Source organism: Prionailurus bengalensis, chromosome D2 (assembly GCF_016509475.1).
Source record: "Prionailurus bengalensis isolate Pbe53 chromosome D2, Fcat_Pben_1.1_paternal_pri, whole genome shotgun sequence".
NCBI lineage: Eukaryota > Metazoa > Chordata > Mammalia > Carnivora > Felidae > Prionailurus > Prionailurus bengalensis.
Window position 1 is genome coordinate 67,833,259 of NC_057351.1, and position 288,358 is coordinate 68,121,616.

Below are 288,358 nucleotides of genomic sequence, written 5' to 3' on the forward strand. Positions count from 1 at the left end.
GAGGAAAGACTCAGAGACCAGCTGCCTGGGGTGCAAGTTTCAAGAAAGAAGTTATAGCGGAGTTTGAGAACCCCAGCCTTGCAGCGGGAATGCGGGAGTTTGAATCCCAGAGGCCTGACTAGTCATGATTAGCACAGGGACTTCAAAGAGGTTTTGAGTCTGTTTGTTTCCTCATCTGTGACATGGGAATGATTTCTATCTTCAAGGGATGAGAGCTTTCACGGAGATAAAATTCTTACTGTGCACAGTGGGAGCCAAGGAGTGTACAGGACCAGCGGGAGAAGCATCTGTAGAGATTAAGGGTATTCAACCGAGGAGCCTCTGCAAATGGAGGGCCCTCAGGAAGCCCAACATTCAGGCGAGATTGCTGACTAGCCTGTAAGAGGAAAGGGTGAGCGGGTCAAGACAGCCTCAGCCTAGTCCTCACCCCAAGGCACTGCCTTTTCGCCTACGCTTCCATCTGGCGGCGCCTCCCAACCTCCCGCCTCCAGCTTCCCGCCCGGCTCCCACTCCAGCCTGTCCCAGGAGTCAGGTGCGCATGCGCCCTCCGGCGCCCCAGCCCAGCTTTCCACGTTTCACTTCCCTCTCTTTTCCTCCTCTGCTCCCGCTCCACCGCCGCGATTGGCCAGCGGACCTCCTCGCTTTGACCAATAAACGCCGCTCTCTCGCCCCCGTGTTACTGGGTAGAACAAAACAAAAACAAACAGAGCGAGAGGGGGCAGAGACGCTCCGAGGCGGCGGCAGAGGCTGAGCAGCGGGGTTTGGGCCGGCGGACCGAGGACCTGGGCAAGCGGCGGCAGCGGCCCGAGGGGTCAGTACCAGCGGGGCGGCTCGCACTCCCGGGACGACTGCGTCCTCTCCCTCAGCTCCGTCTCCTCTTGAGGCAGCCGCACGTTGGGAGGGGGAGGGGGCGTGAGGTCGCGGCCGAGTCCCGGCCGGGTGGGCGAGGGTCCGGCCTCCTCTTCGGAGCCCCGCAAGTAGGGCCGCGGCCGCCCCAACGCCCGGGCGGCGGAGGGCGGGCCCCTGTTCCCTCCTTCTGGGCCCGGGCCCGGAGCGCGGTGGCGCGGGCCCGCCCCCTCTTGCATCCCCTCCCGCGTAGCGGGGTGCGCGGGGCGCTCGCCAGCGAGGGACTACTCCTCATCCTCGAGAAGGCCGAGTTTTCATTTTTATTTTGAGGGGAGGGCGTTGGGAGACGTCTTTCTGGCCTGACTGAAATCCTGTGAGGAAGGTTCGCGCCTTCCGCGCCCCCCCCCCCCCCGACGTCCCTTGGGGGGCCCCCCTGAAGACGCGGTCCCCCGCTCGGCGATCACCGACCCTGGCCCTCGGCCCGCAACCCGGAGCCCAGGCCCGCCCCGCTGCGGTCCAGCAGCCCCTGGGGCTTGCCTGGACTAGGGCCCGCGGGGTCCCGGCCTGCACCCGCGGCGGGGAGGAGGGCCAGCCGCTGCGGGAGGGGCCGCTGGGAGGCGGACACGTGCCCGCCTCCCCGGCCCTGCGCGGACTTGGGGCAAAGGGGCGCTTTTTTAGTTCAAGTGAAAATCTCCCAGGGAAAACAAAGACAGGAAGGGAGCCCTCTTTCTGTGAAGCGCAGGCCGAGTCTGCTGCATTTGTCAATTCGGTTCTGCAATGTACACGAGAAGGGGTCCCCCGCCCCCCCCCACTCCGCTGGAGCTTCAAAAACTAACTGCAGAAGTCAGTATCTCCTGTTCGTATGCCCTTGTGAGAACTGGTTATGGAACCAGCAACTGTGCAGGATCTGCAATGAGTAAAATGATCAAAAATGCGGCTTCGTGTGGAAGACAAAAAAAAAAAAAAAAAAAAGTCACCGCCTGTTTTGTATTTTTTCTGCTAAGTTTTACGATTTGGGCATTCTTACTAATGTGAGGCTTTTTAGAAACCTTCATATACTCTTTTAAAAAGGGAGCACTGCAGATGTGTTCTGAGTTTAATTATTCGTATTTGTGCCATTAACCTTCCTTCATTATAGGTTTCTTAAATTCCTTACAATCTCAGCAGGGATCTTTGAATTATATTTTAATTTTTTTTTTCTGTTGTAGTAATGAGAAAGGGAAAACAGTGTCTGGGAGTGCGAAAATACAGGACACTTTGATATTTTCTGCAGTGCTTGCTTTTGCATCATTGTGGTTGAATACTTTTAGCTGATTTTAAGTTGCTAATTAGCTGTGATTGTGGCCCTGGAATGAATACAAATAATTTTCTGGTTAGCATATGGCCTAAACTTGACTCCAGAAAATGTCAGAGTGGTTTGTGGGGTGTATTTCAGGGAACAGATTTGGGGGGGGGGGAGGCTTTGTCTTTTAGGGAATGTCTTGGCAATTGAATACTTCTGAGTATATGTTTCTGTAAAACTATTAAAGAAATGAAAATTGTTTAATGCTAGCCTTAGTTTTGCTCAACTTACATGTAGAGTTTTGTTTTTTTATTCCAGATTAATTTTATTGTTTAGTATGAAGGATGTGGCTTTTGGAGTTTTTGCTTTATATTTTTGTTAACTTTGGGGCAAAAATCTTAAGGATTGTTAAGTAAACTGGAAAAAAGCTCCACGAATTGAAGAGAGGAAAAACATGCAATGTATTTTTATCCTTCTCTAAATTCTTAAAATGTCTGTGTTGCTATCAAGTGTGACTGAGTTCTTGATTGCGTTACCATTGCCTAAAGACACAGATGGCACTTTTTTTGGGGTTAGGATTACTTAATAAAAACAAATATGGTAAGTTATAGATGATAGTCATTACCTAATAATTTTCTTTGACTAACTGAATGTCTTCTGTGTAATACTTTAAATAAATATTATTTTTAGTGCTTGGAAAGTAGTATTTAAAGTAGTATCTTTAAATACTGTGTTTTAATAAGCTTCAGTCTGTTAGCCCCAAAGACTTTAATAAGTCTGTGTTTTAATAAGCTTCTGTCTGTTAGCCCCTAAAAAAGAATCTTCTTGTGATATATTAAAATCTTATATTGAACTTGTGCAAGCAGTACTGGATTGAAAAGGTCTGGTTTCTAATTCTGGTTCTTCCATTGAGCAGCTGTCTCTATCTGGACAGATTAACTACCTTCTCTGAATTTGGTTGTGTGCAAAATGGAAACCTCAAAGTTGTTCTGAGAAGTACATGAAATGATGCATGTAAAATTCTCTGTGAATTATAAAAGGCTTTATAAATATTGGTTATAATAATTCCCTTTAGTAGCAAGGTTCTGCAGAAAGTGTCCTGTCAATGATCATACTTGCATCAAGTATGAAAAAGACTTTCTAATGTAATTCTATTTTAAAAAGCTCATACACACATCATAGGACATTTTCACTTTTCTGTATCATGTAGCCCATATACTGAAGTGAGATATGACAAATTTTAAGACACGGAGAACACTATATGCTTAGGTTTACAAACTATTTTTGTTCATATATTTATATGTATCTCTATATACATATCTTTAAGGTTCATTTTCCCCCTTAAATCCAGAGTTGTTGGAAATTATGATATTAGAAAGATCATTATGTAGAATCTGTTTATTCTGAATAAAATTAGAGAGTGATCGCCCCATTTTCTTCTGAAGCAATATAGCATCTTAGTAGCCTAAGGATTATGCCATATTCAGAAGTTTACCATTTTAGCATTAAGGTGTGTTTATTCTTGTTTTACAAAATAATACCCTTTTGAAAACTGGAGCAAAGGGGCTATAAACTTTTGAGATGTTAAAACGATATATTGAGGAATTTAAAAGTCAGGTGAGGGGTGCCTCACTGGCTCAGTTCAGTGCAGCATGCAACTCTTGATCTTGGAATCCTGAGTTTGAGCCCCATGTTGGGGGAAAAGTTCACTTAAAAAAAAGTTGAGTCCCAGGAGGCATCATATATTATTATCTTAAAATGAGATCTTATAGTAGGTTATTTGAGACTTTCCTTTAATTAGTTTATTAGTCTTTTTCATTAATTTGTGCATATCTTAAAGCACACTGCTCGTGAAATGATTATAAATGACTGGAAGGGCTTATATCTAACTTATATGATTTGAACAGATCAATGCTTAAGTACTATAAACCACTATTTGAAAAATAGTTACAGAGAGATTCTAAAATCATATTTGGTTATACCTTCTGGTAATAGTTTTCATGAAATATATTTTGCTAGTCTTTCATGTAACATTAGATTTATATCACTAAGTTAAAGGTAACTGGTTTCAACACCTTACAGCATTAATAATTTTTAAGTCATTTTGAAGCTAAGGTCTAAAATACTGAGTTGCTACTACCATGGTACTTCTTTTTTAAATAGTCAAGTTTTTTGTTTTTTTTTTAATTTTTTTTTTCAACGTTTATTTATTTTTGGGACAGAGAGAGACAGAGCATGAACGGGGGAGGGGCAGAGAGAGAGGGAGACACAGAATCGGAAACAGGCTCCAGGCTCTGAGCCATCAGCCCAGAGCCCGACGCGGGGCTCGAACTCCCAGACCGCGAGATCGTGACCTGGCTGAAGTCGGACGCTTAACCGACTGCGCCACCCAGGCGCCCCTAATAGTCAAGTTTTTTAAAACATTATTTTATTTATTCTTGAGAGATAGTGAGAGAATGTGTGTGAGCAGGGGAAGGGCAGAGAAAGGGAAAGAGAGAATCCCAAGCAGGCTCCACACCGTCAATGTGGAGCCCGGACATGGGGCTTAGACTCAAAAACTGTGGGATCATGACCTGAGCTGAAATCAAGAGCCTGATGCTTAAAAAAAAAAAAAAAAAAAAGAGCCTGAGCTTAAGCTGCTTAACTGACTGAGCCACCCAGGCGCCCCTAGGCACATTTTTTTTTTTTTTTTTTAAGAAGAATAGGAAGGGGTGCACCTGGCTGGCTCAGTAGAGCATGTGACTCTCTTTTTTTTTCTTTTACTTTTTTTTAAATATTTTTATTTATTTTTGAGACCGAGCATGAGCAAGGGAGGGACAGAGAGAGAGGGAGACACAGAATCTGAAGCAGGCTCCAGGCTCTGAGCTGTCAGCACAGAGCCCCACGCGGGGCTCGAACCCATGGACTGTGAGATCATGACTTGAGCTGAAGTCGGATGCCCAACCAACTGAGCCACAGGCACCCCTAGAGCATGTGACTCTTGATCTCAGGGTTGTAAGTTTGAGCCCCATTGGGTCTGTAGAGACTTCTTTAAAATCTTTAAAAATTTTTAAAAATAAGAATGGGGTTTTCAGATTATGAAAATACTCTTTTTTCTTTAAAATTTTTTTTAAAGGTTTATTCATTTTTCAGAGACAGAGACTGTGGGGGGGGGGGGAGGGGCAGAGAGAGAGGGAGACACAGAATCTGCAGCAGGCTCCAGGTTCAGAGCTGTCAGCACAGAGCCCGATGTAGGGCTCGAACTCATGGATGGTGAGATCATGACCGGAGCTGAAGTCAGACGCTTAACCAACTGATCCACCTAGGTGCCCTGATTATGAAAATACTCTTACTATAGAAAACACCATTAACAATTTCTCCCAAAGTCTTATAATGCTAATTATAGACACCTGGGTGATGAAATGTCAGCTGTATCTGCCTTCAGATGTGTTGTGGTGTGATAAAGAACAGAATCCTGTGATATGCTTGACTAACCAAAACTGTTGCTTGCGTTTTGTAGTAGTTCTCAATTCATTGGTAGTGAACTATACAATATTATGTACATCAGATTAATTATGAGGATGGGTAGTCCTGAAAAATTTGGAGTATGTATATGCTGCTTTAACTTGAAATAACCATGTATAGCAAATACATCTTTTACTTCAAGTTAGAGGGGTGCTCTGGCACATTCAGAAGTATGGAGGGTTATTTTGGACACAGATACACTTGTCAGGAAGATTGAAACCAAATGTTAATTGTGGTAAACTATTTTTCAAAGTAAAGAGAGCTCTTTTTTTAAAAATGAAATTAGGGGAGGGGCGCCTGGGTGGCTCGGTCGGTTAAGCATCCAACTTCGGCTCAGGTCATGATCTCACGGTCTGTGAGTTCGAGCCCCACGTCGGGCTCTGTGCTGACGGCTCAGAGCCTGGAGCCTGTTTCAGATTCTGTGTCTCCCTCTCTCTCTGCCCCTCCTCTGTTCACGCTCTGTCTCTCTCTGTCTCAAAAATAAATAAACGTTAAAAAAAATTAAAAAAAAATGAAATTAGGGGAGCCTGGGTGGCTTAGTTTGGCTCAGGTCATGATCTCATGGTTTGTGAGTTCGAGCCCCACATCAGGCTCTTTGCTGTCAATGTGACGTCTGCTTTGGATCCCCTGTTCCCCTGTCTCTCTTCCTCTCCCCTGCTCACTCACACACACATACACGCTCTCTCTCTCTCTCTCTCTCTCATAAATAAATGTTAAAAAAAAAATTATGTGCTGGGGCGCCTGGGTGGCTCAGTTGGTTAAGTGTCCAATCTCGGCTCAGGTCATGATGTGGTGGTTTGTGAGTTCAAGCCCTGTGTTGGGCTCTGTGCTGACAGGTCACAGCCTGAAGCCTGCTTCAGATTCTGTGTCTCCCTCTCTCCTCCTCCCTGACTAGTGCTATGTCTTTCTCTGTCTCTCAAAGATAAATTAAAACATCTAAAAAATTTAAAAAAAAATTATGTGCTGGTTTTATTTTTTTTTTTACAATGTGATTAAGTAAATTGAATTTACCTTAATTCTATCAGTTTGGAAGATGTTGAAGGTTTTTTTTTTCTTTTTAAGGAAATAGATCCCAAGGGAAGACTTCCATTAGTAATTCAATCAGTGCAAGTGACATTAAGGAACAATGGATGTAGAAAATGAGCAGATACTGAATGTAAACCCCACAGGTAAGTAAGAATATTTTGAACCTTGACTATATTGTGAGCAAGTTTGAGGTCATACCAAATTTTATGAAAACATAATACTAAAACCATCTTTACTTTAAAAGCCATCTTATTATGCTGCAAGTAAGTTGTATTATTTTATAAAATCAAGTTTGTGATTCTTATTTTTGTAGAAATTCTTCACATGTTCTTTTCTGCCCATCTTTTCACATTCCATACATTCTAACTTTCCACTGTTTATAATAAAGTATGTGCTACAGAATGGAGAAGAATAGTGAACTTCCTCATTAATATTTTCAAATGAACTAGTTGGTTTCTGCAATATAAACTGTTATTGATTTCTTTGATTTCTTTCCTAATTATTTATTATAAATTACCTATGGTATTTTCCTTATTTTCCATAAAAATGGTTTTGTAGAATATTTGTCCAAACGCTGAGTAACTTCAGACAGCTTAAAATATACTTATAGCTTTCAGACTAATCTTTGTAGAGTTAAGTAGGATTTTGAAATATTCTGAATGGTGAGATTTTTCATCTTTGAATTTTGGTTTTTTTAAAGTCAGATCAATAGTGGTTATGGAACCCTAAACCTAGGTAAGTATGAATAGTGAAATATAAATGAGTAATTGATAGAAACATGAGTTAAAAATTATAAGGTCTAATATATAAAATATACCTAGATATGTTCTGCTGCAGTCATACAAACATATTTGAAAGGATATTAAAATAGTTGAAAAGAAATCCAATTGTAGGAAATGATGTTTAAATTGAATACTTAGGACTCCAAGGGACAGTTTAAAGCAGTTTATTATAATTTGAGGTCCTTTATCTTCTGGATGAGTTTGGTGGTTTGCCTTAATTGTAGAATAATGAAAGCAATATGTTACAGGTAAATGTTTAATGTTTTCTTCAATTACCTGCTCTTACTTGAAATTCCATTTAACTTGTCTGATCTCTGGTCTTTTTTTTCTCCTTCCTCTTCTGCTTTTCTCTCTTATAATCACTCCCTTGTCCTGTGTCTTTAGCTGTCACTACTCTGCTGTACTCTAGCTCTGTATTTTCTACAGTTATAATCATCTGATATTTAAGCGTGGATTTGAATACTGGCCATAATCCTTTTTAGATATGTGACTTTTCTATGAAACATCTTCCATCTGTAAATTGAGGATAAACAGCTTTGTTATAGAGCTTTGTGAAGATTATAATCACGTATGTAGAGTGCCTACCATAGAACCTGGTATCTAGTGGTAACAATGGTGACGATAATGACAAAAGAAGTTGCACTACTGCTGTGACTATGACTGTTGCTAGTAGTTGTAGTATAGTAGTTCAGTTATGATGATGGTTATGATGATGTCTCACATTCACCCTCTAACTCTGACTTCCCATCTGAAAACTTCTAAGACTTCATTTCATGCTTCTTTATTCTGTTTAAAAGTCCTTTATTTTTCTTTAAGTGTCACTTTATTTAACCCAAAGTTACTACCCTTGCTCTTTTCAGTTAGTGAATGAATTATTGCAACATTTTCTTAGCTGGTCTCTCACTTTATACTTTCTCTTTTAACTTCTATATTCTGTATTCCTCTGCTAAACCAATCTCTCCATCACTGCATATGATATCAGTCTAAGCTCTGACCATTTGAATGTGGTAGTGGTCAGCAGTTATTCTGGTGACATAAGCAGGGGCAAGATTATGTAGGATGTTAAGTTACAAGATAATGAGTTTAAACTTTATTTTGAACTAGTGGGAAAACCTTCAAAGGGTTTTCAGTGGGGGCATGTTTTACAGAATCCATTTCCATGCAGTTTGGAGAATGGTTGGAAAGCACAGAGACTAATGATGGACTCTATTTAATGTTGTTGTTTGTTTTTGATTATCACAGTGTTCTTAACTTTCATACTTTTTTGTCAAGAATTATAAAGATTTTAACACATCTATGTTTTTTATAGGTTGACTTAAGAAATTTTCAGCTTCAACATATTAAGACATGTTAAAGTCTATACACATGGACTTGACACAGCCTAATTACATTTAGGAATGTTTAAAACCACTTGAGAGATTCAACTCTGACTTGACTTAGCCATAACAAACAAAACTCTGCCCCAAGGGTACCTAATTCAGTAGCTTTCTGAGTTTTTTAGAGCAAAGCTAGGTATCTCCATGGACATTTGAGTTGTTAATATGAAGGATACTCAGTTAGGTGCTGAGGGTACAAAGAAGTACAGGTAAAGGCATGGTTCCTCTTTTGAGGCTTATGACTTATTTGGAAAAGCAAGACTCCTGCTTAAATAGAAATAACAAAGTGGTTTCTGTAATGTGGTGAATGAATAGAGTGTGGGCATTAGTATTATTGTGGCTAGAATTGTTAGGAAAGTTATGTGAAGGAAATAAAACTTGAGTATATCCTAAAAGATTTTGATAAGTGAAAACAGCAATGAGGATGACATTCTAAATAGGACCATTGGGAACTCCAGATATGTTGCTGTCTTTCAGGGGATAATGTACAAATCTTACATAGGCTGGAAGATTTTCAGAAGACGGTAAGTAATATAAGTCAGGTTTGGAGAGGTGAATTAAAGCTTTAAAAGCAAGCTTTATCTTTCAGAGCAATGAAGCCTCAATGGTTCAGCTCAGTAATATTATGTGATCATTTATTTGCCAAGTATCTTTCAGGTTCTTTGGATTAGAATATTTCCTAAGTATCTGTAATTAATCAGGAGGTGTTTGGCAAGGTATTTAAACACTCTCAGTCTTAGTTTCCTTATCTGTAGTAATGATCCAGTATGTAATAAATAGTTCTCAAACTTGTGGGTAAATGACAGAACGCCCAGCACAGTGCCTGATAAATAATAGGCATTCTCTAAATATTAGTTTATCTCTCCTCTCAAGATTCTTAGTCTTTTCTTACTATCTCCAATTGCTTAACTCCCTTAGCTCACAGAAGTCTAAAGGATTTATTTGTGGTTGTATATTAACATAAAATTTATTTCTAAACATATGAGATAACATTAAACTTTGCTCATTAAAATTCACTGTCTTATTTTCTATGATAATGTGAAAAGTAATCCTGTTTAGTTGTCATTTATTAGATTGAATGATGTGAAATTTCCAATATGACCTAAAAAATGACTTGTTACTGACCTAAAAAATGTAATTTCATGTGATTCAACTTAAGGTAACTTATGACTATAACTGGTATGACAGTGAATGGTTAAAGTACTTACTTAGAATTTTCTTTCTTCATTTTCCTCTTTAAGATCCTGATAATTTAAGTGACTCTCTCTTTTCTGGTGATGAAGAAAATGCTGGGACTGAGGAAATAAAAAATGAGATAAATGGAAATTGGATTTCGGCATCCTCCATTAATGAAGCTAGAATTAATGCCAAGGCAAAAAGGCGCCTGAGGAAAAACTCATCCCGGGACTCTGGCAGAGGCGATTCAGTCAGTGATAATGGAAGTGAAGCCCTTAGAAGTGGAGTAACTGTACCAACCAGTCCAAAGGGAAGGTTGCTAGATAGGCGATCCAGATCTGGGAAAGGAAGGGGACTGCCAAAGAAAGGTTGGTGTGTTCCATTTCCACAGAAGCAAACGAAACAATATTACCTTATACTATGGTTTCCTTGTTCTAGGAATATGAGAAATTTAAACAATGATGGTGTAAGAGGCTATGATTTGTGTATGTTTTTACAAAGTAATAATCTGAGGACCATCCCACTTGTTTTTAAGTTGAGCCTTTTTTCTTGAGGAGATTCAGTTTCTTGAGCAGAACTTTCTTTTCAGCAAAATATACATGGATGTTTTGTACAGTTATGAATTGTGCATGTATTCTCTAACTTTGCTTAAAAGTAGGGTCAGAAATTCGTCATACCTGGGGTACCTGGCTGGCTCAGTCAGTGGAGTATGTGACACTTGATCTCAGGGTCATGAGTTTGAGCCCAATATTGGGGGCAGAGATTACTTAACTTTTAAAAGTTAAAAAAAAAAAAAAAAGAGATTCATTATACCAATTATCTAATGAATATAATTATGTCCTTTGTTAAGAATACATGATAGATATAAATTGGATTGCTAATATCTGGATCAGAATTTTTAAAAAATTTTTAAAATGTTTATTTTTGAGAGCGAGAGAGACACAATATGAGTGGGGGAGCAGCAGAGAGAGAGGGAAACACAGAATCCAAAGCAGGCTCCAGGCTCTGAGCTGTCACCACAGAGCATGATGTGGGGCTTGAACTCATGAACTGTGAGGCCATGACCTGAGCTGAAGTTGGAGGCTTAACTGAGCCACCCAGGTGCCCCCAGAATTTTTTTTTTTTTTTTCAAGTTTATTTTGAAAGCACATGCGCAAGCAGGGGAGGAGGAGAGAGAGAGAGGGAATCCCAATGCAGGGGCTCCAGCTCATGAACCAAGAATGGTGAGATCATGATCTGAACCGAGACCAAGAGTCAGTCACCTAACTTTAACTGAGCTACCTAGGCGCCCCTCTGGATCAGAATTTGAATAATTTTATAGATCTGGTTCTGAGTTCTCTTTGACTGATTGGTTGGTTGATTAAAAGATTTTATTTTGTAAGTAGTCTCTCACCCAACATAGGGCTCGAACTTACAGTTTGAGATCAAGAGTTAAGATGCTCTACCCACTGAGCCAGACTGGCACCACCCAAGTTGTGTTTTGCTCTCTTTTGGAAACTGAAGTGGATTGGTCTGTTTCATTGCTATTTCCAGGGCCTGGAGTAGTTGCATATATTTAAATATTTGTTGATAAGGGGTCTGTTAGTTTTGGTCTATGGTAGGATTTTGATGTAATTTGGAGATTTCACTAGTTTCTGAATGGTGGGAACTTCAATTTGTAGCCTAGGAATCTTGTAAAATCTTTTTGTGATCTGCCAAAAACTGTTATTCTTGTTGAATGGCTCTACAACCATTGGTTGGATAAAAATGAATCCTAGTAACCAGATTCTGTTTTGTTCTAGTGGCAGGGATTATACTCTTGGTATAAAAATACAACCTAAAAATAATTGGTGATACTGAAAAATTCTTTTAAAATAATGCAATATGTTGAGACTTACAAAAACATTTCAGTTTATGTAGAAAAACCACTTTGAAAGTTGGAATTGTTAAACTTCAACTGGTCAGTTTGCATATAGAAGTACAGAGAAATAAAGATAAGTGCAGTTAATGCTTAAATAGCTTAGTCATTTGTAACATTGCCAGTTGTCAAGTATAGTTTAACGTGTGCATTTATATTTAAAGAGTATTTGAGGGGTGCCTGAGTGGCTTAGTCTGTTAAGCCTCTGACTCTTGATTTCAGCTCAGGTCATGATCTCATTGTTTGTGGGATTGAGCACTTCAGGCTCTGCGCTGGCACTGCTGAGCCTGCTTGGGATTCTTTCTCTCTGCTCCTCCCCTGTGCACGCAGTCTGTCTGTCTGTCTCTGTCTCAAGATAATTAATTAAAAGAAAATAAATGGGCACTTGGGTGGCTCAGTTGGTTTAGTGTCCGACTTCGGCGCGTTTCATGATCTCACAGTTTGTGGGGTTGAGCCCTGCTTTGGGCTTTGCGCTGACAGTGTGGAGCCTGCTTCAGATTCTCTGTCTCCCTCTCTGCCACTCCCCCCTGCCCCCCAAATAAATAAACCTTAAAAAAAAGAGTATTTGACTTTGAAACACTTAACAGTGGAAACTGCTTTTTGTTAAATAATTTTTCCCTTGTTAAGTTTCCTATGCCACATCTTACTGGCTCAACATATTGTTGTTTTGGCCTTATGAAGAATCCAATAAAATTTAGAGCTCAGCTACATACAGTATCATGGCCCCTTGGGGTCCCTGATACAGCTATTTTTCTGTTCTTTTTTGGTTTAATTTTTGCTTTTATTTTAAAGCATCTGCCTTTTTAGTTTTAACTTTATAAGCTATTTCAACTTGATGTTTTGGGAATAGGTTATAAAATATATAATATCTAATCATTACTGAAAAAGTGATCTGAGTAAAAAATTTAAAGTATAACTCAACTGGAAAAAAATTAGCATAGAAATTAAAATTCAGTTTTTAACTGTTACTTAATATCTGAATATCTAGAATTATTTCAGATTTCAACTAAACTTTATGAACTATGAACTTTGTGTTCTTTTCTTTCTCAATTCTAAACTTTTTCAGGTGGAGCAGGAGGCAAAGGTGTCTGGGGTACACCTGGACAGGTATATGATGTAGAGGAGGTGGATGTGAAAGATCCTAACTATGATGATGACCAGGTATCAGTGTTTTACTTTCTTTTTAAAATCCATGTTTAAAATGCTTATAAATTTTTCACCTTCATGTTTGTAGTTTACTCATACATTTGTCAGGTCATACGTTCCATATCTATACTCTGTGCCTGTCAATCATATACATATGATTTGTATGTAGTGTGTGTGTATATATATAATGTGTGTGTATACATATGCGTAACACATACGTGTGTATACACACACATTACTATCTATATCTAAATCATACATATACTCAGTACTCTCAGACTGTTAGGTAAATTTTGGATTAGGAAACCAAATTAATTGATAGTGATAAATTTTCCCTTCATTTCTAAAGTGAGTCAAAAGTAGGTCTTTACAGATTCACTTAGGATTATCAAGCTGGTTATTTTTCAGTAAAGTCTGTTGAGTTAATATAATTTCTATAGTAATGAAAACCGAGAAAAATAGATATTATTTTGAATATCATAAAAGAGTTAATAGATATTAGGTTCCTTTTAAATGTTACTGTTTAGGATGATAACCTTATGGTAAATTTTATTTTGGGAACATAAATGTCTTTCTTCAATATGAGAATGTAAATTTTGTTTTTCTTCCTTATGCTGTGCCTTTTATTCCCATGACTTACTCATTCCATAACTGGAAGCATGTATTTCCCACTCCCCTTCGTCAATCTTGCCCCTCCTCTCTGGCAACTGTCAGTTTGTGTTTGCAGGTCTGATTTATTTTGTTTGTTTATTTATTTACTTTTTTAGATTACACATATGAGTGAAATCATATTTGTCTTTCTCAGTCTTATTTCACTTAGGTCCATTGATGAGAATGTAAGTTTTTAATAGATTTTATAATGAACATATACATATATTTTATTTTTATTTTTTTAAAAACTTAATTTCTAAGTAATCTCTACACCCAACATGGGGCTTAAACGTACAGCCCCCAAGATCAAGAGTTGCACACTCCATCGACTGAGCCAGCCAAGAGCTCCTATATATTTATATTTTTAATGGAAAATGTGTAGCTTACAAAAGTAGAATAGTATAATGAAACTGCTTGTACTCCTCTCCCAGCTTTACTGACTTCAATAATTAATAACTCATAGGCAGTCTTATTTTATACTGTACCTCTGTTTACTCTTCCTCTTGTATCCCTCCTGCATGCACCACTCCTACCCCCCCATGCTCTGGATTATTTTGAAACAGATCCCAGACGTTATGATATCTTTTCTAAAGAACTGTCTTTGCATGGTGATAAAAATTTTAGATAGGAAATTATCAGGGCATATGATAGATTGTTTTTATTGCATATTATTTGTATATACTTGTTTGTTTTAGCTAATTGTTGGACATGGAAATATTTTTTTTAAGTTTATTTATTTATTTTGAGAGAGAGAGGGAGAGTGACAGAGCTGTCAAGGCAGAGCCTGCAGTGGGGCTTGAACTCACGAACCGCGAGATAAGTAACGACTGAGCTGAAATCAAGTCAGATGCTTAACCAACTGAGCCACCCAGGTGCCCCTATATATCCTAATCTTAACATACAGTCTTTCAAGTGAGACTAAAACTAGTCACAAGTTGCACATAAACATTTCTGGCCTTTTTCCAGAGAAGAAGGGAGATAGAAAATTAATAGACATCAATTTCCTTGTTTTTTTAAATTTCTGTTGAATAATGCTTTTTCTTAGAGATTTTTTAGTCACTACAGCATTGATTCTTGTTACAGAGACTTTTATTATAATATTAATCATGAAATCTTTGGTTCCTTCATTTTTTTTTTAAAGTGAAGTTTTAATGAAAACAGTAGGTATGATAGGAAGTCATCTTAAGTTTCTTGGTCACTGAAGGACTGGTATTATGAGAGGTAAAAAAAAAATTAACAAGATATGGGGGGTTGGGAGCAAGTCATATTTGCTATGGTTAGTAGTTCTAAACTGTTAGTATTATTATTAAACTGTTAGTATTATTATTAAACTGTTTTATTCATAGATTTGTAAAAAAAAAAAAAAATGACATGGATTCTATTTTAGTATTAGTTTTCAAAGCATGTAGCACATCTTTTTCTTGTCCTGAATGAGGATGGAATATAAAATTCGTTGGGATATACAGTTAGAACATAAAAGTATTTATTTATAGTGTATATGTGAACAGAGGAAGGGCAGAGGGAGAGGGGGAGGGAGAGAGAGAGAAAGAGAGGGAGAGAGAGGGAGAGTCATAGGCAGGCTCCGTGCCCAGCACAGAGCCCGTTTTGTGGCTTGATCTCACCACCGTGAGGTCATGACCTGCGCCGAAATCAAGTTGGACACTTACCTGACTGAGCCACCCAGGGGCCCTGGAATATAAAATTATAAACCAAATTTCATTTTATTTAGCATTTTATTCATTAATTTGTAATTTTTTCTCCTTCTCTTCCTAGGAAAACTGTGTTTATGAAACTGTAGTTTTGCCTTTGGATGAAACAGCATTTGAGAAGACTTTAACACCAATCATACAGGAATATTTTGAGCATGGAGATACTAATGAAGTTGCGGTAGGTTTAAAATTGCATGTATAATTTACTTAACGTAGAAAAAACATTATTAAAAGCAAAACATTATATCCGAAATTATCCTTGATCACTGAATAAGTTTTAATAAGCATTTTCTTTTACGTAAATGAATTTCTTTTTTTAAATTTTTTTTTTTTTTCAACGTTTATTTATTTTTGGGACAGAGAGAGACAGAGCATGAACGGGGGAGGGGCAGAGAGAGAGGGAGACACAGAATCGGAAACAGGCTCCAGGCTCTGAGCCATCAGCCCAGAGCCTGACGCGGGGCTCAAACTCCCAGACCGTGAGATCGTGACCTGGCTGAAGTCGGACGCTTAACCGACTGCGCCACCCAGGCGCCCCTACGTAAATGAATTTCTAAGAAATGAAGTAAAATATCCTTAACTTAGTTCTTTCCTACTTGTGATGAAGGCTATATGCCATTCCCTACCTGAAAAACGGCACAACAATATTTTAACAATTTTTGTAATTATATATTTTTGTAATTGATAGTGTATAAAATATGATATAATTTCAGGCATCTATGAACCTTCTCAAACCTCTTCAGGAATCTCAGTTAAAAATGCCTGATTTAGGGGTACCTGGGTGGCTCAGTTGGTTGGGCATCCAACTTCGGCTCAGGTCATGATCTCGCGGTCCGTGAGTTCGAGCCCCTCATTGGGCTCTGAGCTGACAGCTCAGAGCCTGGAGCCTGTTTTGGATTCTGTGTCTCCCTCTCTCTCTGACCCTCCCCTGCTCATGCTCTGTCTCTCTGTCTCAAAAATAAATGTTAAAAAAAAAAATTTTTTTTAATGCCTGATGTTGTTCTATTTTTTTTTGCCATTCATTTCAATGCTCAGGATTAAGATAAAATTTATCTTTGTACTCTGTCCAAAAGAAAGAGAACACAAAGATCTGAAAAAGAATGTATACAGAAACTAAGAGAACAAATGTTTTTTTGAAATGTAATTTGTGTGGGAACATTTCCTGTGTTATGAATTGTTCATAAAATAAATCTAAAAGGGTAAAATAAAATTACCTAACTAGGATTACTGACTTAAAGTACTAAAATTGCAGCTCTTTAGGGGATCCTGGGTGGCTCAGTTGGCTGAGCAACCAGCTCTTGGTTTCAGCTCAGATCATGATCTCATGGGTTTGTGGGTTCAAGTGCCGTGTCTGGCTCTGCGCTGCTGGTGCGGACCTGCTTGGGATTCTCTGTCTCCGCCTCTCCCCCATTCATCATGCGTTCTCTCTCTCTCTCTCTCTCTTTTCTCTCAAAAATAAGTAAACTTTAAAATTGTAACTCCTTAAAAGGCTTTTTAATTTATACTCTTTTACTTCAGACTGAGCTTTCTTGGTTTGTCTAATACCATGAGGTCTGATATCCTTATATTTGTAGAATTTGAATATAAAATCAATATTTGTTCAGTGCATACCATGTGGAGGAATTTGTAATAGCTGATTCCTGCTCTTTTGAAGCGCAGTCAGGTGAGGAAAGAGATATATAAATAGATATTAAAATATCATGTGAAGCCTTGTATTGCAGAGAAAGAGTTTAAATCCTGTAAGGACAGGGACTATTGGAATCCTATGTACCAAGCCTGGGGACTAGTGGTCTACTACGTATTTATTAACTGAGTAGTATTATGAACAGAATGTTATGGAAGCATAAAATGAAGAGTGTTAGAGATGATTCTGAACTATGTAAGGATAATTAGAAGTTTGCCAGGGTAAGACGGTTGAAGAGACTTTTCCAGAAAGAAGTATCATGTTTAAAGGCAGTGAGTGAGTTGTTCAACCATAGTCCAGGAAGTTGAAATTGAGTGGAAGAGACTGCTAACAAGGACACCAGTTAGGTGGCTGTGAAAATAGTTCTGGCACCCTTTTAGCAGTATAACATGACTTAAACACTCTGAGAAAACTGTAAAAGGAAGGCACTTTAAATAACTGAGTTAGAATTTAGCCTCTAGGGTCATACTGCCTATATCCCACTTTCAACTTGGCCACTCCAGCTATATGTCCTCAGCAGATACTTAATTTTTCATTGCTTTGGGTATGATGGATATGATGATATCTCCCTGAAAAGGTTGTTTTGAGTCTTAAATAAGATAATAGAAACTAAAATGCCTGTTACAATGCTTGACACATTATATACAGTAGTATTAGCAGCTGCTATTATTATTTTTAATAGGAAATTTTAACTGAATCCCAGCATTTGAAGCAATAATTCCACTTAAAAATGATGGTTTAAGAACTTTTATGGATACCTGACTGGCTCAGTCGGAAGAGCATGTGACTCTTAATCACCAGGTCATGAGTCTGAGCTCCACGTTGGGTCTAGAGATTACTTAAATAAACAAACTTTAAAAAAAAAAAAGAGGGGGGACACCTGGATGGCTCAGTGGTTGAGTGTCTGAGTTTGGCTCAGGTCATGATCTCGTGGTTTATGAGTTGGAGCTCCATATCGGGCTCGCTGCTGTCAGCCCAGAGCCCGCTTCAGATCCTCTGTCCCCCTCTCTCTGCCCTCCCCTGCTTTCATGCGCCAAATGCTTTCTCTCAAAAATAAACATTAAAAAAAAAAAGATCTCCTTTAAACTTAATGTGAACAGTATAAACTTTGGTGCAAAGAGAAAACTTTGAAAAGTAGACTATAAACAGCTTATGATAATGTAAAATGAATCTCTCCACAAATATTCATAAAAGAATATTCCTAGAAATTAGGGGTGCCTGGCTTGCTCAGTTGGAAGGGTATGCGACTCTTGATCTTGGGTTCGCGAGTTTGAGTTCCACATTGGGTGTAGAGATTACTTAAATAAAAAGAAAATAAAAAAAATTATAAGGACAGGGTTAGTTAATTCCTAACACAAACTTAGCAATATATAGTTTCATACTGTTTTAGGTATGATTCACATTCTTGAGTTTAGTGATGTTTAGATAGTTAAAGCTTGACAAAGTGGATCAATATCTAATTAATATGCACAGAAAGATGAATTTATCCTTTCCTACAAAATTGACTGCTTTTCTGATTATTTCCAAAGGGGAAGAGGTAAGGATATATGGATAAAATCTTGATTTTTCAAAATTAAAATCATATTGAACTAAAGGTAGTGACATACTTTTTAACTTTTTTTTTTTTTTTTTTTTTTAATAGGAAATGCTAAGAGATTTAAATCTTGGTGAAATGAAAAGTGGAGTACCAGTGTTGGCAGTGTCCTTGGCATTGGAGGGAAAGGCTAGTCATAGAGAAATGACATCTAAGCTTCTTTCTGACCTGTGTGGGACAGTAATGAGCACAAATGATGTAGAAAAATCATTTGACAAATTATTGAAAGATCTACCTGAATTGGCATTGGATACTCCTAGAGCACCACAGGTTTGTATGATTCTTTTTATTCGTTCTCTCCCTCCCCCTTCCCCACTACACTTCCAATTATAGAAATAATACATGCTTCTAAGACTTTAGTAGATAAAATGGGACAAAATGACCCATATTTTTTACCATACAAAAATAGCCCTCTGACATTTTAGCATATTTTTGTCTAGCTGTTTTTCTTTTTCTTTTTTTTTTTTTCAACGTTTATTTATTTTTGGGACAGAGAGAGACAGAGCATGAACAGGGGAGGGGCAGAGAGAGAGGGAGACACAGAATCGGAAACAGGCTCCAGGCTCTGAGCCATCAGCCCAGAGCCTGAGGCGGGGCTCGAACTCACGGACCGCGAGGTCGTGACCTGGCTGAAGTCGGACGCTTAACCGACTGCGCCACCCAGGCGCCCCTGTTTTTCTTTTTCAAATATAGTTTTCATCATACTGTAATTTTATATCCTGCTCTTCCACCCATGCTCTGTATAGTTTGTAGGTCTTTTGTTTTTTGTTTTGTTTTTTTGCTGCTTGTATATTCTCTATTATATGTGGTTAAGCTGTTGTATGATCTAGGATTTAAAAAATATGTAGATTGTTATAATTGAAGATTGAATTGGCTTGACTGATGTTTATTATAAAAATAATCATAAATAAGTCTGTTCCCCTTTGTAGCTTTGTGGGAAAATTATTAGAAAATTTATGATTTATGTTTCTGTTTAGATTCTGATCTCAAAGCCTTATGTATTTATTAGATTCAATACATGCTGATAGTATAATGTGACTTTCTGATTTGAAATTAAAAATGTGTGAAATTGTTTCTGTTTACTTGACCAGAGTTTTAAGTCAAGGTAGGAGCACTTGGGGCACCTGGGTGGCTCAGTCCGTTATGCATCTGAATCTTGATATTGGCTGAAGTCATGATCTCACGGTTTGTGGGATTGAGCCTGCATCAGGCTCTGCACTGACAGCTTGGAGATGGCTTGGGATTCTCTATCTCCTTCTTCTCTGTCCTCCCCGCTCCCCCCCCCCCCCGCCAAAATAAATAAATAGACATTAAAATTTTTTAAAAAGGCAGGAGCACTTAAACATTAATTTACAAATATATGTATAAGTTAATTCCTAAATGCTGTTTCTTTTCTATGCCAGACAGTAGTCTGATAAGGTATTGAGCTATGATTCAAACGTGGACTTTTTTTTTCTTTTTATACCAGTACTACTCATATGTTAAAAAAAATGATTACATAAGTTCATATTATAGAATTTCTAAAAAATAAAGTCAAAATGAAGAAAAGCCAGCAGAAATAACCAGTGTTAACTGTTAAACATTTTGGTGTTAAATCTCTTTTACTTTCTGTGGATGTTTATCAGTGTATGGTTTTTGTATATCCTTGCATTTTTGTTTTAATAAGAAATGGAATTACACTGTATGTGCTGTTTTGTAAACTTGATTTTTCTTACACTATAAAAAGTAGTAAATGTATTTCCTAATGACCCCATAATGACCCCCATTGTATGTATCATGTAACCACACCTTTATTGTTGGACACTGAAGTTGTTTCCAGTTTTTATAAGAAATAATGTAAAAAAAAAAAAAAAGAACTTTATGCATAGGGTCGTCTGCCAAGCTTAGTCGGTGGAGCATGTGACACTTGGTCTGGGGGTCGTGGGTTTGAGCCCCACACTGGGTATGGAGCCTACTTTAAAAACAAAACAAAACAAAATAACACTATGAATATACTTTCAGATAGAAATTTCTACACAGTGTTTTCTCCATACAATAAATTCCTTTAATCAGACAGTTTTTGAGAAAACCTAGTCCCATTTTTTTTTTTTTATTTCCAGAAGAGAGTTTTCTCTTAAATTTAGGTCACTGGCTTAACAAGCGTTTTTGATTATGTACTGTGTTTCAGGCAGTGTGCAAGGTGTTGGGGGATTCAGTAGTGAGCAAAACTGATATGTGTCCTTCCCACCCCCCCATGGGTAGTTACCTTGGAGGTTAAGATGTGGGAATGTATGTCAAACATAACTAGCAGGTGCTAGATAGATGTTTGAGTGTTCCAACATGTCTTAGTTATTGATTCTGTAGTCCAGCCAGTCTTTATCATTTATGTATTAGAAATTGTGTCCTATAGAGTTTCATTTTAGATTTTTTTATATAGCTTTTTTTTTTTTTTTTTTTTTTTTTGTAGTTGGTTGGCCAGTTTATTGCTAGAGCTGTTGGAGATGGAATTTTATGTAATACCTATATTGATAGTTACAAAGGAACTGTAGACTGTGTACAGGCTAGGTAAGTAAATTAATTTTCCTACTTAGAATTTCAAAATTGGGGAAAATTCTACAGCATTTTATTGAAATGATATTTGAATTAATCAGACATTGTGGACATCTGTTTGTCATTTGTGTATATTCTCCACTGTTAAAAAAATTGAGAGATTTGACATGATGTAATAGGAAGAGGACAGTACTGTAATGTAGAAGTTTGGGATTTTAACTAAGCCATTAGCTACCTTTATGTCAAGCTGCTTTTCTCTGGGCCTCAGTTTCCTTACTTATAAAAATGAAGGGTTTGACTGAGAATGTTTCTTTAAGCTCTGTTCAGGTTTTCACATTCTGTAATTATTTAATATTCTAAGAAGATGGACAGTATTAACAAAGGAGCCCCATTTTCAATTTTATTTTATATTTATCTGCTACAGAAATATTAGGAAATAATGTTTTCACTCTTGTTCTTTGTTATAATTAATTTTAAGCTAAATGTGATATTTGGGAATCATGCTGTATGGTTTTTCGTAACTTCCTGGAAACTTAAATTTAGTCAGTGCCATGTCTTAGATTTGCTCAGGTGTAGATGTTAACTTAAATTGCTAAGGCTACTTCAGGTCAGAATGGAACGGTTGCCCTGGTGGGAAGGTGCAGAACTATGTAAAAGTTAAGTTTTATGTGACATGTTTCCACTCAGTGTAGATCAATTATTTTGTAATAAGGTTAGATTTTGAATTTTAGATTGATTTTAGGTTATGTGAAAGCTTTTAGGTCAACCTGAAGCATTTCTAAGTTGTCAAAATTATTATTGTTGTTATTATTTCTGGTAGAGCTGCTCTGGACAAGGCTACTGTGCTTCTGAGTATGTCTAAAGGTGGAAAGCGCAAAGACAGTGTGTGGGGCTCTGGAGGTGGGCAGCAGTCTGTTAACCACCTTGTTAAAGAGGTAACTACTGGGTATTGTCTTTAACTTAATATACATGTATTCCTCAGGGGAAGTAAACTATGCCCTCTAGCTGGTATTTTTGTGGATAAAAATTAAGTTCTGTCTTAAAGCTATAAATGGAAAATTGGATAATCTTTGTGTATTTGGCTTTATTCCCTGGTGCTATAAATTATACAATAATTATATAATTATTATTAAATTTTTATGGCTTCCCTGACTAAAAAAAAAAGACTGTGTTAAATTAAAAGAGCTCTCATAAGAATGCTGTATTTGAACCTGAGAGGAATGCCTGAAGTATTTTCTTGTAGTAGTTAAAATTTTTCAAATACTGTCAACATAAGACTTTCTATTTTGTAGTTATTCAATAAATACATTTAAAAAAATTTTATAGAGAAAGAGTATGAGACAGGGAGGAGGGCAGTGGGTCAGGGGGAGAGAAAGAATCTTAAGCAGGCTCTCTGCTCATCATAGAGCCCAATGCAGGGCTCGATCCATGACACTAGGATCACAGTCTGAGCCGAAATCAAGAGTCAGATGCTCATCCTACTGAGCCACCCAGGTACCCTAGTAACTACATTTTTATATGAGCAATTTGAAACTGGATACTCTTAGATCATAAGTTAGGAATTATGAACACTAGAGTAGATCAGAGTGGTCGATTTTTGTAACGAAGTTCACTACTTGTGTGCATGCTTTAAAGTAATTGATTTATTTCATTAAAGCGCCAGATTTATTCTCTATGGATTTTTTTTTTCTGGCAGTAATGTTCTATAACAAGAAACCAGAAAAAGTACTTAATATTACTTGCAGATTATTTTTTTTTTAATTTTTTTTTTTAACGTTTATTTATTCTTGAGACAGAGAGAGACAGAGCATGAACGGGGGAGGGGCAGAGAGAGAGGGAGACACAGAATCGGAAGCAGGCTCCAGGCTCTGAGCCATGAGTCCAGAGCCTGACGCAGGACTCGAACTCACAGACCGAGAGATCGTGACCCGGGCTGAAGTCGGACGCTCAACCGACTGAGCCACCCAGGCGCCCCATTACTTGCAGATTATTAAGAAAATTAGAAGTCTTACAGTTCATGTACTTCTGACTTTTGAGTATAATCTTTTCATGTGACTATAGTTTTGATACTTAATCTTTTAATGATATGTGTACCTAGTTTGAGTGTTAAGGAGCTTAAACTATAGATTTTTGATCAGTTTGCTTTTATATATCTTAGGATAGATAATGTCATGATTATAATATCTGCTTTCAAAAAAAATTTCATGTGGTTAGGAAGATTGAGGTATAAAAACAGTCAAGATAACGGCATTTTGGCAAGAAAATGATATAAAATGCATCTAGATGGGAAAGGAAGAAGTAAAACTATCTCTATTCCCAGATGACATGATCTGTATACAGAAAATCTTAATGAATCCACAAAAAACAAAAAAACCCCAAACTGTCAACTAATAAATGAATCCAGCAAGATTATAGGATATAAGATTAATATACAGTATTCAATTCTACTTCTGTACACTAGCAACGAATGATATGAAATTAGGAAAACAATTGCATTTACAATAGAATAAAAAATATCAAAATACTTAGGACTAAATTTAACAAAAGAAGCGCAACTCTTATACACCAAAACTGCAAAACATTGTTGAAATAAATTAAAACTTAAAATAGATATCCAGATATCCTATGTTTATGGATTGGAAGACTTAATATTAAGATGATAACACTTAGGGTGCTTGCCTGGCTCAGTTGGAGGAGCTGCAACTCTTGATCTCAGGGTCGTGAGTTTGAGCCCCAAGTTAGGTGTAGAGATTACTAAAAAAATAATAAACTTAAAAAAAATGATGGTAATATTCCCCCAAAATTATTTTTTTGAGAAAGTGCCAAACTGTTTTATGTGAATTATCTCAACGAAAAAATAGTCAAAGTAGAAATGGAAATAGAACTACGAATATGAGTTTCAGGTTGACATTATTTGGGTATTCATTTATTTTTACATGGAAGGATGAGTTGGACAAAGAGGACTTTTAGAAATGTATATGTATGTATTTATAATTTATCATTCTCAAAAAATGCATGGAGCCTGATGGGAAACATTGAAATACTTCAAGTTCTATAACAAAGTTAAAAAACTGTAAGTGATATAATTTAAATAATAAATTTATTAATTTACAATTATAAAGTAAAAACACTTTATTCAAATGCCATGCTTTAAATATGTACTTTTTTTTTAATGTTTATTTTATTTCTGAGAGACAGAGCACGAGGAGGGGAGGGGTAGAGAGAGAGGGAGACAGAGAATCTGAAGCAGTCTCCAGGTTCTGAGCTGTCAGCACAGAGCCCGATGCAGGGTTTGAACCCACGAACTGTGAGATCATGACCTGAGCAGGAGTCAATCGTTTAACTAACTGAGCCACCCAGGCACCCCTAAATATTTACTTTTCTAAAGCATGATAATAGATATTATTCAGTATGTATCAGTATCATCGGTATGTATTCTATTGATCAAATTTTACTTTACCCTTTATTAAATACATTGCAGAAGTTGGAAGTCAAAGATAACTTAAATGAGATTATTTAATTAAGTGAGCCAACATTCATTGAGTGTCCACTAGGTGCAAAGGTGATTTTAACAGGCCATGTATAGGGAAGAACATTCTTGTTTGAAGTTCTTGTGCTGGAAAACTTTCCTCCTTTTCTCTGGAGCCATAGATGTTACTGTATTTGAACAAGAAAGTCAAGACTTGCCTCTTTAGTTACAACTAGAAACTGAATTCCAGATGAACATCTTAGATAATAGGTTTCAAATCCTATTTGAAGAGAAAAGAGAAGCTGTATGGATATTTTTGCCCTGTCTAGTAAAGCTCTATTATCATCATTTTTTGGCTTCCAGTGACTATTAAGGTCATCTGATGGAAGTGAAAGTTTGTGACATTGTAAAAATATATTTTGAGACTTTCAGCCAGTGCCCTCTAGTGGTCTTTAAAATCCCTTGTTTTACAGTGAGCATTGAAGTATTATGGTCACAACTGAGGTTAAGTCTAGTCATAGATCTCAGTGATTATTAAGGCACACTGAAGCGCTGCATTTTCTTTATAATTATCAGCCCTGTAAAAATTGGGGATTTACTTTTTAATTATGAAAAAAATTTTGTTATGATAGTGTTGTGTCAAGTCTGTATGTTCTTACACAGCTGTTGGTGACCTGCTATTTGAGAGTAAGTAAATCCTATAGGCAGAAAGCACAGTTTAAAAAAAAAAAAAAAAATTAGGAATTCTAATACATCTAAATTTTTAAATTTAATAGATTGATATGCTGCTGAAAGAGTATTTACTCTCTGGAGATATATCTGAAGCTGAACATTGCCTTAAGGAACTGGAAGTACCTCATTTTCACCATGAGCTTGTATATGAAGTAAGATTACTTTGACATTCCAAAGAGAGTTACTATTAAGTATTCCTTTTTGCACCACAGTGACTTTATGGTTCTTTAATAGTGCACATCTATTTTTATTCTTTTAAAAAATTTTAATGTTAAGGGAGAAAGTTGTTTTTAAATTTTTATAATGATTATAATTACATACAAGACAAAAGGGATCTGATACATTTTAGGAGCAGTTTCTTATATCAATTTAAATGACCAAAAATTCATTCATTTATTCATTCATTCAATTTTTAGGCTATTGTAATGGTTTTAGAGTCAACTGGAGAAAGTGCATTTAAGATGATTTTGAATTTATTAAAATCTCTTTGGAAATCTTCTACCATTACTCTAGACCAAATGAAAAGAGTAAGTATAACATTATTTTGAACAATTTTTAGGCTTCTACCTTAAATGTATAATAATTGAATACATATTATGAATTGTCAATGAAATATTCTTTTAGGTATGTTAAATAGTATTGTGCCTATAGTTTTTTTTTTTTTTAATGGTTGTGATTATGTTTGATTTCTTGGAAAGTAACACTTCATTGAGTTTTTTTCCCTGTCTTTTTTAAAGATGTGATTGTTCTTCCTCAAGAGTTCTATTTTTAAGATATGATAGTTTTTATTTTGTATCTAGAGACAAACATGAACATGATCTTTTAACAGAAATTCTTTAAAGTATTTAATTTATTCCTATTTAAGATATCGGTGAGGTGCTTACTTGCCTTATATTTTAAAAAGTGTACTAAATGTATACAGATGAAGAAATGTGTCCAGTATCTGATGTCCGCCTGAACTCTTTTAAGAGAAAAATTTTAAAGAAAACATTCTATGACAAATATTGTCCATACTTTTCAAAGATCAGATCTGACTTCAGTCTAATTTTACGAATGTTTGGTCTTTAAATGTCGTTTGATGACAGTGATGGGTCATATGGCATTATGTACTTTATATGGGCTAACAATTCTGTATATAATTTCATTGTTTTAGGGTTATGAGAGAATTTACAATGAAATTCCAGACATTAATTTGGATGTCCCACATTCATACTCTGTGCTTGAACGATTTGTAGAAGAATGTTTTCAGGCTGGAATAATTTCCAAACAACTCAGAGATCTTTGTCCTTCAAGGTATTTTATTACTTTTTTCCGCATAAAATGTTGGCTGAGGTGCTTGGAAAGGCTAAGCTGATTTTCTGTCATTCCAGAAAAATTCTGGAATTCTGTCAGAAAAGTAATATCTCCCCTGAAGCCACTCAAGAGTGAAAATCATGAGTTTTGAGTTAATAGAAAAACTAGGGCAAAGCTTATTTTGCCCCCTTGTAAAATTTATACAGGGCTACTTCATGAAGCCCCTTTTCACTGGAAGGAAACTAATTTTGTGTAGTAGTTCTGTGTACCAGGCTCTGTTCTAAGTAGTTGAAATATTTCAGAGTAGATATTATCACCAATGAGATGAGAAAATTAAGGCTTAAGGAGATGTAATAGAAATTTTCTAAGTTCACACACAGTAGAGACTAAGGATGAATCCAGACCTTTTCTGGCTTCCAAGATATAGGCTATTCCTTACTCCATGTAGCTTCCTTTTATTCCTTCATAGAATGGAGAATTGAGGCTAATTGGGTCTTATCTCATTAGAAAGTATATGTGTGTGATTCTTTGGAGATACTGTATTTGTGCTACTAGGATCTAACTCTTTAGGAGTTGATGAATTTTTTTGTGGTTAAAATAAAGCTTATAATGTAAGTTTATAATAAATAGGTATAAATGTTAGTAATAGCTAAACTTGTGTATATCTGTTTTGTTTTTTTTTTAATGTTGTTTATTTTTGAGACAGCAGGGGAGGAATAGAGAGAGAGGGAGACGGAGAATCCCAGGCAGGTTCTATGTAGTCAGCACACAGCCCGACATGGAGCATGACCTCACAAACCATGAGATCCTGACCTGAGGCTACCTGGGTGGCCTGGGTGTGTCTGTTTTATGTAAATTTTAACTTTTTGTAATTTTTAAACTGAAAAAATTGCAAAGCTTTGTCTATTTTAAGTGCATTGTGAGAATTAAATCTCAGAAAAATAGTTCTTGGTAGTGTCTGTTGCTCTAGAAAGTTTAGAAGCTTTTGAGAGAAGAGGAGGAAGATACTGTTTAATGGCTTTGATAAAAATGTTTGCAAATATCCATCTCCAAAATCTCTCTCTGTGCTTGGTGATGGCATCATTTATGTGCCAAGTTGTATACATCAGTAAATACTGCCAATGTTGGCAAGGGTTCTTGCTACTTACTGCTTTGTTCTGCATCTCAGTCTCCTTATATTTACAGTCTGAAGCCTGTATGTGCCAGAAAAAGTAGCTGATTTCCACTTAGACTTCATGTGAAAAGGGGTCAACACCTTGGCACTGGCTTTTTAAGTTTTTCATCCTCTGTTCAGAAGTCTAAATGGTCATTTTTATTGTGGCTTTACCCTCAAGAATCAGTTGAGGGAGATACCTAAATTTTCACTGTATGCTATAGAACCTTGACTTTTTATCCTCTATCCATTAGCCTATTTGGGTGAAGTGCACACTTGTGTGTGGTGTTGAATGCTTGTGCATGTTGGTCTAGGGTCAGAAAATGAGGACTAATCCTGGACAACTCTGTTTTCCACTTACTGCTTTAGGCTGCTGGTCAAATATTTCTCCTGGGCTGTACATAGCTACTGTGTTTGGCTACATACAGCATAAGTGTGCTTACATTATAAAGCAAGACCTCTTGATTTTGAAATAGCAGGAATCCCGGGGCACCTGGGTGGCTCAGTCAGTGAAGCGTCTAACTCTTGAGTTTTGCTCAGGTCATGATCACACCGTTTGTGAGATTGAGCCCCATGTTGGGCTGTGTGCTGATAGCATGAATCCCATGCTTGGGATTCTCTTTCTCTCTCGAAATAAATAAATAAACATTAAAAAAAAAAAAAAAAAAGAAATAGCAGGAATCCCAAAATGGGGCATAGACAGGAATTAATTGGATTCTGATTTTTCCATGTTCAGGTTACGGCTTTTCTAGATTTGAGAAAAAGTTAAAACAAAATTTTTAACATGGATATTTTCATAGGTTCTGTAGCTTTAATTTGCATAATTCCAAATCATGTTGGTGTCTCTTTGTCTCACTGTTTAGCTTTCAAATAATACTCAGAGAAGTAAATATTGAAGTTCCAAAAAGCATGTTTGCCTTATATTTTAACTTTTCTTTTACATGACTCCATTTGACAATGAACTTATTCAATAATTAAGCTCTTATTTAACTAAAAACTGCTTGGATTAACATTAACAGTTCATTTGATTTGCTACCTCCTAGGATACATAGCAAGAAAAGAGTCTTTTTTTCTTTATTTATTTATTTATTTATTTTTATTTATTTTTTCAACGTTTATTTATTTTTGGGACAGAGAGAGACAGAGCATGAACGGGGGAGGGGCAGAGAGAGAGGGAGACACAGAATCGGAAACAGGCTCCAGGCTCTGAGCCATCAGCCCAGAGCCTGACGCGGGGCTCGAACTCACGGAACGCGAGATCGTGACCTGGCTGAAGTCAGATGCTTAACCGACTGCGCCACCCAGGCACCCCAAAGAGTCTTTTTTTCAAAAGGATTAGAGGCATGCTCACTTTTTTTTTTTAAACAGAACCCTTCAAAACCTAATGACTAACCAAAAGAACCCAAGATGTTTGTTTGTTTGTTTATAGATAGAATTGATCTCCATTTTCATGTTTGTGTTCTTTTCATTACAGGGGCAGAAAACGTTTTGTAAGTGAAGGAGATGGAGGTCGCCTTAAACCAGAGAGCTACTGAATATAAGAACTCTTACAGTCTTAGATGTTCTAAAATATATAAATATATCTGAATTGTAAGAGTTGTTAGCACAGGTTTTTTGTTTTGTTTTGTTTTTGAAGCACTTGTTTTGGGTACAAGGCATTTCTGAAATTTTATAAACTTACAATTTAAGGGGAATTTTTAAAGGAAGTGTTTTCTTTTTTCATTCTTTCGTATTTTTGTTTTTTTGAGGGTGTAAAGGAGGGACAGAAGAGTAACCACTTCTTAAGTGGAATATTCTCATAAGCTACCTTTTGTAAGTGCCATGTTTATGACCTAATCATTCCAAGTTTTGCATTGATGTCTGACTGCCACTCCTTTCTTTCAAAGACAGTGTTTTTGTAGTAAAATCACTGGTTTATACAAAGCTTTATTTAGGGGGTGAAGTTAAGCTGCTAAAACCCCATGTTGGCTGCTGCTGTTGGAATACTGTGCTTTGGGAGTAAAAAAAAAAAAAAAAAAAAAAAAAAAAAAAGTTATTTCTTTGTCTTAAAGAATTTTAAGAAAATGAGTTAGTCATAAGACTTATTCATTTTTCCAGGGAACATATTGATTGGTCTCAAAGACTAGACAGTTAAATAAATGGTGGCTGGAACATCTATTTTTCTACAAAACTGGAAAAATGAACCTGGTTCTAAAAGAATGTATGACAAAATAAAACATGTGAAGCAGTGTTGATTCTTCATTGGGAGTACATTTATTTTAGGTCTTTTTAAAAACTTTTATTTTACACAGCAAATTTTAAATCCTCTAAGGGAGCATATTTGAACCTAGTGAATTTAAACTTTGTTCTTTGCAAACTTTTAAATGAAAAGTACTTGGGGCACCTGGGTGGCTCAGTCTGTTAAGCATCCAACTTTGGCTCAGGTCATGATCTTATGGTTTGTGGGTTTGAGCCCCACATCAGGCTCTGTGCTGATAGTTCAGAGCCTGGAGCCTGCTTCAGATTCTGTGTCTCCCTCTCTCTCTCTCTGCTCCTCCCCTGCTCACGCTCTCTCTCAAAAAATAAACATTAAAAAAATTTTAAATCAAAAGTACAATCGTAAATAAATTCTTTTAATATTATATGTGGGAAATGCACGCATACTTATTTTCTGATCTTATCTAAAGCTCAATGAAATTTCTAAAATTTCATCATTCTTAAATTCTGTTACCAGCTAATGTTTGTGTTATAAAAAATTCTTCAGTGACTCAAAAAGTTTTACATTTATCCAGTGTTTGAGAAAATAGTAGCTACCAATAAATAGCAGTTATCTAAAGAACGATTACATTTCTAACCTCTTTTGTAGAGCCTGATTACTCAGCAAGGCCTCAAGGTCCATGGTAATTTAAATGGTCTATTATTGATTGTAGCAACCAGCCAAGAATTATATTCAGAATTTATAAAGGTATTAGGAATATGCCCATTGCAGGTTTAGAATTAAATCTTTTAGAATTAAAACTCCAAATTTAATGTTGATATTTATCCCATGGGCTCTTTCAAGTTTGTAGTTTTGTGTGTTTGATACCTGGATGATAAAGGTAGCCAGGTAATTCTTAGTCCTTAAAGTCAGTATAATTAAAAACTCGGGACTGGGGCACCTAGGTGGCTCACTGTTAGTTAAGTGTCTGACTCGATTTCTGCTCAGGTAACTCTTCATGTGGTTCGCGAGTTTGAGCCCTGCGTCAGGCTGCATGCTGACAGTCCGGTGCAGTGCAGAGCCTGCTTGGGATTCTCTCTCTCCCTCTCTGCTCCTCCCCTTTCTCACATTCTCTCTTAAAATAAATAAACTTCAAAACGTTTTATGAAAACAAAAAGCTCAGGGGACTACTGGATAAGTGAGGGTTTCAAATTTATTTAGTTTTGTCATTACTGGTAGAATCAGTTGGTTAGGCAAAATAGCCTTAAACATGAAACAAAATTTGTAAAAGAGTTTTAAAGTTAGGTAATGTAAAAGCCCCAAAACGCTTTGTACAAGATTAGAATGTATCGTCAAATTCAGTTTTTAATAAACATGTAAAGATTTTGTGAACATAAGAGTTGCATTTAGTCACTTGTGCCTAAGAATTTTACCCGTAAGACTGATAGGAATGGTGAACAATAATTTACAGTTCTAAAAACTTGGGTAAAAAAAAAAAAAAAACCATAAAATTTGGGTTCAAAGTTTTTTTAATTGCTTATGTTCAATACAAACCACAGTGTCTAAATTCACAATACAAGTTTCATTAGTCTTGGGTATTTTTATATTATTTATAAGCACTATCAGTTTTATTAACACACACTGTTCTCAGCATACAGGTGCAAATTATTTTCTAGCTATTGTTAATACTAAGGTAGGATATTCTGTAGAAGTGCTAAGTTATCATTCAGTGAGTTATTTGCTGTTGTTCCTTTTCTGCCATTTCTTGTTGGCGAATTGTATCCTGGGCTGCTTGCTGCATTTTCTCCAATTTTTCCAGAGTCAGAGATTTTAAGGGTAAAAGTTTGGGTTTACACAGCACCATTGTGGTTATATCTTCCACAGACAGCTGCCCTAAGTTTAAAAAGAAACAATTTGAGTGAGATGACCCAGTTGATTGGTAGTTTGGATTTGCAGCTAGAATGAAAGTCTAAAGACTTAATCCACTATCAATGAAAATCTTTTGTTTTCACAGTTACTTCAAATATATCAACATTTAATACTAGGGAGTTCACAAGGACGCCTTTTTGAACTTGGTACCTAAAATTCCAAGCTACCTATGAGACACAAGACTCATTTTGTGTCAAATGTTTAATGTGCAAAAAGATTCAGGAGAAATACATAGTGCATAAAAATGCTTAATATGTTAATACCATTCTTTTACTATATTAACTACTGAATGTTAAACTGTCAGCTTTTCTTAATGATTGCTTGACTTAGGTTTCTTTTTCCCCATTTCCAGACCATATTTAACATTATGGTGAATTACAGTACTAGTTTTTTCATTGAAAATTTCATATTGTAATTTGCAAATTTGAGTATAACAGGATTCCTAGGTTCATTTGTTATCCTTTTACTGGGGGGGGGGGAGCAGTGGAGGAGTTCTTTATACTTGTAAAAGAGTGGATGGTAAATGTGGCATACAAGACACAAAATAGTTACAGATGTTTAGCTACTTAGCCTATGTGCCTACTACTTTTTAGGTACCTGTAATATTCTGTGACCTAAGTATTTGTAATTTAGATACCTTGTTTTGGAAGAACTTCCCGGAACATTGACTTCACTTCCGCCATATCTGAATTGTTGGATACAGCTAAGTTTTTTCCTTCAATGAGAAATCAATTGTTAACATTCAAGAATGAATTTCCAAAGCATATTGCTTGAGATATTTCCATTATACTTTAAGAAGTAAAATCACAATTCCTACAGAAAATGAACTACCCTGCCCTTGCATAATTTTCCTATTAATTTCCTAGGAGTCTTTTCATTGAAACAAGATTGAGAGAGTTAATGTAAGGATCTGGAGTGTGTCAATGTTCTTTAATCAGTGGAGGTGTTAATTTGGAAGGCTACATGTTCTGTTTTTTTCCCTTGTAGTGAAAAATTGGTAGGGCTTCATTTATTTGGCATAATTACCTAATAGAGGCCAGCTGAGGAAAACCAAAAGCATTTTTGTGCAGCCATTTGGTTCACTGATAGCATCTCCCTGAAGGTGGATGGGGTAAAAAAAATGTTACCATTTGGGAAGTTGGGTAAGGCAGGTAGTTAGGAAAAAGAGGAGGTAGTAGGTAAATATTTCCTAACGTTCCCACTTCTCAACAGCTAACAGCTGGCTTCTACTTTAATCCCTTTGCTATCATGACAAAAAGCATCCTAAGGAACAGTTATTGGCTATACCGGTCCTGTTTGTAAGGAGGCAACACAAACAGGTGAAACTGGCTCTTGAAGAACAGAAGTGAGGTATGCTTTCAGTTTACTACTTTCCTTTAATACAGAGATACAACATGCTAAAGTGCCAGCAAATACCTTTATCTTGAGTATTTTGTTAAGAACATACCAGCATATATGCCATCTCTGGCTGATGGCATTTGTTTCCAGTGTTACATTCCAGATTACTGCCATGCTGTATATTCAAGGTGTTCCGGATTGTAATTTGTAGCATGATCCTTTTACAAACACAGATGCTTCTCTAGACAGACCCACCCATTTTGCGATATTTCACCATACTGATGCAACCTTACCATGTGCCTTTCACAACATTACCACAGAAGAAAGATTTATTATTTATAAAGTGGTGATGCTGGCGTCGTGCCTGCCTTTTACCGCCCACTGCAAATTAGTTATCAAGTGAAGCTGCTTCTGGTCTGTTATTCCCACTCTACTACTAACTTTGACATTTGTAAAGAAAGCTTCCTATTCCATCCAAGCCTCTCCTTTCTCATTCAGATTCCCATTCTGGAACATCTAAAGTTCCTAAGGAACCTCTATACTTTTTCCAGAACTTTGTCATCAAAGTTTAACCCCTACACTGCTCTGTTTGGGAGTGAAGATGAAATAGGGAATGGACCAGGAATGAAGTAGCAACTCCTCATTAAATGGAATCAGATAAATGCAATAGCAATTTCCTTAGAATGCACAACTTCTTCAGCCATATTCTTTTCTTGTTAGGCCTGCTGTCGTATCTAGTGATCATTTCCCTTTTTTCCCCTGGTTATGTTGAAAGCTAATAGCATTGCAGATCCCTGATTAGCCTGAATATGAACTATAAGCTATAATAAACAGCCTCTCCACTAAAATATCACAATGAACATGTTGAGTAAGCCCTTATTTGTTGCAAATCTGACATGATATGCTGCCAAAAGGGAGGATAAACGTTACAGATGTTGATAAATGTGAAAAGAAATAACAGTAGCCAAGAGTTTTTGTATCACCATTTTTTTTTTTTATCAGCAAAACAGTGGATGAATACTTACAATCTTCAATGTTTTATAGAGTAGCAACTTCAGCTACTCAGAACTCAATCACAATCCTTTGCTCTCTCTAGTCTGTCCCTCTTTCACATCCAAAATCTGGCTGGAGGAAAACAATGAAACTTGGTGCTCTACTAAACCTTAGTTCTGTTTCACTAAGCTGCCATTGTTACTGCAAAGGGTGTGGGGCCAAAAGCCTGGTAGGGAGTGGGTTGGGTCTGGTGTGGGGAATATCAGTGCTGGCAGTCACTTGCCTGGGTGGAGTGTTGGCTTTACTAGGGTTGGCTATTGTTCTAGGCGCCCACCCCCCCCCAGGCACTGGCAGGAGAGAAACAGGAAGGGAAGGGCTAAAATAAGCAAGGTGGTGGTTGGATGACCCTCACTGGCAAGGCTACAGTGTCTTGATAATCAACTGCCCAGGGAGTCCACAGTAGGAAGGAACATTTCTTTCCTTCACCTGCTAATGGCCAAACATGGGTGTTTTGTCTGGTGTAATGTGCCCTAAGGAGTTGTGGTTGCTTCTAAAGGTACTTTCTTATTATGATGAGGTAAGATGTGTGTACCACTAGGGACAAATGGGTCAAAGAAGAAACATATCAGCTATGACAGAAATTCACATGTATCATACAAGTGCCATGTAATTCAACTCAATAAATATGTGTCTATAACGTGCAAAGCACTATTCTTTAGTGAACAAAACAGACAAAACCTCAAACCTTTTGGACCTTACACTCTAGAGTAAGTAAATAATAGGATGCTATAAGGTAGTAAGTGCTATAGAAAATAAAGTTTAATGGGATGTAGGAGTGCTGAAGTGGGTACTGTAGTTGAAGTAGGAAAATGATCATGGATTCATGAAGCAAGTGAAAATCATGTGACACTTTGGTGTGTGTGTTAGATCTTTTGAAATTGCAAAAATAATCTAAAGCTGACAGTATCCAGAGTTAGAGAAGGTAGAGAGAAATGGGCATTCTCTGTTGGTGGGTGGGTTTCTTGGTACAGATTTTTTAGATATTTTGTAGTATCTATTAATATTTTGTATTATCTACTGAAGCTAAATATGCACATTTTCTTTGACCCAAGCATTCTAGAATGGGCCCTAAAGAAATAATGCACCGGTGTATAAAGACATAAGAATAAGAATGTTCATTAAAGCACTGCATTGAAGAGCAAAATGTTCAGCAATAGGTGAATCTAAATATTCAGCAATATATCAAAGGTTAAATAAATTCTGTAACAGCCATACAATGGACTACTATGCCAGATTTTAAAATGATACATTTGTCAAGGTATATTTTAAGAGAAAACACATTCAATTGCAGAAGTAAAATTCTTACACTAATGTAACCCAAACTTTTAATGCTTGGAGAATAGAATGTCAATAATTTTTTGAAGCTCTTGGTCTGGGTAATTGGAAAATAATCTACTTCCTTTCCCCCCGTAGTTTCTTTAGTTTGTAATTTGTCCCAGAGATAATGGTTTTGATGGATAGTACATTTCAAAGTCATAACAAAGTAAGCAAACCTGTCGTAGCCATTGAGCTGGATGCCTAAAATTAATGCAGAAGAACTTGGAGGGAAACCAAATCTGTCATGAAATACTTTACAAAGCTGTAGGCAGAGTTGAAAGACACTTAAGTCTAGGAAGGATTACTACTTTATATCAATCATACACGTGTTGATAATATAAGTTAATTTTACAACTTGGACAAGTTAATTTCTGGGGTGAGTTAATTTGATACTTGAACTAAACTGTGTATGGGACTGGACAAGAGCACTAAAATGTCCTGAACCCAGAGAATATATGTAAGTGGTCCTCAAATTTTATGCTTGCATTAACATGCAGAGATTTTTATTCCATTTACTCATTCATTCATTTATAGTTTATATATTGAGAGAGAGAGAGAGAGAGAGAGAGAGAGAGAGAAAGCACACAGACGGGAGGGGAAGAGAGGAAGAGAGAGAGAATCCTAGCAGGCACTCCGCCATCAGGGCAGAGCCCACCAAGGGGCTTGAACTCACCAACCGTGAGATCATGACTGAGTGGAAATCAAGAGTTGGATGATTTGCTAACTAAGCCACCCAGGTGCCCTCAGATTTTTAAAAACTAGGTAGAAAAACTAAATACCCCTTTACACGTTTCTAAATTGACAAATTTATTAAGTTCAAATAGTTCTAAAGACATAATTTCCAGCATATTTAAAAATAACTGTTATATCAGTCTTTTATTTTTTTGTTTTATTTTTTGAAGTTTATTTATTTTGAGAGAGAGAGAGAGAGAGAGAGAGAGAGAGAGAGAGAGAACGTGGGGAAGGGGCAGAGTGGGGGAGAGAGAATCCCAAGCAGGGCTCAAACTCACAAATCAAGACATCATGACCTGAGCTGAAACCAAGAGTTGGATGCTTAACCAACTGAGCAACCCAGGTGCTCCATATCAGTCTTTTAAAAATACATCCAACGTAATCTCAATATCATAAAAACTTGACAGCTATTATCCTCCATTAGTAAAAAGAATGAAGAACTTACTTTTAAGTCAGAAAGTTTACATCTTTTTTCTCCCTAGACCTCTATTACCATTCCACTTAATTTTACTGTAATATATTTTCATGCTTAACCATATTTTAATGATTGATTATCCTACCATATTTCTCTACAAAAATGTCTACAAATGAAAAACTAAAATATTCTGGATTGAGTTATTACCATTATTAGTGAAAAATTGATCAAAATAAGTTATACATGGACAAAATAATTACTGAAGATAAAAAATAAAGTTAATGGCTGTATATCTATTAATAAGGACAGAGCTTTAAAAGTAAACACTGGACAGTGAAGACTGGAGTAGAAAGGATGCTCTTTTCGGGACAAGGGAATTTACTCTTTCAGAATGAAAAACAAATGTAACAAAAGAGGAATTTGGGATCATATGTTCCTATCCAAACACATTTTTCCTTTCAACAAACATACCAATGTCTATAATGCCAGTCACAGCTAAATGAAGGAGCTACAGTGGATAAGAACCTTTTGGGGGTGCCTGGGTGGCTCAGTTGGTTAAGCGTCCGACCCTTGATTTTGGCTTGGGTCACAGTCTCACAGTTGTGAGACTGAGCCCCACGTCAGGCTCCATGCTGAGTGTGGAGCCTGCTTAAGATATTCTCTCTCTCTCTCTCTCTCTCTCTCTCTCTCCCGTCCCCCACTCATTTTCTTGTTGAAATAAACATTAAAACATAATAAAAAATACGATAAAGCAAATCTATTTCATAATATAATTCAAGGTTGAGCAAATGTGGGCAAGTTTTTAAGTTGGTGGCAAAGAGTAAAAACCTTTAAAATTATAGGGAATAGAAGCCCGGTGTACATAAGACTCTATCTTCAATTTTTGATGGAAGTGACAAATGGAAGTTGCCTAACCTAAGAAAATAAATGTACCTGAAATATGTTTAGAAAAACATTTCTAAAGTATTTTCAGATTCTGGCCTAACTGCCAATCCTGTTTTCATATAAGAAACATAGGTCACCAACTGGTGGCCCTTGGTCCTATCTGGTTAAATGTTTTGCTGGCTTGCTAAATATTTAAAAAGTATTTGAAACTATGTTTAAAAATCACAAGATCTTCACATAAAGTCCAAATTTCAGCTCCTCTTGGCAAATCTGGCAACACTTCCCACATGGCAAAATTTGGCTAGGGCTGGAAAGTAATGTCCCAGATGAATGTGGAGACTTGTCTAGTCCCCCACTTCTGCCTATTGTTCCCTTTCCCTTACCATCCTTATTGCTATAGGCACTCGATGTCACAACTTCAATAGAATACACAAGAACCACTATTACACATTATATTCCAAATTGTCCTATTTTACCATTAATAGGTATTAAGAAACAAGATATAATCTTAGAGAACTGAGGGAGGTACCAGAAGCAATTTGTTTCTGTAAAGGACAACAGAGGATATTGTTTGGTGAATCTTTATTAGTTTAGATCTTTTTAAGTAAATTCAATCTGCCTAGTACAGGTTGTGGATGGAGTGGCAGGAATTGCAGGAAAAATATGAAAGATCTTATTTGTTTTATTCAAGACTTATGATCGACTAACAGATGAATTTTCAAATGCATATTAGATTTCTGAATGTAAACTAACATGAAGGTGAAAGAGGGAGCCCCAAAAGAAGTGTTTTCTTTTTAGCAGACACAAAGTAGTAATGCTCATTCTCACTCGAGGGCTGCCCACATACTAGCAGAGTGCTTAGTTTGGATTGATAATGTTCATCTGGAGATGCCAAATAACATCATATGTCACGTATTTGGAAACTATAATAGTTCTACTGTGTTTGCTATCTGGCATCTGCTGGTAGGAAAATGTTGCAACATGTTCAATTTGGCTAATTAATTTAGACTCATGTGAATAAAATGTGCGGTGTTTAGCTTCTGAAATGTGCCTAGGCCTAAGAACAGGAACTGTTCTTCTTGGATGAACGTGGATGATGGTATACTTCACTAGCAGACACTACTATTAAGTTAATAGAAAATGACACATCCCACTCACACAAAATACCAGATGGCCAGCAGTTGCCTTGGTATCTGCTTTGATAACATCAAGATTCATCTGTATTTCAATTGCAGGGCCCACACATCTTTCATCAACAGTCCTCAGGGTGCCAGGAGTTGAAACTCATGAAACTATGCTGACATCAGTACACTGTTGCAGATTATGTTGCATCAGCTACAAGTGTAGGCAAAGTAGCAGCAATACTTTACTAAAGGTCGACAGCCGAGGACACTAGCACTTCCTCTCTACAGACAGGAGGATTGAATGCTAATTTCTTCTTTGTAGGACAGCATAGCAGGGTGAGTGTGCAGAGAAGTGGGATGCATTTAACTAGCCACTCATGCCACTGGTAGATGTAGTCACATTTGAGAAGACTTAATCATTAATCATGATTGGACGAGTATGAATACTGTGAAGTATTCTGGGGAAAAAATGTTAAATGGAATCTAATCAAGCCTCTAGATCAGTTTCTGATTTACAAGAAATAAGAAAAAAGGAGACATTCAAGAAGACCTCTGCTCTGGACTCTTTAAAATGCCAACGTTGGGGCGCCTGGGTGGCTCAGTTGGTTAAGCGTCCGACTTTGGCTCAGGGCATGATCTCACGGTCCGTGAGTTGGAGCCCCACGTTGGGCTCTGTGCTGACAGCTCAGAGCCTGAGCCTGTTTCACATTCTGTGTCTCCCTCTCTCTCTGCTCCTCCCCTATTCACGCTCTGTCTCTGTCTCAAAGGTGAATAAACGTTAAAAAAAATAGATAAATAAAATGCCAACATCACAGGAGAAAAAAAGATAGGGGAGTTGTTCTCAATTAAGGCTAAAAGTTACAATACCCAAGCACAATACATAAACCTTGACTGGATTCTGAATTTTGTTGGAGCAGGGGTAGAGATATACAAAATATTCTTAGGTCAAATGGGAGAATGTACATACAGACTAGATTTTAAATATTACAGAACAATTTCCTTTGTTGTGATAATGATACTGTGTTTTGCAGAACTTTATAATCCTTAGGGAAATACATTTTGGAAATTTTAGAGGTGCCTGCTTAACAATAGGTCGGTAACCTATTTCCAAATAGTTCAACAACAATGAAAAAAGTGTGAGAAGGAATGAAATAAATATAGCAGAATTTAACAACTGTTGGATCTAGGTAAAGGGTATATGAATATTTATTGTATTTCCTTCAACTTTTTAATGTATGATTTCTGTTTTTCGAGGGAAGAAATCATGTTGGAAGGAATTCAGAGGGGAAGACTAGGAAAAGGTTGAGTAACAGGAACCACACTGAATTTGATAAACTAAAGCTGGCAGTGTCTTAGGTCCCCAGGACACCAAAAATATTCAATCTTTTAGGAAGTACTTACCAAAATAATATCATGTGCAGGATAATATGATAGGCAGATGAATCTGATAAAAACCATTTTAGACATAAACACAGCAGTAAAGCTAAGAACGTAAGCAGCTGTTATATAAAATAGAGATTGTCCTAAAAGAAGTACAGAAAGTGCTAGGTAAGCGCAGAGGAAGTTGCTTCCTGTTGGAGAGAATCTGGAAACATCTCCAAGGGTAACTAGGACATTAATATACAGTCACAAAAGGTTAGTGCTTCAATGATTAACCTTGGAAGAAACCAGAGTAGTTCATTTTGGTTAAAGCGTGAGTAGTAAGGTAGTAGAAAGAGATTAAATAACGAAGGTGGGTCTGCACCCTTGTTGAGAAAGTTCTCCTGGTCTTTTCCCCCCGCCCCCCCCCCCCCCCGCAACTTTAGGCATCCAGCCCAGCATTACCAATCTGACTGACAGTTCTTGACTTAAGCCTACAGAAGGAACTACACGAGTTAAGATGTGACAACTTTTGGAAAGAACCATGTAAAAGTATTACGGTATTTTTAAGAATATTCACAAGCAGTAAGTTGTTTAATAAAATGCAGACATGGAGGATTAGGACGGTATACCTCTACCCAGAACCGCAGTTAATGCTTATAAACCCACAAAAGAGGAGAAACAAAGGAAAGGAAGAAAATTCAAAATGTGAAGACAAGAGGTGGGAAAATAAGTGTGGCCGCTGTGGTGGAGGACCACCTTTTTTCCTTTCTAGCCGGCAATGGAAAACGTTTTCCTCAAGCTCCACAATTCTCCGTCCTCCAAAGGTCGGGATGGAAGTACTCAATAGGAATTTAAGGGGGCGCGGTCAGGAGCTCCAGCGGCGGGAGTGAGGGGCTCCGCCCCGTAGCACGAGCCTAAGCCCCCGCCGGGCCCAGCTGGCTGCAGCTGGGTTAGAGAGGATGGTGGAGCGGCCTCGCCCGACAGGGAACCTCAGAGGGGCGGAGGTAGGGCGGGCCGCCGTCAGGCCAGCCCGGAAAGAAAACCTTCCTCCAGCGGAAGCGGCTGTGAGCTCCCCTCACCTCCTCGGCTCTCCGTCTCCCGCGGGACGTCTAGCTTGGGCCGTCTAACTTGGGCCGTCCTCACGGGACAGGGCAGATCGGATCCCCACCTCACTTGGCGGCTCCAGTGGAAATGGGCACTCCCTGGGGTGCCGGGGGCTATTCCCACCCTTCCGCCATGACCCCATTCAGAAGTGCCAAATGCAACTTCCGGGCGGGACAGGGATTTTCGGAACCCTAACCTTTTGTCCACCTAGGTAAGTGATTAGAGGTCCCAGCAAAATAAGGGCCAGGAAACCTGCTCCTTCCTCTCCCCCAACCCGGGCAGGCGGTTCCGAATATGAATTAAGTTGTCTAACCTGGGATGACTGGTCACCTTTAGTCCTTTTTCGGGCCTACTTACAGACGCCTCTCTTCCCAGACCGCCCGATTGTTGCCCAGGGCAACGGTGAGATTGGACGAAGGGAAAACTACGTCACACTGGAGACGCGAGGCCAGGAAACTCCCTTTGCCATTAGCAGTTATGGCTGCCTTAGCGTCAACAGTCACTTCCGTTTGCGAGTTGTCACTCTACCCAGCCGGAGGCTTACTCTGTGGCCCGGCTTGCCAGCGGCGCCCAGTGGGCGGGAGAGAGGGCCTAGAGCAGCTGAGGAAAGGAAAAGGGCGGAGCGAGGGAAGCTGGCGCCAATGCCTCACTCCGATTGGACAGCGTCGTTGGCGCCAGTGCCTCACTGTGATTGGGTAGTGTCGATTGCCCTGGCCCCGCCTGTTTTTCTCCCAGCGAGTGACGGGCCTGAGCCGGAGGGGTGGGGCGGGGCGGTAGGAGCGAGAGTGTGTGGAGGGGCAGGCGGGGCGGGGCGAGTGGGGGAGGGGCGGGCGGGGGGCGGCGGTTGGGCAGCGTCGCTTCTAAGGAGGAGGAGGAAGGAGGGCGAGCGAAGAGGATGGCGGAGTTGGGGCTCCTGACGGTAACCCGGGGCTGCTGAGGCGGGAGGGCGTTTGTCGGTCGGTTCTTCCTGCCTTCCTTCTTACCCGTCGGGCGGTCCGGTGGCTGTCGGTAGAGGGAGGCCCCGCGCGCCCTGAGGGGCTAGAGCCGGCGGGGCCGGGGCGAGGCCCGAGGGGCTGGGGCCCTGGGAGGCGCCGAGGCCGCCGCCGCTTTCCTGGGTGCTGTCGCAGGGAGGGCTGGGCCCTCGGAGCCGGCTCTTGTGCGGGGCCCCGCAGCTGGGCGCCGAGACCGAGCCGGTCGGCTCTGACAGCGGCCGGGGCTGGGCCTGCGGTGGTGGCGGGCGGCCGGGGCAGCGCCCGGGCGAGGGCGAGCCGGCGCGAGGGCGCGGGGCCGGGGGCGCCCGGTGGACGGCCCGGCTCCACTGTGCTCCCCGGGCACCTGGCCCAGGCTGCTTGGGCGCCCCGTGGGCGTCCGGGGGCTGTTAGTCGTTGGTGGGGGGCCCTGGCGCAGCGCTGGTGGTGCGGGGTGGGGTATTTCCTCGCCCCCTACTCAAAGCCCACCACTCTCTCCCCGTCTTCTTTCGGTGAAGAGTGGTGAGTTGGCTTTGGGTATGTTGCCTGGTGAGGCGAGTTGTAGGCATCCAAGACCGCCCTGTTGGACTTGCCTGGTGGCAACCTCTTTCCGCCGTAGCTTTTAGGGATAGAGGAAAAGTACTCTTATCTCCTCCTCTCTTCTCCACCCCCCCCCCCCCCCCCCCCCCGCGCTCTTAACGCCGAAGGCTTCTGGGCCAAAAGGTTTTTCCCCAGCCCCTCAGTATCCATTGTTTTGTACCTTCCCCCTCCCCCGCCCCATGCCTAGGTAGAAGAATGACTTCAAACCATTAATTGCCCCCTCCCCCCTTTTTTAAATCTGTAGAGGTTTTGTGTTATTGTGTTTGTATGGATTTACAAACAGGTGGAATGAATACCGATTCGGGAGTTGGAAAGATGCTTTTGTGTGAGTTTTTAAGCTTTCAGTACTTACAGTTGGTGGGTGATTTGATTCTGTCTGTTGCTGCTTTGTATCATAATGGGGGTGATGAGAATAAAAGAGGAAGCGATGTTTTGCAACCTACCCAAAGAAATGTTTAAGTCTCTGGGGATGCTGAAGCAAAATTGGGTTGCAGACGTGTACTGTATAGTATTCGCTTCCATCATGATAACTACCAACAGTCTCTCTCTAAGCTTTCACTTGTGCAATTTTGTACACTTCTTCATAAATGTCAGCTTCTAGTATCTACTCGGCGCGATTCCTGGATCTAAAATTTCTTGTTTGTCAGAATCCTAGGGCATACTTGTGTATCCAAGCATTTTTGTATTTGAATGCAGCATTAACAAATTGTCTTATTTAAAGACGTCAGTTTATTAGTGTACTAATTTCTACCCTCATCCTTCGATGCCATAGCCCTTATAACTGTTAACATTATTTGAAGAAACTTAGCTCTTGGGTACAATTTGTAACATTAAGTAAGCTTACATTTATACTTTGAGTTTACCAAATGTTGATGTTTTTCTGTGTGACAGTGACAAGAATTTTTAGGAATAACATGTATATGACCCTTCCCTACCTATGGCATTTCTGCTGAATAGGATAAATCTTTTAAGTATTTATTTGGACATAAGGTACACTACGAAACTTGTTATTTAATTATGAATATACATTTGAAAAATAGCTCTTAGACAAGTAAATAAAGGCTTTAAGATTTGTAACTTTCAAATGGCTTAAATATATAAAGCTAACAAACTATTTTTGAAATGCTAGTTTTGAGGGATGGATCTGGCCTATTTCTAAGATTACTACTGTAATCTTGTGTTTTAGTTTTTGAAGAAACAACTACGTTTATCGTAGGTTGGCATTTGTTTAGTGATCTCTCATTGTTAATACAGTTTTCAAGTGTTTTTCTCTTGTTTTAAATTGTTATGGATTAAAGAGTGATATTAAGAGATACATTAATAGCTTGCAGCTGGGTTTTTTAAAAGTTTTAAAATGATATTCAGAAAGTTGATTAGAGCTGTGTTGTGATAATTGTAGCCAGACTCATACAATTTGTGAACTTTGTGTCAGAGATTTGAAACATTTCACTTTTCAAAAGGAACACCAAAATTATACATTCTTGTGTTATATTTGCTGGAATTATGCCTTTTAAGTTTTACTATTTCTTTAGTGATTTGGGACAGGGCTTGTCCCATGTTTAGAGAAATATAAATTGGAATTCTATGTGGAATACTCCCAAAGATGCCTCCTGAATAGCTTCTGATATATACTATATATATATATATGTATTTTTTTTAAGTTTATTTTTTTAATAATCTTTACACCCAGCGTGGGGCTTGAACTCACAAACCCAGGATCAGGAATCATGCTTTTGTGACTGAGGCAACCAGGCACCCCTCTGTTGGTGCATTTTTTGACTTGCCTTACCCATGTGGGGAAAGGTAAATAAAATTGAATTTCTTTGTTATACAGCCAGTCATACTTGTTTTGAAAATATGCTGGATTATCAATATTTGTTGTGTAATTTAATATTTCTGTAAATTTGTGTTCTTTAAACAATTTATAGATTTTTTTTCTAGTAAGATATTTAAATATAAAAATAAACTGTTATGGTTTTGATGTAAAATATACCTGAACCTGTATTTTCAGATAAAATGATGAATATTTTTTGGAGGTTGAAAGAATATATCTTTAGAATTCAGTTTACTATATTCATGTATCATTTATGTACTATTCATGTATGAAAACATAAAATCTATGCTTATAACCAAAAAAACCAAAACAAGACCAGCTATTCCTCCCCCCCCCCCCCCACCAAAAACCAAACCAAAACAAAACAAAACAACACAGTAAAACCACCAAACAGGTTGACCTACAAATCCTTCAGTGAGTTCTGAGGTTTATATTTTGGCCTAGGTGGAAGTGTTCTTGAATTAGTTTATAAAGTATCAGGAGAGGAAATTTAGATATAGAATAAACACTTTGACTTTTCCTAATAAGACTAATAGGAAATTGATAAATATTTTATTGTAGATAAATTAGATAGAAATTAGCTGTAATTTAGCAGAAGGATACATTAAGTATTTTCACATGGTGCTTGAGAAATTAGTACTGCAAATATTAAATTAGTTTCTGTTTTTGCTTATTGTTTGACTTACACTTCATGCATTATATATTATGCATTGGCATATTATAATTTAAAGCTAAATCTTTCATAGACTAAATTATTAAAAATTGCTATCCCTGTCTTCTGAATTTTGTTTTATTTACTTGTTATACCACGTCAAAGTGATGCCATATAAATCTTTCTGAACATTTTTTCTCCGATAATATAACAGTTAAAATTTTGTAATTTTGTAGCTCTCTTGTTTACATGGACTTTTAAAATCTGAAAAATTTCTAAGTCACAAGGTGACCTATGGAATGCTTGAACTTTTTATAGAGTGTTCTGAAATGTAATTACAGTCAGTGCAGGTTGAAAGGAACACACATAAGTGGGAAAAGCTGATTTATGTTCTGAAATATGTAATTGCATTATTTTTGAGGTAAACAAACTTTCATTCTTTGGTATTTTCCCCTGGTTCCCAACTTTTTTAGTACAGGATCTTTAATTCTGCAAATCAAAGTTCTAACACATGAAAAGAATATTCTAATTACAAAGAGCTCTTTAGCTTTTGAAATGTTGGTAACATGTGCTTTCTCCGAAAGTATGAAGTTTCCATTATCAAGATTTAAAAGAACTAATTAGATTTCACATGATAAATCTCATTCCTCTTCTTTAAAGATCAGAACTGATTGCAAAAAGTAGTTCATGCTGTAAAAGGTAAGGGTTCTTTTATCGGAAAGAATGAACATACTGCTTGAAGTTAAAACATTAAAGGAGACCTCAAAAGTGAGTATAATTGGTCCCTATGTGAAGTGAACCTGAAAGACTTTTTATGAAGTATTTTGGCCTGTCTTCTAATGTTTATAGCATGGTGAGCGCTCACAGTTTAAGCACTTTATTTGCCTTCAAATACTCTTTGTAAATCCTACAATTTTAATTAATTAATTTCACAACTTACAAAGATAAATCTTTTTTTCTTTTGGTTTTTCAAATATTTTGGAGGTAAAGTGGAAACTACCTGTTTTGACACTGATGAAATTAACTCCAAATTCTAGATATTATCAGTTAAATTTGCACTTTCTGAGTTTCAGGTTTTGTGTTGTATAACACTCCTTCCTGCTTTCAGGGACTTTCACAGTTTTGTAAATAGTCTTTAACTTTAAAATTTTGTTCTATAAATATTTCTTACTATGAGCTTAATATTCATAATGTCATAGACTTTCTAATGAGTGCCATGTATGTCCCAGACTCTGAGGATACATAGTTAAATATACTATGTTTCCTGCTTTTAGTAAGTTCACAGTTTGTTGTATGAACTGTACAAGCCAGTAGTTAATTGCTTTACAATGTGACAAGTGCTTTGATAGCGGTATATGCTGGAGAACTGAGCTGAGTTAAGGCACAGAATGCATGTGTAACCAGCAATGCTTGCTGGAAGATAGGACTTGAACTTAACTCTTGAGGGCTAAGTAGGATAGGTAGTGGATAGAAAAGCGTAGATGTTAGACATGGTAAGGTCCATTTGGAGAATTGCAGGTGAATAGCAATTTGGATTCTATGTAAGACCTAGTATTTTAGGTGATCGAGTAGGCATTCATTAAAGCCTGTACTTTTAGAGATTGTTATTTCTTGTGTTCCTAATTTAGTTTGGGCCTTGGACTGTGGATCTGCATGAATGTTAGGGATCTGCTTCAAATTATGATTTAAAACTTTTAACGAAGTACTTTTCATTAATATTTTAATTAAATACAGGAAGAACATATCAGCCTGATGTGGAATAATCTCCCAGGTTTAGAACTTGAATAGTTGTGTTTCAGAATCACATTTAAGTATCTTTTCTCAGCATTTATGCATCATGTTAAAAGTAATATTTATGAGCCTTCTTAGAACTCATGGTAAGTTTCTACTGTGCATTTAAAGTTATTCTTCTGGGGGAGCCTGGCTGGCTCAGTTGGAAGAGCATATGAGTTTTGATCTCAGGGTTGTGAGTTCGAGCCCCACGTTGGGTACAGAGATTACAAAAGTAAATAAACTTAAAAAAATTAAATTGACTCTTCTGAAAACATTAAAAGTCATTTTCTTCCATACTTATTTCAAAGTGCCACTCTTTCCTTTAGGTAAGTCAGACTGTATAATCAGCAGTTATGTCCTGGTAGAAGTCTTTGTATGGCTTATTTGAATTAAAAATTCTCTGAACTTGAATATTAACAATTTTTCCTATAGTATGATTTAATACTCCTTTGAGGGCTTTTTTTTTTTTTTTTTTTTTTTTTTTGCCGTTCCAAACTCTGTTCCCTCCAGAGTGCCATAGTTTCTCATTTTAAAACATTCTCATACTGTTTTTTGTTGTTGCTTTTGATCCTTCCACTTGTGTTTTTTTTGTTTTGTCTTATTTATTTATTTATTTATTTATTTATTTATTTATTTATTTTCAACGTTTATTTATTTTTGGGACAGAGAGAGACAGAGCATGAACGGGGGCGGGGCAGAGAGAGAGGGAGACACAGAATCAGAAACAGGCTCCAGGCTCTGAGCCATCAGCCCAGAGCCTGACGCGGGGCTCGAACTCACGGACCGCGAGATCGTGACCTGGTTGAAGTCGGACGCTTAACCGACTGCGCCACCCAGGCGCCCCTTGTCTTATTTATTTTTAAGAGAGACAGAGAGCATGAGTTTGTGGGAATGGAGAGCAGAGAGAGAGACAGAATCTGAAGCAGGCTCCATGCTGTCACTGGAGAGCCTGATCTGGAACTTGAACTCACAAACCTTGAGATCTTGACCTGAGCCGAAGTCAGATGCTTAACCCAACTGAGCCACCCAGGAACCCCTCCAGTTATTTTCATTATTCAAACTTGAGAAATTCCTTTGTAAAATTTTCACATTTTAGCAATTACATTATAAATTTTATATCCTCACATTTATCTCAAGGTTATTTATTAGGAAACTAAAACTTTCTGGTATCATCTCCTTGGATACAACCCCAAACATTCTTTATCTGGTGAACCTAATCCCCCTTCTGGCCTCAATATCATGTCGTTTGGGAGGTCTTCTTTGATCCTTAGGTTCTGCTGTTCTAGGGTCCCTTAACACCTGCACTTCCTCTTTTTTTCTTTTAACATTTTGTGATGATGTGTGTAATATCTGTCTTTTTTGCAGACTGTAAGTTTCATGATAGCATCAGGTATGTCTGGCTTCTTTACTACCATTTCTGTAGTATATGTACAGTGTATAACTTTGTAGGCTCCTAATAAAAAAAAAATTACTGAAACTAAGTATTGAGCCCCAAAACAGACCACTAAAAAGGACAAAGAGATGTCATAGTCTTCTGTTCTTTAACATATTTTCTGCTCTTAGATTTCCTCAGGCCTTAATTGAAGGCTTTTTTACTCAATGTACAATTAAGAAAGTTTAGTAACCAAATGTAAATAGGACTGGGATATCTCCTAGAGGCCATAAGAGTTGAAAATAAGAGCAGAGGGGAAAACACTTAAAAATCAGATACAAGACAATTTTTTTTATATAACAGTTTAAGGCAACTTCATCTTGTGATAAACATATTTAGATCTTTCAAGACCCCATTTGTTTTATATGTGGAACAGTATAGCTGATAGAAGAAGAAATTAATTGCTGTTAGTAAATTTTGTTAAAACACAGGACAGGGGCGCCTGGGTGGCTCAGTCAGTTAAGCATCTGACTCTTGATTTCGGCTCAGGTCGTAATCTCATGGTTTGCGGGTTCAAGCGCCACATTGGGCTCTTCATTGACAGTGTGGAGCCATTCTCTCTCCCTCTTTCTCTGTCCCTCCCTTGCTTGTGCTCTCTCTCTCAAAATGAAAAAAAAAAAAAAAAATTACACAGGACCATGTGTTGTATTTGGGAAAAGTTTTATATCTAAAATGATGTAATTAAAAATTTCAGTGTCAAGCTTTTGTTGGAAATATTTGCTTAATGAGGGGAAAACATAGTAGGCACCATAAGTACTGAATAATAAGTTGAAACAAATAATTATCTGAAAATACTGAATCACTGCAGTATAGTATTGCCTTACAATTTGTAGATGTAGTTTTTATGCTGACCATGTTTCTTTGTTAGCTTAGCTATGAAATATGTAAAATTGGGTAACATGTTTTGTTAATTAGTTTTGAATAAAAACCTACCTTTGCAGTGGTGTGACAAAATGACATAAATATTTCTGCAACTTTTGTTAAAGAGAGTAAGCTCTATCTATCTATCTATCTATCTATTTATGTATTGTGTTTCTTGGCAACCTGGACTGGAAAAATTAGGTTGGGGGTTATAATTATTTCTTTGCTAGAAGTATGTGGAATCTAACAGATTGGGTGACCTGAAATAGATTGTATTTAATTCAGTTTTATTTTATATATCTTCTGGGATAAAGTATTCAAAATTTCACCTAAGGGCTTTAGTTCTTGTTCAGATATACTGCACTTTATCTTAATATTGTAATCTGTTGCATTCTAGGACTTTATAAGGATAGGTAGAAAAGCTAGTTATTTCTTGTTACTAAAACAAATGTTGGTTTATCTACCATGTGTTAATTACCATTTTAAACTCATAGAAATAGGATACTTATATACTAGGCAGCTGAAAATAGTAAGGTTTATGATTTAATCTTGAAGACATTTATTTCTGTATCTGGAAGTAGTGATTTGAAATTCTTAATACTAGAAATATGGCCTAGTTTCAGAACACCCACTAAGCAACTGTGAGAACTCAGCATGCTAAATGGCTTGTAGTGCTGCAGTATTTTTTAATTTTCCCCACCCCCTGTTATATAATGGCTTATAGTAGTACACACAGAACATGAGTATTTGGGACAAGAACAAATTGTATTGAAGTCTCCAAAACATGTGAGGCTGTCAGGTTTTTTGTTGAGTACTAAGGAGCTAACGATGATCAAATATAGTGCTAATTAGTGATTGAATGACATACATCAGGTGGTGATGTTTTATGCTGCAAAAAAGGCAGGAAAAGCAAGAATTGTTTTCAGGCTGGAGAAAAATGACTTTTTAAAAAATGGGGTCACTATTTTTAAAACAAAAGTTGAATTAAAATTTTTATTTAGGTTTGATAGCTCTGATTTAAACATTTCCATGATGCTTGTGTACAGGACTTAAAAATTTCAGTGGAAATAATCCTAAACATTTCCCCCAGAATGTTGTGCAGCGGAAACATTGCGGCATTATGTCAGCCTGTGAGAACCAGACACTGAAACCGATTAGCACCTGCCTGTAAAGAATGAAATCTACTAGTTCTTATTCATTGTTCAGGAAAATATGGTCCTAAAGGCGTTTGGTATAACATTTCTTTGCCATCTTATTTTGTTAAAGGGACTGAGTTGATCAGCAGGAATTGTAATATGCAGGTGTATATTAGAGTTAAAATGTTTCAGTTTTAAAGATTTTTATGATACAGAAAAGGAAAGAATAAGTTTCTTTTAAAGTCACCTATGTAATTCTTGCAGAGTTAGCTCTGTCAGTAATGCCTTAATGCATAACTAATTATATACAAAAATATAATGAACTTACTCGCTTCTCTCTACTGAAACTCCATTTTATCTGACATTCTCGCGCGTGTGTGTATTTGTGTGTGTGTGTGTGTGTGTGTGTGTGTGTGTGTAATAATTGATAATCATGATCCTGTGGCAAGATCTTGAAGATTTCTGTTTCATCAAAGAAAGTTGAAAAGGGGCGCCTGGGTGGCGCAGTCGGTTAAGCGTCCGACTTCAGCCAGGTCACGATCTCGCGGTCTGTGAGTTCGAGCCCCGCGTCGGGCTCTGGGCTGATGGCTCAGAGCCTGGAGCCTGTTTCCGATTCTGTGTCTCCCTCTCTCTCTGCCCCTCCCCCGTTCATGCTCTGTCTCTCTCTGTCCCCAAAATAAAAATAAAAAACGTTGAAAAAAATATTTAAAAAAAAAGAAGAAAGTTGAAAATAATAAAATTGAAGTTTTGCTATACTTTATTATGTTCAGATTCTTTGAAAATTGATAATCCACAAATGGTAGGTAGATTCATGTGCTAAAAATAATTTGTTAATTAGCTCCTCTCTTTCCTGATTATACCATTGTCCAGTTTTTATAATTAACAATTTGATAATAATTGCATTGCTTTCAAGGGTAATTAAAATTAACTATTGCCAAATAATGTTTTTTCTTTCTGGCATGATTTAAATATCCTGTCGCTACCTGCAAATTACTAAATGATTTACATCTTTGTGGTGTAAGAATTTTTAATGTCAAAACTTGTGTAAACTATGTGAGAATAATTTTGGGATTATAGTCACAAGATGGTAGATAGTACACACCAGCTGGGAATTGGTTGGGTTTAATGTGTTAACTTACAAAAATAATGTCCTTTTATGTATATTCAAAAATGTAAGCAAGGGCTGCCTTTGAATATTTTGGATGGTTCTGATGGGAGAAATTCTTTATTAACCTTAAGTTAAACTGGACTTGGCTGCTCAGTATATTTCTTTTGATCTTGTTTGACAAATCTTTTTGTTTTGGGATATTTTTGACAAATATAATACAGAGATAATGAGATTATATTTTTAAAGCCCAAAATGCATTCTGCAAATCCTATTTTAACTACCAGGACAGGTAGATAAATAAAATGGTTAGTTGAGCATCTGGTCTTCATCTAAATAGTCTCAAAAATGGACTGTATAAATGTGAGAAAGGATATTTGCTTTATAATGTTATTTATTTATTTTTTAAATGTTTGTTTAGTTTTTGAGAGAGAGCGCATGAAAGAGTGGGGTAGGGGAAGAGAGGGGGAAACAGAGTATCCGAAGCAGGCTCTGGTCTGACTGTAGAGAGCTCGATGTGGACCCATACTCACACACAAACTGTGAGATCATGAACCAAGCAGAAGTTGGATGCTTAAGTGACTGAGGCACCTAGGTGCCCCTATCATACATATTTTTTTAAGTAGGTTCCACACCCAGTGTGGGGCTTGACAAACTCATTGACCCTGAGATGGAGTCGAATGCCCTACCAACTAAGCCAGCCAGGCATCCCTAATAATGGCAACTTGACAAATACTGATTCTTAAATGTAAGATACCTACCTGGAGGCCACATAGCTTCTAACGTTGCTGTGTATAACATTATATTTGTTTACATGTTTTCTGACTGTTTCTGGTGAATAATTTATAGAATGAGTAATAGAAAGGATTTATAATCAGATAACAGTGAAGGAATACGTGGGTTTATACATATAAAAATGAAGCATTTAGATATAGTTAACTTAATTTTAGCTTACAGGTGCTGAAAAGCATTTGTTTTTTAAGTTGAAAATACTTTATTGAATATAATATTCATCTTAGTACATATAAACTAAGATAGCAGTTACATTTTTTCTTTGTTGTTTTACACTGATAATTAGGTAATCATCTTTTTCTTTATTGTCTGTTGGTGCATAGTAAATGAAAAGTAACATATTTTGGGAATACTTAGGTTTTGTGTGACATGTTTTGAGTTTCTTGGTAGAAAAAGCAGTTTAAGCAAACATTGACAGGTCAGTCTTTTGGGGAGAGTTGTTTGGGTGGCATAAGAATTTTCAGAGAATGATCAAGATATTTGATGTTTACCATTATATCTTACTTCCATTGAGACATTTAAATCCCTCCTGCCCCACCCCTGCCTTTTATTTTGAGGCTTTGTTGGAGGATCCTGCAGTTTTTCTATCTGGTGAGTGGAAGTGTTGTCCCAGAGAGCTGTAATTCCAATTATGGCTTATGTTGTGGGTTGGATAAATAGGAATTTTCAGTTCTTTGCTTAAAACTTTGCACAGAATCAGAATTTCATAATCTTAGGCTTTTCCATAAGAAAAAAAATGCAGATTTTCCTAAAAACTCTCACGTATTTATATAAATTAGCCCTATCTCACCCTGCCAGTCCAAACAGTTTTCATCTTGCCGCCTCAGCAAAAGGAAAAAAAGTTGAATGAATGAATTTGAAGGTGCTAGAAGTTCTGTAGTCTTGACATAATTCTAATTAGCATGGGCTAGAGTGTTGTATTTTGTCACAGACTTATTAGCCTCCGTGAAAACTACCTTTACCTCTGGTTCATTCATGCTACTTAATTTAATGTATTTTTTCCATTTCTGTCTGAACAATAACATTCCTTTGAGCATGTTAATTTTGGGTGCTTTTTCAGTTTTGGGTCTTTTAGTTTTCAAGATTCCTTTTTTACACTTTTGAACTACAAAAAATATATAGGTTTATGTGATTCGGAGGGGGAAACGTTTTATTTTTGTCCTTTAAACTACTTAAAAGAATAAAGAACATTTCAGAACAAGGGAAAATACAATTGAAATCTTGTCATTTTTAGGTATTCATATCAAAATCTGAGTGACTTAGAGTTAATTTTAAGTAAAGTATAGGGAAACTATGCATGGGACAAGGTTTTTGTCCTTATTGGTTGACTGTCTTTATTCAACAAGTGTTCACTGAGCACTTACTGTGTACTTAATAAAAAGTTCATGGTATCTTTGAGGTTATTGCTTTGTTGAGTAAAAATTGCTTCTTTGTGTAAGGTGCCTACTGTCTACTAGGGGAGATAAAGCTAAGTTAACAAATATTTATAATTATTTCAGTAAATATAACTGCTATGTATGGTAAGTATGGTTTCTAAGTACTGTACTAGGATATGACTGTGAAAAAGGCAAAGGTATCCCTATTTTTCTACTTTAAATGAGAGTCAAGACAACTAACCTGGCACTTATAAAGTGTGATAAATGTCCTGATGGGAAGTTTAAGTGGGAGCTTGGAGGGCGGTCTATTCAGAAAGGCTTTTGAGTGATCACAAAAGTCTTCCCTGACCTCTGAGCTGAAATCTGTAGACTACAGGAGACTTAGCTCAGTGAACTGTAAACCTGTGTTTCTGACAGGAGGAAATAATCGCTTGCGTACAAGTCCTGGGGACAGGAGGTAGCAGGACCTGATATGGGATCTGAAAGAAGTTCATGTGACCTGAAGGCAAGGTGGGAAATACTGGAGTTGTAGCAGGGGCCAGGTCTTGAAAGGCTTGGTAAGAATTTTGGATTTTATCCTGAAGGTTAGGTTTGTGGGGGTCATCCACTATTCCCCAAGTGTTTTAAGTTGGACAGTAACCTGATTAGATTTGAGTATTTGAAAGATGACTGTAATTACAGTGTAGTGATTTGGTTAGGAGCAGGATGGGGGTGGTGTGGATGTGGTGAGATCAGTTACAGAGATGTTAGAGGAGGGAATTTAGTATGCCCTGGAGCAGGGTAGTGGCAGTGAGAATGAAGAGAAGTTGAAGAGTCAGACATTTTACAATAGATAGATAGGAGTTGGTGATTGTTAGGATGTGAGTGAGAGTTGAGCTGAGAGGAGTCAGGGTGACTGCAAGATTCCTGGTCCCCTTCCACCCTTCTTAGTTGGTTTCTCCTTAGATGTTATCTGTTTAAGAAGCTTTTCCTTATGGGCGACTGGGTGGCTCAGTCGGACATGTACTAGGTTTCGACTCACGTCATGATATTACATTTGTGGGTTTGTGAGTTTGAGCCCCTCTCTTTGAGCTCTGCACTGACAGGATGGATCCTGCTTGGGATTGTCTTTCTCCCTTTCTCTCTGCCCCTACTCGTTTGTGCTCTCTCTCAAAAGAAATTAATTAAAAAAAAAAAAAAAAAGCCTTTCCTTATTTCTCTAAGCTCCAACACTGGTTTTTAAGTGCTTTCTCTTTGTGCTTCAGCACCTCTTACCACACTATGTTCTTGCCTTTTCCACTGGTTTGTAAGCTTATAGGCAAGTACCATGCCACCTTGTTGCATACTTAGCATCTTGCACAGTGCATGCTACTTAGTATGTATTAAATGTCTGAATGAAAATAAAGTTTTTGTATTTATAGTTGGAGGAAAAAAATTTTTTTCTGAAGCACCAGGTATCCAAAAACTTTGTTTATAATTTCAGTGTGAATCAGATCAGTCCATGGTCTTTTGACTAGCTTTTGTAAAAACAAATTGTAATTATAATTCAAATCTGAAGTGCTGGATATATTAGTTCTTCATAGGTGGGTTATCTTGGATTAAGATTTATGAGCTTTGATTATTATGGTGAGCTCCTCTTGTATTATACATTGTTTTTTTTAATAAGTAATTTTTTAATTAGCTTTATCCTTTGCCAGTTTAAAGTCAACATAACCAAACTATCACTGTTAGAATTTTTCTGTTTCAAAATGAAAATAGCTTTTTTGGGGGGGGGGGGTGGCTGCGTGGCTCAGTCAGGTAAGCTTCTGACTTCAGCTCAAGTCATGATCTCATGGTTCATGGGTTCAAGCCCTGCATCGGGCTCTGTGCTGACGGTGCAGAGCCTGCTTGGAATTCTCTGTCTCCTTATCTCTCTGCCCCCTCCCCTGCATTCACTCTCTCTCAAAAATGAATAAACATTAAGAAAAAAAAAAGGAAAATAGTTTTTTTTCCTTCCCTAATTATAAGAGGAATCAATGCTTATTTTATGCATTTAAAAAATAATACAGAGATTGAAAACCATCCTAACCCCCAAGGATAAATATTGTTGTCATTTGATGGGTGTTGTAGACTTTTAGGATTTTATATATATTTATGAATGCTGTGATTAAGTTAAAGGCTGTCCACAGAGAGGAAATAGTTATGACATAAATATGTAAGAAAAGGTATTAATATCCTTCATACAAAGAATCCTGATAACTAGTATATAACCAAATAACTGCGTAGAGATCGGGTCCTAAACTTAAATTCCTGCAGGAAACCAGGCAGGTAACATAAATTAGGGAACACAGTAGGGAGAATATATGAGGTGGTTGGGTTGGAGAGTACTTGGAGGGCATAGCTTCTACCCAACACTAGTTGATTTTTGACCCAGTGGTGGCAAATTTTTTTTATTTTTTAAATGAGAAGTAGAGGTCTGGATTGTAGTGGAGCTCCCAATTATTAAATAGTGGCAAATAAAAAAAAATTAAAACTGTAATGTGTGTTAAACATAATGTAGCCATGGTCTATATTTTGTTAAACCACAAATAGTGGAAGAATGGAAAAGTTTGTTTGCCCTCACTAATCAAGGAACTGTGGATTAAAATATATCGTTTTTCATATATCAGATTGATAGAAATGAAAATGATTAATAATTGGTAAGATTGGGAGAGTATAAATTGAGGTAGTCTCTTTGAAAGAGACCGATTGGAACTACCTATAAATATTTAAAATACGTATTAGGGACAAGAGGGGGAAAATGACCGCGTAGGAGGACTCTGGGCTCACTGCGTCCTGCGGATCACTTAGATTCCACCCACACCTGCCTAAATAACCTAGAAAACCGCCAGAAGACTAGCAGAATGGATTCTCCAGAGCCAAGCGTAGACGAGAGGCCCACAGAAGAGGGTAGGAAGGGTGGAGAGGCGGTGCGCGCTGCACGGACTGGCGGGAGGGAGCCAGGGCTGAGGGGCAGCCCGCCGGCCAAGCAGAGGCCCCGAGTCTGGCTTGCAAAAGCGGAGGGGCCGGACGGAGTGTGTTGGTTCAGCAAGCGGGACTTAACATCTGGAAGGTTATAAGTTAACAGCTCTGCTCGGAGAGCGGGAAGGCTGGAGGACAACGGGAGGGAGAGTTGTTGAGCCCCGGATAACAGAGTGCAGCTTGGCGGGGAACAAAGGCGCTCGCCAGCGCCATCTCCCTCACCCATCCCCCAGCCAAAATCCCAAAGCTAACCAATTCCTGTCAGAGAACTTGCTTGCACCACGGAAACACCAAAATGCTGTGCTTCTTCGGATCCATCCCTCCGGCGGGTCTGACTCCATCCCCATGCCGCAGGGCCCCTCCTGAAGTGGATCTCCAAAGGAAAAGCGAGCTGAGCCTGCCCCTCCCGCCCCTGTGCACCTTGCTGATCCACCCCAGCTAATACGCCAGATCCCCAGCATCACAAGCCTGGCAGTGTGCAAGTAGCCCAGATGGCCACGCCACCCCACAGTGAATCCCGCCCCTAGGAGAAGGGAAGAGAAGGCACACACCAGTCTGACTGTGGCCCCAGCGGTGGGCTGGGGGCAGACATCAGGTCTGACTGTGGCCCCGCCCACCAATGCAAGTTATTCAAGACAGCACAGGGGAAGTGCCCCGCAGTCCTGCACCACTCCAGGGACTATCCAAAATGACGAAACGGAAGAATTCCCCTCAGAAAAACGTCCAGGAAATAACAACAGCTAACGAACTGATCAAAAACGATTTAAACAATATAACAGAAAGTGAATTTAGAATAATAGTCATAAAATTAATCACTGGGCTTGAAAACAGTGTAAAGGACAGCAGAGAATCTATTGCTACAGAGATCAAGGGACTAAGAAACAGCCAGGAGGAGCTAAAAAATGCTATTAATGAACTGCAAAATAAAATGGAGACGACCACAGCTCAGATTGAAGAGGCAGAGGAGAGAATAGGTAAGTTACAAGATAAAATTATGGAAAAAGAAGAAGCTGAGAAAAAGATTAAAAAATCCAGGAGTATGAGGGGAAAATTAGAGAACTAAGTGATGCACTAAAGAGAAATAATCTACGCATAATTGGTATTCCAGAGGAGGATGAGAGAGGGAAAGGTGCTGAAGGTGTACTTGAATAAATAATAGCTGAGAACTTCCCTGATCTGGGGAAAGAAAAAGGCATTGAAATCCAAGAGGCACAGAGAACTCCCTTCAGATGTAACTTGAACCGATCTTCCGCATGACGTATCATAGTGAAACTGGCAAAATACAAGGATAAAGAGAAAATTCTGAAAGCAGCTAGGGATAAACGTGCTCTAACATATAAAGGGAGACCGATAAGACTAGTGACGGATCTCTGTACTGAAACTTGGCAGGCCAAAAAGGAATGGCAGGAAATCTTCAATGTGATGAACAGAAAAAATATGTAGCCGAGAATCCTCTATCCAGCAAATCTGTCATTTAGAATAGAAGGAAAGATAAAGGTCTTCCCAAACAAAAACTGAAGGAATTCATCACCACTAAACCAGCACTACAAGAGATCCTAAGGGGGATTCTGTGAGACAAAGTACCAGAGACATCGCTACAAGCATGAAACCTACAGACATCACAATGACTCAAACCCATATCTTTCTATAGTACAACTGAATGTAAATGGACTAAATGTGCCAACCAAAAGACATAGGGTATCAGAATGGATTAAAAAACCAAGACCCATCTATTTGCTGTCTACAAGAGACTCATTTTAGATCTGAAGACACTTTCAGATTGAAAGTGAGGGGATGGAGAACTATTTATCATGCTACTGGAAGTCAAAAGAAAGCTGGAGTAGCCATACTTATATCAGACAAACTAGACTTTAAGTTAAAGGCTGTAACAAGAGATGAAGAAGGGCATTATATAATAATTACAAGGTCTATCCATCAAGAAGAACTAACAATTATAAATGTCTATGTGCCGAATACAGGAGCCCCCAAATATATAAAACAATTACAAACATAAGTAACCTTATTGACAAGAATGTGGTAATTGCAGGGGACTTTAATACCCCACTTAACAACAATGGATAGATCATCTAGACACATGGTCAATCAAGAAACAAGGGCCCTGAATGATACATTGGATCAGATGGACTTGACAGATACATTTAGAACTCTGCATCCCAAAGCAACAGAATATACTTTCTTCTCGAGTGCACATGGAACATTCTCCAAGATAGATCACATACTGGGTCACAAAACAGCCCTTCATAAGTATACAAGAATTGAGATCATACCATGCGTACTTTCAGACCACAATGCTATGAAGCTTGAAATCAACCACAGGAAAAAGTCTGGAAAACCTCCAAAAGCATGGAGGTTAAAGAACACCCTACTAAAGAATGAATGGGTCAACCAGGCAATTAGAGAGGAAATAAAAAAATATATGGAAACAAACGAAAATGAAAATAAAACAATCCAAATGCTTTGGGATGCAGCGAAGGCAGTCCTGAGAGGAAAATACATTGCAATCCAGGCCTATCTCAAGAAACAAGAAAAATCCGAAATACAAAATCTAACAGCACGCCTAAAGGAAATAGAAGCAGAGCAGCAAAGACACCCCAAACCCAGCAGAAGAAGAGAAATAATAAAGATCAGAGTAGAAATAAACAATATAGAATCTAAAAAAACTGTAGAGCAGATCAATGAAACCAAGAGTTGGTTTTTTGAAAAAATAAACAAAATTGATAAACCTCTAGCCAGGCTTCTCAAAAAGAAAAGGGAGATGACCCAAATAGATAAAATCATGAATGAAAATGGAATTATTACAACCAATCCCTCAGAAATACAAGCAATTATCAGGGAGTACTATGAAAAATTATATGCCAACAAACTGGACAACCTGGAAGAAATGGACAAATTCCTAAACACCCACACACTTCAAAACTCAAAGTGGAGGAAATAGAAAGCTTGAACAGACCCATAACCAGCGAAGAAATTGAATCGGTTATCAAAAATCTCCCAACAAATAAGAGTCCAGGACCAGATGGCTTCCCTGGGGAATTCTCCCAGACATTTAAAGCAGAGATAATACCTATCCTTCTCAAGCTATTCAAAAAATAGAAAGGGAAGGAAAACTTCCAGACTCTCATTCTATGAAGCCAGTATTACTTTGATTCCTAAACCAGAGACCCAGTAAAAAGAACTTCAGGCTAATATCCCTGATGAATATGGATACAAAAATTCTCAATAAGATACTAGCAAATCGAATTCAACAGCTTATAAAAAGAATTATTAACCATGATCAAGTGGGATTCATTCCTGGGCTGCAGGGCTGGTTCAACATTTGCAAATCAATCAACATGATACATCACATTAATAAAAGAAAAGATAACCATATGATCCTGCCAATCGATGCAGAAAAAGCATTTGACAAAATTCAGCATCCTTTCTTAATAAAAACCCTCGAGAAAGTCGGGGTAGAAGGAACATACTTAAACATTATAAAAGCCATTTATAAAAAGCCCACAGCTAATATCATCCTCAATGGGGAAAAACTGAGAGCTTTCCCCCTGAGATCAGGAACACGACAGAGATGTCCACTCTCACCGCTGTTGTTTAACATAGTGTTGGAAGTGCTAGCATCAGCAATCAGACAACAAAAGGAAATCAAAGGCATCAAAATTGGCAAAGATGAAGTCAGGCTTTCACTTTTTGTGGATGACATGATATTATACATGGAAAATCTGATAGACTCCACCAAAAGTCTGCTAGAACTGCTACATGAATTCAGCAAAGTTGCAGGATACAAAATCAATGTAAGAAATCAATTGCATTCTTTTTTTGTTTTTTTTTTTGTTTTAAATTTTTGTTTAAAATTTTTTTTTTTCAACGTTTATTTATTTTTGGGACAGAGAGAGACAGAGCATGAACGGGGGAGGGGCAGAGAGAGAGGGAGACACAGAATCAGAAACAGGCTCCAGGCTCTGAGCCATCAGGCCAGAGCCCGACGCGGGGCTCGAACTCACGGACCGTGAGATCGTGACCTGGCTGAAGTCGGACGCTTAACCGACTGCGCCACCCAGGTGCCCCTGTTTTGCTTTTTTTTTTAATCAGTTGCATTCTTATACACTAACAGTGAAGCAACAGAAAGACAAATAAAGAAACTGATCCCATTCACAATTGCACCAAGAAGCATAAAATACCTAGGAATAAATCTAACCAAAGATGTAAAAGATCTGTATGCTGAAAATTATAGAAAGCTTATGAAGGAAATTGAAGAAGATACAAAGAAATGGAAAAACATTCCGTGCTCATGGGTTGGAAGAATAAATATTGTTAAAATATCACTACCCAAAGCTATCTACACATTCAATGCAATCCCAATAAAAATTGCACCACCATTCTTCTCGAAGCTAGAACAAGCAATCCTAAAATTCATATGGAACCACAAAAAGCCCTGAATAGCCAAAGTAATTTTGAAGAAGACCAAAGCAGGAGGCATCACAATCCCAGACTTTAGCCTCTACTACAAAGCTGTAATCATCAAGACAGCATGGTATTGGCACAAAAAACAGACACATAGACCAATGGAATAGAATAGAAACCCCAGAACTAAACCCAAAAAAGTATGGCCAACTAATCTTTGACAAAGCAGGAAAGAATATCCAGTGGAAAAAAGACAGTCTCTTTAACAAATGGTTTTGGGAGAACTGGACAGCAACATGCAGAAGAATGAAACAAGACCACTTTCTTACACCATTCACAAAAATAAACTCAAAATGGATAAAGGACCTGAATGTGAGACAGGAAACCATCAAAACCCTAGAGGAGAAAGCAGGAAAAGACCTCTCTGACCTCAGCCGCAGCAATTTCTTACTTGACACATCCCCAAAGGCAAGGGAATTAAAAGCAAAAATGAACTATTGGGACCTCATGAAGATAAAAAGCTTCTGCACTGCAAAGGAAACAATCAAAACTAAAAGGCAACCAACGGAATGGGAAAAGATATTTGCAAATGACATCGGACAAAGGGCTAGTATCCAAAATCTATAAAGAGCTTACCAAACTCCACACCCAGAAAACAAATAATCCAATGAAGAAATGGGCAGAAAACATGAATAGACACTTATCTAAAGAAGGCATCCAGATGGCCAACAGGCACATGAAAAGATGCTCAACATCGTTCCTCATCAGGTAAATACAAATCAAAACCACACTCAGATATCACCTCATGCCAGTCAGAGTGGCCAAAATGAACAAATCAGGAGACTATAGATGCTGGAGAGGATGTGGAGAAACGGGAACCCTCTTGCACTGTTGGTGGGAATGCAAATTGGTGCAGCCGCTCTGGAAAGCAGTGTGGAGGTTCCTCAAAAAATTAAAACTAGACCTACCCTATGACCCAGCAATAGCACTGCTAGGAATTTATCCAAGGGATACAGGAGTACTGATGCATAGGGGCACTTGTACCCCAATGTTTATAGCAGCACTCTCAACAATAGCCAAATTGTGGAAAGAGCCTAAATGTCCATCAACTGATGAATGGATAAAGAAATTGTGGTTCATATACACAATGGAGTACTACGTGGCAATGAGAAAGAATGAAATATGGCCCTTTGTAGCAACGTGGATGGAACTGGAGAGTGTGATACTATGTAAAATAAGCCATACAGAGAAAGACAGATACCATATGTTTTCACTTTTATGTGGATCCTGAGAAACTTAACAGAAACCCATGGGGGAGGGGAAGGAAAAAAAAAAAAAAAGAGGTTAGAGTGGGAGAGAGCCAAAGCATAAGAGACACTTAAAAATTGAGAACAAACTGAGGGTTGATGGGGGGGTGGGAGGGAGGGGAGAGTAGGTGATGGGTATTGAAGAGGGCATCTTTTGAGATGAGCACTGGGTGTTGTATGGAAACCAATTTGACAATAAATTTCATATGTTAAAAAAAGAAAAATAAAAAATAAAATGCGTATTAGTTTTGACCAAACAGTTCTGCTTTCAGGAATCTGCCTTGCAGAAATAATAGGTCCTGTTTGTGACTATTTATGCTCAAAAAGCACTATTTACTGCCCCCCCCCAAATATATATATTTGTATATATTTTGATGTTTATTATATCTTTGAGATAGCGCGAGCAGGGGAGGGACAGAGAGAGAGGGAGACGGGATTCAAATCAGGCTCTGCACTGACAGCAGAGAACCCAATGCTGGGTTCTAACTGACAAACCGTGAGATCATGACCTGAGCCAAAGTTGGACGCTTAATCAACCAAGCCACGCAGGGACCCCATATATATTTTTTTTAATGAAAAAAAAAAGTAAATGAAAAAAGGCAAATAGAAACAACCTAAATGTCAGTCGATAGGAGAATGATTATGTTATAGTTATACCACAAGTCATAGCAATGAAAAGAAATTAAGTATATTTGTATTCTTGTGTGGAAAGAGTCCATAACTTACTGCCTAATGCAAAAAATTATAATTTCATACATAAATTTGTATTATGCATATGCTATCATTTCAGGTATCTATATTATATTCCATTGTGTGCCACTATAATTTATGGAGACTACTGATGCCTGTGTTTCCAATGATTTGCTATATGCACATTGCTGTGAACATTTTTTTGTATATGTCTTTGAAGTGTTGTCTCCAAAGATAAGTTTCTTTTTATTTTTTAATTATTTTAATCTTTTTTTAATGTGTATTTTTGAGAGAGAGTGATGTGAGGCTCAAACTCACAAACCATGAGATCCGAGCCGAAATCAAGAGTTGGACACTTAACTGACTGAGCCACCCAGGCATCCCTAATTTTAATTTTTTTTTTTTTTTTGAGAACACGAGCAGGAGAGGGGGGTGGGGGTCCCTGGAGAAAGAGAATCTTAAGCAGGGTCTACGCTCTGTGTGCAGCCCGATGTAGGTAGGGCTCAATCCTATGAGCCTGGGATCATGACCTGAGAGTTCGAAGCTCAACCCACTGAGCCACCCAGGAGCCCTCTTTTGTATTTTATGTGGTAACATTAAATATCTGAACTCCTGTAGATGCTTTGGTGGAGAAAATACATTTGTCTCTGAGAGTGTTATTTGTGACCTGTGATCTGAGTAAATATACCTTAGGCATGGAAGTCAAAGAACTAACCAGAAAAGTAGCACTGTGTTCAGTCAACTTAAATTCTTTAAGGTTTTTTTTTTTTTTATGTTGATTTTTAAGAGAGAGAGAGAGAGAGAGAGCGCGCGCGCGCGCGCGCGCGCATGTGAGTGGGGGAGGGGCAGAGAGAGAGGGAGACACAGAATTCAAAGTGGGCTCCAGGCTCTGAGCTTTCAGCACAGAGCCTGACGCGGGGCCCGAACTCACAAACTGCAAGATCATGACCTGAGCCGAAGTCAGATGCTTAACCGAGTGAGCCACCCAGGCGCCCCAATTCTTTAAGGTTTTTAAATTTAAGTAGTAATTTTTAGCTAACCAATACATGCTTATGGTACAAAATCTAAAAGATACAGAAGTGTAAAGCAACTCTTGCTCTCACTCTGCAGCCTCTCTGCGTATTTTCCTTTCCTGGGAAACCACTACCAGTTTTGTGTGTTCTTCCACAGATATCTTATACATATATATGTATATATTTTTTTCATAAATGGTAACATGATGTTTTAAAGCTGAGTTTTCCTCACTTAACTATAATGAATCTAAAACTTCCACAGTGTTTTATATGTTGTAGGCCCTGTTCTATCAAGTGTTTGGATATTCATTGTTAATCTTCATCACAGCCTTGAGAGGCAGGTAGTATTATTATCCCCTTTATACAGAGAAGGAAACTGAGGCACAGAAACCTTAACATGCTAGTAAGTTGGGGAGTTGGAAGTTGTGGGACTCCCAAGAGTCTGGCTGCAGAGCCTTTAGCATTAGCTAGTATGCTTTACTGTCTGACTTGAAACAAGTGAGAAATGTACATAGTTGGTACAGCATACTTTTTAGTAAATATATAGTATTTCATTGAATAAACAATAGTTTATCTAACCATAACGGAGATAAACTCCCGTTGGACATGCGTTGTTGGACATATAGATTGTTTCGGTATGTTGCTGTTACAAATAATGCTGTAGTGAATATTTTTGTGCCTATATCTTTAGAATGCCTGTTTCATTTTGAACATAGTCTGCTTGTATTTCATTTTTGTCCTTTCACATTGGGGCAGGGGGAGTGTGGATCATTTATTCATACAGTTATGTTTTATGATCTACCTGAGACTTTCTTTTAATGAATCTATTTAGCTCATCTGTATTTATTACAGCATTATGCTTATTTCCTCATCTTTTAAGAAATAAATCGAGGTATAGCAATTGAAGTATACTCAAAGGTGTAAAGCAGTGCTGTATAAAGGTATAAGCATATCTCAGTCCTATTTCCTCTCCATTCTTGAGGATTGTAACATTTACATTATATTCTATAGCTATAAATATTTGTATCTTTTTTTTTTCAGGCCAGTAATTAAATGGACTTTATGCTCAAAACTTGCCCTTTTTTCATAATTTTTATTTTTATCCTTTGGATAGTTGAACTTTTGTCAACTAGTGTTTTCTTCAAAAGCAGTTCATAAGAACAGTATTCCTTGAATTCTTTCATATTCATTATTGTTTAACTGTTGCCATTTATACTAAACTGTATTCTTAGACTGGATATAAATTCTTGAGTCATACCTTTTTTAAACCCTTGGAGTTCTTAATAGGTATTGCTCTACTTTTTTTTTTTTTTTTTTTTAGCATTGAGTCCCTCCTTCCCTCCATTTTTGGGTAGTAATGATTTTGCCTAGGTTCTCAAAGAATTCTGTTTATTTATTTGTGGTTTTATTTTTATTTTTAAGTAATCTCTCTGCCCCGTGTGGGGCTTGAACTCATGACCTCAAGATCAAAAGTCGCATGCTCTTAAAGAGAAGAGAAAACAAAGAAAAGTTGCATGCTTTACTGACTGAGCCAGCTCGGTGTCTCATGAAGAATTCTCTTTAAATGCTCAAGTACAATAAAATTTTTCCTTAGGAAAAGATGTGCCCTTTTTCAACTGTATGATTTCTTGTTCAGTTCTGGCTCTCCTGTGTATCCAATAATGCTAGGTAAAGTCTTTGAAATCTTCAGATGTTCCAAACAAGGGGTTGTTGGGCTGCCCTTCTGGCTATGCCATGTACCTTAGTTAGAGAACTGAGCTGTGATAGTTTTGAGATGTGAAGCTGCAAACTTCTCCTTTGTTTGACCTCTTCCAGCATCCCTCTTTACCTTCACTACAAATGGCAGCCTTCTTATATATGTGGTTAGGGATGCCTCTTGGTTAGGGATGGAGATGTATTTTTTGTTTCTATTTCTCATACTACTAGTTGTTTTGAGATTTTCAGAGGAGAAAGGGGCCACACCATCTTAACATTGCCATTTTCAAACTGGAAATTGCAAGGGCTATAGTCCAGTTTTATCAGAATTAAGATCACTTACAAATGTAAGGAATAAAATAAGTGCTGATGTAGTTTTCTGAAAGGCAAAAACAATTCATTTCTTTTAGATCAAATACTTTTAGTTCTTTCAGATCAGATTTTTAAATTAAAAATCAAAATTTAACATTTGATTTTGATTATATCACTTTGTATTTATGAAGCCTTGTATTATGATGCTTGTATGCTACATAGCATCAAGAATGAGACTAGAGACTAATGACTCTAGTTAGAGGGCTCAATAATTCTTTAATTTTAGGTGTTGATTCCTTTTTCAGTTGGGTTTGAAAATCGAACTTTTTTTTTTTTTTAAGTAGGCGCCATGCCCAATGTGAGGCTTGAACTCACAGACCTGGAATCAAGAGTCTCATGCTCTTCCAACTGAGACAGCCAGGCGCCTCTAGAAATTGAACTTTCATGCTTTAGCTACTACCACTAATCTAGTATTCTGAATGGCATCTTGTTTTTCTTTTCAAAAAATTTTTTTAGATTTAAAATTTTTAAATTTTGAAAGAGAGGGCGGTGGGAGAGGAGCAGAGTGGGGGGTGGAGAGAGAATGAGAATCCCAAGCAGCTCCACGTTGTGTGTGCAGAGCCCGATGTGGGGCTTGAACTCAGGAAATGTGAGATCATGACCTGAACTGAAATCAAGAGTCAGATGCTTAACTGACTGAGCTACCCAGGTGCCCTGGCATCTTGTTTTTCAACAGAAATGTGAATTTATTTTCTTCACTTAATGACTCTATTAAAAGAAATATGGTTGAAAAATCTTAATAGCTGGTGGGCAAGCTTTCTTCTAGTCTCTGATTTGAACATAATCTTGTATTCATTTGACCTTGTTCTGTTTTACCTATCCATTAGCAAGAGCAGGATGACTGCTTGGAGAAACTAGGTATTTTTTTTTTTTTCATTCCGTTCCTTCTGTATGTTGGAATGTATTACTTTCTTAGCTTCAAATACAAATACATTCTAATAGCCTTATAGAAAATTTTAATGCCTGATTATTGGAGATTTCAGGGTTTAGTCTTTGTTATTCCAGTTACTCTGGTGTTTTTTAAATCTTAAATTTTTAATAATTTTGTAAAATTCTATCTGTTTTAATGCTGATCTAGGTTTACTAAATATTTGTAGTTTGAGCACTTGAAACGCTATGAGATGTTACAGATATTCCTTAGAAATGGTTTTTTGATCCAAATGTATTGGGAAATCTTGTATATTCTCTATCAGAGGGTACTTTTTTTTTTAAAATTTATTCATTTTTGAGTGAGAGACAGCATGAGCAGGGGAGAGGCAGAAAGAGAAGGGAGACACAATCTGAAGCAGGCTCCAGGCTCTGAGCTGTTAGCACAGAGCCCAACGTGGGGCTTGAACTCACAAATTGCGAGATCATGACCTGAGCTGAAGCCAGACCCCCAACCAACTGAGCCACCTAGGTGCCCCCACGGAGTACATTTTCATATCAAAAACAGATCATTTCTGCTGTAAGGACAACAGTATAATTATGTTTGAAACACATCTTATCCTAACTATAAGCCTGTTTGACCATGGAAGTAAATGTTGTAGAAATACATTTTGAGAAATACTAACAATATAAATACGTTGTTAGGGTATTCCAAAACGTCTGTTTGCATGATGATCATTACCTGTAGTCATGGGGACCTAATGAACTTTTTAATAGGGATAAATTGTAAGTACTGTCTCACCTTGTAAATCTACTCAACACAATTACAATAGTACCTTTACAATAATCTTCAGGGTTTGTTTTTTGACCTGGACATTATGTTAGAATTGGTCTTCCAGTCTGAAAGTACTTCTTGAGTACTACTATGTGTCGAACACCCAGTATTGGTCCTTGGAACTACTTCCTGCTGACTTAGCAGTAGGAGTTTTAGAGCCTTAAGGTACCTGTGAGATCATGTAGCCCCTAAACTCATTTTTCAGATGAAAAAACTGAGGCCTTTAAACGTAGCCATGCTCAGGTCAAACTGTAATTAATCAAGGGTTTTGGAGACCAAACCTTACAGCTCCAGATCTTTTGGTCTTTTTTTGACTACATCTTTTTTTCAATATATTACTTTTAATCACATTCCTTTTAAGATTGAGATTAGTAAGGAGATACATCCATTTAACATGAGAATTTGGGTTAGATTATAAGGTGGGTAAAATTTAATATAGATAGAACTTCCCAAGTAAGTCTCTGGACATCTAGGTCTCCCTTCACATATCTGAATTATTCTTTCTTTTAGTTAAGGGGAAAAAAAATAGTTTTAAAGTAAGCATGTACTGTTAGTATTATTACTAAGGACTAATTAGTGCTAGTTTTTAATAATTGGTGCCTAGGTCAAGGATGCATGAGTCAGGTTCTTTTCTAAATTGATCTGCATAATCACTTCCTAGTGGTCAGTTATGGAAACATTTATTTATATGTTCTATTAATGGAAAACTGGACCTAAATGACTGTAGAATTTAACATACTGAGTTTAAATTATAAAATATATTCTTTTTGTCATACTTTTCAGGAAGATACCACTCAGTAGAAAATGAACTCAAGGTAATGTGAATTATGCATTAAGACATATAATATATTATGGGGAGAAATTTCTCTTTTAAAAGTCAGTAAAGTACTAGTGTGGTCTATAGAATTAGGTGTTAGATGAGGGGAGAAATAATTTTTTTTAAGTTATTTAGATTTTCTGTATTTTGTTGGCTCTTTTTAGTCAACATTTCCTCAGACTATAGAAAGCAGTCCTATCTTTTCAAGTCTTGTTCTGTCAAAAATGTTCCTTGGTTCATGTTTATTTACATCATTATTTATACCTATTTAATGTATTCTGAAATGGTATAGACATGGGTTAAGACATGGGTTTTGGAATCAGAACTTTGTTAGTCTTATGACTTTGCTTTATGATCTGTGTGATCTTTAATAAGTAATTTGATTGTTCTTGAGCCTCATTTCTTTTTCTGTGAGTGGGGATTAATCTGCCTCAGAATTGTTGCAAGGATTGAGTGAGAAAACAGCTAAAAGCACCTAGTACAGTGCCTGGTATGTAGTAAGTACTCAGTAAATATTATCTCTTGTTGCTCATGATGTTATTGTCAGATTCACACCAGAGTGTGGCAAATAATTTAACTTCCATAAATCTTGGTTGACTCCTCTGTTAATGGGAAGAATACTTTGGGTGCTTACTTCACAGTTATTTTGGAAATTGAATGTGATTACGTGATAGCAGTTATAAACTCTCAACCTATCTGATCTAACAAATCTTATACCATTAGGACCAAACAGGTAAAAACAGGGAATGGAAATCTGCCTTTTGGGAAAGAGTTTAGCTGAGGTCTTCAAGACATACCTTATTCCCTTCTACTCCCTTCTTCCCTACCCACCTCCCACCCCTACATCACTCCCAGTTCCCATGTCTTTTCCAGATAGAGGGATAAGCACTTAAATGAACAGTGTGGGATATATATATATATATATATATATATATATATATATATATTTTAAATCTTCTTTGTTCTTAAACAGATGTGTAACTCTCACATAAATTACAAACTTTCTTCTAACAAAGACCCCCCCAAACTTATGTTAAGAAGCCATACTTTCTGAAAAGCTTTACTTGAATCATATGCCCACCAGCCATCCATTAGGTATTCATTTCTCTGTATCCTTACTGCAATGTTTTATATTTTCCTCAATTTGATATATTATTTCTTATTGTATTTGTTAAGATAAGTTTTTTATTTTATTTTTAATTTTTTTAAGTTTTTTTTTTTAAATATTTTTTTTTCCAACGTTTATTTATTTTTGGGACAGAGAGAGACAGAGCATGAACGGGGGAGGGGCAGAGAGAGAGGGAGACACAGAACTGGGAGCAGGCTCCAGGCTCTGAGCCATCAGCCCAGAGCCCGACGCGGGGCTCGAACTCACAGACCGCGAGATCGTGACCTGGCTGAAGTCGGACGCTTAACCGACTGCGCCACCCAGGCGCCCCTAAGTTTATTTATTTTTGACAAAGACAGTGCGAGCATGAGCTGGGGAGGGGCAGAGAGAGAGAGAGGGAGACACAGAATCCGAAGCAGGCTCCAGGCTCCAAGCTGTCAGCACCAGAGCCTGACACGGGGCTCGAACTCACGAGCTGTGAGATCATGACCTGGGCCAAAGTCAGACTCTTAACTGACTGAGCCATCCAGGTGCCCCTCTTATTGTATTTTTAAATGCATGTTCTTCTGATGACTAGTAAAGATAATTTTCTAGATCTTTCATATAGCCAAAGGTAGGACTCAGAATCCATTTACTTTTATTTTTATTTTTTATACTTCTTTAATTTTTTACCTTCTTAAATTTATATCCAAGTTAGTTCCATATAGTGCAGTAATGATTCCAGGAGTAGAATCCATTGATTGATCCCCCACATATAATACCCAGTGCTTATCCCAACAAGTGTCCTCCTTAATGTCCCGTGCCCATTTAGCCCACCCCCCCACCCACAGTCCCTCCAGCAAACCTCTGTTTGTTCTCTGTATTTAAGAGTCTCTTACGTTTTGTCCCTCTTCCTGTTTTTATATTATTTTTGCTTCCCTTCTCTTATGTTCATCTGTTTTGTATCTTAAATTCCACATCTGAGTGAAGTCATATATTTGTCTTTCTCTGACTAATTTCGCTTAGCATAATACACTGTAGATCCATCCACATTGTTGCAAATGGCAAGATTTCATTCTTTTTGATTGCCAAGTAGTATTACACTGTGTGTGCATGCGTGTGCGCGCACATACACACAACACATCTTTATTCATCAGTAAATGGGACACTTGGGCTCTTTCCATACTTTACCTATTATTGATAGTGCTGCTATAAACATTGGGGTGCATGTGCCCCTTCGAAACAGCACATCTGTATCCTTTGGATAATACCTAGTAGCGTAATTGCTGAGTCATAGGGTAGTTCTATTTTTAATGTTTTGAGGAAGCTCCATACTGTTTTCCAAAGTGGCTGTACCAGTTTGCATTCCTACCAGCAATGCAAAAGGGGTTCCTCTTTCTCCGCATCCTCGCCAACATCTGTTGTTCCTGAGTTGTTAATGTTAGCCATTCTGACTGGTTTGAGGTGGTATCTCATTGTGGTTTTGATTTGTATTTCCCTGATGATGAGTGAGGTTGGGGATCTTTTCATGTGTCTGTTAGCCATCTGGATGTCTTCTCTGGAAAAGTGTCTATTCATGTCTTTTGCCCATTTCTTCACTGGATTATTTGTTTTTTGGGTGTTGAGTTTGAGAAGTTCTTTATAGATTTTGGATACTAACCCTTTATCTGATATGTCATTTGCAAATATCTTCTCCCATTCCGTCGGTTGCCTTTTACTTTTGCTGATTGTTTCCTTCGCTGTACAGAAGCTTTTTATTTTGATGGGGTCCCAGTAGTTCATTTCTGCTTTTGTTTCCCTTGCCTCCGGAGACGTGTTGACTAAGAAGTTGCTGTGGCCAAGATCAAAGAGGTTTTTGCCTGCTTTCTCCTTGAGGATTTTGATGGTTTCCTGTCTTACATTGAGGTCTTTCATCCATTTTGAGTTTATTTTTGTGTATGGTGCAAGAAAGTGGTCCAGGTTCATTCTGCATGTCGCTGTCCAGTTTTCCCAGCACCATTTGCTGAAGAGACTGTCTTTTTTTGCATTGGATATTCTTTCCTGCTTTGTCAAAGATTACTTGGCCCTACATTTGTGGGTCCATTTCTGGGTTCTCTATTCTGTTGCATTGATCTGAGTGTCAGCTTTTGTGCCAGTCCTATACTGTCTTGTTGATTACAGCTTTGTAATACAGCTTGAAGTCTGGGATTGTGATGCCTCCTGCTTTGGTTTTCTTTTTCAAGATTGCTTTGGCTGTTTGGGGTCTTTTCTGGTTCCATGCAAATTTTAGGATAGTTTGTTCCAGCTCTGTGAACAATGCTGGTGTTATTTTGATAGGGATTGCATTGAATTCGTAGACTGCTTTGGGTAGTATTGACATTTTAACAATGTTTGCTCTTCCAATCCATGAGCCTGGAATATTTTTCCACTTTTTTGTGTGTGTGACGTCTTCAATTTCTTTCATAAGCTTTCTCTAGTTTTCAGTGTATAGATTTTTCACCTCTTTCATTAGATTTATTTCTAGGTATTTTATGGTTTTTGGTGCAATTGTAAATGGGATCGATCCCTTGATTTCTCTTTCTGTTGCTTCATTGTTGGTGAATAGGAATGCAACCGATTTCTGTGCATTGATTTTATATCCTGCAACTCTGCTGAATTCATGAATAAGTTCTAGCAGTTTTTTGGTGGAATCTTTTGGTTTTCCATAAAGAGTATCATGACATCTGAAAAGAGTGAAAGTTTGACCTCCTCCTGGCTGATATGGGTGCCTTTTATTTCTTTGTGTTGTCTGATTGTAGAGGCTAAGACTTCCAATACTATGTTGAATAACAGTGGCGAGAGTGGACATCCCTGTCGTGTTCCTGACCTTTGGGGGAAAGCCTCAGTTTTTCCCCATCGAGGATGATATTAATGTTGGGTTGTCATATATGGCTTTTATGACCTCGAAGTATGATCCTTCTATCCATACTTTCTTGAGGGTTTTTTATCAAGAAAGGATGCTGAATTTTGTCAAATGCTTTCTCTGCATCTATTGAAAGGATCATATTGTTCTTGTCCTTTCTTTTATTGATGTGATGAATCACATTAATTGTTTTGCGGATATTGAACCAGCCCTGCATCCCAGGTATAAATCCCACTTGGTTGGTTGTGGTGAATAATTCTTTTAATGTATTGTTGGATCCGGTTGGCTAATATCTTGTTGAGGGTTTTGCATCCATGTTCATCAGGGAAATTGGTCTATAATTCTGCTTTTTAGTAGGGTCTTTGTCTGGTTTTGGAATCAAGGTAATGCTGGCTTCATAGAAAGAGTTTGGAAGTTTTCCTTCCATTTCTATTTTTTGGAACAGCTTTAAGAGAATAGGTGTTAATTCTTCCTTAAATGTTTGGTAGAATTCCCCTGGAAAGCCATCTGGCCCCGGACTCTTGTGTTTTGGGAGATTTTTGATTAGTAATTCGGTTTATTTACTGGTTATGGGTCTGTTCAAATTTTCTATTTCTTCCTGTTTCACTTTTGGTAGTTTATTGTTTCTAGGAATTTGTCCATTTCTTCCAGATTGCCCATTTTATTGGCATGTAATTGTTCATAATATTCTCTTATTATTTCTGCTGTGTTGGTTGTGATCTCTCCTCTTTCATTCTTGGGTCCTTTTTGTTTTTGATCAAACTGATTAGTGGTTCACCCATTTTTTTTTTTAATATATGAAATTTATTGTCAAATTGGTTTCCATACAACACCCAGTGCTCATCCCAAAAGATGCCCTCTTCAATACCCATCACCCACCCTCTCCTCCCTCCCACCCCCCATGAATTTATCCATTTTGTTAATTCTTTCAGAGTACCAGCTTCCAGTTTCATTGATCTATTTTTTTTTATTGGTTTTGATGGCATTGATTTTTGCTCTAATATTTATGATTTCCTGTCTTCTGCTGTTTTTGGGTTTTATAGGCTGTTTTTTTTCCCCCCAGCTCTTTAAGGGGTAAGGTTAGGTTGTGTATCTGAGACCTTTCTTCCTTCTGTACATAGGCTTGGATTGCTATATACTTTCCTCTTATGACCGAAATGGCAGTAATTTCTTAAAGTTTAATGCAATGTAGATTTTAAAACTATTATCATTGAAGTTTCCCCCCTTTTTATTTAGAAGTGGTAAACTCATAGGAAGTTGCAAAAATAGTACTTCACTCAGCTTCCCCCATTGTTGGCATTTTATATAATTGTAGTGCATTGTCAAAATAGGAAGTTGACATTGATATATTATTTTTTACTAGATGATAGACCTTACTCATTTTTTTGCCATTTTTTTTAGGTATTCATTTGGGTGTGTCCATAATTCTGTGCTTTTAAATCCCATGTATAGAGTCCTACAAGCAGAGTCAAGATATAGACTGGTTTCATTATCACAAAGGAACTCCCTCTCCACCTTGTCCTATCCTGACAATTACTGTTCTGTTCTCTATTTGTATAGTTTTTCATTTGAAAAATCTTGTATACATGGAATTACAAAGTTTGTAACCTTTTGAAATTGACTTCTTCATTAAGCATAATATCCTTGAGATCCATTCAGGTTATTGAATGTATCAGTAGTTCATTCCTTTTTGTTGCTGAGCAGTGTTATTACACTGTGTTGAATATATCAGAGTTTGTTTAACCATTCACCCACTGAAGGAGATTTGGCTTGATTCTTCTTCTTTTTTTTTTTTTTTTTGCCATTACAAATAAATATTATGGGGCGCCTGAGTGACTCAGCTGGTTAAGCATCCCACTCTTGATTTTGGCTCAGGTCATGATCTTGCAATTTGTGGGACTGAGCCTTGCTTTGGGCTCTTGCACTGACAGCGCGGAGCCTAATTGGGATTCTTTTTTCCCCCTCTCTCTGCCCCTCTCCTGCTCATGTTCTCTGTCTCTCTCTCTCAAAATAAATAAAAATGAACATTAAAAAAATTCAAATATTATTGACATCTGGTGTGCAGTTTTTTGCATGTATGTGTGAACATAAATATGTTTCTGGGGTAAATGCCAGAGTGAAATTTCTGGGTCATATATGGTAAGTGTACAGTTAATTTTATAAGTAACTACTAAACTGTTTCTTCACATACCTGGTTTCTCTGCATCCTTGTTAGCATTTGGTATTACCACATTTTAAGGTACTGTGATAGGTGTGTAGTGATATTGGTTTTAATTTGCATTTGCCTAATGACCAATGATGTTGAACGTTTTATTTTTGCCATTTTACCATCTGTATTTCCTCTTTGGCCAAAGGTTTGTTATGTATCTTTGCTCATTTTTTAATTGGGTTTTTTTTTAATGTTGTTTTGAGAGTTCTTTATGTGTTTGGATTAAGTCAACAAATTCGACTGTGTGGTTTGCAAATATTTTCTCCCATAGTTTATCTTTACATCCTACTAACAGGGTTTTTGCGGTGTGAAATTTTTAAATTTTAATGAAGTGGGATTTATGAGTTTTTTCTTTTATAAATTGTGCTTTTTATGACTTACACCTGTCAAATCTAGGCCCCAAAGATTTTCTCATTTGTTTACCTCTCAAAGTTGTTAGGTTTATATTTTACTATCTGTGATTTTGAATTAACTTATTTAATTTACTTTCTAATTATTGAATTAAGTTTTTATCAGTGAGATTTAGTGTGAGGCTCTTTCTCCCTTTTTCACTTATCCTATGAATGTCTGAGTTCATCTAATGAACTTTTCATTCTGTTAAGATAAAATTCATTGATCTGTCTTGTACTTTCAACGGATCTTTTACATGTGTGGTTTTTAAGTAATCATACATTAAGTAATCATAAATGATTTTAAATAATCATACATTAAGTAATCATGCATGATTTTAAGTAATTATACATTAAGTAATTAACTGGAAGATACTGGTTTATTGAGTTATACAGATTTTCTAAATGTTGATACCTTTTATTCTCGAGTATTTTAAAAAATCCACATTTGTTAATAAGGTCACTTTTTTTTAAAGAAAAGTCTTTAAATTGAGAAATCGAGTAGCTTTTCAAATTCGTCGTAAAGGATACATATTTTCAGAGTTCTGATTTTTGTTTTAAGGTGTAATTTTATCATTGGGTACAAATATACTCGGTTTTCTGTGCAGTTGACAGACTTGATTTTCGAGAAAATCTTTGTCAGATACCCAGTCTAAACTCCAGATACACATTCCCCTTGGCCTGCTCAGTCTCTGACTTCCTTTGCCAGGGAATTGGATCCCCTCTCTTGTGATACTCTTCTCATCTGCTTGGGCTTCTAATTTCCCTTGTGTTTTTTTACTCTGACCCATAGATAATTTAGGAGGGTGATTTTTAATTTCTACATATATGTAAATGTTTCAAATGTTTCTGTTGATTTTTTATTTTATTCAGTTGTACTTGGACAGTGTACCTTCCTTTTTATTTATTGAGACTTTAATAATGTGATTTGTCCTGGAGGATATTTCATGTTCACTTGAACAGTCAATATTTTGCTGTTGTTGGGTGGAATGTTGATAAATTTCTCTTAGGACTAGTTGGCTTATAGTGGTGTTCAAGGCTTCTGTTTTCTTGCTTAGATCCTGTCTAGTTCTATTATTGAAAGAGTATTGAAGTCATTATTATTGTTAAATCATCTATTTCTTCAGTTCTGTCAGTTAATGTATCTTGGTGCTCTATTAGGTGCATATATGTTTATAATTGTTACATTTTTTTCATGGGTTTACCCTTTTTTTGGTTATAAAATGTTCTTTGTCTTTAGTAGTTTTTTAAAAATGTTTATTTTTGAGAGAGAGAGAGAGAGAGAAAGAGAGAGAGAGCAAGTGAGCATGGGTGAGGGGCAGACAGGGATATAGGGGACCTGAAGCAGTCTCCTCACTGACAACAGTGAGCTCGACATGGGGCTTGAACCCACGAACTATGAGATCATGACCTGAGCTGAAGTTGAATGCTCAAGTAATTGAGCCACCCAGGCATCCCTCTAGTAGTAATTTTTGTCTTAAAGTCTATTTTGTCTAATAATAGTGTAGCTGCTTCAACTCCTTTTTGGTTACTGTTGGCATGGTATACCATTTTTTGTCCTTTTACTGTTAATTTATATTTTTTAGTCTATAGTGTCTTATAGACAGCATATAGTTAGATCACTTTTTTTTCCATCTATTCTACCAACTTCTGCCTTTTAATTTGAGAGTTTATTCCATTCACAATTAATGTAATTATTGGTAAGGTATAATTTACATTTGCCACTTCACTGTTTGTTTTTTGTGTCTCATCTTTTTTCTCTATTTCTTCATTACTGACTTCTTTTGTGTTAACTAGATATTTTCTAAAGTACTGTTTTAATTTCTTTGTGATTCTTAGTGGTCGTCCTACAAAATTAATGCCTTAAATCATAAGAATCTAGTTCTGATTAATATCAAGTTAATTTCAATAGTGTACGAAAACTTTGTGTCTATATACCTCCACTCCCTCCTCCTTTTTGTTGTTTATTATCATAAATGTTATATCTTTATACACATTGTGTGCCCATCAACACAGATGTACAAGTATTGTGTATGAGGTTTTGTTTTTGTTTTTGTTTTTTTGGTGGAGCCAGAAGTAGAGCCACATGTGTTTATTTAGTTTTTATTTAAATTCCAGTTAGTTAACATAAAAGGTAGTATTCATTTCAGGTATATAATGTAGTGACTCAACGTTTCCATTCATCTTGTCTTAAATTTTGTCTTAAATTGGATAGGAGAAAAAAGCTACAAGCAAGAAATACATTTATGTGGTTCTTTATATTTATTTTTGTAGTTAATTTTACTGGTGACCTTTAGTTCTTCATTTGTATTTGAACTACTGTCTAGTGTTTTTTCATTTCAGCCTGAAGGAGTTACTTTAGTATTTCTTGTAGGACAGGGCAGCAACTAATGCTCTCAGTTTTGATTATCTGGGAATGTTTTAAGTTCATCTTCATTAAAGAATAATGCTAGATAAAGAACTCTTGATTGGTGGTTGTTTTTTATTTCTTTCAGAACTACCTTCTGACCTCCATATTTTTTTATGAGAAATCTGTTAATCTTATTATCTGTTACACATAATGAGTTATTTCTCTTGCTGCTTTCAAGATTTTGTCATTTTGTCATTTAGCAGTTTGGTAGTGGTGCCTATGTGTAGATTTCTTTGAGTTTATCATACTTGAAGTTTTTAAGCTTCTTGGAGGTATGGATTAATGTGTTTCTTCAAAATTGGAAAGGAACTTTTAGCCATTATTTCTTCTAATATTTCTATGACTTTCTCTTGTCTCTTTCTCCGTCTCTCAGTAAAAATGTGTTGGCTCACTTGATGGTGTTGGACAGATTTCTGATGCTCTGTTCATTTTTATTCATTTTTTTTTCCTCTTTCTGGCTGGATAATTCAACTGACCTATCTTGACATTCACTGTTTCTTCTGCCTTCTTATACCCGTTGTTGAACCTCTATAGTGACTTTTTCATTTCGGTTATTGTACTTTCAATATCAGATTATGTTTGATTTTTCCCCCCAAATAATTTTCATCTTTTTATTCATATTCTGTATTACGTGAGACATTTTGTTGAAAAATTACATTTGGACATTTTAAATAATAAATGAACATTTAAATTATATGAACTGTTTATTTTTTTTTTTTTTAATTTTTTTTTTCAACGTTTATTTATTTTTGGGACAAAGAGAGACAGAGCATGAACGGGGGAGGGGCAGAGAGAGAGGGAGACACAGAATCGGAAACAGGCTCCAGGCTCTGAGCCATCAGCCCAGAGCCCGACGCGGGGCTCGAACTCACGGACCGTGAGATCGTGACCTGGCTGAAGTCGGACGCTTAACCGACTGCGCCACCCAGGCGCCCCTATATGAACTGTTTAAATACAGAGGTTTAAATAACAAAACATGGCAACTATGGAGATTTTGTCTTTTCCCCAGGGTCTATTTTTGTTGCTGCTTGTTGTGGTGGTCGTTGGTTTAGTGACTTTCCTGAACTAAATCACTTGTGTGTGGCAACTGAAGTCTTTACTTGTTTAGCTTCGTGGTTAGCTAATGATTGAACAGATATGTCTTTAAATGCCTGGAACCAAAGAACTCTGTTGTTGGGGATGTACCTTTAGCACTCAGCCAGGCATTTGACCTCTCTGCCTTAGCCTTTACTTCCTGTTTGTGCCGGGCCCCTCAGTTAAAAGAGCTTGGGGCCTTCTCAGGTTTTTCCTGAGCTTATACACAACCTTGGACATGCACACTAACTTAAGCATGTACTTCTAGATTCCCTGGAATGTGTTGGAAGTTTTCCAAGTCCCCATGGTATCTCAATCCTAGTTTTTAAGAACTTTTGGATTAGTCTGGTGTTTGCCCCACATGTTAGCCACCACCTCAAGCAGCTGTGAGTATGAAACACTTGCCTATAAATGTTTTCAACAACACTTCTCTTGGGGAAAATGTCTTTTGCACTGGGCAAGCTGAATTAAGTCAAATATAGATAGCATTGCAAGTGGTATCTTTCTGGGAGCTACCAGACAGGCCTGATAGTAATAATTTGGGGAGAATGAAGCTTTCAGTGACCTCCAGCTTTGTTTTGCTCCCTCTGATGGCAGCTAGGCTGCACTGGGAATATGGGCTATAATTTTTCAAGGTTGCCATCTATTTAGAGAGCAGGGAATGGGACTAGGACAAGTTAAAATGTCACAAAACTTGTTCTTGCTGAGAGTCTGTCCTTCCTTCCTTCCTTCCTTCCTTCCTTCCTTCCTTCCTTCCCTCCTTCTTTCCTTCCTTCATTTCTAAAAGCACCCTGGGGCAAACTTTTGGTTGATTTTGAGAGTTCTGATAAAGTTGATTCCAAATGTTTTTGCCAGTTTCCCCATTGATTTTGTGGGGGATTGAATTTTTGGAGGTACTCACTGCTATTTTATTTTCTCTGATGTTACCTCCACTTGGGCTCTGACATCTTACACTGACAGGCCTCCATATTTAGATGTGGCCCCAACCCTCCAGATAATTTAAAGGTTATTGTCCTAAAAATTCAGGGATATGACAGAGTTATAAATGGTGGAAACATGCTCATTAAATATATAGGCAGCACAATACTTAGTAAGGTACTAAACTGTGGGTTTTGTAGAGTCACCTGTAAGAGCTTCATTTGCTGTCCAGTCCATATGTGCCTAATTGCCTAAAGTGACTTATCTGGATACAACAAATGTTTTACAATCCATTTCTTTAAGACCGCTCTGTCTTTTCAGATACAACTACTTGCAACTCTGCCTCTTGGCCTTGTGGCCTTTGACACTTTTGCTGGTTTTATATCTTTGTGTTTCACAAGGTACTCCTTGTCCTAAAGAATGTTGAAATTAAGGTATAAAAAATTACCTTTAAGATTCCTTACAGTTTGAAAAATTTTCTTACCTGTGTGAAAGATTATTTTTAATCTTGTATAAAATGAAGTTTTTAAGACTTAAATTTCCCTTCTTTGGTTAGGTTTAGATTATTTGCTTTTATTGCCTTATATTACCATTATTGTGATGACTTATGTTTAGGAAAAATAGAAGAAAAGATTTGGCTCTAGAAAATCTTTTAATAATAAAGTATTCTTTTTAATGAATACATATTATCAGTAAAATATATTATAAGTAGCTTACTTTTGTGAGATGTCAGATGTAATTGTAGCCTGTTTGTTAATTGAAAGAAAAGGTTTTAGTTGACCTGCAAAATTAGACATCTGGGTTGTCTTTTTAGGTGAGCTTGGAACTTTGTTCAGAGATTAAGAAAACAAGATACTCATTGGGTCCTTCTTTTCTTCATCCACCTATTCTTAAATGTTTATCTTCCCCAGAATACCAGTATTTTCTCATTTTTGAAAAAAAAATTTTTATGTTTATTTATTTTTGAGAGAGAGAGGCAGAGTGTGAGCAGGTGGGAGCCAGAGAGAGAGGGAGACACAGAATCTGAAGCAGGCTCCAGGCTCTGAGCTGTCAGCACAGAGCCCGACGCGGGGCTCAAACTCATGAACTGTGAGATCATGACCTGAGCTGAAGTCAGATACTTAACCGACTGAGCCACCCAGGCGCCCCAGTATTTTCTCATTTTATATGCCCTCTGTGGATTTTCTATTCTCAAACCTTCAGGTGCCATTATGCTATTGATACCAAAGCCATAAGCTTATTTTTAGCCTAGACCTTTCTGTTTTATTCTAAATCCTGTTTTCAGGTGTAGAGTAGATGTTTTCACGGGATCCTCAGTAGAAGTTTGTTCACAATTTTACAGGTTTTCCTTTCTGGTTCCCTAACTTGGATAATCACGCTACATGTATCTGGTTATTTAAGCCAGCAGTTTGATATTACTCTGGATCTCTTCCCATTCATGGGGAATGGGGAGGATTACTCCCATTCATCTCCAACTAGTTTCATTCATTCTGTCTCAAAAATGTCTCTTGAGTTATTCTCGTCATCTGCTATTACCTCTGGTTTTAGTTTAAATCAGTGGTTCTCAGGTGCCTCAGACCTGATGTCCCATTTATATAACAAATTATTTTGTAATATTTCCTTTACTATACTGAAACGGTGGTAACCTACATAATTAAAAAAAATCCGTGTAATTGATTAATTGAAGGGAGAAATAAAAGAAAATACACCTTTTGTTTGTCAATATGAAAATGCTCAGGCACAATACTAGAAAATAATGAACAAAAAGCTTGTACATTTAACAGTTGGAAACTTATTTGGGAGGGTTGTGTTGGTGACCCAAATGCGAAGGTCTGTATGGGTGTGTGATGGTCAGAAATAATAAAAAATGAAATTCTTGAAGTTCTAAGCTAAACACAGTAACTTTCCTTCTAGACTGTAGACATTGTTTTCATTCCTGAAAAGTGAAAAAATTTAGAGTTTATATGTAAAATGGTTAGGTTCTAGGGGTGCCTGGCTGGCTCAATTGGTAGAGCATGCAACTTTTGATCTTGGGGTCATGAATTCAAGTCCCACATTGGGCATAGAGATTACTTTAAAAAATGGAGTTAGTGGGGAGCCTGGGTGGCGCAGCCAGTTAAGCGTCCGACTTCAGCCAGGTCACGATCTCGCGGGGGTCCGTGAGTTCGAGCCCCGCGTCGGGCTCTGGGCTGATGGCTCAGAGCCTGGAGCCTGTTTCCGATTCTGTGTCTCCCTCTCTCTCTGACCCTCCCCCGTTCATGCTCTGTCTCTCTCTGTCCCAAAAATAAATAAACGTTGAAAAAAAATTTAAAAAAAAATGGAGTTAGGTTCTAAGCATTAAAAATTATAAATAAGTGTTTCACCTAGGTATGCACACCTGATGAGAATTTAAAGGTTGTGCAGCGTGCAGAGATGGTTCTTCATACCTCCACACCCTGGCCCGTAATGCCAGCCACACTTCCCTAAACAGTGAGACAATGAACCTATAAATTTCAAAATACTCTTATTAAAAGTTGTTGAATTTATCATTATGTTTGGCATGGCTTCATTGCATGGTTTCCAGATTTGGTCCTGCATTGGAATCACCTTGAAAACTCTTTCAGCATACAGATTGCTGTTTTCTACCTCAGATATTTATTTTGATAGCATTCTTGGATTAGGGCTTAGGATTTCTAAGCTCCCTAAATGATTCTCCTAAAACATATCTAGCACTGATTTGGGAGCATTTGAGATTCAATCATTAGATTTTGTAGTGGCCCTCTAACTAGTTTTTCTGTCTTCTTCTAAACCCCTGACCTTTCAAAATCATTCAGAAGAGTACCAGATAAATTTTTAAAAATAGGTCTGTGATCATGCCCTCTTCTTTTTCATGAGTCCTCTATTGGCTCTGCATATTTACTCTTGACAGCCCCTGAAAGTATTCTTCTAGAATATTAGGGTTTAGAGCGTAGAGTTTGAAAATTGTAGTGCTGCAGAATAAAGTCCAAATTACTAAGTTTGAATACTTAGCCTTTCAAGATTAGACAGTCTTGATTTCCAACCTTATTTTGGGGCCTAAACTCCAGTGTAGAAAAACTGCTTATGGTTCCCAGTCTGGATAATTTTCTCATGGCATTTCAAACTGCGCACACAATATCTGCCCATCCCCACAGAATGAATTTGTGAACCCCTCTTCAACTTTGAGGACTCAACTGTAGCCTCATCACAGTACTCCCCCCCCCCCACCCCTTCATCTTTGTGCTCTCATATTATCTTTCCTAAAGTTTTATAACTTGCTTGTTTCCCTCTCTTTGTGAGATCACTGAAGACAAAAATATTGGTTTTTGTTTGATTGGGTTTTTTTTAGCCCCAGATAGAGTATAGTACCTGACTCATAGGTGCTTGGTGACTGAGTGGGGGTTGTGAGGATGATGGGGTTGTACTAGATGATCTCACAGGTTTTTCTAGTTTTGGTATTGATGGTATAAATATGACTGATAATTCCTTTCCCAAGAAAGTGTGTGCATTGTTTACCTTTTAATTTTTAGATTTATGTACTATGTACCTTTTAACGTAAAGACATGAGTATTTTTTATCGTGGTGGCTGTGCAGGTGAACTATATTGCTGTAACACTGAGATAAATAACATTAGATATAATGGACCATGTGAATAATATTCACATGGCAGGTATTGAAGTGCATTGAGAGAATATAATCATAAGTACACTATGATAGTTTATTTCATAGGTCTCCTTTGACATTGGAAGAGTTTATTCGTGTTCATAGAATACCAAACTGTTTTCCAAATTGGGAAAACTTTTGCAATCCCAGTAGCAGAGTTAGGGTTCCAGTTTTTCCATATCCTTGTTAATACTTGTTATAATCAGGATACCATATTGTTTTGATTTTGCTTCCTAGCACTCTAGCCCATCCTTTGTCCCCAGGAAGGAACCTTCTCTACCTTATCTGTAAATTCTGTAGTTGTCTAGGGTCATGGTGTTTGTTACAGATGTCCTGAGTCTAGTCCTGAACTCCCCTTCCCCACTGCCCTGCTTTTGGCAGTGTTTATGGTCTTATAAACTAGCAATATGCTGATAACTCCCAAATTTGTTTTTGTCTCAAACCTCTTAGTTCCAGGATTCCCTTCTTCAGCCTCTCTGTCCATATAGAATATATTACTAAGTTTGTTAATTTTTCTTACTAAACATTTCTTGAATGTACCCACTTTCCATCTGTTGCATAATATTTTAATATAAGATCAAGTCCCACCTCGTTACTGCAGTGGTCTTCTAATTGGTCTCCTGCTTCTACTCTTTGCCTCAAAATCCATTCTCTATACAGTACTGTGAGAGATTAAAAACAGATCATGTTACTCTCTTAAAATCATTGAGTGGTTTAGAAGAAAATCTGTGCTCAATTATAGCTACAAAATCCTGCGTGATCTTGTGTTCTTAAGTACAGTCTGATCTCAGATAGTAAAACCTTAGCCTCCATTTAGTTCCTCTGCCTCATAATGTTCTTGCATATCTCAGCCATTACATCTTATTTTCTCTTTATGGAATGCTTTTTTGTGTCTTTTTTCTACTTGACTGTAAGCACTTTGAGGGCAGGAACCATGTCTGTTTTATTTATCACTTAGCATGATGCCTAGCACACAGAGGAGTGCAATAAATACTTTGTTAAATGCTTACATGATGTAATTATATTTCTTTTGCTTGAAGTCTTCCTTGGACTGTCAGTTAGAAACTGTTTATGTATGTCTTACTAGTATTCATCTTCTATACACATGTTATTTATAAAATGCCTGAGTAAATAAAATTTCTGTGCATTGCTTCTTTACATATTGCCAGAATTGTGCTCCAGAATAGTCTCTAGTTCCCTTCCTCTTGGGCCCAATATAGTTATAACTCATTTACCTTTTATTTTTCCAGGGTAATGTTCACCTTCAATTCTATGATACATGTCAGTTATGTTACTTGTGTTTAAATTTTAATCAGATGAATTACAAAATAATGAAATCGTTTATTTTCAAGGAAAGAAACTACTGGAACTGTCCTTTTAATCTGACCCTCAAATTCTAAGAGTACTGGTGTGACATTTGCACAACACTACTTAGCTGGATATCGGCAAGCTATACCTCAGGCTTATGGTAGCATCCACGACAGCACTGCAGATATTTTTCCTCATTCCATTCCCATTTAATTTTTTTTTTTTTTTTAACTAAAAGGTCAGTTTTTGTTCGATATGAAAATAACTAAGACTGGAGTTACTGAGTATTTTGATGTGTAATATTCTAGTTATCTTTTATCTAGAAGACAAATGTATTCTTAGAATGTTCCTGATTTACCCACCATTATTTTATGAATGATAATTATATTAACTAAAGTGTATTTAAATGTATTTGTACATAAAAGAATCTTTTCTTTCCTGGTAATGTTGATGGAATATGTGCCTTCCCAAATTGAATGATATCTGTAAATGGGTATATTTTTTTATCTGATATTGAACAAGATTGAGAAAAATCTTTCCCCAGCCAATTTGAATTATCATTCATTTGTTTAATTTTTTTTTTTTTTTTTTTTTTAATTTTCGGGGCACCTGGGTGGCTCAGTTGGTTGAGCATCAGTCTCTTGATTTTGGCTCACGTCATGATCCCAGGGTCATGGAATTGAGTCCCACATTGGGCTCTGTGCTGAGTGTGGAGGCTGCTTAAGATTCTCTCTTACCCCCCCCCCCCCCACCTCTATCCTGGAAAAAAAAAATTATTTTCATCATCTTTTTTTCAAAAATGAGGTTTTTAAAAGTTCAATTAAAAAAAAAAAACCTCTATGCTTTTTTATAATTTATATATGGTAGAGTTGTATTGACCACTGTATTTTGTTTACATTTTTCTTTTGAAATAATTTTAGATTGATAGAATCTATAAAAATGTACAGAGTTCCCCTTCTCTGAGAAATGAAGAGAAATAAATACTCTGCATTTATTTTCCACCAATAATGACATACAACTGTAGTACAATTATCAAAATCAGTAAATTGACACTGGTACAATATTATTAAGTAAACTGCAGTCTGAGATTTCACCAGTTTTTCCATGCAGTCTTTTTTTTTGGAGGGTGGACGTTGATTGTCCAGTGAAATTTTTTTAAACTTATTTTGAGAGCAAGTGAGCACAAGCAGGGAAGGGGCAGAGAGGGGTGGGGAGAGAATCCCAAGCAGGCTCTGTACTTAAGATCATGACCTGAACCAACATCAAACAAGAGTGGATACTTAACCCATTGAGCCACCCAGGCACTCTGATAGTCCTATGAAATTTGAAAACTTGTACAAATTCTTATAACTGCTACCATAACAGTCAAAGTACACAACTGTTTCATCACTTCAAAGAATTTCCCTCTTGCTACCCCTTTATAGTTCTACTTTCACCCAGCCCTAAGCCATAGCAACCACTGGATTTGCTCTCCATCGTTACACTTTTGCCATTTAAAAATAGTCCATGAACAGAATCCTACAGAATCACACATGCTAACTTTTGATACTGTTTCACTCAGCATAATGCTCTTGAGATCCATCCCAGTTGTTGTGTGCATGGATAGTTTGATCCTTTTTATTGTTGAACAGTGTTCCATTGTATGGATGTACCACAGTTTATCATTTCACCAGATGAAAAACATTTGGGTTGTTTCCACTTTTGGAGCATTTATAAATAAAGGTGCTATGAACGTTTGTATACAGGTTTTTGTGTGAATATAAGTTTTCATTTCTCTAGGGTAAATACCTACAGGTGCAGTTGCTGGGTTGTATAATGTATGTTTATGAGAAACTGCCACATTGTTTTCCAGAGTGGCTGTCAGTTTACATTCTCATCAGCAATAAGTGATAGATCCAGTTTCTCCACATTTTCACCAGCACTTGGTATCATTCATATTTTTTATTTTTGCTCTTCTAATAGGCATGTAGTTATATTTGCATTTCCCTAATGACTAATGATGTAGAACATTTTTGCATGTGTTTTTTTTGGGGAGTGTCTCTATAAGTCTTTCACCCCTTTTCTAATTGGATTGATTGCTTTTTTATTATTTAAAGGAGTTCTTTATGTATGCCAGATATATTTTCTCCCAGACTGTAGCTTGTCTTTTCATTCTCCTCATAGTCCTTTGACTAGAGAGAGAGGACTTTTCTTAGACTTTTTTTTTTTTTTTTTTTTTTTTTTTTTGGTAGGTGCCTATTGGTGTTTTTGAATTTTGGCTTTTCTACTGCCAGGATATGTAGGAAACAAAAACAAAAAAACATAGAATGTATTACCAGGTTATCCTTCATCCAGGGTCCCTAGCCACTGTACCTTCATTTTTGTACCTTTCAGAATCTTCTGCTAGTTGCTTTATGTATTTTAACCAGAGTTTTACATTATAATTCAAGGGAGGAATGGAGTCAGAGGGGTTTACTTCATCTTGTTTGGAACCAGAAGTCCTATTCATTGTAATTCAATATGCGGTATTGTAAAACTTGCACATCCACATTTATGGTAAGACAGACTAAGGAATATATTTAGTATATGTGGCCTTATTGATGTGTTTTTTAAAAATATTTATTACATTTGATGATTATCATTATAGTCTTATACCAAGAATAGATCTTACTAGGCTGGTGCTTTCTCACTTCTGTCTCCCCTCCAGTCCTCCTTCCCCTAGATTTTAGGAAATTGTAGCTATTTTAGAAATTGCTAAAAGTAATGTGAATATAAGAACAAGGAAAAGTGTTTTTGTTTGTTTGTTTTTTACTTCTTGCATTCAGTTTGCATTCCTGAAAGGAATGATTTAAAATCAGAAAGTGTGGGGGCACTTGGGTGGCTCAGTCGGTTAAGCACCTGACTTCTGCTCAGGTCATGATCTCACGGTTCCTGAGTTTGAGCCCCTGTGTCATGCTCTGTGCTGACAGCTCAGAGCCTGGAGGCTGTTTCAGATTCTGTGTCTCCCTTTCCCTCTGCCCCACCCCCACTTAGGCTCTGCCTCTCAAAAATGAATAAATGTTAAAATTTTTTCTTTTTTTTTTTAATCAGAAAGTATGACTTGGAAAACTATCGCCTGAGGGCCAAATTTAGTATGAAGCCTCCTTTGGTAAACTTTTATTGAAATGTAGCCATACCTAGTCATTTACATACTGTCTACAGGTGTTTTTGTGCTATAGGTGTTTCATGATGGAATTGAGTATCTGTAACAGAACATCTGGCCCACAAAACCTAAAAAAATTAATATGTGGCCCATTACAGGAAAAATTTGCTGATCCCTGACTTAGAAGGTATTGGAGGCCTAAAGCATTGTAATCAGCATCCTCCTACAATGATGATCTGGACAGTTATCTTTGAAATACACCATGGTATAGTGAAAAGAACATACATGGGCTTAGTTAGAGTCAGGCAGACCTGGTTTTGAATTTTTCCTTACTTACCAAGTATCTGACTTCAGTGCCTCAATTTTCTTGTCTATAAATTGGAAATAGAGGAACTCTTCTACTTAGGGATTTGAAGTTAAGAGTTTTCATAATTTGAGGGTGCCTGGGTGGTTCGGTTGGTTAAATGTCCGACTTCAGTTTGGGTCATAATCTCATGGTTCGTGGGTTCGAGTCCTACATGGGGCTCTGTGCTGACAACTCAGAGCCTGGAGCCTGGTTCAGATTCTGTGTCTCCCTCTGTCTCTGCCCTTCCTCCACCCATGCTCTGTCTCTTTCTCTCGCTCTCTACAAAATAAATAAACATTAAAAAAATTAACCATTAAAAAAATAATTTTCATTATTTGGAACATAGCTATATACCAGAGAAAAATTGCATCAACTTAGACCTCTACTAACAGATGGCATTGGTAGTTTCTAATTTGGTGTCATTTTTGAACTAATGATAAAATAGACTCAAGGAATCTACCTTGGTTATAAGTAGAGACACTTTAAATATCTTCTTTGATGTGGTTGTGAGAATTTGAAGTAAGAGAAAAAATTCATGTCAGATGCTCTGTACGTGGTATTATGGGATGGGGAATGAAGGCATCTTTGGGAGTGGTAAAGATCCCAGTATAAAAACACCATTGCTAGCGTCAGCTTAGTAATTGGTGCAATTTTATGTTTTTTTCACTAGATTTTAAACATTTTTAGAACGGGTTCTGTCACTTTCTGTTACATAAGTGGGTGCAAGAGTCAAATTCTGTGCAAATGTAGTTGTCTCCCACTATGTTATAAAGTGATTTTAAAAAACCTATTGAATAGTTAATTTCCAAGAACCATGAAAGAGTACTCACAATACTTTTTGCTTGTCAAAAAAACATTTAGCAGTGTCACTTGAGTGAGGTCTGGATTAGACTCATAACAACTTTGGGCTGTCAAGTCATTTGTTCTCTTAGACGACCTATATTTTTACTGGATGAAAATTTTTTAGTTAATAGTCAAGCCTGGTTAGTTAATTCCTTTCAGTATGGTGAAATGTCAAAGTCCAAATTCTGTTCTCTGTAACTAGTTATATTTTTATGAACTGTGACTTAACTATTGTATGTACCAGTAAATCTCATTATAAGAATTATAGGATGAGCATGTGGGTCAGTTCAAATCCATCACTATTGCAGGAAAACTATTTTTTTTTTTTTTTTAACATTTATTTATTTTTGAGACAGAGACAGAGCATGAACGGGGGAGGGGCAGAGAGAGAGGGAGACACAGAATCGGAAGCACGCTCCAGGCTCTGAGCCATTAGGCCATAGCCTGACGCGGGGCTCGCGGGGCTCGAACTCACGGACCGCGAGATCGTGACCTGAACCGAAGTCGGGACGCTCAACCGACTGAGCCACCCAGGCGCCCCGCAGGAAAACTATTAAACAGCTCAAGTATCTCTACTATTAATGTCAAATACAGTGGTGGTATTTATATATTTTGGGAAGTCTCTTTTCAGACTTAAGTAGAAATTTTAAATTATTAGTAACTTGTTTTGTCATTATACAGTTTTCTTTCCTGACCTCCCCCCCCATCCTCAATTTTCATTTTTAGTTTATTTTTATGGGACCATTTTTAACATTTATAGCAGTATCATGTATGCACCATACAAATATTTATGTAGTTGTTTGTTTTTTTAATTTTTTAAAGTAACCTCTATACCTGTAGTGGGGCTTGAACTCACAACCCCAAGATCAAGAGGCAAATGCTCTACTGACTGAGCCAGGAGGCACCCCCTCAGTTTTCATTTTTAAAATAATATTTAAGGAATACAGTATTTAATATACCAGTGGTCTGATGTTTGGTGTTTAGATTTGGTTATATCAGGTATTTCCAAAGTGGATAAGCATTTGCTGAGACCTTTCTTTTTAAAACATGTTTCCAAGATTATTCTTCTTAAAGATTCCAATTAAGTGGTTTAGGATAGAACCTGGGAATTTTATTTTATTTTTTAATGTTTGTTTGTTTGTTTATTTATTTATTTATTTTCAGAGAGAGAGAGAGAGAGAATATCTCACCAGGCTCTGTGTTGACAGTGCAAAACCCAGGGCAGGGCACAAACCCATGAACTGTGAGATCATGACCTGAGCCAAAACCAAGAATCACATGCTCAACCAACTGAGCCACCCAGGCACCCTGGGAATTTTTTTTTTTTTAAACCAATATCCCAGGTTTATTTTATTTTATTTTTTGTTATTAGGGAAGTTTGGGAAACATCAGAATAGAAGAACAAGGATTCCATCTTAAAAAATGCCAAGTGTGTGTTTAAAAAAGTGTCATTCTTAACTCTCACAAAAATGCTTTTAAATCTGATTATTAAGCAGAAACTTTACTTTTTGAGAGGCTAGATTTGTTCTTTAATATGTAACATCTTTTAATACCATCTGCAACTCACTTTAAATTCAGTACATACGTATCTTGCTAAATAGAAATTTGATTTCCAGAAACTTGGCATAATACGTTTCTTATACACAAATCAATAAGCAGTGTCTGTATTCTGTCATCTGTGTATATCTTCCATTATTCTTTGTTGTATCATTTTAATAAATGTGCTTTCATTTTGGCTCATCAGCATTGTTTCTCAATCCGTACCTCTGAGGTTTTTTTTAGTCGAGTCTCCATTGTAGCTCAAAATATTTTCTCGTTTTGAAAGGATGGTGAGTAGGGGGGAGATAATAGCTTTTCTGGTGTGCTAGCAACTAATAGCATGTTTATTTAATTGTAGAATCTTACAAGCTGATAAATTCAAACTCTAGTCTGGGAATTTACAGATCATCAGTCTTCTACCCAGTTCTGGTTATTACTGCACCTCTTACCCTTTGCTTCAGCAAAGTTCTACCTTTTCACTTTCCTATGGCAAACTAAGGTCATTCAGTATTCTTGGCCTAAATTACCTTTTCATTATATGTACCTGGACTGATTTGCTGAGTGTTTTGGCTGTCTAATTAAACTGTAACCTTGTGTGGCGTAGAGCTCACATCTTTTATATAGAAATTCTTAGCACGATCCTGTGCACATAGACTATTAAATACTATTGGTGTTTTCATAAAATTTTATTAACTTTTTTAACCTCTTAAGCTAATTGGATATTAGTCATTTTGTCTGTAATCTTTAAGCCCTACTACCACATAAAGATCCAGTTACTTATAAAATTAACAAGAGCCATGAAATACAAATTGTATTTATTTTTTAATGTTTATTTATTTATTTTGAGAGAGGAGAGAGAGCATGAGCGAGAGAGGGGCAAAGAGAGGGGAAGAGAGAATCTCAAGCAGGCTCCACAATGTCAATGCAGAGCCAGCGTGGGGCTCAGTCTCACAGTGAGATCATGACCTGAGCCAAAATCAAGATGCTTAACCATCTGAGCCACCCAGGCACCCCCAAATTATATTTTAAATTTGAAAATGCTTAGAGGGAGGACTGCCTCCTTCACAAAGATTTTACTCCTGTTTTTAGCCTTTGTAGCTCGTTTTGGTCATTTTACCAGTGAACTTTTTCTATTTTTAAGAACCCTTAAGAGTCCTTGTCACTATTCACATGTTTTTTGTGTTTTTTTTTTTTAATTTTTTTTTCAACGTTTATTTATTTTTGGGACAGAGAGAGACAGAGCATGAACGGGGGAGGGGCAGAGAGAGAGGGAGACACAGAATCGGAAACAGGCTTCAGGCTCTGAGCCATCAGCCCAGATCCTGACGCGGGGCTCGAACTCACAGACCGCGAGATTGTGACCTGGCTGAAGTCGGACCCTTAACCGACTGTGCCACCCAGGCGCCCCTCACATGTTTTAGTATATAGATATCATTGGAGATTGCTCTCTCTTACTGTTTCTCAAAGGTGGTTCCTGCATCTACCTGCATTAGAATCACCTGGAATGGTTATTGAACTACACATTCTTCATGACCTTTTACCTGAACTGTTCGCTGTGCTCCATACATATTTTACTTAGCTCATTTTGTTCTCTTGTGAAACTGTTCCCAATTCTATCATCGTGGCCTTTGAAATCCTTCCTGTTACCTAACGCTGTCTGACAGTTAATTGCAGATAGAACAATTTTAGTATAGTGATTAGGAACACAGGCTATAGATATATACATTGGAATCTCAGCTCTATTGCTTTTCCAAGATCACAGAACTAGTTACTTAAACATATTTCTGTGCCTTTGTGTCCTATTTATAAAATAGGGACAACAGTTGATCTCATAGGGCTGTTATATGTATTAATATTTGTAAATTTCTTAACAGTAGTGCTTGTACATAGAAAGCACTCAAACATTATGATTTCCCCCAATTTTCAGTTCTTACAAACTTACAGTAACTTGTACGCTTATCTTACCTCTTCCTGTTAGATTATAAAGTCCTTGAAGATAGAACCTGCCTTATTAATTTTTATAGCTTTTCAGTGGATTTTGCATAACAAAATGTTCAATAGAAAATTACTGCATCAAATCATAAAATGGCCAGATTTTCAGTAAGATTGTTTTTCAGAGCCCATTTACTTAATATAAATTATAATCTAAAGTAATTTAATATTCTTTCTGTATTATATTTCAGGAATTCTAATGAATCGTTGACCAGCAGCATTTTACCAGTTGGAATGAGTTATCAGAAATGGGCATAGTGCTTTTAGATCTAACATGTAACAGATGGCTGTTACTCCATGGTGATTACTTCTTCAAGCCAACACCTTTTTTGATTGTGTAGGATCTTTGTCTCTTCATCTTTGAATTCCAATGACTGTTGTTGGCAAATAAAACAAAGGAGTTCATGTAGTTTTTGCCCAAGCTTGAGTCACCATGAGTAGTAGTTTAGGAAAAGAAAAAGACTCTAAAGAGAAAGATCCCAAAGTGCCATCAGCCAAGGAAAGAGAAAAGGAGGCAAAAGCCTCTGGAGGTTTTGGGAAAGAGAGCAAAGAAAAAGAACCTAAGACCAAAGGGAAAGATGCCAAAGATGGAAAGAAGGACTCCAGTGCTGCCCAACCAGGGGTGGCTTTTTCAGTTGACAATACGATCAAACGGCCAAATCCAGCACCTGGGACTAGAAAAAAATCTAGCAATGCAGAGGTGATTAAAGAGCTCAACAAATGCCGGGAAGAGAATTCAATGCGTTTGGACTTATCCAAGAGGTCTATACACATATTGCCATCATCAATCAAAGAGTTGACTCAATTAACAGAACTTTATTTATATAGCAACAAATTGCAGTCCCTCCCGGCAGAGGTGGGCTGTCTAGTAAATCTCATGACACTGGCTCTAAATGAAAACTCACTTACCAGTTTGCCTGACTCTCTTGATAACTTGAAGAAGCTGCGGATGCTTGATTTACGGCATAATAAACTGAGAGAAATTCCTTCAGTGGTATATAGGCTAGATTCTCTCACCACTCTTTACCTTCGCTTTAATCGTATAACTACTGTGGAAAAGGACATCAAAAATCTGTCAAAACTCAGCATGCTTAGCATTCGAGAGAACAAAATCAAACAACTACCTGCTGAAATTGGTAAGAGACCTTGGGTTACTATTATTTGTAGTATTTGTTATGCCAGATAATTTTGTCAAGTGCTTTTCCATATCAGAAAATATCTGATACTTACCTAAAAACAGCTGATTTCTAAATGTCTTCTTTATGTTTTACTTTAATTATTCAGTTTTAGCAATATTATATGGTTTGAGATTATTTTATAAACTTAGAGTATAGATGTAGTTGGGCCTTTTTCATATGAACCTATCCTCTCATTTTCATTTGGAGAAAGTGAATACGTAGCAGTAAAAAAATATTTCCTGAGGTTTTAACTTGTTACCATCTATTTTTAAAATATTTTAAAAGTACAGTAGATTCATTAAGGGTTACATTTTCCAGTTCTTTCATTTGCCTTTCTTTATCTGAAAAATGTTTGTTTACTTTTACTTGACTTTTCTACCTAATTTGCTACAAAAGATTGGCATATCAGAGCCTTGTAAAAAAGCAAAAGAGTGGTAGTAGTATAAAAAATAGGAAATATGTATGTGTAAACAAGTCAGTAAAAGTAGTTATTTTGATTTTTAAGTTACGGAGTATAGTAAACCTTGACTTACCAATTTTGAAAAATTGATAAAGATACCTGGGCTTGATTTATAACATTTTAAAAAATTACATAAAAGTTGATTATGGAACTTTTTAAGGGAAGGTTTCTTTGTTATGAAAGGCACATTTATTCCGAATAAAATAGGTGAATTGAATATATTGTTGCTTGAGCATTGCTCTTATAGTGGGTAACAAAGGAAACTTTAGACACTGCAGCTTTGTAGAGATATAATATTCTGTGGGTGTGTTTAAAAATTTATTTAACTTTGAAAAAGGAATAAATTTTAGGTATTGTGCTCTTCTACATTTAACTCTAACCAGAAACTTAAAATCTTAATTTAATTGGTTTAATTAAATGCATTTAGAAAATCCATGACAGATTTTCTCAAGCAATGAACTGTACTTTCAAAATATGACTCACTTATGAGATATTAAAATATTCTCCAGAATTTGAATGGAAATATTCATTTTCATGTCTTCAGATAGGAATGTGGTTGTTGATTGACTTTTGATTTCATACCAGATTTAGTCACAATTTCACCATAGTATATATGTTTCATTCTTAAATAGAATTAGAGACTGTTAGCAAAAGAAATGCTAAATTTTTATATAGAGATATAAAATGTTATTTCTTGTTTGTGTTCTTACTGTGTTGTGTATGTATTACACTCTATATGAAAATGTTGGCTTTAATTCACATGAGAGTCTTACTAAGGATTTTTTGCCATAGAGATGTTATCAACTTACCTGGGAATTAAAAATGTACATTTCTTAAGAAATTACAGGATTTTAAATTTACTTCAGTTTGTTCTTAGCATATAGGTATAGCATTTTTATTAAAGTGAATGTATTTTTAAAAATTGGCAAATTTTATTTGGTTGTTATTTGTGTCTGCCTCATCTTTTGACCTTTAGGCCTAAGTTTGTAATTTTAAAAATAACCATGGAATTTGTTTAAGGAGCACCCTCCCACCATTAGTGGTGTTATTGAAGTTTGTGTTCTTGTAATGGTTGTATTTCTGTAAAAATAGTAACTTCATAAATGTTATTTTATTCCAGGCAGGGCATCAGATAGACAATAAACTGCTTTTAAAGATAAAAGTTAATATTTCTTTTTAAAAATTAAAAAAAATTCTTTAATGTTTGTTTATTTCGAGGAGAGGGGCAGAGAGGAGAGAGACAATCCTAAGCAGGCTCTGTGCTGCCAGTGTAGAGCCCGACATGGGCCTAAATCCATGACCTGAGCTGAAACCAAGAGTTGACTGCTTAACTGACTGAGCCACCCAGGTGCTCCAAAAGTTAATATTTCTTATTTATTTATTTAGAGAAAAAGTACGAGTGGGTGAGGGGCAGAGGGAGAGAGAGAGAGAATCCCAAGCAGGCTCCCAAGGTTTTATTGCAGAGCCTGATGCGAGGCCTGATATTACAAACTGAGATCATGACCTGAGCTGAAATGAAGAGTCTGACATGAACCGACTGAGCCACCCAGCCTCCCCGAAAAGTTATTATTTCTTGAAAAGAGTTAAGATTTATAAGGTTTAACTTAGATGCATGGATTTGGGGCAGATATTGGAGAAGTTCTGTAAAGAACAGGAAAATAAAAGCCCAGTAAAAATAACAATCATAATAAAATATTGTTTGAGCACAATATGTCCTATAGTATACTTTGTATATATTATCTTATTAAGTTTTTATAGTAACCCAGTGAAATAGGCATTTCTTCCTGCATTGTACTGAAGTAGGACCTGAAAATGTAGAGAGATTACATAATTTACTGAAAGTCATGTAGCTAGGAAGTTGACAGGATTTGAACCAGTCTTATTGTACTGCCCCTCTAGTCTAGAAAAGTGCGTCCCACTTCATAGTTGATGACTTAGTGGTCTGGCTGGTTCAGGGGATCTGTACTTTCAAAGAATACGCTAGGTTATTCTATGTATAGCTGCAGTTATTAGATTTTTTTTTTTCCGTTGGAAGGAGGAGGATGTTAGCAGCTTAATGGAGATACAATTCACATACTGTACAATTCACACATTTAAAGTGTACAGTTTAGTGGGTTTCAGTATATTCATAGACATGTGCAACCATCACAGTTTTAGAACATTTTTATTACTCTAAAAAGAAACTCTGTGCACTTTAGCAGTTACCCCTCTTCTGTTTTCTTGAAACCCCTTAGCCCTAGGTAGACTAATTTATTTTGTTTCTATAGATTTGCCTGTTCTGGTTATTTCAGATAAATGGAGTTATACAGTATGTGGTCTTTGGTAACTGACCCCTTTTACTTAGCATGTTTTCAGAATTCATCCAGGTTGTAGCATGTATCAGTACTTCTTCTGATTGCTGAATAATGCTCCATTGTATTAATATACCACATTTCATTTACCCATTCATCAGTTGAACATTTGGGTTGTTTCCATTTTCTGACTGTTACAAATAAAATTACTGTGAACACTTGTGTCCGAGTTTTTGTGTGGACATTTGTTTTCAATTCTCTTGAGTTATATACCTGGCTGTGGAATTACTGAATCATATGGTAACTCTATGTTTAACCTTGTGAGGAACTTCTGGACTATTTACCTCAGTGGCTGCACCTTTTTACTTTCCCACCACAGTGTATGAGAGTTCCAGTTTCTCTGTATCCTCAACACCATTGCTATCCTCTTTTTATTATAGCCATTCCATGAGTATGAAGTGGTACGTTTGTGGTTTTGATTTGCAGAGTTTTGATGACTATGAATTTGTTTTTAGTTTTTGAAAGCTATCTTTTATTATAAAGAAAAAGACAGAAGTATTTTTTGTGATGCAGATCTTGCTTTACTGCTTTTTTAATTACAAAAAATAAAATCCTGAACCCCTTTGAAATTGTTTACAAATTAAGACCCATGCAGAAAGAACAAGTAAAATGGAAATTTGACATTTTTTAAAGTGTTATATACCTTTCATGTAGTTTGACTTACTGCTGAAACCCCTAACGAGAATTTACAATTCAAAATACATGGTCATTATCGTTTTATTAAATTTCTCTTTCTATGAATTAGATTTGCATTATTATAGATACTGGGTTCATATTATGCATATTACATGCTTATTCTTTTCTTATATGAGTATACTATCAGTCTTGCCATCTAGCTTGTGTTCAGCAATATATTTGAGAAATATGAGAAATTAGAAGTTTTGAAATATACCCTACTGTTTAGTTTAAATAATATATTTGGAATTTGGTCATGATGATACAAGCTGCTCTGCTTTATAGAGTATTCTTTAAGCATTAATGGCATCTTTATTAATGCCATGTGATTTCATACCAGTGATATATATTCACACGGGTGAACACTGGCAGAAAACAGTAAAAGGATACCAAACAGACAGTAAATGTAACCATGTGAAGAGCCAGAGATAAATATATCAGAGTAGCCTAGAAAACTTCATTTGGTAATATTCATTTACCTTTCTTTTTGTGTGATAAGGCATGGATGGACACATAAAGTAAATTTCTTTTTGTGTTAAGTAGATAGGTGGAACACTTAGTCGTTCTTTTACTGATTAAAAAGTCATTGCTTTTTACTTTAGTGTTCCATCCTTCCTGTCCATACCTTCTTTTACCATTTATAATCTTAAAAGAGACTCATCACTGTACACCAAGACAGTTAAATTGTTTTGAGAGGGAAAACAGGAAATAATCACTCCTTCTTCCCGTAATTCCTACTGGTTCCCTTGAGTTTCATTCTGGAGGTATGTTTTTGTTTTTATAGTTTATTTATTTATTTTGAGAGAGACACAGCGCCTGCGAGGGAGGGGCAGAGAGGGAGAGAGAGAATCCCAAGCAGGCTCCGCGCTGCCAACGCAGAGCCTGATGTGGGACTCAAACTCATGAAATCGTGAGATCAAGACCTGAGCTGAAACCAAGAGTCAGACGCTTAAAACCCACTGAGCCACCCAGGCTCCCCTGGAGATGTGCGTTTGTAAATTTTTCTTTTTTTTAATTTTTGGCCCGGATGGATTCGACTTAGGGCCATCAAATAGTCAATTTGAATAATTAGTTTAGGGATTTCTGGAGAATGAAGTTTTAAAGGATTTTATTCTTCTAGGAAAGAAACGGTTGCTCTTTGAAGCCAGGAAAAACTCCATCTTTGTCTTTCATGAATATTCCTACAGTTTGCCTCTGTTGAAGTATGGGCTAGTAGTTTTAGGATTTCTTTAGATTTCCCCCCTTATTTATTCTTGTTAGAAGGAATATTTTTTTAAAAAAATTATTCTTCCTACATCATATGTTAAATAAAATGCTACATCATTTCTATATAATATACAATTCACATGAATTTGTTAAAATAACCTGTTTTGCTTATGAGAACGATATGTTAAAATGTATATGCTTTTTGGGAACTCAAATCATTTTTGCTCATTTGAAAGAAACCACTCACAACATTCAGATATACAGAATCAGCAACATTTTTTTTACTCATTTGATGCAGTCACAGTTATTGAAAAAATTCCCACCATACTGAAGTACTGCTGTGTTATCTTCTGTAAGTCAAGCTACATATATATATAATTTTTTATATATAAAATCAATTTTTTTTAAGTTGAAGGATTAGAGATTTGAATTCCTTATGTTTTCTGTGATTTTTTTGTAGGTAATAAATGGTAAGTTTTCAGTAAATGAGGCTTGAAGTGAATTTAGTGAAGCCCAATACTATTATTACTCACACACAAAAATATTTTTTTTCATTTTTGAGAGAGGGAGAGGGAGCATGAGCCATGAGGGGGGGCAGGGGGAGCCCAACATGGGGCTCGATCTCACGACCTAAGCTGAAATCAAGAGTCACATGCTCAAGTGACCCATTTTTCAACATTAACTCAAATTGTAACCTTTAGTCCCTAAAATTCTTGAAATTCTCCCAAGACTGCCAGGGATGATAAAATTGCTTTCATGCTGTGGGTAATGATATTTAATCGATCCCATTTGAGTGTTTTGTACAAGTGCTAATTAGTAACTTAGTTTGGCAGGAAAAAGAAATCAGGAAAGGGAATTCATAGTTGTTAATAAATAACTCCTTTTGGCTGGGAATCAGCAAGAAACCCAGAGACTTGGAAATGGACTATTAACTAACTTAGTTTATTGTTACCAGATTGTCAGATGTTTCACAGAACAATAAAAACCTGTACAAGTTGTTACTGCTAAAGGAGATGGTAAGGGAACTGAGAGAATATCACTTGAGCCATCTTAGAAGGGGTTGATAGGATCAGAGAGAGGATAAGGTTGACTTTCCACCCTACTGAGGTGTAGGGAAGAGGGCAGTCATTGTATTCTAATGACAGCATGCTACCCATCCAAAGGAATATAGTCACTGTTGTCCATGTTGCCTAGTTGCGGATGCCCCTGCTTAGAAGAGCTTCTGAATTTGTCTTTGAAATGAAAGGGAGAATTAAGCATATAATACAAATTTAAGTAATACAGTAGTATAAATTCTGATGTAAGTTCTAAATCTGCTCAAGCTTGTGTGATAGATATTTCCAGCTCTTGTTAATTATGTGATTTTACAAATTATTTTAGTAAGAGTTAATGTGATTTTTCATAGAGTTAATCTCTGAATATTTTGGAAATGTCCCTATAAGTTCAGGAATAAGTTATTTTTAAAATATCAGCATCTAGGGGCGCCTGGGTGGTGCAGTCGGTTAAGCGTCCGACTTCAGCCAGGTCATGATCTCTCGGTCCGGTAGTTCGAGCCCCGTGTCAGGCTCTGGGCTGATGGCTCAGAGCCTGGAGCCTGTTTCCGATTCTGTGTCTCCCTCTCTCTCTGCCCCTCCCCCGTTCATGCTCTGTCTCTCTCTGTCCCAAAAATAAATAAACATTGAAAAAAAAATTAAAATATCAGCATCTTTAATGTCACTTGAAAGGGAAGGTCATATGGCTTCGTTGGGCAGGTCACAACTTGTGAAATCTAATTATTGGCCAGTATTTGAGTGCCTACTATGTACATTTTAATAGGGCCTTTTTCTATGTTGGTAGATTTAATTTATTTTTTAAATTACCTGTACTAAAATTTTGTTAAAGGATTTGTATCTATATTCATCATAGAATAGAATAGAATAGAATAGAATAGAATAGAATAGAATAGAATGCATCATCTGTAATTGTCTCTTTAATAATGGTTTGCTGTCAGAGTAATGCTGGCTTCATTTCACAGAATGAGTTGAAAAGTATTTCTCTTTTATGTTCTTGAAGAGTTTGTGTATAATTAGTATTTCCTCAAATGTTTAGAAGAATTTATCAGATATGCAATCTGAAGCTGATGTTTTCTTTATAGGAAGGTTTTTAATTCCTGATCTATTTTAGTTAATAGATACAGAATTATTTGAGTTTTCTGCTTAGTTGAATTTTGGTAGTTTGAATTTGTCAAAGCATTTACCTAATTTGTTGAATTTTAGGCATGAAGTTCTAATAGTTCTGTATTTTATTAATGTCAGCAGTATGATTTGTAATCATGTCTTTATTTCATTCCTAATATTGGTAATTTGGTCTTCTTTGCTTGATCAGTCTGGCTAGAGATACATCAATTCTATTGGTCATTTTTTTTTTTTAACGTTTATTTTTGAGAGACACAGAGCTTGAGTGGGGGAGGGGCAGACAGAGAGGGAGACACAGAGTGCGAAGCAGGCTCCAGGCTCTGAGCTGTCAGCACAGAGCCTGACGGTGGGCTCTCGAACCCATGAACCGTGAGATCATGACCTGAGCCAAAGTTGGACGCTTAACGGACTGAGCCACCCAGATGCCCCTATTGGTCTTTTCAAAAGATAAATAAGTAAACCTGTTTCAGGTTTTTTCTATTCTCTTTGATTTTTTTTCTTTTTTTTTTTTCCTGCTTATTTAGTTTTTTTTCTTTAGGTTTAATATGCTGTTTGTCTACTTTAAGTTATCAGATTAGATTGATTTTTTTCATTATATGAACATTTCTTTATTAAATCTCCCAAGTACTATTTTAGCAGCAGCATACAAATTTTGATATGTTGTATATTCATTATTGTTTAGTTTTAAATATTCTTTAAATATCTCTTGTTAATTCTTCTGTAACCCAGGGATTCTTTAGAAGTGAATTGTTCAATTTTCAAGTGTTTGAGAGATGTTTTCTGATATTTTTGTTATTGATTTATAAAATATGGCCTGTCTTAGTAAATGTTCTGTATGCAGCTGAAAAGAATATACACTGCAATTTTTTTTTTCAAGCAAGGTCAAGTTAGCTGATAATTCATTTATTTTGTACCCCTATCAATGTTCTGTCTGCTGTTTTTTCAGTCTGTTATTGGTTATAGATATACCTAGCATTTTTTTTTGATGACGTTACTTATATCATTAATAAATGTCTGTATTTCTGATAACATTCCTGGTAATATTTCTTTTTATAAATCCTATTTTATCTGGTATTAATACAGCCACTCCAACTTCCTTGTTAATTGGTACTTGCATTGTATATCTCTTGCCATTCTTTTACCTTTTTGTGTCTTTACATTTAAAATGGTTTCTTGTAGACAGCATATAGATAGTTCTTGTGGTTTTTAATCCTGACAGTTTTTGTCTTACTTGAAGGGTTTAGACTATTTATATTTAATACAGTTTCAAATATGATTGAATTAAATCAATCTATTTTCTGTTTGTGCCATGTTATTCTCCGCCGCCTCCCCCCCCCCCCCATTTCATGCCTTCTTTTAGATTGACTTTTTTTTTCCTTTTTTACAAATTCCATTTATTTCAACTGTTGGCATATTAGTTATATGCATCTTTGTTACTTTGCTTTAGTATCTGATCTGGTATTTACAGTACATATCATAACACAGTCTGCATTCAAATAATAGTATATCACTTCACATATATCCTAAGAACCTTACATAGAACACTTTTATTCCACTTTTTGCAGTTATTGTCATACCTTTATACTTCTTCATATATTATAAATCTCACAATAATACATTGATATTATTTTTACTTTAAACTTTATCATTTTTTTTAATGTTTATTATTTATTTTTGAGAGAGAGAGAGAGAGAGAGAGAGAGAGCGAGCACAAGTGGGGGAGGGGCAGAGAGAGAGGGAGACATAGAATGTGAAGGAGGCTCCAGGCTCTGAGCTGTCAGCACAGAGCCCAACATGGGGCCCAAACTCACAAACCATGAGATCATGACCTCAGTCAAAGTTGGACTCGTAACCAACTGAGCCACCCAGGAGTCCATGAACTTTATCTTTTTTAAGCTTTCCAGTTTGAACAAATTTTGGACTTATAGAACCATTACACAGGGTTCTCATATACCCCTTAACCAAGCTTCTTCTCTTGTTAACATTCTACATAACTATTATATAGTGATAAAAACCAAGAAATTTACATTGGTACAATAATACTAAGCTACAAATTTTATTTTGATTTCCCAGTTTTTCCACTAATGTCCTTTTTCTATTCCAGAATCCTACATTACATTTAATAGTCAGATATCTGTAGTCAACTCCAACTTGTGACAGTTGGAAAGATTGAAAGTCATTCCTTTTCTTTCATGACACTGATGCTTTTCAAGAGTACTGCTCCGGACGTGTGGGTGGCTCATCCATTTAAGCATCCGACTTCAGCTCAGGTCATGATCTTGTGGTTTGTGGATTATAGCCCTGCATCAGGCTCTGTGCTAACAGCTCAGAGCCTGGACCCTGCTTCAGATTCTGTCTCCCTCTCTCTCCCTGCTCCTCCCCCATTTGAGCTCTGTCTCTATCTCTCAAAAATAAACATTTTTTAAAAATTAAAAAAAAAAAAGACTACTGATCAAGTATAATGTGCTAGATCACTCTTTTTTTTTGTTTGGATTATGTTTTTGCATGACTAGTTTGAGGTTATGTGTTTTGGCAAGAAAACCACTGAGGTTATTGTGGTACCTTCCCCGGTGAATCATATTAAGAGATAGGATGTTGATATGTCTCATTGCTGGTGGTTTTGACCTTGGTTATGGTGATTTCTGCTGTTCTTCTCCACTTCATTCATTCATTCACTCATTCATTCATTCATGTATTTATTAGTGTTTGTTTTGAGGGAGGGGAGGGGTAGAGTGAGAGAGGAGAGAATCTCAAGCAGCCAACATGAGGCTTGAACTCACCAACCAGATCATGACCTGAGCTGAAATCAAGAGTTGGACACTTAACCAACTGAGCCATCCAGGTGCCCCCAGGCACCCCTCCACTTTAAAGTTAATTATTTTTTCTTTTTAATTAATAATTACCCTGAGGAGTGCTGGTGTTAGTCTGTGACAATATCTTGTTTTTCCTTCATCCTTTGCTCCTTAATTTTAGTATTCATTGGTGGATCTTGATCTTCCCTGAAACAATTATTACTGTATTCTAATGGTGATTTTTAAAAAATTTCCCTCATTTCCTTTGCATTAATTGAAATTCTATAATGAATAGCTGTCCCTTCTCTCCCTCACTTATTTATTTATTCCATTACTTAAATTATATCAGTCTGGATTCATTTATTCTCTTCTGTGGTTCCAGCCCAGTGTTGTTATTTTGTTGCTCAATTTGTTCTAGCTTTGGTTATTGTTGACTCTTTTAGGTTGGTTCCTGTACCTTTTACCATACTATCATCCTTCTCAGTTATCTTGTAAAGAGATTAAAAGATGCAAAAAAAAAAAAAAAAAAAAAAATTTTTTTTCCAAAAAAAAAAAAAAACCCTTTCATGATTACACATGAATTTACCATTTCTAGTACTTTCATTCTTTGTGTAGATCTGAATTTCTTTTTCCCAAGAACTTCCTTTAACATATATTGTAGTACAGTTATGCTCATAATGATTTCTCCAGGCTTTTGTTTGTCCTAAAGCCTTTGTTTTGCTTTTATTTTTGAAAGCTATTTTTCTTGGTATAGAAATCTAGATTGACAGCTTTTCTTTTTTTCTATATTTTAAACATGTCTCTCATGTCTCTCTGGGTTTGTTTTGTTTTGTTTGTTTTTCTGGCTTGCCTAGTTTCGAGCAAGAGTTTTGCTGTTATTGTTTCTGTGTAGTCTTTTTCTCTATATTTAAATTTTTTCTTCTTTGTCCCTGGCTTCCAGCAGTTTGTTAATAATATGCCTTTGTTTGGTGTTTTTCATGTTTCTTCTGCTTGGAGTTTATGAGCTTCTTGGATCTGTGGGTTTATGGTTTTCATCAAAGGTAGAAAGATACAGGCTATAGGTAGAAAGATACAGGCCATTATTTTTTGAAATTTTCTTGGTTTTGGTCCCCTCTTTGCTTTTCTATTCTGTGGATCTCTAACTATGTATATATTGAAACTCATTATGTTACCTTTCAGGTCATTGATGTTCTATTCATTTTTTATGTGTGTTTTAGAATGTTCCTGTTGCTATTTTTTTTATTGCTCTATATGGCACCTTTTTTAGTGTCTAAATCTGTTATTAATCCCATACAAAAAAATTTTAATTTTAGATATTATATTTTTGTTGGCATTTAGTCTTGATATAAGGTCTTTACTTCTATAGTATTTCCCTTTTGGGGTTTTGTTTCCTGACCCCTGTAACTTGGCAGAATTGAAATTCCAAAATCTTATCCCCACTGCAGATGGTAGCTGTCAAAATGTCTGCTTGGCTCTTACAGCTTTCTAGCTATTGTTTTTCCCCTACGCTCCTTTCAGTCCTTTCTCCCATAGGTGTACTTTTGGAGTCAGTCAGGAATTTGAGGGGTATGAATATGCAGACTTTGGGACTCCACTCTTCAAGGTTTCCTCCTTTCCAGGATATCCAACCTTGAATTCCAGCCACTGTTAACGATCCTAGACCTTGTCCTCTGGCTTCTCAGGCAGTAGGACTCTGGCTTTCTACTTGAGATTTATTTTCTGCTGGCAGATTTGTGAGTAACTTCATGGTGAAAGCCTTGCAAATGTGGATATTACCCAATGTAATTTCTTAGATAAGTTATCTACTGTTGCATAAGAAATTACTCTGAAGCATAGCTCTTAAAACAACACTCAACTTCGAGTCCCGCATCAGACTCTGTGCTGACAGCTCAGAGCCTGGAGCCTGTTTCAGATTCTGTGTCTCCCTCTCTCTGACCCTCCCCTGTTCATGCTCTGTCTCTCCCTGTCTCAAGAATAAATTAAAAAAAAAAAAAAAAGTTAAAAAAAAATTAAAAAACCAAAACAACACTCACTACTATCTTACAGTTTCTCTGGTTCAGAATCAGGCATAGCTTAACTCTCACCCAAGGGGTAGTCAGGACTGAGGTGTCATCTGAAGGCATATCTGGAAAAGGATCCACATCTGAGCTCATGTGGTTATTTTCAGTATTCACTTAGCTAGCAGGTTATTGGACTAAGGAATTTCAGCTTTTCCTGGCTGTTGGCTAGAGACTGCCCTCAGTTCTTAGCCACAAGGATCTCTCCAGCAGGGCAACTTGCTTTATCAAAGGGTGTAAGCTGAGAAGGCAATAGAGTGCTAGCAAGATGAGAGCACAATCTTTTATAACTTAATCAGAGATGTGACATCATTGTTTTCATAGTCTATTCATTAGAAGCAAGTCACTAAGTTCAGCCCACACTCAAGGAAGGGGTAATTATGCAATGTATACAGTTACGCATGAGACAGGGCCATTGGGGCCATCTTAAAACTCTGCCTACCACAGTTCCCATTTTGCAAGAGTTGAATTCCTCCCAGTTTCTGCATTTAGTCTCTCTGCATGCTTTTATATAGTGTTTTTTTTTAAATAAAATAATTTATCCAGGACTCCACCATTACTGTTATTCTGAAGACCAATATTTGACTCTTTGCAGATACTAACCCCAACTCTCTCTTTGGAAGAAAAATGTTCTATCATGAGAACATTTTCTTCAGATCTGTATATATATATTTTTCCTAATTAACCAATAGATTGTTACCTAGATGTCTCACTGATAGATTCAGCATGGTCAAAATATAACTCCTCACCATACATCTCTTCCTTTTGGATTCTGTTTCTCTCTTAATTGCATCATTACTTTCTCTGTCAACTCAGGTTCAAGATCTTGGAATCTGAGGATTTTTCTTCCTGTTCTAGTTCTTGTCAAGGTGTGGTCTAATCACCAGACAGATTGCTGGCCAACCAATTTTTTTTGTCACAAGTTAATAACAGAAATTGAGAGTAAGCATTTAGAATCTTGTATAACAATTTGACATTGCTAGAACATCCAAGAACTCAATTTTGTAGTTTACAGAATATTAGTTCACGACCCTGGGAAAAAAACAAAAACCCAAACTAGTCATTCACTGCATATGATTTGAGAATCACTGTTCTTACCACATTCCTTTTGTTTTTTTCCATGTCTCTTAGTTGCTTGTATACTGGGCCTATTTATTCCACTGCTATTGATTATTCAGTGTAGTCCTCATATTATTTCACGTAGGCTAACAGCAGTAGCTTCCTGATAGACTGTGCTTCCTAATTCTGCTTGCTCCAGTACATCTTTCAAATCTATGAGAAAATAGACTTTTATTTATTTTCTTATTTAGAAAATGTTAGTGGGGGAGGGGCAGAGGGGGGGTGGAGAGAGAGAATCTTAAGCAGACACCACACCCAGTGCGGAGCTGGATATGGGGCTCAGTCTCAATGAATGTGAGATCATGACCTGAGCTGAAATCAAGAGTTAGTTGCTTAAATGACTGAGCCACCCAGGCACCCTGAGAAAATAGACTTTAGAACAACATCCTGCATATCATGCTTATTCAAAAACTTTAAATTGTACTTTATTACCTGAGCAAAAAGGTCTATATTCTTTAGTTTTATATTTAAGACTTCAGATCTCTTTTGTTCTGTTCCTGTTTTCCTTATTTCTCCTCACCTGTCCTGTGTTTCTGTTCGCATATGCACATGGTTCCTCCTTGCTGTCCGTTACACTCTGATTTCTAACTTTCTTTCCTTGCTTTACTTTGGTTTACAACAGTTATCACTTCCGATTACTTTATTTCCTTATTTTCTGATTTCTTTTTTTTTAATATAATTTATTGTCCAGTTGGCTAACGTATAGTGTGTAAAGTGTGCTCTTGGTTTTTGGGGTAGATTCCCGTCCTTCATCACTTACGGACAACACCCAGTGCTCATCCCAACAAGTGCCTTCCTCAATGTCCATCACCCACTTTCCCCTCTCCCCCACTCCCCCATCAACCCTCAGTTTGTTCTCTGTATTTAAGCATCTCTTATGGTTTACCTCCTTCCCTCTCTGTATCTATTTTTTCCCCTTCCCTTCCCACCATGGTCTTCTGTTAAGTTTCTCAAGATCTGCATATGAGTGAAAACATGGTTATCTGACTTCTTACTGACTTTTTTCACTCAGCATAATACCTTCCAGTTCCATCCATGTTGCTGCAGATGGCATGATTTCATTCTTTCTCATTGCCAAGTAGTATTCCATTGTATGTATAAACCACATCTTCTTTGTCCATGCATCAGTTGATGGATGTTTATGCTCTTTCTATAATTTGGCTATTGTTGGAAGCACTGCTATAAACATTGGAGTAAATGTGCCCCTATGAATCAGCACTCCTGTATCCCGTGGATAAATTCCTAGTAGTGCTGTTTGCTGGATCGTAGGGTAGTTCTATTTTTAATTTTTTGAGGAGCCTCCACACTGTTTTCCAGAGTGGTTGTATCGGTTTGCCTTCTCACCAACAGTGCAAGAGGGTTCCCGTTTCTCCACATCCTCACCACCATCTGTTGTTTCCTGAGTTGTTCATTTTAGCCACTCTGGCTGGTGTGAGGTGGTATCTCAATGTGGTTTTAATTTGTATTTCCCTGATTTTGAATGATGAGCATCTTTTCATGTGTCTGTTGGCCATCTGGATGTCTTTGGAAAAGTGTTTATTCATGTCTTCTGCCCATTTCTTTACTGGATTATTTGTTTTTCAGATGTTGAGTTTGGTAAGTTCTTTATAGATTTTGGATACTAACCCTTTATCTGATACGTCTGTCGGTTGCCTTTTAGTGCCTTTGCAGTGCAGAAGGTTTTTATCTTGATAAGGTCCCGATAGTTCATTTTTGCTTCTAATTCCCTTGCCTTTGGAGATGTGTCGAGCAAGAAGATGGCTGCGGCTGAAGTCAAAGAGGTTGTTGCCTGCTTTCTCCTCTAGGGTTTTGATGGTTTTCTGTCTCACATTTAGGTCTTTCATCCATTTTGAGTTTATTTTTGTGTATGGTGTAAGAAAGTGGTCTAGTTTCATTCTTCTGCATATTGCTATCCAGTTCTCCCAGCACCATTTGCTAAAGAGACTGTCATTTTTCCATTGGATGCTCTTTCCTGCTTTGTCAAAGATTAGTTGGCCATACATTTGTGGATCCAGTTCTGGGTTCTCTATTTTATTCCGTTTGTCTGTGTGTCTGTTTTTGTGCCAATACCATACTGTCTTGATGATTACTGGTTTGTAGTAGAGGCTAAAGACTGGGATTGTGATGCCTTCCTGCTTTGGTTTTCTTCTTCAGTATTACTTGGGCTATTTAGGGTCTTTTGTGGTTCTCTACAAATTTTAGGATTGTTCTAGCTTTGAGAAGAATGCTGATGCAATTTTGATTGGGATTGCATTGAATGTGTAGATTGCTTTTACATCTTTGGTTAGGTTTATTCCTAGGTATTTTATGGTTCTTGGTGCAATTGTAAATGGGATCAGTTTCTTCATTTCTCTTCCTGTTGCTTCATTATTGGTGTATAAAGATGCAACCAATTTCTGTACATTGATTTTATACCCTGTGATGGCTGAATTCACGTATCAGTTCTAGCAGTCTTTTGGTGGAGTCTTTCAGGTTTTCCATGTAGGGTGTCATGTCGTCTGCGAAAAGTGAAAGTTTGACTTTTTCTTTGCCAATTTTGATGACTTTTATTTCATCTTATTGTCTGACTGCTGATGGTAGGACTTCCAACACTACGTGAAACAACAGTGGTGATAGTGGACATCCCTGTCGTGTTCCTGATCTCAGAGGGAAAGCTCTCAGTTTTTCCCCATTGAGGATGGTATTAGCTGTGGGCTTTTCATAGATGGCTTTTATGATGTTTAAGTATGTTCCATCTATCCTGACTTTCTTGAGGGTTTTTACTTAAGAAAGGATGCTATATTTTGTCAAATGCATTTTCTGCACCTATTGACAGGATCATAAGATTCTTATCCTTTCTTTTATTAATGTGATGTATCACATTGGTTGATTTGCAAATATTGAACCAGCCCAGCAGCTCAGGGAATGAATCCCACTTGGTCATGGTGAATAATTCTTTTTATATGCTGTTGAATTCGATTTGCTAGTATCTTGTTGAGAGCTTTTTTTTTTTTTTAAATTTTTTTTTAATGTTTGTTTATTTTTGAGACAGAGCATGAATGGGGGCGTGTCAGAGGGAGACACAGCATCTGAAGCAGGCTCCAGGCTCTGAGCTGTCAGCACAGAGCCCGATGCAGGGCTCGAACTCACAGACCGTGAAATCATGACCTGAGCCAAAGTCGGAAGCTCAACCGACTGAGCCACCCAGGTGCCCCTCTTGTTGAGAGTTTATGCATCCATGTTCATCAGGGGTATTGGCCTATAATCCTCCTTTTTTTGTAGGGTCTCTGTCTGGTTTGGGAATCCAGGTAATGTTGGATTCATAGAATGAGTCTGGAAGTTTTCCTTCCATTTCTGTTTTTTGGAGCAGCTTGAGAAGGATAGGTATTAACTCTCCTTTAAATGTCTGGTAGAATTCCCCAGGGAAGCCATCTGGCTCAGGGCTCTTATTTGTTGGACAAGTTTTGATAACTGATTCAATTTCTTCACTAGTTATGGGTCTGTTCAACTTTTCTATTTCTTCCCCTTTGAATTTTGGTAGTATGTGGGTATCTAGGAATTTGTCCAATTCTTCCAGGTTGTCCGGTTTGTTGGCATATAATTTTTCATAATATTCCCTGATAATTGCTTGTATTTCTGAGGGATCGGTTGTAATAATTCCATTTTCATTCATGATTTTATCTATTTGGGTCCTCTCGTTTTTGAGAAGTCTGGCTAGGGGTTTATTAATTTTTTTTATTTTTCCAAAAGCCAACTCTTAGTTTCATTGATATACTGTTTTGGATTCTATATTGTTTATTTCTGCTCTGATCTTTATTATTTCTCTTCTTTTGCTAGCTTTGGGGTTTCTTTGTTATTCTGCTTCTAGTTCCTTTAGGTGTGCTTTTAGATTTTGTATTTGGGAATTTTCTTATTTCTTGAGATAGGCCTGGATTGCAGTGTATTTTCCTCTTAGGACTGCCTTTGCTGCATCCCAAAGGGTTTGGATTGTTGTGTTTCCATTTTTATTTGTTTCCATATATTTTTTAATTTTTTCTTTAATTGCCTGGTTGACCCATTCATTCTTTAGTAGGATGTTCTTTAACCTCCATGCATTTGGAGGTTTTCCAAACTTTTTCCTGTGGTTGATTTCAAGTTTCATAGAATTATGATCTGAAAGTGTGCATGGTATGATTTCAATTCTTTTATATTTATTGAGGGCTCTTTTGTGACCCAGTATATGATCTGTCTTGGAGATTGTTCCATTTGTACTTGAGAAGAATGTGTATTCTGCCTGAGGATGAAAAGTTCTAAATATATCTGTCAAGTCCATCTGGTCCAGTGTATCATTCAGGGACATTGTTTATTGATTTTCTGTCTAGATCATTTGCCCTTTGCTGTAAGTGGGGTATTAAAGTCCCCCGCAATTACCACATTCTTACCAATAAGATTGCTTATGTTTGTGATTTATTTTATATATTTGGGTGTTCTTGAATTCGGTGTGTACACATTTATAATTGTTAGCTCTTGATGGATAGACCCCGTAATTATGATATAATGTCCTTCTTCATCTCTTGTTACAGCCTTTAGTTTAAAATCTAGTTTGTCTGATATAAGTATGGCTACTCCAGCTTTCTTTTGACTTGTGGTAGCATAATAGATGGTTCTTCATCCCCTCACTTTCAATCTGAAGGTGTCCTCAGGTCTAAAATGGGTCTCTTGTAGACAGCAAATAGATGGGTCTTGTTTGTTTGTTTGTTTTTAATCCATTCTGATACCCTGTCTCTTTTGATTGAAGCATTTAGTCCATTTACATTCAGTGTTATTATTGAAAGATGGATTTAGAGTCATTGTGATATCTGTAGGTTTCATGTTTCTAGTGATGTATCTGGTCCTTTGTGGTCCTTGTAACATTCCACTCAGAGTCCCCCTTAGGATCTCTTGTAGGGCTGGTTTAGTGGTGATGAATTCCTTCAGTTTTTGTTTGGGAAAACCTTGGTCTCTCCTTCTATTTTGAATGACAGGCTTGCTGGATAAAGGATTCTTGGTTGCATATTTTTCCTGTTCATCACATTGAAAATTTCCTGCCACTCCTTTCTGGTCTGCCAAGTTTCCAGTAGATAGGTCTGTTACTACCCTTAGGTGTCTACCCTTGTAGGTTAAGGCCCATTTATCCTTAGCTGCTTTCAGAATTCTCTCTTTATCTTTGTATTTTGCCAGTTTCATATATGTCCTGCAGAAGATCGATTCCAGTTACATCTGAAGGGAGTTCTCTGTGCCTCCTGGATTTCAATGTCTGTTTCCTTCCCCAGATTGGGGAAGTTCTCAGCTATGATGTGTTCAAGCACACCTTTGACCCTCTGTCTCTCTCTCCTTTTTCTGGAACTCTTATGATATGGATATTGTTCAGTTTTCATTGAACCACTTAGTTCTCTAATTCTTCCCTTGTGGTCCAGAATTTTTTTATCTCTTTTTCTCAGCTTCATCTTTTCCATAATTTTATCTTCTGTTTCACTTAATCTCCCCTCTGCCTCTTAAATTCTCACTGTCACTGCCTCTAGTTTATTTTGCACCTCATTTATAGCATTTTTAAATTCATTATGACTTTTTTAGTTCCTTGATCTCTGCAGCAATAGATTCTCTGCTGTCTTCTATGCTTTTTTGAAGTTTAGTGATTAATCTTATGACTATTATTCTAAATTCTTGTTCAGTTATATTGTTTATATCTGTTTTGATCCATTCTTTAGCTGTCATTTCTTCCTTGAATTTCTCTTGAGAATTCTTCCGTTTCGTCATTTTGGCTAGTTTTTTTTTTGGTCTCTTACGTGTATTAAAAGCTTGTTATATGCCCTGCACCTGCAAGCACTACTACATTAAAGAGGAGTCATACACTGTCCAGAGCCTGGCCCTTTAGGAGGTGTGTTTTGGAGAGTGTTACTTGCCCTCTGTTGTTGTGACTTGGGTTACTTTATCTCCCTACTCGTAATGATGTTTTGGATCTTCCACCAGGTGTGCTTTGATTTGTTTATTGAAGTAGCTCTTTGTCCTGTCAGGTTTTCCCAGTGGGTCCCTGGAAGCATCTCTGTCACTTTGCCGCCTGGGCTCTTGGAGTTCAAAGTCCTTTGGCCTCAACACTGGTTTCTTTGTTTGAGAGATGAGGGAACTTTGGATCCCCCTACTTCTCTGCCATGTTGGTGCCTCCTTATTTTCTGATTTCTCTCCCTTCGTGCATAGTGGAATATAAGCTCCTTGAGAATAGACTTTGTTCACTGCTTACTTTCCAGTAGGTACACTATAAATTTTTCTTGAATGAATAAGTAAATGAGATGGTCATCCTAAAAGTAAAGAACTTTGACCATGAAAGGCCTTGAAGATCTACAAGAATGGTTTTTTAATGGTGAGATTTCACAAGCAGAGCCCTCACTGGCCTACATCAAATCACACATTGTCTCCTACTACTTTTAAGTTTCATGAGAACAAGTATTTAATGTCTTATAGTCTCTTTGTATATTTAGTGCTTAGTATTGTGCCTGGTAAAAAGAATACACATGTGCCTGGTAAAGAGTTTTTTTTCTGACTGATTGAATTAATGCTCTTAGAGCAATAATTTATCTTCTGTTATGTTTTATGGACATAGTTTATTCAAATGTTTGTATGATAATGTTTTTTTGTTACTGGTTAAACCCAACACATTTAGTTTTATCACCTAATCAATCACATAATTTGTTAAGCTTCTAGTATGAACAAAGCCATGCATAAAATATTTTTAACAATAATTATTAAAGGTCAAAAATCTTTCTAAAATAAGAAACTTAGAAAAATTCCCAATAATCCTCAAGAAGTTGGTATTTAACTGCATTTTAATAACTTGGCAATCTCCAGAAGAGGGGAAAAAAACTTTCCTCCTCCTAAAAATCACCTTTCTGTTGTTTGATGAACATTAGTTTTACATTCCAACTATCTGACTTCTGGTTTTCAGGTACCATGTGTCCTGCTGCTTTTTGCATGTGGAACCACTACCTTTCTGTATTACAAAATGAAAGCGGATTGAATATATTAGAATAACCTGGGGGACAATATTGCTTACAGAAATAGTGGGAAGAATCTCCCAGCAAGAGTCTAGACAGTGTCGTCACCTTTGAGAAAGAATATGTCCAGCATGCTCCATTGTCTGGATGTAGGATAATATATAATATCATGCTTAAAAAGTCTTAGATATAGTGTGCAACCTTTGCCTCCTCTAAAGATAAGATGAAAGGAAAATAATTTTTTCAGAATGGAATTAATTTAGAGTTAAATTTTTAACTAAAAATGTTGAAGATTATTCATCTAAATACAAATTGAAGAAATGTTTTTTTCTGTTTCTCTGCCAGGTTTGGATTAAAGCATGTCCAAAGCAGGAGCTTGGGCCAGAGTTGGGGTTGTTTTGTTTTGTTTACTTTTTATTGATATATCATAAATGTACAACTGAAGATTGTTTGCCATCTGTGTAATATCAGTGTCCAAGTTAAAAAATAGAGCATCAAGACCACTCAGGAGACTCCTTTCAGTCACTATTCATTCCCATCAAGTAAACTTAGTATCCTGACTTCTACAGTCAAACATTAATTTTCCTTGTTTTTATATAAATGGAACCATAATCTCTGTATGTTTTTGTGTTTCAGTTCTTGGCATTATTCATCATAATTGATGTATGTAGTTAGAGGTAGTTTAGTCTCGTTATTGCATATTATCCCATAGTGTGAATATGCCACAATTTATCCATTCTGTTCTTTGGTATTGTAATTTGGGGCTAATACAGATAGTGCTACTGTGTTATTGTGATAAAAGTTTACTGGTAAATATATGGATTCATTTCTATTGAATATATCCCTAGCAAAGGAATTGTTGAGCCCATGATTTTTTTTTTCTTTTTGCCTCCCTAGTTTCCTCATATTATTTCTTTTTTGGGGCGTTATCTGTAGTTTCTGACCATCTTTTAAAATCTAGCTTTCCCCAATCCACCCAGCCAGAATCTTGTTTCTTGATTTACCCATCACTTTGTATTTATGTATTTACCTCCTATTTGATGCCTACAACATTCTACTTATTATTATATTTGTAGGTCTTAATTTTCCAGAATAAATTTTGGTTTTTTGGGGCAAACATTATCACATTATTACTGCTTTTCCATAGGGCTACTTTATGTCCTGTAAAGCTATACTTTCAAAAGACAACCACAATCGCTATGTACCTATTAGAATGATTAAAATCCAAAACACTGACTCCACCAAATACAGATGCAGTCTTTTTTCTTACTGGTGAGAATGCACAATGGTATAGACCCTTAGCAGACAGTGGCATATTCTTTCAAAGCTATACATAGTCTTACCATCACAGTCTATCAATCATGCTCCTAGTTATTTACCCAAATGAGTTGAAAACTTCTGTCCATACAAAAAGTTGCACACAAAATATTTTTAGTGGTTTTATTCATAATTGTTAAAAATAGGAAGCAACCAAGATATCCTTCAATAAATGAAGGATAAACTGTGATATAGCCATACAATGGAGTATTGTTCAGTGATAAATGAACTATCAAGCCACAGAAAGACATAAAGGGACCTTAAATGCATATTGCTAAATGAAACAAGCCAGTCTAAAAAATTTGACATCATTTATGATTCCAACTATATGAACACTCTAGAAAAGGAAAAAGGAAAAACAGTGGTTGCCAGGGGCTCTGGGGGAGAGGGAAAGTGGGGTGAATAACTAGGTGAAGCAGGGGATTTTTAGGGCAGTTAAACTATTCTATACGATATTTGTAATGATGGATACATGATATTTTGTATTTATCAAGGCCCATAGAACTGGACAACCCAAAGAGTGAATGCTAATGTAAAATATGAACTTTCAGTTAGAAATAATATATCAGTGTTGATCTATCAGCTGCAACATGTGTACCACCTAATAATGGAAGATGTTAATAGGGGAAATTGTGGGGAAGAGGCTATATGGGAACTCTCTGTACTTGCTGTGCAATTTTTCTGTAAACTGCTATAAAAACAGCAACAACAAAAAACACTCTTATTACCATTACCACTATCTCCTTAGTCAAAGCTGAAATCCTTACCTTAGCCTACAAGACCTTAAATGAATCTGACTGAGATCTACTTCATCTCCTACCACCTGATTTCCTTAATCATGATTCCAGCCACATTGGCCTTCTGTTGTGTTTTGAACTACTCTCTTGCCTCAGAGTCTTTGTGCTTACTCTTCACTCAGCCTGGAAAATTATTCCACCAGATAGTCTCATTGTTTCTTCCCTCTCCCATTATTTTAGGTCTGTTTTCAAATGCTACTTCATCAAAGGGCACCTGGGTGACTTAGTCGATTGAGCGTCTGACTTTGGCTCAGGTCATGATCTCACGGTTCATGAATTCTAGCCCCACATCAGGCTCTGTGCTGACAGAGCCTGGAGCCTGCTTCCAATTCTGTCTCCCTCTCTCTGTGCTCCTCCCCTGCTCACACCCTCTCTCTCTCAATAAAGAAAGGAAAAATATTAAAAAAAAATTTTTTTTTTCAACATTTATTTATTTTTGGGACAGAGAGAGACAGAGCATGAACGGGGGAGGGGCAGAGAGAGAGGGAGACACAGAATCGGAAACAGGCTCCAGGCTCTGAGCCATCAGCCCAGAGCCCGACGCGGGGCTCGAACTCCCGGACCGCGAGATCGTGACCTGGCTGAAGTCGGACGCTTAACCGACTGCGCCACCCAGGACCCCCAAGGAAAAATATTTTTTAAAAACTGCTACTTCATCGGGGTTTCTTTCCCTTTTATTTATTGTCAGCATCTACAATCTCTTTCCCCCATCATACTCTTCTGCTTTTATCTGGCTTTATTTTCTTTTATAGCTCTTAATACTTCCTCACCTTGGTCATATGTTAGTTTATTTTTTCCTAATTAAAATATAAGTTCTATGAAGGCAAGCATTTTATCTTTTTTTCTCTTACCGTATCCTAGCACATGGTAGATGCTTAATAAACATTTGTAGAATGGATGACTGAATGAAGTCCGTGTTCTCACTGTAGGCATATGTGTGGGAAGTCAAATTTAAAATCAAAAGATTGCTTAGTAAGTGTGGAATATGAGTCCTAAGATGCATAATATTAATGGCTGACGTTAGCAGTACAATAGGGTGATCCATTTGTTTTCACTGAAGGATGCATCTGCTCCACAGACAGGAAGCTTCTATTTGGGGTCAGAAAGTGCTCTTCCATGAATAGTGGAGGAGAGACTGCTAGTGTTTCCCTCTTGAATCTCCCCCCTTTTTTTTCTTCTTGGAATTAAAAAATACATAAAAACAAAAATTGCAAAATACAAATGTATGAAGTAGAAAATAAAAACCACTCTTAAACCCCATCAGAAGCAAGTCACTATTAACACCTTGGTTATTGTCCTTGAAAACCATCTAGAATGGACTTATATTTTGTTTTGTTTTTTATTATATTTGTTTCATATGTGGTGAAACATGTTTACTGTGTAGCTGGACAGAGTATAGAAATAGCAAATAGTGCTACAGCAAATTATTTCATGAAGTGCTTAGATATTTAATATGTAAATATCTTGCAAATTGTAACCTAGGCTCTTACCCTGGCACAGTGTTGCCAACTACAGAATTTATCATATATTCACAATTTTCAGAGGTTTCTAACTGTTTGAATATGAACAAGAGAAGCTTGGGAAGTTATGAGTATTACTCTAAAGAAGAGCAATCTTAAACTGTCCCACCACCACCACTAAGAAGGTTTTGTTGATTGCATTAAATAGGACATTTTGGATTGGTTTTGAAAATATTTCAGATTTTCATGGAAACTATATATAAATGATAAACTTCCCTGAAGTTTACTAGATCTTTTTCTTTGGACTGAAGAAAATTTTAAGTTCTTCATGGATCTTAAAATTCATACATGGATTTTGGGGAAAGTCTAAAATAATTTTCACATTTAATCCACAATACTATATATAACTATACTTAGCTATATAATATATATAATATACATTAATATAATGTATATAATAGAGTGTACAATACAATATTTCAGGGACTAACAGACCAGATTTTTAAATCATGTTATTTTTTTGTGTGTTAAAATTAAATCACATTTCCTGAGTTTTAATCATTTTCAAAATATTTAGAGATTACTAGATTGTGAGAAAGAAGAATTAGTGTTACTAGGTGACACTCTTTCCTAATATGTCAGTATTACCATGATTTCCTGACTTTGCAGAGTTTTGTAGTGCTGGAGGATAACTTTCTGGAGAGAATATGTGTTCAAAATAGTCCAGTTGCCATGTGGTGATTTACACAAATCAAAAGGGTTTAACTTAATTTGAGTCCAGGTGATTATATTCTGCTTTTTAAAAACACTTTTTAGTTTTAATATTAGTCATATGCAAATTTCTGTCCTAAAATGTTAGTAACTGATCTATGTTCAGAGGTTATCAAACTGGCATTCTGAATACTGAAAAAGGTCCACAAATGTGTTTAGTAAGACAGTGTTTTGTTCTGTTTTAACCTAAGAATTAGTTAGCATTTAAGCATTAAAAGATTTTACATGAAAATCTAGGTTTCCAGCTTCTTTTGAAAAGTGTGAAAATTGGATAGTATTGAATTTTATCATTCCATCGTATCCGTGATTCTCAACTGAGGGCAATTTTGTTAATATTACAACAGAGGACATTTGTTAATGTCTAGAGACAATTTTGATTGTTACAGCTTGGTTGGTGGGTGCTATTTGCATTTAATGGGTAAAGGCTAGGGGTGCTGCTTATACATAAGACAGCCTCCTATAGCAATGAATTATCCAGTCCAAAATGTCATAGTACTGAAGTTGAGGAGTCCCGCAGTATATTGGTAACTGAGTTGAATCACCCCTGTTCCATATGGGTTAAAGTTAAAGAAAGTCTTCCATCTTGCTTTATTTACTTGCCTCAACTCACTTTTGGAGTATCTTCCTTTAGGGTAGTAGAAGTTATTTTAATGGAAACTAAATTTCAAGTATCATTTATTACAAAAGATGATGGCAAATATAAAAAAAATGTTTTTATTACTTCTGGCTTGAAGAGTATTAGAGCCCAAATTTTACCTTCCCCAGTTATCTTCATTCGTTCCTTAAGTTAACGTGATGCTATGATACACACACACACACACACACACACACACACACACACACACACAATACTAGATATAGAGGAGATACGCAGGTATGTACACTTTAAGGATTATGTTTTGGAGAGTTGCTCCATTTGCCATTATGTAATGCTTTCTATATCCCTGATAATTTTCCTTACTTTGAAGTCAACTTTGTCTGAATTTATTGTAGCTACTCCCACTTTCGTTTGATTAACATTAACTTTGTATTTCTCTATCCCATTACTTTTAATCTACCAGTGTCTGTATTTAAAGTGGCTTTTTTGAAGACAACATGCAGTTGGAGTTTTTTTAATGTTTTTTTAATGTTTTTGTTTTTGAGAGAGCGAGCACAAGTGGGGGAGGGGCAGAGAGAAAGGGAAACCCAGAATCTGAAGCAGGCTCCATCCAGGCTCTGAGCTGTCAGCACAGATCCCGGTGCAGGGCTTGAACTCGTGGACCCTGAGATCATGTCCTGAGCTGAAGTTGGACGAACACTTAACTGAGCTACCCAGGTGCCCCTGGGTTTTGTTTTTTTTTTTAATGTTTGTTTATTTTGAAAGAGAGACTGCATGCGCACATGAGCAGTAGAGGAGCTGAGAGAATCCCAAACAGGCTCCACACTGTCACCCCAGAGCCTGAAGAGGGACTCGATCTCAGAAACCCAAACTGTGAGATGGGGACAGGAGTTGAAATCAAGAGTCAGATGCTTAACCAACTGAGCCCCTCCGACAGTCTCTTTTATTTCGTATATTTATTATATATAAAATGTTTACTGGTTCTATTGGATTAATATAAACTATATTGGTAACTGTTTTCTATTAGCTAAACTTGTTCTTTCATCATCTTTTGCATTATTTGGTTTTAATTGAGGATTTTATATTACTCCATTTTCTCTCTTCTTAGTGTATTGTTTATACTTCTTTTAATTTTTAGATGTAAGAGTGAGTGTTTTGTCCTAGAGTCTGCAGTATCAATTTACAGCTAATATTAGTCAACTTTCAAATAACACTATACCACTTAATGGGTAGTGTGGTTACCTTATAACAGAATATAGCCAATTCCTCCCTTCTGTCCCTTACAATACTGCTGTCATTCGTTTCATTTATCCTTAATCTACAATCATCTAATATATTGTTGCTATTATTACTTTGAACAAGCCTGTTATCTGTTAGGTCATGCTCTTCTTTCATATAGATCCAAATTACCATCCTATATAATTTTCTTCTTTTTGAAGAACTTCTTTTAGTATTTCTTGCAAGACAGGTCTACTGGCGACAAACTTCGTCAATTTTTGTTTGACAAAGTCTTTATTTCTCTTTTACTTTTGAAGGATACTTTCACTGGATGCAGACTTTTAGGTTGATGGTTTTTTTCTTTCAAGACTAAATATTTCATTTCTTTCTTTTTTTTTTTTTTTTGCTTAAGTGGTATTCTGAAGAGAAGTCTAGTACAGTTTTTACCCTTGTTCCTCTAAAAGTAAGGTGCTTTTATCCTGTAGCTTCTTCCAAAACTTTCTTTGTGTCTTGGATTTTCTACAATTTGATTATACAGTGCTTGGGTAAGAACAGGAGGGGATTTTTCTTCTGTCTTCATCCTGAGAAACCTGAGTGGTAAAGCACAAGGGTCCAGTTTCTCCACCTCCTTGCCAACATTTGTTATTTTCTGTTTTTTGATTATAGCCATTCTATTTATTTATTTATTTATTTATTTATTTATTTATTTATTTATGTTTTTAATGTTTATTTTTGAGAGAGAGAGACAGAGTGTGAGCAGGGTAGGGGCAGAGAGAGAGGGAGACACAGAAACTGAAGCAAGCTCCAGGTTCCAAGCTGTCAGCACAGCCCGACGCGAGGCTTGAACTCACAAGCCATGAGATCGTGACCTGAGCCGAAGTCGGACACTTAACCGACTGAGCCACCCAGGTGCCCCTCAATTATAGCCATTCTAATGGATGTGAGGTGGTATCTCACTGTACCTTTGATTTGATTTTTTTTTTAGTGAGTAGTGATATTGAGCATATTCGTATATTTAGTGGCCATTTGTAGATTTTTTTGGACAAATGTCTATTAAAGTTCTTTGACCATTTATGAATCCGGGTTTTTTGTTGTTGTTGAGTTGTAAGAGTTCTTTATATGTTCTACATATTAATCCTTTAGCAGATAACATGATTTGCAGATATTTTCTCCCATTTTGTGGATTGCCTTTTCACTCTCGATAGTATCCTTTAATGGAACATATGTTTTTAATTTTGATGAAATTCAGTTTATCCATTTTCTCTTTTGTTGCCTGTATTTATAACAATGTGGCTTAATAATCCCAGACCCAATTTTCAGAGTTTTATGCACTTCATTTGCTCATCTTACTTTTTCAGTATTTCCAGCTTCTGCTTTTAGAACAAAAGGGAAATCATGAGGGAACCAATGTAGCTGTTAGTTCAAAAACTTTATGTTCAAATGTGCAACATTCTTTGTTGCAGAATAACACTAAGAATAATTTGAATTGCCAGTACAGCCCTTTCAACCAGAATGAGGAAAAATATACCTTATTTTCTAACCTTTTGCAGTACTCTTAAATCTAGAGTCAGTTTATAAATCTCATTTTGTTCATTTTTTTTTTTTTAATATTTGTTTATTTTCGGTAGAGAGACAGAGTGTGAACAGGGGAGGAGCAGAGAGAGAGGGAGACATAGAATCTGAAGCAGCCTCCGGGCTCTGAGCTGTCAGCACAGAGCCTGACACGGGGCTCGAATTCACAAACTGCAAGAGGTCACGACCTGAGCCGAAGTCCAACGTTTAACTGACTGAGCCACTCAGGCGCCCCTCACTTTGTACATTTCTATGACATCAGAATGTATGCCTATTTGAAAGCATATATATTTTGAGATAGAAGGTGACCTGACCGTCAAATTGAACTCAAGATGAATTTGATATTTTGTGTTGAATTTGGTTAAAAAATTGGTGAGCTCTATTTAAAGTATGGAATTTACAAACATAAATGTGGTTGAATTGGTTACTTGAATCTATGTGTATAATATTGGTGGTTATTTATATTGATTGGTAGTCATTTATAATCAACATTTTAACTTTATTAGATGTCATTTTCTCTTTTTTATCATTATTGAGGTATAATTGGCAGATAACATTACAATAGTTCCAGGTGTACAACATAATGATTTAATATTTGTAAGCTGTCGTTTTCTAACAGTTTCAGATCTTGTGTTTGTTACCTTTTCAGAAAGTATAATTATGATAAAAAACATGAAGTTTTCTTTCAGTTTTATTTAATATATTCATTAATAATTCTTGTTAAATTTTTATGTTGGTCAATTTTACAGGTGAATTATGTAACCTCATTACGCTGGATGTAGCTCACAATCAACTTGAACACCTCCCAAAGGAGATTGGAAACTGCACACAGATAACCAACCTTGACTTGCAGCACAATGAACTGCTAGACCTCCCAGATACTATAGGTATGAATGGAGAGAGAAGATACTGATAGTCATTTGTAACTACTTGGACATTAAAAAGACTATTTTTGATCCATTTCTATAAGAAAAGTTAAAAGATTAAAATTCACCATTAAGGTAGTAAAACTTCTAAAAGAGAGTATTTTAAAAGTGGTTTTTATTTCCATTTCTTGGTGAAGAAAATAATTAGGTTTTAGGAAAGGAGTTCAGTTAGACTATAAAAAAGAATGTTGAATATTGGATATTGAATATATGTTTTGTAACTGCTTAAATTGCAGAATGAGTGCATTTTTTGTTTTTGCTTATTTCAGAATGTTGCATGCTATTATATAGGGTATGGTCCCTTTGCTAAAGCAAACCACACTGAAAAATAAAACCACTACTGTTTAGTTTTTAAAATCTTGGCCAACATAGCTTAAAGTTTGTTCATCTCTGCTATTGAAGGGACTAAGATAAGAGATGTCTTGACGTACAAAATGTGTTTCAAAGACCTAGCCACAGCCTCCAAAAGTTGGAAGTGCTTGTTGTGATATGTTTTCTATTTATAGAATCGTGTTTATCTTTCTAAATGTCCATATAGTTGTACAAACCAGTAAAAGAAATTTTAAAAAGTTTGGACACCTTTTCAGTTATTGGTTTGTTATAAGGATACTATAATGTTTATTTAGGAAACTTATACCTGTACTTAATTTTTATAATTTCTATAATGAATATTTCTGTGGTTCTGTTACTAAATCATAAGAGGCCTGTGATGGTGATATTTTTCTCCAGAAAGATTTTCGTTTGTTTCTGTCAGGTACCTAAGGGACCACTTGAATGCTTCTGTGTTCTAAGGTTTGAGATTTTTCTGGTCCCTGGTCATTCAAAAGTAGCGTGTAGACTAATTGGAGGGCTGATTTACTTCGGTTTACTCTTAGTGCTAAGGTACAGCCCTTAGCTGTTGACATTGATTTCTGGACTCGCCACCCTTGGCTGGCTGTAGATTTTGACTCTTGGCAGAAACATGCCCAATTAGCTGAATCTTCTAGTTAGAGAAGCACTCTTAGGACAAAATTTTCTCCATTATTTTGCTTATTTCTTTGGGTTCCCACCTGATTTCTGCCCTCGTTATTAGTCATTATCTTGTTAGCTCTGTGACTTTTGTTTTAGAAGAGTTTTAAAATTTTTTCAGTGGAAGGGTTTGTCTGAATTACCTAGTCTACTGTTATTTGAAACAGAAGCAGTCATTAAAAAATTTTTAAATAAGTTATATTAAATTGTTCTAGGTTACAGGACAGCTATTTCTTCATGGGAAAGCAGTCTGAGACTTCTTTAGGATGTAACAGCTAGCCATTAGAACCTGTATCTTTGTGATTCTTGGTCCAGAGTTCTTTATATCACATTGTTATTTGTAGTGGCAACAGACTAAGTGTTCTAGTTAACTGCATTAGATTCATCTCTGAAAGGCAAGATGATGTACAGCATATAGTGAATTGCTCTACTAATATTCATAATAATTTTACCAGATTTCCTGTGTAAATAAAAGAATCCCAGTTTCTGGTTCAATAGAGACTGAATGCAATTCTTTCTTCCTTTTCTCTCTAAAATCTATTGAAATGGCCAAAATAAACAAAGAAAAATGGCCCTTGAGGAAAAAGAGAAAAGATCTGTATTACATCTATAGAACATGATCAGGCTGATATAAAAAAGAAGCAAAGAATACTTTGCTTAGAAATATCCTTGCCATATAAAGTTTAACTTTAAAGGAAATACTGTATAATATAATGAACACATCCAAAGACCAAAAGAGCGATGGTGTAGGATCAGTGGAAGAAGTCCCTTAGAATCTGGAACAAAAAGAAGATACAAAATATTTGAAATAGATACAAAATAATTGAAAAAGAGTCTCGGGAGACAAGACTAGGAGTTCTAGAAAGAGAATATAAGTAATACAATGAAGAAACTAATAAAATACACTTTTATAATCTTGCCCTGAATTTGACAAAAACCCAGCTAATATGATTGACATTGCTTACCAAGAAGACATAGTGAAAAAAGATACATTCTGGTAGTTTTAAAAATTAGATTTACTTAATTGCTTTGAATATACCTTCTAGTCACATATAATGTTCTAAAACTTGTCTTTGTCTAGTTTCAGTTTTAGGGTAATGCTGGTTACATATAATAAGTCTAGAAGTGTTTTCTACTCTTCAGTTTGTATAAAATTATCATTATTTCTTCCTTTAAGCTGTGGTAAGATTCATCAATGAAGCCACCTGGGTCCAGATGTTTCTTTGTAGGAATGCTTTTAAAAACAATTTCAGTTTCCTTAAAAGAGAGCTGTTTAGGTTATCACTTTATTCTTGAGCAAACGTAATCATTTATGTCTTTCAAGGAATAGGTTCATTTCATTTAAGTTGTCACATTTAATAGGCATAAAATTGTTTATAATACTCCCTTATTAATAATAATATGGTAGCGGGGCACCTGGCTGGCGCAGTCGGTTAAGCGTCCGACTTCAGCCAGGTCACGATCTCGCGGTCCGGGAGTTCGAGCCCCGCGTCAGGCTCTGGGCTGATGGCTCAGAGCCTGGAGCCTGTTTCCGATTCTGTGTCTCCCTCTCTCTCTGCCCCTCCCCCGTTCATGCTCTGTCTCTCTCTGTCCCAAAAATAAATAAAAACGTTGAAAAAAAAAATTTTTTTTTAAATAATAATATGGTAGTATTATAGAATCTATACTCTCATTCCTGATATCAGTAACTTAGTAACTTAGATCTTCTCTCTTTTTTCCTGTTTGATTAGATTGTATCAATTACATTGATTATCTCTAAATTTTATTGATTTTCTCTGTTTCTTTGACTTTTATTTCATTGATTTCCACTTTGGCCTTTATTATCTGTTATGAGTTTTATTCTTTTTGGGTTTCTTATAGTGGAAGCTTGATGTCATTGATGTGAGGTGGAGTTTGTACTACATACTGACATATTTAATTTGTGTTGTATGCTGTTACTTTGAAGATTTCTTCTCATACATGTATCTAGTGCTATAAATTTCTCCTTATGTACTGCTTTAGTACCATTCCCCAAATCCTGATACATTGTGTTTTTCTCTTTGGTTTTGTTCAAAATACCTTCTAATTTACTTTTTCGTTTCTTCTATGATCTTCTATGATCTGTGGTTTATTTAGAAGTGTGTTATTTAGTTCCCAGTATCTGAGGAACTTGTCCAAGGGGTTTTCTGTTCATGATTTCTAATGTAATTCCGTTGTGTTTGAAAACATAACTTGTGACCTGAATCATTTAAATTTATTGAGACTTCTTTTATGGCTCAGTATGTGATAAGTCTTCCATGTGCAGCTGAATATGTGTTCTGTGTTTACTGAGTGGAATGACATAGATGAGGCAATCAGTAAATTTATTCTACTACCTGTCCTTTTTTATCCTTATTTCCTCCTAATTTGTGTTAATTACACTGTTGGGACATTCATGGTATATATATCTTGTGCTGACTGATCTCTGGTTCTTTTTCATCTTCATGTTCACTGACAGTCCTGTTGCCATAGTTGTCCCAGTCATCTCTTGGTTGGCTTAAGTCAGTCTTGTAGTGTTTTCTTAGAAACAGTCATAAATAACTGTTCCCTAGTTATAGAATGTTTGTAGCCTTTATTTTTTTTTTTAATTAATTAATTTATTTTGAGAGAGAGAAAGAGAGAATCGCAAGCAAGCTCTGTGCTGTCAACACAGAGCCTGATGCAGGGCTTGAACTCAACGAACCATGAGATCATGACCTAAACCAAAACCGAGAGTCAGACAGTTAACTGATTCAGCCACCCAGGCATCTCTGTTTGTAATCTTTATATTTGAACAGTTTGGATGGATATAAAAATCATTGGGTCCAGCTTTGTTTACTTTAAGAATCTTTGTAAAACTAAGAGAGAGTTCTACTGTCTTCTGGCATTGAATGTACAAAAGTATGAGGCCAGTTCAATTTTTTCCCCATTGCAAGTGACTTAATCTTTTTGCCTGGCCATGCAGAGTACTTTTCTTCATTTCTGAAATTCAAGAACTCTAATATATTTAAGAACTCTATTATAACTTCTTAGTGTTGATCTTTCATGGTCCACTTACCTGGGATACTCTGAGCCAACTCAACACATAGGTTTAATTTTGATAGTTTTATGTTGTTTATATACTTATTATAGTTTTCTTGGGTTATGTAGACCTATTTACATAGATCGTATATTCCTACATTGAAAGATAGGTCTGTAAGTTTGCTTGTTCTAAACAGCCAACTAATGGCAACAGTAAAGGAAAAAAGAAAGAATAATGCATAATCTTAACATGATCAGTTTTCAGTGGAATGTTATATAAAAGCACTTTAAAAAAGCAACTTCTTTTATAAAATTAAAGTCTTGCTCAGTTGTAGAAAGAAAAATAAAGGTTATTTATTGCAAATCAGCTAGGGAAACCAAAATTAAAGATGCTTGAACTGGTATTAATACTCATATCCCTCTCACTGATGCTTAGTCACTGTATATTTCTTAGGATATTATAGATGCTAAACACTTTATTGGTCCTTAAGCGTTATCAGGCAAGTTCTAGTGTAGGGGCCTTTATACTTCTTGGTGTCTCTGCTTATGATCTTTCTCTTAAATACCCACATAATTTCCTCTCCTCCTTCAGCTGATCAAATGGATATATATATATAGGGTTTGTTCCTCAATCAGCCCTGGTCTTACTCTTAAATAGTCCAACAATGTTTTGTTTACTATTTTATGCATGTGTCTATATCTCTGTTATGTTAAATAACAATCAAAGGGGGATGAAATTAAAGTACAAAAATGAACAGCCCTGGCAAAAAGAGGAAGTATAGGTGGTAGTGGATGATAACATCTTACATTTACTAGGACTAGGGTCAGGGTGTCTTGGATTTACTTCCTCTGACAAAGAGTGACTTCACCATGTAGCCGCCTTTCTCCTGGATTTCTTAATTGTATGTGTCTCTTCTTCTATCAGATTTACTATATTTTAAGTATGTTTATTAATATGAAAACATTTGACTTCATTATTAATATGTTGTGGTTAAGATATCATCTCAGAATAACACAAATGCCTCGCTTCTAGCATATTCTATGTGATCAGGTTACAAGTATGTATTGGAAATCAATGAGAACTGAAATATTAACAATAAGAAAAATTTTATTTAAAAAATTTTTAATGTGTATTTGTAAGAAAGAGAGAGAGAGAGACAGAGACAGAGAATGAGCAGGGGAGGGGCAGAGAGAAGGAGAGACAGAGTCCAAAGCAGGCTCCAGGCTCTGAGCCGTCAGCACAGAGCCCAATATGGGGCTTAAACTCCTGAACCGCAAGGTCATGACCTGAGCCGAAGTTGGCCACTTAACCAACTGAGCCATCCAGGTGCCCCAACAATAAGAAAAAATTTAATATTTTATTTATTTTTATATGCTTTGATAGTTTTCAGCAAACGGAGTATTTATAACTGTTAATCCAAATAATGGCAAAGTGAATAAGTAATGTTTATTATAATTTTTTTTATAATATTGTCATTTTTTTAAGTTTATTATTTTGAGAGAGACAGAGACAGAGCGCCCAAGAATGGGAAGGACAGAGAGAGAGAGAGAGAGAGAGAGAGAGAGAGAGAGAATGAGAATCCCAAGCAGGGTCCTATGCTCTCAGCACAGAGTCCTATGTGGGGCCCATACTCACAAACCATGAGATTATGACCTGAGCTGTAATCAAGAGTCAGACAATCAACTGAGCCACTCAGGTGCCCCTATAATACTGTCATTTATTATTATTAAAATAATTACTTTGCCTTTTCCATCCCTCTCATCCCCAGTATTTTGTATAGCAGAAGGTTGAGATTTGGTGAGAAATTTGAACATTTGGGTCTTGGTCTGTTATAAACCTCAACAGTCTTAATTGACCTTTGAGATTCTTCCTCTTGTTTATTGGAGAAGAGAAATTCACCCCAAAACATTTAGTAGCAAACTAACTGGAATATGGTTCTTCTGATACTTTTCCTTTTTTTTCCTAGTCTACTTCTTGAAAAGTATAACTTAAAATGAAAAACAAACAAACAAAAATGAACACCTGTCCTGCACAGTTGATTTGAGTCCTGAGCAGCTGCTCTACTCTCTTTTTTCTGGACCAGAGAAACTTGCCCTAATTCACAATTGAAATGAGATCTTTTAATTGTCACCTGACAGTCAGTTTTCTAAAAATCACTTTATTTCCTTGCCTTTTTTTTCTTACAAGTAGACCAAGATGTTTTTATCCCTTTCTTTAATTAACATGAACTCTCCTAGAGTAGTTATCACTGGTTGGCAGTAGTCACTGCCATTTACACCTTGTTCTGTGAAGAAGAGGCAGAAGGAAGTGGGGAGGAGACAGCTGGTTGCAGTTAAGTGAGAGAGTACTTAAAAACATATTTACAGTCTCTCTGATTTAACTGTTAGTCTACCCTGCTGAGTAAAAAGTATATTCTCTTTCATGTAAATATTTTCTCATTCAAGAGTCAGTTATGACTAAAGAAAATAATTAAACTTCGTTACAGCAGTCATTTTGTTTCGTTAAAGCCTTCTGAGATAACTCTGGTGATTTTCTGAAACCAGTGGTGGATAGTGGTGAAAGGTCTGAAATTGGAAAAAATGTTTTATTTTCTATTTCTTCTCAAATGAGATAAAGAAAGAAATCTGCAACAAGACCTGGTCTTCGAGGCTGGAGCACAGAACAATTCAGAGATATTTTGTTGCACTGGGCTCTGAAGAAATGTTACAGTAATTATGGTTATAGCAACAAGTAGAGTTTTAATAATTACGTTTTAGGTAATTGCAGTGCAACTTCATATTGCAGCTTTACTAGTTTTCTTTTTAATTGTGGCATTCTTAAAGGTTTTCATTTAAGAATTCTTTATATTGCTTGCTTTTCAGGTTGATATTAGTTTCTTCACCATTTCTGGAAAAAAAAAAAACCTTTGACATTATTTAATCATTAAAACTGTGTGTCTTTTCTGATTTGTTTTTTTTTTTTTTTGAGACTTTGTTAAAATAAGATTAAGATCATTTGAGTAAGAAATTTACTCAAAAGTTATACTGAATTAAGCTAAAGATGCTGATTATATTTGCTGAAGTTAAAAGCATCCAATTTTAATTCATAGCCATTTGATGTTGCTGTAATTTAAAAATCTGACAGCATAAGAAAGCAAGCTGTCAGAGCAGAGCACAGAACAACTTACGTTTAAAGTTAAGCACTTAAAGCTAAATGCCAGTGATTGGCAGTGATCAGCCTACATTTACACACAGAAGCTCAGCAACATTGATTTTATTTCTTAGTCACAATGGCTCAACATTAAAGCAAGCTATGGCTTGATTTCTAGGCTGTGGTTTAGTTTGTGGTAAAACCTGCTTACTGAAAGAGGTTAGAGTTGAAACCACTGCAGCGGGTGAATCACAGTAAATATCAGATTTCTGATGTCCAGGTTTTTTGTCTGGCACAAGAGAGTTTTGATATTTCACCCTTCTTTTTTTTGAGAGTAATGGATTTTGGCAAAATGTGGATGACTCTGAACATGCCATGCTCTCAGTAAAGTGGTAAGGGCTTCACAAATGTGAGCTGTTCATCAGAACAGCATATTCTTACAGATTACAGTTTTGGAAGTTCAACTTCTTCTACCCCACCAAAAAAAGGAAAAAGAAAAAGTTCAAGAAAGTTGGAGGTACTATTTTTGCTTAAATAACCACTAATTTCTGTATTAGATAATGTCATGTGGCATTTTGACTACATCATTTTCATTTTGTAAATTGTTTTAATGTTTATTTTTGAGGGGCGCCTGGGTGGCTCAGTCGGTTGAGCGACAGACTTCGGCTCAGGTCATGATCTCACAGTGTGTGAGTTCGAGCCCCGCGTCAAGCTCTGTGCTGACAGCTCAGAGCCTGGAGCCTGCTTCTGATTCTATGTCTCCCTGTCTCTCTGCCCCTCCCCCACTCATGCTCTGTCTCTCTCTGTCTCAGAAATAAATAAACATTAAAAAAATTATTAAAAAAAATAATAAATAAATAATGTTTATTTTTGAGAGAGAGCACAAGCACAAGAGGGGCAGAGAGGGAGATACAAGATGGTATTTATTTTTGAGAAAGACAGAGACAGAGTGCAAGCAGGGGAGGAGGGGCAGAGAGAGACACACACACAGAATCTGAAGCCGGCTCCAGGCTCTGAGTTGTTATCAGTTGAGCCGGATGGGAGAGCTCAAACTCCTGAACCGTGAGATCATGACCTGAGCTGAAGTCAGATGCTTAATCCACTGAGCCACCCAGGCTCCCCTCATTTTATAATGTTTAAAGAAACCTGTTCTAACTTTTTATTTTTATTTTTATATTTATTTATTTATTTATTTATTTATTTATTTATTTGAGAGAGAAAGAGAAAGCACATGAGTGGGGAAGGGCAGAAACAGAGGGAGAGAGAATCCCAAGCAGGCTCCATGCTCAGCAGGAGCCCGAAGTGGGGCTTGATCTCTGGAATCCTGAGATCATGACGTGAGCTGAAATCAAGAGTCAGACACTTAACTGACTGAGCCACCCAGGCACCCCCATTAATACTTTTTAATACTGTAGAAACTAAAACAATTTACTGTTTGTCCTCCTCTCTCTATTAGGGAGCAAAATGTAAAATCTTAAAATTATATGAGATGCTTTTCTTTGGTTCTCATTTTAAAATAGGGAGGGAAGGAAGGAAGAAATATTTTATTCTTTGCCTCTCCCATGCCCTATGGCCACTATAGCTACAAGGCTGGTCAAGGTGGAAATTTTTCTACACGCAGTGATAACATCTGATTTTAAAGAGCTTCAAAATGTTATAGTAAAAGTTTAATTTGCTATATGAGGCAAAAAAGGCAGTCAAACTTAGGGAAAATAATGGAAGTAAGACAGACCATCCCTTTCTGTCCTTCATACCACTGCTTTGCCTGTGGAAGAAACCTGTTTCATTTAATAAAAGGCTGAAGCATTTGCCAAGGAGTCTTTGAAATCTGCCTGAAGAGTAAAGTGCAAAGACTCCATAATTTTGTTCCATCAGTTGACATGCTTCATTCAATCACTGTTAAGAGTAGAATAGTACAGAAATACAATATTTTAAACATTTTAAATTCTGATCAAGACCTAGAAGCTTTCTCTAATAACAAAAGATTAGTTATGGTAACCAAATTCTAAATGCTTATCAACTTAAAAGCCCAATAAATAGAAGCAGATTCCTAAAATTTATCGTCCAAAAGCAAAATAACTTTTGAATTTCTCACTTTCAAAATCAGAATAGGGGCACTTGGGTGGCTTAGTCAGTTAAGCATCTGCCGGTTAAGCATCAGGCTTTTAATTTCGGTTCAGGTCATGATCTCATGGTTTTTTAGATCATCCCCCACTTCGGGTTCTGTGTGCACTCGCTCATGCGCGCTCTCTCTCTCTCTCAAAATAAATAAATAAATAAATAAACATTAAAGAAAAAAAGATAGGATGAGTGAAGGCCTGCTGTGTGCTTAGCACTGAAGCATACTCTGTGGGGAGATAGAAATATGTAAGGTCTGTTACTTAAAGGGTTTTGTCTATTGGGTGGAGGTTACTCCTCTATGAAATGACAACATAAAAACAAGTATAATTAAATGCCATCTTATAGTGAAAACAGTATGCAGCCATAAGTCCAGTGTACAGGAAAATCAATGAGATCTTGATGGAATGGCCAGGGAAAGCTTCATAAATGAATGAATCTGTTGGACTCCGTATGGAATAAAAATGTATTCCACGAGCACTATAGCATGGACCAACAGCGTGGGAGTAAGAATGAACATATTTTGCTTCTGTGTCAAGAGGTATAACAAGCAAACTGGAGCACAATCAGTAGAGATCTTGAAGAATGATTACTTGATATAAGGAGCCCTCTGAGTTTGATTCTTGCTTTGCCAGTAACTAGTTGGTGGCTTTGGTAAGTCTCTTCCCATATCTTATGCTAAAGTCCATGCTTCTTACCCTCAGATGGTTCTTTCTGCTGTTTCTTAGGTATTTTATCATCTTTTGCCTTTTTTCTTTTTAATCAGGGTGTCTATCTAAGAATTCAAACCACCACACTCTGTTTTTGCAGTTTATCTCGTATCTACCCTTTATGCAGAAGATGAGCCTCACAATGTAAAGTGTCCAAATGTCTTACCTCTACATTAGTATAAAACCTCTCCATAATGTAAAATATTCATTCAAAAAAAAGAATGATAAAAGATTTTGCAGATTTTAAAATTAAAATACTTTAGAATTACAGATTTTTCTTTATCAAAATGTTTTTAAATGACAAAGCTATAGGGGCGCCTGGGTGGCTCAGTCGGTTGAGCGTCCGACTTCGGCTCAGGTCATGATCTCACAGTCTGTGAGTTCGAGCCCCATATGGGGCTCTGTGCTGATGGCTCTGAGCCTGGAGCCTGCTTCCGATTCTGTGTCTCCCTCTCTCTCTGCCCCTTCCCTGCTCATGCTGTCTCTGTCTCTCTCTGTCTCAAAAATAAATAAAAACATTAAGAAAAAAAATTAAAAAAAATAAATGACAAAGCTATAGAAAATTAGGAAAAGGCAAGTTCAAAGAAAAACATTTTAACCTTCTGTAATTCTACCACATAGAGATAACTTTAGTTTTGATATTTTCTTTCCACTCTTTTCCACTTGTTTTTTACATTGTTGAGATCATACAAAATGCATGATTTTTATTACCTTTTTTTCACTTAACATCATAAAAGTCACATCTTAAAATTTTTGTAACATAATTTTAATAGGTATAGAATATAGCAGAATATAGACATGTTCTATAGAATAAAATCATGTTTTGACCATCTGTTATGTATCACTCATTGTGCTACATATCTTATTATGCACATTGTATTTAACCCTTAGAGCCATGCTGTGGAATATTTGGTGTTATCCCCACTTTATGGATGAGGAAATAGTCTCAGTTAAGTAACTTTCCCAGAGTCCTATAGATCATGTAAAATCCTTTGTTTTGTCTGACACTGTGGTGTCTCCAGTTTAAGTAATTCTTCATGTATTCTTGAGTAAATAGGTTGACCCCATTTTTGTCACTACAAATATGACTATAATTAACATTTCATCATAAAACAGCTTATTTTATTTTTGCCAACCCAACTTTTAAGAAACATTTGTATCATATTCAATGTTATAATACAGTAATAACAATAGTAAATATTATTCTTGCCCTTATTTCTATTCTCTAAATTCTCTGGGGCTTTGGAAAGTCCAAGCCTCAGCTTGTTTTTTTCCCCCTCCACAATTGACACATCTTACCAGAATGTCATTAGAAAGATTCTAGTGAAGCATCCTTAGTTAATTTAGAAAACATTTTAAAGACAAAATTAATTTGTTTTTGTTAAGTGATAGTTTTTATTGTTGCTTTTGAATTCAGTTTTCTGCCTATTGGAATCTTGCTTAAACAGAACCAGCAAACTATTGGTCCAGTTTCCAGACACTATCATAAGAAAGTAATGTAAATGACAATAACATACCTCTGGAATAGGTCTAATTACAATTCCTACAGGAATTGAAATGTTTGCTAAGTTTTTCTGCATTGTATAATGCTGGCTAGATTTATGGTATTGTCAGAATACTTTATGAATGACTAATTATTGTCTTGGAGATGTAAAGAGTAAGAATTGGCTCTGTTTAATCATTTTTTACAACTTTAAAATCTCTTCAGCAAGAGGGAACGATGCAGATGAGTGATGACTAGATAGGATTATGAGGCATAGTGACCGCCCTCGTGGGGTTCCAGGGCTTAATTTGTGTTAAAAGCTAATTATGTGTTTTCTGTAAGTACTGTGGTAATGTTACATCTCAGAAAGAAAGTTACCCAATAACTTTCTGAGAAATGGTCAAAGCAAAGAGAAAGAAATGGGAAGACTTCAGAAAGTTGGTAGAAGTTGACAGACATGAAAATATTGGTCTCCAAAAAGTTAAGTGTGGCACAGGAGCTATCTACTGCTGTAATTTTTTTTAACACAGGTAATACTGTTCAATTTAAAACTAGAGGCTACATTTGATATTTAAACCTGGCCCATCTAAAAATGTGACAGCAACAGTTGTAATGTGAAGTCAGAAAAGAAATTAACCAGCCATGACAAATAGTTACATTGAACTAAATTCTTGTAACTGTTACCTTTTTTTTTCCCCTTTCTGGTATCAAAAATAAACTTGTTCTCTAGTGTATATTGTTTGGGAAATCAAGTTTGATTAAATTTTTTATGATGGCAGGTATCCTCATATTCATCTATGTAAGCTTACATGTAACTTGCCAATAAACTAGCCTATATTTCTACTCTGCTTTTTAATGTATTCAGTTATAGCTAATTTGTGCTTAAATTGGTTATGCTTAGATTATTAAGAGAGAATATAACTTTAACTTTCTAAAAAATTTTTAATGTAAAGGAATTTAAAAGAAAAATTCAGAAATTTTTTACCATCAGGTTGATCTTCAGAAATTTTGGAACGTTTGTATTTAAACTCATGAAAAATACTGAACCTTTCCAATCTCACAAAATAATTGTGCATTTGTATTTTAAATAATGCCATTTTAGAAATTTGGAAATTTAGTTAAAATTACATGAACATTTTTATATATAACCATTGTTCTTTGTTGGATCAAGATCCCATATATACAAATGGGATGATTATTATAAATTTAAAAGATAAGGTACTTTGTCATTCAATTAGGCCATATCTAAATAGGTCAATTTGTTATTACAGTATGCCAATACTTTGTAATAATTCATTTTTAAAATTGACTTTATGACTGTGTATTTCATTATTTCTCTAAGACAAGTGGACACAAAAGTGGTTTCAGTTTCATCCTAATTGAAAGGGTAGTGTGTAGTTCCTTGGTGCTAGGAATTAAGGATCCTGCTGAAATAGTACTTCACAGTAATTCATATTACTGCCAGGGAGAGTGACAAGTTCATCAGATTAAAAAAAAAAAAATTCTTTTTTGTGTTCACAGGAAACCTGTCCAGTTTAAGTCGTCTTGGTCTGAGATACAACAGATTGTCAGCAATACCCAGATCCTTGGCAAAATGCAGTGCCCTTGAAGAGCTGAATTTAGAGAACAATAACATTTCTGCTCTACCAGAGGTGAGAGGTGGTAAATCTTTACAGCTGGGTGAATAATTTGATTATTGAGATTGTTTAAATAATGGGCATGCTACAGACATTTAGCCACCACTAAGATAAATATTCCAAAGAAGAAAGAATAGGTATGATTATAGGAACACACTAATTTTTTTCTTTTTTTATGTATAAAAGAGAGAAACTAAAGTGAGAGATCAATGGCTACTTTCCCGTAGAAATCTTTCTTGTGTCATTTTGGAATTGACAGCAAATGCTATTAAGGAAAAGTTGTATGGTTAGTTGTTTTAAAACTCTACCCCACCCAGTTCAGTTATTTTAAGAAGTCCTATAGAAAGATCATACAAGAAAGGAATGAGCTACATAGAATAGAACATACTATTTATTAATCAGATTAATATTAGCCACAACACTTCCATGACCCATATTATTACCCTGCGTATACAATAATATTAAAGCCTATTTAGCATATGCCAGTCACCAAAATTTGTTATTTTTTAACACATTGTTTTTAATTTGGGTTTTGTTCTATGAAAAAATATTTTCACTTATTTTGCTTAGAGATTTATTGGGCAGAATGCAATATTCTTTTGTCTTTCCTTCTTTTGCTATATATTATTTTATCATACCCACAACTTGTATGTTTGCTTATGGTTATTCAAGCATAATATCTTACTGTAGTATTCTAACAAATAAAAGAATGGAATTATGGACTTGATTGAGCTTTGCAAAAAAGTCTTTTTTTCCTAAGAATTAAAAATGTTTGATATAAGTGAACTTTTAGACTATTTCTAGTTTTCCCGTGTGTGTGTGTGTGTGTGTGTGTGTGTGTGTGTGTGTGTGTGTATTTGAATTTAAAATAAAGGTACTTTGGGGGCGCCTGGGTGGCTCAGTCGGGTAAGTGTCCCAACTTTGCCTCAGGTCACGATCTCACAGTTTGTGACTTTGAGCCCAGCATTGGAGCCTGTGCTGACAGCTCAGAGCCTGGAGCCTGCTTTGGATTGTGTGTCCCCCCTCTCTCTCTGCCCCTCCCATGCTGGCGCGTGTGCACTTGCTCTCTCTCTGTCTCTCTCTGTCTATTTCTCTCAAAAATAAATAAACGTTAAAAATAAAGTTGCTTTGGGTGGATATTTTCAGATACATACTATGATTTATAACAATTTGAGTACATAAAGCTATGAGCTTGTAGTGATTAGTTTATAAAATAAATGTATTTAATTGACTTCTTAGGAATACAGAAAAAAGTAGTACCTATTAATTTTGCTTCTGTTATTCTGGCTGTTTGGATTTTTAGAATGATCAGAGTACAAAAATGAGTTTTCCAGGATTGTAGTCTTCTAGGATGGACCAGTTACTGCCACTGCTGTGTGACAGTGTCTCACCCTGTGTTTTAAATAGGATAAGGAATAGAATCCACAGATTGTAGATACAGCCCTAACAGCTAGACTGTCTGGATTTTTGTCTTTCTTTGCTAGCGGTAATTTAGAATGGTAAAAATGGGTGGGGTTCTACTATTTAATATCATCCCCTTTGCTAACAGTAATTAGCACAGTATTTAGACCTTGTTGGGATTCTTTTAGGATGTGAGCTTAAATAAGATTGACTACTTTTACAATGTCTGTAAGACTAAATACAAAGACTGGGTACTTATTAAATTTCAAAAAGTGAGAAAATTTAAAAATTTTTTTTATATCCACTTATATGTGGGGGGAAACTAATAATTATTGGTATCTCTTAAGATACAGACATTGTGCTAAGTAGTTTCACATAAAATATTTGCGACTGAAATTAGTCAAGATTTATTTTTGATAAGAGAATTATAAAGAGAACAGCTCTCTTCAGTCTTGCTGTGGAAGAAGTGGTGTGTGCGTGTGTGTGCACATGTATTTAAACTGGCCTGTTTTCAGATAGAGAAGCTCTGGGGAAAATCCTTGACTGGCCTTGTCCAAATCTGGGAAAGCATTAAGTCTCAAATAAGTACTTAAAAAAAGTGGTCTGTGTGCTTTGGAAGCAGCATATTCCTAATGCAAATATGTAATTATCTGCATTTATAATGAGCACAGTAAGGAAAACAATAAAATCCATTAGACAGCACTTACTAGACATTCAAGCTGGGTTAGGCATGTAAAATCAGGAAAGTGGTTTTCAGTTGGGGCTCATGGCTGAAATCAGAGCCAGCAAAATGACTATATACTTTTCCATTTGATGACTGTCTGAAAATAGACTAGTTTTAATGTGGACACAAACACATAAAAAGGAATGTAATAAATTCAAGCACATGAGCTTAAGGTATAAGGCTAGGAGCTCTACATGGATTATCCCATTCAATTCTTCACTATAATCGTACTAATTATTGGGGTATTATCAGCTAGGAAGGGTAATTAGACTTAAGGAGAGTTAGGTTTTTGGCCAAATTTGTTACCTTAACTATTTTTCTGGGAGTACTGTGAGATACATATTGATTGTCTAATTCACTAAAAGTTACAAAACTGGTAAGTGGAAGTCCTAAGTGGGGATCCACATGTGTCTGACTTTAAAACAATGGTGAGCAACTGCAAAGCTTCATCATATGACCTAGGAATGAAAGGTTGGAGACCTGCCTTCTTGTTGCCACTTTTTAGATACCCTCAGTTGTTTGCAAAGAATGTCCATAAAGTTAGCTGTAAGAATAATAAAAATAACATTTTTGCCATGAGACTCAAAACTTTGTGCATTGTTTCTGTAAAGTAGGATGTAGACATTTTTCTTGAATTGACCGCCATGCGGTTTTTTCACCACTCTCACCTGAGCTCTTCCTTTTATCTGTGCACATCAGTAGACAAATGTTGAAAGCTTCTTAACGTTAAGAATAAAGAACAAGTTTCAGTTCACCATATAATTATACCTTCAATTACATAGTTATTTCATTCCTTCGGCTGGCCTTGCAAATCAGCTGACACTTCAGGTACTAAGTCTTCAGTTTTCTCATGGTATACAGCTGGTATTTGAGCACTATTTAAAATAACACACCTCACATGGTTTGTTTCTTCCCTGCTTTCACTGTTTCTTCTACCTCTGAATATTTAATTTTTTTCCACCCTTCAAGATGTCAGTCTCTTCCTGCTTTTCCAGTTATTCCAGTATTCCTTCTTTTCTTTAAATTTAAATAGAGAAGGGACTTATAATTTAAGCACTTATTATATACTAGAGATTGTAAAGCTATGTATTTTATCTCTTTAAAGTGTCTCCACTACAACTTATAAAATAAGGCATCATCATTTTACAAAGGAATTAATTAAGGCTTGGAGAAATATTTTGCCCAAAGTCACAAGCTACTGAAAGATAGAGCCAGAATTCAGAACTATTTTATAGCCTATACCAGTGTTTCTCAAATATTAATGGGGCTACAAATCACTTGGGAATCTCGTTAAGATTCATATCGATTCTGTAGGAGTGGGACCTAAGAGTCTAGATTTCTAACAAGCTAATGCTACTTTTCTTTCAAACATACTTTGAGTAACAAGAGTCAATTACATGTAATTTATTATTGATTATACAGTTATGTATTATTTTTTTTTACTATCCGTGTGCTTTATTTCTCTAAATAGGGTTTAGTCTTTTTAATGGCAGAGATTGTTTTGTAATACCTGAACACCTCACACTGTGGTTACATGGTAGGAGGCTGAAGTAAGGGATATGGGGCTATTCTGTGCAGTAAACACTGGATTGATAGATGGATATTTCCCTCTGAAATTTTCCCATATGGAAAAACAATATTATGTAATATCAGGAAGTGTTATCTTCTGAATCGAATATTCCTTAGAGGAGCCATTAAATTACTGCATAACAGCTTACTCTGACCCAGGTATTATGTTAATAATAATTTAGAGGATAATTAACTCAGACCTGAGTAGGTTTGGTCACATAGCAAGTGGCAGGGCCGGGACTCAGACCCAGGACTGTCGGATGCCAAAGATTCTGCTCTGCAAATTTCTTAAACTGGACGCTCAGCAGATAACCTCTTACAGACATATTTTCTTCATTGAGTGTTTTAAATAAGCTGAAGCCAATGAATAAAAATCAGAGTTTATATGAGTTTTCTGTTCTTTGTAAAATCTGAAAATCTGACTGTTGGCTTCACATTCCTATAAGGCAACAATTAGGTAGAGCTGAGTAGTGACTGCTTTATATGAGGCATTACAGAGCCATCCCAACCAGTCTCTGTCATTTGTTACCTGTAAGGCCCTTTGAAGCATTTGTGACTGTTGCTCTGTACTCTGAAGTAAATCTTGTTACAGTTCTGATTCCTATGTTTATTTTATTTGTTTACAGAGTCTTCTATCAAGTCTTGTGAAACTGAACAGTTTGACCTTAGCTAGAAATTGCTTCCAGTTATATCCAGTAGGTGGTCCATCTCAGTTTTCCACCATCTATTCCCTCAACATGGAACACAATCGAATCAATAAAATCCCATTTGGAATTTTCTCCAGAGCAAAAGTATTAAGTAAGCTAAATATGAAGGTAAGCCTCTGTTTGTATTGAGGGGGAACAATTTGCTCCTATTACTAGTACTTCTATTAATATTGGCATTTTCTCTATCAGTGTGGAGAATAGGTACTTGTGTTTTGCTGATGGGGTCTAAACTGATAATGATAGTTCAGGGCAATTTGTATTAGATAACAAATATTTTAGCATTTTGTCCTAAAGAAATAATCATGAATGTCCATAAAAGCACAGTTGTAGGGATATTTATTGTAGAGCTTTCTATTTAACTGTTTAATTGGTACCAACTTAATAAAGATTTCATTTTTTAAAACTCCTATATCTTCAATGGAATTCTCTGGAGTCATTAAAAATAATACTCTAGTTAGGAGAGTATTAAATGCCAGTTGAAACATTCTCGGTTTATTAACTAGAACAAAGTTACAGCATGCAAGACTTTCCACAGTTTTTAAAAACTATTCTTAACGTTCATAATTAAATACTAGATATCTGTAGATTTATATGTATACATATAACCAACATTTATCAAAATGTTTATTTTTGGATATCAGAACTATGGATGGTCTTTTTTTTTTTTTTAATTTTTTTTTTTCAACGTTTATTTATTTTTTTGGGGGACAGAGAGAGACAGAGCATGAACGGGGGAGGGGCAGAGAGAGAGGGAGACACAGAATCGGAAACAGGCTCCAGGCTCTGAGCCATCAGCCCAGAGCCCGACGCGGGGCTCGAACTCACGGACCGCGAGATCGTGACCTGGCTGAAGTCGGACGCTCAACCGACTGCGCCACCCAGGCGCCCCTGGATGGTCTTTTTTATTGAGGAATAACTGACATTGTATTTCAGTTGTACAACATAATGGTTCAATATTTGTATATTGGGAAATGATCATCACAATAAGTCTACTTAGCACTGATCGCCATGCATACTTACAGAATTTTTTTTTCTTGTGATGAGAACTTCTAAGATTTAGTCTCTTAACAACTTTCAAATATGTAATACAGTATTATTAACTGTAGCTGCCATGCTGTATCTGACAGCATCATGACTTAGTTTGACTCTGTTCACCTAGTTTTCCCACCTAACCTTCACCTCTGACAACCATCAATATGTTCTTTTTATTTTTGAGTTTGGTGTTTTGTTTTGTTTTGATTCTGCATAAGTGAGATCATATGGTATCTGTCTTTCTCCATCTGATTTACTTCACTGAACATGATGCTCTCAAGGTCCATTCATGTTGTCACAAATGACAAGATTTTTTATGGCTGAATACTCTGTGTGTGTGTGTGTGTGTGTGTGTGTGTACTGAAACTTCTTTATTCATTCATCTGTGAACACTTAGGTTGCTTCCGTATCTTGGCTATCGTAAATAATGCTGCAATGAACAGGGGGATGCATATGTCTTTTTGAGTTAATGTTGTCATTTCCTTCAGATAAATACCAAGAAGTGGGATTGGGGGATTATATGGTAATTCTACTTTTGATTTTTTGAGGAACCTCCATACCATTTTCCATAGTTGCTGCACCCATTTACATTCCCACCAACAGTGCACAAAGGTTTTCTTATTTTTCTTATCTTCACCAATACTTGTTGTTTCTTGTCTTTTTGCTAACAACCATTCTGATAGGTGTGAGATGGTATCTCATTGTGGTTTTGATTTGCATTTTCCTGATGACTAGTGATGTTGAACATCTTTTCATGTACCTGTTGGCCATCTGTATGTCTTTGGGAAAATGTCTATCCACATCTGCTGCCTATTTTTTAATCGGATTGTTCTTTTGCTATTGAGTTACAGGGATTCTTCATATATTTTGCATGTTAACCCCTTATGAGATACATTACTTGGAAGTATTTTCTTTTGATGGGTGATCTTTAGTTTCTTTTTGCTTATCTACATTCTCTACAGTGAATATGTTTCACATTTATAATAAAAAAGGAGGAACGAAATGAAACCTGATTTTTCCAACGATTTAATTTATAGTGAATAAACTTTAGGCTGAGAGGTGATAAATAAATTGGCCATATAGCTAATTTATGGCTGAAGTGTAGGAATCCAGGAGACCTAGATTTCCTGCTTCCAGGTATAAGTGTTCTTTCTGTTGTATCTTACTACATTCTTTTATCTTTGGTGAACTATTTCAGCATAATTGTGGTTCTTTAAACTGTAGTCTAAATGTACAATTTATTGATTCTATCTATACTTGTTCATACATATTTATTATTCTTTAGAAGTATATAAGTGAACTAGTGGAAATTCAAGATAATCTTATAATCTTAAGCAGGTATAAAATGTATTGTTCATCATTTCAGTTACATAAGATTTACCAGTGGTAATGGTATTAATTCTGAATGGTCAGTTTAATAAGAGGCTTAGAACAGCAGCAGTCCAGGTGTTCATTGGCTTTTGCATTTGGTGATACATTTTTATAGATATGACATTGTACTGTTAGCTTAGGAAGGCTTGTTGTTTTCAGTGAAATACAAGTTTGAGCAGATCTTTGCCTTAATTTTTCTTCAATATGACAAATGTTTAATAAAACTTTTTTGAAAGAAGTCAAAATGAAACCTGACATTTTCCTCCTCATATAAGCACCGGTAGTAAATTTTTTTTAATGAAAATGCCTTATACAATTAATTATCAGTAGTTAATAAGTTTAATTGTTACAGTGGGGGCACCTGGATGGCTCTCAGTCGGTTTAGCGTATGACTTCAGTTCAGGTTATGATCTCATGTTCGTGGCTTTGAGCCTTGCGTCATGCTCTGTGCTGACAGCTCAGAGCCTGGAGCCTGCTTTGGATTTTGTCTCTTTCTCTGCCCCTCTCCCACTTGCACTCCGTGTCTGTCTGTCTGTCTGTCTGTCTCTCTCTCTCTCTCTCTCTCAAAAATAAGCATTAAAGGGGCGCCTGGGTGGCGCAGTCGGTTAAGCGTCCGACTTCAGCCAGGTCACGATCTCGCAGCCTGTGAGTTCGAGCCCCGCGTCAGGCTCTGGGCTGATGGCTCAGAGCCTGGAGCCTGCTTCCGATTCTGTGTCTCCCTCTCTCTTTGCCCTTCCCCCGTTCATGCTCTGTCTCTCTCTGTCCCAAAAATAAATAAATGTTGAAAAAAAAATTTTAACAAAAATAAGCATTAAAAAATTTGTTTAATGTTATACTGAATAGGTAATAAATATAAATATTATAATAAAATAAAAACTTGGTTTCAAATGGATGTTTGCTACTTTAGATTTATGGATGGTTTTGTGTAAAATGAGACAAGTAATCCATGTATATTGCAGAAAAAATTTAAAATACAGATTAACAAAAAGGACATAAAATAATCCTACCACTGAGAGGTAGCATCACTGTTAACACATTAGTGAACATCAGGGTACTGATGGTCCTCTTTTGATACCAAAAGCCCCAACAAAAACAGTGTGGTAAGAGTTATTGATGAAGATGTGTTTAGACATAGACACGAAGAAGCAAGAAGAAAAATAGTGAATCACTGGCATATATTTCACTTTTTTCTGCATATAGCAATATCTACTTTTTTTTTTTTTAATGTCTATTTTTGAGAAAGCACCAGGAGGGGAGGGGCAGAGAGAGAGGGGGACAGAGTTCGAAGTGGGCTCTGCAATGACAGCAGTGAGCCCAATGCAGGGCTCAAACTCACGAACCGTGAGATCATGACTTGAGCCAAAGTTAGACACTCAACTGACTGAACCACCCAGGCATCCCTATATATATCTCATTTTTAAACAAAATTAGTATCCTACTGTTTCATCATCTGTTTTTATTATTCACTGAAAAATGTATTTTTACCATCTCTTATATGGATTTTTAAAGTATAATTGTGGATACTTCCAATTAGTGTTTTAATGATTTAATTTGCTGTCTTCTTTAGACTTTTTTCTCTCCTATTTATTGCTCAGTATTTCTAGAATAGCTGAGCTTATTTGGTTTCCTCATGGGCTATAATTAGATGTTTCTTCTTCTATTGTGCTCATGACCATCCACATTTTATTCCATGATTGCTATATATTATTGTGAAATGGGGAAAACCTGGTTTTCACTGGAACCTTTGACATCTCAGTGTTAGGTCTGTATAGTCTATTTTTCCATATCCAATACTGATAATCACATAAGGAACAAGCTTCCAGTTCAAAATAAAAACCTAATTACTGTCTGAAAAACTTTGGAGGCTTATATTTTTTGTTGCTTTTAAATTTCTTTATTTGGATATCAAAAAGGGGAATAAAGTTTTGTGTTTAAGCGTTCTCTTTCCATAGGGAGGTATATATATGGAGCTTAGTTTTTGTGGTTCTACCTTGGTTACTTTTTTTTTTTTTTTTTTTTTTGTCTTTGCCAGGACAATCAGTTGACATCACTTCCCTTGGATTTTGGAACTTGGACCAGTATGGTAGAATTGAATTTAGCCACTAATCAGCTCACAAAGATTCCTGAGGATGTGTCTGGTCTTGTTTCTCTTGAGGTGAGTATAAAAGAGCCGTTTATTTAGAACTCCTTAAACTTTCTGCAGTTACCTCACTTACAAACTTTCCAGTTCAAATAAGCAATTTCTTTGGGAGAAGATCATATGTAAAAATATTAGAGCTCTCTTAAACCTACAACTCCATTAGCTTGATGAAGTGTGAACATAATCTGGGCTCAATGCTTCTGAATTACTCTTGTCCACTAAAAGTTGGTAGGTTTGAATGCTATAATATGTCTTTGAAAGACAGGGTCTCTAAAATTTAGCATATTTTAGAACATATTTTTTCCCTTAACTGTGTTCAAGAATCCTGCACTGCTGGATAGGAAGAACAAATATTGTTAAAATGTCGATACTACCCAAAGCAATCTACATATTCAGTGCAATCCCTATCAAAGTAACACCAGCATTCTTCACAGAGCTAGAACAAATAATCCTAAGATTTGTGTGGAACCAGAAAAGACCCTGAATAGCCAAAGCAATCTTGAAAAAGAAAACCAAAGCAGGAGGCATCACAATCCCAGACTTCAATCTATACTACAAAGCTTAATCATCAAGGCAGTATGGTATTGGCACAAGAACAGACACTCAGATCAATGGATCAGAAGAGAGAACCCAGAAATGGACCCACAAACGTATGGCCAACTAATCTTTGACAAAGCAGAAAAGAATATCCAATGGAATAAAGACAGTCTCTTCAGCAAGTGGTGCTGGGAAAACTGGACAGCGACATGCAGAAGAATGAACCTGGACCACTTTCTTACACCATACACAAAAATAAACTCAAAATGGATGAAAGACCTCAATGTAAGACAGGAAGCTATCAAAATCCTCAAGGAGAAAGCAGAACCTCTTTGATCTTGTCCACAGCAACTTCTTACTCAGCACATCTCTGGAGGCAAGGGAAACAAAAGCAAAAATGAACTACTGGGACCTCATCAAACTAAAAAGCTTCTGCACAGCAAAGGAAACAGCAAAACTAAAAGGCAGCCGACGGAATGGGAGAAGATATTTGCAAATGACATATCAGATAAAGGGTTAGTATCCAAAATTTATACAGAACTTCTCAAACTCAACACCTAAAAACAAATAATCCAGTGAAGAAATGGGCAAAAGACATGAATAGACACTTCTCCAAGGAAGACATCCAGATGGCCAACCAACACATGAAAAAACGCTCAACATCACTCATCATCAGGGAAATACAAATCAAAACCACAATGAGATACCACCTTACACCTGTCAGAATGGCTAACATTAACAACTCAGGCAGCAACAGCGGCACTATCGACAATAGCCAAAGTATGGAAAGACCCCAAATGTCCATCGAGGGATGAATGGATAAAGAAGATGTGGGGTGTGTGTGTGTGTGTGTGTGTGTGTGTGTGTGTACACACACACACACACACCTATATATATGTGTATATATATATATGTATATATATAGGTACATATATAGGTGTGTGTGTGTGTGTGTGTATATATGTGTGTGTGTGTGTATATATATATATAATGGAGTATTACTTGGCAATCAAAAAGAATAAAATCTTGCCATTTGCAACTACATGGATGGAACTGGAGGGTATTATGCTAAGTGAAATTAGAGAAAGACAAAAATCGTATGACTTCACTCATATGAGGACCTTAAGAAACAAGACAGATGAACATAAGGGAAGGGAAACAAAAATAATATAAAAACAGGGAGGGGGACAAAACAGAAGAGACTCACGAATATAGAGAACAAACAGAGTTGCTGGAGGGGTTGTGGGAGGGGGGGATGGGCTAAATGGGTAAGAAATCTACTCCTGAAATCATTGTTTCACTATATCCGAACTAATTTGGATGTAAATTTTAAAAAATAAAATTATTAAACAAAAAAAAACCACACAAAACCAAAAAAAAAAAAAAAAAAGAATCCTGTACTGTTGTCTACCAAAATAATTCTAGATTCCTCAGACTGGCATTGAGAACCTTTCATACGATTCTGGCCCACTTTTACATCCTATTTACCCATGTATTCTTTTATTTACTAATTAGACTGTTTTCTTTGTTGGAAATTTGTGCGTGTTTCTAACTCTGCACATTTAGTCTTACTGTTCCCAATATCTAGAATGCCCTCCCCTCATCCCTTTAATTTTTTCTTTTAAAAATTTTTTCCATAATTAAAAGATTCATCTTAATGTTCTCTTTAGCCAAGGATGATTTCTCCTGCTTCTGAGTCCCTAGAATTTTCATCCTTTTGATGAAAAAGCTTACTAATAGTAAAATATTTTTTAAAAGTTTCCTCTGTATCCATGTTTTTAAAAAAATCTAATTTCTTTTTTTTTTAATCATTTTATTTAGTAAGCCAAAATAGTATGGCATAATGGTTAAAAAGCATGAGCTTTGAAGCAAGACAGATCTAGGTACAATTCCACTTTTATCTCTATGGATTTAACTTGCCCAAGCTTCTGTTTCCTCAGCTGTGAAATGAAGAAGATAGTATTTACCTCACAGGCTGTAGTTAGGATTAAATGTGATAACACACATACACAATGCATTTAGTGCCTTGCAAGTAGTAAACTCAATAAATAATAGCTATTATCATTATTATCATTTTTTGGTCTTATTACATATGTTCATTTTACTATGTATGGTATAACTTTGGGGAAAACAAGTGGGCATAAAATATTAGCCCAAAACCTTACGTAGGTCTTTCCATTCAGTGCTCTTTTCACTGTCCCATACCCAGTATTGTCTCCCTACTTTCTCCACCACCACCACTGTAATTTCTCTAAGAAGAGGAACTATCTTTCTCAACCACTTTTTTCTCTCTTCAGTGTATTACAGGATGGCTTGTGATGTAATAAATATACCATAGCTAATAACTGTAGGGCTTTGAATTAGCAGTTTAGAAATCAGTTGTTAACCACCCTTAAATGATAGTTTGTAAGGGGTTTTGAACAAATAAGTGGCTTCCTATCAGATTCCCATTTGTAATCATTCAGTATCAAAGCACCATTAACTATATGAATTTTAGTGCAAGTAGTTAATTTTACATTTTTTTGTAATATGGTTAAACTTTTGCTTTCATTAGCTTTGACTTAAAATCTTTTATTTCCAGTAACTATGGTGGTTTTTTTAAGAATAGTAAATTAAATGTTTTATATTATATAAATGAACATTACCCTTAATATTCACTGTTTAGAAAATTAGTAGTTTAATAAATTTTAAGCCACACATGGTAATATATAACTCCATTTCTTGAGTTACTAAATACTGTCAATAATTTCTCTTAGGTTCTAATACTGTCAAACAATCTTCTAAAAAAGCTTCCCCATGGTCTTGGAAACCTTAGGAAGTTAAGAGAATTGGATCTAGAAGAGAACAAATTGGAGTCCTTGCCAAATGAAATTGCTTATCTTAAGGATTTACAGGTAAAACATCATCCTGGTGATTTTATAGTTCTATGACTAAAGTTTTTGGGGTGCATTCCAAATTGTGCATTTTTCTTAAGAATTTGATCTAATTCTTGAATTAGAGATTTTTCTGTTGTAGCAGTAAGGCTCAGTTTTATGCTTATGTAGCCTGCTTTTTGCTTCCTAACAAATGATATATTTTGAAAGTAAAATTTATTGAGTGATTCTTACCCAATGTAATTTACCTATTAATTTATCTTATTAGTTTAGTAGATGTATTGTTTTACATTTACATCAGTAGTAAGAAATATATATATGTATTTCTCTTTTGTTTTGTTAATCTTTTAGAAATTAGTCTTGACAAACAACCAGTTGACTACCCTTCCTAGAGGCATTGGTCACCTTACCAATCTCACACATCTAGGCCTTGGAGAGAACCTACTTACTCATCTTCCTGAAGAAATTGGTATGAACCTTTTGGATGCTTGACTGTACTTACTAATTTGCTCTTGTATGTTCAAGCAGTGTTTCAGATAGGACAAATCTGTTTTTGTCATCTGATGTTACATCAGAGTCAAGATTTTTTATTTTATATTTTTATAGAGCACCAGTTCTTAGTTCGTTGGTTGGTTTTGGTGAGATTTCTGCATGGGGTATTAGAGTTAATATTTTATTTGAGAATGTTTTAGCATACTTACATTTCCAATAGGTTTCTTATTTTAGAAAAGTTACCTCTTGTTTCCTCTACAGTTAAAAATTATATAAACTTGAATTAAATTAGTAATATCCAATGCCAAAAGAACATTTCCTTATGAGGTTTTAGGATATTTGATTAAATTAATATTTGACAGTACTTTCAAATTTTCTAAGTGTTCATATCCATTATTTCATATAATCAATGTGACTACCTTGAATTTTAGGCAATTCAAGTTGTAACCCCATTTTACAAAGAGAATCGATTGAGGTCACATTATAGTTCTTAAATTGGTAGTTTCACGCATTATTTTCTTGCATATATACCATGCTGTTTCAGACGCTTTTTAGAATAGTGATTAAGAATGAGTTTGGAATTGGGGTGCCTGGGTGGCTCAGCTGGTTAAGTGTCTGACTCTTGATTTCAGCTCAGGTCATGATCCTCATGGTTGTGAGATCGAGCTCCATGTTGGGCTCCACTCAGGGTGTGGAGCCTGCTTAAGATTCTCTGTCCCCCTCTTCCTCTGCTTGTGTGTGCACATGCTAGCTCGCTTGCTCTCTCCCTCTCTCTCTCTCTACCCCCCCATCTCTCTCTCTCAAAAAGAATGATTTTGAAGTTATAATGTAATTATACTTCAATTAAAAAAAAAGAAGTAAAATAGACAATTCAAAATCTGGCCGTGCTGCTCATTGGCTTTATGGCTTTGGATAAACCATAAGCCTTTAGGTTTTCTACTTGTGCAAAGGAAGGATGATAATAGTAACTTCTCATAGGGTTGCTCTGAATATTAAGTAAAATCTTAAATGTGAATATCCATTACCTGGTAGCCATTATTTTCATTAGTCTTCTGCATACAGCTATCAAATATTACAGATTTTGAAGTTTAAAAATTAGAAAACACTGGAGGTGACTTCATTTTTAGTATGTTTATTCATCTAGCCTCATGTGATTGCAGGAGACATTTGCCTACAAAGTGTGAATATCCTAAGAGAGTCTAAGATAAATTTTTCAAAGATTACATAAGTTGATTTTTGGCTTCCTGCCACATATGTGATAACCTCTCTTTGTGAAGGATTTATATACCCAGTAACAAAAATCCTTCCACATGATAAATTTATTAGTAAAAGAGATTATCACAGTATAATAGGAAAGTGATGATAAGCACTGATTTACAATAAACTTACCTCTGGAGTTTTGAAAAAATGCATACCAATGCCAAGTTGTTCTGAACAGAATCCTTGGAGATACAGCATGTGTGTTAAAAAAAAAAAAATACAAGTTTAAAAACCTACCATAAAGGAAGAAATTCTGGTTTAATTGGTATGGAGTGTGACCTGGATATAAGGGTTCTTTAAATTGGCCCCACTTGATTTGAATATGCAACAAAATCTAAGACCATGGTTGTAGAGCTTTAAAACTAAGAGACGAGAGGAAGAGGAAATATGTATTCAGTGTATATAATGCCCACATCATTCCCAATTGAATTTCTAAAATAGTAATGAATTAAAAAAAAATTTTTTTTAATGTTTTCTTATCTGAGAGACAGAGAGCAAGCAGGGAAGGGGCAGAGAGAGAGGGAGACACAGAGTCAGAAGCAGGCTCCAGGCTCTGAGCTGTCAGCATAGAGCCCGATGTGGGGCTCGAACCCACAAACAGTGAGATCATGACCTGAGCTGAAGTCGGACACTTAACCAATTGAGCCACCCAGGTGCCCCTAAAATAGTAATGAATTTGTTAAAAAATAGTAATTGATTTTCTTTTTCTTTTTTTTACAGGTACACTGGAGAACCTAGAAGAACTGTATTTGAATGACAACCCCAATCTACATAGCCTTCCCTTTGAGCTGGCTCTTTGCAGCAAGCTTTCAATCATGAGTATTGAGAACTGTCCACTCAGTCACCTTCCACCTCAGATTGTTGCTGGGGGTCCTTCTTTTATCATTCAGTTCCTAAAGATGCAGGGTCCATATCGTGCCATGGTCTGATACAAATCTGCTGGTCCCACACACTGTTCAAAAATAGACTGCCATTAATGTTTCATATCTATATCTGTATCTATTTATGTAGATATCGATATATTTGGCAGATTTATAAAGACTGCATTATGTGTTTCTGCTAATAGAGGAATCATAGCCATTTAGATTTTTTTTTTTAATTCTGTACAAAAGGCTTATATAAGTTTTCTTTGCTGAACTTGATGGATGTTTTTCTGTTGTGTAATATGATAATGCCAGTTTGCTTAAAACATTTGCCAACAAATTATGAAGTTATTAAATTTAAGGGCCAGAGGTAGTATAGTTGCATATACTTTCTCTTAGCAAAAATAATGGACAGTTTTGTTGCAACTTTTTGTATACATTTTCCCCTTACCAATTGTCAGATCATTATAGTATTATAGGCCCTAAAAGTAGAATTTTTCTTTAACTTATTTTGAAATTTGAGATTTAAATTTTATATATTGTTTACAGTCAGAGTAAATCACTGGATTTTTTGTTGTTGTTGTTTGATTTGCTCTGTTTTAATCAGTGAAATCTAGTTTATATCCTCTGCTAAAGAATTTGCATCAGCTGGTTTAAATATTAAAAGATATTTGCTTGTTGAAACAACTGGCAAGTGAAAAGATACAGTCAAAAATTCTAGAATTCTTTTAATTGTGTTTCTCTGATCAATTGTAAAGCAAAATATCTGAAGTGAGTCTTTAGGTTGGGGGGAGGGTATTGAGACCTTTTCTAGTATAAATAAATATCTTTTCTTAAGTTTGGGGGAACAGAAACTTGTAGTATGAAAGTTTTCACTCCTGAAAGTTGCAGAATGACAAAAACTAACAATAATTTGGCAAAACAAAAACAAAAACAAACCCTACACACCCATACACACACACATTCTATATATGTATATACAATGCTATATAGATATGTATTTATTATATCATAAACTACAATAGGTAACTTTAAGGATTTCTCCCTAGCCTTGTACAATGAAATGAATGTTTTTCTTTGAACACTGCAATATATGTATGTTTCAAGGTTATTTAACAGTGTACTATGGTTTTATATCTTGACTTGCCTTGTACATCTTTCAGTTCTGGAATATCTGCGTCTAAGCACAATATCTTCACACTGTGCTGTATTGCTGCTGAACTAAATGCACTTTTCCCCACATGTGGGGCACTGGCTTCAAACAATTCAGTTCAGTACCATTGATTTTAATCTCATCTTTCCTTTCTTGGTAGTTGTTAATACAATTATGGAGAAGAGGCACATTGTATAGAAGCCATTGACAGTTCAGTGGAAGTTCTGTAAGATGTGCATGTGCTATTTGATATATTTTCTTTTGCTTTACTGCTTTTAAGGCTAGCAGTATTGTAAGTGTGTGCCCCTTATACAGTAATCTTACTTTTGGTAGTGTCAGCCTAAGTCGATTTAATTATTGAAGAGACAGAGCAAGTGCATTCTAGATATCATCCTAGAAAACACTTCCCATATAACGAATATTATGTATAATTAAGTATTGCTGCTTGGTTTTCTTTTTTTTTTTTTTTCCCATTTAGATGGGCATTGTGTTTTAAATAAAACCATTTTTTAATTGAAGCTGTATTAAGGTAGAAATTTGGAATGTTTTGCTTTTTCTGGCGCTCAAAATCAAGACTAAGTTTGTGGTTGAACCTGTATTCATAATTGGCAATTTTTCAAGGAACAAGTAAGAAATGGAAGGCAGGTGAAGATATAAAACCCTAGAATGCTTAAATGTGCTGTAAAACTATTGTAGATGTCACTGGATTTTACCAAGTAATATCCTTTCTTCTTTTTTTCCATCTACTGTGGCTTTTCAGTTAAAATTTTGTTTATAAAAGGAATTTGTTTATTACAGCTCTATATACCTGTGTGTATGTGTGGTTTTTTAAAAAATATCATATCCAGGTGTGTTTATGTATAAAGATGATAGAACTTGAACTTTAAAGGCAGTAACCTAATGGTTTTTTTTTTTTTTTTGAGAGAAAAGGTTATTGTTTCTTAAAAATGAAAATAGATTTGATTTTTAAAACATTTTGGTTCCCCTGCTGTCATTTATGTTAGTCTTCAACAGAAATAAATGCAGAAGGATCACACTCTTAACGTGTACAAGTAATGTTCTAGGCAAACCACATATAGCTGAGGACTTCTATAAAAAAGTTGTAAGAAGTATAAAACATATGTCCTTTTTAAGGCTGCTACCTTGTAAGAGCCCATGAATTTTGTTACTTCTAACAAGAAACTAAGTGGACTCTAATTGGGATACCCTTATGAAATTGATATTTAATATTTAAATAGTTTAGGGATACTGTTCAATGACTACATATAAGCAAATACTTTTCCTGAAACTGCAGTGGGACTCATTGGCATATCCAAACATTTTTCTTTCTTTTGAAGAAATCAGGTTTAGTCTCTCCATAAGGCTCAGTAAGTCTAAAAAAGGGTGGGGGGGTTAGAATGTTACATTGTAAAAAGTTGCTCTAAACTTTGCTTTTTGTTAATATATAGTAGCAAAACTGCAATGACCATATCAAACAGTCCTTTTGTGATAGTTCAGTACTTTTTAAATCCCATATGGTTATTTCATACAAAAAGAAAGGGGAGATGCTAAATAATTTATGGACTTGATAGATGCACATGAAAACAGAAGATAGAAACTCTTGGAGGAGAAAATACACTAAACTTTTATTTGTACTTCTATTAAAAGGTGGGTGATAAATTGGAATGGCCTCTAAAAATGTAATTGCATATTTCTAACTTATCTCATTCTAAAGGCTGAATCATTTAAAATGTTTAAATGGTTATACATTACAATTTATATAGTCTTTCTGTGATAACTTTTGTTACAACTTTTCATATCAGTTACTGCTAAGCCATGCATCTTGAGTCCAAATTTCAGCTTGCAGAATTTATAATTATTTATCAGTAAGAATGGGTTGTGGTTGAAGTGTATAAAATGGAACACTTAGAAATGGGGAGCACTATTAGTCATTATGTTGGGCCCAACAGCCATGTGTCAGAACTGTCTCTGGAAAACCAGGTTATATGGTTATTCTTGGGTGATTAACACTAGATCCAAACAAATGGCACAGTGTATATAAACAAGCGAATAAATTCTTGAAATGTCCAAATTCAACTAAAATAAACAACTTATAAAGAAAGGTTTCCTTCTGCCTATACCAGAGGGTAAGGATGGCATACTATATATCTTTGCTAAAACTTTGCTCTTGCTGTATTCTTTGGTTTGTTTAGACTTTACAAGCCAATTTGGGCAATTGGAAGACACGTGACAGTGTTTGGTTGACTACCACATCTCTGAGAATTCGAATATGAAAGAATTATGATGTTTATATATAAAAGGATATCTTGAGTGTTCCGTTTAAGAAAGAATTAAGAGAATGTTTTATAAAATAGATATCTGTACTTTGTTATTGACTAGAATGCCTTCTTAACCTGATTAACACTAATTCCAAGGAAACATTTGTGTGTTTATTTTTAACTTTGAAATATAAGTGAAAATGTAAGTTTTTGGAGGAGATTTTTAACTTTTAAAACTGAAGTTGGATCATTATTACCTTTAAACAAACTTTACACACTTGTTAACTATTCCTGCTGACATTCTGTATTGTAGATATAAACTGTTTTGAATGTAAATACTTGCTAACGATCAAGACTTCACACTGGATCGTAATTTGTGGTGTTTTAGATTGGGGACTTGTTAAGGTTTGATAGGAGGAAGTATTCTGTCCATACTATGAAGTGTCTGCGCCATTCAGAGTAGTGTGGACAGGGCTGTCACATACAGGTTTTGCAGGTTGTGCATTGTGCAACAACACTACACGCTGGTGGATGTAGTCACATCATAGATTTGCAGTTTTTCAGCAGATGGCAGTAAAGTGCCTCATTCTAACAAAATCAGTATATTATGTCAAATTTCTGACAGATGGAAGTAGAGAGTCTAGAGGAAGGAGCGTTTTTTTCACCCTCATTTGCCCAGTGGTACTAAGTGGGCTAGTGAGTCTTTGTGCAGATTATCAGAGCTCCAACAACAATTGTAACAATAATTGATATTTAAGTTAGATTATAAGCATTTTATATGTTATAGGTACTAGTAAAAATGCTGTTGATGCTCTTATTTGGAGGGGCACCTTGGTGGCTCAGTCTGTTAAGCGGCCGATTTTGGTTCAGGTCATGATCTCACGGCTCGTGAGTTTAAGCCCTGCATCAGGCTCTGCCTGCCTGGGATTCTCTCTCTCCCTCTCTGCGCCCCCTCCTCGAAATAAACAAATAAAAAAATACTCTTAGAAAGTCTAAGAGGGACTTTATTAATGACCATTATTAATCAGATTTCATATGTTATTACTGGTATTATTTATATGGAGAATTCCAGTGGTCTGATCAGACTTAATATGCAAATAGCATTTGCTTTAGTTGTCTATACCATTTTCTTTAGATAATTTTGTAGAAATTATTCAGTAAGTCTGTCTAGCTAGCACTTAAAGCTTGGTATCTACTACTGAAGGGAATATCATGTGTATGGCTCAAATGTTTTTTTTATTTTAATATTTGTCTTTAATAGAAACATATACATAATTTTTGCTTGTTTAGTGTTTTTCTTCTTAGCTCAAAACTCACTTAAAAAAATTTTTTTAACCTTTATTTTCAAGAGACAGAGTGTGAGTGGGGGAGGGGCAGAGAGAGAGAGGGAGACTCAGAATCCAAAGCAGGCTCCAGGCTCTGAGCTGTCCCCTCAGAGCCCTACACAGGGCTCAAACCCAGTAACCATGAGATCATCACCTGAGCTGAAGTCAGACGCTTAACTGACTGAGCCAGCCAGGTGCCCCTCAAAACTCATTTTTAACAGTTGTCTTGTGATTGCTAAACAAGAATGTCAACAAAGTATTTTGTATGATGGTGTCCTTTGGTTATATTTTAACTTGCGTGTCAGAACTTGTTTTTAATTAGATACATGATAACTTGCACAGTACAGAGTTTATAAGATAGGCAGTTACAAGATAGAACATTACAAAAATGATAGTATCTTAAAACCATATTTAACAGTTTTGACTTTTTTTCCTAGTAAAGCTCAGCCTTCCCTTGATGTTTAACAGGAGGTATACCGTGGTGAATACTTAGCTCTTCTGAATTATGTTTCAAGATCGGGAGGTATAAAATAGCGTATAGAAAATGTACTTTCATTTTTTTGTTTTTAAGTTTATTTTTATTCATTCATTCATTCATTCAGAGAGATAGGGACAGTGCGAGTGTGGGAACAGCAGAGAGAGGGAAAGAGAATTCCAAGCAGGCTCTACGCTGCCAGCTGATGCAGGGCTTGAACTCCTGAAACTGTGAGATGATGAGATCAGAGTTGGAAGCTCGAGCGACTGAGCCACCCAGGCGCCCCAGAAAATGTAGTGTTAACCTGAATTATATTGTCCATTATTTTGACCATATAAAAGTTACCTTTTTAAATTATCCTATATGAAGGTATTCAGTATAAATTATGTCTTTGTAAATGTGCCACTGAGTCTTAAAATTTTTTCAATGCTGCATGTAACTGAAATTGGACATGAAATCAGCCTTTGCAGTGTCCTTGAACTACAAAAATGTGGAACTGAGAGAAGGGACTCTACTACCATTTAATCTGGAAAACTTTAAAACAGCAAATGGCAACCATGAAGTTTAGAAAAATAGGTGTACAAAAAATGCACCAAAGTATTTTGTATGGTCAAGAGTGACATTCATTATACTTACTTATGTTGTTTACTATTTATAAAACTACCAGCTATATGGGTTTTTGGGTTTTTTCCTGTTTTGGTTTTTCTATTAGAGTATATAATGACTGTATCGTGGAGATACTGAATTATTAGAGGTAATCCATTCTTTGAGCCTTCACGAGCAAATGCTTTTGTAAGTTTTCATAAGAAAGTCTGCTCTGGGGGCGCCTGGGTGGCGCAGTCGGTTAAGCGTCCGACTTCAGCCAGGTCACGATCTCGCGGTCCGTGAGTTCGAGCCCCGCATCAGGCTCTGGACTGATGGCTCGGAGCCTGGAGCCTGCTTCCGATTCCGTGTCTCCCTCTCTCTCTGCCCCTCCCCCGTTCATGCACTGTCTCTCTCTGTCCCAAAAATAAATTAAAAAAAAAAAAGAGAAATGAATTTCCATTCAGTGTAATGACAAAAAAAATTTTTTTTTAAAAAAGAAAGTCTGCTCTGCCGTTTAGGATGTCTTAGTAACTAAAGGTGGAATTGAGTACAGGATTCCTAGAAAAATGAAGTTGGGATATTGGCTAATAAAGAACATTATTTAAATTAATGTTTTTAAATGTTTCATGATAACAACACCCATAAGGTTTACCCAGTGGAAACTATCTAATTGGCTGAAGAAAAAAAGTTCTCAGGGGAGGCCACAAATACCAGTCCTATGCACAAGGTGATTAACCGTATCCTCTTTCCTCTTAACATTCTTTGGTATATGTTTTTTAAAAGGTCATTCTGGCCACTTTGAGAAAGAGTAGATGAAGGGAATCAAAACTAGAGGCCAAGTAACCAAATGGGAAGCTGTTGGAGTAATTCGGGTGAGAGATGACTGGCATCAGGATTGAAGTAGTGGGGATGGAAAAAAATAAACATTAAGGGAGCCTTAGGAAGATATAGTGGTAAGACTTCATGATTGATCTGAAAAAGTGAGAGAATCAAATCTTAGTTCTAGGATTGTGGCTTAAGCATCTGAATGTATTTACTAAACTGGAACTTTGCAGGAGGACCAGGTTCTTCTAGTTTTTTGGGTATGGGGATAGGACGTGTTCTATCTGGTACCTGTGGGACCTCAAGTGGAGAGGTCAAAGTAAGCATTTGGATGCTTATATCTGGTACTTGATAGGTCAGACCTGGAAACCGACAGTCCAGCATAGAGGTGATAATTGAAACAATTTCCTAGGTAGCTCATGTTGAAAGGGAAGAGAATGGAATCCTCCAGGATGGAATCCTGATGAACTCCAAAATGTAGCTTTTGCGAGGTAGGGAGGGGCCTGTAAAGATTGCAGTAGCTGTAGTAGAATTGGGAAGGAAAGGAGGAATATGGTGTTCAGGAAATAGCCAGTTTCATTCAGAGTTCAATTTGTAAGTTCTCAGTGTATTCTTCAATATCATTTTAATTTCTGTACCAGTTTTTCTGCAACTCTGCACTGTCCAAAATTGTTGCCACTGACTAGCCGCATGTAACTATTTAAAGTTAGATTAATTAAAACTAATTAAAATTTAACTTTAAGTCCTCAGTCACACTAGTAACATGAATTTATCAATAACTATGTATGGTTGCTGACTAATGTATTAATGCAAATACAGAACATTTGTGTCATCAAAGAAAATCTGTTGCACAGTAATTCTCATTTATAGCCACTGTCCATAATTAGTTTTCAACCCTAAAGCTTGGAGATTATACCAAGTGCTTGTTTTTAAGATTGGGTGGAGGGTGCCAGATAAGAAATGTTACGGGCAACTCTTCATGGTCTTTCCAATAAATTTTATATGGTTGCTTAGTTAAATTTGATTCCCTTTGATCTTATCTCTAGAAAAGTCACCTAAAGATTTAACCTATTTTTCTTTATTTAAAAAATTATTACCTGTTCTTTTCCATATTCTGATTATTTAATCAACCTGTTTATGGTGGTTTTTCTTCCCTTTTGCTGTTTAACTCTTTGTAGTTATTTTTTTGGAATAGATTAGACTTGAAATAACTGGCAAGTTTTATACAATTTTTTTTTTTTTTTTAATTTGAGAGAGAATTCCAAGCAGACTCCACATCCAGTGCGGAGCTTGATGCGGGGCTTGATCCCACGACTCCGGGATCATGACTTGAGCCAAAATCAGGAGTCAGGACTGAACAACCCAGGTGCCCCATACATTTTTTTTTTTTTTTAAACAAATCTTTGATTAAGGCTGGCTTACCTAGCCTAGCTAAAGAACTAGATTTTCACGATCTTAGCCCTGCTTATAAAAAGTAGACCCAGGAAGAGCATGTCTGTATTTGGGAAGGGCACAATTTTAAAATGCATACCAAAAAATTCTGACTTACACACCATTATATAAAAACTTAGATTAAAGTTAACTGATTAGATGATTGGTTCTTTAATGACTTACGTAGATTAAAGCAACAAAACTGTCAACTCTTAAACTGTTTCTAACTGAGATTTTTAAAAACTGGGTAATAATTTATCCTTTAAATTATAAATGCATCAATGCCTAGTGAGAGAGCTAGTATATAAAAAATTACTTTCAAGATTAGGCATTGTGAATGTCCAAGTCTTTTTAAATATTTCATTTGATTGAATAACTATATCATTATTTAAATTTCCCTGTTGAGATTAGAGGTAAGAATATGAATGTTTGGATTTTTTTTTTTTTTAGTTTCTATTGCTAACTTTGAAAATTAGAAAACCTAATTTTAATGTAATTTATTCGAGAGGGAGTTTTAATGCTCACTGTTTAAGCATCTAAATGGTCATATTTTTTATGATAGAAGTAACACTCAATGCTTGGAGTTAGCCTTTTAATATCTAGTGTAAAGATATATGCCATATATGTGAGTACATCTGTATTAATGTGAGAGTTAAAAGCATAATGATGAAAACATAAATGAAGTCTACTTTGTTTCTACTCAGATGGGTGAACAATTTGTCAAGAAGTTCTCTGGTTTTTCTTGATTTGGAAGGTCACGTTTTGCTGAATTTTATTAAAGATTCCATGCATTTTGACTGGCACTGTTCTGGTGCAAAAGTGTTTATTGTGTATCTTTCCTTGTCAAACACACTACAGACAAATTTTCGCCATTGAGGAGGTCAGAATTTAATGGATTTCACACCTATTTTGAGTAATCTACTTAAAAATTAAGAATAGCTGATTTTATTCAGTTTTTCTGACCTCCAAAGCACCTTCTGTTACTGCTTAATAAAGGCATCCTAAGGCATTTGAGAGCATTGATTGCCATTTAAGAGTACCAATAGACTGGTTTATAGAGAAGAAAATATTAACGTGAGTTACGGATGAGCCTGGGTTTGGAATGATTACCATTTTCTTCTAAAATGTCTGGTGACTTAAGTTTTCCTTCCGTGAACATCAGCATAGATGGAAGTAATCTACACTTTTTGGCTTTGATGTGAACTTCAAAAGAACACTGTACAATCAATTCTTCGAAGTAACCGCTAATTTATTCAGATTGTAGATGAAAAGTAAAAGCAAAAGTTTTCTAGTTTTCTGCTTTTGTACGGTTATAACTTATTGGGCTACTTTTCACAGGGCATAATTAGTCTTAACCACATTCATTAAGTTTTCCCATGGATGAGATATCTGAGTGTTAGGGTTAACTTTTTTTCATTTTATATACATATACCCATGTACATATATGCGCTCTTCATGGAGGTTACATTTCTCCAACTTTTTTAAAGCACGTTTATATATCATGTAGTAAATACCAGCTTTTAAAAACATTCTAAAATATACCAACTTTTCTACCAAGGAAAGTCTCTAAGTTCTAGGTTCAACAAGAGTTTGCTTGTACCTAAGTGCTTTTGGCAGTTATTATATAAATTTTCTCCACAATGTACTATTGTTTGTCCAAGACTGAATTTTAAAATAATTTGGAGTACTGGAATTCAATGGGCTATGAATTTCACTAAGGATTGTTAAGGTATTTTGAACCTTTAAAAGTTTGACAACCTTGGTAATCATTTTTTCCACTTAATTGGTTTTGGTTAGGTTTTTTAAAGGATCATTTGTATATTATTTTAAGTAATTTCATTTTTCCCTTGCTGTTCCTTTGATTTTTATGTAAATCTGACTCCATTATCTTTATTTTCAAGATGATGGAATATCCAGGGTAATTGAATGAGTTATACACTAATACAGTATCATGTCAACATTGAAATTAGAGCCTGAGCCTTCTGACACCTTAGAATTCCTTCCTCCATTGTATGGCCACTCCATCTGGCTCACATCATCTACACTGCCCCGGGTGAAATCGGCTAACCAGGTGAAAGCCAACTCAAACAACACTTTTCCTCCGCTGCGAATCTTCTAATTTGAAAAGCCATATATTGTAACAGCCGTCAATTTGAACAATTTCTATTGAGTTCCACACTTCCTTCATTTTCATCCTTTTAAACCACAAATGCAAGATATAAACTACAAGTAAAGTGTTTAACTTAAATCTACAATGTATCATTTATATACTTAACTGCTACTATTTTTGTGTGGGTGGGTAATCTTTCATACTGATTATACGTGAAATATTTGCTGATAAAATTTTTGGACAAAAGCAAGGATCAATGACTTTATATTTGAGGGTTCAAAGAAATCGCATGAACCATTTCTGTCTTTCAGGTAGAGTGAGACACTACTTAAAGATAATCAAATCCAAAGACTTGTTAAGCCAACTAGCTAACAAGTAGTACAGTGACATTGGAGACTACCGCTACTCGTTCAGTGTTCTTTTGACTTTATCATGTTGGCTTTGTAATATTGTATGCTTGGCTGTGAATGCATTTTCCTTTCTGAAGGTTGAGCTTTGGGAGAGACGTTTGGAGCTGTGTGAGTAGTAGTTAAGAAAGGGGGCCTGCTACTTAGCCCTCCTGATCAGTTTATTATTTTTTTTTAATTTATAATGGTCTGTGCAGCATGTTTTTTTTTTTTTTTTAACATTTATTTTTGAGAGAGGAGAGTGAGAATGAGCAGGGGAGGGACAGAGAGAGGGAGACTGAGAATCTGAAGCGGGCTCTGTATTGACAGCACAGGGCCTGATGTGGGGCTCAAACTTGCAAACTGTGAGCAATCATGAGCCAAGTCAGACGCTCAAGTGACTGAGCCACCCAGGCACCCCCTGGTCAGTTTAAATGAATTCAAGGGAACAATGGAGTGACAGGTGTTCTAGGTTGTATTTACTTATCTAAGACCGTAGAAGCCAGATGTCCTATAAAGTATAGATCCAGGGGTGCCTGGGTGGCTCAGTCGGTTGGGCGACCAACTTCGGCTCAGGTCATGATCTCACACTCTGTGAGTTCGAGCCCCGCATCGGGCTCTGTGCTGACAGCTCGGAGCCTGGAGCCTGTTTCAGATTCTGTGTCTCCCTCTCTCTCTGACCCTCCCCCGTTCATGCTCTATGTCTCAAAAATAAATAAACGTCAAATAAAAAAAATGTTTTTTTAAATAAATAAAGTATAGATCCAAATTAAGATTCTTATAGTTGCCTTTTGAGACATGGCTGATAAAGAATTCTGCACTCCAGTTCATTTGTTTTTATATCCTAGGCTTGGGTGTGAAGAAATGGTGTACTGTACATTCATTCAGCAAATATTTGAGCACTAAGTAAGATGCCAGGCACCTATCTAGGTGCAGAATATAATAGTCAACAAAACAGGTCATAGTAATGAAACTTATATTCTAATGAGACAAGGCCAGTGGTAAGCAGTAAGTAAATTTTTTAGTCTGTTCAAGGTTGCTAAATGTTTTTAAAAAGCAAAAACAAACTTACAGTTTCTGGTCCAGCATATAAGGAGCTTGGAAGTTGTCACTCTGTCCTAACAATAAAGACAAAGCTTAACAAACTGAAAATCTTAAGATTTGTAAGAAAATTGAGGCCACAGGGCAACTAGTGCCCCCTCAAACGGGAGAAATAGGTGGATACAGAGAATCACAATTACCTGAGCAGATGGCCATGAGCATAAATCTTCATGGACACCAGTGTAGGGTTAGGAAAACCTAAACTGTAATACCCAAATTCCTAATGGCTCAGTGCGGACAAGTCTGAGAGTTAAAAAAAAAAAAAAAAAAAAAAATCCTAGCAGCCCAAACTAAAGGGACCGGGTCCCCACACTTTTAAAGTTTTTGCCCCCAGAAGCCCTAGCAGGTTCTTACAGTGAAGACTGAAGAATAATTTCCTCATGCTTCCATCGTGGGAAGGGGAAAGGTGGCCATTTTGAAATCTGAGAAGATTTCTGTTCTGTTTTTTGAGAGAGCACATGAGTGGGGGAGAGGGAGAGAGAGAATCCCAAGCAGACTCCACACCCAGCTCAGAGCTGGACACAGAGGTCCATCTCACGACCATGAGATCATGGCCTCAGCCAAAATCAAGGTTTGGACACTTAACTGAGCCACCCAGGTGCCTCTCAGAGCATTTCCGTCCTTAACAAGCCCTGCCCTTAAGTGAAACCATTTTACCATAGTCTAACCTGCTGAAGATTTAGCCTATTTGACTTGGCTAAAAGTATTTCTTGAAGAGAAATACCCAACCACAGGCTCCTCTAGCTTTTCATGTGGGGGAATAGAAACATCCAACTGTAGCCTTCCTGTTCCACTGAAATGATGGGGTGGGAAAGGGGAAGACTAAGAAGTATTTATCTCTTTGCACAGCCTGGGAGCACAGGCTCACTAAAAGACCTGCTCAGGACTATAGAACACTTCCCCTCCCCCAACATCCTATCACCACATCACCGAAGATCTATTTACATCGGTTCATTTCACTTGATACATCACGTCTGGCTTTCAACAAAAGCTTGCAAAGCATATTAAGTAGGAAAAAAATTTTTTTGAAGGGACAGAGCCACCACATATTAAGAGGGAAAAACTTTTCTTGAAGGGACACAGGCACCATGAGAACCAAACTGATATCACAGGAGGTTTGGAACTGTTAGACCAGGAATTTAAGATAACTGGTTAATACGCGAAGGGCTCAAATGGAAAAAGTGCACAACATGCACAAATAGAGGAATGTAAGCAGAGATGGGAATTCTAAGAATGAATTTTAAAATGCTAGAAGTAAAAACAATAACAAATGTCTTTGATGGACTCATTAGCAAATGACACAGCTGAGGAAGAAATCCGTGAGCTTGAAGTTCAGTAGAAACTACCCAAATGAAAGCAAGGAGAAAAACTAATTAGTTAACTAACTAAATAAAAAGTACGCAAGAACTATGAGGCAATTACAAAAGATATACATGTAATGGGAAAACTAGAAGAAGAGAGGAACAATATTTCAGCAATAATGATTGAGAATTAGATTTAATGTCAGACACCAAAGTACGGATTCCAGGGAGCTCCAAGAACACCAAGTGGAATAAATGCCCTCAAATCTATACTTAGGCATATCCTATTCAAATGGCAGAAAAATCAAAGATAAAATCTTGAAAGAAACCAGAGGGAAATAACATCTTACTCGTGGAGAAGCAAGAAGAATTATCTCAGACTTGTTTTTGAAACCATGCAAGAAAAGAGTGAAGTAATTTAAGTGTGTGGGGTGGGGGGAAGCACCAACCTAGGGTTTTGTACCTTGTGAAGTTATCCTTTCAAAGGAAAACTATTTTCTCACACACACTAAGATTTAGGCAATTTGTCACCAGTAGACTTGCTTTACCAGAATTGCCGAAAGAAGTTCTTAAGAGAGAAGAGAGATGATATAGGTCGGAAACTTAATCTACATAAAGAAAAATCATTAAAGAATTAATGATGGTAAAATAGAATCATTTTTCTTTTTTTTTTTTAATAATGTTTATTTGGAGAGAGAGAAACCATGCAGGGGTGGAGGGGCAGAGAGGGAAAGCATGACTGTGAGATCATGACCTGAGCCAGAATCAAGAGTTGGACATTAATGCCCTTAGAATAATTTTTCTTACTAATTGATCTAAAGGTAACAGTTTGTTCCAGATAATAACAACAATGTATTTGGTGAATATAGATTATAGATAAGTGAAATGAATGACTGCAGCGTTGTAAGAGATGGGGGGATGAATTGAAAAATACTGTTATAAAGTGCTTACTCTACCAATAAGGTGATGTATGATTTGAAAATGGACTTGGATTAGTTGTATATTGCAAACTCTAGGGAAACCACTAACAATGAAAAAATTACAGTTGATATGCTAAGAGAAGAGAGAAAATGGAATCCTATAAAATATTCAGTTCAAAGCACAATAAGAAAAAATGTGGAAGGCAAAACAAGGTCAATGAATAAAAGATATTAATCCAACTATATCAATAATCACCTTAAGCATCAATGATCCAAATGCACCAATTAAAACTGTCACAGTACATAAAACAAGACCAACTATATGTTCCCTACAAGAAGTCATTTATAAAGACGTAGATTAAAAGGAAAAGGATGGAGGAAGATATACCATGCTAGCACTAATCAAAGTTGGAGTAGCTATATTAATTTCAGACAAAGCAAACTTTAGAGGAAGGAAAATTATCAGTGATAAAAGGGCATTACAAAAGAGGTCAATTTTCTAAGAAGGCATAACAATATGTAGGTGCTTACCAAGAGAGCATCAAGATATGTGAGGCAAAAACAGATTTAACTATAAGGAGAAACAGGTCAACCCACTATCTAGTTGGAAACTTCAGTACCCCTCTATCTCTAATGGACAGATTCAGCAGTCAGAAAATCAGTAAGAACATAGTTGAACTCAATTGCATCGACTGGACCTAACTGACATCTATAGACTACTTCATTCAAGAACAGAATACACATTTTTCTCAAGATCACCTGGAACAATCATGGAAATGGACCACATTATGGGCCATAAAACACACCTAAACAAATTTAAAGGAAAGCATACAAATATGTTCTCAGATCACAATGGAATTAAGCTACAAACCAATAACAAAGATGGTTAGAAAATCTGAAAATATGGCACATTAAATACATTTCTGAATATGGAAAGAAATTTCAATAACAATTTTAAAATATTTTGAACAAGGTAAAATGAAAATACAACTTCTCAAAATTTGTGGGATGTGGTAAAAGCAGTACCTAGAGAGAAATGTATAGCACTGAATGGATATATTGGAGAAAAGATCTGAAATCAGTCTAGCTTTCAACTTAGGAAAATGGGGTGGGGGGAGGATGGTCAAATTAAATCCAAAGTAGGTAGAAGAAAAGAAATGATAAAAATTAGCATAAATCAGTGAAAATAAAAACAGGAAATCAATAAACCAAACCAAAAGCTGATTTGAAAAAATCAGTAAAATTGAGAGGACTCTACCAGGCTAACTAGAAAGAGAGACAAGCGGAGACACAAATTAGAAATAGCAGAAATAAAAAAGAGGCCATCACCACAGTGTCCATGGATATTAAAAGGATAAAAAAGGAATATGATGAATAATTCTATGCCCACAAATTTGGTAACCTAAATTAAATATACCAATTCCCTGAGAGACACAATCTGCCAAAACTCACACAAGAAATAGTCTGAACAGGCCTATTTCTATTAAAGAAATTGAATCAATAATCTTTCAAAACAGCACCAGTGCCAAATGGTTTCAATGGTGAATTCTACCAAACATTTAACTAAGATTAGATACCAATTTCCCACAGTCTCTTCCAAAAGATGGAATCAGAGAGAATACTTAAGTCATTCTATGAGGCCATCATTCTCTTAATACCAAAGCCAAAGGCATTACAAGAAAACTTCAGACCATTATCTCTCATAAACAATGCAAAAATTCTTGGCAAAATATTAGCCATTTGAATAAAAAAAAATGTATAAAAAGTATAAAAAGAACTGTACACCATGACCAAATGGGATTTATTCCAGATATGTGAGGCTATTTTAACATTCCAAAATAAATACAATCGTCATATCAATAGACTAAAGAAGCATCCAATGATTATATAAGTTATGGAAAAAGCATTTGATAAAATATCCCTTTATGAAAAATCTCAGCAAACTAGAAATAGAGGGTAACTTCCTCAACCTGATAACATTTACAAAAAAACAAAACAAAACAAAAACTGTACAGTTAACAACATACTAAAGAGTGAGAAACTAGAAACTTTTCTATTAAAAACAGGAGGCAAAATGTCTTGTCTCATTTATTCTTTTTTTAGAATTATTAGAATTTAGAATTATGTTATTATGTTATTTAGAATTACGTTATTGCTAACACAATAACAGAAGATAAGGAAATAAAAGTCATACAAACTGGGAAGGAAGAAATAAAACTGCAGATGACATGATTGTCTATGTAAAAAATGCAAAAGAATTGACCAAAAAAACCCTCCTAGATAGTAAGTGATTATAGTAAGGTTACAGGATTCAAAGTTCATATACAAAAGTCAGTTGCTGGGGCGCCTGGGTGGCTTGGTTAAATTCTGACTTCAGCTCAGGTCATGATCTCCAGGTTTGTCGTGTTCTGTGCTGACAGCTCAGAGCCTGGAACCTGCTTCAGATCCTGTGTCTCCCTCCCTCTCTGCCCCTCCCCCACCCATGCTCTGTCGCTCTGTCTCTCTCTCAAAAATGAATAAACGTTAAAAACAAAAGTCAATTGCTAAAAAAAAAAAAAAAAAAGCCAATTGCTTTCCTATGTACTAGCAACAAGCAATTGAAATTTGAAATTAAAACCAATACCTTTTAACATTAGCACCCAAATAATGAAATACTTTGGTATAAATCTAACAAAATATGTATAAGATCTACATGGTAAAAAATACAAATCTCTGATGAGAGAAACCGGTAACTGAAAATGGACAGAGATTCTAGCGGGGGGCACCTGGGTGGCTCACTTGGTTAAGCTACCCACTCTTGATTTTGGCTCAGGTCATGATTTTATAGTTTGTGAGATCGAGCCCCCATGCTGTCAGTGCAGAGCCTGCTTGGGATTCTCTTTCCCCCTCTTTCTCTGGCCCTACCCTGCCTGTGCTCTCTCTTGCAAAATAAACAAACATTTTACAAAATGGGGAGAGATTCTATGTTCATCAGTCAAGATGTCAGTTCTTCCTCAACTTGATCTATAGTGTCAACACAATCCTGATCAAAATGTTATAAAATTATTTTGTGGATATTGACACACTGACTGTAAAATCTATGAGGAATGGCAAAAGACCCAAAATCTCTGACACAATATTGAAGGAGAAAGACAAAGTTGAGGATATACTACCTGATTTCAAGACTTAAATAATGCTGCGGTAATCAAGATTGTGTAGTATTAGTGAAAAAATAGACAAGTGAATGGAACTGAATAGACACCTCAGATGCACACAGATATAGTTAATTGATATTTGACAAAGGAGCAAAGACAATTCAATGGAGAAAGAGTAGTCTTTTCAACAAATTCTGTTGGAGCAACCAGATATCCACATGTAAAAGAAAAAAACAGACCTTACACCTTTCACAAAAATTAACTCGAACCATATGCCTAGATGTAAAATACAAAACTATAAAACACATAGATGATAATACAGGAGACAATTTAGATGACCTTGGATCTGGTGTTGTGTTTATAGATACAATACCAAAGTCATGATCTATGAAGTAAATTCAGATTTCACTAAAATTAAAAAAATTCTGTTCTGTGAAATACACTGGCAAAAGAATGAGGAGTCACTAACTGGAAGAAAATAGTTGCAGAAGACTTATCTGATAAAGGACTTATCCAAAAAAAAAAAAATTACAAAGAACTCTTAAAATTCAACATTAAAAAACCCAACCTGGGGCGCCTGGGTGGCTCAGTTGGTTGAGCCTGTGACTTCAGCTCAAGTCATGATCTCGTGATTTGTGGGTTTGAGCCCCACGTCGGGCTCCATGCTGACAGTGCAGAGCCTGCTTGGGATTCTCTCCTCCTCTCTCTCTGCCCCTCCCCCCCTCAAAATAAACTTAAAAATAAAAACCTAACCTCAGTAAAATATGGTCAAGAGATTTAAATACAACTCACCTAAGAAGATAAACATGGTAAATAAATATATCCAAAAAAATGTCCAACATCATGTGTCATTAGGGAATTGCAAATATAAAATAACGAGATACCACTGCACACCTATTAGAATAGCTAAAATCCAAAACCCTGGTAACAAATGTGAGAATGTAGAGCAACAAGAATGCAAAATGGTGCAGACACTTTGGAAGACCATTCGGTAGTTTCTTATAAAACTAGACATACACTTGCAAACATGCTCCTAGGTGTTTACCCAAATGAGTTGAAATTATGGCCACACAAAAACCTGCACTCAGATATTTGTGGGAGCCGTATTCATAATAGCCCAAACTTGGAAGAAAGTCAGATGTCCTCCGGGAGGTGAATGGATAAATTGTGGTACTTCCAGACAACGAAATATTCTGGGCCAAAAATAAATAAGCTATCAAGGCATGAAAAGACATGGAGGAACCCTAAATGCATATTGTTAAGTATGATTCCAGCTATATCACGTTCTGGAAAAGGCAACTATTGAGACAGTGAAAAGATCAGTGGTTGCCAAGGGCTTTGTGGGGATGACAAGAAGGAGCATGGAATTTTGAGGAGAGTGAAACTATTCTGTATGATACTATGATGGGGGGGGGGTGATACATGTTATTATACATTTGTATCCATACAACATACAACCAAGAGTGAACCCTAGCATGAAGTGTGGATTTTGGTGATAATGAGATGTCAGTGTTAGTTCATCATTGGTAACAAATGTATCAATGCAGTGCAGTGTTCTGATGGTTAGAAAGGCTGGGGGGGAGGGGGAGGGGATGTACATACAATAGGACTCTACTTTCAGCTCAATTTCCTGAACCTATAACTGCTCTAAAAAAATAAAGTCTAAAAAAAAAAGTGGAGGATCGGAAGAGGACGAGAGTGCACAAATTACAAATGAGATTCATAGTGTTGCATTTAGTTGTAGTTTGGTGATTTGCATTGCTGTATAGCATTTCATCCTGGGGATATACCACAATTTATTTAACCATTATACTGTTGACAGATATTTGAATCGTTTCCAGTTTTGAGTTTCTATGAATATTTTTAAATGTGTCTTTTACTAAACAGATATATACATATCTGTTGAGTATATGCCTAAGAATGGAATTATTATTTATAGACAATACACATGATCAGCTTTAGTAAATACTGCTGAACAATTTTTCAAAGTGGTTGAATTAATGTACACATAAACCAGTATATGGATAAAAATTCCAGTAGCTCCACATTTTGCCTGACAGTATTATTTTTGTCATTTTAGCCATTCTGGTATGTTTATAGTTAGCCTCTCAAATTTTGAGACACCATTTTTTCCTCAGAAATTCGCTAGTTGTTCTCTCTTCTGGGGATAAGCTGACTCCTTGCCTTTCCCAAGAAATTAGGACAGTACTCTGATGCCCCAAGTGGCAATAAGCAGCCTCAAGATATCAATTCTTTATGATTTTGCACCATTTGCTCGTGGCTGTGCAGGTGACTTATAAGCCCTAGCACGTGGTTATTGTGTAAGTCTCAGAGTTACCCTTGATAACATGTTAACATTCCCAGATCCTGCATATTGAATTCTGCCATGCTAGCAGTGAGCATGGTTTAGCCCCTCTTTAGCACATTAAAAAAATCATTTTATATTGCAATCAATACTGTGAAAATCATGCCACTTTTAAAAGTTTCTTTTGTTTGGATATTGTCTATTAAAAGCTAATTAATTGCCTTCACCAAAATTCAGTCTTCAGATGGCCTTTCTGCATTTCTCTAGTATGTCTTTCTTATTTTAAAACGTTCACTACTTTTCCTCACCAGTAATATTCTTCTGGCTCATTACATTCTAACGTTGAGAAAAACAAGAAATACATATGTTGGTGATTGAGGGAAGATGTAAAAAATAGAACACAATGGAGTGAAGTCTCATTGTCAACAAGAGAGGGTATTGAGGTGTTGGTGGAAAAGACGTGAGAGTTTGAGTTGGTCTGGCAAACCTGGCGTTGCTTCTACTGTTTTCCTTTAGATCTCTGGGTTACCTGACACCTACAATAGTGTTGTCTGAGATTTACTGGAAACTCATTTTCTAGCCAAGTCTCTATGGATAGCTGCTTAGACATTCCAATCTGGTTCTCCAGTGCTCATGCATAGTGCTCCCTAGCATAATGAACTTTGTGCCAAGATCCATGTGAAGGGATGTGAGGACTCTTTCTCGTGCTCTTCCAGAGTTTTAGAAAACAGTGTCCTTGGGGTGCCTGGGTGGCTCAGTCGGCTAAGCGGCCGACTTCGGCTCAGGTCACTATCTCGCGATCCGTGGGTTCGAGCCCCGCGTCGGGCTCTGTGCTGACAGCTCAGAGCCTGGAGCCCGTTTCAGATTCTGTGTCTCCTTCTCTCTCTGCCCCTCCCCTGTTCATGCTCTGTCTCTCTCTGTCTCAAAAATAAATAAACGTTAAAAAATTTTTTTTTTTAATTTAAAAAAAAAAAGTAAAAGAAAAAAAAGAAAACAGTGTCCTTAAACATGCATCATTACCAAATCACCTTCCACAAAACATCTTTTTGAGGGGAGGTCTCTTTCTACTCGGTGGCCTCTCTCGTGCTATTGGCACCCTTTACTTCCCATCCTGTTTACCTCCTGTATGCCACTTATGTATAGGAGACTAGGACATAATTGGTGATATTAGTGATGATACATGTCATTAACCAGCCATGACTATATGGTAGGCACTCTTTTAAACACTTAATATACATCATGTCATCTAATTCCCACCACAGGAAATAAACTCTATTACTCCCAGCTTACAGATGCTGAAACTGAGGTTCACAGAGGTTAAGTGACATCTGTGTGGGTGCAGAGGAAGAAAGTAGAGAAAGCTGATTCAAGTGCAGTTCTGTCTGTTTCAAAGGTGCCTAGAGTCTTAAATTTCCAGCTTAGATTTAGAAATTTAAGAAATAGACTTATGAGGATCACAGGTAACTTGTCTGTCAGCCGTGTGTGTGTGTGCGTGTGTGTGTGTGTGCACGTGCACGCCCGTGTGTGTTAAAAGATGCATATGAATATTGTTGCACATAACCTTAGGGGTCAATGTAGATATGGTATGTGAGAATCATTGAAATAAAGAAAACTCAATCACCTCAATCTGAGTTAATTCAATGACATTCTCTGTTGCTCTGCCCCTGTCTCAACTTCATTTCTTCATCCCCGAATTAGAGATTTGAATACTCACAGCAGCACCTTCCCCTATATCTGGAAATGGAATTAGCTGGGATAGTGGGTAGGGCTCACAGTCTTTGTTTCTTGGAAGGTCTTTCTGCTATCATAAAGTATATTACAATATTGCAAAAAAAAAACCAAAGCCCATTGGCAGCCAAAACTTTTAAATAAAAGGAGGTTTTAAATAGAGCAGAAAATACAGCTCGGGTTATGTATCTTATTACATGGCATTTGGTGGGGTCTGATGTGCTTTTGTACTTTGGGCTTACCTTTGGACTTTCTTTAAGTCTGGCTGAGAACTTCCAGGTGTGGAGAACGAGGTGGCTTCCTGATTTTGAATTTCCCCACCATCCCGGAGCCCTCGATACCCCTCCCGAGCCTTTCACAAAACTTGCAAGACCAAATGAAACCACACAGGACCCACATCCTCAGCACGACTCGAAGACAGAAGACAAATTCGAAAGGCGTTTCCACTTCCAGCTGCTGCTGCAAGCCCGTGAGTGTGGGGAGTAGGGAGTGGGATGTTTAAGAAGCAGAGATAAATGTACCCCAGCAAGAAGAATTTCGACAATAAATGCCCAAATACTGACTAGAAGTAAAGACTTGATAGGGCACCACATTTCCTACGGGGAAGATGACTTTCCAGAAACGAAGGAAGATCTGTCTGTGCACATTGAAAGGGCCCACTGGGTACCTGGGAAAATCGACCAGAACAACCGACTCAGAAACTATCACAAAACTATCAGACTTAAAGATTTAAAAAACTTCTTGAAGCCTCTGGCCAAAGGATAATTTACAAAGACAAGAGGCTGAGAGACATCAGACTTCTCAAAAACAACATGCAAAGCACAGCAACAGTGAAGCCTCATGACCATCAAGAAATCTAGTGTCAGCCAAGATTATTACATCCAGGAAAGCTGATTTTCAAGTATTAAGCCTACAAGTAGTGTTAGACGTGCAAGATCCTAATACCACCAATATGGGCCCCTTCTGAAGAATCTCCTAGATGGTGAGAACTATTTAGTCAAAAGATGCCTGAAAAAAACAAACACCAACTGAGGATTTGGGATATTTAACTGTAGAGTTGAGATGGAAACAAGGATGGAGTGAGTGTAGAAGAATAATATGGGAGCATCAAATGTTCTAGCCAAGTAGAAAGAATGCAGTCCCCCAAAGGGGAGGTTGATATGTTGAATGCATATCAACAGCACAGTGAGACATTACTTCATACCCACGGGGATGGCTGTAGTAAAGACAGCTAGTAGTACACATTGATGAGGATGTGAACAAACAGGAATGCTCAGATTGTTCCAAAATGTGAAACGTAGGCTTCCTAGATGACCCAACAGTTCCACTCCTAGATATATACCCAAGGGAAATGAAAACATTTGTCTTCACAAAAACTTGTACATTAATGTTCATACAGCATTATTAATAATAGCTAAAAGTGGACATAATGAATCATCAACTAATGAATGAATAGAATGCGATGTACCCACAAAATGGAATGATGATTGTATTACAACATGGATGAGCACTGAAAACCTGCTAAATGAAATAAGCCAGCCACAAAAGACCACAAATTATATGATTCCGTCTACATAAATGTCCAGTCAGGCAAAACTCTAGACACAGAAAGAACTCATGGTTGGTTGGGGCTGGGAGAAGCGGGGGAAATGGAAAGTGATTGCTAATGGGCGTAGGATTTCTCTTTGGAGTTATGAAAATTTCCTAAAATTGATTGTGGGGATGCTTGTGCAGCTCTGTGGATATACTAAAAATCATTGAATTGTGTACTTTAGGTGGAATAGTTGTATTATGTGAATTATATCTCAGTAAAATTGTTAAAAAGAGGGAGAGAGAGGAAAAGAGAAGAAAATAATTGTTGTGTAGATAAGAGTTGAAAGATACCACTTAAAAGCAACATATCATGTAATCAAAGGTTAGTAAGAAAAAAAAAAACCTAGGGCATTATAAAAAAGTATTAATACAAAGATAACCACTAGAAGAAAAAGACAAGCCTTCCTACACTTATTTTATTTTATATTTTATTGTATTGTATTGTATTGTTTTATCTTATCTTATCTATCTGAAGTAAGCTCTACACCCAGCATGGGGCTTGAACTCACGACCCTGATATCAAGAGTTGTATGCTCTACTGACCTAGCCAGTCAGGGGCCCTGGCCTTCCCAAATATCTAAAATTTTTAAAAAGCAAGAAAAGATAAAGTAGAGAAAGAAACACAATAAATGTAGTACAGAACTTACAAAATACTATGACAGAGTTGAGGCCAAACCTTAACACAATATGCTGTACTCTGTTTACTGTAACTCTTTGGAGATCCACAAACCATTGTAATATCATGTTTTTCATTCCTAAAGCAATTTTTGTCTTTTGAGGGGCAATAATCCCTTGTTGAAAATGTATGATATACATGAATAATAACCAGTTAGTAGATGCAACAGATGGAAAAAAAATCCCATTTACATTAGTAAGAAGAAAAATAAAATAAGGGGTGCCTGGGTGGCTTAAGTTGGTTAAGTCCAACTCTTGATTTTGGCTCAGGTCACGATCTCATGATCTCATGGTCGTGGGATTAAGCCTTGCAATGGGTTCTGTGCTGGGTATGGAGCCTGATTAAGATTCTCTCTGCCCTCTCCCTCTCTCTCCTTCTCAAAAAAAAAAAAAAAGAGTTCAAAAATACAGATACAGATGTATCTATGTATGACAAAAGATACTGAAATTTAACATGTGATACCGATGCATTGTATAGACAGACCAGTGGATTGGTGTAGAAAATTCAGAAATGCCTCACTTGCATATAAAAAACTAGTATGTGCTAAAGGTAGTGTCTCAAATCACTGGAGAAAATATGGTCTTCTAAATAAATGGTGTTGGGACAACCGGGCAGCCATTTGAAAAAGTTAACATTAGATCAGCCCTTCCGCCAGAAGCAAGAATGCCCTCCAAATGGATCAGAGATCTAAATGTAAAAATTAAAGCTATACAAGTAAGTAGGAGAAAACATGGGGGTTTCCTTTTTAATTGGGCATAGAGAAACCCTTTCCAACTATGACCACTTTGTCAACATTTGTTGCTGTTTTTTTGTTGAGCCATTATAGTGGCTGTGAAGTGGCAAATCATTGAAGGTTTGATTTGCATTTCACTAATGACTAATGTTGTTGAAGATCTTTTCTTGTGTTCGTTAGCCATTTGCGTATCTTTGGAGAAATGTCTATTCAAATCATAATCTATTTTAAAGTCTGGTTATTTGTTGTTAAGTTATAAATGTTCTTAAACACTCTAGATACTAGACTCTTATTTTCTTCTGCAAATATTTTCTTCTATTCCGTGAGTTGTATTTCACTTTCTTGATACTGTCCTTTGGAACACAAAAGTTTTCAATTTTTAGAAAGTACAATTTATCTTTTTTTTTTTTTGGTTGCTTATGCTTTAAGTATTGTGTCTAAGATACCATTGTCTAATCTAAGGTCACAAAGATTAACACGTATGTTTTCTCCTAAGAGTGTTATAGTTTTAGCTCTTGCATTTAGGTCTTTGATCCATTTTGAGTTATTTTTTTATATAGCATGAGGTAGGTGTTCAAGTTCAATCTTTTGCTTGTGGAAATCCACTTGTCCCAGCGCCATATTTTGAAAAGACTATTCTTTTCCCCCTTTGATTGTCTTGGCACTGTTGTGGAAAATCAATGTATATAGATGTGTGGGTTTATTTATGGACTTTTGATTCTAGTCCACTGCTTCAATTATTGTCACTTATAACAAGTTTTGAAGTCAGGAAGTCTGAGTCCTCCAACTTTTTCTTACTTTCCAAGATTGTTTTGGCCGTTCTGGGTCATTTTTATTTCCATGTGAATTTTAGGATCAGTTTATCACCTTCTGCTAAAAAGCCAGTTGTAGTTTTAATAAGGATTGCATTGGATCTGCAGATCATTTTGGTGAGTACTGTCACCTTAATATTTAGTCTCCCAGTATATGAACAGGTTGTCTTTCTGATATGGTCTACCTTGATGAGTATTCCTTGTGTACTTAAAAAGAGTATATCTTTTGTTCTATAAATGTCCATTTGATCCAATTGATTGATAGTTTTGTTTAGGACTTCTACATTTGATTATTAAGAGAGGAGTGTGGAGCTTTCAAATTGTAATTGTGGATTTTTCTATTTCTTCTTTCAACTTTATCAGTTTTTGCTTAACGTATTTGAAGTTCTTAAATGTGCATATACATTTAGGATTTTATTTTATTTTTTAAAGTTTATTTGTTTATTTTGAGAGAGAGAGAGAGAGAGAGAGGGAGGGAGAATCCCAAACAGGCTCCATGCTGTAAGCCCAGAGCCTGACGGGGGCTTTATCTCATCATGAAATCATGATCTGAGCCAAGATCAAGAGTCAGATGCTTAACTGACTGAGCCACCCAGGTGCCCCTACACATTTAGGATTTTAATGTTTTCTTTTGTTTAGGGTTTTAATTTTTTCTTTCTTTCATTTTTTTAAGGCTTTTAATGTTTTCTTGATGTATCTACTGTGTTATCATTACGTAGTATCCTTCTTTATTTTGACAATTTCCCTTGTTCTGAAGCTGACCTTAATATTAATTTAGCTTCTTTAGCTTCATTTTGATTAGTGTTTATATTTGATTAATATTCTTTCTGATTGCATGGTATCTCCTCCAATCTTTTTACTTTTAATTTATCTATGTCATTACATTTAAATTGGGTTTCTTGTAGACAGAATCTAGTTTATTTATCCTATCTAACGATCTCTTTTTACTGGGGGGCTAAGACTTTCTCTTTAATGTAATTATTTTTCTTGGATTTAGGTTTACATTTTATTATTCGTTTTCTGTTTGTCACCTCAGTTTTTTGGTTCTGTTCCCTTTACTGTCTCTTTTGATTATTCAAATGCTTTTGTTTGTTTTGTTTTAATTTCTCTGTTCTATTTTTTGGTTATAATCCTCACATTATTTTTCTAGTGGCTGTTCTAGAGATGGCAATATATGTGCCTAATCATTCATAGTCTTCTTAGACTTAATGCTTTACCATTTCAAATAAAATGTAGAAGCCTTACAACTATGTAAATTCTTTTATGTTCCCTCTTTATGTTATACTTGTCATATATATTACAATTACTGGCATTGAAAGCCCTGTCAGATATTGCAATTTTCATTTTAATATCAATAATATTTTTAAAAAATTTTAATGTTTATTTTTGAGAGAGAGAGAGAGAGAGAGCAAGTGGGGAAGGGGCAGAGAGGGAGACACAGAAACCGAAGCAGGCTCCAGGCTCTGAGCTGTCAGCACAGAGCCTGATGTGGGGCTTGAACCCATGAACTGTGAGATCATGACCTGAGCCAAAGTCAGATGCTTAACTGACTGAGCCATCAAGCACCCCAACATCAATAACATTTTTAAAGAATGTTTGAAGAAAACTAGTCTGCTATTTTTGCCCAAGTGTTGTGGGTTGAATTATGTCCTTCAAGAAAAAGGATGCTGGGGTCCTAACCCTCCAGTACCTCAGACTGTGCCCTTATTTGGAGATAGAGATAGGATCTTTAATAGGCCATCAAGTGAAAATGAGGTCATTTGAGTAGGCCCCAGTCCAGTATGACTAGTATCCTTATCAAAAGGGGAAATTTGGACACACGACACACACAAGGAGATTATCACGTTGAGGATGAAGGAAGAGATCAGGGTGATGCATCTATAAGCCAAGGAGTGCCAAAGATTGCCAGCAAACCACCAAAAGCTGGGCATAGCTGTCTCTCACAGCCCTCAGAAGGAACCAACCTTGCTGACCCCTTGATCTTGGACTTCTAGCCTCCAGAACTGTGAGACAAAACTTTTCTTTTGTTTAAGCCACTCAGTGGGTAGTGCTTTGTTATGGCAGCCTTAGCAAACTAATACACCAAGTATTTCCTATTCCTGTTATTCTTCTTCCATTCCTTAAGTTCCAGATTGCCTTCTGGTATCATTGCCCTGCAGACCGAGCAACTTCCTCGAGTGTTTTTAGTGATCTATCTTCAAGTTCACTGACTCTTTCTTCTGTTATCACTCTTCTGCTGTTGAGCCTGTAATGGGCCGAGTAGTGTATCCCCTAAAATTCATGTTCATCTAGAACTTCAGAATGTGACCTTATTTGGAAATAGGGTCTTTGGAGATGTAATTAGTTAAGGATCTCAAGATAAAATCTTCCTAGATTTAGGATGGGCTCTACTTCCAATGACTAGTGTTTTTAAAAGAGAAAGTGCAGGGATATTTGGACACAGAGAGGCACAGAGGGAAGAAGGCCACAGGAAGGGGGAGCCAGAGGATGGAGTGATGCTGTCATAAGCCAAGGGGCCACCAAGAGCTGGAAAAGGCAAAGAAGAATCTCCCTAAAGCTTTTGGAGATAATGTGGCCCCGCTGACATGTCATTTCAGACTTCTAGCCTCTAAGACTGTGAGAGAATAACTGTTATTCTAAATCACCTCGTTTGTGGTCATTTGTTTTGGTAGTCCTAGAAAACAAATACAGAGGCCCTCCTGTGAGGTTTTTTTTTTCTTTTTAATTCCAGATTGTGTATTCTTTAGCTTACAATTTTACATTTGATCCCTTTTTGTAGTTCCTATTTTTCTGCTGATGACTTCTATCTTTTAATTTATTTCAGGAACATTTATCTTTACCTCTTGGCACATAGTTGTAACAGCAGCTTTAGATTATTTATTGGACAATTCTGACATCTCAGGTTAGGCATCTATTCATGATTTTCTTTCCTGATATATACCTGGTCCTTTGTATGTTGAGTAATTTGGGGTTATATCCTGCCCATTATATTACTCCGGGTCCTGTTAAAATCTGTTTTATTTCTTTTCATAGGAGATCAACCTACTTGGTTTCAGATCACAGGTTTTGTCCCTCCTCCCGATGGCCACTGTTTCCAAAATGAAGTGTTTGAAGCCTTTGCCATGCTACATTCTGTTGGTCACATGCACAACCAGCTCACAGGTGAGCCTGGGCTTATGTCAGCCATATACACGCTTACAGGATGCCTTCTCCCTTCTCTCTGGGTTTCCCTGCTACTGTCACTTGTGCACTTCCAGGAAGCCCATTTCTAATTTTTCTGGTTAGAAAGATGGCTTTCTCTTGAAGTTTGTGAAGTCATTTCCAGGGAACAGTGATAGCCAGACCATCTCTTAAATAGGGTGCATGTGTGTGTGTGTGTGTGTGTGTGTGTGTGTGTTATGTTTAGGCACGATGTCTCCATGGTTTCTTTGAGTAAATGGGAAGGGTGTTTCACCTTACCAACCTAGATTAATGAATGTTAGTTTAAGAGTTATTAACACTGGTGACAGATTATGGCCTTTATACCCAAGGCTCTAGCTCACCTCTTATCCCTGAGAATGAATTCTCATCACTTGCCATAACTCATTCAAGGTTTGCTTTTCCTCATGCTTCTGGACAGAACAGGATGTGGTGGGAAGGGACACTTATCTGTGAGGACTAACCTAGAGGACTGCGAGAGGTGATGATAAGGTTCCGGTGTGTGCACAGCTCTCCACAGTCACATTTTAGTGGAAACACAAACACGTCCTGCAGGGTTAGGCAGCAGCAAGGATCCAGGCAGGAGCCCATCCTTTTTGTGTACCCTGAAAGAAGAACTGATCGTGGCACAATCCTCTCTGCCTGGTCTGGGCCAGGGGCCCTTGCAGGGGCAGAAAGCACCTGGCTTAATCTTCCGGGGATGATGGTGGCATGGGCTAGTACTTTAGAAAAAGAGCTGGGGGCAGTGGTAGCACTTTGCACTTGATTTTGTGGGTTCAGTGGGACCGGTCTGGCAGTTAGTGATGAGACTCATGGAAGGGGGTAAATGAGGTAGCACCCTGTAACAGCACTCTTGTCGCTGATGCTTTTCTTTTGGCGTACGTTCACCTCCAATAGCAGTGTGACTCCAAAAGGCTCCAGCACAGGTGCAAGAGAGCGGAGGAATTAAATAATGGCTCAGAGGGAGCAATAGAATTTTTTTCTAGTGACTGCCCTCCCTCCGCCTCCAACGTCAATAACGCAGTGACTTGACGGATGTTTGTAGCTTGCTGTAGCATTTGGTTCCAGCTGTGCACATGGCAAGGGCAGCAGTGGGAACATGGTGTTTCCCACCTGCTTGTCACGTTCAGATGGGTGAGAACATGTGTTTAAGTATGGTCTGTGTGCGTGGGTGTGTGGCCTATGTTTGTGTGTCTAAACTTCTATTTGTGAGGATTGTATCACAGCCTAGGTGCCCAAGCTAACGAGGCACGTAGTTTTTTGCTTTGTTTTGTTTTGTTTTAGTCAAGTCTGAATGAAAGAAAGAAAGAAGAAAGAAAGAAAGAAGGAAAGAAAGAAAGAAAGAAAGAAGAAAGAAAGAAAAAAAGAACAAGTAAGCTATTAATACTACCTCCTACCCAGTTTCCTCACTCCCTTAGATGAAGTCAAGGTACATTTTTGGTGTTGCCTGACACTTTAATTACAGATGTAAATTCAGGACAAACAGATCATTTAGCTTAAGCAGCTTTCATTTATTGGTAAATTGCCTAGCTGACAGTTATAAATAGAACATCTCTCACTGTTTCCATTTTTTTGTTTTTAGGAGAAAAAAAATCTATAGAGAGGTAATGAGAGAGAGAGAGAGAGAGAGACAGAATATGAGAGAATCCTATACTGAACCACCCCTATACTGAATCCTACCCCTGAACTAGTTAGGATACCTCAACTAAATCCTGATTTTGGGAAGAAATGCTAGCCTTAGGCACCTTCTTCTGGGCCTTTTATGTCTTGGATAGTATAATCGAAAGTAATACCCATTCATTCACTAATTCTTTCTTTCGGTCATCACAGAAACATTTATCAAATATCTATGCCTGTGTGTCTTACATTTTGGTATTACTGGATTCCTCAGGTATTCATTAAAAACAAGTCCTACTGTAGTCCTGTTGAATCTCCAAGGGGTAGGTCCCAGAAACCTGAGTTTTGGAAAGGCTGTTTTATGTTCTAGGAATGCAAAGGTGAACAGAACAGTCCTTTCTCCTTACTATGCCATCATTCAAGTGAACAGGTGAGCTAGTGCAATAAAAGTTCACCCAAGCCATGGAAGAAATATGCATAGGCGCCCATGAGACAGAGTGGTGACCTCCACCAAGGAAAGGACACAATTCCAGGCTGGCACCATCAGGTAGTGTCGCGTTGGCCCTCCATCAGTCATGGGGAAATGTTCAGTATTGTGTAGAGTGTGCCTAACGCTTTCTCCAATGCAGTAGCATCAGGTGTGGAATGAAGGGATGCGTCTGGCCCTCTACTGTCCTGCCCTCGCAGCAACAAGTGGACTAGGAGGACAGGGGTATAGGGAGGATCTCACAGCTCGCCAACGCTTTCATTTCTGATGAGCCTCTTGGAGGTTTCTCTTTGTCAGTGTGGTAGAGGACGGACACCCTCAGAAAGATAGAAAGCTCACTGGGCTCATAGTCAGGAAACTCCAAGTCCAGATCTGACCCTTACCCTGGGCAATCTACTTAACCTCTTTCAGCCTTGTTTTCTCTATCTGTAAAGTCGGGTAATGTCTACATTGCAGAGTTGTTTTTGGAATTATATAAAAAATATGTAGTACATAAACTGCTCAGCATTGTGCCAGGCAGGGGGTTAGTGCTAATGAAAAGTATTTATTTTTATTAATAGTAGCAATCGCAATGGACCCCCACAGGTGACTCCTTGGCCATGAAAAGTCAACCACCATATTACAGTGGCTCTCAACCATTCTGCCTCAGATCTCTGAGGACTGTGTCACCCTCCTGGCTGTCCCACCAGGGCAGTGATTTTTAATCTGGGGCACTTCTTTGTAGCTTAGGTTGGCCTCATCAAAGTCCTCAGGTCATTTGGACACTCTCTTCCTGCCCCCCGCTGGGATTTACTGCTTAGAGCAGTGAGTCTTGAGTGTGTGTGTGTTAGCATCTGCCGAGGAACTTTGTTAAAATACACATGCTGCATCCCACCACAGCCCTGATGAATCATAACTTCCCTGGTGGAGCATTGATAAATGTATTTTACATTTCCGGGCAATGCTGATATACAGGCCTGGTTAAGAACTATTATCTTTGTGGATATCTCTCTGCTTAATGCTGTCTCATTCAGCTAGCACAGCACTAAAAATTCTAGCAAAAAATAATGGTGTCCACGTGGCTTTTCAAAGTTCAGATAGACAGACACCGTGTGTCCAACTAAGGAGGTGATAAGGTGCATGTATAAGAGGAAGAACTTGGCACATGAGGGCCCTGTACACAGCCCTGCCTATGATCATACTAGGTACTTAACAAAAGACAGCCCTTGGTGTTTATTGGTCTCAGAGACCTTAGTTCCTTGAAACACCTGTTTTCATTCTAGTAGAAGACTCTAAACCTAGGAATTGCGGAACTCACTGGCTATTTGGGAAGCATTTAGAAAATGGGACAAGAGGTGTCGTACACAGGCTGGCAGCAGAGATCCAGAAAGGAAAGCACCATGGCCTCTGTTTTCATTTTCCTTTTTGCTTCCGAAACGAGACAGGGAGAGCATCATATTAGCAGCTGGTGCGGACATGGACAGTGATGGCTGTCCGATACTCACTCCCCGAGTGTGAACAACACCGTGAGCCCCAGACTGCCTCAGGCTTTGCTTTTGTCTTTCTTATCATTCATACTTGAAGTCAGGGGCTCCTGGTCGCTGTGCAAAAATGAGTATAATCACATTTCCAGCCGAGCCTACTGCAATGCTTCTGCCTCGCCATGAGACTCAGAGCCGAGATTTGAGTAGATGGGAAGTGAGGGACTCAACAGAGGGAGGAAATTCTGTCTTTTCAGCCCACAGAAGAGGGCATTTTTGGCTCCTGAGAATTAAGACTGGTGGAGAAGTTCACCCAACTGGATCAGAGATTGGGAGATAAAGGTACTGAAGTCAAATGAGACATCTGTGAAGTACTTTCAAAAAATAAAGACTTCATGACAATGTATGGCAAGAGCTTCAATAACTATCACTGGTGCAGGCTCTCAACGACGGTTGGGGCTGAACTCCACGCTCAAGGTCTTTAATTTGTCCTTAGCCCCCAGCCAGACCTGCACCCTGCCAGGCAGAGAGGTGATCTGTTTGATCTGGAACTTCCAACTTTGGTGACTACATATTCTGCTTTATCGGGTCCTTAAATAAAGGCAACTTTTCTTTAACTTTTCTGTTAATCTCTCCTGTTAACAGCTCCTATCTCCCTGGGCTTACCCTTAAACTGCCTGCCTATTAGAAAAGTGCAGACAGCACAATACAAGCTGATACTCTAGCAATTGTTAAGATCTATTGTAGGACATCCAGCATGCTGAGAAAAACTAGCCATTCACCTCACTCCATGCTATTCCTATCAGAAACAACGTGGAAAATATTCTCTTCTTTTGGCCAGTACTCCCCTCCTTAACAGAAAGATGATGTGTCTGCATCTGAAATGGGGGCGAGATGGGGTGGAGTATAGCTTCCCTGCCTCTAGAAAGACAAACTCGTTCACAGCAGGCCAGAACTGGTCAATCATTAGGGCAGGGTCCAGGCCTCTCATATTTGCGGGAACAGTGGGCTGTGTCAGTCCAGCATGGAATGCCAGTCCTGGCCTCTGAGCCTGCTAAGCCCTTCCCGGCGTGACTTTACCAGGTGAACTCCCACTCCCGACACACAAGTACATGCTTTAGGAAGATTTCTTCAACGTGGCAAAGTGCACTTTAAAATCTGGGTTCTCCTTTCCCGAGCTCGGACCCAAACTTATCCTGAAATAGGAGAAGGCGCTGTAGGCAAAGACTGCAGAGGCGAAAGAAAGCGCCCGGCATGGCAGCGGTGACGACGAGTTGCCAGCAGGTGTCAGTGCGCCCTCGCTCAGTCGTGGCGCGCGGCCTCCGCCGCCAAGACCCCTCCTCACCGCGTTCTAAGGAGGTGCGGTCCAGACCCGCGACGGCCGGGTGTCCCGCAGACTACTCTGCGGCTAGAACCACAGGTGGCCTCCTCTTCCTCAAGCGGAGCTCCGGACTCGGGCGGGTCCCGCTTCCCGGGGGTGCCTCCCATTCCGCAGCTGGGGTTCGATCCGAACCTGTGCCTTCCTTTCTCACCAGAACCCCACTCGCCTCGCCGCCAGGAGCACTTGCGGTCGAGGGTGGCCTGGCCCAGGACCAGCGTGCTACGGATGCTACTTGTACCCGTGGCGGCTTCTCCCGATTCGGGCCCGGGTCCCCAACTCTCTTTCCTCCCAGGACCCAGCTGGATGGGGAGCACTCCCGGGTTCCCGCTGCTTTCTGTTCCGCGGGCCCGGAGCTGCGCGGCCAATTCCCAGCAGGGGCCGCTTCCACTCCCGGGGCACGCTCTTTAAACCCCTCGCTCACGGTACCCGCCTCTCCAAAGCGCCCGTCCCGCCAGGGGGGCAAGCGCTCCTCAAGGTCCCGCGCGGGGCGCGGGCGCTAGACCCGCGGAGGGGAGGCGCAAGGGGCGGGGGAGGGTCGGTTTCCCACGTGGGGGCTGACGCCGGCTGCTCGGCAACGCTGGCTTGATCCTGGGGCTATAAAACCAGTCCACGGTGAGCGCGGCGGAGCAGCAGAGGCTCTGGCTTCGGTGCAGACGCCCAGCAGCCGGAGCGCTGCTGCCCGGCCACCCCCAGCAGCTTCTCCCCCTAGCCCCGCGTTCCTGCCCCAACTCACGGTGCCCTCGGACCCCGGCCCGTCCGGCTGGGCTGCGGCCAGCGCCCGCAGCTCGCCGGGCCAACGCCCAGAAGATCCTCTGTCTCGGCCGCGGCTCCCGGCGGGCCGGTCGCCCACCTGCCCCGGCCCACCTGAGGACGGGGGCGTCTTCATGCAGCCCGCACAGCGCTCTCCCCGCCGCCGTCGCCGCCCCAGAGCTCCGCGCGCTGCGACCCAGCCCCAGCTGGGCACGCAACTTTGGAAGTCCGGCGGCGCTCCGAGAGGCGGTAGAGTCCGCACGCTGGCCCCAGCCCGGGCCCGGCCGGCACCGCCGCGTCTGGGGGAAGCGGGAGAGTCGGTATTCGCTTCGGGGATGTAAGAAGACAGGCACGAGACCCCAGGCCCGCGTCAGCGCCCTTCGGCTGCCTCCCGGGGTGGGGGCGGGCCCCGCACACGGTAAGACCTCTTGCTTTCGCTCGGGCTCAAGAGTCAAGATATAGATATATTTTTAAAAATTTTTCGTCATCCTTCCAAGTCATCAGGCCACCGATGGTTTTTGTTCTCCCTTCTTGAAGGATCTCTCTCCCTTTCCCCATCGGCTCGACCTACTCTCTCCCGCCGCTTAGAAATAAAACTTGTGCTGAGCTGGGAAAGAGAAGGCGCCCACCACGAGCGCCGCAAGCGCAGGCCGGGCGCCGTTCGCGGGAGCCGGGCCCATGGGCTGCTAGCGGCTCTCCAGCTCCGGCCGGCGTCCCTGCGGTCCCCTCCCCATGTGAGGCGCGTAAGGGCGAGCGGGGCGCGGGAGGAAGAGGAGGACCCACGGGCGCTGGGCCGGAAGGCAACTGGCAGCAGGCCCAGGCAAGCGGGCATCCGCGTTCATGTTCCGCCAGGAGCAACCGCTGGCCGAGGGCAGCTTCGCGCCCATGGGCTCCCTGCAGCTGGACGCGGGCAACGCGAGCTGGAATGGGACCGAGACGCCGGGGGGCGGCGCCCGGGCCACCCCTTACTCCCTGCAGGTGACGCTGACTCTGGTGTGCCTGGCCGGCCTGCTCATGCTGCTCACGGTGTTCGGCAACGTGCTGGTCATCATCGCGGTGTTCACGAGCCGCGCACTTAAGGCGCCCCAGAACCTCTTTCTGGTGTCTCTGGCCTCGGCCGACATCCTGGTGGCCACGCTAGTCATCCCTTTCTCGCTGGCCAACGAGGTCATGGGCTACTGGTATTTCGGCAAGGCGTGGTGTGAGATCTATCTGGCGCTCGACGTGCTCTTCTGCACCTCGTCCATCGTGCACCTGTGCGCCATCAGCCTGGATCGCTACTGGTCCATCACGCAAGCCATCGAGTATAACCTGAAGCGCACGCCGCGCCGCATCAAGGCCATCATCGTCACCGTGTGGGTCATCTCGGCCGTCATCTCCTTCCCGCCGCTCATCTCCATCGAGAAGAAGGGCGGCGGCGGCGGCCAGCAGCCGACCGAGCCGCGCTGCGAGATCAACGACCAGAAGTGGTACGTAATCTCGTCGTGCATCGGCTCCTTCTTCGCGCCCTGCCTCATCATGATCCTCGTCTACGTGCGCATCTACCAGATTGCCAAGCGCCGCACCCGCGTGCCGCCCAGCCGCCGGGGTCCGGACGCCGCCGCCGCGCCGCCGGGGGGAGCCGAGCGCAGGCCCAACGGCCTGGGGCCGGAGCGCGGCGTGGGCCCCGTGGGCGCCGAGGCCGAGCCGCTGCCCGCCCAGCTCAACGGTGCCCCCGGGGAGCCCGCGCCCGCAGGGCCACGCGACGCTGACGCTCTGGACTTGGAGGAGAGCTCGTCCTCCGAGCACGCCGAGCGGCCCCCGGGGCCCCGCAGGTCCGAGCGCGGCCCCCGGGCCAAGGGCAAGCCCCGGGCGAGCCAGGTAAAGCCCGGGGACAGCCTGCCCCGGCGTGGGCCGGGGGCAACGGGGCCCGGCGCGTCGGCGGCGGGGCCCGGGGAGGAGCGCGGCGGGGGCGCCAAGGCGTCGCGCTGGCGCGGGCGGCAGAACCGCGAAAAGCGATTCACGTTCGTGCTGGCCGTGGTCATCGGCGTGTTCGTGGTGTGCTGGTTCCCCTTCTTTTTCACTTACACGCTCACGGCCGTGGGCTGCTCCGTGCCGCGCACGCTTTTCAAGTTCTTCTTCTGGTTCGGCTACTGCAACAGCTCCCTGAACCCGGTCATCTACACCATCTTCAACCACGACTTCCGCCGCGCGTTCAAGAAGATCCTCTGCCGGGGGGACAGGAAACGGATCGTGTGAGCGCGGGGTCCGCGACCCGCCAACAGACTGGCGCCCACTGCAGTCAGCGGGGACCGAGGGGAGCGTCTATATAGCCCAGCACACTGAAACCCGGGTCCTGCCTGCTCCGTGTTTCCTGGCCCGGCCTTGCTCCGTGGCCTCTGTTCTTCCCTCTCAGGGAAAAGGCTGAGAGGGTCACCGGCCCCCCAGTTGTTGTTAGGGCTGCTTGTGACTTGGACCGATCTTCCTGGGTTCTTGGGCCTTCCCTAATCAGTATTGTTCCCTAAAGGTATTTTCACCTCCCCTGAGTCCAGTTCTCAATGCCGATCAGAGCAAGCAAACACTGGGCCCCAGAGGGTACTGCTCACAAAGGATTAATGGATGGGGTTACCCAGCCCTGGCTAATTGCTCTCCCCCTTATTCTAACTCTGTTTTTAAACAAATGCTCAGGGCAGCCCTGCCCATCCCCCCATCCCCCACTGTAAATACACACTATTTTTGATAGTACACGCTAGGATCCCCAATGTCTGGGCTTTTGATGCTGTTGGAGATGCCCTTGAGGCTGATACCTTGTCTTTGGTTCAGGCCAACCCCCTTTGTAATGCAAGTCGTTTTCCGGTGTCATTACCTCCTGTGTCCTTTTCACCAGCAACTGGTGACTGTCCCTTGGGCCTGGACCTGCTTTGAGATATCCTGAGGGGGAAAAGATTTCTGTCCATTTTTTTCCTGTGCCTAACAGCATAATTGCCTTTTTCTTATGTAAATACTACAACGAAGGACCAAGACAGAAGTAAAGGAACCTTTCTGGCATGCAGCAGCCCTGTGTATAAAGCCATTATCCTCTGATGCACCCTTCACCCCAGCAACTCACTTTAAAAGTATCTCTTTCCTGTGTCCCTCCCTCACTCTTTCCTTCCTTCCCCCCTCTCTCCAGGGCCACTGCTTGAAGAATATGTATGTTTCTATCTTGTATGTTTCTGCACCTGCCCCTCCCTCCCCAAAAGTGCTGACTGCAAGAAATCTTTTGGCTGCTGTTTTTAGACGGAGGAGTGGAAATTATGTGGAAGAAGCAAACCTGATACAATTTGCCCAAGGTAAACAGTTTGAAAAGACAAATGGGCCTGCCAAACTGTACAGTTCCTGCCCCAAGAGCTCTTAGGTATCAAAGTGTTGTCCTTTCCTCCCTGCTTTTCTGGTTGAGATCATGTCATTGATGAACTCCCCAAATCAAGGGAGAAGGGCAGAGACCTCGTGTTTACATCTGAGTTTCTACGTGTTTTAGACAGAGACTCTCTAAGGCCTGCGCTCTTATTTCACTGAAGACAAACTGATGTCAGCACATGTTGCTAATGATGGTGAATTTTTTTTAATAAAAAGTTTACAGATCAAATGTGAAATAAATATGAATTAAATGGTTCTGTTTGTTATCTGAGTTTCGAAAGCTTTGAGACTCTGGGAACATCTGATTTTATATGTATATATATATATATATATACACACACACACATATATATGTGTATGTATATATATAAATTAAATAGTACATTACATTATAAAACACTTTTGAAAGTGCCAGCAATAACAAGGATACCATTTACTAAGTGTTTCTATGTCCTGGGCACTATGATGAGCCCATCATGGGCTCTGCTTCATTTACTCTCCCTGCAAAACCTATGAGGTAGATACTATTTTTATCTCCATTTTACAGGTGAAGAAACTGAGTCTCAGAGGGCAAGTGCTTTGCTCAAGGTTAACAAGTGGTGGAGATGCATCATACCCGGCTTTATCAGGTTCCAGGGTCTGTACTCTTAACCTCAGAGCCTTGCCAAAATTACATTGACACTATAGAATGCTCCCAGCAGTGAAGTCTCTACCTAAAGTGTGCTATATACACAAAGTATGGGATGTAGCCCAAGTGTGTGGATACACACAAAATGTTACATACTGCAAAGTGTCTATATGCCCTAAATTGTGTATATACCTCAAAGCATGGGTATACCTTAAAGTGTGGAATATACTTCAAAATGTATATCACACCTTACAGTGTGATAATATGCAACATGTGTCCCAACATGTGGGCCCTCTGTGTATGGCCCAGAGTGTGGCATGTGCACAAAGTGTAGTATAAACACCGAAAAAAAAACCCATATATTGGTTGGTGGCTTGAACTGTCTCTGGCCAAAGGCACGGATCCTTCCTATTGTGTTTCTGTAGTATTGAGTTCCACTCTGCTGTCTAGGAGGGCTTAAGATCCTCACCCTACGGTTCTGGTTATGTGACTTTGAAGCTGGAAGGGCTTTTAGAGATTCAGGAACCCAATCCCTCGTCTTCAAAGAGGAAGTGACTTGCTCAGGGTCTCACAGTTCCGGGTGACAGATCTCTGCACCCAGGCTGCCTCATTCAGATAGGAACAGCCGAGCAGTGTGGAGTGGTTCTGTGCATATGTATAATCAGATGAGGCGCTGATAGAGAGCCACTCATGGACGAGCTGGTCTGAGGCAGTCAAGGGACAGGTCACGGTTTAGGAGGGTGGAGTTGTAAGGCCAGCCACCTCTCACACATGTGCACACAAGGGCAAGGGTGTGTGTGCAGGGGTGGGAGAGCAGAGAGCTCTGGGAAGTGATCTGGGCCCTGAGGGGCCTGGGAGAGGGAAAACAGTGGTTCTGAGGGGTCTTTGTTAGAGGGGGGAAGTTCCTGCCATCACCAGGCCTTCTGAGCTGCAGAGAGGAGTGGGCAGGCCCTTGGCTCCTTGCCCAGGGGCTTCATAAGCCATGGCCTTTGGCACCAAGGCTGGCTGCCTGGTCTGGAGCTGGATCCTGCTCCTCACCCCCACTCAGCCTGTCTCTTCCCTACCACCACCCCCCCCAACTCCAGGGCACCTATCGCCCCAAAGGCAAACAATGCCAGACAATAGGCCACCCTGGCAGGCCCTCAGGAACTGGGCTGTGTGTCCCAGACAAAGGGACAGATATAAACACTGCTGCTGTTGACTGTCTATTCTGCTGTTTGCCCTGCCCTCACCCCCAGGTGCCCTGCTCCCTGGTAAAGGGGAAAGTGTGAGCAATAGTGCCACGCAGTGCAGGCCTCTGGTGTCACCCCACATCCTCATTCCAGCGGCGGAGAAGCCTCCAAGATGGATGGGGCTGGGGAAAATAGGGAAAACAGGGCTTGGGTGCTGGGGTTTTGAGTTCCTGATGGACATCCCTGCTTGCTCACCGCAGAGGGCTCAAGCAACAGTCTGCAGAGGTCTGGGGTGGGGAGGAGATCTGAGGAGGTGAAAGGGCTCCGCACAGAGATCTTAGCGGAAAGATCAGGAGATGACTCACCCCACAGCTTTCTATCTGCATCTGATCCTGACTATCTGGGCCCAGAGAATCTGTCTTTGCAGCCACATCTCCTATTTTATGTAACTTTGGTTGAGGTATCAAAACCCACTGGCTTTTGGGTCTGAAGTCTGTCTTGCCAGATTTACTCCTGTGAGGTGCCTTGAGTTGGGGAAGGGTAGTGCCCTGTGTGAGCCTGGACACAAACACAGCCTTCTCCCCCCAAGGCTTTGTTCATGGTCAGTTTCTGCTACGCTAACAGGCTGGAGGAGAGAATGGGAAGCGCTTGGGCTCTCCCTCTCTGTGAGTCTATAATCGAATCAGAGTTTGAGAGCCAGAAATGTCCTCCTACGTCTTCAGCCCCCACGTTGTGCTGTTCAGGGACCTGAGACCCTGACAAGCTGATCGACAGTGTGACATCACAGTCCCTCCAGCAGATCCTCCCGGCTGTCTGTCCGATCACAGATATTCAACACGAATTCTTTTCTGTGGTTCGATAAGGGAGTTGCTGATAAACCCCAGACACCCCTCTGTGCCTGCTGTGTGCTGAGCAGCACGCCTGGCACCGCAAGGCGGTTCTCTTCTTTCCATGCATGGGTCCTGCAGAGCCTGGCACTTGTCTCTGTGGGAGGCAGTGGAAATTAGGGTCTTCCCTGCACTCTAGAAGCCTTAAGGCCATGTGGGGAGACGGGAAGTGCCTGCAGGAAGCATCAAGTAGCCATTCAGCAGTGACAGTGTGGTGGGGGGCAGTGGATATGCGTGCCCACCAAGGGCATTGGGCATCTATCTATCTGTGCCAGGTGTGTGCAGCGAGGGAGAGGACACTGTGGCTGGGAGCTCAGGGGGTTGGATGTGGGAGGCAGGGTGTCAGGACTTTGGCTGAGTGAGGAGGGGCATGAGCTCCTGTCCCCATTTGAGTATACCTGTCAGGAAGCCTGCCTCCCCACCTCAAGGAGAGTAGCTGGATCCCGGTCTCCAGGCCCCTGCCCTTGCCGGAGTCAGTAGCCCATATCAGGCGTGGCAGTCAGGCCTCTGCCCTGGGCCCCGCCACCCCTCACAGTGGACCTGGGAGTCTGGGATGAAGGAAGGGGAGTCTTCCACAGCACGGGGTGTGCCTGGGAGGGAGGCCATGTGAAGGCACCAAGCACAATCACAAACACCAGGGTTTGTTTTGAAAATAACATTGATCTCTTTGATTCCCAGAAATCCTGGGGTTTAGAGTTAAGTACAAAAATGGAACAGAGTCTGTTGGAAGGAACCTGGACCTGAGCATTAGGAGGCCTGGGTTCTAGTCCCACCTTTGCCTTTTACTAGTGGTGTGACCTGTGACCTTGGGCAGAGCCCTTTCTGAGCCCCTGTTTCTTCACTTTTTTTTTTTTTTCATTTATAAATGAAGAAGGTTGGTCTAGGTCAGTGTTACTTAAACGTGTGTTCCATGGAGTTTATGTAACTACAAAATCAATCTCAATCTCTCTCCCTCTTTTTCCCTTCCTCTCTCACATATTTACCATCTGTCTCTCTGTCCATCTGTCTGTCTATCAACTATCAGTGAAATACTGGGTTACATGACCTTTAGCAGGAAGCTTTTCTTCAGGTCCTGTCAGAGCCTCGGGATTCTCTGAGAGGAGATCATATGGTGGGTTGTGTTTCGCAAACTCCCTGGACTGCAGAATTCTATTTTTCAAAGAGCAGCTCAGTGAATCATGTTCACTGGAACACTTGTTGGGTACTGTTAGCCTAAGAAATCACACTGGGCTTTTCTGTTGATCTCTTTTAAGATTCTAGAAAATGCTGGCTTTACTTTTTCTGTCCTGCTTTTAGGTGAGGCACATGGGGCCGGGGGCAAGCCATAGGTTTTCCTTGGGGATGCCGGGGACTCTAAGAGTTGTGAGCCTCACTGAGGCTTGGGGTGGAAGTGAGAGTTTGGTGTGAATCTCAAATGTGGGCTCTATCTCTGTGTATGTGTGCCCATGTGAGTTGTGTGTGTGTGTACACTGTGAATGGCTGTGTGTCCATGTGTGAGAGTGTACATGAATGTATTTGTGTGTGCACGTGTCTCTGTGTGCAAACAGGTTAAAAACCTCTTTCACAGGGATATTTTGCTCACCAGGACCTGGGGTGGAAGCATCGGGGGAGTTGAGGACAAACGTGTATGTACTGGAAGAAGAGGCCACACAGAGAATTAAAGGGGAGTGTAGTGTGTCATCGATTCTGATAACAATTGGCTCCTCTCCAACTTGTGATTTGTCTCCTCCTCCTCACCGCCCACCACCCCCCCCCCCCCATGCTGGAATTTGGATTCCCTACCAGGGTAATGGAGCTGAGCTAGAAGGAGGACGGGATGATGGAATGTGGACGTTAAAAAATTTTTTTTAATGTTTATTTATTTTTGAGAGAGAGAGAGAGTGCAAGTAGGGCAGGGGCAGAGAGCGGTGGAGGGTGGGGACAGAGGATCCAAAGCAGGCTTTGTCCTGACAATAGTGAGCCTGATATGGGGCTCAAATTCGGGAACTGGGAGGTCATGACCCGAACCTGGAGTCGGACGCTCAACCGACGGAGCCACCCAGATGTCCCGGACTGTGGACATTTGGGAGAGGCCAACACTGGTTCTCTAGCAGGTGTTCTTTAATTTTTTTAATTAATTTTTAAAAGTTTTTACATTTGAGAGAGAGAGCGTGCACGCATGTGCACAGCCACCTGAGTGGGGTAGGGGAAAGAGGAGAGAGAGAGAGAGAGAGAGAGAGAGAATCCTAAGCAGGTTCCTTGCTGTCATTGCACAGCCCCAGGGGGCGGGGGGCGGGGCTTGATCTCCCGAAGAAGCGCGAGATCATGAGATCACGATGCGGAGCTGAAATCGAAAGTCCCACGCTTAACTGCCTGAGCCACCCGGGCGGCCCTCTACTTTTTTTTTTTTTTTTTTTTTTTTTTTTTTTTTAGCAGCGGGGCTCTCCTGTTCTCCGTGGAAGGGGGAATTTATTTCATTACGGGGAGTTCTGGAGGGTGTGGGAGGCCAAGCTGGAGTGGGCTTTAAGGCTCTTTCCAGCTGTTCAAAGGCAGGAACTTGGGGCCTCTTTGGAATCTATACCTGAGCTAAACAAGATGGCGCACAGAGAAGGTGAGTAAAGAGAGATTGAAAGGGGACTATTTACAAGGTGCAGGCAAGGGGAACCCACAAGCGGTGCTGAAGGAGCTTGGGAGGGCACAGTGGGAGCTGTTAGCACCCTCTATCCAAAGGGGTGAGGGGAGGGAGATGTTACCAAAACCATTAGAACCGCAGTTCTGGGGCCCCCCGTCCCCCGCAGCCATGGTCAAAGCTTGTCTGGACGGGGTGGGGGAACCCCAAGAATCAGTACCTTCTCCGCTCTCACTCCCACACCCAAATGGCTGCCCTTAGCCGCAACACAGAGAGCACGGAAGAAAGTAAGGGTAAGGGAGCGGCTCCTGGGGACAGCCTTCCAGGGCTTGGAAGAGGGTGAACGAGGGCAGGGGCTGTAGCCAGAGGGGAAAATCAGGAATAGCTAGTGTAGGACCCGACATCTGAGAACGGCCAAGTGCCACCACTTTGGGGAACAGACTGGAGGGAGGCCAGCTGCTCGGTTCCTTCAGTGTGGCCGTGGGCTAGCAGCTTGGGTCACTGGGCGGCTCTAGAAGAAGAACACAGGTCCTCTTTCCATCCACTCTGTGTTGGGGTTGTTACGAATATGACAGAGTGTGTATGCATACAGACACCCAGACGTATGTGTGCGCGTGCACACACACACACACACACACACACCCATCCTCCTGGCCTGCTGGTGAGTCAGGTGAGAGATGGCCCTAGGGAACCCGAGGAGCTGGCTGTTGACTAGATTTCTCTAGGCTCTCCTCATGTCTGTGACTTGGTCCCCACATAGGAGGCCAAGAAGCAGACTCTGAGCTGCCCAGCAGTGGCGAGCCATGAGGCAGGGCCTGGTGGGGAGGGGTCGGTGGTCACACCTGTCTGTGAGGTACACTAGGGATTCTGTGGGTCCTTACTCAGCACCTGTGAGTACCCCATAGCCTTCCTTCTTGGAAGATACTCACTGAACGATTCTTTTTTATGCCCTGGCCTCAGAGAAGGCACGGAGTTTTAGTGACTGATAGATTCCTTTCTTCATTCATTCATGTATTTATTTAACAACTCTTTTTGGGAGCTGTCCCCAGACTAGTCTCACTGATCTTGCTCTGTTTGTGCTCAGTGCTGTGGTGAACATGATGAGGGGCTTTGCTCTGCCAGACTTCTTTAGGGAGGAGACAGATATAAGCGGGCAGCAGGGAGTGGTTAAGGAGGGTGATGGGGTTGGGAGGTGCAGTGGGCGGTGGGACCTCACTGCCAGGGGGCCCGGCCTGGGCTAAGGCATCAGAGGAGGGTCCCTGGAGAAGTGACAGCAGGATGAGAACGGAGGAATGGGCAAGAATGGGTCTGGCAAAGATGGTGGGGGTGAGAGGGGAAGCCTCGTATGTTCCAGCTACTAGACAAAGTCCACTTCGGTGGGACTGGGTGTGAGAGGCCGAAAGGCGAGTGGAGAAGCGGGAGAGGGCAGGGCCCCTCATACAGCCACCTGGAAAGATTTGTCCTGAGGTCAGTGGGGGGCCACTGGAGGGATTTTAGGGAGAAGAGGAGCACAATCAGATTTTGTTTTAAAATGTTGATTTATTTCTGAGAGAGCGTGAGTGGGGGAGGGGCAGAGAGAGATTGGAGACAGGATCCAAAGTGGACTCTGAGCTGTCAGCACAGAGCCCGATGCAGGGCTCGAACTCACAAACCGTGAGATCATGACCTGAGCCAAAGTTGGACACTTAACTGACTGAGCCACCCAGGAGCCTCCAGATTTTTTGTTTGTTTGTTTGGAACGATCATTCTGACTGCACCTGGAGGCTAGTGGGGGGGAGCCGGGCAGTAACCCAGAGGTGACAGTGGCCTGACCAGGGTGCTGACAGGACACTCAGGAAGCCAGGGCTCCTGCCTCCCCCACGGTTGCCCAAAGGCAGTGCCAGCCTCTGTGCAGACCAAGATACTGGGATTTCAGAGGGACCCTTGCTTGTGAAGTGCACCTCCGATCCCCCCACTCCCATCGTGGAATTCTCTGTCTTTAGAGAGTGGTTCCTGGGCTCAGAGCTTCCTGCTCACGGTTCCGTGAAATCACCCCTCGGAGGGTGAACTCAGTCGCCTCGGTGCTGCATAGAGGCCTCGTCTCTGGCTGGCTGGCTGTGAGGCCTCGTCTGCACCCTCCCGTTTCTGAACCTCGGCTGCCTGGTGCGTACCACAGGCCAGGGAGGAACGCACGCAGGCCGTGTGCACTGCCCAGCTGCCGAAGCCTAGGTTGTAATGTGAGTTCAGATGAGGGCCGGCAGGCATCTGACACCCCAGGGATTCTGCTTGGAGTCCAGATAAAGCCCCAACACTGGGGCTGGCCCTGCTGGCTGCTGGGCCTGGCTTGTCCAGGCGTCTCTGGGAGAAAAGCCTTCTGTTTGCAAGGAGTTTGGGGAACTTGTGATTCGACCCCCCTGTCTGCTCTGCCTGCCCCAAGAACTCCCAGCTACAAACTCACTGCTCCTGGGGGGGAGGTCTTTTCTTAGATCTTCCACTTCTTTGTTTGCTTGAAACCCAGTGCTTACACTTTCAACATTTCCTTGCTTGGGAGGGATCTCTCTCAGGAGTTCCCAGGGAGGGTGCCAGGTCTTGGTGGGAATGGGCTGGTGTCCCTGAGAAGGGCATTTTATTTTTATTTTTATTTTTATTTTATTTTATTTTATTTTATTTTATTTTATTTTATTTTATTTTTTAAGTTTATGTATTTATTTTGAGAGAGAGGGAGAGAGCACGTGTTTGCACCAGTGGGGGAGGGGCAGAGAGAGAGTACGAGAGAGCATCCTGAGCAGGCTCTGTGTGGACAGATCGACACAAGGCTCCATCCCACAAACCGTGAGATCATGACCTAAGCCGAAATCAAGAGTCGGAAGCTTAACCGACTGACTCACCCAGGTGCCCCGGGAAGGGCATTTTAAAGGTAAGACTCTGGGGTTGGAAAGATGTGATTCTGATCCTGGTTCCATCACGTAGCTTTGATTGGAACCCCGCAGAGACCATCGAGCCTCTTTTTTTTTTTTTTTTTTTTATTGTAACCTGGAGATCATGGTTGCTGGTGTTTGGGTGGGTTACCCAGGTCAGTGCCTGGCAGAGGCTGGAGGCTCGTGCGTGCCAGCCTTTCCCACTTCAGTGGGAGCTGGAGGCTTGTTCTTGGCTCGTGAAGCCGCTCTGGGCTGGGCTGCGCAGCGCTGGCCAGTTTGGAGGCGGCGGGGGGGGGGGGGGGTCGGCGAGCACCCTGCACTTAGAGCCACTGTTTTAGGGTGACTTGTGACAAAGATTTGACCTCTCAGGCTCTTAACTCTCTCTTTCCAGCCTTCAGTAGAGCAAGAAAGTGGGACCGGATGAACTCTGAGGACCACGTGAGACCCGTGATGACCACAAAGGTCTGTAGCGAGGCGGCCCCGAAAGCAAGGTCTCCCTGTTCCCCTTGTTGTACCGCAGGTGAGTTTTACTGTCTCCTGATTCTGACACTCTTGTTTCTGCCTCCATAACTGCTCAGGCGATTCTCCACGTAGAACGCCCCGCACACTCTCCCCCCGGCTGCCTCTCGAAATCATACCCAAACTTGAAAGCCAAGCTACGCCACAACTTTCTAATTTTAATAGAGGAAAGAGCCTGAGGTTTGGCATCAATTTTTCCAGGGCTTATACCTTGGGTCTGAGTCCCTGCCAACTTCCCTCCTTGTCCCCGAAGGTGGCAGATGCCCACATGGGGCTGCATGGTGAGGGGCTCCGTGTGCTGCAGAGAGGGGCTTCCCACCTCCTCCTCCAGGCACTGCGGGAGGAGCTTTTCGCCTCTCTTTCTACTCGTTCAAATGGGTTTGGAGCCAAGGGTTCGTGTCTTCACAACTCTACTGTGCCCGCTTTGTAGGGAACTCTTGGTCAGAAGAGCTTCAGGTGTAAAGCAAGAGGAGAACGTGAGAGACGCAGACATTTTGCTTTTGGAGAGAAGACATCTCCCCTTCCAGCACTCCCCACCTGCCTCCCCCCTTGCCTGCATGGTCTCCCAAGGTCTCCGGCAGCCGGGAAAGAGGAGCTTGGTTGTTGGTGTTAGATGGACATGGCTAGCACCGTAGCTCCATTCCTGGCTGTCTCTGTGACCTTGGACAGGGTGTTTCATTTTCCAGGGTTTCAGTGTCCTTCTCTGAAAAAGGGGTAAGACATTACCTGTTTCCACAGTGTCATGGCTGCAGGGCTGTCATGTCGTATCCACATGTTTATCATGTTTTATCCCTGAGAGTGTGAGTTCCACCAGGCGAAGGACTTGGTTTCTTGCTGAGTCCCAAGCTCTTCCAGCCCATAGTTGGTGTCCAATAGACCTTTGTCAGATGGATGAGTGAATGACACTTAATGTGATGGGGTGTGTCAAGGCAGTAGGTGGGACCATCGGGCACCATGCTGACACACGGAATGGTGGGTGCAGAGGTGAATACATAGTGTCAGGAATGAAATAGGCACACCCTCTGTGTGACCCTCCCCTCATAGGCATGCCTGCTGGGTAGGATGGAGTGGATTATGTTCTTGGAGAACAGGGGCAACAGTCTTTTGGGGAAGAGCCTGTCTCCAGCTTGATGAAGTTCTCTCTCCTAAAGGTCGTTAAGCAGAGGTGGATCTGGTAAAAGGGTTCCTTCTCTGGGCTAAGGCTGAATCAACTGCCATCTTTGGGTTTTCTGACCTCCCAAGAGCTGCAGTTCTGCTTGGTGCCTGAAATGACTAGAGAATGAAGGCAGGTATGCCAGGGTGTGTGGACAGACCTGAAGGGTGTAGACTCTGGGGCCTGAGGGTCATGGAGGGACCTCCAGAGAGAACACCTTTGTGCAGAGCCTTATGGGATGGAGGTGTGTGTGTATATATATAGCATATGCTATATAGATATAACTATATATGGTATATGGTATATATGGTATATATACATCTCGTATGACAGTGGGATAAGTGATTGGGGATGTGGAAAGGGTTTCAGCTTTTAAACCCAGAGAGATGATATATTTAGTCAGGGTTCTCCAGAGAAACAGAAACAACAGGATGTGTGCATGTATACGTTTTTCTCTCTATATCATCTCTCTCTCTTCTTTCTCTCTCTCTCTGTTTTATCTCTCTCTTTCTCCATATGTATGTATGTATGAATGTATTTATGCATGTATGTATCATCATTTATCATATGGATTTATTTTAGAGAATTGGCTGACACATTTGTGGAGGCTGGCAATTCCAAAATTTGCAGGGTAGGCTGGCGGGCTGGAAGCCCCAGGAAGAGATGTAGTTTGAGTCCAAAGGTAGTCTGCTGGCAGAATTCCCTCTTGCTTGGGGGAGGTCAGTCTTTCTCTATTGAGGCCCTCAACTGACTGGGTGAGGCCCACCACATTATGGAAGGCTAACTGCTTTACTCAAAGTCTACTGATCTAAATGTTAATCTCATATAAAAATGCCTTCACAGAAACATCTTGAGCAATGTTTGACCAAGTATCTGGGGCTAGCCAGATAGCCAAGTTGACCGTCATAAAATTAACCATCACAGATGGGTTCAAAACAAAACTCTGATCTAGAAGTTTGTACTCAGAGCAATGAAGTTGGGGGAGGGGCAGGTGTTCCTGTGCCAGCTGTTAGCCCATGTACGAAAGGTGGTTTCAGCTCAGTAAGACTGGCCCTGACTCAATGGGGAAGGACAAGAAAGGGGTCAGAAGTAATCAGTTTATGTGATTCAGTGTTTCACAGTCACATTCATGGCGATCCCCTGTGTGTACAAGAGCACACCCCAGCCTTTATTTTGCTCTCTGGATGACTCAACTCCATGCTACTCCCTGTGGAGACTGTGAGGGGAGAGCCTCAAAGTCAGGGGCACTTTGTGCATGCGTGAGTAGCCACTTCTGGGTTACTATTATGTGGCTTGGACCTGGCAGGGTTTGGGCCTTCTGATCACTCTCACTGATCTTCACGCAGCCCTGGGATGAACTCACTGTTCATGGTATTGGTCCTGAACCACTCACTGCAATTCACCTGCCCAACACTGTCACATCTTACTCTTGGCTGTCCAGGTGACCAATGTGGTCACTCGTTTTCTCATTTTTAAATTTGTTTTGTTTTGGATTTGGCACATGCTGTTGTCTTCTGAGCCTTGGATGTTCTTGATAATGTTGATGATGATGATACTTGCTCAGTAATGGTGATGACTGCTCTCTGTCCCACCAACGCATAAGAGAACGTCTTGGACGTGCCTCTCTGACCTGGTCCCTAGGAGGGTGACAGGCATGACTCATACTCTGCTGATCACAGCTTTGCAGATGAGGCCTGCACGGCCCTCATGGGGGAGGACCATGGTAACAGTGGAGGGGGGTAATAGATACAGGGTACTCTTTGCTAGGTATCACCTCCAAGTTCTTTATGGGGTTGGACACTTTGTTTGACCTTCTTCGTATCCCCAGCTTTCCCAGCGCACTCCCAGGAATCTCTCTACACCGGAGCAGAGAGAACAAAGGTGATGGTTTCTATTTGTAGCTCACCAAGGTCATGTGTATGATGATGTCAACATGTGAAAACTGATCTATTTATTATAAATCCTGTGGTGAACATTTGTGGTTTGCCTCCCCAGACCCCATTTCCTCCTCTGCCTCCCCCCACCCCAGTCTGTGTTTGGACACTTCCCTCTTACCACTCTTAGTCTGCAGGGTTGGTGTGGGGCTCCAAGGTAGTCATAGGAGCTAAACCCAGACCTGTAGGCTACAGCGTATGTCCTACCCTAACTGCGGTGACCAGGTCATTGTCTTAGTCCATTCAGTCCCTTGCTACATAGACTATGATACTATATACACAGGGTGGCTTATAAACAACAGAGATTTATTTCTTACAGTTCTTGGAGCTGGGAAGTTCAAGATCAGGGTGCCAGCATGGTTGGGTGAGGACCGTCTTCCATGTTGAAGACTTTGTTTTATACTCGTATGGCAGATGGGGCAAGGAACTCTCTGAGGTCTCTTTTATAAGAAGATTGTCTTCTTATAATTTGATTTATAATGGGATTTTCTAATCCCATTCATGAGGGCTCTACCCTCATGATCTAAGCACCTCCCACTGGCCCTAACTCCTGTGAAGGCCCCACCTCCCTTACCATCACAATGGGGGGTTAGGATTTCAACATACAAATTTTGGGGGGGACATGAACATTCAGATGATGGCAGTTATGGCCCCATCCTTGAATTAGTCAGAACCAGTGAGATGCCAGAAGACGTTTGCTGGAATTGTTGGGAGAGAGGTAGGTGTACTTTTTGACTGAACCTGTTGAGTCCATCTATCACCTGGGAGGGACCATGGTAGTTAGAAGAGCTCTGAAAGAGATGGAGCCTTGATGATAACCAATTTAGCCTTTAATTCAGATGTGTGTGAAATAAGACTTACCTCTAGATTTAAAAAAAAATTTCAGTTGGCTTAAAGTGACAGATTTTTCTGTCACTTGCAACCAACAAAAACCTAATGGATATAGCCCTGTGATCTTTGGGTCAAAATCACCTCATCCATATTCTCAAAGGTTGCATGACTTTGAAGTGAGCTTACTTGTTTTGTTTTACTTCTTTTGTAGGTGCCACTTGGTCCTTATGTTCTGATCAATTCTGCAGTTCCAACTGTGTTGACATTGCTTTTGGTTTTCAACAGCCTTACGTAGTTCTTTGAACTTGTGTGGAGGCCATCACTCCAAATTAGAGATTCATAGCCCACATGCTATGGGAGCCTACAGACCACGTATATGGGGCTAGGGGTACAACCCCTCAGATGAGTTGGGAGGAGCTGTCAGTCATTCATTGATTCCTGGAATTCTTTCATGCTGTGAGTAGGAGGCAGAAGACTCCTGGTCACCTGGACTTCCAGTTCTGGGGTCGAGTTTACCCTTCATGTGTTTCTGATGAGGACAGAACAGTTGTTCTCACAGCAGTTTCCTGCCTGAGCAAATTGTCTGACACAGTCATCATTACCAAAAGCAATCAAGTTCATGGCCCAAATCCCAACTGTCCCCAAACAGGAGCTGTTGTCACTCTGATTTATTTCATGGCTAAACCTTCCAGGAACTGGGTTTAGAGATTGTTGAAATGTGGATGCATTTTTTTGTTGTTGTTGTTGAGTTTTGGGGATATTCTTCTTTGATCTGGTTGGCAAAATGAAACCATATGAGCTAAGAGCATGGGTGGTTTGGGCTTCTAGCTTTCTGTACTTAATGTTCTGCCTGTTTACACACTTGTATAGATGTGAGCCTTCGAAACTATGCGTTGGTGATTGGGCATGAATCTTATAAGTGTCATTTTATGTCTGTAAATCAGTTGTGTGTAATGTGAGTCCAGTGAGAAATGAAAGAGTGTTGTGGTCAAGAGTATGTAGTCTGTGCTCCTTATAAGTGACGCCATACCAGAAAGAGAAAAGTCTGAAGTCCACATTCATTCATCTTGTCTTTCCGAGACAAGCTGGGGTCTCACCAGCTCCACCCATTCCTCTATGTTTCTATCCCCCCACTTATGATCTTTCCAGACTGCTTAATTCTACCACCTAGCGGGATGAATCCTAGATCTTTATCTTGCCATGTTATTTGAGGTGGTGGTGGTGGTGGGGTCTATGTATGCCTTTCCTTTCTCTCCAACTAACCTGAAATGGCTGGGTGGTTCAAGGCTGTGCCTTATTTCTCTACAAAGCAACCTCTCCTGCCCCCACCTGGCATCTGTCACAGTGCCCTGCATAAAGAGGGTATTTGGTATGGCTTTGTTGACCCTAGGATCTTTTCTGCCATGGGGATAGGTGATGGTCAGTGAGTGTGAAGAAAGAGCCTGAGGAGAGCAGTTAGACGTGGGAGGGGAGGTGTAGGTCGGGTGGCCGAAAGAGAAGGGAAGTGGTCAGTGACAGAAGGAAGTTAACTCCTCCACCATTGTCTAGTCTGTGTTAATGTGCCCCATTGGCTGCACTGAGCCCCCAGTAAAGTGAGCCTGGGCTTGTAACTTGAAGTTAAGCTGGGGACATGGATGCAGAAGTGACCACAGCCTCGTAAACAAGGTGAATTGACCTGCTGATGTGGTACACTTCCCCTAGGCCAGTCCTGTTAGTGGTCTGTGTCCTAAACCATGAGGTGTGAATAACATGGCAGGGCTACTGGCCAAAGAGCAGTGGACAAAGGGCTTGCTCTTGCCCCTCTTGGGCAGAGAGTGTGGAAGGCATCTGGAATTGGTCCCTGACCCTCTATCATCTGCAGCCTTATCATAAAGATCTCATGAGCACAGAGATCTTGTAGATCCCAGCCCTGTTTCCAAAGCAGCTGCACTGAAATGGGACTTCGTCCCTACTACCTCTGCCCCAGTGTGACCAATAGTCCCCCTCTGGGAGCCACCCTTCACCCTCAGGCCCTGTGCTCAGTTATTGACCAGGGAAGAACAAGAGGAATAGCCTTGCCCTCCTCCTCCAATCTGAGATGGCCTGGAGGGTTCTCTTAGATGCTGGATCCCAGACTCGCCTACGTGCATGTGTGTATGTTGTGTGAGAGACACAGAGCAAGAGAGGGTGACTTAAAGTTGAATAGGAATAGGGGCCAGTCACAGGCAGAAAGTCACAGGGAGCACTTCCTCTGTCTCTGCAGTCCTAGGCCCAGCCCTGGGGATGGTGACTCTCCTGTCACAAGATGTCCTGAGCAGGAGAGAAGCACAGAGGGCCAGGCACTTGTAGGACTCCTCCCTTCCAGCAGTGAGCAGTGTGCTTCAGGGAGAGAAGCCCATGAATGACAGCTTTTCCTTGCTTACCAAGTGTGTGGCCTTAAACAGGCAGCCGGGCCTTGGCTTCTGAGCCGAGCCCCAGGCTCTGTGAGAGGCCCCGGTGCCCCCACTTACTATCCCCATGACTTGGGCACATCATCTCCCTTTGCTTTGTCTCAGCTTCCTCATCTGTAAACTCGGTATCCTACCATCACCCCTGCAGGTAAGTCAGATGCGACCGTGAATGGGGCAGCACTTTGCAAACTGTAATGTTCCTGCCACAAAGCAAGTGATAGACCACAGGGACCCCATGCTGCGGTGCTGGGGGTCTGCAGAGGACATGGGGACAGGGAAGGCTGCTCTGAGGAAGGCAGTCTGGTCCACACAGGAGTCTTGAATCTTTGTCCCTTTGCAGTGGGCCATGAGAAATCAGGAGCTCAGCTGGGCTTTGGGGCAGTGAGTGTAGGTGGCTCAGTGGATGGAAAAACAGGCAGAGGGACCTTGTCTCTTGTTGCTTCCAATTTATCTAGTCACTTGCTCCTCTTCTCAGAGCTGAGTCCTTCCTAAACTGCAGCAGGAACCATGGGGGCCCTAGGACCTTCAAGTGTGAAATTTTTATGGAGGTGGTGCTTGGGGACTCGGGAAGAAAAGCAGCCCTCTGGCATTGTCTCAGTCTTGGCCGCCCCTAAAAATACGATGTGATGCAGCTAATGAGAAAGCACGACAGGCCTGGCTCAGCATGACCTAATATAGCCTGGCATTCAAGCCCGAACCAGGACGTAAATGGGGACTTGAAATTGAAAACACAAGATGTCTCCAATGGGATGGCAGGGAGCCTGCTGTGATCTCGATGGCAGGGCACACAATGGGGGTCTGAGTAGAGGTCCCTGGAGGCTCTGCTGGGTTTACTGGTGTGAATGGGGTTGGGACTCAGTGGAGAGCACCCGCCTGCAGCCTCTTGCCTACTTTTTGGCGACTGGGTCAGCATCAGGTTGATCAGCCCAGTTAACTCTTGCGGGGAGTAGCAATGGGGTCTGTGCCACCAGGTTATACACTCCATCACGCCAGCCCTTTAGAGAGCAACACAGACCAGCCCCCCGCTGCTCTCTGGCCCTGTAGACACCCCAGATAGCCTGGTTTTTGCCCTACATTAAATCTCTGAGAGACTCTGGCACAGCCCTTGGACAGTGGGCCACCTTGGACAGTGGATCGAGTCCTAGCCTCCAGTGTAGAAACATCATGGCGGCAACACCAAAGTCTTGTTCTTCCTCTTCCTCCCTCCTTCTGCATTGACATGGTCCCACCGCTCAGCCTTGAAGCCAGAGGGCTCAGTGTGGCTCTGCGCTGACTTGTGATTCGGGCCTGGGGAAGGGGAGTGGGGTAAAACATGGCAGGGGAGAAGCAAGGCTTTGAGTGACCGACTCACCCTGTTTGCCCAAGACTCCTGGTTTTGACGCTGAAATTTTTCCTAAATTTCAGGAAACCTCTCAGGCCCGTGGAAGCCAGGATGGTTGGTTACCCTACTGCATCACCTCTCCCCCTCCCCGAACCTGCTCATCATAGGAGCCCAGCGTGCCCTCGGCACTGGTGTCCTATGTGACTCACCTAAGGTCATGGGGCTGCCAGCTGGCAGAGCAAGGACTTGAATCCAGGGCCCCTAACTACAAGTTCAGGGCTCTTTGCACCGCCCCCTCCCCCACCCCCTGCTTTTCTCAGGTCACCTGTGAGCTCTCTCCAAAGATCTTGGCCAAGGCCTTTCCCTAGGATGGAAGTGATGGAGGGAACAGAGAAGAACTGGTCACGCTGAGGGAAGGGGTCAAAGGCTCAGGGCTAGAGGACCCCAAGAGGGGAAGGACTCAATCTCTGTCCTTAGGAATTTGACACTCTGGTTGGAAAGGTGCAGCGGGCTTGCCTGTGGGTGCCTGGCTCAGGTGCCACTCGAGGACACCTCTGCACACCTACCAGGAAACAATAGATAAAGGGTGTGGCTTCCCAAGATTGCATTACTCTCCCTTAAAGATTATTCGTTCAACAAATATTAATTGAATATCTGTTCTTAAACATGTTGTTCAGTCTGTCTGGAACACACTCTTCCCCTCCTTCCTCCTTTATCTCTGCCTCATCCCCACACCCAATTCCATCCATTCCTCAGCCCTTAGTTTAATAGATAATATTTATTGAACACTTAGTCTGAAGCATGTTGTACTATATAACTCATATAATCCCCATGAAAACTGTATGAAAGCTGTTGCACCCATTTCATAGATGAGGAAACTGAGTGGTTAACTGGCTTGCCCAGGGATACACAGACGTTAACTGCTAGGCTGGAGTACAGTCTGGCTTATGCTGTCCATGGAAGGAACGCTTCCCTGATCCCTGCCTCTCTGCTTCCAGAGCCTCCATGGTTATTCCCTGTTGGAACACTCATTGAGGAGCTATGCAATGCCTCCTGTCCTTGTCTGTTTCCCCCCTGGGACAGTTTCTGAAGGGCTGGAATCCTTCTTGCTTTATCCCAAGGTCTAGGCAGTTAAAAGGAGCCCAGGGGTGCCTGGGTGGCTCAGTCGGTTGAGCGTCCAACTCTTGATTTCAGCTCAGGTCATGATTCCAGGGTCATGGGATCAAGCTCCATGTTGGGTACTGTGCTTAGTGTGGAGCATGCTTAAGATTCTCTCTCTCTCTCTCTCTCTCTCTCTCTCTTCTCTCTCTGTCTCTTTCTCTGCCCCTCCCCCACTCTCAAATTAAAAAAAAAAGATCCTAGTAAATACCTGTTGAATGAATAAATGCATAAGTTGATGGGTGAATGAATGATTTCCTTCAGTGGCTGAAGGAACTCTGAGGCTGAGGTTCTCAGCAAAGGCTTTTGTTCTGTCACTGTGGGGCACCACACACTGGCGGTGCTGAGCCAGGGGATGCTTGATGTCCCAGGATAAACATGACCCTCCTTTCTGGAGTAAGATTGGGGAGCAAACTGATTTTTAAATGCTAACACAAAGTTGGCTTTTTTTTTTTTTTTTTTTTTGTAGGGGATATTTTCATGAATTTTTGGGATAAGACTGAGATTTGGAGGAAATTTTGTGCTGTGGTAGCCTCTATAGGCAAGTCTCAGATCTGACCCTCCCACCCCATTGTAATTTCTCCTCTGCTGTTGGGGGTGCTTTGGCAAAAAAACTTTGGAAAATGCTGCTTAGGGGAGTAGCTAGAACCCAGGGCACGGGGGCCATGGCGGTGTTCTGGGGAGGGGCTTGGCCGGGAGCAGAGGCCTGAGATTCAAATAGGCTCCAACTCTCTGCTCCCAGGGCCTGGTGAGCAGACACACTGTGAATGGCTTTGGCTTTGAGTGTGCCAATATCAGTTGAAATAAATGCTTCATAGCCACATCCTGAAGTGCCACTACAGCCTCTTGGAAAACCTCACACTATTTTTAGTCCCTGTAGCTCAAGAAAATGCCTTCTCTTTTCCTCCCCACAAGCCAATTCATTGTTGATTTTGCCCGGGTCTTAAAACCCCGTTCTCCTTTTTAGCTATAAGTGAAACCAATCAGCAGTCGGGTCGAATTTCCTGTCCCTTTCTATTTTCATATCTTGTGTTACTTGTTCACGTGGGAAAAATCCAGCCATCTCCCCATGTTGGGCCCTGTGCAACCTGGCTTCGCATGTAGCCGTGTGATTGCACTGAGTCACGGGGGGGGGGGGGGGCACACGTGAACGGTGGAGCATCAGGACTTAGGGTTCAAGGAGCCTGAAGGTGGCATGACTGGGGCTTGACACAGGGCTTGTTTATCTCATAAAGCGTCTCCAAGGAGAAGAGGAGGAACCGGGGCCTTCCAGGCTGCGAGGAGTGAAAGGGGTGCCTTTCTCCCTCGGAAGAATTCACTCTGATTCAACAAGAACACTAGGAGACGCTGGGCGGTCATGGTCCTTTGCAGTTTATGAAGGCTTTTTTTGCACTGTTTATATGTCCATTACTATGAGAGGGAAACGAACAGAACGCTGTGGGAAAACAGACGATGGAGGGGCAGATTCCTTGTGGGGGTCAGGGAAGACTTCACGTAGGAAGGGACCTACAGGGCTGGGTGTAAATAAAAAAGAAGAAAGGGAGAGATGTTCCAGGGAACATCACCAGCAGTTGCAAGGAGCTATAAAAGAACATGTGTTGATAAGACTGGGGAGAAGAGTTGACCCTGAATTTGAAGGGCCACATGTGTTGTTGCCGGCGGTGGGGAGCTGGTGTCTATTTTGTAGGAAGTTCACAGTGGAAGCTGAGCAGAGGCCAGAGCATTCTGGAACGTGTAGGGCTCTGTGCTGGGCACAGCATATTGGACTCCTGTATAAAACCATTGACCTGTTATTTTAAAGGTCTTATGACTACAGAGTGGCCAGGTAGGGGTAAGGAAATTTAATTTAATCCCCAAACAGGGGACAGAACAGGTGCCACCCCTCCTTCATCCCATGCCCGTGGCAGGTACTAGTAACCAATCACAGGATCATTCTCATACCACAATTGAGGAAACAGATAGAGGTGGAAAGGTGGGCCCAGGGCTCCACCAGATAGGAAGCAACAGAGCCAGGACTGCTGTCCACAAAGAGAGGGGTAGTGACTGACGGGCCAGGGGTTCAGACGAACCTACATGTGCAAACAGGTTTTTCCATTTACTGGTTGAGTGTCTACATGGTCACTTATCTTCTCTGTGCCACAGTCTCCCCAGCTGTAAAATGGGGATAATAAACTCCCTTTATAGGCTGGCTGGAATGGGATATGTTAAGTGTGAGTTCAGAGCCAGACATGTATTACGTGCTCAATAAATGGCAGCTATTAGTAATATGGATACTATTGTTTCTCACTGCTGACATACCGTCTTTCTAGATATCTTGCCCAACATTCTGCCCTGTCCTCATTGCAGGGGCCCCGTCTTCTCTGTCTTTCAACACGCTAACAAGTAGGCTGGGTGGGTAGTTCTTTAAATAGTCATGGTACAGACAGATAGATGCATGCCTGCTTTGATGTCTCTGTTTGATTCTGGGTGGAGCAAGAGGCCGCTTTGTCCTTTCAGCAGTAAAGGACGAAGAGGAAACACAGCTGCAAGGGGTTTCTGTGCAATCACTTGGGTTTCTGACCTGGGGTTTCTGTGCAATCACTTGGGTTTCTAAGAAGGGAATTATCTCGGGACCTTAGCAATATTAACACGTGGCCAGCCAGGCAGCTGCCCAGAGCCCCATCTGTAAGAGGGGACACAGAAACCCCACTGGAAATGTCATATGATGAGGCATATTTAACAGAGTTGCTTTCAGGGAAAGTCCTATGAATATTGGAAGATTTTTCTGGATAAGCTCTTTGGGATAGGGGGTGTTCTCAGTGGTGCACGCTGAATATGTAAGATGGTCCCTACACCGGATGGAGACAACTCTCTGGTGAGCTTTCAATTTCCTGGGTACATTTGGGGCCAGAGCTGAATGGTTTAGGGCAGGGGAGGAGAGGCTGAGGACCACCACCTGGGTCCTCCCTGATCTCTTCTGCATTATGGAGGAGTTAGGCTTTTTTTTTTTTTTATGCTCATTTATTTTTGAGAGAGAAAGAGTACAACAGGGAAGGGGCAGAGAGAGGGGGACAGAGGGTCCAAAGTGGGCTCTGCACTGACAGCAGGGAGCCCATTGCGGGGTTTGAACTCACGAACTGTGAGGTCATGATCTGAGCTAAAGTTGGTCGCTTAACCGACTGAGCCACCCAGGTGTCCCGGAGGAGTTAGTGTTTAAGGGGCACCTAAATATTTGCCAGCCTGGGGCAGCCAGCTCTGCTTGGTACCTTCCAGGGCAGCGCAGGCCCAAGGGACTGCTGTGGGCTCTCGACGGAGGGCCCTCCATGGGAAGCGGGAACCCCCTTCCACCAGGGTTGCAGGGGTCTCTGTCTGGAGCCTGGTCAGAAGCAGGAAAACTGGGAAAGGGGAGGAAAGGGGGGTGCCGGGCACGCATTCTCCTGCTTTGATGTCATTCACCGAGCGTGTGCAGCCCCAGCCCGTACCAGGCAGATGTTGCAGGAAGTGCTGGAGCTCACCTGGTCACATGAGAAGAAAACAGGCCCCATCAGGAATTCAGGTGGCCCAGGGAAGTGGGCCAGTGAGTGTGTGCCCTGAAGGCCACTGACCCTGAGGCAGAGGCTGAACCAGTTTCTTGCCAGGATCTGCTTGTAATTTAACAGGCCCGAGGGCTGACCGTGGGCAGGAGGGTTGGCCTGGCCTGGCTCCCCCGCGTGCAAACGCTTCACACTTTACTTCTTGCTGGAACAGCAACCTCCCTGCCACTGTTAAGAACGAGTGATGACTCTAAGCATCTGGTTCTCCCCATGGGCTACAAGGGCCGTCCAGCTAGCGCTCCTGTTACCTGGACACTCCCTAGAGCGAGTGAACCGAGGCCCAGACAACACAGCCAGCACCTGCGAAGCCCCTGCTGTGTGTGCCTGGTACCCTATTATTGCCTTGTACTGCACACCATCTTTAATCCTCGGGACAAGCCTGCAGTTGTTAGAGCCCGCATTTCTCCAGAGGAGGAAACTGAGGTTCAGGTTAAGGACTTAGCCCCAGGTTGGCCAGGGACCCTGCCCTGGTCTGGAAAGAGCCTCCCGTGGGTGACCTACAGCTATATCGGTGATGATGGATGAGCCTTCTATTGCATGGAGTGGCCCTGCCTGAGGGGTCCTGGTAGGGTTTGCAGAATCCACCCCTCCTTAGGTCAGAGAACTAGAATGCGTAGTAAGCCCAGCCAGGCGATGGGGTTGTCAGCCTGTTAGGGACCCAATGGGGTTTTGTACACCAAAGTGAGAGGGAAGCAAATACTGGTTATTCACAGTGCCCAGCAAGGAGAGGGGGCGGGGCCCCTTCACACAGCGCCTTGCAGGCTGTTCTCTTCTGGGGATAGGGGGTCTGAAACACCAGGACCATATCTTTCCTTCTGCTTCTTGGGGTGGGGCAGAGGAAGCGGGAGAAGAAAAGGCAGGCCCTGGGCAAGGGTCAAGTACAGAGAAGGGAGGATCAAAAGGCCAACGTGGTATTTGCTTGTCCCATTTGCTTGCCAAAGGCCACGGGGAAGCTGACTGGCAGCTGGGGCACAAAGCCCTAATCGTCCTCAGAACTTAAGTCCTACTGGCATTCTGGAATTCTCTAGGGGGAAAGGGCAGGGGGGAAGGGCTTGGATGGATCCTCACTTCTTTCCTAGCCAAGGGAAGAGTGGCCTTCTTGGGCCAGATAAGGCAGATGGCTACCCTGCCCCCTGCACCCTCCGGGAACCCCAACTAGATGATTTCTTGTTTACATCAGACTTTGCAACTCTCTTCTCGTTCTGCAGGCGAAAGCGGAAATTGGAAGGCAAGCCCTGTGATGGCGAGGACTTGAAAATTGCTTCTAATTTCCAAGTGTGTGGCAGAGAGAGAGAGACAGGTGCGTGATGATTACTGTGTGATTCTGCCGATTTGTAGGAAAATTAATCCCGAGGTACTTCTTTTAAAAGTACTTTCTCAAGGTTGTGAACTTGATTCTTCTCCACCAACACCTTGTATTTATTTTGAATACTTCTTGGGGACTTTTACATTAAGCTCTCCTAGCTGGTGCTGCTTGTTTTAGCCTAATGTCAATGTTCAGTTTTATTTTCCTGGGACAAGAATGGCAAATATACCTGATTTTTCATGTGCCACCTCAGCTAAATGGGGGGTGGTGACCCGGAGCTCTGCCTTGGGAAGAAATCTGTGGCTGAGACCAGACTCAGCAGGAAATAGTGCTGTGATTGATTAGTAATACCTACCATGGGCACGGAACAGAGGAACGGTAGCACCTGTTCTCTCCCCTATTTGGGGGTTAAATTTCCTCACTGCTACTTGGCCAGTCTATAGCCATAAAACTTTTAAAATAAAAGGTTAAGAGGTCCATGGTCTCATACAGGAGTCCGGTATGCTGTGTCTGTCACAGAGCCCTACACACTCCAGAATGCTCTGGCCTCCGTTCGGCTTCCACTGTGAGCTTCCTACAAAATAGACACCAGCTCCCCACCACTGGCAACAACACATGTGGCTCTTCAAATTCAGGGTCAACTCTTCTCCCCAGTCTTATCAACACATGTTCTTTTAGAGCTCCTTGTCTGGAACATCTCTCCCTTCTTAACTTTTTAGACCCAGCCCTGCAAGTCCCTTCCTCTGCGAAGTCTTCCCTGACCCCCACATGGAATCTGCCCCTCCATCGTCTGTTTTCCCACAGTCTTCTGTTCACCTTCCTGTTATAGAAGTGGCTATAGAAGCAGACAAGTCAAGACACAGCAGGCTGCCCCGTGTTAGCCCACGGGCTGCCACAGGGTGGGGACGCAGTGTGGCTCTGCAGTGTGGCCCCGCCCCCTTCTCCCAGAAGAGGCTGGGGGAAGGTTTATGGAGGGCGTCAATGTGAGGGTGCAGGAACTCTGGGATGTGTTGGGAAGTGACTTGAATTTTTATCCCCATTTGTTCCAGCCTGCCAAGGACACGGCCTAAGTCACCCTCCTTGTAATGAGAGAAGAGGAGGAAGAGCGGTGATTAAATGTGCTTGATAAAACTTCTCTATTTCGTGTTTGGAATAAAAAAGGGAAGGTTGAGATAAAGCAGTGCTTGTTTGGTGTCGTTCATGACAAGGCTGAGCCGGGCAGGGCCAGTGTCTCTAATCCTCCCCTGGTGAGCACAGGGGTGGGGCAGCTGGCACCCAGCTGGGCCGTGGGACAGAGATTGGAAGGGCCTTTGCCACCAGTGGGAGGGTGGCAGTGGTGTCACAGAGGAGAAGACAGCCAAGACTTGAGGGCAGAGCGGGAGGTTTATCAGGTGGGGAGGCTGTTCTGGGCAATGAGCGGCCCCCTGGCTGGAGCTCCATGCTGAGTAGGGGGGAACGTTCTGTCTCAGTTCTCCTCCGCCGGATCCCGCCTCCAGAAGGCCGGGTCCCACCCTGTGCTCAGCACAGCGCTGGCCACTGTGGGGGAACCAGCGGACTGTTTGTTGTCCTGCTGGCGTGTCTTCCCCTGGGGGCCTGTTGACGCCCTGTGTGTGTCTGTCCGGGTGGCATGTGACATCTTCTGGAGGTGAGTGGGCTGCGGCCCCGTCTCGTTCTCACACTCTGCTTGTCCGATGAACTGGAAGGGTGGGGAGGGAGGGCAACCCCTCACAAGGCCATTGTCCTAGCCCATCACCTTTTCTATCTCAGAACAGGGCAGGCAGACGCAGAGGAGCAGGTCCAGGGAGGCGAGGGCAAGGATTGGGCCCCAAGAGCGGAGTCCAGAGTGTCCCTGGATCCCGTCCTTCATCTGCCCCCCTTACAGCTGAGCTGGCTGAGGCCTCCCGCGGCCTCGTTGGCCTCCTAGCTTCTCCGCCTGAGGAGTCCTGGTGAGGACTTCACTTGTGTCATACCACGATCGTCCTTTGCTGACCCTGGTGGAGGCCGTGCCAGGCCCCTGGTGCCCCGCCCTGGCACTTACCCCAAGGGCCTGCCCTCCCAGTGCTCGGGGCCCAGGAGAGAGAAGGGACCCACAGGGAGAGTCAACTAATGCACGTTTGGATACAACCCGAAGCTGGCTGCGAATCACAGACACCCTCAGAAAGCGTATGTGAAATGGGCGTCAGTCATACACAGGGTCTGGCCTGACTCAAATGTGTGCCATGGCCGGTTCCCCTTAACTTAGGTCCCAAAGCAGTGCTGCTCAATAGAAATATAATGTGAGATATATATGTAATTTAAAAATGTCTAGTAGTCACATTAAAAAAGTTAAAAAAAAAAGTTGGAATTAAATTTAATAATATATTTTACTTAATCCAACATATCTAAAATATTATCAATTCAGCATGTAATCAATATAAAAATTGTCAATGAGGTAGTTTGCATTCTTTTCCTCATACTTTGCTTGAATTGCAGTGCATTCTCTACTTATGAGGCATTCCAGGTCAAACTGGCCACATAAGAGGGCTCATTAGCGCATTAGTTACGCGTTGTTAGCGGTTATTGTATCGGATGGCAGGTTGAGGAGTTAAGGGGGGGGCAGACACCAAAGTGTCTCAGTTTCTTCCTCTGTCAAATGGGGCTGATACATACAAAGGGGTGATACATACAAAGAGCTTAGCACAGCCCCTGGCTCAGAAAGCTTTCAGTAGTGTTCCTTCATGGAATGGTTGGTTGTTAGTATGCTTGAGGTGCTGGGTTTGAAAGAGACTCTGACCCTGGATAGGAATGAAGAGGGAGAAACAACCCATGGGGTCCGCTCCAGGCCTCCCGGACTCCCCATGGGCCCCATACTCTGAGCACCTCACCTGTGGTTCCTTAGCTCTTCCACATGCCTGTGTGGACCATTGCCTTATGCCCTTAAGGGAAGCAACTTTCCTTTGAACTGGCTCCTGTGTCCATCTTGGTGGTGGACCCTTTGTCTCCTGGTCCCCACCCTCTGGCTCTCTAGGACTTTCAATGCCTCCATGGGTAATAAGCTACCTGAGCAAAAATGCTAGAGGTGTGGGGCTACTTACTAAAAGAAAGCCCCCCCCCCCCCCACGTCCCAGGCACCACCTTGCTAGCTGTTTTGAGTCATAGGATCCGGTTTATTTGTCCCAGATGACTTCTGTTGAGTGAGCACCTACAGGTTGTGCCACAGTAAGCCCAAGTCAGGTATTATTCCACAGTTGACAGGTGAGCAGAGTGAGACCCAGAGAGTCTGGGTGTCCTGTGCAATCGCACAGTGACGGCTGAGCCCAGAAGTCAGTTCTGATTCCTTTTTTGTCCCGCCAAGGAGAAAGGCTGAGAGTGTGGGGCAGGACCTCCTGCATACGGCCTCTCACCACTTGATTGCTTTCTCTCCTGTGCATATATGGGGCTCCTTAGGGGCTGTGGAAGTCATGGTGTCCAGGGCAGGGTGACCCAGCCTCACTCCTTGCTGTGGGCTGCACTTAGAATTGTCTGCCAGTCTTCAGCGACTGGTCAGAGTTGAGCATCAATATTAACCTGGTTATTGGTGGGACTGATCAGCTTTCTAGAGAAAGCGATTTCCCTGTCACAGCTCACCATGGGCTGCTGGGCCTAGAGGTGCCTCAACGAGGGGTCCTGGAAGGGACCTTTTTCTGGCCTAGCTATTGCCTTATCTCCTTCCCCCCGGTCCTGCTTCTTTCTCCGGGTCCCAGGATTCATTCATTCATCCATCTAATACTTATTGAGCACCAACTATTTGCTAGGCACGTGGGACACACTGTGAGCAAAGTAAACATCGATCCTACACCCATGACCTTACAGTCCCAAGAGCATGAAACGCTAATCAGACAATCACATGCACAAATGGGCAGTCACAACTGCATCCAGTGTCTGGGGTGAAAGCAGGTATCACAGGGGGAGGTCCGGCCTGGTCTGAGCAGTTTAGTGGTGGGTCACGGCATTGGTATAAGTTTTTAAAAAAAATTTTTTTTAATGTTTGTTTATTTTTTAAGAGAGAGATAGAGTCGAGCAGGGGAGGGGCAGGGAGAGAGGGAGACACAGAATCCAAAGCAGGTTCATTCTGAGCTGTCAACACAGAGCCCAATGATGGGCTCAAACCCAAGAACCGTGAGATCATGACCTGAGCTGAAGTCAGAGGCTTAACCAACTGAGCCACCCAGATGCCCTAAGCATTGGTGTAAGTTTTAAAGCCCCAGGTGAGGTGAAGGTGCAACCAGGCCTCAGAAGCGCCAGGGGGTGAGGCAGAGTATGGGGCGGGGATGTGCTTTGGATTCTGAACTTGGGGGTGCTCTCTGCGGTTTTCTGCCTGTATGACTGGATGTGGGACATTTTGATATGACCTCATCAAGATGCAAAAATTGCTGTTTTAATTTCCAAGTAACACACCCAGCAGTTATTGTTAACCCTCATTTATTTATTTATGTTTATTTATTTTTACTTTTTTTAATGTTTAGTTTTTGAGAGAGAGAGAGAGAGCAGGGGAGGGCAGAGAGAGAGGGGGACAGAAGATCTGAAGCGGGCTCTGGGCTGACATGGGGTCATATGGGGTTTGAACTCATGAACTGTGAGATCATGACCTGAGCCAAAGTCAGATGCTTCCGAGTTGAGCCACCCAGGTGCCCCGACCCTCATTTTTTTTTTTAACTTAAATGGTCCCTGAGCTTCACTTGAGGGTCTGGGATGGGAGGCAGCTGAGGGAGTGGGGGAGGATGTCTGTTTTCACATAGCGCTTGGTAAATGGTGAATAAGTTGAAAACATAACATCAAAATGTTTAAACATACTAATTTTTGAAATAGTAATATATTCACATGGTTAAAGAAAAGATTGAGAGTGAAAATTCTCCCTCCTACCTCAGTCGCCCTCTGTGCCATTCCTGTCTCCCACCTTTAATAGGCAATCAGTTTTGTTTCTTTTGTTAATTTTAGCTTCTCTTGAAAACACAAGTAAATTAAAAAATACCCCCCCCCTTTTATATGAAAAGTGCTTATTATAAACACTGCTCTGCACTTTCCTCGCTATATATTTTGGAATTCTTTCTGTATCAGGACATAAAGAGCTTCTTCTTTCTTATTTTTTTTTCCAAACAGCTGTGCAACGCCTCATTGAGTGGATGTATGATAACGTCATAATTTACTTAGCCAGGCCCTATTGATGAACATTTGGCCGTTTCCCATCTTTTTCTGCTGTAACAAATTATGCCGCGGTGAATAACCATGTCAGTACAGTGTTTGCAAGTCCGTGTGTAGGGTAAGTTCCCAGAAGTGAGATTACTGGTGAGGGGGTGCATGCATTTGTAACTCTGATCGATGTTGCCACATTGCCCTTCAAGGGGGCTTTTCCATAAGCGATGTGTGAGGGACCTTGTTTCTCCACGGGCTCCCAATAGAGCGGAGAGTTAAACTCTTGGCTTTTGGCCAACTTGCTAGATAAACGGTATTATCTCAAAGAAGTTTTCCCTCACATTTTTCTTACTATGAATCAGGTTGAGCATCTTTTCATATATTGAAGGGCCATTTCTGTTTCCTTTTCTATGAACTGTCTGCTCATTCCCATTTGTGTTCTTGTCTTTCCTTGGCAGTATGTAAGATTTTGCACATTTTAGAGAGATCAGCCCTCTCTCTGTGATATGGGTTATACATATTTTCTCCCAGATTTTTTTTGCTTATCACTTTTTCCATGCAGAAGTTTTAATGTGTATTAGTCAAACTGATCTGTCTTGTCTTTTATGACTTCTGGAATTCTGAGTCTTGGTTAGAGATGTCTACCCCTGGCTTAGACATTTCTTTTTTCTTTGAGTTTAGGATTTCATATTTTTTCACTTTAAAATCTTTGATCAGTTTGGAGTTTATCAGTTGTATATGGTATGGAGCATGGGACCGACTTTATTTTTTTCCAGATGGCCACCCAATTGGCCCATACCGTTTATTGATTCATCCCTATTTCCCTCCCTGATCTGAGATATCACATTTATCAAATACTCAATTCCACATGTAACTGGGTCTCTTTCTCACATTTTTCTTCTGTTTGATTGGGAGAATTGTCTGGGCATGTGCTGTGACACACTGATTTAATTATTGGGGATATAGAGCATATTCTTCTTCATTAGACATTTTTCAGAGTTTCCATGGATATTTTAGTTTGTTTATGTCTCTTTTTGAACTTTAGAATCTGATTTTCTACTTCTGTATCTTCCACCCCAAATTCTGTTGGTATTTTATAAACCAATGGTTAGGAGTATGGGTTCTGGGATGAGATCACTTGAGTTCAAATTACAATTACCATTTACTCCATGAGTTTGGGCACATTTCTTAATTAATTAAGTTTTTTATTATTATTATTGGTTTTTTATTTTATTTTATTTTATTTATTTTTTTAGAGAGAGAAAGAGTGAGTAGGGAAGAGGGGCAGAGGGAGAGAGAGAGAATTTCAAGAAGGCTCCACACTCAGCATGGAGCCCAATGCAGGGCTCGATCCTGTGACCCTAGGATTGTGACCTGAGTCCAAACCAAGAGTTGGACAGTCAACTGATTGAGCCACCCAGGCACCCCTATTTCTTAATTTTTTAAAGGTTCATATTCCCCATTGTAGATTTCATAAGGCATTGTGTTACGAGAACATTCACATGAAGAGCTCAGCTAGCATTTATTTTGCTATGTTGTAGGTACACTACAACGATTATTTCTGATGTTATTATTCTTACAATCATCAAAATATCTCCATGACAAAATTTCGCCACATCAAGAACATCCATATCTCAATGTCATTTGTCACTGGTGGGTGGGGAAGGGCAGAGGTCTCCAGCAGCTCATGTGTGACCACAAGATTAGAGTGATGGGAATTCAGGACCTTGGTCACAGAGGGCCCTGGGTGTGTTCTTGCCACCAGTGAGAGAGCCTTTTTGAGCCCGTGTGCCCTGAGATTTAATACATTGCAGCCTCCGGGGACTGGGGGTGTTGCTGGCTGGACATGCTGTGTTCTTCTAAATCTCAGCAAACGACACCCCTCTTCCCTCCTCCCTCCTCTTCCTGGCTCCTCTCCCCAGCTTGGAGAGGTTCTTTGACTAAAGGAGAGGGAGGCCCAAATAATAAAAAGAATGATGAATAAATACAACAACATTTGTCAGTATTTCATGTCTCTTTCTTATCATAAATCCTCCCAATAACCCAGAAGGAGAAGCTGGGAAGGAGTCTAAGTCAACTTGGCCATTCAACAACCGTCAGGGTTTTTGTTGTCGCTGTTGTTAATATAGAGCTTCCAGTGATCACAGTTGGGCTGGAATTCCGCATCTTCTTCTTGCTACTTGGATATGCACGGCAATGAGTGTGAGTCTCAGGCTAGTCTTAGTCTCTGCCACATGAAGACCTGTAGGTCAGTGACTGCTGAAGTGGCATACCTGTTCCTACAAGCTCAGGGTGCTCCCTGCCCTGACCTTGGCACTTGGGCAAGCTCTGTGCATAAGAACACGCCAGGTGGAAGAAATGTTGCTTTGATGGCAGGACCTGCCACCCTTTGAGGCAGATCGGATGACAGACCCCCCCCACCAATTAAGTAAAAGGTGGGCACACAGAACCAAAGGAACTCGAATGCCAGCACTCTGCTAGGTGGCTGGGTTTTTGGATTCTTGAATTCCGTTTATGCTAAGGCTAGAATGCCGGACAGTTTTTCCAGCCAGCCCCATTTCCAGAGCCTCTGTCATTTCACCCATGACAAGCATGTCTGCCCTTCATTAGGTTAGTCTACAGACCCTACGGTGCACATTTACATAGGATATTTGAAGCCCTTGGTAGCACCTACTAGGATGTGGATTCCTGATAAGGAACTGCAATTATCAATAATTGCCTTAGGGTGAAGTTGAAAATTAATTCATATGCACATATACATTTGTTTCACATTGCTTATCCTTATTTTATTCAAAATGTTTTAAAAATATTTATTTTGAGAGAGAGAGAGAGAGTGTGTGCGCATGTGAGTGGGAGGAGGGACAGAGGCAGAGGAAAGAAAGAATCCTAAGCAAGCTCTATTCTGTCAGAGCAGAGCCCCACGTGGGGCTCGATCTCACAAATCATGAGCCAAAATCAAGAGTCAGATACTTCACCGACTGAGCCACTCAGATGCCCCTATACTTAAGTATTTTAAATTAAGTAATATATCAAAAATAGGGACATATTTCAATCCTGACCTCACACACAGGGAAATGAAGCCTCAGGAAGGGAAAGCAGCTTGCCCAAAGTCACATAAGCCACTAAGTGGGGTGTCAGGATTGGAACCCAGGTCTCTGCAAGCCCAAAGCCTAGACCTCTGCCTGTGTTTCCATTGTTCTTGGTCATGGAGTTAGTTGGGGGAATGTCAGCCCCCTCCCGTGCCCACGGTAGGCCTGGGAGGGTCCAGGGATGCCTGGGACTGCGTGGGTGTTCTGTCTAGTTTGAGGTTCAATATCAGGAGCCCAGATGCTTGCAGCGCTCAGACAGATCCCCCATCAGCTTTCTCAGCCATGAAGGTGATATTTTGGTCTTCCTCATTCTCGTTCCTCTTTCACCATTTGTTGAGACCTGGCAGAGAAGAGGGGGATGCAGAGTGGTAACTTGGGGCTTGGTGAGGGGGTGTATTGGCGCTATCCCAGAAGCCCCTCAGGGTGTTGAAACCTTTTTGGAGGATAGTTCACTACTGAGAGAAAACGAGAGTTTTGGAGTAGAGTTACCAGATCAAATATAGGATGCCCAGTTAAGTTTGGGTCTCAGATAAGCAATAATTTTTTTAGTAGAAGTATGTCTTAAATATACCATAGGATACACTTATACTAGAAAAACGATTTATTGTTTACCTGGAGTTTAAATTTAACTGGTGTCCTATATTTTTATTTGCTAACCTTAGTTTTATTTGGCAACCCGAGGCTCTGGATATTTTTCAAGCATGATGCGGGGAGAAGATTAGAAGATGGGGTCTCTAAATCTCTCCGAAGGCCCACAGCTAACAAAACCCCTAGTGGCTGGGCTTGGACACTAAGGGGATTTACTATCAGTCATGAGTCCAGAGGCAGGGAGTCCCCTGAGCTCCAGCTCTACCTGCTCTGAGGTTCCCTCAGCTTTGCCTCCAGGATGGCGCCCCTCAGGGTCACTAGATGGATGCAGTATCTCCAGATGCCACATCCATATGGTTGCCATCAGATGGCTGTTGCTTCCCTGCAAGGAACCTTTGACCAGCGGCCCTCCAGCAGGCTTGCATGTTATTGGCCAGAATCACAGATCCAAGCCCAAAGCACCACCATGATTCGCCGAAAACAATCAGACCCACCTCTTGGGGCTTGGCCTCTTCAGAAGCTTGTTAACAGAGAGGAGACTGTGTACCTGAGCTACCGGGGGTTCTCCAGAGTCTGAGATCACTGCATGCTCCATGGATGGGGAGCCGTGTGGCCTGAGAGCAGCTTCTGACCGCTGACCTCTGCAGGCAGGTGTTCTCCAAGTTGGTGTTTCTCCCAGCACCTCTGGGGGTGCTCATTTCAGATCCCAGATGCAAGGCCTTCAATACTCCCCGGGCTTCAGGTATTCATCCCTGCTTTTCCTGTGGCCCTGCCCTGCCTCACTGGAAATGACCCACATTCTCTGGATTTCTCTGTCCTCTTCCCTGGGCACCTCTCTACTGGTCTGTGAGCACTTCTGTGATGGATATGCTGCTAGTCCTGCGTCCCCACTGAAGCATCTTTGAGAGATCCCTGTGGCCCTTTGCCACAGCCTTAGAAAACTGGCATGGGCACAGTGATCTCCCTTCCCCCCACATCCCCACCTCCTTCCGCAGATGGAGTGCCTCATTTTCCCCTGTAAGGGGTGCAGAGCCCGGCACACAACAGATGCCTGACTGTTGGCTGAGTTGTCGGAATAGGCTTGGCTCCAGGAACCTGGGCTGGTGGGGGGTTAGCGTCCAAGACCACGGCCACCTGTAATCCTGTCTTTGGTTGGTTAAGCAGTCAGTGGAGGCTGCTAGGGCCAGATGTGACAGGCGTGGGTCTAACTCCCTTCTGGGTTCAGAGCAAGAAGTCCCTTTAGAGGAGGCCCTTCATAAAGGGCAGGGTAGGTAGGTGTCAGAGAGAAACTAGGGTGTTCAGGCTAAAGCTGTTAGGCCTGGTAGAGATGGGAGCAAGGCTCATAGGGAGGTCCCCCCTCTCTCCTTCATTTCTGCATACCCCCTGCCCCGGGGCTGAAGGAGCATGAGCCTTAGGCTCTCCGAATTCTTCAGAGCTCTTGTCTCCCCTGGTAGATCTTAGATGGGGAGGCCCCCATCTCCTTGACCTTGGCTCCTGCTGACACAGGTGAGGTGAGGGGGTGCTGGGAGACAGCTGCCTTCACCCCAGAATCCTCTTTCAGACAGACCTAGGAGCTGGTGAGTATTCCTGACAGACTCCAGCTTGATTCAGTTTGATGAGTGTTTAGTCAGAGGTTAATCTGCCAGGTTTTGGGGCAGGGGTTTCTCTAGTGAGATCTAACGCCCACATTTACTCAGTACTGAATGCCAAGGATCAGACTACATGTTTTATGTGCTTTAATCTCTTTCATCCTTATGGTCGCCCTGTGAGACAGGTACGATTCTTATTCTCATTCCTGTTTTACAGATAAAGAAACTGAGGTTCTGGGGCACCTGGGTGGCTCAGTCGGCTAGGTGTCTGACTTCAGCTCAGGTCATGATCTCGTGGTCTGTGGGTTTGAACCCTGCGTCGGGGCCCTCTGCTGAGAGCTCAGAGCCTGGAGCCTGCTTCTCCCTGTGTCTCCCTCTCTCTCTGCCCCTCCCCCTCTCATGCTCTGTCTCTCTCAAAAATAAATGAACATTACAAAAACAAAAAACACTGAGTTTCTGAGAGGTTCTGTTACCTCACAGATGTACAGGTAGTGAGCAACAGGACCAGGATTTGAGTCAAGCCTATCTGCTTGAGCTGCAAATCTGTCCTTAGCCTTGAGGCGCTACTATCCCTACAGGGAGAACAAATAAACTCCCCATTCCCAAGGGGAAGGAGGATAAAAAAGGCTCGCCCTTCCTTCCTCCCTCCCTTCCTTCCTTCCTCCCTCTCTTCCTCCCTTCTCTCTCTGTCTCTCTCTCTTTCTTTTAAAGTTTATCTATTTTGAGAGAGAAAGAGTGTGAGTGGGGGAGAGACAGAGTAAGAGGGAGAGAATCCTAATGAACTTTGAGATCATGACCTAAGCCAAAGTCAGACACTTAACCAGTTGAGCTACCCAGGCACCCCAAGGCTGTTTCTTTCCATGTGGAGCCAAAGAGTCCTGTCTAGAGGGTGCACCCACCCAACCCAGCTGCTGGTCCCAGGTACTCTCACCCCAAACCTGGTCCTTCCTGCTTTATTCTGTTTCTCTTCTAGGCTCTCTTCTCTTATAAAGGGAAGGTGGTCGGGGCAGGAGATGAGGATATAAGGCCATACAAAGCCAGATGTGCTTGGGAAAGAGATGGTTTCCCCTGTCTTCCCAGCTCCTGAGGAGGCTGTGCTCAGTGTGGAAAGAACTCTCAGACATGTGCAAGAAGCAAGGAGCACCTGATGGGCGGGTCCTGGGGGATTGTCCACAATGTATAGGGCGATGTCAGAATATTCCACAACTGGTGACTGGCTGTTGGACCAGGCTCCTGTTGAGGCAGGCATTAACCCCTGGATCACTAGACTGTAGAGCAGTCCAGGGGGTCATGGGGGTGGGGCTGGCGCAGAGGGTTCTCAGGGGGGGGGGGTTCTGTCTCAGTGGGTATACAGTGTTCAACATATGACCAAGCAGTGTGGTTGTCTGAATGTTCTGGCAACATGGCAGCTCTGGCCTGGGAGACTGCAGGACAACAGGTCAGTATTTTCATGGGGGCCATGCTATTTGGACACAGCTGCTTCTCTAGCCAGCACACGAACTGATTCTTTTTCCCATTTGGCTCCCAAAGGGCCTGATAATGGAATTGAAGAAATCTGAATGAATTGTTTGATGCATCATGACTAAGCTTGCCATGTGCCAAGTGTCCCCCAGGAGAGGCGCTTGGACAGCAGGGCCAGAGTGCTAGCACTGCATGGCTCTTCCTAGGGACAGCCACCCATGTAAGCTGCTCTGAGTTCTAGAAGTGCTTGGAGGGGTTGGGGAATTGTCACATGCATTTGTGGCACCAGCCTCTGGCCTCTGACGGTTTCGCTGGCCTGGCTGTTCCTGGTGGCAGACGGATGACTCAGGCCTCACAGCATGCTTCACTTTTGGGTAGCTTCAGAGGCTCCCAAGTTCTGTTACTGATCCCATTTTGACTTCCCAGGAAGCTCCATTTATTGGTCTTTGTTTAACCTTATGGAGGGGCCTTGTAGGATAATTCTCATTTCATTTTCATGGATACTCTAGTTCAAGTATGTTCAGGGAGCCCTTAATCGTTTCTTTTCCTGCTTCCACTTTCCCCTGCCTCCTGCCTACATCCATTCTCCAGGGAGAACATTCTCAATTTTATTAACTGTTCTTCCTGTGGTTTTTATGTCCAGGTTCTTTCACCAAGCTAATCAATGGATATAAGATTTATTTATCTTACCTGACATGGATTCTTTGAAAATCTTGTGTGCATATTAATGTAGCAGCCAGGAGCTTTCACTGATGTTGAACTGTATGCCACAACACTTCCTGTTCATTTTCTCTTTAATTTCACAAAGACCTTTTGAAACTGATAATGTTAGTGCGCCCCACTTTACAGATGAGGACGCTGAGATTCAGGTGAGGCAAGCACCTCCCTTGTTCAAAGTCTCACAGCAAGTGAAGGGGCAGAGCTGGGACTCTAACTCCAGGCCTGTGCTCTTGACCCCTCCACCTGCCGCTCGTAGTGTGGCCCGTGGCCCAGCAGGTGGTCACTTGGACCTTGTGGGAAATGCTGAATCTTGGACCTCCGCCCAGGATCCCAGGTGATTCACATGCACATTCAAATTGGAGAAGCTCTGGTCTAGACCCCCTGAAAGGACATGGGTCCTGTGACCTCTACTGCTACTGTCTAGAATAGCACCCAAGTTCAGTAGTCATAGCCCCCTTCCATCCTGGTCGACGCTGTCCTCAGGCCCGTCTTTGTCCTGCACAGGTCACTCCCTCCGTAGGCATATTTGTCGGAATGATGGGGCGAAGGTTAATTTTTTGTCAGCTTGGCCACCGGACCCAGATATTTGGTCAAACATGATCCTAATTGTTCCTATGGAGGTTTTTCGATGAGATTAGCACTTAAATGAATGGACATTGAGCAAAGCAGATTACTGCCCCCATAATGGGATTCAGCTGCATCCTATCAGCTGAAGGCCTTAATAAAAACCACTGACCTCCTAAATAGAAAAAGACCGAAGAAGAGGAATTTCTGCAGAAGACTGCTTTCAGACTCAGACTGCAATGTCAGCTCTTCCCTGGGCCTCCACCCTGCCAGCCCACTCTGCAGAGTTGGGAACCGCCAGCCTCCACGACTGTGGCAGCCAAGTCCGTGAAATCAATCAATCTCTCTCTCTCCACATACAGTTACGTTTTATTGGTTCTGTTTCTTTAGAGAACTCTGACTGATACAGATAGCCAAGGACCAGTCAGGTAATTTTATTATTTGGCTGTCTAGTCCCTAAGCTGAACCAATAACCAGGGCCTACTTTTGTAGTGGCTACAACAGGCAGTGTGAGTTGGAGAGTGAAAGAAAATTCCCTGTCATTCCATATTCTCTGTTACTGATGCCTGAAACTCCACCAGTAGCAACTAATTGCGGCGGGGGGAGGGGGTCCTGTCTGTTTTCTAACACTGTCCGGATAAAAGGCCCCTATACTTTTTCCCCTTACGGCTGCGATCTCTGGATTCAATGCCAAGAGGTTGAGTGGCATTAGATTCCCATATATTAGTCCCCATCAACCTCCCACCTTTGATGTGGACAAGTGCCATATTCCCAGTGGCGGGTAGAGTACTGCCCAGAAGCCTGAGGACTTCTCTCTGGCACCTCACTCTGATTGCTGCTCCTGAGTCCCTCCTATTCAGAAATTCCAAAGCAGCTCCTGGCCAGCTGCTTGGGCTAACCTGATTTCTGGTTTTACATGAACTTTGCATTCACACTCAGCCCCAACCCCTCCACCTTCTCCCATGATTTGGGAGCCACAGGCAGCAGCAGGAGGTGATGGAGGTATGAAATCCCCTTCTCTGGAAGATTTGGCCCTGCTGAGCCTCTGGGCTGCATGGACACAGGGCCTGAACTAGACGGTTATACTTGACTTTGATGCTAAACTTGATACTTTTCTCTCCCTGCTCTGAGAATTGGGTGTTAACAGGACTATTTCCTAACACCCTTGAGAAATACCTCTCTGAAGGAGGGATTCTGGGCCCTGAGTGCTCTCTCTCTGGTGCTAGATCTCAGAGAGCTTCAAGCCATAAGTGCTGAGAGGTCCTGCTTTTAAAGCCATGAGCAGCCCTGGGTAGAAATCGCATATTCTCTTTCTCTTCTCTGGAATCAGGATTCACAGTTTGGGGAAGACATGGCTCTAGATTTCAGTGGAGATGGATAAATGCAGAGAGGGAGGCCGACTGTTTCTCCAGGAAATGGGTATTATTTCTGTGGAAAATAATGAGGTGTTCCTCACCAGACAGCCCACAGCGTGCTCTGCTTTGCGGAGTGTAGACGGTGGCATAAATCTGGACCCATACCTTGCCTAGGTAGTCACACCTCGCCACCTACCCGCATGCCTGCTGGTCCTATGGTTCTAGATCCTCCTGAGCACCTCTCTCTTTGGTGGCGAAACTCAAGGATGCTTCCCCCTTGACTCGACCTTCTTAATCAGGGAAGATCTGAAGTCAGAGCCACATTCATACCAGACCAGGTAAGAGGGAGAAGGGCTGGGACAAGGGAGAGGCAAGTGAGGCATTCAGTGGTTTGACTATCATGCACCAGGTTGTACTTTTTCATTTAAAAATTTTTTGGTTTTGTTTATTTTTGCTTCCTGGTTCTGTAAGTTGATTTTTTTAAAATCAAATTTGCAATTTTAAAAATTACTTCTTAAAGTTTTTTTTTTTTCCCCTCAATCTCATTCTCTTCACTTTTAGCACTCAAATTACAGGTAGGTGAAGCCATATGATATTTCCCTGTTGGTCTTTGGGGCTCTATTTTTTCTTTGATCTCTGTTCTCTTTGTTCTTCAGATTAATAATTTCTATAGGTCTGTCTTTTAGTTTACTGACTCTTCTTCTATCTTCTGTTTGAAGTTAAGCCTATCTAGTGAAACTTTCATTTCAGCAATGATAATTTTCAGGTGTGTAATTTGTATTTGCTTCTTTTTTTTTTTAAATAGCTTCTATTTTTCTTCCTTAGGAGATTCCCCATCTATGCGCTTATTAAGGCAACATTTTCCTTTAATTCCTTGAATTCTGGTTTCTCATCTGGATGCATAGCATGCTAATGATGTATTAGATCTCAGCATGATGGCTGAGTCAGAGGATTAAGGAGGATTCAGTGAGGGGATTGTTTACAAAGGAGTGGGCTGGGTTAAAGGACACTGACAAGTATGATGAAGGACCCCAGGGTTAGTAACAGCAGAATGCCCTTTCCACACCTGCAGTGTTAAAGATTCAAGGGAGAGAGCAGTTATGGAACCTGGGGAGAGCTATAGCAAAGGAGAGGGCCACGTGGCAGGAGTTGTGGACTTGTGCAGAGGAGTACAGCCATGACCCATCAGGGAGGTTGTTGGGGAAGAACCCTGACCTGTCTCCCTTTTATCTCCTGATCTCCTGGTAGCACCTGCCCATTGACTGAAACCTTCTGGAAGCCAGCTACCAAGGAAAACTGGTTGATGCAGTTCATGGAGTTCAGCCTCCCAGGACACAGAATGGAGCAGAGAAGGGTGGAGGGAGGACTTGGAGGGGCAGATGGAGAGTAGCCAGCATATCATACTAATAATGCTTATGCCCCCTCTGCTCCAGAAGACGGAGTGTCTTCACTCTTCAGAAGTTCATATGTCTAGATAGAGGGGCAGATGTCAACAGGTAACCAAAGCCCGAGACTGAAATGCCAGTATGGAGCAGAGAAGATTGGTCAGCAGGCTGCATCTGTCCCAGGAATGCGGGTGAAATTCTCAGGAAGCTTCCCCCTTAGGTAGGGCTTACTGCTCTCTGCACCTGTGGGGAGAGAGAAAGGATTCTCTCAGCTCAATTGACTTAAACAAGTATTTATTGAGTGCATACTGTTTGTCAAGGGTTGGGCCTCTAAAGATGGATAGACTAGTCACTACCTTTGAGAGATTCCGAGTCCGATGAGCAAGACAGATAGGTGACCAGCACAACATCACTTTCCTGCACTAGGGATGGAGGCAAACTTACTTCCTGATTCACCAGCTGACAAGGTGAGACTTCCCTGGCGGTCCTGAGTGTGTGCCTGGGCTTGGTTCAGCTTTGATACAGGAATGTTTTAGAGCTTTGCCTTCTGCCACGTCTCTGACTTCCTAATCAAAAGGAGAGTTTTGATCTGTGGCCGTTCTGTGAATGATCATGGTCTTGGCACTTGACAGTGTAGACACTTTCCAGTTTGTTCTGCATATGTTGTATAACAGAAGCTCACAGGGCTCAGAACAACTTTGTCTTTGAGAGTGTGAGGAGTGTGCATGAGTGACAGAGAAGATCCCCAAGTGTGTTAGGAGCATGCACTGTAGGTTTGGGGCTCTTTTCCTTTTGGGAGATGTGTGAGAGGATACTTTTCAAAACCCAAACCTGTGCCTTGATGGTATAATAATGATAATAGCCAAAATTGGTTGAGCTCTTCCATGTGCCGGGTGCTTTGTTAATGCTCTACAAGCATTATCTGGATGCATTCTTACCAAAGCCTTAGGAAGTAGGTACTAGGAGGAAAGTGAATCTGAAAGGATTAGGAGTCTTGCCCAAGGTCACCCAGCTTATACATGGCAGAGCCAGAATCCCACTCAACTCTGTCTGCCTGTGAAACGTTACCTCGGTGTGCAGGTGCTGAAAGTGGTGTTGGTCTCCAGTTCCGCATCATTCCGTGCTCGATAGGATCTAAATCTCTTGTCTTCACATATGATGGATTTACTGACCTTTCCTCCTGCTACCCAGGCTCTCTCTTGATGCATAGAATGTGTGGGAAGGCAGAGCAGACCTCTGGAGGGCTGTGCAACTCAAACAAACCCCCTGAAAAACAAATAAGGTGGAAGGAGCCTGGAGACCAAGGACATTATGAAAGCTGGCTGCCTAATCTCCTCTCCTCTCTCCCCACGACGCCAAGAGAAAGAATCAGAGGGCCAGCAGAGTTGATACCAGACATGATGGGTGAGAAGATCCTTATCTTTCAAAGCACAGATGCTCTTCCTTGAAACACAACCCTGTTATTCTTTGCTTTTGGTCTGACCTGCTTTGGTAGGAAGCAGGAAGGATCAGTCAACCCTCTGGTTCACATCCTTCTCTATTGGGTGTGGTGTCCCCTGGGGCATGACAAAGTCTGTTGACCAGGGGCCCATTCAGTCATTCATAATATGTGAGGACTCCACAGTTCACATAACCCTTTTATGTTTCCTCTGGTCTTCACAACAACCTGATGTGGAAGGAACTCCTCATCCCTGGCTTAGAGATAAGGAAACTGAGGCCCAGAGATGTCAAGCCACCTATCCAAAATCACCAACCTAAGATGAGTCCCGTGGTTTATTTCACAAGCATCCATTGAGTGCCGGCCAGCTCTAGGTCCTGTGTTAGGAGACTGGGGATGCAGAGATGAGCAAGCCATGGGACCAACCCTGTCCTCCAGGGAGCCTGGGTTCAGAGGACAATGTTGCCACATTTCCCAATCTACTACCTCTGTCTTAAGTCAAACCATTTCCTGAGTACTGTCTTTGGTGAGACAAGGGGCAGCTACTCAACTACATCATTCCTGTTTTCAGGAGCTTATAGTTTCCTGAGACAGGAGAATTATGTATGAAATAGTAACCAATGTTATTAGGCCAATTCAATGCTGCTTTAAAAATTGAAGAAGACATCAGCCAGCTCTAGCCTGTGGGTGGTCCCTAGACATGTCAGAAAGAAGGTGGGATTAAAGCTATTTTTCTGCAGGATGAATGGTCCATGTGCAGGTAGAGAGGAAATTACACAGTATTTTAAGGAGGAATATCATAACAGCTTAGAGGTAGGAAAGCAGGAAACTTGTTCTGGAGATAGGGAGGCCAGCCTGGTGCAGCTGAGGACAGGAGAGGAAGGTGGTCTTTGTACAAGAGAAAAGGGACATGTGTTGAGTTATAGAAGGAAGTTCTCAACCCGGGTCCTGTGGCAGGGAGAGAGAAGACTGGACTAACTGCTCTTTAGTCTTCTAGTGTCTTCTCTAGCCTTCCAGGCTTAGCACTAGTGTCACCTGTCCTCAAGGCCCTGGACTCCGCTTCAGGCTATGTTGTTCTGAGGTTCTAGTGGACTCTTGCTCACAGGATATCGACAACTCCCCTTGCAGTGGGGGAAGGATACCCAGGATCTGGGTTAGACAGCATGAACACATACCCAAGACCCACATGATCTGGCCCCTGCTGACCTCTCTGACTCTTTGTCCCACTTCAACTTCTACCACTGCCGACTTCACTCACTAAGACCCCACCACACTGGCCTTCTGTCCACCCATCCAGCACACTGATCTCTTCCTGCCACGTGGCCTTTGCACTTGCTATTTCCTCTGCCTGGAAAGCTTTTATTCTAGCCAGGCACATGTCTTTCTCCTTCTGATCCTTCTGTTTTGATTTCAGGTGTCACCTCTCAGAGTGGCCTTCCCTGACCTCTCCATCTAAAGTAGGTCTCTCCCAACATTCCAGTTACTCTGTTACATCACACTCTTGTTCATTACCTTGATAGTATTTACTAGCTGCTGTAATTTCCCCACTTATTTTCTGTTAATATAAAACCCGTAAGAACATGGACCTGTTCTGTCTTGTTTCCCTTCCAGAATGTGCCTGACATAGTAGATGCTCCGTTAACACGTATTGGATTGATGAATGAGTCCTACTTCTCCCCAGTTTCCTTTGAACATGTTCAGAAAGTATAAAGGGTGGACTGGGCTTGGAATGTCTGTGGACCTGCTAGAATTATGAGCGAGCTTCTACATTGCATTCTTTCCCCCTGGGAAGTAGGTTAGTGGTAATCATTAGTGTTCTTCACCAAATACTTCAGGCTCTTCAGTGTCTTCTGGATACTCCCTTGGCCTTTTTGAAATGAGGCAGTGAAGGGGGACTGGTTTTGGTCTCTGAAATATGTGTAGAAGTGACATATGTCACTTCTGACCAGATGCTGTCCTGGGCCTGCCCACCAACATGATGAACATGCACTTACACATTGAGATGGAGGTTCTATCATCAGAGTCTGAATGACTACAATGAGCAGAGCCCTCCTGACCCATGCTGGACACGTAGCAGAAGCATGGAGTAAACTTTGGTTGTGTTAAAAGCCATGGAGATTTTGGACTTTTTGTTACCACTGCACAGTCTAGCCCATGACTGGTAAAGAACCTTTGGTTTTTGTTAGGTTCTCAGAGGGTCTGTTGGCCAAACAAGGTTAAGAACCACTGGCTCAGGGGTCAGCTAGAAAGATATAGAAGTGCAGGGAAGGCAAAACTCCTATTTGTTACATGCCACATTGTGTGCCTGACACTTTGCTGGGAACTTCACAGATATGATGGTGTTTAGTCTCTAAAAGCTTTATGGGGTAGCTAATGTGAGCCCCATTTTACAGATCAAACTGAGGATCCAGAAGTTTAGGGCATTACTACTCAAAGTGTGGTCTGCAGACCAGTAGCATGAATATCCCTGAGAGCTTGCTAAAAATGCAGAATTTCAGTCCCTTGCCCAATCCTGCTACATTAAAACCTATGTCCCCAGGTGATTCATATGCACATTAAAGTTTGAGATACATGGATTTGGGGGACTTGGTTGATATTATCTAGCTAGCTTATGGCAGATGTGAATAAGGGACCCAGGCAGTCATTGTTTGAGAGATGGGGATGATTCTTCCCCCCAGCTCCCACACTAGGAGAGTGGGGACAAGTGGGGAGAGTGTAACACTCGGGTCAGGCCCCTGAATCTCCCTCCCAGCCTGTGTTCATTGGCTTCACATCTTCAACCACTTTGAATGGTTGATGGTAACTAAAGCTATTTATTGATTTGGAAAACCACCCAGACTGTGTGTCTAGGGTGTGTGTGTGTATGTGTGTGTATGTGTTCCTTCCAGCTCAGTGGATCACTGAATGAACATTGGTGATGGGCTGGGGTGGGGTCAGATGCAGTGTCCATGGTGGGGAAATCTCCCTTTCAGTATGTGAAATGGGACTAGGAAGCTGGGACAATTCTTTGATAATGGGAGCCACATGTCTTGGTGCCTTTGTGAATGGCAGTGTTGGGCTCCCTTGACTCTGAGCTTGGTGCCTGACTGGACCATGAAGTGTCCTGACTCCCTAGTGCTGAACCCTCCAGATGGTGCTGGGGTCTGCCAGTGGCCTGAACACAATCTTGGGAGCCTGTAGTTCCTGGCTCTGTCTTCAGGGGCTGGGCAATGCTGCTCTGTTATCGTGTTCTAGATGAGGAAGTGACCAGGAAACTGTGCCAGGAGAAAGATTGCAGCTCCCTGGGTACTTGGCCAGGGCGGGGCATCCGGGAGAGGCAGATTCCCGTAGCCCCTGGCCTCTGGCACCGTTATCAGTTGGAGGCATTCATCTTCACAGAGGCACAGGGGAGTTGCTGGGGAAATCGGAGCTCCTGGGCAGAGGAGCAAAATTTGGCTTCTCCCCACTGGAATGACTAGACTGCCCTCAGCTCTTCTCTCGCCAGATATCTAGATTTCCTGTGAAAAAGGTGCGATTTCCTCTCCCCTGGTTAAGATCTGGTTACCCATTCAGCTAAGTGAGAAATGTCATATCACAGGGTGATCAATTAATTCAACAAATATATATTGGGTAGCTGCTGAGTGCCAAGCACTGGGAATACAAAGAATAATAAAGCACTTCGGGTTTGGTTAGGCACTGGAGTCATTTAGATATAAAGTAGAGAACAATAGTGCCTTGTCTTCAGTTGCTCACAGTCCGGGAGGTAGGGTTTCGCGTTGCTGTGATGTGGGCGATCGAGGTGCGCGAACAGTGTCCCCTGCACCACATGGAACGAGATGACGTTGCAGGGTACTGGCTCAGAGCACCGGCTGAGCTGAGGCTCAGGCCCGGATTCTGGTTCTGGCGCCACCATTTGCTAGCTCAGAGCCACATCTGTTAGATACAAGTAGCGATAGTACCTGGGAGTGAGGAGGAAGGAGAGCTTTGCCCTTGACTGAGCTCTTAGTAGAACCTGAATGTCGTGCTAAGGCACAAGGATTCCTGGAAGTTTGCGTCAGCCGGTGCTTGGGGATGTTCCTGGGGAAAGGCGCATCACCTTTGGAGAATCTCATTTATGAGCTGGGGACGGAGTTGCTCAAGGCCCTAGAGCCAGTGGGTGGCAGAGTTGGCTCTGGCTCCTGGGCTTCTGGTCTCTTCCTGTGTTGACTGGGCACTTGCCCCATTTTCCCAAGCTGGGCTCGTTTTTTTGTTCCGATATGGAAATGTGGCTGCAGAGGGGCTGAATGTAGCAGAGAGTCTCATGCAGGAGCCTGGCCAACTCCCTTCCCATAGATAAATGGAGCCTGGACCTCCATTTGGCAATCGGCAGAAAAACAAATTAAAACAGAGAAGCTCTCATCTCCTTTCCCCCTCACCCCACTCTGACGGATTTATTTTGGAAAGCGACAGGAGGCTAATGGAATCACTTCATTTCCCTGATAATAAATTACCCCCAAGTGCAATAATTAAACGTCTCACAACAAACAGTTTCCTTCTGCGCAGTCTTCATCCTAGGCTTCTCCGGCTCCGACAGCCCTCCTCCTTCCCCTTCTCCCTCCTGGCCCCTGATCCGCCCGAGTTGGCCTGGCCTCTCTGGTGAATCATTTTTCATTTCCGGGCCTCGGGATCCCGACCAGGTAACAGAGACTGCAGGAGGGCGTGACAGGATTGTGGGAAAGGAAAGAAAGTGTGAAGAGGGACTCAACCATCACACAGGGTTTGAATCCTGCCTCTGCCACTTCCCAGCTGTGTGACTTGGGGAAGTCCCTTAATTGCCTTTGGCTGCCTTTGCTTCCTTCCCAGATGGAGATAATAGGGCTCAGCCTGCAGGGTGTTTGTGTGAGGCTTAGGGCCGTGCCTGGCGCACAGTAGGCTTTCAGCAAAATATAACTGCTGTGTTGTTTTTAAATGAATATCGTGAGTCTAATTAAAAAAAATTTTTTTTTTAATGTTTGTTTTTGAGAGAGAGCGACGGAGCGTGAACAGTGGAGGGGCAGAGAGAGAGAATCAGAAGCTGGCTCCAGTCCCCGAGCTGTCAGCACGGAGCCTGACGCGGGGCTTGAACTCACAAACTGTGAGATCATGACCTGAGCTGAAGTCAGACGCTTAACCGACTGAACTACCCAGGCACCCCCAGTTAGTTTAATGGTTTTTAACCTGCACTACCCTGAACTGTTGAGAGAGAGAGAGAGAGAGAGAGAGAGAATAGACTAGAACACAGAGGGAGAAGGAAGAGGCGTGAGCTCAGGCGTGTGCCCTCAGACCATCGTAGGGCCGGAGGGAGTGAACATAGCTTTGCAAATGGTGCTCAAACCCTTATGTAATCATGTGCTCCACAGCCAAGGGACTGTGCATTTGCCAGTCTTTCTAGCCAGATGTCTGAGGCTTTATAGCAGTCAGAGAGCGGCCAGCTGGGATTTAGAGCCGTGTCTCTATTCCCCAGCAGCTCAGAAGCTGGGTGCCCGGTGCCCGTCTGTGTGTTCGCAAAAGACTTGGAAGCAGCCATGGCACGTCCCCTATGATGCATGATTAATGTACAATCAACTGTGGAATGCACAGCTGTTGGGTATTTTTAAGGCAAATGACTCTAAGATCAAGAAAACGCTGCAAGGTCTGGCGTTGCTGTTACTTATAGACAGTGGGCGAGAGTCAGCCCCGGTGTCCTTCGGACCTGGGGGGTGGGAACAGGGTGTCTAGTGGTGTTTTCAGTGTCAGCACCTCTGGAAAGGAAGGCCTGGTAAAGCAGCCGGGTTCTTATGGTTTCCTCTTGGGTCATCTCACCTGGTGTCGTGGTGTCTAGTCAGTTCAGTTGGGATCCAAGATGGACAAGGCATGAGCCTGACACCCAGTGCACCCAGCAGGGGGTGTTCACATCTGTTCCTAAGAGGGACAGAGCCTGGGGAAAGTGCTATCCTAGGTTGGGGGCTGCGAAGAGGCATCTGCCTCTACCTGAGAAAGTGAGGAATGCTTCACGGAGAGTGGGCAAAAGGCATCCCATGAACTGAGCCCTTAAAAATGTTATTTTTTATAGGCGAGGGGAGCTACAAATTTGCTTTCTTATAGGGTCAGCCTACCATGTTGTGTCTCAGTCACATCATTTAGAGAAGAGATAATAGTTTGTCATTTGAAAATTAAATGAGACGATGCCCATCCAGCATACTGTCCACACTTGACCCCTCTTGAGCAGGCAGCTGAGTGGGGGGGTGGGAAATATATGTGGGGGGGGGGTGGGAAATGGAGTCGTGCCCGGAGCCCACAACCACTTCGGTCCCCGCCCCCCCCCCCCCCCCCCCCCCCCCCCCCCCCCCCCCCCCGCCGTCCCCGTGCTTCTGACCAGTAATCCTGACCCCTTCCTGCTAGACTTGCTCTCCGGGATGGCTTGGCCTGAGCTACCTGGAGGGCGGGGGAGAGGAAAGGACTATTGCCTGGCTCCTCCTTCTCAGGGAACCCCTGTTCCTGCCTGCCTCCTGTAAAGATGCTATGAACCCCTTAACCCTTGGACCAAGAGTATTTTGGAGTGCTCATCCAGGCTGCTTTCCTCTGGTAAAAACAAGGTACCTCTGGGGCCTTGCCCCTGCTCATTTGGGAATGAATGTCCGTTTGTTTCAAAAGTAAAGCTTTGAGGGGCACCGGGGTGGCTCAGTCGGTTAAGCCTCTGACATTGGCTGAGGTCATCATCTCCTGGTTTGGTTCCGGAGTTCCAGCCCTGCATTGGGCTCTCTGCTGTCAGCACAAAGACTGCTTCAGATCCTCTGTCTCCCTCTCTTTCTGCCCCTCCTCTGCTTGCATTCTCTCTCTCTTTCTCAAAGATAAATAAAAACATTAAAAAAAAAAAAAAGAACTGCCTGTATGGTACAAAAGCAAAGCTTTGAGTTAAGGGAATTTAGCTGGGAACGTGGGGATAATCCAATGACCACAAGCGCTGAGGTTGAAAGCTGCATTGGCCACGCCCTTGTTTAGGCAACCTATGGGATTAGCCGGGTGGGAAGGCAGTGTTACTGATTTACCAAACCCTGGGTTTGGAATGTGGCTCAGGTGAGTAACCTGAGAGGCTGGTGTAGCAGGAGCAGAGCATAATCGGTGCAGTTTAGAAATGAAGCGGCCCAAGAGTCTCCTTTATAAGTGAGAGGATCCACACTTAGAGTGTAGGGTGAGTTCCGCAGTTTTTCCTTTTGTAATGCAAGTGCCTGATTTAAGCTTTGATTGCTGAGGCATCCACTTCAAAGTCAACTATCTGAATAAAAACTGTGCCAGCCTCCAGGAAAGAGCTGCCCTTTTCCCCACCCCCAAGCTCCTTTGTTTTAAAAGCCTTTGGTTGATTTAGATAACTGACCTGTTGGCCACTTTTTTCCTCCCTTTTCTTCTTGCGATATTAAAACAAATTTTTTTTAAGTTTATTTATTTTGAGAGAGGGAAAGAAAGAGCCCTTAGGCGTGCATGAGCAGGGGAGGGGCAGAGAGAGAGGATCCCAAGCAGCAAAAAGCCCAGTGCCAGGTTCTATCTCACAAACCATGAGATCATGACCTGAGCCGAAATCGAGTCGGATGCTTAACTGAGCCACCCAGGAGCCCCTCTTCTTGTGTTTAAATTCTCACTTTTATGTTTTAAATTCACCGATAAAGAGTGAATCTGCAAAACCCAGGTCCTCATCCCTGATAAAAGCAGAACCCCAGTCCTGTGCAACCCCACCCTCACCCCCTTCTCTCTTTCTCTACCCATGACCTTGCTGTGTGGCCCCAGGTGTACTGTGTGTCCTCCCAGGACCTGTGAGTAATAAATGTTGTTTTCCAAAGTTTCCTCCTGGGTATTTTTGAGGGCATTGTATCATCATAAAAAGAACCACAAGGGTTGGTCGAGCCACAACATTGGTTTTGAAAGTGGAACCAGGACTCAGGTATGTGCTTCTAGGCATTTCTAGCCAACAGCATCACAATCCATAGGCTGAGACCAGTGCAACATAGAGAGGTGCCCACGGTTCTCTGCAGGTGCTCAGAGTTCTGTTCTTTCTACTGGGGCAGGTTGACTCTTGCCCTCACTGATGCTGCCTGCAACATGTACCGTGCGTATCCTGGAAAGGAAAAGTATCATGCAGCTGTGTGTCCCAGAACCAGCAAGTATTTGTTGAGAGAATGGACTTGTGTTTGCTCCTCTGATTTAAACTATGGTCTCTAGATAACCTGGTGAAAATACAGATATGTTTTCTGGGAGATGCTGCCGGTTAAGCTGTTGAGTCTATAACACCAGTTTCTTGAATTAGTTCTGGTTCCTTAAGTGGATCCTGAGAACCCCAGCAGGTCATTTTGGTGGCTGGATACAGAAGCACAGGACAGGACTATAGGGTGGGGTTGTTTTCAGTTAAGGACCTGCCAGGGAGTCCCAGGCTCCGGAAGGAAAATGGCCTAGTTTAGCATTTTGCCAATCCTGTTGCCAGAGTTTTGGACACTCAAGAGGAGGAATTGAAAATTGTGTCCTTTCAGGATCCTTCCAAATGCAGGTCTCCAGAAAGGAACTGAAGCTGGCCAGCTTGGGACAGTTCCTCCATTGCCATTTTGCCAGCTATTATACTGAAACAATTAAGGAGAAATTGAGAACCAACCCAAACAGCACACCACAAAAAAAGTATTTTATATATATATATATATATATATATATATATATATGTGTGTGTGTGTGTGTATATATGTGTGTGTGTATATATGTGTGTGTATATATATATGTGTGTATATATATATATGTATACATATATATATATAATTGTGTGTGTGTGTGTGTGTGTGTGTGTGGCCACACAGCGAGGTCATGGGTAGAAAAAAAGAGGGGGGTGGGGGTGGGGTTACACGGGACTGGGGTTCTGCTTTTATTAAGGATGAGGACCTGGGTTTTGCAGATTCACTGCAAATATATATATATGTATACATATATATTTATTTATTTATGGTGTGAGGTGGCTATACTGTAGAATAAAAGTATTCTATATATGTATATATTTTTTTATTGTGCTAAAATATGCACGGCATAAAATTCATCATTTTAACCACTGTTAAAACCACTGTTAAGTGTAGATTTCAGCAGTATTAAGTACAATTACAATGTTGCACAACCATCATTTCTATACCCTTCAAACAACAACTCCCTATTACCCCCTCTCCTGGCTCCTGGTGACCACCCTTCTCTTCCTGTCTGTGTGAATTTGCCTATTCTAGGTACCTCATATAAGTAGAATCATACAATATTTGTCCTTTTATGTCTGGCTTATTTCACTTAGTATAATGTCTTCAAGGGTCATCCATGTGTAGCATTATATCAGAATTTCCTTTCTTTTTAAGGCTGGGTAATATTCCTTTGTATGTGTGTACCACATCTTGGTTATTCGTTCGTGTTTTGGTAGACATTTGGGTTGTTTCCACCTTTTGCCTGTTGTAAATAATGCTGCTATGAACACTGTTGTATAAGTATCTGTTCCGGTCTCTGCTTTTGATTCTTTCGAGTAAAAATCCAGAAGTGGAACTGTTGGATTATATGGCATTTCTATGTTTAATTTTTTGAGGGACAGCCTACTGTTTCTCCCCGTGGCTGCACCATTTTTAAATCCCACTGGCAACGCACAAGGATTCCAATTCCTCCACCTCCTTACCAACATGACAGTTGTCACTTCCCATTTTGTTGATAATTGTCACTCTAATGGGTGCATCCATGTATTTTTTTAAGTTGCTTTTTTCTTGGTCACAAATGTCAGCAAGAATGAGAGGCAACATATTCTTTAATTTTTAAAAGTGGTAGCTGTCTGACTTCAACAAATAAGCAACACATTAATGAAGATGCTGCGTGCATACTAACATATAGTCCAGTGAAGCCAAATATATTTAATCATGTGCATGAGTATACAATTAGGCACAAATAGCAAGTGGTTCCTGTAAAGGAGAGTGTCATATTTTATATAGCCAAAATAAGCTGAGTTTTTCCACATTATCATACCCAGCGTCTGGTGTGTGTGTGTGTGTGTGTGTGTGTGTGTGTGTGTGTGTGTGTGGTGTGTCTGATGGTTTTTCCTGCTGCTTTCTCTCAGCCCCACCCCTAGTCCAATTGGATAAGGCACCTTTTTTTCCCCCCAAGGAGTCAATGCTTCACTTCTGTTTTCTATTCTTCCTTCCTCTTCTTATTTTGGATGCTGATAGGATGGATACAAATAAAATTCTAGGTCCTGAGGTTGAGGTACAGGAAAGAAGTCTAGCAAAGCCACAGAACCAAGTTCATACCCTACCGATGTCCGTTGACTACCATGTCAGGCCTGTATTGGAAACTTTCTCATGTACTGATTTTTTGGGATTCCCACAGCCAGGCAAGGCAAATTATGCCTATTTTCACAGATGAGGAAACTCTTTCCCAGATTGGCAAGTGATTTGCCCAAGGTCACCCAGGTGCTAAGCAGCAGAGCTAGGACCTAAACCTGGGTTTTCTGACTGAGTGCCTTTTTTTCCTTGTAACACCACCTGTTCCTTCATAACTAGATGGTTTAAATAGAAGAATGTGGACAGTTGGATTCCAAGCTGGCACCACGGTATAGCCATCTCACACCATAAATACTCATCATGATGCAAATATTTACTGGGGTGCCTACTGTGTGCTCTCTCAGTGGACATAGGCTTATGTGTTCCTACAGGAGCAGTAAATCAACTTTTGAATGGTCTTTGTGCTTTTGCTATTACATAGTTAGCACATTGACTGCATAAGGAAGGTAGTTATATCTGAGACCTGAGAAAGTCTTTTGATTGATGTGGGTTATTTAGGAGACTAGTGCAAGAAAATCCTCCACAGAGGGTTTTGAGTTTTCTCAGTTACACCACCTGTATTGCTGCGATCTTAATGATCCCGATGATGCTGATGCTGGTGGTGATTTAGGAGTTACTATTTATCAAGCTCAAACAAAATTCTGGTTTCAGTTGTAGTGACTTTTTGACTAGCATTAAAAGTTATTTATTTATGTGTGCACTCAGAAATATATACTTGGTACTTGATAGGTGCCACGTACTTGGGATGCAAAGGTGAAAGATGACCAGGTTGTTACTGTAGCCCTTGGCCACCTCACTGTCTATGACAAAGAGTGGAGGCAGACACATAAACCTTCAGTGCACAATGTAAGCAGGGCTTCAGTAGAGAGGGGTACAAAAGGACTATAGCAACAGGGATGGAGTAACAATGACCTCTCCCCACAGAAATCCATTAAGGTTCTACTGAGCAAGGGGCACTAGAGCTGGGTATTGAAGGTTGAGTAGAAGCTTGCACTATGCGGAATTGGAAGGTTAGTGTGTGAAGTAACAAGACTGGCAATTTGGCCTGAGGCTAACTTAGTAAGATTTATATAGGGCAGGCTCAGGCATTTGGACTTTTCCCTATTGGAGTTAAAGACTTGTTGAAAGAAGGGTTTTAAATGGACTACTGAAAGCACAGAGCTCCTTTCTGATCCTCACGCTCTCACACTTTTCCAGATTGCCAGGACAACTGGTAAACCTCACATCTCTAAAAATGTGCTCATCATAAGCATCCTATGAACTATAAAATGACTTCCAAATTACTAACAAGATAGTTTTGGATTTTGTTCTCAATTTTTGAGGAATCTTCCAAGTTGTGGTGGTTTCAAAACTCTTTCCAGCCCTTTACTTCATAAGCTTCCCTGCTGGGTTGATTATGCTTTTCTTGTAGAGCTGCTCTCAGGAATTCATGAGCTCTTTGCCAGGACATGGTTGGCATACAGGATTTCAATAGCTAAGATTTCATTGAGCCAACTTGCCATTTCACAGATGAGGAAACTCCACCATGGAGAAGGTGAGTGCCTTGAACAAGGTCTCCCAGCTAGTAAACAGTGGAGCCAGGATTTAAACCCAGGATGCCTGGCTACTGAACCCTATTTTTTTTTTTAATTTTTTTTTAATTTTATTTTTGAGAGAGAGAGAGAGATGGGGGGCAGGGGCAGAGGGAGAGAGAGTGAGAGAAAGAGAGACAGAATCCAAAGCAGGCTCCAGGTTCTGAGCTGTCAGCCCAGAGCCTGACTCAGGGCTTGAACCCATGAACTATGAAATCATGACTTGAGCCGAAGTTGGATGCTTAACCGACTGAGCCACCCAGGTGCCCCTGAACCCTATTCTTAACCATGACATTACTCTTCGCCCAACAAAACCACCTAAGTCCAGCTCAATAATTCACGATCTGCAGGAAGAGTCTTAGAGTTTACCAGAGAACACTGAACGGTGGAGAGAGTAGGAATATGGAGTTAGATCTCGGGTTTAAATCCTGACTTCATGAATTTTGAGTAGTTAGACTGTGGGCAAATCACTGTACCTCTCTGTGCCTTAATATCTCCCATTTCTAATGTGGAATCAGGACTTACTTTGTGCTAGTATTGCAATGATTGGAAACACTATGCCCAGATCACATAGAGCAGGACCTGGTTCATAACAGCTGCATAGTAAATGAAGGTGATTAACAGCAGCAGCAACAACAATGATGTAATTATGATGAGTTATAATGAGTTTCTTTTGTAGGGGTTTTTTCCTAACTTCAGACTTCTGAATGTTAGGGAGGTAAGTGTTTAGATAATAATGGTTGTTAGGAATGAGTGTAAATCCTTCTTTTTCATAGGAAATCAGACATAGATATAGTACAGTGCAGCATAGTATAATGTAGTATATATAGTACATGGGTAGTATAATATAGTATGAGTATAGTACATATAGTATGAGAAACTCCAAGCCAGGTACACCGAGCCCATGAACTTGGGTTTATACTGTATGCAGAGCATAAAAGAACAGGAGGTGGTAGTCTTTCCTCCCTGTAAGAGCTGACACTCTCCCTTACGCTGGCTCCCCACCCCACCTCCCCCCACCCCTCTACTGTCCTTAGATGCTTGCTTCAGAAGTGCTGGAGAGAAATAAGTTCCCTGTGAGCGCTGGAGAGCACTCCTAATTCTGGCTAATGAGAGCTGAGAAGACTTCAGGAGAAGGTGGCCTTTGCCAGGCCCTGAAGGACAGGAAGGACGGGCAGAGATGCTGGGGAGCAGGGAAGAGCTGGAGGTATTAGGGGGCATGGGAGGATGAGGGTAAGGACAGCAAGTGGGATCCTTTTTGCAGCTTAGCTGGGGACTGTGGCTCCCAGGAAAGAGGGAGGCAAGGGACCCAGAAGAGACCTGGAAGGAAATGAAGAGAGAAAAGAGGCCGTGATGGGGCCACCTGGCTGAGTCATGGAGACTGGCTGGGGTTCTGGAGATGAGTAATGAGGGCATCAGTGTGGAGCCAGCTCAGGGGTTTTCAGGATAAACACACAGAGGTGCTTCACAGAGGCTGACAGAACCCGCCCCTAATGCATCCAGGGGACACTAAACACTTTAGTATATTCTCTGATGAAGAATTTCTCCAGCTCTAACCACATTAGGGATACACGGGGCCATGGCTCGATGCTCTGTCTGTCAGATGTCGTTGCCATTTAAGTGAGTGATGCAGAATGGGTCAACCACAGTGCCTGGGTCTGCGGATGAGGCAGGCAGCCAGGAGAGCTGGCCCCGGAGGTCTTATTTCTTTGGCTCTGTAATCAGATTGGAGGCAGAATGTTTTTCTGTGGCTCCTCCATATAATCTCTCTGTTTTGATACTGTTTCCCTCTTTGCCATTCTGTTCCCGTGTCCTGGGGGTCGACATGGTTAACTGCGCTGTCTCTTCTTCTTCCCGATCCACTGCCCATGCAGGATTAGACGGGGTGGGGAGGGGGGCGGTTGGGGATGACCCCACAGCAGCCCATCCTCCATTCTGTACCCAGGGGGAGCGGGGGAAGGAGGAGAAGGAGTTGATTAAATTTCCCAAAGGTACTGAGCCAGGAAGCTAAGGTATCCATGACAGAGACGGGAGTCAAAAGGACCCCAGCAGGCTGGAAGTCAGTGTCCCAGCCAAAATGATGACATTCTGCAGGCATAAATGCAAAAATTGGCATTTAGGTTAAAAACTCAACTAGGTAACACCAGAAAAAAAATTTCCTGGGCTTTATTTTTTATGAAAGATTAAACATGAACAGATTGTGTGGTAGAGCTTCTTAAAACACTGAATGTAATCTTAGCTCACAATACAGAATTTTACTAGTAGAAAAGAAACCGATAATCATTGCCAAAAAAACTGGAAAATTACAAAGAAATGAGAGAGGAAGAGAGTGAGTGAATCCCATTTCTCACGATCATCGGTTAACCCTTCAGGTTATAACCTATTAATTTCTCTAGACAAATAGACATGGTGTATACGTTATAGTACGATCTTTTAAAGAACACATTTTAAAACTGGCTTTTTTTTTTTTTACAACTAAATCTTATAATCAACTTTTAAAGTCATTAAGTATTTTTCCACAACACTGTTCTCAAGGGTTACAAAGTATTCTATTTCAGGGATTTATCATGGTTTGTTTTAAAAAAATTCTATTTTGTACATCTTTTCCTCAATTTTTATCTACTGTAGTGAATTCTGGGATGAATAGCACTGGAAATACATTTTTGTGCACACTTTTGAGTATTTCCTTAATATAAAGTCCTAGAATTGGAAGTTCTAAGATTGAAAGGATTGTGAACATTTTAAGGTGTTTCTTTTTCTTTCTGTTTTTGCTTTTGATGTGTGTGGCCAAACTGTTGTGTAGGCTGCCCTACTAATATGTGAGTACCTGCTTCCCTACATTTCCCCTAGCACTGGGTATTATGATTTTAGAATAACTTGCCAGATTGATCAGCAAAATGTAGTATCTTGCCTTAATTTGTATGCTTTGGATTATTAGTGAGGTTAAGTGTTTTTTTCTTTCAGATTTGGCCTTTTTTATCCCTTCTTATGAATTGCCTATTTGTGTCTTTTCCCTATTTTTTTCTGCCTGTCTTATCTTTTTCTTGTTGATGTTAAAAGTTTTTAATATGAAGACACTTAGCCCTTGCCATCTAGGTTGCAAATGTTTCTTTTCAGTGTCTTTCTTGCCTTTGATTTAGTGTATACATATTTCAGGTAGTTATACTGCCAACTTCATCAAAAATTTTACTTAATTTTTAATCCATCAAAAATTTAATTGATTCTCTTGTGGCATATCTAGAAAAATCTCTCCTGATCTAAGATTATATGTTTCCCTATATTTTTTCGCAATACCCTTTGGGTTTTATTTCTATATTTAAATCCTCATAGTTTAATTACAATGCAGTTTTTAATTTTTCCTTTTTTAATTTAAATTTTAGTTAATATACAGTGCAATGTTGGTTTCAGGAGTAGAATTCAGTGACTTATTATTTACATACAGCACCCAGTGCTCATCATAGGTGCCCTCCTTAGGACCCACCGCCTATCTCCCAACAATGCAGTTTAATATCTAAATCAAAGGAGGTAAGTTATGGGAAGGAAGATTTTGGTTCAAACTGTGAACGGACTTTCTAATGATTTGGAGAAGGACAACAGAAGAAAAGGATAGCTGAGGAAATAAGCTGATCTCACTGCTCCTCTTACCAGGGTTTAGGGGTTGGTTGTCATTCTGTAAATGCTCAGTTAACATTTGCTGGATGAATGGTGGAACGAGAAACCTCCGCGGTGCCTTTCAGCACTGCTTCTCTGACTTGGCTCAGTCTTCAACCCACTCTGTGTCCCAGGTCATTCCAGAATTGGAGACGGTGGCTCTCAGGGGTGGAGCAGGCAGGAGGACAGGATGGCACAGGGGAGAGCGGATACCAGGGGCGCTGCTTCTCAAATCTCAACTTCCACATGTTGAGGGGAGAGTTGCAGGGGCCATTGCTGTTTGCTGGGCACCGGGATGGGAGGGAGAGAAGTGGAGCAGTCAGTTCTTGGCCAAAGGGATTTAAAGCAGGTTGGGGAGGTGAGGCAGGTGCCCCTGAGAACTGAAGGAACAGTGTATGTATGTGGTGTGGGAGGGAGAGGGCTGTAGGAATGAGGGTCATTGCTGCTGTAGGATCTTAAAAATAGGCAAATGCATTTTATGAGTTGAGTCCCAGAGGTTTGCTCCAGGTGGGTCTCTTCTGAAGGATATTTTGAAGAAGTTCTTCATTCAGGTAAACTGAAGAAATCACCACAAGGGTTAAGAATTGCTTCTCTGCGTTTTCAAATGACTCAGTGACTCAGGGGAGAAGAAAATATACATACTTGGTAAAATTGCAAATGAAGGAAGTGTGAGTACACTAATGTCTGTACATATACTCACATACAAAACCCATGTGTGTGTACGTGTAGGTATATATCCATCCGACGTTTGATTTATTGTGTTGTTTGTTTTTAGTGGATAAAGATCATTGTACTTTCCAGATTATACCAGCCCAGGGTAAAAGTAGGCTCTTGATGATAGAGACAAGTAAGAATTTCTCTGTGGAAATGCCAGCCCCGCTCAAAGTACTCGTGATCATGTCTGCTCTCTTCTTGGTAACCCCAGGCATTTGTCAGCAGTGCTGCTCTGGTTTTCCTGTCTCGGGGGTGCCCACAGTGGCAGTTCTGCACACCCTTCTGTGGCCGTCCCTGCTGTCTGCCATCTGCTCTGTGCCCTGCTGACCAGCCCCAATGAGGAGGAGGAGGAGGTCTGCATCTGGGGGCTGCCTCCATAGCAACTGAATCCATTCAGGGTTCCAGCAATTTTAATGTTAATGCCTCTGTTATTTTACCTTCCATTGCCAAGGTCGCGTGAGCCTTTGGGGACTGGGTTGGGAGAGGGTTTTATGGGCAGCTGTTGGTGAAACTCCTTCCCCATCCTGACACTGGCTTATTATGTTTGGAGAGGGCTTGGACCACCCCATGCCTGTTCTTCTTTCCTGGACCCCTTGTTTCTTCAGGCAGAGCCCTCTCGTCCAGATATGCCTGAGGTCTAGGATGAACATAGTTTATGGGGCATGCTTACCCACTGAGGACAGATATGGTAGATTCCTGCACAGGCTCCAGAGTCAGCTGCTTTGCCTTGTACCATTTATCACCTGGTCACATGGCTTCAGCCCTTTGGGCCTTAGTACTCATCTGTGAAAGTGAACATGCTAATAGTACCTCACAGCATTGCTATGGAGATTCTCCTAGTTAATGTCAAATGAAATGATTAAACGTGTGCCAGGCAGATAGAAAGGACACAGGTAAAAAAATGTTAGCAATTATTACTGTAATCTCAAGCTCATCCTCCTGTTTCTTAGATTTTGCCCGACTGGACAGTTCTAATGGGCATTGACTCCTCATGGATCCCAAAGGGCTGAAAGAACAAAATAGAGGAAAGCCACTCGAATAGTGGTTGCCATAACATCTATCCAGGTTTTGAGCTTCCTTGAGGATCAAGAGGTGCCTGGCTAGACCAGGTTTCCTTCCCTCTTTCCTGTGTCCTTCCTCAAATATTTTTTTTGAACAGATTATACCAGCCTGGGGTAAAAGTGGGTCTCGGGCTGCTGGATGAATGAACCGGTGCTTAAGGTGGCTACGTGGAGAAGTAACAACTATCATGTAGTGAATTAATACAACAGGATAGACCTGGTCCATATTCTCACTGAGCTCCAGTTCTTATACAGAGGGAATAAAGAGACAGATACAATAAAAAAATTGGGAGAGGAAGTGAGAAAACAAAGATTTATAGGGTGGGCATTGGTTTTGGGCATTAAGTTTTGGGGTGTGCAGACCTGTGCTTTGTCATTTCTAGTGTGACTTTAAGTATATTGCTTAATCATTTTGAACTCAAGATCTGCACAGTGGGGTTATTAATTACCTAGATTATGCAATGGGGGTGAGGATTAAAGGAGAGAACTCATATGGTAGCTACTCAATAAGTTTTAGATGTTTATTTATTTATTTATTTTTGAGACAAAGGGACAGAGTGAGCAGGGGAGAGGCAGAGAGAGGGAGACAGAGAAACCCAAGCAGGCTCTGTGCCGAGCCCAGTGCAGGGCTTGAACTCACGAACTGTAAGATCATGACCTGAGCTGAAACCAAGAGTTGGACGCTTAACCGACTGAGCCACCCAGGCACCCTAGTTTTAATTTCTTACCTCCTGCCTGCCCTTACCCTAACAAATGAAACCCATGTCATAAGTTGCCTGCCCATGACGTTGACTTTGGAAGAATTCAGAAGCCATTAAAAGATTGTTTATAAGAATCTATCCAACCACATCCCTTCTATAATGTTTTCTTTTACCAGATTTTTTTTTCCTTTTTCTTTTCTTTTTGTCTTTTAGAGGATGGGGCTTATCTGTAGCAAGTACAAATGAAATCTGCCATGGTAGCTGGGTAACTTGCTGACTGACTTCTCCTCCTGACTACTGCTGTTGTGAAATGATGTGGGCAATTGATGCATTTTGTCACTTTCCATCTGTTCCCCCCCTTCTCCATTGGTATTTTTGGAAGAACGGTTAAGTATGTCAACCTTTAAAAAAAAGTAATTATTAAATCTTTCTTGTCATCAAGATGTAGTGGGGTTGTGTCACGCATAACTCTTGGCAGCATCTAAATCTGGATTTTAGAAACAAGATGAATTTTTCTCTTGCCCCTACTTTTTTTTCCTTTTGAAAAAGTCCAGCTTCTGTAGCTGCGTGATGCTTACTTCTCAGAGCTTGTCCCGGCTTAACCAGTGGCAAAATGATTTTCCCACTTCAGTAGCTTTGCTGAGGTCCACCAAGCCACACAGCACAGAGTGGTGGCTAACATGAGCTTTGTAAGAATGTTCTTACTTACAAAAAATGGTTTTCTTAACTTCTCATCCCTGAAGCCTACGATGTGGGGCTCAGCAACGTGCTCATTGGAGCTTGCTGGCTGTCTGGGCTGCTGGCTACCATGGAGAAGTCCTGACTGCCACGTGTGGGATAAGTGCTCGCCCCATGTGAGCAAATGGAGAGGTACTTTAGGTGGCGTTGTTTCAGTGAGCTGCCCCCATCCCATGACAGCTAGTGTTTATTGAGCACCTACTATCTGTGGCATTCTCATTGAATCCCCATATCATCTTATGAGTGTAGCTGTTTAGTGTGGATGCAAGCAGTGGTTAGCTTGATTCAGCTTTTGTTGGTGTCCAAGCTAGTTTTACCTGATGCTGACTTTAGGAAAAATCGTGATAGCTTTAGGCCTTGCAGGATCTAGGTGTTCAAATGACATGATTGGACTCTCCCTACCTCTCTTCTCATACTGCCTTGTCTTCCTTTATACTGACTTTCTTCCCAGCAGAACTCTTTATGATGTGGCAAAGATGGCCACCAGCAGGTCTGGCTTATATCCCACCAGCCTCAACACCCAAGTAGAAAGAATGTGCTTTGCCTCAGCGGACTGCCTTGGCTTGAATTCTCATTCCTGAACTGGAAAGGGAGACTAAACTCATTGGCAACAGCCAGGTCACGTATGTACCACAGGTTCTTTGCTGGAGGGAGTAAGGTCTTACTCCATTCATAGCATACGGACAGAGATTGGGAGGGGATGGTACTCCCAAAGAAAATCAGGGTTCTTTATTCCAAAGAAGGCAATGATAAGGCATCTACTACAGTTCTATTCTTGGGCCCATTTCATAGATGAAGAGACTGAGGGTTAGAGAATTATTTGCTTCAAGGTCTTAGCACTGAGGAATGTCAGAGCTAGAATTTAAACTCTGACCCCATCTTTGTGTTATTTTGCCTAATCTGGGGGTCCAAACATATTACAGTCTCTGTTTCAAGGAGTGCCTGTTGTGTCTTTCCATTGGCTTGGATTCCTACAGGTTACTTGTGAACACCTGAAACCTCTTGTCAAACAAGAAGTGAGCCAGTGACACAGGTGGGGGTTTAGAAAAGAGCTCTGCTGTGTGCCGTGTACGTGGATCCGGTTACTTATGTGGTCAGTGGGGCCCAAAGAACTGTAGCACTGTGGCTAGGCACAGAATGAGCTCCTAGGAAGCAGAGGGGTCACCAAAAAAACTCTTCCTTCTGAACATTGCTTCCTTGGGCCCAGGATCCTTTCCCTTTGGTACAGGGAGCCCCCGCAGTGACACCTGAGAATTTGGGCTGATGCCTCCTCTAGCTGCTGGGGAAAGGGCAGTATTACAGTGGCTTCTGTGGTTCTGTCGCCAAGAAGGGGTATGACCTTGGCGCCCGAATATGTCACTAGGGAGCTTTCTACTGGGCCCCGTTCTCAGGGTACAAAGGAAAGACGAAGCCAGTGGGTTGATTCTAGTGTCCTCACGGCTGGATTTGGCAATTCCCTGCAGTTAAACCAAGACCAGTTAGTTGTTCTGGACACTGAGTAACCACTGGGAAGGAAAATCCTTCCGCACGCTCCCAGCTGCTTTTCCACAACCCTGCCGTGTTGTGTCTGCAGGTGCTGGATGGAAACCTCTGGTTGCACGGGAGAGGATTCCAGATGGGACGTGCTTGGGCACGTGGTACAGGTGGTGAGAAATGTATTCCCTTCTCAGCTCTCTATCAGTCTTTCCGGTCATCATCTCCCTGAGACTTTGTCCTTGATGTAGACACACCCTGGCACCAAATCAACTCCCTCATGTTCTTGTTAACACCAGCAGGATGGGCCTTGTGCTCTGAGCCTTGGCAGGCAGTAGCATCCAGCTGGGATTCCACAGCATCGCCTTTGTTTTTATTGTATTTGTCTTTATGGCTTCCTTCTGTGCTGGCAGGTGGTACTAGTTTTCTACTTATGGTAGGGATATAAATTTTGTGTGCAAGATAAATTTATTTTTTGGAAAAGAAGGTGAGTGGATTGAAGGAAAACATTCTAAATTGTATGTATCTTAGCTGTATGAATCAGGGTTCAGCCAGGTACCCCGTGGCAGTAGGAGATATGTAGGAAAAGATTTATTGAAAAGAAGCAGCTCACACAACACAGGTGACCAAGGTTGTGCGAGAGATAAGCACATCGTGGGTGGTTGGCCAAGCTGAGGCACAGAAGTGGGGCAAATGGCTGGGATGCTGGGCCCTGAGTGGGAGGGCTGGGGGTTCAAGGTCCGGGCGTGAGGCTTTCTGTGTTTGGTGAGGACATTTTAGCAATCTAGGGGTTGGCATTAGGGGTTGGGGGGGGTTGGCATTAGGGGTTGGGGGGGTTGGCATTAGGGGTTGGGGGGGTGGGGTGGCAGCCCGCCTTCTGCTGTCTTCTCTTAGGGACCTTTTCTAAGGGACCAGCTTCCAGTTTTTATCTTCCTAATTGCATCTGTTCGACTTAACAGAGGTAAGTTCGTTTTGAGAAAAAGTCTTGCTAAAAGGGCCAGACTCCAGTCATTTAACGACATGGCGACTGTAACACTCGCAAAGCCTCCCCGCCTTCACCAATGACCCCACTTTGATGAAGACTTCGCTGTCAGAGTTATTGACAGACTTCATCTTGATCTTCATCCGGTGACAATGGTCACTGAATTGGAAATGTAATTACATGATTATTAATCAAATGTATTTTCTCCAGATTGAAGAAACAACTGAAACAGTCCGTGGGGAACTTTTACTCGCTCAGGCAATTAGAAAAGGATATGAGACTTGTGCTCGGATTAGAAGATTGACTTCGTGCAAGTCTCCTGGGGATGTAAGGAGAGGAGAGGGGGATTGGTTTTACTTTTTAAAAGACCAGAATTTTCTGTGGCCTTTAGGGGCTTTAATTAATCTTCTGGATCCTGAGCCGTGCCTTTGTGGAGCACAGAGGGCTGATCAGATGTCCAATGCCGGCCCCGTGGAGCAGCGGTGGTAAACCTGCATCTCTGCTGACTTTCTGAGATTGACGTGCTGACAGGTGACTTGTGGTGGGAGGTCTCTCTTGCATCGCTGGAACTGTACAGTTTGTCGGGGCCGTTGCTCTGGGCCAGACCTCCCCCCAGAGCTGGGAAGCGAGAGTCCCCGCTGCCAGATCCGTTGCACTGGATGGCTCACTTTCTCATGTTGGCTCGATTGAGATGGGTGGGTCGGAAGGCTTATTTCTTGTTCACTGGTATCTAGGAGGCAAATCATTTTCTGGGGATCCCTAGGCAAAAATTGTTTCATTTAAGCCTGTTGAGAGAAAAAGTGTATTTCCACTCTCTTTTTTTGTGGCCTAAAATCTATAAGTTTGCAGATGACCACATCACGGCAGGTAAATTTCACTTCAGCAGCTGACCTTAACTGAGTGGTAGGGGCTGCCTGTGGGCACGGAGGGTTGCAGGCCTTCCCTGGGCCTAATGGGAAGGAATGAAGTGACTGTTACGTATGTCTGTCATGGGTGGGGTGGTGGGCGTGGAGATGAAGTGCCAGCTACTAGTGATTGGTTAAGGCACATTTTCTCTGCTTTGTTTCCCCAGTGAGATTTCAGACTACCTGAGGGTAGGATTTAGGACTTGTTCATTCATAATACAGGTGATTGGGTTCTTTGGGACACAGGCCTCTTACCTTGTTCTGCCGTGTTTTAAACACAGGGCCACTGTCCCCCTCACTTCCCTCAGGGTGCCCCTCCCCCACCCTGCAAGGCTGGGATGCAGCACTGGTGAGTTGGTCTTATCATGCCTCTTAGGGCAGGCATCCCCTTGCTCACTTCGGAATAGCCCTCCGTCCAGATCGCCTCTGGATAATTTAGGGCTTGGGCTTGACAGCATGGAGCGCTAGTTTGATTTTCATGGCATCATCCCACGGGGGCTTATTTTTCTCACGTACCAAGAATTCTGGAGGTGGGCCTCCCACACACGGCAGCTCGGCCACGTCGTCAATTTTCCAGTCCTTCTCTCTTCTTTGTGCCCCACCAGCTCCGGCCTGTGGTTTCCATCCTCAGGCTTATCAATTATCTCACGGTAGCAAGGTGACTGCTTCCCCTGCAGGCCTCCGGCCCACGTTCCAGGTGGCAAGGATGGGAAGAGAGGAGGGCATCAGCCATAGGCCAGTTAAGCCAATCCCTTTTTATCAGGAATATCCAGCAGATTTCTCCTTCCATGTTTCCATCTCACCAGCCAGACTGGGGTCACATGGCCACTTCTAGCTGCCAGGGAGTCTAGGCTGTTTCTGTGCTTGAGCAGGAAGAGCAGAGCAGAGACCAGGTCGGCGATCAGCAGCAGTAAGCACAGCTCCTGGCTGCTTCCTCATCTTGCCCCTGTGCCTGAAGACATTCCCCACACCTCCCACCACATTGGTTTCAGACTCCACCCTCCTGGGGATCTTCCTCTCCTCCCTGACACCCCCTCCAAATACCCCCACCCTGAGTGGCCATGGAGGTGCCCGGCTCAGATCTCCTTGCCTGGACAGCCTCAGCTCCCCCACCCCCACACCCCCCTCTTTGAATTTCCCATCATATTAATGTCAAGACTACACTTCTCCCGGGCCCTGCCCGGACTGTGACTGAGTGCAGTGGGGACACTGGAATTGGCTATTTCTGCTCAGTGTGGGACTCTTCTAATGGACAGCCTTTGCTCAGAGGCTGTCTGTCCACCTGCTGAGACTTTTCCGGAGCTGCCCTGGAGACTCAAAGCTCTTCTTACCCAATCTTTTTCCCTTCCTCCTTTGATGAGTGTTAGACCTACAATGTGGTCCAAAGGCTCTCCCCTCCCGCTTCTGCATCCTTCCCCTTTTACTCTTTATAGGCATTTTCCCCAAATAAATCTCTTCCATGTCTAATCTATTTTGGCATCTGCTTCTTGGAGGACTGACACTAACATGCCTCCCTTGTCGCATGTTCAGGCCCTTTTCCTCATCAAGAGCCATTTCACTTGTGTGTGATCTCCAGTTTGCAGTGAGAGCAACGGAGTTTTCCTTATAATCTCCTCATTACCCCTTAAATTTTAAAGAGGGTAAGAGCCCAAGATGGATTCTTTATTTGAATTCTTTTGTGATACCCCGCCCCCCCCCCCGGCCCCCCGTACCACAAAATGAATCAGTCACGTCTATTGAGACTTAATTATGCACCAGGTGCTGGGGAACACGGGGGTTTATCAGAGCGGGTCCCTGCCCTGCTGGAGCTCACAGGCTGGTGGATTTAGGAAAGAGCCTTAGCTTTTCAGTGATGAGGGGTGTGCTGTTCCTACCTGCAGTTCCTCTAGACTCCAGGGTCCTATCTAGCATTTCTACCTCTCTGCCGCTTTCCCAGTAAATCACAGGAGAAGCAAAGCAGCTGTTACCCTTGCGTCCAGCACATCAAAAGTCCAGGTAACCCCGGGGCCTGGCGTAACCATGGCAACCTTAATGGAACACAATGACCTGGCATAAATTCAGGCCTGAGCTAGTTATGAAATGTAAGGGAGTTCTGTTTGCTCCAGACCACTTGGAGGGAAAGGTGCCTTGCTCCCCAGGGGTGACTGCTAGGGTTCCTGATAGCGCAGGGGAGGACCCGTGAAGCCGCATTCGGAGCGAAGAATAGGAAGCGCTGCTGTCAGTGCAGAAGGGCTTTCCATGGCCTGTGAACTGGGAGGACATGTCGATGTGGCCATTTATTTCCGTGTGCCGGCTATGCCTTGGGCTTGCCAAATAAAGCCAGATGGGCACTCCGGCAGTGGAAGGGGCACGGGGCGTCTTGTCTGCAATACGCATGTACGTGTGCGTACATCGTCGGGCGCGTGGGTGAGGCTGAACGGCCTTGTGCATAATTCCTTTACACGTGTCTCTTCTCGCTCTTCACCTTGCGCAGCCAGAACGGCTTCATTGTAGTGCGTACTGGTGCCAGTGCTACATTTTCTGCTCCCTTTGCTGAAAGCTGCCTTCTTCGTGGCCTCCAGGTTTTGACCCAGTGTCCTGTCCTCGGATTGACCCTCCCTGACTATTGTAGCAAGCACCCCACCTCGCTGACCCTCTCTTAACGTCACCCGGCTTGTCTTCCTCGTGGCCCTTAACCTCCTCTCCATTTATCTTGTTCATTTGAGTGCTTGTGTTCTCTCCTTGCACATGACTTCCACTTGCACATGACTTCCACTTGCACATGACTTCGGTGTCTGCCGTGTTTTGTCTTTAGCGTGCTGGCAAAGGTCCTGGCACAAAGTAGGTGCTCAAATAACCGTTGAATGACTGGCTAAATGCTTTGTTTCCAGGCCCTTGGTGTCCAATATTGGCAGCAGTATTGGGAATCCATAACCAGGGCAGTATGGGCAAGGGCTTTTTCTTTTTTCTAGAAGCTGCCTGTCTAGCTGCCGTGACATATAGATGAAGTTTGGCTATAGGCAGGCTGCCAATTCTCACCTGTTGGAGTGATTCGTGCCTCTACCATTAGGTGGCAGGGAATCAGTGACTTAGGGGAGGCATAGGAGGGCTATGGAAAGGAGCTGGCTGCCCTCTGCATTTTTGTATGTTCACATTTATATATCTTTATCCAGTTGTTTTATTCAAAAGCACTCTGGGGCATGTACAGCAAGCTGGGAGGTCTCAGGTAGAACCAGACCGATGTCTCTATTTAACTCCTAAGCAGATTATATCCTGCTATGTCTCAAAAACTAAAATGAAAAATAAACAAAAAACTCCTTAACTCCTGCCTCTTTTATTTCAAAAAAATTTTTTTATTAAAACAACTTTTTAATGCTTATTTATTTTTGAGAGAGAGAGAGAGACAGAGATGGAGTGTGAGGGAGGGAGGGAGTGGCAGACAGAGAGGGCGACACAGAATCCCAAGCAGGCTCCAGGCTCCCAGCTGTCAGCACAGAACCCGAGGCGGGGCTCGAACCCATGAGCAGCGAGATCTTGACCTGAGCCGAGGTCAGAATCAACTGCGCCACCAACTCCTGCCCCTTTTAAACTTCGTTGGAGAAGACGTGATTCCCGCTCATTTGGTGTTAGCTGTGCAGTGGGAAGGCTTCTGTCCTCTGTTCCTCTCTCCTGGGTGCTCATCTCCCTCCTCAGATGTGCCTCTGCCAGGGGACAATCAAGGTTATCAAATGTTTGAATAGCTCGTGGCTGGAAGGTAATTTCTAAATGGGATTGACATGCTTCTGTCTAGCCTGATGCGAGGGATGCAGCGCTGTGGGGCAGGGCCTGGATTAAATACCCTGTGGGGAGAGTCCCTTTGACGGGTGACTGCTCTGTGAGACGGATGTTTGTACCAGTCCCAGTAACGCTGGAGGTGTTTTGAGCCTGACAATTGGCTTCTCCCTGATCAGAGAGGCCAGCATATAGGCAGTCTGCCTGGTGAGCTGGGGAGTCTGGTGCCATCAGGATGGGTGGTGGGGGCGGGGGGCGGGCGGCTGGCATCCCCTTCATCACCATCTTCCCACCCACCCTGGCCCTTTGCCACCTCCCTAGCTGCATCCGGTTGTTACGGCTGGATTGTAATGGTGTGATCCCTTGGTCAGGACTGGCCTCTCCTTCAGGCTGAGCTCTACTCCTCCTGAGATCGCCACTGGCGTTTGGTGTGACACCCCCCCCCCCCCCCCCCCCCCGTTTGTGGGTCTGGAGCAGACGGGCTTGATCGTTCCTTGTGGAGGCTGGTATGATGAGCTCCCAGTCTCTATCCCCAGTCACGGAGTTATTGAATGGTGTTCCTTTTCTGGCCTTACGTGGCCCTTCAGCCTTACTTGTTACCTTCCTGCTCTCTGGGCAGCAAAAGACTTCTGATGTCAAGCCTCGCTTCCCGAACCTGATGGATGGCTGCAGGGGCTGAGCTGTCACGTGTCGGGGAAGTTTCCTCAAAGTGCTTGCTCCCAACTACTCTTTGGATTCCTCCTGCAAACAGTTTTGGAATCACTTAATTCCTTAGAGTCCATCAGAATGTTCCTAATGCCAACAGGCCAGTGCTCTTGATCACATTAAGGCATTCAAATGTACTTGAGGGATTTGATTTCCCGGCCATCCCCCACTGCCTCTCATCACCAGGGAGCCTCTTTTGGCTTACAGATTTTAAGGCAAGATTGATTTTCTTTGCACCTTCTTTGAGTCTCAGGGGTGGTGAAATTGGGGTGGTTGGGTCTGTACTGGGAAACCTGGCAGAGAGTCATGGGCTTGAGGGGAACAGAGGTGAGACCAAAGAGAGGGGAATAAACACTGGTGTGTGAGACTGAAAATTTACAACTTGCCCCACACATGAGTCCTCAGGAGCCTAATCCTTATGGTTTTGGATGTTTCCTGTCAGTAAAATGGAGTAAAGTGGATCAAATGTGCAATGTCAAGATATTGGGCACTGGAGTTGGAGGTAGAGAAAATCTCTGTGCAAGATCACTGAGGTTGGGCTTGTGTAGTGGGCATTATTCAGTCCAGCTTCAATTAATGGTGTTTTTAGGAGGAGAAAAAGAAGAAATACTGACTTAAGTGTGTCTAGTGTGCCAACAAATATTCTTATGTTTAATAATAATAATGATATAGATACATTCATTGGGTCCTTACTATGTTTCTTGAGGTTCTTTGCATATATTATCTCAAATCATTACAAAAACTATGGATGCTGGTAGAATTATCTCCACTTTATAGATAAGACACCCACACCGAGCATGTCCAAAGGGATCTCTTGACTTCCCATTTCCCCCTAGCCTTGCCCATCCAAGCAGATGGTACCACTCTTCACCCTATAGAAGCTGCAAACCTAGATTCCCCCTAGATTCCCTCTAGGCTGTCACCCTAGATTCCCTCTCCCCCTACCTTGGCCTTCTTTCAGCCCATGAGCCCACTTCCACCTTGTGCCTCAGACTTGCATGCCTTTCTGTCTCCACTTTTACTAACCTAGCCCAAGTCCAAACGGTCTTGGGATTTCTTTCCTTGCGCTGCTAACTGTTGTCTCCGCACCGCGTCAGACCAGTCTTTACAGAACACAAATCAGCCAGGATACTGGACTGTGTAAGATTCTTCAGTGACTTCCCGTTCCCAGCCTGCCCTTCCAGCCCGTCTTGTGTGGTCTCCACCTCAGCCTCTGGGCTTCTGCCACACAGGCCTCCTTTATGGTCCCTGAAGCATGGTCCTCTGTCAGAGTCACCCTGTGTTCAGATTCTTGCCTCCTGCGTCTCCCGTTTTGGCTGCTCTTCCATTGTAGGTCTTGTCAGAGACCTTGCCGGTCTCCCTCATTATTCTCCACCAGCGGGTTCGGTTTAATTTCCTCATAGGTTCAGGATGGGGCTCTGAGCTGCATTTTAACAAGCTCCCTGGACTCTGCAATTCTAATGCAGGCGATCCATATTTCCATGGAAGACATAAGTGCGGTTTCCTTACGTGCTGTTCAGCTCAAAATGATTCTTTGGGAAGTGCCTAGAGAAAAGTCAAGTGAGATATGAAACTTTCTATGTCCTGGATAACATGTAACAGGTGTTAATGAAAAACGAAAAAACAAACAAAAGGTGTTATCCAGCTCCGTCTTCCAATTATGCACCAGGCTTGGCCCCAAGTATCTTTTGCTAACTCCACAGGTCAAAGTAGAGTAACCACCACCGCAGATATGTAAAAGTAGTTGCAAAACTATGGGGCGCCTGGGTGGTTCAGTCAGTTAAGCATCCGACTTCGGCTCAGGCCATGATCTGGAGATTTGTGAGTTTGAGCCCCGCATCAGGCTCTGTGCTGACAGTTCAGAGCCTGGAGCCTGCTTCAGATTCTGTCTCTCTCTCTGCCCCTCCCCCAATCGAACTTTGTCTCTCCCTCTCTTAAAAATAAATAAACGTTAAAAAAAATTTTTAAAAAAGTAGTTGCAAAACTAGTTTGGGGAGTGGCTTTGCATTAGGAGAAAAGGTTTGAGCTCCCAGGATGACAGCTATGGGAGGGATGCTGTTGGTGGGGTGGACCTGTTTGTCAGGCAGCCTCATTGCCCACACCAGCCCTACATCCAGGGAGCTTGGGACTGGTGTGAGGGGTGCCTGTGCTGAACCCCGCTGAACAAACTTGGCAGTCTGGCGGCTGGGTTTGGACATTTCTCACTTAAATTTGACAGATCTGATGGTATTCCAGAGCAGTGAATTCTAGAACTACACTGATTCTGCCAAAGAGTTTGAAAAAAATCTTTGCTATCCCCAAGGGACTTGTGTAATTTTTGGAAAGAGGAAAAAAATATTATTAAAAGAAGATTATTGCACATGCCAGTTATTTGGAATCCAGGAAAAATGGTGGTTTGGCATATTGAGTTGAGTTTTCTGTACACAGTCAGATACTTTTTCTTCAGACGGTTTATAACTGATACTTTTTCTTCAGATGGTTCCACTGTTGTCAAGTTTTATGTGTAAGCCTGAGCTTGTTTCTTTATTAAAGTAATGAGGAAAGAAGAAAATATATTTATACACACATGCGTATACTTTTTCTAAAACAACTTTCCTTGAAGTCTTCTATGAAAGTATTATTCTCTCTATTCCAAACACACGGAGAAATCAGTTCAAAAAAAGAAGCAATTAACTGTCCTTTCATCCTATTTCCCCCTTTCATTTCAACTTGTTTTTCCACAAACCTTTCCTGAGCATTTCACAGTTACATACTTAGAATGCAGGGTGGCACCTGGTAGATCGTGTCTGCCCTCACTGAGCTTACAGTTTGAAGATTGGAGCGAGGGAGGAAGAGACAAGCATTTAATAAATAATTATAAAAATAATTACCAGTATCATAAATACTGTGAATAAAACACAGAATGCTATGAGAGCTCACTCTAGGGGGTCAAGAAGGCTTCCTTGAGAAGGTTGCCATTTAAGCTGAGACCCAAGGGATAATGAGTTGGCTGAGTGAAGGTGAGTAGGGGCCCAGGATTCTATGCAGATATTGACAAGCATCATGTGCAAAAGCTATGGGACAGGGAGGGACATGGTGCCTTTGGGCGACCAAAAGAAGGCCAATATGGTATAGAATGATGAGAGAGGAGGTTGGAGAGATTGGCAGGAGTCGGGTCTCCATAAGCCAAAGCTAAATCTATGTTCTTAATTCTAAAAGCAGTAGGAAGCCTTTGGAATGTTTAGCCAATGGTTTGTGTCCTTAAAACTTACCCTAATGTTGGAACTGATTGAACAGAGTTAAGAGTGAGGAGTTGGAAGGTCAGCCAGGAGGCTGTAGGAATAGCCTAGTGATAAAATCATGATGATCTGAAAGGGGTGATGGTAGTGAAGTTGTCGAGTAGTAAATACATGGGAGGAATACCCAGGAGGTAAGCCTGTTGACGACTGAGGAGGTGGAAGTGTCAGGATGACTCCAGGATTTCTTCTTTGAACATACAGAACTTCCATGTTCTGCGATGGGGGACCTGGAAAGGACTGGGGATGGTGAATATGGCTGGGGCAGTTTTGCCCTTGTGAAGCTGATGCTGCCTGGGTCACGTTGAGTGGAGGCATCAAGAAGACAGGATATGTGGCACTGGTATTCAGAACACTGATCTGTCCCAGAGAGATACATTTCTGAAATGTCACTGGCAGTGCAGATTTTTCCTGACTCCACGTGTCCCTTGCTTAAAGAACATTACCACTTCAACTGCTATGCAGGATTGACAAGATGCCACGCACTTGTTCTACCTGCTCGGACTTTGAGTAGCAGGTGTCTGGAACTGCTTCAAAGCGGAGGTCTTTTAGCATTTGTTCTTTCTCCACACCCTTTGCTGGTTCGTCAGTGTATTAGGGTTCTATCAGGAATCAGGGCCAATAGGATACAAAAAAGAGATAAATAATGATATCGTTGATGATACAGATGATATAGATACAGATATATATTTATTTTGGGAATTGGCCCACACAGTTATGGAGGCTAAGAAATTCCACCATGTACCACCCACAAGCTGGAGGAAAAGCTAGTGGTGTTGTTCATTCTGAGTCCAAAGGCCTGAATCAGGAGGCCAAGGTGTGAGTCCTGGTCTCAGTCTGGAAGCCCCAAAGCAAGAAGTGCCAACGTCTGAGGGTAAGGGAAGATGGATATCTCAGTTCAAGTAGAGAGAGCGTGAATTTGTCCTTCCTCTGCCTTTTTGTTCTCTTCAGGGCTCAGCGGATTGGATGTTGCCCACCCTGTTCGTGAGGGAGGATCTTCTTTACTCACTCTGCTGATTCAAATGCTAATCTCTTCTGGACACACCATCACGGGCATACTCAGAAATAAAAATTTTCCAGCCTTCCAAGCATGCCTTAGCCTAGTCAAGCTGACATATAAAATTAACCATCACCGTCAAATACTAGTGTCCGTAGAGCTGGGGCATCAAGCAGTGGCCACAAGGCACTGTGGTTACCAGGGCTTGTCATCCGCTGGAGAGCGGGTGCGAACAACGCACTTGAAGGTCTCAGCTAGAGAAAGATCTGTGGGTTCCCAGTGACACCAGGGATGAGCAGGGGAAAGCCCCGAGTCAGGTATTTGGAAAGGCTGGTGTGGAAAATCTTATACAAACTAACCTGTGGAGTGCCCAGGATATGGGTCATAAATATGTGGTGTTGGGAAGGGTGGCAGGTCCCTGCCTCTCAAGCTCTCTCCAGAGGAATAAAACTAGCTGTTGGAACTCTAATACAACTTCAAAATGACATGCAGTCGTTACATAAATTGTGAAATGTAGCTCATAGTTCTGCATGTTTTGCAATAGCATAAAAAGCATAGTCCTCCCTATGAAAATAGACAAGCAGAGCAAAGCTAGGAAGGAAAGGAAAGGCTTTTGTTCGGACACTGTAAAGGATCTTTCATTGGCTTAATCTAACAGTTAGCGTTTTTTCCCCTCCCTCCCTCTGCCTGTCTCTCTTGTCTCTCTCCTTGTCACTTCCCTCTCTCCCCCTCTCCTTTTTCTACACATATTCCCCTCTCCCATCCTCCCTTTTTCCTCATTCCTCTGTCATGTAATTGAGCATTTCCGGAAGATTCTGGAGGAATGACGCATAAGAGACATTCGAGAAATAGTTAGTCTTGGTGTAAAGTGAGAAATTAAGGTTGAAGACGGCGACTCTATGGTGGTGGTGGTTGGGTGGCAGTGTTAATCTTGTTACACACCCATTACCCAAGCAAAAATGTTCCCCTCCCTCTCCCCCAAGAACTTGTTTACTTCAAGAATGTGGATGTCTGGGTAACAGAGTAAAGGGGAAGGAAGAAGATAGGTGTTCATATGATTCGGTGCTTATGTTCATTTTAATTTTCATTAATTGTTTCCATTATAAAATCCTGAGACCCCACTTAGATTCTCAAATCTATGTTTGCCTGGGCTGTGTTGTCTTGAGTGAATCACTTAATCTTTCTGATCCTCAGTTTACCAAAAACTCGAGATGACGGTGATTATCCTTGGCCTGCCTTCCTTACAACTTTTAAAGAATAAGGATTAAATAAAATAACACATATAAATTCCTTATAAAGAAATTAGTTGTTGTAATTACTCTTAGCATCAGTTTGAGGTAGTTTGCAATAAAATGCGTATAGCAATGGAACTGTAGAAATATGGGTAAAAAACAAAGTAACAAAGCAATGGAATGGAATACTGAGAAGGGTGACAGCAAACAACAGAAACGAAAGTAGAAGAGAGTTCTTATCAGCACTGAGTGTTGAACTTTCTGGCTGAAGAAGCATAAAGGGAAGTTAACTAATAAAGGATGTTCCCTATTTCATCAGCAGCCATCAACTTTTTCTTAGAAATTACTGCTGATAATTTCATCTCCTGCTTCTAGCTTAGGGTAGGCTCAGAAAATATTTGGTGAACTGAACGGATCCAAATTAGACATGAACCTTGCCTTCAGCCTAGTGGGGTTTATTATAAGAATCCTTATGTTAGGGACTCAGTATAATATAAGGGGCCAGTTTGCTAGAGTTACTTTACCAAAGAAATAAAACTTGTCTTTTTAGGACCATTTCTTTTATTGACTCTCATTGTTTGGTCAGGTCAACCATCATTTCTCTTTTCTCTTTTTTATTATTATTTTTTTAATGTTTATTTACTTTTGAGAGAAAGAGAGAGACAGAGACAGAGCATGAGCAGGGGAGGGGCAGAAAGAGAGGGAGACACAGAATGTGAAGCAGGCTCCAGGCTCTGAGCTGTCAGCGCAGAGTCCGATGCGGGACTCAAACTCACGAACTGTGAGATCATGACCTGAGCTGAAGTTGGTTGCTCAACGAACTGAGCCACCCAGGCGCCCCAGTCAACCATAATTTCTGAGGCATTTTTGGTTCTGGACACCACACCAGTTCTCGGCAGAGGGAAACAAAGCTGTAAGGATACAGTGTTTCAACTTTTAGAATCTATCCCAGAAAAATACTACTTTGTGGACACAGAGAGATAGCATAAAAAAAGTTCATGGTGGTATTATTTGTATAGCAAAGCAAATGAGTATAATGCAGAAGTCCTTCCATGGGGGAGTGGGTAAATAATTGATGGTACCTTTCTACAGTGGACATTAGGCAGCTGTTAAGATGAACATGTTAGAAGCCATGTGCTTCATCAGGGAAGCGTACTTCTCTGTCTTATGCTGCTTAGTGGTAAAAGCAAGTTGCAAAACAGCATGTAGGCAGTGATTTCATTCTTTAGGGAGAATTATAGCATTAGTAATTTATATACATTTTACACACAAATTGATGACAGAGTATACACCAAACTGGCAGTGGTTATCTTTAGCAGAAGATTCTGGGGCAGTTTCACTGTTTACACTTTGTATTTCTGTGAGATTTGAATTTTATATTCCCTTGTATTGCATACATTATCAGAAAAAGCAAGTTACTGTCCCCACCCTTGCAAAGGTCAAGGTATAGTAGGGGAGAGAGTCCTAAAGGAATTATTACCACCATGTGGGCCCTGCAATGGCAGAACTGTGTACATGGACACAGGTGCTGTGGGAAGAGAGTTACAACTCTTGAGTCAGGGCAGGGTGGGGGAAGGGGTGATAGAGAAGGTCTTGCTCCTGGCCGTGATCTGGAAGGATATATAGAATGGCCATGACCAGGCAGCCATGTCAACAAGGGCCAAGTGAAGATTTGAAACGGTCACCAGCACGTTGGTAATTTGGGAAGTAGCTCAGTCCTTTGGACATTCTGACTCATGAAATGCCATAGGAGGCCAGACGGTGCAGGGGACATTTTAAAGACAGATGGTCTAAGGGAGGCACAGAGGGTCAACTCAAGTTTTCTACAAACCAGTCACATGGCTCTGAGTGTCCCCTCCCACTTGAAAGAACTTGACATTAAATCAAAATTTAGTTGGTGATCTAAGGACAGATTCTAGACAATCCTAATTAATCCTCAAGCTTCCTGCATCACATTGTTCTTAAATCTTGACTTTATGGTCCAGAGATGAGATACAAATGTCATCAGAGTGAATATTTATCTAGAGATGAAATCACCAAGATGCTTTGATTGATAGCAAGGTGAAGGACAGAGCTTCAAATATCTTGATGATGAAAAGAACTTTCTGTTTTCCCAATGTTCTCACATTCATTTATCCCAGGAAGGCCTTGAGTGGACACATCAGTAGCCTGCCTCCATTTTCGCCAGCCTTTAGAGTTGGCCTTCCTGGTGCTGCATTTCTCCACCAAGCTTCTTGTTAGACCTTGGTATCTAACTTGGTGGGATGCTTAGGAGACACAGTTCAGGATGGAGTGAGTCCCATGTGAGTAGTCTCTCCCCTATTCTGTTCTTGTGCTATAGAGCCAGGGAGGGAAATGGGGTGAGAGAAATGGGCATGTTGATAGGAACTGAGCCAAGGACTTCTTGCCTACAAGAAGCTACATCCATCCAGAGCTCTTCATCTGGCTGATTGGGAATTTCTATTTTCTACCAGTTTGTTGCCACTGGCTGGTTCCATACACAGCCTCTGGGCTGTCTTTAGATCAGTAAAGTGTATCTGGAGGTTGCTCACATTACTAACCTGTTTCTTCCCCCAGCATCCCCCTTAAGGGTCTTTCAGAGGCATGTATATAGCTCCTTCCCCTTCCTGGAAACTTACTGTTACATATACATTTAGAAAAGTACACAAATATAAATGCGTCACTTGATGAATATTCACAAACAACACACCTGTCTAATCAGCCCTTACATCAAAACTCAGAATATTATTGGCACCAGAAGCTGCCCTCATGCCCTCTTCCAGTCCACATCTGCCCCCTCCTCATCCTCCTCTCCTCAACCACAGGATGCCTACTGTCCTCACGTCTAATGCCAGAGATCAGTTTTGCCCATTTTTAACTTTATATAAATGGAATTATGCTTTTTCTGATTTATTTGGTTCAATAGCATGTTTATCACATCCATCGGTGTTATTGCATTTATTTTTTATTTTTATTTTTATTTTATTTAAACTTTATTTTTTAAATTTACATCCAAGTTAGTTAGCATATAGGGCAACAATGATTTTAGGAGTAGATTCCTTAATGTCCCTTACCCACTTAGCCCTTCCCGCCTCCCACAACCCCTCCAGTAACACTCTGTTCTACATATTTAAGAGTCTCTTATATTTTGTCCCCCTCCCTGTTTTTATATTATTTTTGCTTACCTTCCCTTATGTTCATCCGTTCTGTGTCTTAAAGTCCTCATATGAGTGAAGTCATAGGATATTTGTCTTTCTCTGACTAATTTAGCTTAACATAATACCCTCTAGCTCCATCCATGTGGTTGCACATGGTAAGATTTCATTCTTTTTGATTGCCGAGTAATTCTCCATTGGATATATATGTACCACATCTTCTTTATTCATTCATCCATCAATGGACATTTGGGCTCTTTCCATGCTTTGGCTATTGTTGATAGTGCTGCTATAAACATGGGGGTGCATGTGTCCCTTTGAAACAGCACACCTGTATCCCGTGGATAAATGCCTAGTAGTGCAATTGTTGGGTCATAGGGTAGTTCTAGTTTTAGTTTTTTTGTTTTTAATTTTTTTTTCCAACGTTTATTTATTTTTGGGACAGAGAGAGACAGAGCATGAACGGGGGAGGGGCAGAGAGAGAGAGGGAGACACAGAATCGGAAACAGGCTCCAGGCTCTGAGCCATCAGCCCAGAGCCTGACGCGGGGCTCGAACTCCCGGACCGCGAGATCGTGACCTGGCTGAAGTCGGACGCTTAACTGACTGCGCCACCCAGGCGCCCCTAGTTTTAGTTTTTTTGAGGAACCTCCATACTGTTTTCCAGAGTGGCTGTACCAGCTGGCATTCCCACCAGCAGTGCAGAGGAGATCCTCCTTCTCCACATGCTCGCCAACATCTGTTGTTGCCTGAGGTGTTAATGTTAGCCATTCTGACAGGTGTGAGGTGTTATCTCATTGTGGTTTTGATTTGTATTTCCCTGATGATGAGTGATGTTGAGCGTTTTTTCATGTGTTGGTTGGCCATCTGGATGTCTTCTTTGGGGAAGTGTCTATTCATGTCTTTTGCCCATTTCTTCACTGGATTATTTGTTTTTTGGGTGTTGAGTTTGAGAAGTTCTTTATAGATTTTGGATACTAACCCTTTATCTGATATGTCATTTGCAAATATCTTCTCCCATTCCGTTGATTACCTTTTACTTTTGCTGATTGTTTACTTCGCTGTGCAGAAGCTTTTTATTTTGATGAGGTCCCAATAGTTCATTTCTGCTTTTGTTTCCCTTGCCTCCGGAGACGTGTTGACTAAGAAGTTGCTGTGGCCAAGATCAAAGAGGTTTTTGCCTGCTTTGTCCTCGAGGATTTTGATGGTTTCCTGTCTTACATTTAGGTCTTTCATCCATTTTGAGTTTATTTTTTGTGTATGGCATAAGAAAGTGGTCCAGGTTCATTCTGCATGTCGCTGTCCAGTTTTCCCAGCACCATTTGCTGAAGAGACTGTCTTTTTTTGCATTGGATATTCTTTCCTGCTTTGTCAAAGATTACTTGGCCCTACATTTGTGGGTCCATTTCTGGGTTCTCTATTCTGTTGCATTGATCTGAGTGTCAGCTTTTGTGCCAGTCCTATACTGTCTTGTTGATTACAGCTTTGTAATACAGCTTGAAGTCTGGGATTGTGATGCCTCCTGCTTTGGTTTTCTTTTTCAAGATTGCTTTGGCTGTTTGGGGTCTTTTCTGGTTCCATGCAAATTTTAGGATAGTTTGTTCCAGCTCTGTGAACAATGCTGGTGTTATTTTGATAGGGATTGCATTGAATTCGTAGACTGTTTTGGGTAGTATTGACATTTTAACAATGTTTGCTCTTCCAATCCATGAGCCTGGAATATTTTTCCACTTTTTTGTGTGTGTGACGTCTTCAATTTCTTTCATAAGCTTTCTCTAGTTTTCAGTGTATAGATTTTTCACCTCTTTCATTAGATTTATTTCTAGGTATTTTATGGTTTTTGGTGCAATTGTAAATGGGATCGATCCCTTGATTTCTCTTTCTGTTGCTTCATTGTTGGTGAATAGGAATGCAACCGATTTCTGTGCATTGATTTTATATCCTGCAACTCTGCTGAATTCATGAATAAGTTCTAGCAGTTTTTTGGTGGAATCTTTTGGTTTTCCATAAAGAGTATCATGACATCTGAAAAGAGTGAAAGTTTGACCTCCTCCTGGATGATATGGTTGCCTTTTATTTCTTTTTGTTGTCTGACTGTAGAGGCTAAGACTTCCAATACTATGTTGAATAACAGTGGCGAGAGTGGACATCCCTGTCGTGTTCCTGACCTTTGGGGGAAAGCCTCAGTTTTTCCCCATCGAGGATGATATTAATGTTGGGTTGTCATATATGGCTTTTATGACCTCGAAGTATGATCCTTCTATCCATACTTTCTTGAGGGTTTTTTATCAAGAAAGGATGCTGAATTTTGTCAAATGCTTTCTCTGCATCTATTGAAAGGATCATATGGTTCTTGTCCTTTCTTTTATTGATGAATCATGTTGCTTGTTTTGCGGATATTGAACCAGCCCTGCATCCCAGGTATAAATCCCACTTGGTTGTGGTCAATAATTTTTTTAATGTATTGTTGGATCCGGTTGGCTAATATCTTGTTGAGGATTTTTGCACCCATGTTCACCAGGGAAATTGGTCTATAGTTCTCCTTTTTAGTGGGGTCCCTGTCTGGTTTTGGAATCAAGGTAATGCTGGCTTCATAGAAAGAGTTTGGAAGTTTTCCTTCCATTTCTATTTTTTGGAACAGTTTTATGAGAATAGGTTTAACTCTTCCTTAAATGTTTGGTAGAATCCCCCTGGAAAGCCATCTGGCCCTGGACTCGTGTTTTGGGAGATTTTTGATTAGTAATTCGGTTTATTTACTGGTTATGGGTCTGTTCAAATTTTCTATTTCTTCCTGCTTCACTTTTGGTAGTTTATATGTTTCTAGGAATTTGTCCATTTCTTCCAGATTGCCCATTTTATTGACATATAATTGCTCATAATATTCTCTTATTAGTGTTTTTATTTCTGCTGTGTTCGTTGTGATCTCTCCTCTTTCATTCTTGATTTTATTTATTTGGGTCCTTTCCTTTTTCTTTTTGATAAAACTGGTTAGTGGTTTATCCATTTTGTTAATTATTTCAAAGTACCAGCTTCCAGTTTCATTGATCTATTTTTTTTTTTTTTGTTTTGATGGCATTCATTTCTGCTCTAATATTTATGATCTTGTCTTCTGCTGGTTTTGGGTTTTATTTGCTGTTCTTTTTCCAGCTCTTTAAGGTGTAATGTTAGGTTGTGTATCTGAGACCTTTATTCCTTCTTTAGGAAGGCCTGGATTGCTATATACTTTCATCTTATGATGACCTTTGCTGTGTCCCAAAGGTTTTGGACTGTGGTGTTCGCATTTTCATTAGCTTCCATATACTTTTTAATTCCTCTTTAACTTCTTGGTTATCCCATTCATTCTTTAGTAGGATGTTCTTTAGTCTCCAAGTATTTGTTACATTTCCAAATTTTTTCTTGCGGTTGATTTCAAGTTTCATAGTGTTGTGGTCCGAAAATATGCATGGTATCATCTCGATCTTTTTGTACTTGTTGAGGGCTGATTTGTGTGATAGTGTGATCTATTCTGGAGAACATTTCATGTGCACTGGAGAAGAACATATATTCTGCTGCTTTAGGATGAAATGTTCTGAATATATCTGTTAAGTTCATCTAGTCCAGTGTGTCATTCAAAGACATTGTTTCCTTGTTGATTTTCTGTGTAGATGATCTGTCCTTTGTTGTAAATGGAGTGTTGAAGTCCCCTACTATTATGTTACTATTGTCAATGAGTTTCTTTATGTTTGTGATTAATTTATTTATATATTTGGGTGCTTTCACATTTGGAGCATAAATATTTACAATTGGTAGGTCTTCTTGGTGGATGGACCCCTTAATTATGATATAATGCCCTTCTTCATCTCTTGTTACAGTCTTTATTTTAAAGTCTAGATTGTTTGATATAAGTATGGCTACTCTGGCTTTCTTTTGTCGACCATTAGTATGATAAATTGTTCTCCATCCCCTTCCTTTCAATCTGAAGGTGTCTTTAGGTCTAAAGTGGATCTCTTATAAACAGCATATAGATGGATCTTGTTTTCTTATCCATTTTGTTACCCCGTGTCTTTTGATTGGAGCATTTAGTCCATTGACATTTAGAGTGAGTACTGAAAGATATGAATTTATTGCCATCATGTTTCTTGTAGAGTTTCTGGTGGTGTTCTCTAGTTCTTTCTAGTCTTTGCTGCTTTTGGTCTCTTTTTTTTTTCCATCTTTGCTCTCCTCAGAGAGTCCCCCTTAAAATTTCTTGCAAGGCCTGGTTTAGTGGTCACGAACTCCTTTAATTTTGGTTTATCTGGGAAACTTTTAATCTCTCTTTTTATTTTGAATGACAGCCTTGCTGGATAAAGAATTCTTGGTTGCATATTTTTCTGATTCAGCACATTGAATATATGATGCCACTCCTTTCTGGCTTGCCAAGTTTCTGTGGATAGGTCTGCTGCAAACCTGATCTGTCTTCCTTCCTTGTAGGTTAGGAACTTTTTTTCCCTTGCTGCTTTCATGATTCTTTCCTTGCCTGAGTATTTTGTGAATTTGACTATGAAATGCCTTGTTGATGGTTGGTTTTTGTTGAATCTAATGGGAGTCCTCTGTGCTTCCTGGATTTTGATGTCTGTGTCTTTCCCCAGGTTAGGAAAGTTTTCTGCTATGATTTGCTCACATGACCCTTCTACCCCCTTTTCTCTCTCTTCATCTTCTGGGACTCCTATGATTCTGATGTTGTTCCTTTTTAATGAGTCACTGATTTCTCTAATTTGTAAATCGTGCTCTTTTGCCTTAGTTTCCCTCTTTTTTTTCTGCTTCATTATTCTCCATAAGTTTGTCCTCTATATCGCTGATTCACTTCTCTGCCTCATTCATCCTTGCCACCGTGGCATCTATTTGAGATTGCAGTTCAGTTATAGGATTTTTAAAACTTTCATCCTTTCTAGCTTTTACTTGTTTTATCTCCACAGAAAGGGATTCTAATCTATTTTCAACCCCAGCTAGTATTCTTATTATCATGATTCTAAATTCTGATTCAGACATCTTGCTTGTGTCTATGTTGATTAAGTCCCTGGCTGTCGTTTCTTCCTGCTCTTTCTTTTGGGGTGAATTCCTTCTTTTTGTCATTTTGAAGGAAGAAAAGGAATTAATAAGGTAAAAAAAATTTAAAAAATTTAACAACAACATACACACACAAATCAGATAAGTGATGCTAGATCCTAAGTGTGTTTTGGTCTGGGTGTTGAAAGGAGCTTGATAGATTAGTGAAAAAAGAGAAAAAAAATGAAAAAGGAAAAGGAAAAAAAGGAAAACGTTTGAAATTTTGAAAAAATGAATACAGTGAAATAGAATAAAATGAAATAATGGAAGTAAAATAGAATTTGAAAATTTTATGAAAATAAAAAATATAGTAGAAAAAGATTAAAGAAAAATATTATAATAAAAGTTGAAAATAAAAATATGTGCACATATGTTCGATAAATTCTGTATTCAAGAAAAAGAAAGAAGCAAAAAATTCAATAAATTCTGTATTCAAGAAAAAGAAAAGCAAAAAAGAAAAAAAAAAGAAAATTGAATAGATGGATCAGTGAACAGACTGAAATACGATTGAAATTATACCGTTTTCCCCTAGAAGTCAAACTATGAAGCACTTTATAGTCTGTAAACTAAGCAGGAGGAGAGACTTGTGTTCCTGAAGAGCAAGGTTGGCCCAGTTGGGCGGGGCTTAGTGTAACAGCTCCATTCTCCACTAGATGGCGCTGCTTAGTTTACTGGGGTGGATTGTTGTGGTGCTTGTAGGTGCGTATGCGCCTGCGGGGGAGGGGTGAAAATGATGTCACGCAGCTACCCAGTCTCTAGTATCGGAACTCTGTTGTCCCCAATCGTGCACCCGTCCTTTGTCTCCAGCTGCCACCTACTCCCCACTTTTACGCTGTCTGTGATGAAGCCCCAGGCAGCACCTCCCTCCTGAGCTTTATCTCAGGATAAAGCTGAGATGTCTGTGTTTCCCGATCCCTCACTTCTGAGGGACTGCGGCTTTGACCCGTTCTGTCCCTCTGTGGGAGGGTCTCACTGAGCAATGGCCGGGTGCCTGCCGGCCACACCCAGGAACGTTTGTAGGTCTGTGCTGTTGCCGATGCAGAGACTGCGGCTGGGTGCCAGCCCACCCCAGAAAAAGTTCACGCGATCCTGTAGCAGCAGCGTTTCAGGGATTATGGCAAATCACAACACACATCTGGCACCAGGCTTCACTCTTAACGTTCTTGCTCCAACACCAGTGGATGTGGCCTTTCTCCGGGGTCTTCTGAGACCTTTGCCCGTGGAGAGGTCACACCGTCTCTACCAGATGTCCTTCCAGCAGGGGAACCGCCTGTCCCGTGTGGCCGGAAGACCCCTGGACTTCACTCTGCTCCTGGGGATTTGCCCTTCCCACCAGAGCACTGCCAGGTATCGAGCTGCGGAGTTTCAGACTCTGTGCTCCTGCTGTTTATAGAGCCTTAATGGAATTTAAACCCTCTCCTTTTTCCTTTCTCCCTTTTAGTTCAGTCCCTGAGGCTGTTTCCACTTTTCCACTTTCTCTCCAGCTGCTTTTGTGTGTGTGGGGGTGCTTTTCCCATACTCTCCCCCCATCTCCGTCCTCTCTCCACAAGCACAAAAACAGCTCCCTGCCCTCTGCAGCTTCTCTCTCCCCCCCATTCACCTCTCTGCGCTGCATACCTGCTGAGTTCTGTGGGTCAGGTTGTGCAGCTTGTTGCCTTAATCCTTACGTCAGATTTCTAGGTGTGCAGGATCAGTGTTATTGCATTTATTTGTCATTTGAACATGCTTATTGTATATTTTTATGAATAACGATCTGACTGTTGATGGAAATTCTGCAGAGTTGAAGTTTGGGTTATTATGAGCAGTACTGCTCTGAACATTTTTGTACGTGTGTTTAGGTGAACATATGTGCACGTATCTGCTGGGTACATTCCTAGGAGTAAAATTGCTGCGTTTAGGGAATGCATATGCCCAATTTTAGTAGCTACTTTCAAGTAGTCTTTTGATGTGGTTGTCCTAATTTACACCCCTAGCAGCAGCAGTGTGGGCTTCTCAGTTGCTCCACGTCATCTCCAACACTTGGCATGGTCTGCTGTTTTCTTTTCAGCCATTCTGGTGGGGTCGTAGTGGTGTCTGATTGTGGTGTTTTAACTTTGCATTTTCCTGATGACCAGTGAAGGCAAGCACCTTTTCATCTCCTTCAGCGAATTTGCATACACTCTTTTGTGAAGCACCTGTTTGTGTCTTTGGCCTCCTGTTTTATTGGACCATATTTTACTTGATGATTTTGGAAATTGTGTATATATTTCTGATGAGTCTTTTGTTAGATATATGTGTTGCAAATACACATATAGATGGCCCTGACCTGGGATGCTTTGACTTAACGATTTTTTGATTAGACGATGGTGTGAAAGCAATATGCATTCTGTATAAACAATTCTTCAGATTATGAATTTTGATCTTTTCCCAGGCTAGTGATATGTGGTAGGACACTTGCTGGGGATGCTGGGCCGTGATGGCTGCAGCCATGTGGTCATGAGGATAAACAGCAGAGACACCTGCAACCACCCTGTCCCCATACAACCACTCTGTTTTTCACTTTCACTCTGGTATTCAGTAAATTGCGTGAGACACTTAACACTTCATTATAAAACAGGCTTTGTGTTAGATGCTTTTGTACGACTAATGTAATGTGCATGTTTAAAGGCTAGGCTAAACTATGATGTTCTGTAGGTTAGGTCTATTGTATGCATTTTCAACTTAACAGTGTTTTCAATTTATGATGGGTTTTTCAGAATGTAACCCCATTGTAAGTCAAGGACTTACAATGTATCTATGGCTTTAAAAAAAACTCCTTCAATGATGTCTTTTGATGAAGAAAAATTCTTTTTTTTAAATGCTTATTTATTTTGAGAGAGAGAGTGAGAAAGAGCACGTGTGTGAGCAGTAGAGGGGCAGAGAGAGAGGGAGAGAGAGAATCCCAAGCAGGCTCTGCACTGACAGTGGGGCTTGAACTCATGAACCATGAGATCATGACCTGAGCCGATCAGATCAGATCGGAGAGTCAGATGCTTAACTGACTAAGCCACCCAAGCACCCTGATGAACAGAAATTTTTAATGTTAACACAGTATGATTTATAATTTTTTTCCTTTACTGCTAGTGCTTTTTGTGAGCTACTGAAGAAAGCTTTGCCTACCCTAACATAAAAATATTTTCCTGTTTTCTTCTAAAAGTCTTATGGTTTCACCGTTTGTATTTAGATTTACAGTTAAGCTGCAACTGATGTTTGTGTATGGTATGTGGTAGGGGTCAGGACTAATTTTCCCTCTTATGGATATCCAATTGAATGAGCACCTGTTATTGAAAAGGTTATCCTTTTCCCCTACACTGCATCTTCACGTTTGTCATAGACCAGATGACTGCATCTTTGTGGGTTTGTATTCCTGGACTGTCTTCCATGTCATTGGTGAGTTTGTCCGTCCCTGTGCCAATGCCACCCTGTCTTAATTACTGAAGCTTTGATTTCAGGTAATGTAAGTCCATTGTCGTTATTCAAGACTATTTTTCTCCTCTGTACGTCTTAATGGAGATTTTGGAATCACTTGTCAATATCCAAAAGAAAATTTGGAATTTTGAGTGGGATTACACATACAACTTGTAGATCAATTTGGAGTTTGATATCTTTATGACATAGATTCTTCCAGTTCATAAGCATGATATAACCTTCCATTCATTTATTCCATAATATGTTGTAGTTTTCAGTGTAGAGGTCTTCTGTGTTGTTAATTTGTTTTATTATTAATTGCATTTTCTCTTTTATTGGTCAGTTGTCCTAGGAATTCAGCAATTTTATTAACCTTTCAAAGTTCAACTTCTGGCTTTGTTGACTCAAACCATATATATATTTTTTCCCTTTGGGAAAAAAATTTTTGGAAGTTTTGTTCTGAAATAATTCTGGATTTATAAGAAAAATTGCAAGGTGGTGCAGGGAGATCCCATATATTTTTCTCTTAACTTGTCCTAATATTAGCATTTCACATAACCATAGTGCATTTTTTTAAATTAAAAATTAACATTGGTATGCTATTATTAGTTGTATATAATATATATATAATATTACTTATACATATAATAATATATTATTATTCTTAGTTATCCTGCAGACTTTATTCACACCCCCAAGTTTTTCCATTAGTATTCTTTTCTTTTGTTCCTGTTCCTAGATCCAATCCAAGATAGAATAATACATTTAGTTATCGTGTTTCTCTAGTCTTTAGTTTGTGACTGTTTCTTCGCTTTTTCCTTGTCTCCCATAACCTTGATACTTTTGATGAGTGCTGTCAGGAATTCTGGAGAATGTCTGTCAGTTTGGTTTTGTCTGCCATTTTCTCATAATTAGACTGAGGTTACAGATATTGGGGAAGAATACCAGAGAGATGATAACTCCCCATTACATTATATCACAGAGTACATTGGATTAGTGTGATGTAATACTGGTGATAGTAATTTTCATCACTTGGTTAAGGCAGTGTCTGTCAGGTTTCTCCATTGTAAAGTTACTACTTTTCCCTTTCCATACTCTGTCCTTAGAAGTGAGCCACTAAGTCCAGCCATGACTCAAGGTGAGGAAACGTAGGGTCCGCCTCCTGGAGGGAGAAGTATCAAAGAATATGTGGACATATTAAAACCTCAATTGTAATTAAGACATATTTTAGGGAACATACTTTGAGGCTATGCAAATGTCCTGTTTCTCCTTAAAGTGTCACCTATTAATTTTAGCATTCGTCAGTGGATATTGGCTGTAGTATTTATTACTGTGGTGTTCTAATAGTGTTTTTCTATTTCCCTCATTCCTTCTAATTTTTAATTGGAATTTTTCTATAAAAGGATTTGTCTTGTTTATTAAATCACTATGGAGTAATGAGTATTTATTCTTTGGATTATAATCCCACACTATTGTTATGTATTTTGTTGCTCACATTTTTTGAGTCTGGCTATTGGGAGCTCTTTCAGGTAGTCTCCTGTGTCCTTTGACATGCTTTTAAAAAAAAATTATAGTAAGGACACTTAACATGAGATCTACCCTCTTAACAACACAACAGTTATTGTTGACTATAGGCACAATGTTGTACAACAGATCTCTAGAGTTTATTTATCCTGGCTTGACTGAAATTTTACAGTTTGTGATTGATAAATCCTCATTTCCTCCTCCTCTGACCCCTGGAAACCACCATTCTACTCTTTGATTCTATGAACTTGACTATTTTAGATATTTCATGTAAGTGGAATCATGCACTATTTATCTTACTATGACTAGATTATCCCACCTTTTTTTTTTTTTTACACCACTTTCTTATTTTCTGGCACTGTGGGATCTTTTAGATTCCAGACCTAAAATTAACCCTTTCTTTCTATTGGGAAATGGTATTTAGAAACCAAGATCTGGGTATTATTTTTGTTCATTACTATTGGGATGTCACTGCTTCTAGGGCTTCTCAGTGGACAGAGCAGGAAATGATATAGCATACACACATATACACATACATGTAATAGTCCATATCTAGATTTATTTATGTGTCCATTTGTGTACATGTTTGAATAAAACATGTGTTTCTACTGATCTCTCTGACTCAAATCTAGTGCCACAGGGCTCATTTTTTATTCTTCCTTTCTTCTTTCTCTGATAGTGAAAAACTTGGCTGTCATTATGTGCAATATATGTATTGTCCAATCCTAGTATATATGTAAGGATGCTAACCCGTGCTCCTGTGAGAAACAAATTTACCAACTATAATATTGTGTTATTGACAGGCCTTTGTCTTTAACTTTACAGCATCTAGAGAAAATCTTGTTTTCCAGGGTGATTTAGTCTGTTCCTTTCTTCCCTAGCCCTAGTGAGGTTATGTCATGCATTTGTAATGCAGTTAAGATTCATTTGTCACACGTGTATGGTCTAATCAGGAAAAGGCTTATGTTATCTCATAGAAACAGATTATGGACCCAGCAATATACTGAAAGGGAGAGTTGGTAAGGCCTCTCCTTTTCTCAAGATCTAACCCACAGGAAATAGACGCAAGTTGCCAATTGGGAATCAGATCATAGTATCACATTTGATACTGATGAAGATGGGTTGCAGAATGCAGCAGGGCATCCTCTCAAGTGCAATTTAATCAGTGCTCTGAGCTAGAGGTAGAAAACAGCAGATCTCACTTGTGGTGGGGTAGGGGGTGGGGGAGGTGGAGAGGGGCATATGTAGGTGAGGAAGAAAGCAGACTTAGAGAGTCTGGGAGTGAGATGGGGGCACAGGGCAGAGCAGGAAATCAGTTCTACTTGAAAGGGCTGGTGGGTTACATGGGCCAATTGGATTTCAGGCTCTGTAGAAGGTGAACGTGCATGGTGGTCAGTAACAGGAGTGTTCATTCTGGGACTGGAGCCATCTGGAGCAGAGTAGGGCTCTCTTCCCTTCGGTAGAAACCTGGGTGGGAGGTGCTCTCTTTCAGATAGTTACATCATCTAATCAACAGACTCTCTGAAGGACAACTGTCTTTTCTTGGAGAGCAAGGCACTGCAGTGCTTCCGAAATGAACACAGGAGTGGTAATTTAAAAAATTGTGCTTTGATGTTCCCGTTAGAATTCGATTTTGTGCTCACTAAAAGTATTTAGAAAATATGAAATATAAGTAATAAAATTAAGCATTTATAATCTAACCAAGAAAGGCAAACATTAGCATTTGTGAGCATTCTTTTTTTAAAAATTAATTTATTTGTATCTTTTCAAACAACTAGCCTTTGGTTTCATTGATTTTCCTCTATTTTTTGGTCTGCCTTTTTATGTCATTAATTTTTCTTCTTTATCTTACTTCTTCCACATATTTTGGGCTTATCATTTCCTCTTCTAGCTTTTAATGCAGAAGTTTAGATGTTTGACTTTTAAGTTGTTCTTCGTTTCTTGTATACATGTTTAAAATGATAAATTCTCCTCCAAGCACGGCTTTAGCAGTATCCTACAGTTTTTGATATGTTGGTTTTTCTTTTCATTCAGTTCAAAATATTTTCTAGTTTCCTTGGTAATTTCTTCTTTGGCCCATGAGTTATTTAGAAGTGTCTTTGTTTAATTTCTAAATATTTGAAGATTTTCCAGATATTTTCTCTTCTTTATTACTAACTTAACTTCAGTGTGGTCAGAAGACATACTCTGCATGATTTCAATTCTTTTAAACTTATTGAAATTTATTTTATGGCCCAGAAGATGACCTATCTCAGTAAAATTTCCATGAACACTTGGAAACAATGTGTATTTTGTTGTTGTTGGGTAGTGTCTGTAACTGTCAATTAGGTCACGTTGGTTCAAAGTGTTGTTCAAATCTTCGATATCCTTACTGATTTTATCTATTTTTCCTTTTGGTCTGTTTAGGTTATTTGAAGCTTCATGTAATTTGAAGCTTTCTTATAGTGTACATATACATTAGGATTATGTCTTCTTGATAAAATGGTGAAGAAATGGTGAGTTTGAGAAAAATGAATTGTCCTTCAAAAAACGTAGGCAGGCCTCATCCCATCAGTTGAAAACCTTAACAGAACAAAGACTGACCTCCCCTGAGCAAGAAGGAATTCTGCCAGCAGACAGCCTTAAACTTGAGTTGCAACATTGACACTTCCGTGGGTCTCCAGACTGCCTACCCACCCTGCTGATTATGGACTTGCTGGCCTCCATACTCATGGGAAACAATTCCTTAAAATAAATCTCTCTATTGATATCTATCTTTTTTTAAATACGAAATTTATTGTCAAATTGGTTTTCATACAACACCCAGTGCTCATCCCAACAGGTACACTCCTCAATGCCCATCACCCACTTTCCCCTCCCTCCCACCCCCATCAACCCTCAGTTTATTATCAGTTTTTTTTTTAATTTTTTTTTTTCAATGTTTATTTATTTTTGGGACAGAGAGAGACAGAGCATGAACGGGGGAGGGGCAGAGAGAGAGGGAGACACAGAATCGGAAACAAGCTCCAGGCTCTGAGCCATCAGCCCAGAGCCCGACGCGGGGCTCGAACTCACGGACCGCGAGATTGTGACCTGGCTGAAGTCGGACGCTTAACCGACTGCGCCACCCAGGCGCCCCAGTTTATTATCAGTTTTTAAGAGTCTCTTATGGTTTGCCTCCCTGCCTCTCTAACTTTTTTTTTCCCCTTCCCCTCCCCCACAGTCTTCTGTTAAGTTTCTCAGGATCCACATAAAAGTGAAAACATATGGTACTGTCTTTCTCTGTGTGACTTATTTCACTTAGCATAACACTCTCCAGTTCCATCCACGTTGCTACAAAAGGCCATATTTCATTCTTTCTCATTGCCAAGTAGTATTCCATTGTGTATATAAACCACAATTTCTTTATCCATTAATCAGCTGATGGACATTTAGGCTCTTTCCATAATTTGGCTATTGTTGAGAGTGCTGCTATAAACATTAGGGTACAAGTGCCCTGTGTATCAGTACTCCTGTATCCCTTGGGTAAATTCCTAGCAGTGCTATTGCTGGGTCATAGGGTAGGTCTATTTTTAATTTTTTAAGGAACCTCCACACTGTTTTCCAGAGTGGCTGCACCAGTTTGCGTTCCCACCAACAGTGCAAGAGGGTTCCCTTTTCTCCACATCCTCTCTAGCATCTATAGTCTCCTAATTTGTTCATTTTAGCCACTCTGACTGGCGTGAAGTGATATCTGAGTGTGGTTTTGATTTGTATTTCCTTGATGAGGAGCAACGTTGAGCATCTTTTCATGTGCCTGTTGGCCATCTGGATGTCTTCTTTAGAGAAGTGTCTATTCATGTCTTCTGCCCATTTCTTCACTGGGTTATTTGTTTTTCGGGTGTGGAATTTGGTGAGTTCTTTATAGATTTTGGATACTAGCCCTTAGTCTGATATGTCATTTACAAATATCTTTTCCTATTCTGTCGGTTGCCTTTTAGTTTTGTTGATTGTTTCCTTAGCAGTGCAGAAGCTTTTTATCTTGATGAGGTCCCAATAATTCATTTTTGCTTTTAATTCCCTTGCCTTTGGAGATGTGTCAAGTAAGAAATTGCTGCGGCTGAGGTCAGAGAGGTCTTTTCCTGCTTTCTCCTCTAGGGTTTTGATGATTTCCTGTCTCACATTCAAGTCCTTTATCCATTTTGAGTTTATTTTTGTGAATGGTGTAAGAAAGTGGTCTAGGTTCATTCTTTTGCATGTTGCTGTCCAGTTCTCCCATCACCATTTGTTAAAGAGACTGTCTTTTATCCATTGGATGTTCTTTCCTGCTTTGTCAAAGATTAGTTGGCCATATTTTTGTGGGTCCAATTCTGGAGTCTCTATTCCATTGGTCTTTGTGTCTGTTTTTTTTGTGCCGATACTATGCTGTCTTGATGATTACAGCTTTGTAGTAGAGGCTAAAGTCTGGGATTGTGATGCCTCCCGCTTTGGTCTTCTTCTTCAATGTTACTTTGGCTATTCCGGGTCTTTTGTGGATATATATCTTATTAGTTCTGTTTCTCTGGAAAACCCTGACTAATACAATTACATTTGGTAAATTTTTCATTTTTGATATATTTTTCATGTGTGGAAGTTCCTTTTGTTCCTTTTCTTCATGTCTTTTAAATATCTGCATTTTGTTCATATTATTCTTTATTCTTGAGCATGTTTGTAATGGATGTTTTAAAATTCTGATCTGCTATTTCTATCATTTCTGGATCTGTTTCATTTGATTGATTTTTCTCCAGTTCAGTCACATGGCCTTTCCTTTGTGTACAGGCTTCCCTGATGTCTTTTCCTTTTCTTATAAGGACACTAGTAGTATTGGATTAGGGTTTGTGGTCTCATTTAACCTTAATTATCTTTTATTTGTCTATTTAAAAAAAAATTTTTTTTTCAACGTTTATTTATTTTTGGGACAGAGAGAGACAGAGCATGAACAGGGGAGGGGCAGAGAAAGAGGGATACACAGAATCGGAAACAGGCTCCAGGCTCTGAGCCATCAGCCCAGAGCCCGACGCGGGGCTCGAACTCACGGACAGTGAGATCGTGACCTGGCTGAAGTCGGACGCTTAACCGACTGCGCCACCCAGGCGCCCCTATTTGTCTATTTTTTAAATGTTTTTTATTTATTTTTGAGAAGGAGACACAGAATCCGAAGCAGGCTCCAGGCTCTGAGCTCTCAGCACAGAGTCCGAGGCAGGACTTGCACCTACAAACCACGAGATCATGACCTGAGCCGAAGTCAGATGCCTAGCCAACTGCCTGACCAACTAAGCTACCCTTAATTCCCTTTTAAAATGCCCCATCTGCACGTATCGTCACATTGGAGGTTAGAATTTCAACATATAAATTTGGGTGAAACACAATTCAGTCCATAACATTGTTGTTTTGTTTTTCCTTCAACAGGTGCCAGGCTTTATTCTGGCAGGGATTTATATTGCTTGAGGATCAGCCTATTTCTTTCAAGGCTTGTTTTCAGTTTTGTTAGGGCAGTTCTGCAGTAGTGTTTATTCTGGATCTAGATTAGCCCCATTACCAGGGCATGGCCCTTCTAGACTCTCTACTGAATGATCTGGGTGATCAATGATGAGTCTCTACTCTGGCTGGTCAGAACTTAAATTTCTCTCAGCCCTTTCAGTTCTGGAAAGTGTTCAGCTTTCAGATTCCTAGTCATTATTTTCTTGGCTTGTGGAGTTTCTCCCTATTAACGCACACCTTAGTATTTGGCAACAGGCTAAAGGGGACTCTTCAGGGTTTTCTGAAGCTCTTTCTCTGCATCACTGTCTTCTCTGGAATTTTGCCCCCACCCCATCCAGCTGCCTCAGCCTACTCAAATTCAGATCTCTGTATCCTCAATCCAGCAAGATTGCCCACTTGCTTAGGATTCGTCTCCCTGTATATGGTCTGTACAGTTCCACCAGTCAAGAGCTAGGGCTTACCTTGTTTCCATTTTCTTTTTCAGAGATCATACTCCTACAATGACTGTCACTATTCAGAAACCATTGTTTGTGTGTTTTTCCAGTTTTCTAGTTGCTTATAGTAAGTGGGCATGTGCATTCTCAGTTATTCTATCATAGGGTACCTATTTACTCTTATATATTTGAGACCTGTAGTGTCTAGATTTTGAATCTGCTTTGTTTCATTCACTTTGTTTCAAAATCATTTTCTGCATCATTAAAAACTCCTTAGGAACATTGTTTTAGATGGATGCCTGTTATTCCATTGTATCGGCCTGTGTATTTTGACTGAAGAACAAGGCAAGGGGTAGATTGAGGCCCTGAGACTTGGCCTAGGTCTTGATAAGGCATTGGCAGATGGGGGAATTGGGCTATGGGAAATAAAACACCAGGGCTCTGGAGTTTTATGAGGACTCATGTGGTGTCCTCCTTATAAGAGCACTTCTACCCTTTTTCTCAAATCATGGCTTGCGTTTGCATTTTGTCAAATAAATACCTCTTTCTGTAGGGAAGTTTCTTACCTCCAGGTAGTTGGATAGAAGTACGGTCTTTGGAGGTCAGACATGTTTAGCTTGCGGCTCAGTTTTTACTCAATAGTTACATGCTCTTGGCAAAGTCATGGTACCTCTTCAGAGCCTCCGTTCGCTCACCTGTAAGGTGGAGAATGTGTATAATGGCCTCACAGGGCTATCCTTCAGTGTAATTGAGATGCTACCTTCAAGAGCACTGGGTGTCATGTCTGATACAGGATAGGTTTTCTTGAGTTAGCTTAAGGTTTCTTTAAAAAAATCAGGTATAAAACTATGGGCTGGATGTATCCAGGCCTGAGGTGAGCTGCAGGGGAATTGAATGCCCAAATGAGCCTCTGTATCATTTCCTGCCTCCCTCTGCTCATATACCAGAAAATGAAACGAGGCAGATGATCTCTACCTAGGCTCTCATCAGATTCATGGTTGCGAAAGTCTAGTGAATCTGCCAGGTGAGGCTTATCTTCATCTGACAATTTCAGGACTGGCTGCACAGGCAGCTGTTTCTGTCCCTTGCACACAGCCTGGTGGGTCTGCCCTCCGGCCTTTGCATGAGGGCTGCCAGCAGCTACAACAGGGACGGGCTGTGGCAGCTGCTGCACCTATTATGCCAGTGAGGGATCATCACAGACTAGTCTGTCTGGGTCACAGGCAGTGGGGGACTAGCCCTTTACAGAAGGCTTTTCATGCAGTACGAGCAGTTTCACGTGTTGTTCTTCCTCTTTTTGCTTTGTTGCTTGGCTAGTTTCTTTCCTGACCCTTTCCTCATTTCTGCTGTTTTCATTCCTCTGTGTCTTTTGTCCTCTCCTCCTGGAATGCCCTGTCTTCATCCTAGTCTGGCTACCCTGATTTGTCCTTTAGAACGTGGCCCCAGGTTGGCTCACATCTGCCATTCGCTCTGCCCTAGCTCTTCTTGAACTGTTTAGTCGCTCGCTGTTTGTTCATGCGTGTTGTCTGGTTCATAGCAGGGGTCAGAGGGACGGCACAAACTCTTCAGTGCCCACTGCCACCTGGGAGAGACTAGCCGAAGGAAGAGCTCTCCACCTCCCAAGGACATCACATTTGAGATGGCCACAGATGTGTGTGGCAGGACAAGGTCCTGAAGGTTCTCCAGAATGTACTGGAGGCCTGGCCAAGTACTCATTTGCTTGTGTGGTCCTTCATTCACTCGTCTGTTCAATATTTATTGACTTATATGTGCCAGGCCCTGTTATAGATACTAGAAATAGGACTAGTGAACAAAACAGACAAAAATATGCCTTTCTTCATGAAGCACATACTTCAGTCAGGGCAACTGCTCGTGGCTAAAGAGGTTCAATAAGCCAGCTGGTGATAAGCATGATGAATAGAAATAAAGCAGCAGTAGGGAATAGGTGACACGGGAGGAACATGAGGGAAACTTTCTCTGAGTGGATTTGGACAGAGCCTTGGATGAAGGGAAGGGTCAATGATTCATATATCTGGGGAAAACAGTGTTCTGGGCCCAAGGAAGAGCAGGGAAAAGACCCTGGGGTGGGAGCAGGCTGGATGGCAGTAACCACTATATTTTTCTGAATGAGATGATCACAGAACTCTCATTTTGTAGTTTATTCTTTGGCATTTTAGCCCTCACAAGATGAACCAAATAATATAGGTCCACCTCATAATATGGAGTGGGTATATTCCTGGAAGTGTGAGCATGTCTGTGTGGATTTTATTTCTATAATTGGATTCCACTTTTTTTTTTAAATTTTTTTTTCAACGTTTATTTATTTTTGGGACAGAGAGAGACAGAGCATGAACAGGGGAGGGGCAGAGAGAGAGGGAGACACAGAATCGGAAACAGGCTCCAGGCTCTGAGCCATCAGCCCAGAGCCTGACGCGGGGCTCGAACTCCCGGACCACGAGATCGTGACCTGGCTGAAGTCGGACGCTTAACCGACTGCGCCACCCAGGCGCCCCTGGATTCCACTTTTAAAGACACACAATAAGCTTGTCATTTTAAGGAACCCCCATGGCTAATCCTTTTAACAGAGTGAATAATCAGCCTTAGAGGATCCCTTAGGTTCTTATCATTTTAAAATCCTTTGGTTTTATGTCTTTAGAGATGCTGAAATTTCATGTATTTTCATGAAGGTGGAGATGACACAGTACCAAGTATATATAAGTGGCAGTTAAGCAGGAAAAATTTCATGGGAAGAGATTGAATTTTTTTTCCTGAACTATCAGGCTTTTTAACTCTTTACCCTACTTCCTAGTCTTAGTTCTGTGTTATGCAAACATAACAAATTTTGGCATAAAGAAAATAGAAAGGAGAAGGCTGATAATTAGGAATGCAAGACTGTAAAATAGCTATTTCCTAAATCTCTATTTAAAAGAACAAGCCAACGTTTCTTCTCTTAGGGGACATAAGTCCTTGCCTTTCAAACTTCAGTTCGCATGGGCTGTGATAGCAGCAGGTAAGGATGGTCCAGTTCCAAGTCTTTCCTCCAGTTTCCCAATGTCATCCTGGTTATTGTGAACAAATGAACCAATTGAACAAAGCATAAAATGACTCGTGTGTGTGTGTGTGTGTGTGTGTGTGTGTGTGTGTGACAGAGGGGTTGGCATGTGAATATTTTACATGTCCCCATGTAAATGGCACTCGGCATTGTGGCTCTAACTGGAGATATCTTTGGTAAATGGATTGGTTTCCTGGGTGCCCAGCTAGCACATAACATGATAACCTCATATGCCCTCTAAAGTTTTCATTTAAAATGATTTATCAGCTGCTAAAGCAAAAAGAGGGAAAAATAAAAAGAGATCGATTACGTATTTTTCAAGAACAGAGCAATTTTCTGGTTAGAACAAGGAGCTCATCCTCAGAAAAAGCCAATTCAGAAAGTTCATCCTCCAGCCATTCATAGACCTTCCCAGGCGGCTGGCACCAACCCAGCTTACTGATACAGTTTGGCTCGCTGTTAGTAGTGGACTTTGCTCCATCACGGAAGGGAGGGAAGGTTCTTCCTTGGCCTCCTCTTTCCACCTCTGGTGAGGTAACCAGAATGTTGGTTCCTGTGTATGTATGTATGTGTGTGTGTGTGTGTGTGTGTGTATATATATATATATATATATATATATATATATATATATATATCTTAGAGGGAGCGAGCATGTGTGAGGTGGAGGAGGGTCAGAGAGAGAGAGAGAGAGGGAAGATCAAAGCAGAGAGCCCAATGCGGGGCTCAAACTCAAGAACTGCAAAGTCATGACCTGAGCCAAAGTCAGACACTCAACCTACTGAGCCACCCAGGTGCTGCCAGAATGCTGGTTGTGAAGACAGTTTCCTATGTTGTGTATGTTCCCCAGGTTTTCACAAATGGAGCAGTTTCATCATGATTTTTTGTTACTTGTGGACCTTAGGAGGTTCAGGCAGTTCTATACTTAGGCACCAAAGGGGAACAGGTAGTTACAATGCTGGGGTAACTCCTACCCGCAGAGCTGGTTGTTTGGCATCTATAAAGTACTGCCACCCATGAGATCAACTTCACTGCAGTCTTCATGTCCTCTCTTCATCCCTACTTTCTGTCTGACAAGAAAGCAAATGAAGGTCTGTCTGGAACTGCCCCTGGGCGAACTTCTTAGCTTCATCCTTCTAAAACACCTTCCAAGCTCTGTTTTCCTTGAGCTGACACAGCTCGTTGACCCACTCACCTGCAGCTCTTTGAATCCAAATTTTGGGTAAAAATTGTCCATGTTCAACTAGATGGTAAGCTCTTTAAAATTCCACTCACTCATTCACCCTATGAATGGATACTCTGTAGTTGCTCTGGGCCAAGCACTGTTCCTGTGCCTGGCTGTGTGGAACTCACACGGTCATGGGAGTGCTTATTAGCAATCTAGAGTTTTCTTACCTCTGGTAATTCCATAGATGGATGTTGTACCTCCAGCAGTACCTGAATCACTGCTAATGTGTTAGTGCTGGCAGGAACATAGAAGCTTTTTGGTCCAGTGAGCTTGCAGTGAACGTTGATGTTGATGATGCAGATGGAATGAATGTCAAGATCATGACTCTGTTGTGGAGTCAGAGAAAGAAATGCACTCAGTCTGCTTTTATCCATTTCTTCTCATATTCTCAAGGTCAAGGTCTTCTCTCTTCTCTCCTGTCTTCTCTCTCTCTCCCTCTCTCCCTCTCTCCCCACTATCGGATGCTTTGGCAGCGAGCTCCCTCATGTTTTCAACTCTAACAAAGAACTCTTATACCAGGGCTATTTTAAAAGAAAATTAAGCAGAAGCACAGCAAAGGTTTTAAAAAGTATTTTTTCTCATTATTTTGTTGTTGAACTAATTATTTTATAGGAAATTAAAAGCAAAGTGATCATTGAGTGGACCTCATAGCATGTACTGACCCAGTCTTAGAAGATTGCATGTAAACCAGAATTTTGTAACTCAAGTTCTATTTTAGGTTCACCCTGAAGAGTTGTTATTTAAAGCAACCTTGTAAAAAGAGTAATCAGAACCTCCCTGAATGTTAGAGTTAGCAGGGGCAGCGGATTTCTTAAAGGAGGGTGGGAACATGACTCTTACAGCCTTCCTGGTTTTATCTCCAGACTGGTGGGGCCTGGGAAACATGATTTTATTCTTAGGGAACTTTGGGAATACTGAAAAGAAAAAGCGGTTCAAAAGTTCTGTAGAGAATGGATGATGGCTTTGTTTGCTTCATTTTTTTCCACTGGGGGAATGGCTCACTGCATACCCCCCACCTCAGCCTGTCCCCAAAGGGAGTCAGGGAAATGGCCACAGTTCATTCTGAAATGACTGGAAGGAGAGTGGGGGGGGGGGCAGGTGGGATGCTGTGCCTTCACAGTATCCAGTTACTGGACTGAGCATCATTTTCCGGAGCCACAGGATACAACATTACAGGGAAACTTCCACTCCTGCACGGGGAAGTTCCTAAAGGTGTGTTTGTAATATTTCATTTGGAAAGAGACAAGATCATTTATTTGAACATCTGAATTGGCCACAGAATCCCATAATTTGTATTTATTGGGGGATTTTGTGGGTTGTTGTCTTGAGAAGAAACACAAAAAAAGCTTGTTCCAAACCCAACATTCCACAAGGAAATGGAAATTTCATTGCTCCTTTCTGACATAAAAGGTCATCTTGTTGTTTATCTACAAAGCCAGGGGAAATTGGCTGTTGAGTATTTTGCATTTGGAAACACTGGCCCAAATTCAAAGAAGTCTGATGCTCTCTCCCCTCCTTGCCCTGTTTTTATTTAAAGATGTTGCACTTATGAATCATTGGGTGAAAGCTTGAAATATAGTTCCTTCTGTTTCAGAAGATGAGGGCAGGCCTTAGTCCAAAAGGAGAAACACAAAGTCCAAGGATGTCCTAGAAGTCCTAAGAACATAGACACTGAGAATGTAGCTGTTGTAATGCTCCTGGTCTCTGGGTTATAGGATACACTGGACTCTCTTGTACTTGTTAAATCACCAAAAATCTTTGGCAATATGCAGATCTCAGACTTACCCTGAAGTTTCCAGCAAAGCCTCAGAATAGTTGCCCACTAGGCAGGACAGTGATGTAATACGTAGGGCCCAAGGCAGGTTGACAATGTAGGGCTGCTTGTTCAAAAAAGTACAGTTAAAGGTATTAAATTATGAACCTTTTCCTTTAAAAATATTTTACTATTTAGAAAACAATGATATAATTGTAATATGGGAGTAACAAAATTGATAAATGGTAAATAATATGTTGTGGTCTTAATTTTATATACTACAGTAAAAATACTTTATCAGTGTAATATCTTGATTGGCTGTAAGATTTTTCTGGCTCTCTTTTTTGTGAATTCATTTATGAGATTATCAAAATTTATGCTCTTAGCAATTTCATTTTCAATTGATATAATTGCAAGCGATCTCTTTTGCAAGTACTAAATCACAAATAATTTTTGAAAATTTTTAATTTTTAAATATTTTTTAATGTTTATTTATTTTAGAGAGAGAGGGAGAGACTGAGTACAAGTGGGGGGGGGGTGCAGAGAGAGAGACACACACAGAATCCGAAGCAGGCTCCAGGCTCTGAGCTGTCAGCATAGAGCCAGACGCGGGCCTCAAACCCACAAACCGTGAGATCATGACCTGAGCTGAAGTCAGACACTTAACCGACTGAGCCACCCAGGTGCCCCAGTTTTTGATAATTTTCAATTTTGAGAAGGATATTTCTTCTGAGTTCCTGGAGTTATTGGAGTTACTGGAGTTTAAGAACATCTTATTGAGTATAATAGCTTTAGGGTAAATTTCTAAAAAATTATTTTGAAATACAGATGTCAGCATGTCTAGAGCTAATGATTCTTAACAAAGTTTCTAAAAAGATTTAATTCTTCATACAAATAAGTTTTATGTAAGTTTGAAGTTAATTTTAAAGTAAATTTATATAAGGGCATTTTAATGTTTTCTCTGACATTTCCTGTAACTTGTAGGCGTCCTGCGAGCAACTGAAAGTACCTTCACAATTTTGTGTATAATTCAAAATACTTGTTTATAAAGTCCAATGTGTTTCTTCATACCAGGAAAAATTAATTTTTGAATAATTTTTTTTAACATTTATTCGGTTTTGAGAGACAGAGACAGAGCACGAGCAGGGAAGGGGCAGAGAGAGAGGGAGACACAGATTCTGAAACAGCATCCAGGCTCTGAACTGTCAGCATAGAGCCCGACACAGGGCTGGAACTCACAAACTGAGATCACGACTTGAACCAAAGCAGCCACTTAACCAACTGAGCCACCCAGGCACCCCAAGGAAACATTAATTTAAAAAATGTTTTCCTTGCTAATAAGTGGTTCATTTAAAGTTTCATTATGAAAATGGTGCTTTCTTCTGTTGAATGCAGCAAGCTTTAAATTCGGTTTGTAGTTCTAAGCCTGAGGATATTTGCTCTGCTTTTTGCAACAGTTTTCAAAACTGGAGATTCTAAACTCTTTGAAGAATCCTCATAACTCCTGGAAATGCAGTATTGCAGTGTTCATGTGCACATTTTTATTTCGTAGTAATTTACTGACAAAGTTTACTGCCTGAGTACCAGCAGTTTCTGTCCTGGCGCTCAGGACAGAGAGTTCATATTTCTGCAGATACAACAGGGATGGGCTCCAGACGCTGACAGGCGGGCCCGCCTCCCCCGGCCATGGCCACTGCTGCCACGCATCTGGGCTCAGGTTCTGGCCGCCCTGGCCTGCCTTGCCCGAAGGTCTGAGCCTGCGTGTGTTATTGCTGCCTGGTGTATCATCTCTGCTCATACACATGCTCCATTGTCTCATTAGACTTCACTTGCTTAACTCACAAAGAGAAAATTATTAAGAATTTCAAGATAGCAACTGTAGAGCATTAAAGTAAGCATAGACTCCTTCTGAGAGAGTCCCTTTCTGACTGCACAGGTCATCACACATGAAGCCGGTCCCGCCTAGACATACAGAATATAATTGAGGGAATGAAGGTTCTTACCACATGCAGCCTTAGTTTCTGGCAGACCATCTTCATTGCTAGGAAGTTCTAACCTCATGTCTAACCCTGGCCCAAAGATGCCATTTTTCTTACCCTTTCTCCAAAGATTTTGCTACTCACTTTTATCAGAGCCTCTCATTAGTGCACCTAGTGAGTACAGGTTCACCTGAACACGGACTAGCATCTGTTTTCATACCTGGGAAGACTGATTCCTTATATTCCTGTCTTATACACTATGAGACTGCACAATCAGTCTGCTTCCTAGTTTCCCTAATCTACAAGGTCCTTATCAGAATCTCCTGCAGCCTTGCAAACATGTTATATTCCTTGTGCCTATCCCTAGAGATTCGGATTCTGGACATCAGGAATGGAGCCCAGCCATCTGCATTTTAATCAGCTTTAGCTAGGGATTCTGATAACCTGGTGTGGGAATATCTGGTGGTTCTCTGATTAGGAATTTGTTCAAGGCTCCACAGCTGTAGTCCCGTCTCTGTTCTGGACCCCAGGGCTCATCTTAGTCCTCCCATGATTTGTCTGCTTTATCTGATTCAGCAGTCCATGTCCCCTCTTTGTATTTTCTCCCTTTTAACCACGTAGTTGTAAAGCAGGAGGTCACTCCTTTTATGTTAAATCCCTTCTGTAGCTCTATGGAGTGACTTTCAACCAATGTAAATTGGTTGCCCAGCCCTCGCTAAGCTGGTACCGTCAAATGGCACAAGGGGTGTGTGTGTGTGTGTGTGTGTGTGTGTGTGAGTGAGTGTGTGCATTCACGTATATGAGTGTGTGTGTGAGTGTGCCAGCAGTGATGATGGTAGAGGAAGTCGGGATGGATTCTAATGTTATGGTACTTCAGACCGGAAATACCAGACCTGATAAGGGATGAGACCATCCCTACAACTCATGAATGGTTCAGAAAAATCAACATAGATTAGCTAATTTAATTCCTGAGTATACTATTGGAGGCATAAAACAAGTAGTTGTAACTACTTGTACCATTTAAGATAGACTCTTTTTTGCTGTAGTAATAACCCCCAAATCTCAGTGGCTGTAACAAATTACATCGTATGTCTACTGCGTAACTTCTGGGAACTTGGCTCTGTGTTTCCTGAGACTCTGGCTGATGGAACAGTTCATCCTAAACCCTGTATTTTTCCTAGCAGAGGGAAGGAGAACTTTAGAGCATCCTGCCCAGCAATATAATGCTCTGGCCTGGAAATGACACATCATTTATGTTTATAACTCATTGGCCAGAACTAGTCACATGGGCCATAGAAAAGAGGCAGTGAGATCATACAAAAATGTGAACTGTAAAGCACTGCGTAGATTCAGTTGCTCTTTCAAAGGATTTTAAAGCAGGTGTAGCCTTATCCAGTCAATAGTAAGCATATGACCTAAGGAGTGGGAGCATCCAGAAATAGGCCCTTTCAGAAGGACTAGATATATTAATGAATAATAGATTCCCACCACTGAAAGCAGAGAGGCCTCTCAGCTGGAGGAACCATGTTGGGAGGATCTGGCTGAAATGAAAATGTTTCATGTTCAGAGACCCAGGTGGTGAACTGGGCTTTCTTCCTGGTTCATTTCCTGAACATTTTCTAATCCCTGTTCTTCTCTTGCTTCCATGTACATCTTGTTGGTGAGGATGGAGATTGATGGGGATGATTATAGGTCACAGAGCCTAGAGGTGGCTGAATGGGAGTTGTTTTTCTAGTTCTTTTATAATTTTATGTTGTCCTAGATCTTAATCACTTGCCTCCTTGTCTCAGTATTTGATTTCCTATTATGTGCTTGCTTTGGACAAAAAGTGCCATTTAAACCAGAAACCATCATTTTTTTCAGGACTTGGGACTCAGGGAGAACTTTGCAGTTATTACAAATGGATGCAAAATGGTGGGTCCCAGTTTGGGATTGAGGACAGCCAAGTATGATCAAAACATTTTATGTTTGAGTTTTAGAAGTGGAAAATAAAGGATAGACGTAAAACAACAACAAGTA

At 40.3% G+C, this 288,358-nt stretch overlaps 4 protein-coding genes across 11 annotated transcripts; 3 read left to right on the plus strand and 1 right to left on the minus strand.

Moving 5' to 3' along the window:
• The first annotated feature begins 539 nt into the window (after positions 1-539).
• Positions 540-30,090, plus strand: PDCD4 (programmed cell death 4). 3 transcript variants are annotated; one of them, XM_043597501.1, is made up of 12 exons: positions 540-811; positions 6,695-6,801; positions 10,058-10,360; positions 12,956-13,050; positions 15,460-15,573; positions 18,722-18,943; positions 21,120-21,217; positions 22,023-22,137; positions 25,448-25,555; positions 25,820-25,930; positions 26,557-26,696; positions 29,324-30,090. In XM_043597501.1, exons 2-12 carry the CDS (start codon positions 6,759-6,761, stop codon positions 29,382-29,384), a joined length of 1,410 nt encoding a protein of 469 aa, XP_043453436.1. In that variant the 5' UTR covers positions 540-811; positions 6,695-6,758; the 3' UTR covers positions 29,385-30,090. The 3 variants fall into 3 exon arrangements, with proteins under 3 accessions (XP_043453436.1, XP_043453439.1, XP_043453438.1); XM_043597504.1 differs by lacking the exon at positions 10,058-10,360 and having other exon boundaries at positions 642-811; XM_043597503.1 differs by lacking the exons at positions 21,120-21,217; positions 22,023-22,137 and having other exon boundaries at positions 650-811.
• A 1,446-nt stretch (positions 30,091-31,536) lies between these two features.
• BBIP1 (BBSome interacting protein 1) lies at positions 31,537-42,291 on the minus strand. Of its 4 annotated transcripts, none has more exons than XM_043597507.1 (3): positions 42,268-42,291; positions 32,592-32,669; positions 31,537-31,918 (listed from the first exon to the last, which is right to left on the minus strand). In XM_043597507.1, exons 2-3 carry the CDS (start codon positions 32,635-32,637, stop codon positions 31,752-31,754), a joined length of 213 nt encoding a protein of 70 aa, XP_043453442.1. In that variant the 5' UTR covers positions 32,638-32,669; positions 42,268-42,291; the 3' UTR covers positions 31,537-31,751. The 4 variants fall into 4 exon arrangements, with proteins under 4 accessions (XP_043453442.1, XP_043453440.1, XP_043453443.1 ...); XM_043597505.1 differs by lacking the exon at positions 42,268-42,291 and adding an exon at positions 41,598-41,796; XM_043597508.1 differs by lacking the exon at positions 42,268-42,291 and adding an exon at positions 41,349-41,451.
• Positions 41,388-152,270, plus strand: SHOC2 (SHOC2 leucine rich repeat scaffold protein). 3 transcript variants are annotated; one of them, XM_043597500.1, is made up of 10 exons: positions 41,391-41,495; positions 54,231-54,323; positions 92,776-93,720; positions 122,065-122,202; positions 135,230-135,360; positions 139,666-139,854; positions 144,182-144,304; positions 147,583-147,720; positions 148,051-148,168; positions 150,172-152,270. In XM_043597500.1, exons 3-10 carry the CDS (start codon positions 93,018-93,020, stop codon positions 150,378-150,380), a joined length of 1,749 nt encoding a protein of 582 aa, XP_043453435.1. In that variant the 5' UTR covers positions 41,391-41,495; positions 54,231-54,323; positions 92,776-93,017; the 3' UTR covers positions 150,381-152,270. The 3 variants fall into 3 exon arrangements, with proteins under 3 accessions (XP_043453434.1, XP_043453435.1, XP_043453433.1); XM_043597499.1 differs by lacking the exon at positions 54,231-54,323 and having other exon boundaries at positions 41,388-41,495; XM_043597498.1 differs by lacking the exons at positions 41,391-41,495; positions 54,231-54,323 and adding an exon at positions 42,093-42,203.
• A 31,637-nt stretch (positions 152,271-183,907) lies between these two features.
• Positions 183,908-187,688, plus strand: ADRA2A (adrenoceptor alpha 2A). Its single transcript, XM_043597509.1, has one exon. It carries the CDS (start codon positions 184,896-184,898, stop codon positions 186,291-186,293), a length of 1,398 nt encoding a protein of 465 aa, XP_043453444.1. The 5' UTR covers positions 183,908-184,895; the 3' UTR covers positions 186,294-187,688.
• The last annotated feature ends 100,670 nt before the right edge of the window (positions 187,689-288,358 follow it).

What these genes read in the sequence shown, in the direction of transcription:
- ADRA2A (XM_043597509.1), top strand. Translation starts at nt 184,896, where the DNA reads ATGTTCCGCCAGGAGCAACCGCTGGCCGAGGGCAGCTTCGCGCCCATG.
- SHOC2 (XM_043597499.1), top strand. Translation starts at nt 93,018, where the DNA reads ATGAGTAGTAGTTTAGGAAAAGAAAAAGACTCTAAAGAGAAAGATCCC. An exon ending in ACATTTCTGCTCTACCAGAG is followed by an intron (nt 135,361 to 139,665) that starts GTGAGAGGTGGT and finishes ATTTGTTTACAG; the next exon opens with AGTCTTCTATCAAGTCTTGT. An exon ending in TAAGTAAGCTAAATATGAAG is followed by an intron (nt 139,855 to 144,181) that starts GTAAGCCTCTGT and finishes TGTCTTTGCCAG; the next exon opens with GACAATCAGTTGACATCACT.
- PDCD4 (XM_043597501.1), top strand. Translation starts at nt 6,759, where the DNA reads ATGGATGTAGAAAATGAGCAGATACTGAATGTAAACCCCACAG. An exon ending in GAGATACTAATGAAGTTGCG is followed by an intron (nt 15,574 to 18,721) that starts GTAGGTTTAAAA and finishes TTTTTTTAATAG; the next exon opens with GAAATGCTAAGAGATTTAAA. An exon ending in ACCATGAGCTTGTATATGAA is followed by an intron (nt 25,556 to 25,819) that starts GTAAGATTACTT and finishes TTCAATTTTTAG; the next exon opens with GCTATTGTAATGGTTTTAGA.
- BBIP1 (XM_043597507.1), bottom strand. Translation starts at nt 32,637, where the DNA reads ATGGCGGAAGTGAAGTCAATGTTCCGGGAAGTTCTTCCAAAACAAG. An exon ending in GGAAGTTCTTCCAAAACAAG is followed by an intron (nt 31,919 to 32,591) that starts GTATCTAAATTA and finishes TTTTAAACTTAG; the next exon opens with GGCAGCTGTCTGTGGAAGAT.